Source organism: Anabrus simplex, chromosome 8, assembly GCF_040414725.1.
Source record: "Anabrus simplex isolate iqAnaSimp1 chromosome 8, ASM4041472v1, whole genome shotgun sequence".
NCBI lineage: Eukaryota > Metazoa > Arthropoda > Insecta > Orthoptera > Tettigoniidae > Anabrus > Anabrus simplex.
In genome coordinates, this window is record NC_090272.1 from 120,270,714 (window position 1) to 120,559,071 (window position 288,358).

The 288,358-nt window shown below is 38.9% G+C and overlaps 2 protein-coding genes across 9 annotated transcripts; one reads left to right on the top strand and one right to left on the bottom strand.

The window, feature by feature from the left end:
* Positions 1 to 22,836: 22,836 nt before the first annotated feature.
* On the bottom strand, positions 22,837 to 194,525 carry LOC136878870 (poly(ADP-ribose) glycohydrolase). 5 transcript variants are annotated; one of them, XM_068228817.1, is made up of 15 exons: positions 193,836 to 193,945; positions 192,120 to 192,258; positions 191,636 to 192,005; positions 182,984 to 183,175; positions 175,893 to 176,041; positions 175,693 to 175,800; positions 170,405 to 170,566; positions 157,446 to 157,699; positions 151,905 to 152,056; positions 121,217 to 121,376; positions 116,225 to 116,355; positions 93,011 to 93,198; positions 61,764 to 61,998; positions 54,676 to 54,801; positions 22,837 to 29,527 (listed from the first exon to the last, which is right to left on the bottom strand). In XM_068228817.1, exons 4-15 carry the CDS (start codon positions 183,126 to 183,128, stop codon positions 28,929 to 28,931), a joined length of 2,409 nt encoding a protein of 802 aa, XP_068084918.1. In that variant the 5' UTR covers positions 183,129 to 183,175; positions 191,636 to 192,005; positions 192,120 to 192,258; positions 193,836 to 193,945; the 3' UTR covers positions 22,837 to 28,928. The 5 variants fall into 5 exon arrangements, with proteins under 5 accessions (XP_068084918.1, XP_068084917.1, XP_068084919.1 ...); XM_068228816.1 differs by lacking the exons at positions 191,636 to 192,005; positions 192,120 to 192,258 and adding an exon at positions 194,436 to 194,525 and having other exon boundaries at positions 193,836 to 193,952; XM_068228818.1 differs by lacking the exon at positions 192,120 to 192,258 and having other exon boundaries at positions 193,836 to 193,934.
* Positions 194,526 to 238,482: 43,957 nt separating this feature from the next.
* LOC137501824 (uncharacterized) lies at positions 238,483 to 279,499 on the top strand. Of its 4 annotated transcripts, XM_068228821.1 has the most exons (3): positions 238,489 to 238,592; positions 255,027 to 255,178; positions 276,569 to 279,499. In XM_068228821.1, exon 3 carries the CDS (start codon positions 276,583 to 276,585, stop codon positions 277,909 to 277,911), a length of 1,329 nt encoding a protein of 442 aa, XP_068084922.1. In that variant the 5' UTR covers positions 238,489 to 238,592; positions 255,027 to 255,178; positions 276,569 to 276,582; the 3' UTR covers positions 277,912 to 279,499. The 4 variants fall into 4 exon arrangements, with proteins under 4 accessions (XP_068084920.1, XP_068084922.1, XP_068084921.1 ...); XM_068228819.1 differs by lacking the exon at positions 255,027 to 255,178 and having other exon boundaries at positions 238,483 to 238,592; XM_068228820.1 differs by lacking the exons at positions 238,489 to 238,592; positions 255,027 to 255,178 and adding an exon at positions 255,687 to 255,814.
* Positions 279,500 to 288,358: the final 8,859 nt, after the last annotated feature.

The window sequence follows — 288,358 nt, forward strand, 5'->3', positions numbered from 1 at the left end:
GCACACCTCAGGGGCTGGAAGTGGAATGATTCTATAATAATGTATTTCTATATAGGTATTTTATGTGTCGGTGCATTTAATTCTGTTATTTTTATTTTCATATGATACTTGGATATTGATGTGATACCCCATTCTCCTGCATATGCTGTGCTCTGCTGCAGATCATTATTTACAACATAGTAAGTACCGGTACTTGAAAATAAAAAAAATATGAATTATAATGTATTGGGCATGGAAATAGTAGAACTGCATTATAATCGACGGAGGGGCGGCGACAGGGGGAAGGAGGGTGGGGGAAGGAGGGTGGGGTGGCAGGGGAAAGGAGGGAAAGGGGAGCTTAAGCACAACCAACAAGCTAGAATAACATAGAGAGGTGGAAGCGCTGCCTGGGTGAAGCTAATAGAACGAACGTCCGCCATGTTTCCTGTGGTCACACAAGCAAGGGGGCATGGCCTTTAAATGACGAAAAGTGTAGAAAATACGCATTTTAGAATCACTGGGGGAGAATTAAAGACCGTTGCCGAAAGTTTGAAGCATTAAAGCGAATACCGCCACTTCGTCACATTGCGGCAGGAGGCCAACATCACGATCAGTTGATTTTAGGGTAGTTCGAAGTCATCGCACAGTGACATACGAATAGGCCTCGAAATCGGAGCAAGAGCGTTACCCTGCTTGGCTGTTGTGGTTAAACGTAAATTAGAATAAAAACGATGGACATAAATATTTATGACAGGAAGCCTTAAAATCATAGGGACCTACAATAGATTACAAACTCATTCTGTTCATATTTTTATAATTATTGCATCCTCATGAGTAGTGTGTTCCTTTCTTAGTCTGTTTACCCTCCCGGGTTGGTTTTTCCCACGGACTCAGAGACGGATCCCACCTCTACCACCTCAAGGACAGTGTTCTGGAGCGTGAGACATTGGGTCGGGGGATACAACTGTGAGGGAGGGCTGCACCTGCTATGCTGAACAGGGGCCTTGTGGGGGGGAGAAGGAAGCGGCCATGGCCTTAAGTTAGGTAACATCCCGGCATTTGCCTGGAGAAGTGGGAAACCACGGAAAATCACTTCGAGGATGGCTGAGGTGGGAGTCGAACACCCTTCTACTCAGTTGACCTCCCCAGGCTGATAGAATCCCGTTCCAGCCCCCGTACCCCTTTTCAAATTTCGTGGCGGAGCCGGGAATCGAACCCGGGCTTGCAGGGGTGGCAGCTGCTCACGCTAACCAGTACACCACAGAGGCGGCCCATGAATACTTTACCACAATAATCGTTTAGTGTAATTATTTATTATAATATAGGGAGAATATCATGTTTCTCCCATTACCATATCATACTGGGATTACTAGCTGAAAGGTAAGCTTGAAAGTTGTCCAGTATGAAGTGTGGCATAGTTTTAAATAGCAAGGCAACAGACATCTACAATAAAGGCTGTATACATTTCAAAAATAGCAGTAAAATACTGTATTTACCATACTTGGTGTATGTTTGAACGAAATAAGTGATTTTTTTGTGGTTACGTTTTTTTGGTGGTGGGCGCTCCATTTCCTTTATTTGTAAATATGAATGAAAATTAAATAGGGCTGGAAATATACAGAGCATAAGCAACTGAATTGAGTGGGATACCATTTATCTCTTTTCGCCCTCACAACGCATTGTTTCGTTAATTCCTTGTTCTTTAAACGAAATCTGAAACAAAATTCGACAAATAATTACCGTGGCTATCCGTACTTTCGCTAAGTAAACAATAAAATGGATTTCATTACAAACAGAAATTACAAAAAGGAATCTCGGCTATCATTCAGTAATACTTACTTAAAGTACGATATATCCTTGGTTTTATTACTCCGATTAGTACAACCATACGCTGAGCTTACGGCTGGCATTCTTGAAAGCGAGAATCTATGTTTTCACTTCTTAAAACTTAGGGAATTAAATTGGCATGCACGATCTCCCTTGTCACCTCAGCATATGCTCTCGCGCCAATTCGCTTTGCTTTTGACAACCGTTAACATGGCTGCCCCTTATCAACTTGCAGGGAGCGCTGATGTCAGGCCTAAAGCCCCTCTATGTTATTCTAGCTCGTTGAGCACAACCGAATGTGCCTCTCTGCGCCGGATGTTACTTCTCTGCGCTACCTGTTGGTAGAAATACTAAGGTATTGCACACTGTGGCGCTATCTCTGATCGGGGACTAAAACTACTAGCGCCTAGTGGCTTGGTACCGAAATTCATCATTGAGTTACATCTCTATTCTATCCTCTTTGATCAGGGCTGTATGGAGGGTGATCAAGCACAGTCAACCCTGATCTGGCAAAAAAAATCCATTGTTACATTAGTACGATGTGCTGGAGCATTGTCGTGATGCAAGAGCCAAGTGTTGAGTCGTGACTTTTGGACGGAGCGGCTTGAGAGCCTGGATGACCTGAGTCAGACAAGTCTCACTGTACCATTTCGCAGTAACTGTCCTTCGTGTTTCTAGCACCACCTGAGTCAGGATGCCCCGTTTAGTGAAGAATACTGCAATCATCCTTTTCTTCAATGACCTTGACTTTCGCACAGTCGCAGGAGTACCAAACAGCCACACCTTGTTCTGGAATTTTGTTGGGACATCGTAATAATAAAGCCAAGTTTTGTCACCTGTAAGGATGCTATTGACGTTACGCGAAGTCCCATTTTCAAACTGTTTTAGCATTTTTTTGGCGCCAATTCACTCGATATGCCCTTTGTTCCTCTGAAAGTGAATGGGGCAACCAAAGGGAACAATCCTTTGTAATATGGAGATGATCGTGTAGAACTGCATGAATAGCTGGTGCAGGGATGTGGAGGGTCTCTTCTACCTGCCGATATGTCAACCGCCTCTCTTGCTGCAACATTTTCCTCACAGCTTCAATGTTTTCCTCAGTCACTGATTCAGCCGGTCGCCCAGAACGAGGATCGTCTTCAACCCCAAAATGTCCCCTCGGGAACTCTTTGTACAAGCGGAAAACTGTTGTCTGATGTGGACAGTCTTTCCCCAGCGTGGGAGTCATTTCCTCCAGGTACTGGTAAACAGTTAATCCACGAGCAAAATTGTAGCGGGTAATTCCGCGATATTCACCTTTAGACCACACTGACATCTTAATTTGCTTTCAATCCCACCGCTTGGTAACAACTGGTGTGAAGGTCGCGCCTTGCTGTCTTCTAGACCGGTTTTCACCCCTCTTTTCATCCCTCACCAACAGGGGTGTCCAGCCAACCATTTATGTGTATTGCAAAACTTTCCTAGTGCCCTTTGTACTTCTTGAGGTAGATTGGTGGGTCCCTGGCCATGGCAATGGACACATCTCTGCTCTAAAAGGCACCAGGTATCCAGTATTCGGGAGATAGTGGGTTCGAACCCCATTGTTGGCAGCCCTGACGACGGTTTTCCGCGGTTTCCCATTTTCACATCAGGCAAGTGCTGGGGCTATAACTTAATTAAGGCCACGGCTGCTTCCTTTCCACTCCTAGCCCTTTCCTCTCCCATCGTCTCCATAAGATATATCTGTGTCAGTTGCGACGTAAAGCAACTTGCAAAATAAAATCTCCAAAAGGAATTTCACGTAAGTTTTGTATGCTCTCTTCTACATCATCTCCGTATAAAAGTTATAAAACTTGCGTGAACACGACTGGACTTTAACCGAAGAAATCACTGAAGACGCGGTTACGAGAATATCTCGTAGAAAAAAGGCGAAGATCCCAAAAAGTTTTCTATCGAGGGGTCGAAGATCCGGAGTCGTCATCAGAAGAGGAGGTAAATATTACCAACATGCAGACATGATAGCGTATAGGCTTTTGGGCTTATGCCGTGTCAAGAAAATAAGGTGAAATTCTTAATGTTTCGCAGAGAACTGTGCTCTGCGTCTTCAGAAGAAATCTCGACTGTCCAGGAGAAAGGCTTCTTGTTCAAGAAGCCTTTCTAGGCTTCTTGTTTAAGAAGCCTTTCTCGTGGACAGTCGAGATCTACTAGGAAGGACTAATCTACCGGAGGACATCTTCTTTCAACTCATCACACCACGGTTAAAGGTGCAAGCCGCTACTTGGTAGAATAACTTGAAGGGCTTTAATTTATACTGGATGAAATTCAAAAGGGAATTCCTTGTTAGGTGGCTACTAACTGGGGCACAACCCAGTGGCATGAAAGCTAGCACATTCGTCCTCCAGAAGTACCAGCTCTTCAAGCGTTTGCACCCGGAAGGAATCAAGATCGAGCGAGATCTTACCAGACATCACAGAGCTACTCCACGATAAGATTCGATCCCTAGTGAAAGTATCAAACCGAGATCATTTGATGATCTACGCAGAATCATCGTCCAGTTGGAGGAGGAACACAAGAGTAAAGCTACGGAAGAGACCAGCTCGGTTAGGAAGTGCTACCAGTGTGGAAGAACGGGACACCGGAAGAACAAGTGCCCAACCTTGACGTCGGAAAACTAAGTGCGGACCATTCTGGATTGAGGGGGGGGGATGGGACTGGGAACAGGAATGCGCCTCAAGACACGACAGACAAGCAACCCTGGTCAAGTAGGTGAGAGATTGGTCAGATTGTGAGCAGAACAGGCCAACCCCGCCCAGCTATCATTTTGAGGATAGGCAACCAAAATTTTTTCAGCCATACTCGACAGCCAAGCACACCATTCATTTGTCAATGGGATTGTTGCCAGATTACTACTGCCTATGAAGTCTCACCAGCTCGGAAGTATAGTAGTAGCAACGGACGGGGTAACCTATTCCATCCAAGGACAGACTAACCTAACCACTAAAAGCATGGAACTGCCTATTGTAATTGATATTGCAGTGATTCAGAACCTAATACCTGAGATCATATTAGGTCATGACTTTCTGGTGGAACACAAGGTGATCCTAGAATATGCAGGTCACGAAGTCTTTCTGGGAAAAGACAGACGTCTGAGGGTCACCTGGCACAATGGAAATCTTCGGACTCGCAAGGATGCAGAAGTCAACGTAGACCTGGGAGATATCCAGTTAACACAACTTCAACCAAGTGAAGAAGAGGAGCTGAGACGCGCCATCGCCAATAACATAGGACGGACTACCACGGTAACACACACCACTGAATGCAGCACCCATCACACAACTTCCATATCCAATCAACCCAGATAAGTGCAATTTCCTCATTCAAAAGATTCAAGAAATGGAAGGGCGAGGTCTCATCGAACCCTCGTCATCCTGTTGGGCTTTGCCTATCGTAGTACCGAAAGAGAAGTATGGGGAGTATCGACTGTGTGTGGACTGGAGCAAGTTGAATGAGAAGACTGTTAGTGACGCCTACCCCATGCCTGACCTGAAAGACTCGCTGAAACAGGTAAGTGGGTCTAGGATTTTCAGTACACTGGTTATCAACTCTGGATACTAGCAAATGGAGGTCGAGGAAAGTTCTAGACCACTGACCGCCTTATAACACCGAGAGGATTGTACCAGTTTACAGCAGTAATGCCTTTTGGATTGAAGAACGCTTCTGCAGCCTTCATATGACTGATGGATAAGGTATTGTCAGGATATGTTGGAGATTTCTGACCTTGTACATCTGAGGAACTTGCTGGTACGACTGAAGATGCATGGACTGGCGTGCTAACTGGACAAGTGCCACTTCGCCCAGTCCCGCGTAGAATGTTTTGGCCATGTCCTAACATCTGAAGGCTTAGAAAGGCAACCGGAGAAGAATCGAGCTATCGAAAAAGCTGAACACCCGCAGACGAAGCGACAAGTATGTCAGATCCTTGGCTTGTGTTGATGGTATAGCAGCTTCGTTCCACACTTTGAAGAGAAGGCAATACCATTCACCGATCTACTCCATAACAACTGCCCGTTCCGCTGTGCCAGCAAGAAAGAGGCAGTATTCCAAGGCATTAAGGCGGCAATATGCAATGCTCCTAGTCTAGCCCGTCCCGACCCTCAGCGGAAGATGTGCCTGCAGACGGACGCCAGCGATTCCGGCCTAGGAGCAGTGTTATTCCAGGAGAGGAGTGACAGCGGAAGGTACATCATCGAGTATAGAAAGCTATATCCCACCGAACAACGCTACTGCACTGCCGAGAAGGAAGCCTTAGCCATGGCGTAGGTCATGGGCAAATTCAGAAGCTACTTGGAGGGAAGTTCTAGCTCTACACCGATAACACAACTCTCAAATGTTTGAACTCGGTCTCTGGCTCTAAATCTAAATTGATGCTGTGGAGGATTAACGATGCCTTTATTTTCTCTCTGTGTGCATTCTTTGCATCTTCTTTGACGTCACTATGTTTTCTCTTGGTACGAAGCACAGAACACCAATATACGAAGTGAAGTGCAATAAAGAAAACTTGTTTATATATTCGACATAATTTGGTGCCGAAACCCACCCCTGGAAGTTTAGGGAAATACGGAATTCATTACGAAGGTATACGAATACGAGACGACAAGTTTGAATACTTCCACTAGTTGATTTCAGAATTGGCGAAGAAAGTGAACGAAAGTGTCAACATTTTTATTAAACGAGCTTCACATCACCATCACATGGTACCGGTAATCCGCCACGAGATATCGAGAACGCTGATAAGTATCCAAATTTCCTATTTGAATTACTTTGAGATATTATACGGGAGTTATTCATTGAACTTGTGCCAGTTAAGGGTTGATTTGAGGTTGTATAGCTAAATGCTAGATTCCTTTATTTGCGAGAGTGGCCAGTAATATTAAAGGAAAAGAGGAGCTATCTTTTTCTCTTAGATGCAATAAGTGCTAAAGGAGTCTAAGAACCTATATGTAACTAGTGCTGCTATCTATCGGATACTTATAGCAACATAACCAACAAGTACTTCCCTTCCAGTCTGTTTAAAATAATATTTCACGAGTATGGCAGACGAGAACGGAGATAAGGCGTTAATGTTGAAGAGAAAACGAAAGACAGTGCGAGCAAACATAACCAAATTCAGTAATGACATTACAAAGGCAGCGTCGGATGCAGAAATAGATCACGAATATAACCGGACGAGATTGCAAGAGACCTTGGATCAACTCCTTTCCCTCGATAATGGCATTCACGAACTTCTATCAGACGCCAAATATGACGCAGAAGTCATAGAGTGTGAGAAATACATCGAGGTCGCGAAGCGCGCGATATTTAATTCGACACGCGTTATTCGTGACAAATTATCTCAGTCGTTTGGAAACATGCATCTTGAACCTTCCAGTCCTTTTTCCGCAGTACCAGAGCCATCACACTTTTCCATTACGCACTCCGTAAAATTACCCACTATCAAACTAGAACCATTTGCACGAGATGTAGAAAAATGGTCCCGGTTTTTGGAGCAATTCCAGTCAGCGGTAGACAACAACCCGACCATCAACACTATCGACAAACGCGTCTTCTTTCGTGGATACCTGGAGGGAGAACCTAAGGAGCTAATCGATGGCATAGCGGTGACTGCAGACGCATACGAGGAAATAAAGAGGATTCTTATTGGACGATATGGCGATAGGAACCGCATCATCCAGGCGCATCTGGATTTCCTGGAGACCATGAGACAAGTTCGAGATGCTACGCCCGACGCCCTCAATCGTACATATAGTCTATAGAATGTAATAGACGTATTCGGGCTTTAAGGGCATTAGGGGAAAACGTCGACCACTACGGGAGAATGCTAGCCCCCAAACTGTTACGTGCATTTCCGGATGATATCTGTAGAAGGTGGATAATCTACGCGAAGAGAGAGAAGATTTCCGAAGCGCACATATCGAGGCTTATGGAATTCCTCAATGAAGAAGTGGAGGGCGCAATGACGGCGCAGAATATCAAAAGAGACAACGCCATCTCAAACTCATATTACCCAACTGCTGCTGCCTTGCAAGTCACTACTAGGACGGGCCCGACGTCCTAGAAGACGAAGACGTCACCTTTTTGCGTTTTTTTCGAAGGGAAAGACCATTGGTCTCAAAACTGTACCAAGATGACAGATGTCAAGCAACGCATATACAAACTGAAGTCTACTCAACGATGCTTTTTATGCCTAAACAGAAGTCACTTCAGCAAAAAGAACAAAGTATCCTGCACTAAATGTAAGGGACCACATCTCCATCTGTGAAGGACAAGTGGGAGTAACTGTAGGAAAAATAGATGTTAGCATGCCGAACTTGACATACCTCCAAACAGCTCGAATTTGGGTAATCGGACCAACCGGTCTTCAGAAAAGAACACGTTGCATTCTGGACGCCGGAAGTCAGTCAAGCTTCATCAGTTCGGAACTGGTAGGTGATTTGAAGCTGAAAGTCACTGGCAGGAGAGATCTGTCAGTCAAAACATTTGAAGCACCATTAAGTACATCGGTGACTCGCAGATTGGCCAACTTCAACATAAGTGGAATGTGGACGAAAGATTCCGTGCGAATCTCGGCATTCGAGAGCAGGAACACGTACTCACCACACCCAACCGTCCCACGTGACATCCAGTCTATCACGCCTTCGCAAATTGCAACTAGCAGATCCTCAAGATGATGCAGACGATCTGATGATTGAGGTCCTGATAGGAGGAGACCAGTACTGGCAGGTGATGAAGGACGAACAGCCAATACGGATCTCGAGTTCCATGGTACTTCTTCCCTCTAGGTTTGGTTGGATTCTTAGTGGGAATAAGTCTGTTACTACAGTGCATCACGTGTCCGTAAACTACGTCAGTATCAATGCAGAATTACTATCTTCCGAGGACAATCTACGCAAGTTTTGGGATCTAGAGACACTAGGGATAAAGGAAAATCAGCAACGAGCACTCACTGCGAGAGAGTCTGCAATCTTAAAAGGCTTTCATGAGTCATTCAAAATGGAAGACGGGAGTAGGGTTGTCCCCCCACCAAGGAAGGAAGGAGTAATATTGCACTCGAATCGCAAGAACGCTGAGAAACGTTTTGATTCCCTGAAGAGCAAACTTAATGGAAACAAACAGTTCCGAGAGGTATACCACGCTTTAATGACCGACTACTTTGCGAAGGGACATGCAGAGATAGTCCCCGAGGCTGAATCGGTTACCAACACCTTCTATTTGCCTCACCATGCTATAAAGAAGCAAAGAGACGGCACGACGAAGTGGAGAATAGTTCTTGATGCTTCATCTCACGACAAGGGTTCCCTATCACTCAATGATGCCCTATAGGCAGGGCCTAATCTCCTTCCAGAAATTCTGGCAACACTACTCCGCTTCCGACTCTACCGACTAGCTTTAATTGGGGACGGAACCCAAGCCTTTCTGCAGTTGTGTCTGGATAAAAATGACAGAGACTTAACGAGATTTCCATGGTTTGGAATGGAGAGAGGGGAAAACGGAAATTGGAAGACAACTGACAACACTGCTGTATACAGATTCGCTCGCTTGCCGTTTGGACTTAAATGTAGCCCATTCCTTTTATCAGCTACATTACGTGAATTGGCTTCCAGTTTTTGTGACAAGTATCCCTTGGCTACAAAACTGCTAGATCAATGGACCTTCATGGACGATTTCACAGCCAGTAAAGAAGACGAAAATGAAATGATTGCTGTGTACTACGAGATAACAGGGCTTCTCCGAGAGATACAAATGCCGATGTCAAAGTGGGCGACCAATTCAGCACAGTTAAAGGATATATAGAGAGCCGAAGGGCGCGAGGAGAAGAGGGAGACACGAGTTTTGGGTGTTAACTGGAACACGCACACGGACTGTCTTCTTTTCGACCCTAAAGACATCATTGGAACGCTACCAGAAGAGCCGGCAACGAAGAGACAGGTACTACAAGCTACAGCAAGATTTTATGATCCGCTTGGTCTCCTGTCACCAATATCGATTACAGGAAAAATCTTGTTCCAGGATACTTGGTGTAGAGGGATAGCATGGGACGATCTTCTACCTACAGACCTAGCAAGAAGGTGGCAAATCTGGATTTCCAGCCTCATTCACTTGTCAGCCATTGAAATCCCTCGATGCATAGGATCTTCTACAACGCCAGAGAACTATCAAGTGCACGTATTCTGTGACACTTCGGAGAGGGCTTATGGTGCCGTACTTTATCTCAGAGTAGTGGAGAGTGATACAGTCTCGGTATACTTGGTTTGCAGCAAGAACAGACTGTCACCTATCAAGCAAGTGACCCTCTCTAGACTTGAACTCCTTTCAGCTGTAGTGGGTATATGACTTCTCAAGTATTTCTGTCAGTCTACAGGATATATCACGAGGGCAATGCTATGGAGTGATTCTATGGTGACACTAGGCTGGATTCACAACAATCCAAATAGATGGAAACCATTCGTCTCCAATCGTGTCATGGAAATCCAGCAGAACTCCAATCCTGCACATTGGCGACATTGTCCAGGTGAAGACAATCCGGCAGATATACTATCATGGGGGATGTTAGCGAATGAGTTGCAGAGCTCAAGATGGTGGCACGCATCACGATGGCTTGCCGACGCTCCTAACTCTTGGCCTCAATACTCGGTGTCTAACACCATCCCACTCCCAGAGGCACGAAAGAACGGCCAAGTATTAACAGTTAGCAAATGGGGAAGTCCCATAGATGCCAGTCGATTCAGCTCTTATGGGAAGATGATTCGGGTCATGGGTTGGATTCTACGGTTTATGAAGAATGTTCGAAGCACGGAGAAACACGAAGGTCAATTAACTGCCACGGAGCTGGAGACTGGGAAACTGCATTGGATTTACATTGTACAACTGGGAAGCTTTGGTACAGAACACGCATGTCTACGAGATAAAAGGAATCTCCCATCTAAGTCCAAAATTGCACACTACAATCCCTTCCTGGAGGGAGATCTCATCATACTGGGGTGACGCCTGTATCATGCAGACCCGACATCTCAAGAGAAACATCCATTCCTCCTTGATGGATCCCATCAATTCACAAAACTGTTGATCAAGCAGACGCATATTAATCTACAGCATCTGGGAGTAAGAATTGTGCTGTGCGAACTACGCTTGCAGTACTGGACCTTAAAGGCACGCCAGTCCATTAAGAAAGTCATTCACGCTTGCCTCCCTTGCAAAATCGCCAAGAACCACCGAGAAGACGAAATAGAAGTGCCCCTACCTCTGGATCGCATACAAGCCACTAAACCTTTCACGGTCACAGGAGTGGACTTCGCCGGTCCACTGTATGTCAGGGTGGGGAGCATGTTACACAAATCGTATATTGTCCTGTTCACTTGTGCCACTACAAGGGCTTTGCACCTGGAATTAACATCGGACATGAGTACTGAAAAATTCATCATGTCGTTCAGACACTTCTCCAGCAGACACGGATTACCTCACACCATCTACTCAGACAATGCAAAGACCTTTCAAGCGGCGAGCAGAGAACTATTATTATTTATAAGCTTCATGTCCGTATTGATTGGTATCACTATATAGAAATAATATGAATCACCACCTTATCAATACACTATTTTATTTACTACCAAACTGGTAAATAGGGTCAATACCGGTTTCGACCCCTAAGGGGTCATCCTCAGTTGACACATATAAATATCTATAAAAACATCACATATAATAGTTAAAGTTTAAAATTGATGTGGCGTTAGTATACTGGTAAGTACATATGCATGTATTATGGAATTTATAAGTTTGTTCTATTAGAGCTATTATGTAGATTTCCTGTTTCTTTGTAAACAGTATCAAAAGTATTGTATTGGATGTGGTTCATCCATTTGACAAAATGCTAGTGGATTGAATATGTACATTTGCTGAGAGGTACATGCTATTCTATTTTACAATTTTTGTTTTACATAATATGGGGTAAAATTATTACATTTGCACATATATGGTGATATTAGGTACAATGTAGGGTGTTAAAGATGTACTATTTGAATTTTCAGTATCCTGATTACATTTCATGTAGTGGTTGTAAGGTTTACTGATTCACTTGTTTAGTTCAGTTAAATACAGAATGACCTTGTTGGTTTGAATTCTTATGATTAAAATATTGGTATGTAATACCTAGTTAACATGAATCCTTAATATTAATATATAAGTTTGTAGCACCTCTTATTCCCGTTTTCAGTCTTAAAATAGAATTGTGTCTTGACACTTTATTTTGTTAGACATATAAAAGTCTTGTTAAAATAAAACTTTGGGGCTAAAACCGGTATGAAATACCTATTTAAAATACATTAGATAATGGTATTGATATGTGGTGCTATGTGCATATTCAAAAAATCTAAATGAAATATAAATATAAATTGGTGACAGTACTGTAGGTTGTTGTGTTGTAGTTAACGGCTGGTCCATTAAAAATATATATGTTTACTTGAATAGGATCGATCACATGCTGTACGCGTTACGAGTGAAATTGCATAATATATTATAGTAATAACTAGTAATATTGTAGGATACTGCTGTTGTAGTTGGAAATCTTGAATATCATTGAGAAAATGTTCTCATCTTGTCGCGTGTCGAATACAGGTTGAGTAGGTCACCATTAAGAGATGAAGTGCATATTGGATGTCGTATATCTAAATTAGGTTGTACGTTGGTTGTATCGTGGAGACGTGTTGTAAATTAATATATGTTGGCTGTTGGGATCGTGTGCTCTGTATGGCTGTCTGTTGAGCCATACAGAGCACACGATCCCAACAGCCAACATATATTAATTTACAACACGTCTCCACGATACAACCAACGTACAACCTAATTTAGATATACGACATCCAATATGCACTTCATCTCTTAATGGTGACCTACTCAACCTGTATTCGACACGTGACAAGATGAGAACATTTTCTCAATGATATTCAAGATTTCCAACTACAACAGCAGTATCCTACAATATTACTAGTTATTACTATAATATATTATGCAATTTCACTCGTAACGCGTACAGCATGTGATCGATCCTATTCAAGTAAACATATATATTTTTAATGGACCAGCTGTTAACTACAACACAACAACCTACAGTACTGTCACCAATTTATATTTATATTTCATTTAGATTTTTTGAATATGCACATAGCACCACATATCAATACCATTATCTAATGTATTTTAAATAGGTATTTCATACCGGTTTTAGCCCCAAAGTTTTATTTTAACAAGACTTTTATATGTCTAACAAAATAAAGTGTCGACACAATTCTATTTTAAGACTGAAAACGGGAATAAGAGGTGCTACAAACTTATATATTAATATTAAGGATTCATGTTAACTAGGTATTACATACCAATATTTTAATCATAAGAATTCAAACCAACAAGGTCATTCTGTATTTAACTGAACTAAACAAGTGAATCAGTAAACCTTACAACCACTACATGAAATGTAATCAGGATACTGAAAATTCAAATAGTACATCTTTAACACCCTACATTGTACCTAATATCACCATATATGTGCAAATGTAATAATTTTACCCCATATTATGTAAAACAAAAATTGTAAAATAGAATAGCATGTACCTCTCAGCAAATGTACATATTCAATCCACTAGCATTTTGTCAAATGGATGAACCACATCCAATACAATACTTTTGATACTGTTTACAAAGAAACAGGAAATCTACATAATAGCTCTAATAGAACAAACTTATAAATTCCATAATACATGCATATGTACTTACCAGTATACTAACGACACATCAATTTTAAACTTTAACTATTATATGTGATGTTTTTATAGATATTTATATGTGTCAACTGAGGATGACCCCTTAGGGGTCGAAACCGGTATTGACCCTATTTACCAGTTTGGTAGTAAATAAAATAGTGTATTGATAAGGTGGTGATTCATATTATTTCTATATAGAGCAGAGAACTGGCGGAACTTTGTCGGATCTTCACGGACCCACGTACGAGCCAGCATTTCGCCCACAACGGTGTATCCTGGAAGTTTATTGTTCCACGGCGGCTTGATGGGCAGGCTGGTGGGAACGAATGGTAGGCACAACAAAACAATGCTTGAGAAAAGTGTTGGGCACGTCTCAAGTGGACGAGGAAACTCTGAGAACAATACTGGCAGAAATAGAAGCCGCCATCAACAGCAGACCAATTATACAAGACGGTCCCAACGTACTGACACCAAACCACTTCATAAACAGGGGACAATTAACAACATTACCCAACGGTCCAGAACCTAGCGTCAACACAGATCTAAGACAAGAAGTGAGACTAAGGTCAAAAATGCAAGACGTCTTCTGGAAGAGGTGGAAGAAGGAGTACCTTCTCACCCTAAGAAGTTTCCACGAGGTGTGGCAACCAGACAGAGGATCGACAAAGTGCCGGAAGAGGGATGTCGTCCTGCTTCAAGACGATCTGTGTCCACGTCACATATGGCAATGAGCTCGCATCACTGGAGTGAGACCTGGCCGTGACGGGAAGGTGAGGACTCTCGTCCTCCGACTCAACGATGGAATGGAGATTGCCCGACCAGTACAGCTGGTCGTACCATTGGAGATCGACCAGGGTGGAGAGGATGTGGAGGATTAACGATGCCTTTATTTTCTCTGTGTGTGCATTCTTTGTATCTTCTTTGATGTCACTATGTTTTCTCTTGGTACGAAGTGAAGTGTAATAAAGAAAACTTGTTTATATATACGACAGATGCAATGGGCTGTGTTAATCAGAGAATTTTATTTTGATTTGTGTCACGTCCCAGGATCGACGAACATAGGAGCAGACAGCTTATCTAGGCACCTGGCGATGGAACCTTAAGTTAGGGGCACCACTGTCGAGAGAGAGTTTCCACAAAATTACGAGAGCGAACCTAATGAACCTGTCCTTACGATCATCAAGAAGGAATTTGATCTGGAAGTAATTAAGCAATGGCAGGAACAAGACAAGCCCTGTAGGACCATGACACAGTGGATTAGGAGACAAACCACCGATAGTCGACTTATCCCGAGGGAATTCACGATGTGCTACAAGAACTTCCGGGTTGACGGAGGACTCTTAATGTACAGACCGCACCGCTCCGACATGCCTGCAGTAGTGGTGATCCCTAGAAAGCACACAATGGACATTCTCGAGAAGTTCCACGACAGCACTGAAGCTGGACATCCAGGAGGTGAAGAGACGTATCAGTCTATCCGACGAAGATTCTTCTGGGTCAACATGCGGAAAGACATCATGGACTATGTCAAGGGGTGCTACATCTGCGCTTGCACCATGGGAAGCAATAGGAAGGCAGATATCAGTCAGAGAGGAGGACGGCTGCAACGCCCTTGGGAGGTCAGCCCTGGACTTGATGGGTCCTTACCCTAGAACACTACAGGGTAAAACAGGTCTCCTAGTAATCTCTGACCTCTTCACAAGATGGATTGAAGCCTTTCTAATACCAGAAGCCACGACGGGGCAAATCCCCAGTCTTCTACAGGATGAGGTATTCATTTCCCCCTGTGGGTGGGGGCGGTAGAATAACACCCACGGTATCCCCTGCCTGTCGTAAGAGGCGACTAAAAGGGGCCCCAGGGGCTCTGAACTATGGAGCGTGGGTTGGCGACCACGGGGCCTTCAGCTGAGTCCTGGCATTGCTTCCACTTACTTGTGCCAGGCTCCTCACGTTCATCTATCCTATCCGACCACCCTTGGTCAACTCTTGTTCTTTTCCGACCCCGACGCTATTAGGTTTGCGAGGGCTAGGGAGTCTTTCATTTTCACGCCCTTCGTGGCCCTTGTCTACCTGTGGCCGATATCTTCATTTTTTGAAGTGTCGGACCCCTTCCATATTTTCCCTCTGATTAGTGTTATATAGAGGGTGGTTGCCCAGTTGTACTTCCTCTTAAAACAATAATCACCACCACCACCACCTGAGGTATTCAGCCGCTACTGTTATCCACAGTGTATTTTGTCAGACAACAGGAATTAGTTCATGTCAAGGAAGTAGCAGCAAATGATGACTGAATGGGATGTGAAGCACTGGACCACCCCTATCTACAACCCAAGAGCCAATCCAATGGAACCAGGACCTAAAAAGGATGCTAAGGGTCCACCTAATACAGTAGACAAGCAGCATCGATGGCCGAACTGTCAAATACTGCAGTCACTCTTTGCCCTGCGATGACATATCAACCATGTCAGGGGCTATTCCCCAGCAGAGCTGTTCCTTGGTTGACAGTTTTACGGCACCGGGGATTGGGAGATTCGGCCACCACCCACTTCTGGTCAAGATGATGTAGCTATCTCCCTAGCAGAGTGGCAGCAAAAGCAGCAGCAACAGGACATCAAGGAAAAGCAAGCTTTGGCCGAGAAGAGATCCCTTACCCAGGCCAAGGATCAAGATGTTGAAGAGATCCAGATATTCCTACCAGGCCACCAAGTACTGCGACGTAACCACCCAGTCAGTAATAAGATTGGAGGGTTTCACGTGGGTCCCGCACCTAAGTGGGTTGGTCCCGTCCAGGTGGATAAGCAGCTGGGCCATGGGGTCTACTTACTGAAGACCAACACTCCTGTAATGGTCCACGCATCGGAGTTGCAGCGAGTCACCCAACCGTGCGTATACAGAGTACGCCCAGTACTGTTCGGGTCCACCTGGAGGAGAAGCTACTAATGGCACAGCACAATCTGGTCATCATGAGGAGAACGCGTCGACTATCATCGAGGAAGAGGATGGCAGCAAGGCAACACCGACCCGCGACATGGTACGATCCAGTTAGGAGGAGGACAGCATATCCAGCGATGTTGAGGAAGAGTACAATCTACGACCAAGGCAAAGTCGACGATTGTGATAGACTGTTGAAATTGTTTCATGTTATGTTGACGCACGTGAAATAGACTAATATAGCTTGGAAACAATATTCTTTAACCAATAGGTAAATAATGCAAATATTATTATTATTATTATTATTATTATGTCTTGTGAGGAATGGCTATGAAGTGTTTACAACCATTTAGTATTATTATTATTTATGTAGTTATGTCCAAACTTTATTTATTTATTTACATAGTTTACGCCCACATTGGAGCACTTAAATCAAATCCAAATACATTTACGTTAACAAAGAATTAACTGAAGATTTACCTTGCATCATCTTCTTTATTTAGTATAATCACAATCGTATTATTTGTGATGTTATGTCATGCTGTATATATTACTATGAGTTTAATGTAAGAACACGTAATTAATAGTATATAATTTATTATTACCTGTATACATGATGTGTAACCCAATGTAACATTGTGCAACACACTGTAATAAGTCCAGAACAATACTATGTGCAAATAGAAGTATGTGGAAAGTTTTTTACATTATAAATAGGCCACTGGAGACTCTCAAATTTACGAGAAAAACATGTTATATCATATTCTTCTAGAAGCCTGGCCAGGCAACATATATAAGAGGCAGTTTTGAGAGCAGAGTGGAGTTGTTTTAATGAGACTTGTGTGGAAGTCGTGGTAGCTGAGTGTTTGAAGTCAAGTATGTGAATTGGTTTTGTTAGGTTGGTAGTTGACATGCAACTGTTACAGTCTCTCCTTATCCTTCGCAGTAGTGTTTTGTTCCACGATGGCATTTTATTAGTGCATGTGTGTAGAGGATGTAAATAGAATTTGTGTAAATAACTTGTAAATAAAATAGTGTACACATCAATAATTAACAGGAGATGACTATAATTTAATTAAATGATTGGCCCCAGATAATGAAATGATGAATGAATAATAATTGTGAATAGAAGTCAGAGATGATTCGATCTGACAAAACAAATCTACTAAAGCAGATTTATGTGTAACAGACAAGGATTAAGTCCATTTTATTGGATAATAAGACTAACAGTGATTTTTACCCTCCCCTGTGAACCATGTGACCTTGCCGCTGTGGGGAGACTTGCATGTCCCCAATGAAGTAGGTAGCCAAGCTGTAGGTGCAACCATATCGGATGGGTACCCTGTTAGGAGAACAGACTAACGCATGGTTCATCGAAAGAGGGGTAGCAGCCTTTGGAAGTTGCAAGGGCGGCAGTCTAGATGATTGACTGATATGGTCTTGTAATATTACTTAACATGGCTTAGCTATGTTGTTATTGCTACACGGCTGAAAGCAACAGCAAACTACAACCGTAACTAACTTGCGAGGACATGCAGCTTTCCCTATATGAATGATGTTCTGATGATGGCTTCCTTCCGGGTGAAATATTTCGGAGGTAAAATAGTCCCCCTTTCGGATCTTCGGGTGGAGACCACACGAGAGGGAGGCAATCATCAGGAAGATGGATACTGATATTCTGAGAGTTGGAGCGTGGAATGTTATAAGTTTGAATCGTTGTAGTAGCACAATTAAATTAGAATCTAGCGGGTTCCACGTTTTCAATACAAAATACAATGTTGTTGGATGGCATTTGTGGTAGGTTGCAGAATTTGAAAAGGGAGATGGATAGACTAAAGTTAGATGTAGTTGGTATAAGTGAAGTACGTTGGCAGGAAGAGCAGGATTTTTGGTCAGGTGACTACAGAATTATCAACACAAAATCAAACAGGGGAAATTTTATTATTATTATTATTAATTATATACAGTTATATAATAATAATAATAATAATAATAATAATAATAATAATAATAAATAACTACATTAGCACTGTCGATAAGAAATGGCTTTGATATTTTATAATGATTATAAACAGGGGAAATGCAGAAGTTGTTTTAATAATGAATAAGAAAATAGGGCATCAGGTAAGCTACTATGGCCAGCATAGTGAAAGGATTGTTGTTGTCAAGATAGGCACCAAGCCATTGCCCACCACAATAGTGCAGGTCTATATGCCTACTAGTTCAGCAGATGATGAAGAAATCGAAAGAATATATGAACTGATAAAAGATTTAATACAATATGTAAAAGGTGACGAGAATCTAATTGCGATGGGAGACTGGAATGCTGTAATAAGCCAAAGAAGAAAAGATAACATAGTAGGAGTATACGGATTAGGACTAAGGAATGAAAGAGGAAGCCAGCTGGTTGAATTCTGCACCAATCATTATTTAGTCCTTGCTAACACTTGGTTCAAACACCACAAACGACAGCTGTATACATAGACGGGGACGCACTGGAAGGTATGAAACAGACTTCATTATGATTAGGCAGAGATCAGAAACCAAGTGTTGGATTGCAAGACTTCCCCAGGGGCAGATGGGATCTAGACAAGTTGAAAGTAAAGAGTGTGAGGGATTGTTTCAAGGAACATGTAACTCAAGGACTAAATGAAACGGCTGAAGGAAACACAGTAGAGGAAGAATGGACAGTCATGAAGAATGAGATCAGTAAGGCTGCTGAAGAAAAGTTAGGAAAGATCAACTAAGAAACAATGGATAATTCAAGAGATACTAGACCTGATTGACGAATGACAAAAGTATAAGAATGCAAAAAATGAGGAGGAGGGCAGAAAAGAATATAGGTGAATAAAGAAAGAAAGTAGATAGAGAGTGCAGGACAGCTAAGGAAGAATGGCTGAAAGAGAAGTGCAAGTGAAGGTTGTATGGTCCTAGGAAAGGTAGGTACTACATACAGGAAAAACAAGGAAACCTTTGGAGAAAGGAAAACTAGGTGTACCGTATGAATATCAAAAGTTCAGATGGAAAACCACTTCTAGGGAAAGAAGACAAGCCAGAAAGATAGCAGGCAGGAACATATCCAACAGTTGTACCAAGGTAAGGAATTAGGGTTCTGGAACAAGAAGAGGCTGTTGATGCTGATGACATAGGGGACCCAATTTTGAGGTCAGAATTAAACAGAGTTTTAAGAGACATAATTAGGAACAAGGGACTGGGAATTGATGACACACCGGTACCCTCAGAATTACTGATTGCCTTAAGAGAAACCAGCATGGAGAGGTTATTCCGTTTCGTGTGTAAGATGTATGATACAGGAGAAGTGCCATCCGATTTTCGGCAGAATGTTGTCATACCTATTCCCAAGAAAGCTGGTGCTGACAAGTGTGAAAACTACTGCACCATTAGTTAAGTATCTCATGCCTGAAAACCCTCATCAGTTTAGAGTAAGGAATACACGATATCTTCAAAGGAGTACCAGGAAGAATTGAAGAGAAAGAAAAGAAACAAGGAAGACTTGTTCCATTCTCTGTGGAAAGATAGGGATAAGAAACTGATTTTTGTGTTTCTCAGGATATTTTAATGTGTGTTAATTGCTTCCTGTACTTTTGTGGTTTATATTTAAGAATTATTCTATTTTGTTCATGTTATTACAACCATATAATGTCTAAAGGTAACGTGATATATAATAAATAGTTCTGTTCAGTATTTAAAATCTTGCAAGAAATCAGCTTCATTTCCCGTATCAAATCTTATTTACATTGAATCAATAACAGTAAATTTCCAGCTTCTTGATATTTCAGATAGATTTCAAGCAAAACAAGATACTCATCAAGATGTTTTTAATAAAATAATATACTTTGTAATTTCACCTAAGCATTGTAATATAGCTGAGGAAGGTGGGAATTTACTGTTATCAATTCGATTTAAAACCTTGCCGTTCGATATATGGAGGAATACAACTGTTGCATTTAAGGGTGTCTCGAACCTATAACTTATACATTTTAAAAGTCAGAACAAGCTAGTTGCAACCAGTGGACCATTTAAGTTTTATCACTTCTTCAGAGGTCTGTTCTTCACTGGCACAAAATACTGATCAATTATTCAAACATATGACCTTGTTTTCAATATATAGTGGCACAGCTCTAAGCAGCACTAAAGTCAATATAGGCTACTCCTGTTACCTAATGCTTTTTCATATCCATCCTTAATATACTGAGTAAGGCTAAGAATATGTGCATCGCAGCTCTTGCCTGGTCTGAAGCCTGTTTGCTGTGGAATGAGAAGATGGTCTATAACTTTAATTTGCCTGTTAAGTAACATCCTTTTGACAATCTTCAACATACGGCAGAGAAGGGATATTATCTGTAGTTCTTGGGAACACAGCAGTCTTTTCCAATCTTTAAAACAGCTATGCCATGTGCTTTTATCCTCAGCTTTGGAATTAGAGACCTCTGCAAGCAGTTGTTGATAAGTTGTAACAGCCATTCCTTGCCTCACCCAAGTTCTTTATTTGTTCCACTCTAGTCACTGAGACCAGTGGCTTTTCCAGGTTTACATTTGTTTATAGCATTTTCCAGTTTACTGATGTAATTCTGTGCAAGTTCAGATGTCTCTTCACTCATTCCTCTAGGTAGTTTCCACAGAGGTCTCCTGGGTTTGTCCTGATGTCTTGTTTTGCCATTCATCAGAGGCTGGTAGGCAATCTGATTAGTTGTAACATCCAAGTGTGTAGTGCTTGAAGTTGGGTCTCTTCCAGGTTTCTTTAAGTGTCTCGGTGCTTTCCGACTGCTCCAAGATTTTTTTTCTCCCAATAGCTTGATTCAACTCTCTCTCTTTTCACAGAGGTTAAGTTGTACACTGCTTTGAAGGTTTAATTGTTCAATGGAATCAGACCTCTGAAATTATATACATTTACAAACATAACATTTATTTTTTATACAGTAACTGGTGCAACATCCATGGGTAATAGACATACAGGAACTCAGGAACTCTGTTTAACAGCATTATCGATATGGTAATATGCTTCAGGGGATGGGTTGATGTCTTGAAAAACAGTGCCAAGTTTGCAGACTGCTTTTTAAAGTTATACCTATGTTGGAAGGGTATATACTGTAGCCAATTAGTGGAAAGAACCTGACACATGATTGGTCTGTGTTCCGAGTACAAAACAGGGCTGCCCACTTCTTTGACACACTGCTGAGTTATACTGTCACTGACAAAAAAAAAAAAAAACCGCAGTAGATTTGGCGATGTTCTCGATGGAGGATGAAACATTAATACAACTGTGATAACCATTTAAATCTGGTGGAAATCAACTAGTATTGAAAACGTGGACCAATACATCTCTTAAAAGGTGTATTCTCAAGTTATAACTCTATGCAAATCTAATTATGAAGTTCATTGAGTGTAATGTCTTTGCTCTGTTTAAATCCCTTTGGTGATGTTTCACTTTCATAGGTGAGAGGTGTTGTAGGAAGGCACCAACACAAAAATCCTGTCTCAAAATTTGATCTGCATTAAGACCGTCACCCTCAATTAATTTGTGAAATGATTCTACAAATTCACTAGTAGAGAACTTTTCAGCACTTTTCTCTTTACTTGAAACATCTAGTTCAAGAATAGCATGCTTTTTTTTTAAACAGTTAAGCCAACCTATGGAATAAACACAGTCACTTGGAATGTCCATTTTTTTATTATTATTTTTTTTAATGCACCTTCAGATCTCAGAGAAAACCACTCATAAAGCACACGATCCAAATTTTCACTGCGAGATGCATAATGCTGAACTTTCCACATGATATTTCTCCATTACTTGTCCCTTTCTAACTCCTTTTTCTGTTTTATCCAGCAATTCTAGCTTTTGCCTAAGTGTCAGAACATTTCTTGTATGCCTCGTGGACTTATCCATCTTGATGCAATTTCACACTTGGGTATACAAACCACATGCATGCACTGAATTTCATTCTAGGCCTACTGTTGACTACTGAATGGTATGTGAAGATCTATTAATAATGACAGGAACAATAGAACATTGTAGTGCAGACATGCACACGCAGGAGTGACTAAAATTTTCTGATTCCTACAAGCTTCTGTGTGTTTTTTTTCTTTCCACCCATGAGCAAAAGTGCTGTTCTGAGATAGCCGGATAAAGGGGATTTTACTATATCAGAAAGGCATGTCTTTCTAATTAACCCTGTCCGCCCTGTTTTGAAACCACACATGATGATAGCATACCCAGTCTATAAAGATCCATTGCAGAACACACCATGGAAAGATTCCAAGTAAAATGGAACTAAAGTAATAATAAAAAATCAGTGCAAATCTTTATTCAAAATTTTAGAGTTGTGAGAAAAGTGACAAGTAATTATGGTGATCTATTCTTTTAACATATATTAACAGTACAGTCATGGTAATAATAATACATACAGCAGTCTGACAGTTTTACAAACATTTTCTTCTTTAGAGATCACAGTGGTGGTTTCATTACCAGAGCAATATTAAACAAGGCATCCATGTACAATATTACACACCAAACTGCAGTGTACTAATATCATAATAGAAAGTGAAATAAAGCTGTGTACTATTTTTTTAAATATAAATATTTGCACTTACTACTTTTGAAGTATAGCATGCAAGTGCAAGATAAGCATTAGAAATACACTTTTCTTTTGGCTGAAAATTCCAAGATTTACAGTTCTTTCTTAGTATCATGAACTGTTAATGAATTACACACTTTAAGATAACTTTAAGTAATTATGGTGATGTATTCTTTTAACATATATTAATAGTACAGTCATGGTAATAATAATACATACAGCAGTCTTGACAGTTTTACAAACATTTTCTTCTTTGGAGATCACAGTGGTGGTTTCATTACCAGAGCAATATTAAACAAGGCATCCATGTACAATATTACACACCAAACTGCAGTGTACTAATATCATAATAGAAAGTGAAATAAAGCTGTGTACTATTTTTTTAAATATAAATATTTGCACTTACTACTTTTGAAGTATAACATGCAAGTGCAAGATAAGCATTAGAAATACACTTTTCTTTTGGCTGAAAATTCCAAGATTTACAGTTCTTTCTTAGTATCATGAACTGTTAATGAATTACACACTTTAAGATAACATAAATTTACATTTTGTTGCAATGAAGGAATTTCAGCCAGTACACAATTAAATAAAATTGTCTTTTAAAAAGACCTCCATCTGCATGTAAAAACAACATTGATAAAAACTAAGGATTGATTTCAGTCCCATTCTGCCTGTTCAGTCACCCAACAACAGGATAAACAAATATTGAATAGCAGAAGTAATGCCACGGACATACATGCAAGTGGGAAGAAAGCCGGTAGGAAGTCTGACTTTCCCCTGTCAACCCACATTGCAGATAGCAGAATATGTCATTTCATTTGAGCCTGGCCTTCTAACCCCAACTTGGCAGGTTCAATCCTGGCTCAGTCCGGTGGTATTTGAAGGTGCTCAAATACGACAGCCCCGTGTCGGTAGATTTACTGGCACGTTAAAGAACTCCTGCGGGACTAAATTCCGGCACCTCGGCGTCTCCGAAGACCTTAAAATGTAGTTAGTGGGACGTAAAGCAAATAACATTATTATTATTATTATCATTTGAGCCTGAGCATTACATTTATGGTGTATGGGAAAAACCTGCACCCTTCCACCTATAATTTATTGAAAGTAATATTTTTAGCTCACTTTGATGACTACCAAAAGACAATCACAAACCTGGAAGTAATTCATAGAGGTCCCACAAAATTGCGTACCATGCAGTTCCAGGTGCATTTGTTTTGAAAACAAAAATACATCGGGCAAGATATCCCAAGGCGGTGAAGTACCAGCCAGTAGCTCTTCTACTTTGCAGGCTGTGTTTGTATCTTGAAGCATGTTCTGCTATCCTTCATTCCAAAGCAATGCAACACACAGTTTTTATTTAGCAAATAAACTTTCATCCATTTCTGAAGAGTTCCTAAACTGGATTTTGTTTCATTTCATTCCTTTTTGCAAATTTTCAGTTTCTGAATACAAACAAGATCCAATATAGAGTACTCACAAGGGAAGAAAATTCTAAAAATATGCTGCACATGTATTACAACATATTAACCAAGATGTAATTCTTCAGAAGAGCTTAAGTCCTGGGCTTCATGAGAGAAATATTTACAACATGTGATTTGCACAAGCACGTAGAAATTTTATGAGATTTCGTGATTTTGGCTGCTGGTCTCGAGACTCCAGAGCAAGGAGGATTGCCAAACCTATTTACACACCTGACATGCTTCCATAGTCCAGAATAGTGGTGGTGGCAATTGTTTCTAAAAGGGGAAAATCAATGGTCCTTCACAAAGTAGAATGTTGACAAACTACTGCAGATGATGTGTCTCCAATCATCATCTACAGTAGACATGCCAAATGCATGCAGTAAATTGTAGGGTCCTTGAAAAATTTTATACTGCAGAACAAACTCCTATTTCTACAAAGTGTATTCAGTACAGGTAAATGGATAAAATTTGACTTGTCATGAGTGTTCAAAGCAGGCAGAGACTTATTTCTACTATGCTCATTAATTAAGTAAACAACCCTGGGGAGTATATTCCCATGAAATTCCTTCAAGATACAGCAATTCACGAATTAAGTCAAGAACACTGGGGGGAATATGCTGAAATATTACCTCTATCAATGTTGCATGATTATATGTATTCTTTTCATAAATCAACAAAAAATAACAATCTTCAGATTATCACAGTTTATTCCTGGGGTTGCTGAAATAACCCTGGCTCATTCTGGTTTTGGTCGAAGATTTAAGGTTAAAGGCTCTTCCGACACTACACAATTTTTTGATGGAGAATACGTCCATAGTTTTAGAACCATACTTAGACTGGTGACTGTCATAAAAACACGGAAGTTTTCAAATCAATATAATTTATAGACAACAGAATTCAAGCTTTCACTGTAAAGAGAAAGGACACATGTGCAGAATCTCATTTTGGTATGTTGTCATCAAGTGATACAATACCACCACCATCTAGAGGTACTAAATTCACAGTGGCGCATGACTAACAACTAGTGTAGTTCTGAATTCTGCCGTGCTTGCATGTTGTATGAGATACTGTTTGATTGGTCTAAATGTGCTGTACTGTATACAGGTGGGGGCAGAGGGAGTGAAGGGTTGAGAAAATTGTGGTGTGAAAAAGTGCCAAAAATGACTTTCTTCCACAAAATACTGTGACATACAAGCAATAAATGACTTCACAATGATCAAAAACACATTTGATAGGATAGTGACTTTTCAGAATTCCCAAAAGCCCAAAATTACCAATGTCAAGCATCAAAAGGAGTCAGGAGCGTCTCAAATTTAAAGTGGGCCAACCGTTTTGAGGCAAGTTCCATGCTACTGGAACCCCATACATACGTTACTACTCATATCACAAAACCATTGTACACTGAAGATTTGTAATTTAGTATAGAAATAAGAAATACAACAACAAAATTTCAAAACCATACTGACTAGATACAGTAAAATCTCATCAAGACGTTTCTGCAGGGGACAAAGAAAAATAATGTGTTAAGCGAGAAAATGTACTACTGAATATACAAATAAAAATTATCTAAGAGGGATATGGAAACACTATAGATAACAATAGCGCACTGAAAGGTTACATTCGACCATGTGCAACTGCAAGGAATGACTTTGGCCACCATTTTGAATCTAACAAAACTTTGACCAACTTGAGTGATCGAGTTGAAACTCGTAGTGTGAGTTTCAACATTCATGCCACCTCTGAAGATGCATATGCCAGCCCACTTCCTGACAAATTTTAATTTTATTTTCAGTAGCAAGGAATTTCACGACTTTTTCTGTATCCATAACTAGGCTATCACAAGACAAATATGCACCATGCTAGTCAACACGATTATGTTCCTAATCCAGATATAGGCTATCGCGCAACAAATATTCGCTACACTTCACTGCACCACTCAACAAAAAATACATTTCTAACTATTGAATGGAATGCGAAATACAAGCACAAACAGGCTCACTGTGTTATTCAGCAATCGTGCTGTTAACTGGCAAGCAAAACTGAACATTCCTGAGGCATATGGCTTGCTCCCCGAAGGTGCAACTTATCCTGTGAAGTTCAGGAATCCAAGGCCTTTTACCGTAATCACACAACTGTGGCGATGGTTCTTTCCCGAGTTAGAGATCACATTTCTTTCACAAGAGATGATAAAAAAAAAAAAAAATTTTCAGGGCTAGGAAAAATGTGATCGTACTAAGCATTAATAATATCAATATAAATGGTCCGTTATTGGACATTATAAATTTTCCAGCTAACTCATTCCTGGTTGCCAGCGTTTCGCCCCCCCGTGTGCTAGGCTGGGCTCATCAGTTGGTACCTAGCACACCTACCAAGATGCATGGCTAGTGCATACCGTGGAGGCCACTGCGTAGGCTACTTGAAGCCACCGGCAGTGCCAATGCACTATGAGAGACTTTGTCTCACTACCAAAAATGGATGCCTGCTTGGCCATCAGATGATATAGAATACGGGGGGCGAAACGCTGGCAACCAGGAATGAGTTAGCTGGAAAATTTATAATGTCCAATAACGGATCATTTATATTGGTATTATAAATTTATTCATTCGGAACAAATGTTTCAGATTCCCTATGGGAATTAACATCTATATCATAAGCATTAATGGCAAAAATTCGTTACACAGTACAGTAAGAGATCTATTTTTATATATATTTAATAGACGAGAATTGGGACGTGGAATTTATGAAGCGCTAAGAGGGAAAACGTGTTAATGAGGAACACACTAACAAGGTTTAACTCTGTTTTACTTCAACAATATCTATCTCATGGTACGTATTTTACATCAAAACTTGTGATTGTGATCCCGACAAAGCCCTGTTAAAAAATTTTAAATGTGGAAATGCCAACCTAACTGAGATTAGAACCTCAGCAATTTTGGCAGAAAGCCACTCAGCTAATAATCATCTTCCTTCAAATCAGCTATTAACGCTGGGACGTTATGTACTAATTTCTCTGTTATACCTACTAATACTATTCATTTTAACAATGACATTTCTTAAAACAATAGCTTGATCACAAAAATGAAGCATTAGGCTGAAACATGCAGCCTATAGCAAGGACAAACTTCAGGAAATACCTACACAGAGTTTGAATTTACCAACTGCCAGTCCTACACAGCACCAATGAAAGTTTTCAGCCCCAGTTCTGTTCCTTTAGTTTTCCTGTTATTTTTTTAAGACTAATGTTTTGAAAATTGTTCATTAAAATAGTATATCATAAAATAATTTACACAAAGACTGATTATGCCATGCTGAGTGGCTCAGATGGTTGAGGCGCTGGCCTTCTGACCCCAACTTGGCGGGTTCAATCCTGGCTCAGTCCGGTGGTATTTGAAGGTACTCAGAACGTCAGCCCCGTGTCGGCAGATTTACCGGCACACAGAACAACTCCTGCGGGAGAACATTCCAACACCTTGGCATCTCCAAAAACCGTCAATAGTTGTTAGTGGGACATAAAACCAATAACACTATTATTATCATTATTATTTTTACTACTGATTTCTTCATTTTGCAAAGGTTTAAGAGACCGAAAGGTCTAAGGGGCCAATTTTGAGAAATGGAGAATACCAACTTTAGAGGAATAACAGTATAAGATAAAATAATTTCTCTGACTACTCAAAATATTCTCTGATAAATACCTGACTTTTCCTGTCCAAATTGAATTTCCTAACCCTCTATGAAGGAGGAGAAAAAAAATTAAAATATTAACTCACTGGTACGTACTATACAAATATACAAAGAACATTGCAATACAAATCTGATGCAAGTTCTTAAATACAGTAGCTGAAGATGATACTGGAGAAGATATTTTCTAAAAACTACATATATCACATGGGAAATTATCACTGGAATAACAAATGAGGTGGAGGTGATAGTAGTTGTAAGGAGAAAACAACAAAACAATCAACTCCACTAACAAAGGGACACATCTAAAACAAAAAATTAACCTAAACAAGTTTTACCATACTTATCATTGCAATATTAAAAATTACCTTAGAAGTTTCATATCATCCTCTGAAATTATATACATTTACAAACATAACATATTTATTTTTTATACAGTAACTCTGTTATAATATACATTTCTTCTCTATAAAATACAAAATTTTACAAAATTCACAAGTCAACGTTACCACAAAATATATCCATTCTGATCAGTTCTTTTACAAACTGATACCCTGCGACCAGTAAAAACAATCTTGGAGGTACAGTGTATGAAAAATACAAAATGTTTATACAGCTTTGTTGCTTTTTAAGTTACGATGGAGTCATTAAATGGTTCCTTATTTTGGTACATTAATTACACTAAAATAGTCGGAAATTCTTCTTTTTGGAGGACAAGAATTAATGTTGTCATAATGCTCAAGGGATTCTAATAAACTACCTCCACTTCTGCTGGGAGCACGAGTATCAGATTTAGTTGCACTATTTTGTTGCCTTGGTAAATCATTTGATGTTTCTTTTATGGATGTCACATGACTTTTGCTTTCGCTGGATGGTTCATTGCTAGAGGCTTCCTGATTATCATCTGGCAGATTGTTTTCATATTTTTTGGTTACATTTTGTTCTGTGTTGGTCAGTTTCTTGGAGGCATTTAATAAGAAAGATTCTTCTTTCTTGCCAATATTCAATGGTTCCTTTTGAGAAGTTTGCTGGATGTCATTTGACAACTCCAAATCCTTCTTTCTACCAACACTCAAAGGCTCTTTTCTAGAAGGCTTTTGGGATGCACATGATAATTGGGAATCCTTCTTTGAAAAGGGCGGTGCAGTTGATGGTCTGTCTAAGCTTGTAGGAGATGAATTCCGTTTTTTAGGACTCTTTGTATCCTTAGCCTTAGAGATATCTTCTTTTGGAGAAAATAATTTCTGCTTGTCTAACCCTGTTGAGATAAACACAAATTATATTAAAAAACTGTTTTATTTTTAACCACTGATATAGAATAAGTTAAGATTTATATTTAAGGTCAGTAGAAAATTTACATACAAAAAGTACAACAGGCAATAAATTCAGTAAGGCAGAATGGAATAGCAAAATAATAGCCAAGGAATACCCCCAATATTGCTCAATTCATAAAAGTTAAGACTGGTTTGACGAAGCTTTTCATTTTTCTAACATTTGAATGATTGTAACCACTATCTACCACTGCCATCACCCAGGTCACCACCTACTTCCCCAAACAAATTGAGAAAATCTTGGGTGTCTTTAAGATCCATTCTTCATCAGAACTTCCCACATAGCTTGCTTCAAATATTTCTTTCATTTTCCATTTCCATCCTTGAGACAAATACTTCAATACATTTCTTCCTCCTACCTAAATTTACTCACAATGATGACCAACTTCCTTTCGGAATGAAATTGTTATTTTCTCTAAGCTACCCTATAGTTTATCTACTTTTTGCTTCCCAAGTTTGATATTTGAGTGAAATGTATGAAGCTTGAATTACCATAAAACAATTTCAGGAATCCTCTGTTATTACAATACAATCTAAAGCTCCAGTGTTGTTCTAGTATAGCTCTGAAAGCTACCACTCAACAAAAGTAATAACTTAAAGCTCCTTTAAGTTTCTTTGGTGAGATTTTGCCCTTGGCAATTAACTTTTTAAGTGAAATGGTACCTGAAAAGGTCTTGCATTTGTTGATCACTGTTCTGGAAAAACTTGCAAATATGTCAATAGCAGGCAGAAAATTGAAGGCTCTTTAAAAGTAGCAACTTAAACAATATGAGAAGTGAATCAATGAACCCTTATAGAGCAGCACAGTTTATGTTCACAGAAAAACAAAACAAAGTTGCATTTTAAGAACTAGGTTAGAAGAATGAAACAGGCAGATTTTACGAGGAAGTATAGATTTTTTGCATTTATGCTAACAGTATTTATTAAGAATACCAAGGCTGTCCTAATATTTGCTATAAGATGCCTGGGTTGGCAGAAAATGGTCGATCATGGATATCCATACAGTAATTTGATTTCTGTATCTAAAGGGCACGTCAACACCTGGAATGACCAAAGCTGCTGAAGACAAGGTGTTGTAGAGCGTACAGCAACAGGAGGACACACTTACTGAACTACACGTGTCTGCTGATACAGTGCAACTACAATATTTGGACGTCCTGGACTATACTGTTGTGATAATGACTTGTGTATATCTAATTATATCACTGAAAAAGCATCTATTTGGATGAGGATTAGGAACTAACAGTTAAGTTTAGCTAGTCATCATGTCGTAACATTAAGTGCTTGATCCTAATTACTTCTATACCTTGTTATATCATTAAAATAACGGCTTAGAAAAATATAAAGATCATATGGCGGGGGGTGGGGGGGAAGGAAAAACCAAAGTACTGGTAAGTGCTATGTAATATGTACCATGTCAAGAATTACTCCCACCCCTATGTCTGTCTTTTATTCCTGGTCTCCTACCATCTCTATTCATCTTTATTTATTCTCTTCCATGCTTGTCGTCCTGATAAAGCTGGGAGGCAGGATTGAGCTTCACAGGGGCAGAGGTAAAACTGGTATGGATGAGGAGCGAGCCCATCAGTGTGAAGATCACAGTGTATGAAGATGTGGAGATTTTTTTCGTCTCCTCTTTCTGTTGCATCCTCTTTCCACTCTGACCTGTCATTGTGTTCATGTGTTCCTTTCTTTCTATATATATTTATAAAAATAAATAAAAATATAAAAACATGTCCAGCATTCCAGATGACCACAATGGTCCAGAAGAAAATGCACCAAGATTTAAGTACCTAAAAATTACAGTCTACTGACACAAGACTTCAATTTTTTTCTTTACATCGCACAGACACAGATAGGTCTTATGGCAATGAAAGGGTAGGGAAGGGCTAGGAGTGGGAATGAAGCGGCCATGGCCATAGATAAGGTGCCCGGTGTGAAAATAGAAAACCACGGAAAACCATCTTCGGGGCTGCCCATGATCTCCCGAATGTAGGCTTACAGCTGCACGCCCCTAATAGCATGGCCAACTCGCTTGGTACAACACTTTTAAAGGTACCATACAAATGGTAATGCAAAATATTAACTACGTCTTCCAAAATATTTTTACAAATGTCATCTATTTCATTTACGTGATGCCGAGTTCTTTCAGGATGGCTACCACACGCTTGAGAACTGTCCCCCGAGCTCCAAGGAGAAGACCTTTTTCCATTCATTTCATTTGCCACTTGTGTGTGTGTTCCTTTGCATTACTAATGCTACCTATTATCATAAAGGTATGTTTGGAAAAAAATTATAACTTCTTAATTGCCATTTAGGAGCTGTCAAAACAGAGAAATCAAACTAATAGCAAGCTGCCAGTGATTTCCACCCAGTTGCTAACTCTCTTGTTTACATCCACCACATGGTTAAACACTCTCTCACAGCATCTATGGCTTGATGAAATGTGGCTCAATATGAACCAATACCCTGAAAAAAAAAAAAAAAAAGAAAGGCTGAAGAGCCCTCATTTAAAAGGGGGTAAGAATTGTTGTGCTTCATGCCAGTACAGCAAATGGATTTTCGTATGTGTTCAGATCCAGAAAAGCTGTGAAATACCATGAGAAGATGATGATGCCACATTTCAGATCAATCAATCAATCAATCAATCAATCAATCAATCAATCAATCAATCAATCAATCAATCAATCAATCAATCAATCAATCAATCAATCAATTACTACTGATCTGTATTTAGGGCAGTTACCCAGGTGGCAGATTTCCTATAGGTTGCTTTCCTAGGAATTTCTTAAATGATTGCAAAGAAATTGGAAATGTATTGAACATCTCCCTTGGAAAGTTATTCCAATCCCTAAATCCCCTTCCTATAAACAAATATTAGCCCCAATTTGTCCTCTTGAATTCCAACTTTATCTTTATACTGTGTTCTTTCCTACTTTTAGACACCACTCAAACTTATTTGTATAATGATGTCATTCCATGCCATCTCTCCACTGACAGCTCAGAATATACCACTTACTTAAAATTACAAATTATTTATTTGATCAATTTTATGTACTGAATAGGTGGCTGATCAAATAAATAATTTGTAATTTTAAGAAATACATTGAATTTCAGTATGGACTCATAATGATGATTACTTGTAACATACCACTTAGTTGAGCAGCTCATCTCCTTTTCCCCAAGTCTTCCCAGCCCAAACTTTGCAACATTTTTCTAACGCTACTCTTTAGTCGGAAATCACCCAGAACAAATCCAGCTGCTTTTCTTTGGATTTTTTTCCAGTTCTTGAATCAAGTAATCCTAGTGAGGGTCCTATACACTGGAACCATACTCTAGTGGGGTCTTACCAGAGACTTATATGTCCTCTCCTTTACATCCTTATTACAATCCCTAAATACCCTCAAAACCATGTGCAGAGATCTCTACCCTTTATTTACAATCATATTTATGTGATTACCCCAATGAAGATCTTTCCTTATATGAACACCTAGGTACTTACAATGATCTCACAAAGGAACTTTCACCCCATCAATGCAGTAATTAAAACTGAGAGGACTCTTCCTATTTGTGAAACTTACAACCTGATTTTTAACCCCATTTATCTTCATACCATTGCCTACTGCCCATCTCACAACATTATCAAGGTCATTTTGCAGTTGCTCACAATCTTGTAACTTATTTATTACTCTGTACAGAATAACTTCATTGGCAAAAAGCCTTATCTCTGATTCCACTTCTTTACACATATCATTGATATATATAAGAAAACATAAAGGCCCAATAATACTGCCTTGAGGAATTCCCCTCTTAATTATTAAAGGGAAGATAAAGCTTTGCCTACTCTAATTCTCCGAGTTCTACTTTCTAGAAACATAGCCACCCATTCAGTAACTTTTTTGTCAAGTACAATTGCACTCATTTTTGCCAGTAGTTTCGCATGATGTACCTTATCAAATGCCTTAGACAGGTCAATCGCGATATAGTCCATTTGACCTCCTGAATATCCAAGATGTCTATCACCCTTTCCTTTATACACAGGGGCTACTATAGCAACTCTCCATTCATTTGGTATACCTCCTTCATACAAAAAATAAACCCATTGTTTTTAGTATATCCCCCGAAACCTTATCAATTCCAGCTGCTTTTCTAGATTTCAACTTTTGTTATCTTACTGTAAATGTCATTGTTTTAGGTAAATTTTAACTCCTTTAGTATTAGTCACCTCCTCTATCTGGACATTATCCTTGTAATCAACAATCTTTACATACTGCTGACTGAATACTTCTGCCTTTTGAAGATCCTCGCATACACACCCCCCCCTTGTTCATTAATGATTCCTGAAATGTCCTTCTTGGAACCTGTTTCTGCCTTAAATTATCTATATATACTCTTCCATTTAACACTAAAATTTGTATGACTGCCAATTATGCTTGCCATCATGTTATCCTTAGCCGACTTCTTTCCTAGATTCATTTCCTAGTAAGTTCCTTCAATTTCTCCTTACTTCCACAGCCATTTCTAACTCTAATGCTTTCCAACTACAGTAGTTTGAATTCCCATAAATTAATAAAATGCCTGAGAATTATTGTGAAATAATTAGGGACAGTATTCTTTATCAATCCACCAGTCATGGGGAAAAGTACAAAACTGTAAGTAAGTAGGCTGAATTACAGTTTCCTGAGAAATATTTTACATAATTATAATTACTTTTAACATGGATATGTTTTTGGACTATCTGGAATTAGCATGGACAGTTTTGCTTCAACAATTTTTTGACACCATGGTAACCATGGTACATCATCTATGGATACTAGAACAGGAAAATAACATATCCATGCTCCTATTCAGCTCTGTGTAGTGGAGGAATTTAGTTTCATTTCAACGAGTAATCAGTAATTTTACATTTACTTCACTTTAGAGAAAGCAATGACAATTATTTTCACATGATGCTGGTGTGTTAACAAAGTTTGCAAGGAAAAACATGTTCTTTTTTTTTTTTACCATAGGGACATTATCATCAGAATGTTACCAAAGTCTGCAAGGAAAAACATTTTAATTTTATGTTTTTTAGCATAGGGACATTATCATCACTAAGTGAGACTATGATACCTTAGTAACAATTGCTCCCAGAGTCTGGATTTCAGTCATGTTCTCATTATTTTGGAGGTCAACTAACGCAAAATACTTATTCAAATAGCAGGATGAAAATTGCTAAACCTCTTTGTCATCATACGTTACTTCCAGTTCCAAATCAACTACATGCAATCTCACAGTGTCGTAGTACATTATTATCTAAATCTTAACCAGAAACTAACAAGCCGTGAGTAAATGAATGAGTGCACACCATATTCTTGACTTTATACCCCGATGTATTGGAGCTCTTAAGTTGATTAGTAGAATGTAACAGTTAAAATTTTAATTCAAGAAGTAAATTATGAATAAAAATTACATTTTATGAAAAGTAATTATTACTAAAAAGTATTTGTTACAAATAATTTGATTACTTTTACTCAATTACTTCCCAACTTTGGTCATTACAAGGCTCCAATCATGCCAGTATAGAATCTGGCTGATGTTTAGCGTTTGAGCAACATGCGAGGCATGGGCAAATGAAGATGCAGTAGAGATTGCTGTAGAAAATTTAGTCACATCTTTGGGATCTGGCAACGATGGTGACCGTCATACATCAACAGAGGATTTTTGTACCCTGAATTCCCATTGTAGGCCATAATCTTCTTCGAACGCTAGTCATTAGCGGTGAATAATTTATTACTTCCTTTTTCACGCTTCATAATTTACATTTTTCATTTTAGTGTCGGATGGTATTAGCAAGTGTGCATAGTGTATTTCAGTTTTTGAGGATTTATTTGCAACATGCACTGATAATTTATGTGATTTTTGGGGTTGCATCAGGTGTTCTCACAGTGATAGAGCGCTGGCAACACAAATCGAGAGTTGGTCACATAGTTTATGAATTGTCAATCTAGTAGCCAAGTCATTTGGAGCACTTGTTTAATAAATTCATACACAAACAGAGGTCTTACCATCTTAGTTATTGTACCGCCCTCGTACTAGAGGTACAATGAAGATGAATCAGCCGATCAACAAAATAAAGGTTTGAAAATTAAGGAGAGACTGCTTGGTATGAAAGTAATGTTGCCGTTTGTAACAGTTTTATATATTTGACGTCTCCTGTATTGTTTATCGAGGTATACATTTGAGCTCGTTCACCTCATTACTCTTTCCCCTCAAATAACTTTCATCTGTTACCTACCATCTAGATGTATTTCTTTTCAGCTCATTCCAGGGTTGAACACCATTAAAACATAGGGGAGATATTCTATAAGAGTAGATAGCTTCCTATTTCCCACTCTCAACTTTCCTGTCACTTCACGTAACACAATCTTCTCTTTGCATTGGCATGAATGAAATGGGAATTCCGATTTAGACATTCTTTGGTAATTGAAGTTGACGGCTCTCTCTCTTTCTCTCTCTTGCTGATGTCAAACAACTGTGTGACCAGTAGATTCAAGAGAGTTACTCAGTAGTTCTTTTGGTTAAAAAAAAAAAAAAAAAATAAATAAAGAACACCATATCTACCACCTTTCCTCATCACTTTTTAGATGTTGTTACTACAGACACCGGGCGAGTTGGTCGTGCGCGTAGAGGCGCGCGGCTGTGAGCTTGCATCCGGGAGATAGTAGGTTCGAATCCCACTATCGGCAGCCCTGAAAATGGTTTTCCGTGGTTTCCCATTTTCACACCAGGCAAATGCTGGGGCTGTACCTTAATTAAGGCCACGGCCGCTTCCTTCCAACTCCTAGGCCTTTCCCATCCCATCGTCGCCGTAAGACCTATCTGTGTCGGTGCGACGTAAAGCCCCTAGCAAAAAAAAAAAAAGTTACTACAGACACAAATGACAATTGGTTTATCGACAGTGCTCTCCTCGTTCTTTTTTCTTGATTATTTTCACCACATCTGTGTTACCATGCCATATGGTCAGCATAAAAACATTCTGTTTAGATCTTCACCTTTTAATGAGTACCAAGTCAATCTTGAAATATGTTATTCATTCCTTTTAGCAAAGCGATTGCACAGAAGTCCATTACTGTGATACATAAAAGGCGATGTGGGCTATGCCCCAGCAGAACATGAAAAGTGTCAGTGGAGTCCACAAATCAAAGCTATTGGTCCCTCTAAGGAGTCAAATACACTGCAGGAAAATAAATAGTCAGAACACCATTTGGAAGGTTTCAAATTCACTAAAGATTTATTGTAGAAACAATACATATGAGTACATGAAATTATTATATTTACAAGATCAGTAGCTCAAGTAGTTCTGAGGTACCAGGTATGAACCCATGCTGAAATACCCATCGACTGCTGTTCTCTGAAGAAAATTCAAAATGAAAGAGTGCATTTTATTTTGATTTGTCATCACAGGTTCCAATCTTGGAGTTAATTATGTGTATACTGGGTTCGATGACCAGAGCAATTTGTGTTATTCCTTTGTGTTTAGTGCATATTATTTTAAACAGGCTTACTATTATGTTTGTCAAGTTGGATCTAGGTTAGACTTCACTCAGACTTGTGTGTAAGTTATGTAAATATACTCCAGTGTTAATGAGGATAGTTAGAGTGATTGTCTTTGTTTATTATTCCATATATGTGAGATCATGATACAGACTGGCTTTATGATGGTACATAGTCTCATTCTCAAAACATATTGAAACAATCTTCAACATGTTGGCTGCAAAATTTGTATTTATTCATGTATATTCAATATGTTATTTTGCATCAGATTCCACCATTATCAGAAGGATAATAAACCCTTTGATTTTAATATTTAAAATAATGTTCTCATTCATTTTTAGTTATGACACCCGTTTTCTCCTACCCTTTATGCTGCTAAGTTATTCTTATACATTTTGATGCCCACTTGATTTCTACCCAGTTAACGACCCTGTAGATTTATCGCCGGAGACTCTATGGGTAGGGAGCGGGTGCAGTATGTAGCGGTATTTATTTATTTTGTTAGGTACAGTAGGAGTCCGCTATAGCGAGTACGGCATAAACAAGAACCCCGCTATAATGACAGTTTTTTCTGTCCCTTCAAAATTTCTACATTAAACTGTGCATTATCCTTCAGTTACAGCGAAAGCCCTATCACTGACACATCTGTTATTACGAGTGATTGAGTGTGTGTGACTTTATCTGTTACCAATATTTATGTGCACCAGCATTTATACTACACGCAACTGATCATCATTGGTATCGTTTCCTCACTATGTCAACTAGCGAGCTCTCTCGTTGACATTCAAAGGCGATGTTGGATTCGATTAGATATGACAGAGTGCATTACTGATTTCAGAGGATAGTTTATATTTTCTCGGATCTGGTTAAATTTCGGAAAGGCTATTCCAATGTAAATTTATAGTGAGGAGGTTATCATTTCTCTACGGACGCTTGAAATATGTTTTCATGATACATATACGGTTAAGTTAGGTGCCGCTATTTGAATAAGAAATCTGAAACGTTTGCCAAAGAAGCCTCTGGAGTGATACTATAATTTTTTCAGAGTTAAAATAATGCATCAGAGGTATGCATTTCCTGTTGTTACAAAAACAGCTTTTACAATGCCATTCACTGTTCCTGCTTTTCGACACAGTATGGGCCCATTCAATACCACAAATTTTTGTGCTGCCATTTGAAAGACTCATTCAATAGTTTTCCTTCCCCAGCCCAACCAGTAATTGAAAATCCTTTTCATGTTGTCTAGAGTTCTTTTTACATAGGGCCTTATGAAACTGCATGACAATGGGAATGTTTCATCTTCCAAAAAGTAGTGAGGAAATGGACACTTCCATGCAGTATCTTCTTTCTTTTTCTTTTCTAGCCTATTTCAATCCACTGCTGGATACAGGCCTCTTCCACATGCTTTCATCGTATTCGGTCTTAAGCCACTTGGAAACCAGCATGTTCCAGCCAACAGCTTTACGTCATCGAGCCATCTCTTCTGGGGTCTTCCAATGCCTCTCTTGTGTTCCCATGGTCTCCAGTGAACAATCGTAGAGGTACACCTGTTGTAGTCTTGTCGAGCTATATGTCCTACCCATTGCCATTTTAGTCTTGCTACTCTCTCTAGGATGTCTGTTACATACGTTCTTCTCCTGATGTCCTCTGAACGGATCTTATCCCTAAGGCTGATCCCTAGCATCTGTCGCTCCATGGCTAGTTGTGTTCGCTGAAGCTTGCGAGCACTTTCCTTCGTCAGAGTCATCGTTTCCAGCCATGCAGTATCAGATTTTGAAAAATAACAAACGAGTATGCCGTAGTGTGGATATCATCTGCGAAAACGCAAGTTTTGATCAAATTTATTGCCTCTTAGAAGTGAAGCTTCCATGGTGTGAAGAATTATTTAATTTAATTTCCGGGTTGAACCGTGTTGTAATTGTACGCACATCACGTACAGTTTGCCGACATTTCGAATACATTGCAGTATTCTTTGTCAAGGCGACTGAAATACCCCTACTCGATCCGAGGTAATCAGTCTCTCAGGCAGAAATTACACTACTAGAGTGGTCTTGATCTTGGCCTTTTATATCCTAGTCTTTCTGGCTGACGTAAGCCCTGGCTGTCTCGCGAGAATTATGGAAAGTATGCCTCACAGCCAGGTAGTGGGGTCTTGCCCGCGCTGTTATGTAATGGGGTTGCGGCCCGTGTGTTTATGTTGTGGTCTGTATGTCTTAAACTATGAATGATAGGCATCCAAGAATTACTGATTTTATATCCTTCTTCTAAATTTATGTTGTTCGGATTTTCCTTTCCAGATTCCAAGGTATAGCTGCTAGGATCTTGGTCTCGTCAAATGATATTCCGTGCCTAGTTTCGTAGGAATGCTTGGCTACTGCTGAAATATCTGCGTTTTGGTTCTTGGTGTGACGGATATGTTCTTTTAGGCGGGTGGAGATCAGACGTTTTGTCTCACCTACATAACAAGCTCCGCAGCTGCATTCAATGTGATACACTCCAGGGGCCTGTAATTCTATTGTGTCTTTTACTGGTGGTAGATAACGGGCTAGCTTACGGTGAGGTTTATAGATAGTTTTTATGTTGTATTTGTCCAGTATCTTGCCGATCCTGTCTGTAGTGTTTTTAATGTATGGCAGAATCGCTGTTTTCTGGCGGGTCAGTTCTTCTTTCCCGTTATTTTCTCTTGTGGCGGCCTTTTCTTTGTTTTCTGATTTTTTAAGGACTCGTCGGATGTTATTGAGCGAGTAGCCATTTTTCCTAAGGGTTTCCGTGAGGTGTTCTTTCTCTTCCTCGAGGTGCTCTGCGTCAGATGTCGCTATGGCCCTGTTCACTAGTGATGTTAGGACAGCTTGCTTTTGTGATGGGTGATGATGAGACGAGGCGTGTAGGTACCTGTATGTGTGAGTGGGTTTCCTGTATACTGCGCGACTCAGCGTCCCATTGGGGTTGCGTATTACTAGCACATCCAGGAACGGTAATTTTCCGTCTACTTCTATTTCCATTGTGAACTGAATATTTACGTGTATGGAGTTGAGATGGTCGAGAAATAGCTGTAGGTTATTGCTCCCGTGAGGCCAGATTACAAAAGTGTCGTCCACAAAGCGGAGAAAACATTTCTGTTTCAGGGCAGATGTAGCTAAGGCTTTCTGTTCGAAGTGTTCCATATACATGCTTGCTATTATTGGAGAGAGTGGCGACCCCATCGCGGCCCCTTCTGTCTGTTCGTAGAACTCCCCTTTGAAATAGAAATAAGTGGCGCTAAGGCATTCTTTAGCTAGTGTTGACAGGTCTTCTGGAAGTTTCTGGTCTAATAGCGGAAATACTTCTGTTAGCGACAGCTTGGTGAAAAGTGACGGGACGTCAAAAAGTACGGACCTATTTGTAAGCTTTACAAAGAATACTGCAATGTATTCGAAACGTCGGCAAACTGTACGTGATGTGCGTACAAGTACAACACGGTTCAACCCGGAAATTAAATTAAATTTATTGCCGTTTCATACCGATTTACGACATGCCAACTTTCAAAAGTGAAAAATCAGGAGAAATTTTGCAGCGAATCACAACGTATTACGACACATCACTGATGGCAGAACATGTACAAATTCATTATAATTCAATACATTAACAATTCTATTTGCCCATATATATATTTTTTCCATCATTTACATGTGAATACTAAATACTGGACATACCTGAACTGTAGGAACATGTGACTTCTCATCCTTCAACATGGTGATCACATTACGACTAATCGTTGTTCAACAAACCAGTAGCTAACTTAGCCTTCTTCAGACACTCGGAACTAAATTTTTGCTCAAAGCACTTGCCTTGCTGAACTGATTTCAAGGTTAAAAGTTTCTCCAAAGTTTGTTCAGACAGCAAGGATCTGAACTGTGTTTTTGTCTTTGTGACTCTGCTAAAAATCCTTTCACATTCTGCATTGCTATGTGGAATTGATAAAATAGCAAGCATCACCTTAGAGAGTGTGTCATATTTAAGTACACCATCAACTGATTTCATCTGACCTACCAATGCCCATTGAACATCAATTCTTCCTTTTGCCAGGTCTGTTTCTTTCAGCTGAAAGTTACAGAACTGGGAGTGCAGAATATCAGTTTCTTCATCCAAATGTTCCGTTTCACTAGTCAAAATGTTCGGACACTTGTTTATGAAAAATCTAAGGGCAGATAATGATGCCTTACGTATAGCAGAAATATTTGCAACTTCTGCATTAATTAAAACTTCATCTTTGAATGGAAATTTGTGTACCATGTAGTCACACGATGAAGAGAAACACTTTCTAACAGACTTAAAGAATATACACTTTTCCTCAGACTTCAAGGTGTTCACTAAAACAAACGCAGAGTTCCCTATCATCAGATCACAATCATCCTTTTAATTTGCTGGAGAATGATAATCTACATCACGGAGAGAGGAGAATCTTTTAATAACGTCTGGTTTCACAAAACTTGCCATCACATTCTTCAATAGTTCCTCCAAAACTGACCTCAATAAGTAGATGTGCGGCATACTTGACTGAAGAACTACGTTTGGATTCTCAAAGATATCCATAAAACTTGAGAGAAAAAGGCCAAAAAAGATTTATGTAAATTTGATGAAAGGAACAAGAAAAGTAGTTCTTCACGTGACAATGAATGGCTCTTAGTGTCATAAGTAGTTTCATTTTTTTAGTGAAACTGATGACTGGGTTTTCCTTTTAACTGAGGAGTGAGGTGAAATGTTATGACAATCCTTAACATTTTCAGACAAACAAGACACATCTGCACTTAAAGTGTGCTTAGGAATTTTGTAAGTATTCAAAGTTCCCATCTGAGAATCCTTACTCACAATTTTGCTCCTGAATAATGTAACCAAAGGGTCCCACTGAAGCAAAATCCTATCTAAACACCTTCATAGTGATAACCATCGAGTAGGCACATGCTTCAGAATTTTCCTGATCTCTGTGTTAAAGTCTGAAATTCTCCGAACTTTTCTTTCCTCTTTGCACTCCTTTCCAGATAATAATATATATCAATTATACTTTCATCTACATTAACGGGCAAGCATGCCTTACCCTTCTCGGTAGCAAGATTAATTAGGTGACAAGAGCAGCCTACGATGATTATGTTACTATTTTCCCGTTTCAAACATCCTGCCACACCATTCTTTAATCCTACCATTACTGGAGCATTATCAGCACCAAGAGCTAGGCAGTTTTTTAATGGAATGCGGAATTCCTGAAAAGTTGAGAGCAAAAGATTGGCAATGTTTGCTCCAGTAGCATCCCATTCTAAATTAGGCACAGAGAGTAGACAATTCTCAATTTAATTGAGTTCAGGCCTAAAAAATGTTACAACAATGGGATATATCTTCCAAGTCGCTTTTATTGCTACCATCAGTAGCAACAGAAAATGCATTCACTTGCAAATGTGATACAATTTTCGCCCTTTCTTCCGTGCACATTTCTGTAATGATAGCTGTTGTTTTCGTTCCAGCACACCCATATCGTTTAGCGATTTCTGAATCAGGAAACATTTTGCGAAACAAAGGTCGCGCGTGATCGGCACAATTTACAGGCAGGTTATGTTCTACTATAAATGACGTAAATAACGCCTCAGCATTCGTCACAGGATTTATATCTTGGTTTTTACATGAAAAGTTCAGTTTCTGGTTTCTTTCTACACACTGAACACTCTCCGTATGTTTTTTCGTTTGCATGTGCTTGAGTATATCGCATTTCCCGCCATGTGCAACTGAAAAATCACACCTACTACATATAGTACAAAATGTGAACGTTGGCCCCTTTCTGGATTCACTCAAACACAGAAACTCCTCCCTATAAGCACTTTTAAACACTGCATCATATGTCTTTTGTTGACATTTTGGCCAAAACAAATATTAAGGCACAACACGAGCACTTCTGCAGGTCTTGTCCCGGGTAGAACGCCTATGTTTCTGAGGTTAGGTTACTCCAAAGAGAATGTTACTCGCTTGACTCGCTTGCAAAGAGAATGACTGTATTATAGACCAAAGAGCAGCACATGACTGGCCACCGTGCCCAGTACTGCCACTTGGTATCATTATTAGAACTACTATCGACCAGCCATACTCAGCCATATATCGACAGAACGAGGAAATCTGCAGGAGTTTAAAATAATACGAAAATTATGGATATTGCTCTGAAAATTGGGAGAGTGGACCCAGCGATCGGGAGGAACGATGAAAAATCGGGAGTCTCCCGCTCAAATCGGGAGACTTGGCACATCTGTAAAATGTATGGAGTTTTTCCTGAATTTTATGAAAAATCGGATATAACGACAATCTGCTATAGGGAGTAAATTTTTGCCGTTATAAATTCTCACTATAACGGACTTTTACTGTATTTATTTTACAGCACACACAGTTAATAGTGATAAAATAAAAAATTAAATAAATCAATTTTGTGTGGCCATTTCTAGCCGGGTGCAGCCCTTGTAAGGCAGACCCTCCGATGAGGGTGGGCGGAATCTGCCATGTGTAGGTAATTGCATGTTATTGTGTGGAGGATAGTGTTATGTATGAGTTGCAGGGATGTTGGTGACAACATAAACACCCAGTCCCTGAGCTAAGGGAATTAACCATTTAAGGTTAAAATCTCTGACCCGGCCGGGAATCGAACCCGGGACCCCTGTGACCAAAGGCCAGCATGCTAACCTTTTAGCCATGGAGCCGGACATTGATAATATCATTCCCTATTTGTGGTATAGTGTATTTCCATTGTCAGGGTAGAGATATATGAGAAGAAGGAAAATGATTTGCCAAATAATTCCTCAAAGTAGCTGTCAAAGAACAATCATATACTTCAAGTTATCTTATGTTGATAGCTACTCCCACTATCTCATCATCTTCTCCCTATCTGACGGCCTGTAGGCAATTCCCTCTTGCTTACGTACGTAGTCGTGGAGGACGCAAGCAGCTTTTACAATGGCATTCACTGTTCCTGCTTTTCAACACAGTCTGTGCCCATTCAATACCACAAATTTTTGTGCTGCCATTTGAAAGGTGCATTCAATAGTTTTCCTTCCCTGGCCCAACCTGTAATTGAAAATCCTTTTCACATTGTCTAGGGTTCTTTTTACATAAGGCCTCATGAAACTGCATGGCAATGGGAACGCTTCATCCGCCAAAAAGTAGTGAGGAAATGGTCAGTCAGTTTCATTGTGTCTCAACGGCGAAGGCGGAGGTATGTTAAACCCTCTTGGGTCATCAAGAATTTCAATGCACTGGCATTAAAAGATATCTTCATCACTGTTTTGTCCGGCGTAACCTGGTTTGATGATAGTGAAAAGTCCATCTGTATCACAGCATGACATTAGAATGGTAGAACATGTAGTTGTAATTTCGAGAATCGTTATTTGGAAATTTCTGTATTCAGATATGCTTCCCGTCCACAGCCCCAGTGCAAGCTGGGAAGGTTCCATATCATCTGAAAACGATCAGCAATCTTTGATCTCCTGTACGTACAGGCATACACATTTCTTTCAATACATCCCAGATTATTTTCGTAGTATCTTTAAAAATGGCTCCGGCTGTGGTCTCCTCTCTTGCAAAATATAAAGAAAAGTGATAAAAGATACATCCAGTAGCCAAGTTCCTGTACAGAAGGAAATAAATCAAATATAAAAATGAAAAAAAAACCCATAAATATTCTTTTATTTCAGTGTCATTTTATTTGAAAATTTTGTAACTGTATTCATTTAATTGATTTCAGTGGCTGAGTGCAAAGAGAAGTGGCATAATCTTCGTACAATTTTTATATGCAAACTGAAACCTCCGCGAAGTGGATCCAGAAGAAAGAAAGTGGCATACTAATTGGCAGATACCATGCAGTTTTGTGTGCTATCCATAAAAGCGTTGCCTCTTCCCTTGTCCAGAAATTTGTCACAAATACCATAGCACAAAACAACAGACAATATATTAGAAAATTCAGAAAGATTTGAGGATTGCAATGGCCCACCGGAGGATTCATCAAACATATTGCAGTCTTCATAATTTTGTCTCGCAGGAGTTCTTTTACGTGCCAGTAAATCTACCGACATGAGGCTGACGTATTTGAGCAACTTCAAATACCACCGGACTGAGCCAGGATCAAACCTGCCAAGTTGGGGTCAGGTCAGTGCCTCAGCCACGTGAGCCACTCAGCCTGGCACCACGACTTCTGAAACAAGCACTATGCCCCCCAAGCATTGCCTGAGAGAACAGTAGTGCTGCAAAAGACTCAAGTTAAGAAAAGACTGAAGGTCAGGAATAAATCGTCCGCGGAGGCAGATAATTGTGTGGCTGAATATTTCAAAGCAAAAGAAAAAAATAGGGCAAGACTGGAAACACCTACTAACATGGCTGCCACTAGCTCCCACAGAACTGAAAGGATAGGGGCTATCAAAATGTTTCTATTGAGCTTGATACCTGAAATAGAAGAATTTACTGATTCTCAAATTAAACTATTAAAATGTAAAATTATTAGTGTTACTGATGAGATAGCACCCCGACCATAGGTCCATTTTTCACTATTTATCACAACTGCCTCACAACAATCAGATTCTATGCATTTCACATACCTCTGCAATTCCTCCAGTTTCAATCATTGCAGCTATAAGCATACCAGGGGCCTATTCCACGAACGAACTTTGCAACTTTTCACTTTGCACTTTGCACTTCTCAGTTCAGATTTTGTTCCACCATCGCTTTTCAGATTTAGCTTGCAAAGTGAAAAGTTAGAAATCTTTTCACTTTTCAAGCCTGTTATGTTCCTCCATTGGTACAGAAATGCAAAGTGCAAAGAAATGAAGTGAAAAGTTTTCATAAATCTTGCAAAGAGATGATTCCCTTTTCATATGTTAATTAACAAGTATGTACATTAGTTTCTTGGCGTAGAATTTGGTTTAGTGATATAAACACGTTACGACGTGAGCTTTTGTTAGCATCAAGTGAGGACAGTGATGAAGAATCCAATAATAGAACATACAAAGACAGGATTAATTTTCATAACCTCACTTCGACGTAATATTGTGAGTTATTTCGTATTATCCCAACAGAGGCTGACTATATTCTTGAAATGATCGGTCATTTATTGAAACATAAAGAAGTAAATTCCTTTCCAAAAAAGAACAAATTCTTATGTTTACATTTTTTAGTAAATGGTGCCCAGCTGTACTGTGTAACAGCAATGCATGGGACATCAAAATCAATTATTTGCAGAACTGTTACCAAAGTCGTAGATGTTATAGTAAATGTAATATTTCCTAACAGTATGTTGGCCTGATAATCCACTCAATATAGCGACGGGATTTCTAATGAAGGGTGAATGTCTTTCTGTGTGTATATGTGTTGATGGTACTCTCGTTAACATTGATGTGTGTCATCATTTGAGAGGTTATCTTTAACGTTAACATTGATGTGTGTCATCATTTGAGAGGTTATCTTTAAAGTTGTCAAAAAAGGATGTCACGTTTCTCCTTGACAACTTCCACCACAGCCAGCTTCTTGTAATAACCTTTCTTTCCCATGATAAAAACTTTAACGGTACGATAATTATACCGCCAAGTTTGCAGCGAAAAGTAAAGCATTAAAATCATAGAGTATTAGGCCTATACAGTTTGCTCATGGAATAAACTCGATCGGATCACTCATTCGCAAAGACTTTTCACTTTGCGAAGAAATTGAAAAGTACAGCCTAGTTCATGGTGGAACAGAAAGACTTTGCACTTTGCAAGAATTGAAAAGTGAAAAGTGCAAAGTTGAAAAGTTGCAAAGTTCGTTCGTGGAACAGGCCCCAGTACATAAGTTTTTTAACAAACTTTGCAGGGAGTCTCACCTCCAACTATTACAAAATGTGGAAAAAACTTACAAATACTTCCCTTAAATTATGAACAGAAGAGATCTTTCTTCCTTTTGTTTAAAATGTATGTCTATTTCTTTAGTGTCATCTTTCTTTAAATTTGTGTGAAGCAAAACAATAAGTAATAACAAAGGTTACTCAAATCCTTTCTTTTCTTTTGATTCTTTCTTCTGCAATCACACACTCCCTCATATTTGTGTCCATCTTCTGCATGGTAGGAGCAACCATCTTTATCAATTCCAGATAAGAATCTTTGGACATTCTGTAAAATGCCATAAATTTGGTGTTTTGATTCAACTGTTCTGCTGCAATGATATTTGATATTTCTCTTTGTGGTCTGCAGCATTGATAATAGACAACTATGTCTGAACTATTACTTTACACGTTGCCAAAACCACCTTCAAGAATAGGTACTAAACATGCTTCGATCACCGCACTCTGTAGTAATATGTATTACGAAACTGTCAACTGATCCAGATTCAGCCATGTTCGTGTGCAGAAGGAGAACATCAATCGATTGCAAACTGGCTGCAGAATAGTTTGATGTGCAAATGGTTTCAAACTTATGTTGCTAAACAGTCAACCTGTGTGTGGAGGGCCTTACAGGATGAGATCATTGCTGGTGCCTATTGACATGGCACTGGTCAAGAGGATGGAACCGTTGCAAACAAGAACAGTTCTAGTGATGGAGAAGACGACTTGAATCTTCAAATACCTAAACTCAGTGACATGTTAAATGCAATGGATGCATCAGTGCAAAGGGTATATACCAAATGTTAGAAAAGTAAAATAAACCAAAATGCCAGATTTCTTTTTACCAGGGTCAAGCTCAAAATTAATCTCGGCATACTGTAAAATACTCTTGTATAACCACTGTAACTTACTTTGAGCGCTAAAATAATTCATGACATTTTTTAAAGTGACAATAACATTATGCGAGTTTCCTTAAGTGAAAATTAGTCTAAGGTGAAAAGTTCAGATTAATATTAAAACTAAAAGTTTAGCACTGAGAATGATGTTTCACTGTCAATTTCAATGTATTCATTAATAACGTCACAAACCTGATATATTAAAAGAATCCTCAGTGCAAATTACGTTGGTAACTCATATCTCTGCCTTTAATCACCATCATTATCATCATAGAACCTGTCCAGCATGCCGGGTAGGGTGGTTTTGAACAAGTTTTAGCTATCGTTGTCTGTCCAGAAGTGCCTTCTCTCACCACTGGCTTCCAATTCCTTCTTCTTCTCTCCACATCTTCTCTCAGGTGGTGTAGCCATCTCTTCCTAGGTCTTCCCACTGGCCTTCCTCCTTCAGTCATTCTTTCTAGGCATGCACATGGTGTTTTTGTGCCATGCATTTGCTTTACATGTCCATATCATGTTAGTCTAAAAGACCTTAGCTTCTCTTCTATCGAATCCACTTCAAGTTACATTCTGATGTCATCATTCCTTACATGATCCTTGTGTTTCTTTTTTTCTTCTTTCTTTTGGAGGGTAGTTCATAGAAACTTCATTTCAAATGTTTGCAGTTTACTAACTTCTCTCTCTTTCGGTGTACATGTTTACAGACTGTATATGAGAACGGGCACAAAGTATGACTTATACAGAGTCAGCTTGGTTCTCATAGGCACTTTGTTATCCCAAGCAGATGTCTTACGAGGCTGTAGAAGTTGGAACTGCTAGCCCCTCTGTTTACTATTTCTTTATCTACAGTACCTCTGCTGGAAATAATACTCCCAAGTTACTTGAACACACTGAATGTTTTCACTTTCAGCTTTTTGAACTTGGGTACGCATTCATCCAGCCTAGTCTGTACCTCTACCTCTGTCTTTCCCCAGATGGCTACATTGTTAGCAAACACCAATGTGTGTAGTTCTCCATCTCATTCTCTTTTCAGGTTTTAAGAATACTGTCCATGACAATAAGGAATAACAATGGTGAGAGTGCACTCCATTGTTGAACACCCTATGTGGTATTCAACCATTCTGAATGGCCATCCCCAACATACACACAGCTGCTACAGTAGTGGTACAACATCTGACCTTGTCTATGAGATATTTAGGCACTCCCAGTTCTCTGAGCCACTTCCATATGACTGGTCCAGGCACCCAATCAATCATATGCCTTTTCTAGGTTTATGAATACTACAATTAGGTCTGTCCCTCTCTCTCAGTGCTGTTCCATTAACATCCTTAGGATGATAAGGTCTGATGTTCTTCTATTGGTTCTGAATCAATGCTACTCTTCTTCCAGGAAAGGTTCAATAACTGCTCGCAGTCTGATTTCAACCACTTTTCCCATTATTTTCAGACCATGGGAAAGAAGAGTGATACCCCCTATAGTTGGCACACTTTCTTCTGCATCCTTTTTTAAATAAAGGGATAATAATACCAATTGTCCAGTCCTCTGAAACCCAATTTTCACACCGTATTGCCGTACTGCACTCAAGGTATACCTAGCGCTCTGATCATGTCAGCAGTAACTTCATCAATACCAGCTGACTTACTATTTTACAATTTTTTAGAGCAATTTCCACCTCAGACCAAGTAATTGGAATGTCATTTGTCCTAAGCTTTTTTTTCTCTCATTCAGGAGTGTACGAAGGAGAAACCTGTCTTTAATATTCCTGAAAATAGAAAAAAATGTTATAATGATATCATTATAATGACATAATATATAAACCTAATTTGTAAGAAATTCTTAATTGTGCGTAAAACTTGCTCTTTGCCTTGATATATGCATAACTCAGGTTCAACTGTATATTAAAAATAATTAACCCTCGATAGGGCGCGTGACGTTTTGTCGTTTCAGGAGGTGTGCATGGTTCTTTTGGCCAGAAAAGAGTAAAGTTAAAACTATAGATGTGATTTTATCAACATGTTAGTTTCCAGTTTCACATCAAAGGAAGCATTGTTTGAGATTAAAGAAATGTGCTTTATAGCCGAATGAATATATACCAATCCCACAGAAGTATATTTTAACACAACGTCATGCCTTACAGTGATTATCACAAAGAAACATGGTAGTAACTTAACAGTAGAAAATGAACACGTTCTCAGTGTATTTCACAATTCAAGCTGCAAACACGATGGAACATTATTTAATGTAAATGTAAAAACTGAACAGGAATTAAGTTACTAGAATGAAAGAAGAAGAATAAAAAGAATACAAACTTATTCAAACTTTGTTTGGTGTGAGAACTTCAAATGTACTGTAATAATGAAAAGTATGGTAATAACACAGCTCAAACTAACTGCCAATACAAAACCATATTTATAAAATATAAGACTACTTTAAAACATCTCGAAATGGCTTCTGAAAATGTTCGCATTGCACTATTTCAGTTACTCAGCATCAGAATATATTTCCCCTTCAGAGTTAGCAGAACTAACACAAACAAACATGGTATGTTCTTTACAAATGTAATGTGAACATACTCTGCACTATGTTTTTAACTAGCAGTTTTTCTTCCATACAGAAATGAACATCTTTTGGGGACCGGGAAAAGGTAGCGCTGATGCTGATTCAGAATTATTTGATAAGTTAATCAGCTATGTGGGAAACGATATGGAAAGGAGCGTGATAGTAGCAGGTAATCTCAATTTACCAAATGTCAATTGGGAAGGAAATGAGAACGACAGGAAGTATGAATAACAAATGGCAAATAAGTTAATATGGGAAGAGCAGCTGATTCGGAAAGTGATGGAACAAACTAGAGGGAAGAATATTTTGGATGTAGTGCTGGTAAAACCAGATGAGCTCTATACAGAAACCAAAGTTATAGATGGTATTAATGATCACGAAGCTGTTTTTGTTGTAGTTAAAATAAATGTGAAAGAAAGGAAGGTTTTAAAATTAGGACTATTAGGCAGTACCATATGGCTGATAAAACAGGCATGAGGGAGTTTTTAGAAAGTAACTATGATCGGTGGAAAATGGTAAATAAAAACGTAAACATACTCTGGGATAGGTTTAAAGCAATTATTGAGGAATATGAAAATAGCTTTGTACCTTCAAAGGTGGTAAGGAATGGCAAAGACCCACTATGTTATAACAGAGAAGTAAAGAGACTAAGAAGGAGGTGCAGGCTGGAAAGAAATAGAGTTACAAATGGCTGTGGAAGTAAGGAGAAATTGAAGGAATTTACTAGGAAATTGAATCTAGCAAAGAAGTCAGCTAAGGATGACATGATGGCAAGAATAATGGGCAGTCATACAAATTTTAGTGAACAATGGAAGAGTATATATAGGTACTTTAAGGCAGAAACAGGTTCCAAGGGGGACATTCTAGGAAACATTAATGAACAAGGGGAGTGTGTATGCGAAAATCTTCAAAAGGCAGAAGTATTCAGTCAGCAGTATGTAAAGATCGTTGGTTACAAGGATAATGTCCAGATAGAGGAGGTGACTAATACTAAAGAAGTATTCAAATAACAATGACATTTACAGTTAGATACAAAAGTTGAAAACTAGGAAAGCAGCTCGAATTGATAAGATTCCTGGGGATATACTAAAGGCAATGGGTTGGGATATAGTACCATATCTGAAGTACATATCTGATTATTGTTTGCATGAAGGAGCTATACCAAATGAATGGAGAGTTGCTATAGTAGCCCCTGTGTATAAAGGAAAGGGTGATAGACATAAAGCTGAAAATTACAGCCAGTCAGTTTGACATGCATCGCCTGTTAGCTTTGGGAAAGCATTCTTTCTGACTATATCAAACACGTTTGCAAAATTAATAACTCGTTTGATAAAAGGCAATGTAGGTTTAGGAAAGGTTATTCCAATGAAGCTCAACTTGTAGGATTCCAGCAAGATATAGCAGATATCCTGGATTCAGGAGGTCAAATGGACTGTATCGCGATTGACCTATCTAAGGCATTTGATAGGGTACATCATGGGAGACTACTGGCAAAAATGAGTGCAACTGGACTAGAAAAAAAGAGTGACTGAATGGGTTGCTATATTTCTAGAAAATGAACTTAGAGAATTAGAGTAGGCAAAGCTTTATCTGTCCCTGTAATAATTAAGAGGAGAATTTCTCAAGGCAGTGTTACTGGACCTTTATGTTGTCTTATATATATATATATATATTTATCAATGATATGTGTAAAGAAGTGGAATCAGAGATAAGGCTATCTGCAGATGATGTTATTCTGTACAGAGTAATAAATAAGTTACAAGATTGTGAGCAACTGCAAAATGACCTTGATAATGTTGTGAAATGGACAGTAAGCAATGGTATGATGATAAATGGGGTTAAGTCAGGTTGTGAGTTTCGCAAATAAGAAAGTCCTCTCAGTTTTAATTACTGCGTTGATGGGGTGAAAGTTCCTTTTGGGGATCACTCTTAAGTACCTAGGTGTTCATATAAGGAAAGATCTTCATTGGGGTATAATCACATAAATATGATTGAATAATAAAGGGTAGAGATCTCTGCACATGGTTGTGAGGGTATTTAGGGGTTGTAGTAAGGATGTAAAGGAGAGGGCATATAAGTCTCTGGTAAGACCCCAACTAGAGTATGGTTCCAGAATAGGGACCCTCACCAGAATTACTTGATTCAAGAACTGGAAAAATTCCAAAGAAAAGCAGCTCGATTTGTTCTGGGTGATTCCGATAAAAGAGTAAGAGAGAAAGGAGACGAGCTGCTCCACTAAGTGGTATGTAGTACAATTTACGAACTTCATCATATAGATCCGTATTGATACAGCCAAAATTATGGAACAATGTTAGGTTTATGGTCTACCCAATCAATATACATCACTTCAAAACTGAAAACTTTTTCATATAAAAACATATTAAATATATTTTGGGACAGGTTTTGTTTCTATTTGGGACTTCTTCTGCCATACAATCAAGTGGTAGATTATAAAACTCACTGTTCAGAAATTGAAAAAAATTGACTATTTAAGATACGCTAAAGATATAATATATACCTTATTTACACGAATTGTCCTCGCTTCTTGCAGAAGATAATGAGAGTGTCTTTAGTGTATCTCAAATAGTTCTTAAAAAGGCATTGGAACTTCTTTGATTAGTAAAGCCTACAGTTTCGTCTAGCATATCCTCCATAAAAAATAACTTCCAAGTTTTTGGAGGATTAACTGCTCTAGCAGCCACTTGCTTTACAATTATTTGGCTTATCAAGTCGTAACAACTGGTTTGTCGTGTTCAAGGAGGACCTTGTATTTTTCAAAGAGTTTGACCATCCTTTCCGGAGTAAACAGGAGGTGGTAAATAATCGGATCCCATAGCTGCATCTTCATTTTCACCTGATTGTTCAGAATCAAACTTCTCGTCATGCATTTCCACAGTATCATTGTGCTCTTCATCCAAAGCTAAAGGAGAATTGAATTCTACATCAGTCTCATCATTATCCTCAAAAACCAAGGCACTTTATAGCCCCTACTTCCCTCTGACCAGTGTCCATAACAGATTGAGCCTCACTAATTTCACTCCTGGGTTTGTGTCCATATGCCTCCAAAAGTAATGAAAGCAGATCTTTTTCTACACTGCTGAGAAGTTTTTAAATTCTTTCCTCAATCCTCTGGCAGTCCATGGCCAGAAAGAAACAATAAATAATCACTTAAAACTAGTTCAAAGTAAAATAAACTGTCACTAAAAATCACTTATTGTGCTGTCTAAAGGACCGGTCAGACATTCATGAAGGTTTGAAGGTCAACTGTCTAAAAACAACTCTTGCATTTCCTACAACATGTGGTTCAGGAAGAGTTTATTCAAAGGTACCGAAGGGGAGGGAACATATCCTTGCACAAATTTGAAGACAGTAAGACGCCGTTGCCACGCACAGTCGTTAAGACGGTGCGCGCCCTCTAGAGGATTAAACAAATGTCTGTATTCTGAAGATTCTTCACCTTTTTGACGCATTAATTTCTAAAGGCAATGCTTTATCTGTACAACCTATGTTCCCTGTCCTCAGCTACTCGTTTCATTTCTAAGTAGGAACCATAATGAATCTGCCAAGTCTTGATGAAATTTTCTTCCTCCCTTGAATTTCTTGCAGGATGCTTTAGTTTGTTCTCTTTTCAATCCCTTTAATCCTTAGAATTCATCTCCAGATCCATATCTTAAACACTTGTTTCCAATCGTTATCTCTGACTACAATTGCTATGTCATTTGAAGAGTGAAGGCTGAGAAAAATTTGTATATAAAAAGAGAGAGAGAGAGAGAGAGAGAGAGAGAGAGAGAGAGAGAGTGTGTGTGCGCGCGCGCACGCGCACGCGTGCATGTTCGTGTGTGTGCACATTATACTTTTGCCAAAGTAATTCCTATATTCTGCAAAATCTTCCTGCCAAAAATATAAAAACACAAAACAAAATAAACCCTACAAAACTACGGCTTTGATGGGCTTCGGGCCTAATAAGCAGCCACTGTTCAGCCCACAGGCTTGAGATTATGAGGTGACACGAGGTCAATGCGACAAATCCTCTCTGCTAGTATTCTTAGATTGCTCTCTCACTGTCAGGTAGCTCCTCAATTTGTTCTCACATACATTCAGTAAACCATGATCCAGTCCCCAGATCTAAGTAAAAATCCCCTGACCTATCTGGGAATTAAACTCAGGGTGGGGCCGGCTGCCAAATATAAAAATAAAAGAACATAGTAAGGAAGCGACAGATAATGATGTCACTCACCTTTACTCTTCAAAGTAGGAGAACTGGGACTAATCTCTTGTTTAATAAATGGATACAATTCTTGACTCCATTTGCCATTACGGAAACACTGGTCATAGTACAGGCATAGAATGTTCCACAACTGACCTGCAAGTACAACGCACATACATATTTTTAGAGCCACACAGCTGCAATTAATAACTGACAAAATGTACAGCACAATAATTTACTCTAGGAAGAATATTTGACAAAGCACCTCTGCATGAAGAGCTTGAATCCCAAGACAGATTCAATTCTCAGTTCTATGGGTAGCATAAACAAAAATTCTCAATCATACTGTGTACTGTTTGGCAGCTAAAAGGTTAATGTTTATGTTAGAATACTTTACAACTTTGGGAAATGATCACTACAACTATATGAAAAGGATAACTGGAGCATAAAGGGCCTCTCATAAATACCATCACAATCTAAGGAAGTCCTGGCTTGAGTGATGAACAGATTTCTATGTTTCTCAAGAGTCCAGCATGGAAATATTTCTCCAGGACTGTTTACACCAGCAACCTCACATTCCAACTGCTTTTCGAAGAATCTTCAGAAACTTTTGTCTCCAGTTGGCACCATCTATCAAAAGCTAGCTGCCATATGACATGATATACAGTAAATCTCAATGAATTGTTTTTCAAGGGCAAGGGGGAAAATTACGATGAATGCGGGAAAACTATAAATGTGCGTGACATAAAAAATAGGGGGAAAGCAAAATAATAAAATACGGGTACTCTAATTGGGCATTTTTCATCATGCAAATAATAATAATAATAATAATAATAATAATAATAATAATAATAATAATAATAATAATAATAATAATAATAATAATAACAACAACAACAACAACAACAACAACAACAACAACAATAATAATAATAATAATAATAATAATAATAATAATAATAATAAGAAGAAGAAGAAGAAGAAGAAAAACAACAATAATAATGGCGCGTGGCCACCGAAGCCGGGTGCGGTCTTTCGAGCTGCTGCGTGATAGGTGATCTACACCCATATTAAAATGCGGCCCTATCAAAGATAAATCCTAATGCGCATACAGCTCCCAAACCGTTGAAATTAACCAAACCAAACCCCATGGCACTACAGCCCTTGAAGGGCCTTGGCCTACCAAGCAACCACTGCTCAGCCCGAAGGCCTGCAGATTACAAGGTGTCGTGTGGTCAGCACGATGAATCCTCTCACCGTTATTCTTGGCTTTCTAGACCGGGGCCGCTATCTCACTGTCAGATAGCTCCTCAATTCTAATCACGTAGGCTGAGTGGACCTCGAACCAGCTCTCAGGTCCAGGTCCCTGACCTGGCTGGGAATCGACCCGGGGCCTCCGGATAAGAGGCCCCCTACACCACGAGGCCGGCTGAAATTAACCTAGGAAAGTTAAAATCCCCGACCTAATAGAAACTCCGAGACCCCTTGAACCGAAGGCTAACACACGCTAACCATTTAACCATGGAGCCGAACATGCTCATACTATATATACATAACAGTATCAAAATATTGCAAACGTGAGATACATTATGAAAATAAAAAGCGTGACTTTTACGCCGTTTTGTTTCACTTTTCTCTACATCTCGTAATAACTGAACACCTTTAAAGTCAGTTCTCTTATTGCAAATTAATGATATATGTGGATATTACAGTGATAACCTTTAATTTGGCAAAGATTCCGTAGACCCTTCGCGAACAATAGGTTAGAGATCCCACACGGCGTGGCTCGGACGATGTCACAAAGGTAAGAAATTCAACATGGCATGTCTGGACGATGTCACAGCGGGCTATGCGAGGCTGCCAACTTTGTTTTAATACTAGGCTCTTTTCTTCTTGTTTTTCATCGTTTTTAGTGAAAAGATTAAGTCTGGCATGTAAAAAGACAATTGGGCAAAGGACAACGTTGTCAACAGGCCACTAGCATCCCACACATTCCACAAGGTATGATGCGATTAATAACCCTATGACTAATTAAAACGTACCCGGTGCACGCCGTGACTATTTTAAACGGTGTGATTTTCTCATTTTCAACGAAGGTGGCAGCCCTAGCCAGCCTATAGCAACACAGAAAATGGTGGCAAATTAGAGTTCTACAGTGCCTCCGTTTTAACTCCTGTAAATAAAAATACTTCAAGGGGTCGGTTACTAAGTCGAGAAGTGTTGGCACCAGGAGGGTCGTAGTGCGGTTGCGCGTGAATAACTTGCTAAGAGCACTCTAGCCTAAAAGATCTTTGCTCAAGACTAGCAACTCTGAATCGCCTGTACATTCTCGCGTAACAGGTTGCCGCTATTATATGCAATGCAGGAGTATTGAGCCGTTTCTTTAAATAAAAATTTAAAAAAAACTTTTGTGCATATTTTTCTTACGTATGATCGATCCACGCAGGAAAATTGTGGCCTAGGGCAACTATTGTTTAGACAATCGTTGTGATAAAATGATAGTTCGAGGAATAATAGATGCAGGAAAATTTAACATTGGTTTATATGGAACCTTTTTGGGACCGAATGAATTGAATGATGAATACAGGAAAACGACAGTTCCCGCAACTACTGTACATGTAAGGGTCACAGCGTTCAGAAACACAAAACAAAGAATAGCAAAGTATACACCATTACGAGAAAGTTCTCTAGGAGGAACTTGAGAGAGAAGTATACACACAAACTGAATAGCCTAGACATCTGAGACACAGAAATTCGAAAGATGGAAACAGCACTTCACAGAAGTACTTAATAATCACAGTGAGGAAACAAGAACCAAAGAAGGTGAACTACCAACATGACAGAATATTGTACAAGCAGTGAGACAAATGAAGAGTGACAAAGCGCTCAGAAGCCCTTAACCCTTTCACTCTGGTTGGCTGCGGTAGCAGTCAGGAGGGAGCTGTGCCACGCACCCGGTGGACTGCTGCAGCAGTTGTGCTGGAGCTGTGCCTCATAGCCGGTCGACCGCTGTAGAAGCCGCATGTCTTTCGGCTGTTTTCCGTTTCACTACGATAGACTGCTGTGGAAGTTCAGCCTTGGAAGTCTCTTGTGGCTGTCTTGGGAGTCTATAGTTACGGCTATGATCACTAGATGACAGGAGTAACCAGTATGAAGACAAAAGCAATGTTTCTGGTATGCTACTCACTTCACACTCAGTTGCTCTTAGCTTTCAATTGCTTTGAAATTGTGAAAGGCCTGATGACAAAGGGAAGATATACTGCAGAGGAAGCTCTTGCCCTCATAATGGGTAGTGACGTTGAAGAAGATGATGATGACAGTGATTTTTCATCCGATTCTGGTGACGGAAGGACTTCAATTAGACCTTCTACTTTAGGCATGTTTACTACTCCAGTTACCGTTTCATCGTCTAATAGGTCGGCCTACTTCGATGATTCGACTGAAGATGAAGATAGTGAGGATGAAGATCAGGTGCCCGAACCACCACAGAGCAGAAAACTAAATTGAAAAAAGTAGAACCTGAATCCAAAGAAACATAAGTTTGGTGCAGCTAATTCCGGATTGAAAAGTTTAGTGGACAATGCTAGCATGTTAAGTTTGTTTCAGTTGTCTTTAACACGAGTATCATAACTCTTTTGTGCGAGGAGGATGAAAAGTGCAAAAAATATAGTCATAAGCATTTAACCAACTATGCATTACAAATAAAATACTTTTAAACTCTGCCTGTCCTCTCCTTGCTTCACGAACCGACTACGAACTGGAGAGCAGAGCGAGACAAATATCCCATACAGTGAGGTCAGTGAACCACCCGCTGCTTGCGTCCAGAGGGTCACACCACCATACTTGCTATGCTGGACTGAAAGGGTGAAGGAAGATCCAGATCTAATAGCAGAAATAATGGAGCCACTTCTAGCACTGAACTGGAACAAAGAACACCTTCCTGAGAAATGGAAGAAGGGAGTCATCATCAAGATACTGAGGAAGGGCGACCTCTCGGATTGTAATACCTGGAGCGGAATAACGTTTCTCACATATGGGGGTGGGGTGGGTGGTGGTGTCAAGAGTCATACTGAACAGAATACGTCAACTACTGTGTCTTATCACGCCTGGCTACATAGGGAAGCTAATGAAATCCTGAAGTACACCAACAGCTTCAACTGTGAGGAGGAATCTGAACGGGTCAACCAAGCCTGGTTTCCAGTCCAGAAAACTTTAAATCCTGCAGGGCATGGTGGCTGAAAGCAACAAGTAGTCAGGTACTTGTTTCCACCCAGGCAGGTAGACCAATGCCGGGCTCCATAGTGCTTCAATCATTGGCCAAAGAACACCATTGTGAACCAATAAGTAAGCAGTGCACTATTGGCTTGCATTATCACTGGCCAAAGATCAGCCAATCAGTGACCGTCCCCCACTATGGCGGATCAAGCCTGCTCTATATACTGAGGTGGAATTGTAACTCCACTCCATCCCACTGCGAGCTTCGCAGCCATCGAGGTCATTCGGAACTCTTGAAAATATAGGATAGAGATGTTGATTCCCATAGGGAATCTGAAACATTTGTTCTGAATGAGTAAATTTATAATACCAATATAAATGGTCCATTATTGGACATTATAAATTTTCCAGCTAACTCATTCCTGGTTGCCAGCGTTTCGCCCCCGTGTGCTAGGCTGGGCTCATCAGTTGGTCCCTAGCACACCTACCAAGACGCATGGCTAGTGCATACCGTGGAGGCCACTGCGTAGGCTAATTGTAGCCACCAGCAGTGCTAATGCACTATGACAGACTTTGTCTCATTACCAAAGATTGATGCCTGCTTGGCCATCAGATGATATAGATGTTGATTCCCATAGGGAACCTGAAACATTTGTCCTGAATGAGTAAATTTATAATACCAATATAAATGGTCCGTTATTGGACATTATAAATTATCCAGCTAACTCATTCCTGGTTGCCAGCGTTTCGCCCCTGTGTGCTAGGCTGGGCTCATCAGTTGGTACCTAGCACACCTACCAAGACGCATGGCTAGTGCATACCGTGGAAGCCACTGTGTAGGCTAATTGTAGCCACCGGCAGTGCCAATGCACTATGACAGACTTTGTCTCATTACCAAAGATTGATGCCTGCTTGGCCATCAGATGATATAGATGTTGATTCCCATAGGGAACCTGAAACATTTGTTCTGAATGAGTAAATTTATAATACCAATATAAATGGTCCGTTACTGGATATACAAATTTTCCAGCTAACTCATTCCTTGTGCCAAGAAAGAGTTCCTTGACTGTGTTCCATTTAGTATTTAACTCTTCATCTGGTTGTTCAGCGAGGGCCTCAAATACATTCAGCTGTATCTTAAATTCATTTTGGACTTCTGGTTGTTCAAATTTCCCAGAGTTGAAATGTTTCATTTGTACAGTTGCCTGTTTTATTAACACTGCCACCTTCCATCTAATATCAGCAATCATTAGGTGATGGTCGCTACCTACATCTGTTCCACGTTTATTCCTCATGGCCACAAGTGAATGTCTCCATCTTTCACAAGTGTTTAATTTGGTTTTCTGTCTGGAGATCAGGTGACACCCACGAGATCTTGTAGCAGTTTAAGGAAACAATGATCCACCTATAATCAATCCAAAATTACTGCACAGGTCTATAAATCTCCAGCCATTATTATTTTCTTCTCTGATTCCATGTCTACCCACAATGATTTCTCTCCTTTAATTTTCATTACCAGTTTTTACATTTAAATCTCCCATTAATACCACATTGTCCTTCTTTATCCCTGCCAATGTTGATGACAGCCTATCATAAAACTCCTCCTTTTCTTCCTCTTCTGCTAATTCTGTTGGCATATAGCACTGTACTATGGTCGCAGGTTTAACGTTGGTTCTTACTGTATAGTAATTATACTGTATGATACAGGAGTCCATTCCGTTATGCTATTTTTTGCTTTCTTTGTGAGTAAGACACCCACTCCACTTGAATGCTGTTCATTTGGTTCTCTTCCGGAGTAAATTAAGACACTACCCTCTTCTGTGCTCATCTCTCTGTAGCCTGTCCATCTTGTTTCACTCAACCCAACTATCTCCAGTTTATGCTTTTTCATTTCTGCCATTACTTCTCTCAGTCTGCCAGTTTCGTACATAGTTTTCACGTTCCAGAATCCCATTCGTGTCCTGTATTTCATTGCAAAAGTCATCTACATAAAATCTGGTCAGCACAAATTTCATCTGATTTCTGTAATGAGTTTGATTCAGGTGTGAGAGTTATTAGCCCTCAGCGCCATAAGTCCAGTGGACGGGCTGCCTCCTGTCTGCGCTAGAATGCAGAATTTTTCGGTAGGGGTTATCTGCCTTAGCCTTTAAAGTTCCCTCTTTACCACAAGGCAGTGGTTTCTTCCTTGTTTAACCCCAAGAAGAAGGACTGCCTTCTCCGCCAGCTTTGCCGTACCAAAGGACTCCTCTTCCATTGCTGCTGTTGAGGTCTTCACCAGAGCCCTGTTAGCCATCACTGTTCAAGGTTCCTGTAGGATCTTCAGAGATACTGTAGCAGTCATGGGGCATATGTAGTCCCCGCTGTACATCACCCCAACAGGCAATCCCCTACTTCATACTGTTCCCCGCCTCCCATGATGTGGATGAGAGGTTGGCCTTATGGGAGACCAGGCAACAGTGCTTGAAAGAAAAAGATATCTCTTGTCAAAAAAAAGTATTCAACACAGGTCCATCCTGTTAACGCAATGAATGTGGGTGGGTATTACAATTACATTTTGTCTAATAATTTCTCTGCATACCATCCAATATACAATCTATATAGCTATGAACTATTTCCTGCACAGGTAAATGTTCATCAAACTATTCACAGCAAAACGAAATGGTTACCCCTTTATTAGATTTTGGATCAAGACGCCATCTAGTAAGCAACTAGCTGTAGGTTAATTCGGAAGAATTTTGATATTTAAATTAAGTAGAGTGTTTCATGGCATTATGATAATAATCAAGCAGTTTCTTGAACTGACAGTATATAATCCCAATACACATTATGAAAATTGTACAATGGTCAAGGAATGGTAAAAATGAGAAGAAATGGACATCTTTTAATAGTGTGTTCATTCTTACCAACAGTGACTTGGTGTTCTTGAAGGAATGAATACATGCTGAATATATCATCTCGCAAGATTTTATCTCCAAAAGTGAAATATGCTAAATGCCTCCCAGCATGAGCTGCAGCCATCAGTTGCAGAAGAGCCTTCAATCTTGGATTGCCTCTGTATGCTCCACAGCCCCAATTGCCAGTTGCAACAGGAGCTAGTTGTTCAGTGGGGATATCACAATTCTGAAATCCTACATATGCCTGAAAGCGCACAAAATAAAAATCATGGTTAGATAACAGTGAAAGAAAGAAAACAAAGTTTTGATATCTGAATGGTTCAATACCTTCCTGCAAACACAATACTAACCATTTTTAAATCTCATTTTTGTCTCATATTGGCAACAACTCAACTAAGGTTTTGGTTGAAGGAAGAATTCCACCTTCCAACACTTATTTGCTTTTTATGGCTACTAGTTAATATAATCACAAACGTATTCCAGCTTAAAATCTAGTTAAATGATTAAAAATATATGTTTCATTCCTGATATGGAACATCTTCAGCTAAAAATGTGTGTAAAGATACAAAAATATGCAGATATGAAATAAAAAACACTTATGATGATGATGATACTAATGTAGCTTATTATTTTATTTATTTATTTATTTATTTATTTATTTATTTATTTATTTATTTTGACTTTCCCAAACTGGAGATTGCTCCTGAGGACAAAGTATACAAGAAAAAAATAGATTTTAAAAGTAACTGTGAGTTAGCATATGGTTGGTTAACGTATTTGACATATTTTGTCAATAATTTTAGTACAGCATGCATTATAAGGAGGCTCACTGGTCAGGACACTCAGCTTTCAAACCAAGTCTTATGGATTCAAATCTTACCGACTTAGGCTGGGATTTTCAGTACAATTAGTATATGATGACAGGAACACGAGTAACAAGTTCATAATGGTTAATACATATCATAATTTTTAATTAGTTAACAATCTTGAATAGATTACATACACAGTTTCATACTCATACACTTTAGAAGCCTCAAGAGAATACAAGTGGGAAAAGTTCTTTCATGAATGTCAGGCCGTGACTTCTAATTACACTCATACACAACATATCAGAACCAGCATTATGCCACAAATGCTAAGGATGCTGCTCATGTCAACTTTCTACTTGAACAATAAACTGTCAATGTATCATACTACTATGAACTAATGCCTTTGTGTTTGTTTACATGGAATTCGTTTTTTTTAAAAACTCAACTAACTTTAAATACATTTACTCAGAGCGGCACAGTATCATCTGGCTAATTGCTATGGTATTCATTGTTGAGTAGTTTAGATGAAGCAGAGTCACCAGCAATCATGGTTTCCTTATATCAAAATAATCAACTTACATCCTTGGAACAACTGAGTCACCAGCAACCATGGTTCCTTATACTCAGGGTACCCACTAGCAACCTTCAACTGCTTTCTCTGTGTTTCCCTTTGATATACCTGATTTCCCTGTATTAAATTTAGAGCCGGTTCTACCACCTACTGGTACAGTAGCGCGTAACTTGCCCTCCACGTAAAAGGATGTTTCCGTTCGACCACTCCCAGGTAGCGCTATCGGCAGCATAAATCGTAACAATAGAGTAAAATAATATATTATTATTGGTCCACCTTTTCAATACAAAATGAAAATTACATAGGGACTAGTTTCGACCTAGTAATAGGTCATCATCAGCCTGAAGTAAGTTAAAGATCGAAGAAAACATAAACAATGTAAACACAAGTACAGTCTCTTTAAAGGTACATACCAAGTGGGAAGTTGAGTAGAGATATATTAAAAATAATAACTCATCCAAATTGACGAAGCACTGAGCGGAATTTATGTAAAGTTCGGTGCGCCGTATATTATAAAAGACCACTGTGCACTAAATGATGCAATAAAGAAGAATAGTAGGTTGAATGCTGGCTTCTTCTTAGCTGTTGTATAATCGAAGAAGATTACGTCGTGTTTTATAAGGTATTGATAGACGTCAAAATACATGGATGTTGGAAGGCTCTTCAGTTTTTTTGAACATGGCAATAGTTGCGTGTGGAGGCTTAGGAAACCAGAGAAGCGTTATATTATGTTAAAAAATAGAGATCCTTAAAAAAGTCCCGTGCGTTGTATAAATTGTGGAAATGGAAATCGAAAAAACTTGGTTCTTGAGCGATAATGTTGTTCATTCAGAGATCGATTGAAAATAAAGAATCGTAACATAGTCTTCTCAAGATGTTCATAAACCAGAATTAATAGACGATGCGAAGTATGATGCTAGGAGAAAGCTCTTCTGCTTCTGGAATCTTGAAGGACGATGGATGTTTCACGAGGTGGAGCAACATATATGGAGTTAAATAAAGGTGGAAATAAATTCGCAGTTCAATGCGGACCATAAATTTGATTCTGAATAAAAGACAGTAAGATTTTTTTTTTTTTTTTTAATATGTCAAAAGGAAAACTCAAGCGTGATGTGATGAGCTGAAGAGAGAAACGGAGGTAGGAAAGGATCAAAGGAAATTTTGAGGAGGTGAGGGAAGAAAAATGAAGGCAGGAGAAGAATATATAATTTTTTTATTTTTTATTTTTTTTATATTTTATTTTTAGCTGAAGAGAGAAACGGAGGTAGGTAAGGATCAAAGGAAATTTTTTTATTTTATTTTATTTTTTAGGAGGTGAAGGAAGGAAAATAAAGGTCTGAGTTTTTTTTTTTTTTTTTGGAGGTGAAGGAAGGAAAATAAAGGTCTGAGAATTTTTTTTTTTTTTTTTTTTTTTTTAAGGTGGGGCTGAGGGATGTGGGAATATGGAAGAATGATTAAGAAAAGTGCTAAAAACAGAATGAACAATCGGACCTTTAATATTAGATTTTGATTGTCTGAAAAGTTGAATTAGCAGGTCAAAAAGAATGTTTGATTTTTCGGAAATGTCATTGAGATTGAAATTGGGATTGAAATATTGGTCTAAATTAATAAAGCAATTCTCTGTTATGTTAAGGAGGGGTCCTTTATTCATAATTTTGAGAATTGTCATATCTTGTTTAATGTCAGTAAATTTATGATTACAATCATTCATGTGCTGACCAACTGCAGAAAATTTATTGTGTTTTTGGGCATTGACATGTTCAAGGTATCGTATTTTAAAGTTTCTTCCTGTTTGTCCGATATAAGAAGAATTGCAGCTGTTGCATTTGAACCTATATACACCAGATTTTGAAAAAGGGTCAGTTCTATTAATAGATGATGAGTTGTGTAAGACATTAGCGTTATTATTGTTGGTTTTGAAGGAGATTTTAACATCATGTTTTTTAAAAACGTTAGTGACCTTGTAAATATCTTTATTGAACGTGAAGGTAGAAAATGAAGAAATTTTTGGTTTTTCTTTTTTCAGAGTGGTTAAAGGACGATGTTTGTATTTATTGATAATACTTTCAATGAAAGAACTATTGTAACCATTGAGTTTTGCGATCATACGGATATTGTTCAATTCTTTTTTAAGATCACATTCTGACATTGGGACCGTATAGGCTCGATGAACCATACTATTATAAGCAGCTCTTTTATGGATTTGTGGATGATAGGAAACTTGATGAATAGTGGAAGATGTTTGGGTAGGCTTTCTGAAGATGTTGAATTTTAAGGAATATAGATGCCTAATGATGGTTAAGTCTAAAAAATTTATTCTTTGTTCAGATTCAGATTCGAGCGTAAATTTTATGTGTGGGTCGATATTATTAAGGCTGATAAGAGTAGAAGCTGCGTCTGTTGTGCTTTCATCTAGAATTACCAAAGTATCATCAACATATCTAGCCCAAAAAAGAATATTAATGAAGTTATTATTATTATCAATTTTAGTATGTTCTAAAAAATCTAAGTAGATTTCAGCTAGGATGCCCGAAGCCGGCGATCCCATGGCCAAACCTTCCTGCTGGTAGATAATACCGTCGAAAGTGAAATAGTTATTGTTTAAAACCAATTTCAGGATAGACATAAAGTCTTGTATTTCTAAAGCACTTAGGTGACTGTATTTGCCTAAATTGTTTTCAATTATAGGGTATAATTTAGAGGTTTGAATACTAGGATACATATTAACAACGTCAAAAGAGTGAAGGGAATGGTTAGGTTGGATACGAAAGTTATTAAGATTTTCGATCAATTCTGTAGTATTTTTAATAGATTTTTTAGACAAAAAATGATAATATCTTCTTAGAAACTTTTGAATGAATTGAGAAGCATTATAAAGAGGACTTGGTCTGTAATTGATGATCGGGCGGATAGGGATGCCGGGTTTGTGTATCTTAGGAAGGGCTTTAGCGGTTGGAAGACTTGGATTCATGCTAATAAATTTAGTTTTTTCTTGTTCAGTTAAAAGGAATGAAGTATTTTTAAGAGTTTGTTTAAGAAGGCGTTGGATTTTTTGAGTAGGGTCTTTTTTAACAACAGTGAACGAACTATCAGAAAAGAATTCTTTAGTCTTATTAATATAATTGTTTCTTTCCATTATAACAGTGGTATTGCCTTTATCGGCCTTAGTGACAATAAGATTATTATCAGAAATCTTCTTTTTGAGAGCGCGTAATCGCTTTTGATCAATGAATGATTCTTTAATGTCGCTAGGGATGTTGGAGTTCGTACTTGAGTTAAGAATGTCGTTAATTTTACGTTTAACTTCGAACCTAACTTCATCCTGTTTTTCGAGAGGTAATTTACTGATGGCTAGTTCAGATTCTAAGATCATAGTAGTAGAGCTGTCAAGTTTATTAAGATTAGGCCAATTATGATTAGGACCTTTGGCTAAAATTGAATTATCGTCATCATTCAGAGGAACATTGGATAAATTAATAATTGGTGGATGAAATTGAATCGTTGTGCTAGAGGAATTTCTATTATTAGTAGCAAGGGTGTTATTAGATTTAGAACCTTTTAGTATACTAAGTTTCTTATCTAAGGTTTTCTGTTTCTTAGCTAATATGTTGAAAAGTCTATTATCAATTAGAGATTGAAATAAATTCCATTGAACACTTGAAAGTGAATTTGCAGCTACGAGGTGAGTTTCATATAATCTATGATTTAAGAAAGATTTTTTCTTGTATAGGAATTTAATTTCTTCTTTTAGCCAAATTTTGTTCGTTTTAATTTGGGTCTTAGCAATGTGAGGCGAAGGTCGAAATCTTTTTAAGTTACCTTTGAGAAAATTAGGTGTCAAATTATACGTAATACATTGTTTAAGAAACTCGATATCCTTGCCTAATTTGGCTATTTTAACTTTTAAACCTAAGTATAAATAGGCTTTACGTTTTGCCTGGTTGGCTAAGTAATTAAAAGAAATAAGTTTCATAATGATAGATCCGTATTGAACTGTGATTACAATAGAGTAAAATAATATATTATTATTGGTCCACCTTTTCAATACAAAATGAAAATTACATAGGGACTAGTTTCGACCTAGTAATAGGTCATCATCAGCCTGAAGTAAGTTAAAGATCGAAGAAAACATAAACAATGTAAACACAAGTACAGTCTCTTTAAAGGTACATACCAAGTGGGAAGTTGAGTAGAGATATATTAAAAATAATAACTCATCCAAATTGACGAAGCACTGAGCGGAATTTATGTAAAGTTCGGTGCGCCGTATATTATAAAAGACCACTGTGCACTAAATGATGCAATAAAGAAGAATAGTAGGTTGAATGCTGGCTTCTTCTTAGCTGTTGTATAATCGAAGAAGATTACGTCGTGTTTTATAAGGTATTGATAGACGTCAAAATACATGGATGTTGGAAGGCTCTTCAGTTTTTTTGAACATGGCAATAGTTGCGTGTGGAGGCTTAGGAAACCAGAGAAGCGTTATATTATGTTAAAAAATAGAGATCCTTAAAAAAGTCCCGTGCGTTGTATAAATTGTGGAAATGGAAATCGAAAAAACTTGGTTCTTGAGCGATAATGTTGTTCATTCAGAGATCGATTGAAAATAAAGAATCGTAACATAGTCTTCTCAAGATGTTCATAAACCAGAATTAATAGACGATGCGAAGTATGATGCTAGGAGAAAGCTCTTCTGCTTCTGGAATCTTGAAGGACGATGGATGTTTCACGAGGTGGAGCAACATATATGGAGTTAAATAAAGGTGGAAATAAATTCGCAGTTCAATGCGGACCATAAATTTGATTCTGAATAAAAGACAGTAAGATTTTTTTTTTTTTTTTTTAATATGTCAAAAGGAAAACTCAAGCGTGATGTGATGAGCTGAAGAGAGAAACGGAGGTAGGAAAGGATCAAAGGAAATTTTGAGGAGGTGAGGGAAGAAAAATGAAGGCAGGAGAAGAATATATAATTTTTTTATTTTTTATTTTTTTTATATTTTATTTTTAGCTGAAGAGAGAAACGGAGGTAGGTAAGGATCAAAGGAAATTTTTTTATTTTATTTTATTTTTTAGGAGGTGAAGGAAGGAAAATAAAGGTCTGAGTTTTTTTTTTTTTTTTTTGGAGGTGAAGGAAGGAAAATAAAGGTCTGAGAATTTTTTTTTTTTTTTTTTTTTTAAGGTGGGGCTGAGGGATGTGGGAATATGGAAGAATGATTAAGAAAAGTGCTAAAAACAGAATGAACAATCGGACCTTTAATATTAGATTTTGATTGTCTGAAAAGTTGAATTAGCAGGTCAAAAAGAATGTTTGATTTTTCGGAAATGTCATTGAGATTGAAATTGGGATTGAAATATTGGTCTAAATTAATAAAGCAATTCTCTGTTATGTTAAGGAGGGGTCCTTTATTCATAATTTTGAGAATTGTCATATCTTGTTTAATGTCAGTAAATTTATGATTACAATCATTCATGTGCTGACCAACTGCAGAAAATTTATTGTGTTTTTGGGCATTGACATGTTCAAGGTATCGTATTTTAAAGTTTCTTCCTGTTTGTCCGATATAAGAAGAATTGCAGCTGTTGCATTTGAACCTATATACACCAGATTTTGAAAAAGGGTCAGTTCTATTAATAGATGATGAGTTGTGTAAGACATTAGCGTTATTATTGTTGGTTTTGAAGGAGATTTTAACATCATGTTTTTTAAAAACGTTAGTGACCTTGTAAATATCTTTATTGAACGTGAAGGTAGAAAATGAAGAAATTTTTGGTTTTTCTTTTTTCAGAGTGGTTAAAGGACGATGTTTGTATTTATTGATAATACTTTCAATGAAAGAACTATTGTAACCATTGAGTTTTGCGATCATACGGATATTGTTCAATTCTTTTTTAAGATCACATTCTGACATTGGGACCGTATAGGCTCGATGAACCATACTATTATAAGCAGCTCTTTTATGGATTTGTGGATGATAGGAAACTTGATGAATAGTGGAAGATGTTTGGGTAGGCTTTCTGAAGATGTTGAATTTTAAGGAATATAGATGCCTAATGATGGTTAAGTCTAAAAAATTTATTCTTTGTTCAGATTCAGATTCGAGCGTAAATTTTATGTGTGGGTCGATATTATTAAGGCTGATAAGAGTAGAAGCTGCGTCTGTTGTGCTTTCATCTAGAATTACCAAAGTATCATCAACATATCTAGCCCAAAAAAGAATATTAATGAAGTTATTATTATTATCAATTTTAGTATGTTCTAAAAAATCTAAGTAGATTTCAGCTAGGATGCCCGAAGCCGGCGATCCCATGGCCAAACCTTCCTGCTGGTAGATAATACCGTCGAAAGTGAAATAGTTATTGTTTAAAACCAATTTCAGGATAGACATAAAGTCTTGTATTTCTAAAGCACTTAGGTGACTGTATTTGCCTAAATTGTTTTCAATTATAGGGTATAATTTAGAGGTTTGAATACTAGGATACATATTAACAACGTCAAAAGAGTGAAGGGAATGGTTAGGTTGGATACGAAAGTTATTAAGATTTTCGATCAATTCTGTAGTATTTTTAATAGATTTTTTAGACAAAAAATGATAATATCTTCTTAGAAACTTTTGAATGAATTGAGAAGCATTATAAAGAGGACTTGGTCTGTAATTGATGATCGGGCGGATAGGGATGCCGGGTTTGTGTATCTTAGGAAGGGCTTTAGCGGTTGGAAGACTTGGATTCATGCTAATAAATTTAGTTTTTTCTTGTTCAGTTAAAAGGAATGAAGTATTTTTAAGAGTTTGTTTAAGAAGGCGTTGGATTTTTTGAGTAGGGTCTTTTTTAACAACAGTGAACGAACTATCAGAAAAGAATTCTTTAGTCTTATTAATATAATTGTTTCTTTCCATTATAACAGTGGTATTGCCTTTATCGGCCTTAGTGACAATAAGATTATTATCAGAAATCTTCTTTTTGAGAGCGCGTAATCGCTTTTGATCAATGAATGATTCTTTAATGTCGCTAGGGATGTTGGAGTTCGTACTTGAGTTAAGAATGTCGTTAATTTTACGTTTAACTTCGAACCTAACTTCATCCTGTTTTTCGAGAGGTAATTTACTGATGGCTAGTTCAGATTCTAAGATCATAGTAGTAGAGCTGTCAAGTTTATTAAGATTAGGCCAATTATGATTAGGACCTTTGGCTAAAATTGAATTATCGTCATCATTCAGAGGAACATTGGATAAATTAATAATTGGTGGATGAAATTGAATCGTTGTGCTAGAGGAATTTCTATTATTAGTAGCAAGGGTGTTATTAGATTTAGAACCTTTTAGTATACTAAGTTTCTTATCTAAGGTTTTCTGTTTCTTAGCTAATATGTTGAAAAGTCTATTATCAATTAGAGATTGAAATAAATTCCATTGAACACTTGAAAGTGAATTTGCAGCTACGAGGTGAGTTTCATATAATCTATGATTTAAGAAAGATTTTTTCTTGTATAGGAATTTAATTTCTTCTTTTAGCCAAATTTTGTTCGTTTTAATTTGGGTCTTAGCAATGTGAGGCGAAGGTCGAAATCTTTTTAAGTTACCTTTGAGAAAATTAGGTGTCAAATTATACGTAATACATTGTTTAAGAAACTCGATATCCTTGCCTAATTTGGCTATTTTAACTTTTAAACCTAAGTATAAATAGGCTTTACGTTTTGCCTGGTTGGCTAAGTAATTAAAAGAAATAAGTTTCATAATGATAGATCCGTATTGAACTGTGATTACAATAGAGTAAAATAATATATTATTATTGGTCCACCTTTTCAATACAAAATGAAAATTACATAGGGACTAGTTTCGACCTAGTAATAGGTCATCATCAGCCTGAAGTAAGTTAAAGATCGAAGAAAACATAAACAATGTAAACACAAGTACAGTCTCTTTAAAGGTACATACCAAGTGGGAAGTTGAGTAGAGATATATTAAAAATAATAACTCATCCAAATTGACGAAGCACTGAGCGGAATTTATGTAAAGTTCGGTGCGCCGTATATTATAAAAGACCACTGTGCACTAAATGATGCAATAAAGAAGAATAGTAGGTTGAATGCTGGCTTCTTCTTAGCTGTTGTATAATCGAAGAAGATTACGTCGTGTTTTATAAGGTATTGATAGACGTCAAAATACATGGATGTTGGAAGGCTCTTCAGTTTTTTTGAACATGGCAATAGTTGCGTGTGGAGGCTTAGGAAACCAGAGAAGCGTTATATTATGTTAAAAAATAGAGATCCTTAAAAAAGTCCCGTGCGTTGTATAAATTGTGGAAATGGAAATCGAAAAAACTTGGTTCTTGAGCGATAATGTTGTTCATTCAGAGATCGATTGAAAATAAAGAATCGTAACATAGTCTTCTCAAGATGTTCATAAACCAGAATTAATAGACGATGCGAAGTATGATGCTAGGAGAAAGCTCTTCTGCTTCTGGAATCTTGAAGGACGATGGATGTTTCACGAGGTGGAGCAACATATATGGAGTTAAATAAAGGTGGAAATAAATTCGCAGTTCAATGCGGACCATAAATTTGATTCTGAATAAAAGACAGTAAGATTTTTTTTTTTTTTTTTTAATATGTCAAAAGGAAAACTCAAGCGTGATGTGATGAGCTGAAGAGAGAAACGGAGGTAGGAAAGGATCAAAGGAAATTTTGAGGAGGTGAGGGAAGAAAAATGAAGGCAGGAGAAGAATATATAATTTTTTATATTTTTTTTATATTTTATTTTTAGCTGAAGAGAGAAACGGAGGTAGGTAAGGATCAAAGGAAATTTTTTTATTTTATTTTATTTTTTAGGAGGTGAAGGAAGGAAAATAAAGGTCTGAGTTTTTTTTTTTTTTTTTGGAGGTGAAGGAAGGAAAATAAAGGTCTGAGAATTTTTTTTTTTTTTTTTTAAGGTGGGGCTGAGGGATGTGGGAATATGGAAGAATGATTAAGAAAAGTGCTAAAAACAGAATGAACAATCGGACCTTTAATATTAGATTTTGATTGTCTGAAAAGTTGAATTAGCAGGTCAAAAAGAATGTTTGATTTTTCGGAAATGTCATTGAGATTGAAATTGGGATTGAAATATTGGTCTAAATTAATAAAGCAATTCTCTGTTATGTTAAGGAGGGGTCCTTTATTCATAATTCATAATTCTACTCTTATCAGCCTTAATAATATCGACCCACACATAAAATTTACGCTCGAATCTGAATCTGAACAAAGAATAAATTTTTTAGACTTAACCATCATTAGGCATCTATATTCCTTAAAATTCAACATCTTCAGAAAGCCTACCCAAACATCTTCCACTATTCATCAAGTTTCCTATCATCCACAAATCCATAAAAGAGCTGCTTATAATAGTATGGTTCATCGAGCCTATACGGTCCCAATGTCAGAATGTGATCTTAAAAAAGAATTGAACAATATCCGTATGATCGCAAAACTCAATGGTTACAATAGTTCTTTCATTGAAAGTATTATCAATAAATACAAACATCGTCCTTTAACCACTCTGAAAAAAGAAAAACCAAAAATTTCTTCATTTTCTACCTTCACGTTCAATAAAGATATTTACAAGGTCACTAACGTTTTTAAAAAACATGATGTTAAAATCTCCTTCAAAACCAACAATAATAACGCTAATGTCTTACACAACTCATCATCTATTAATAGAACTGACCCTTTTTCAAAATCTGGTGTATATAGGTTCAAATGCAACAGCTGCAATTCTTCTTATATCGGACAAACAGGAAGAAACTTTAAAATACGATACCTTGAACATGTCAATGCCCAAAAACACAATAAATTTTCTGCAGTTGGTCAGCACATGAATGATTGTAATCATAAATTTACTGACATTAAACAAGATATGACAATTCTCAAAATTATGAATAAAGGACCCCTCCTTAACATAACAGAGAATTGCTTTATTAATTTAGACCAATATTTCAATCCCAATTTCAATCTCAATGACATTTCCGAAAAATCAAACATTCTTTTTGACCTGCTAATTCAACTTTTCAGACAATCAAAATCTAATATTAAAGGTCCGATTGTTCATTCTGTTTTTAGCACTTTTCTTAATCATTCTTCCATATTCCCACATCCCTCAGCCCCACCTTAAAAAAAAAAAAAAAAAAAAATTCTCAGACCTTTACTTTCCTTCCTTCACCTCCAAAAAAAAAAAAAAAACTCAGACCTTTATTTTCCTTCCTTCACCTCCTAAAAAATAAAATAAAATAAAAAAATTTCCTTTGATCCTTACCTACCTCCGTTTCTCTCTTCAGCTAAAAATAAAATATAAAAAAAATAAAAAATAAAAAAATTATATATTCTTCTCCTGCCTTCATTTTTCTTCCCTCACCTCCTCAAAATTTCCTTTGATCCTTTCCTACCTCCGTTTCTCTCTTCAGCTCATCACATCACGCTTGAGTTTTCCTTTTGACATATTAAAAAAAAAAAAAAAAAATCTTACTGTCTTTTATTCAGAATCAAATTTATGGTCCGCATTGAACTGCGAATTTATTTCCACCTTTATTTAACTCCATATATGTTGCTCCACCTCGTGAAACATCCATCGTCCTTCAAGATTCCAGAAGCAGAAGAGCTTTCTCCTAGCATCATACTTCGCATCGTCTATTAATTCTGGTTTATGAACATCTTGAGAAGACTATGTTACGATTCTTTATTTTCAATCGATCTCTGAATGAACAACATTATCGCTCAAGAACCAAGTTTTTTCGATTTCCATTTCCACAATTTATACAACGCACGGGACTTTTTTAAGGATCTCTATTTTTTAACATAATATAACGCTTCTCTGGTTTCCTAAGCCTCCACACGCAACTATTGCCATGTTCAAAAAAACTGAAGAGCCTTCCAACATCCATGTATTTTGACGTCTATCAATACCTTATAAAACACGACGTAATCTTCTTCGATTATACAACAGCTAAGAAGAAGCCAGCATTCAACCTACTATTCTTCTTTATTGCATCATTTAGTGCACAGTGGTCTTTTATAATATACGGCGCACCGAACTTTACATAAATTCCGCTCAGTGCTTCGTCAATTTGGATGAGTTATTATTTTTAATATATCTCTACTCAACTTCCCACTTGGTATGTACCTTTAAAGAGACTGTACTTGTGTTTACATTGTTTATGTTTTCTTCGATCTTTAACTTACTTCAGGCTGATGATGACCTATTACTAGGTCGAAACTAGTCCCTATGTAATTTTCATTTTGTATTGAAAAGGTGGACCAATAATAATATATTATTTTACTCTATTGTAATCACAGTTCAATACGGATCTATCATTATGAAACTTATTTCTTTTAATTACTTAGCCAACCAGGCAAAACGTAAAGCCTATTTATACTTAGGTTTAAAAGTTAAAATAGCCAAATTAGGCAAGGATATCGAGTTTCTTAAACAATGTATTACGTATAATTTGACACCTAATTTTCTCAAAGGTAACTTAAAAAGATTTCGACCTTCGCCTCACATTGCTAAGACCCAAATTAAAACGAACAAAATTTGGCTAAAAGAAGAAATTAAATTCCTATACAAGAAAAAATCTTTCTTAAATCATAGATTATATGAAACTCACCTCGTAGCTGCAAATTCACTTTCAAGTGTTCAATGGAATTTATTTCAATCTCTAATTGATAATAGACTTTTCAACATATTAGCTAAGAAACAGAAAACCTTAGATAAGAAACTTAGTATACTAAAAGGTTCTAAATCTAATAACACCCTTGCTACTAATAATAGAAATTCCTCTAGCACAACGATTCAATTTCATCCACCAATTATTAATTTATCCAATGTTCCTCTGAATGATGACGATAATTCAATTTTAGCCAAAGGTCCTAATCATAATTGGCCTAATCTTAATAAACTTGACAGCTCTACTACTATGATCTTAGAATCTGAACTAGCCATCAGTAAATTACCTCTCGAAAAACAGGATGAAGTTAGGTTCGAAGTTAAACGTAAAATTAACGACATTCTTAACTCAAGTACGAACTCCAACATCCCTAGCGACATTAAAGAATCATTCATTGATCAAAAGCGATTACGCGCTCTCAAAAAGAAGATTTCTGATAATAATCTTATTGTCACTAAGGCCGATAAAGGCAATACCACTGTTATAATGGAAAGAAACAATTATATTAATAAGACTAAAGAATTCTTTTCTGATAGTTCGTTCACTGTTGTTAAAAAAGACCCTACTCAAAAAATCCAACGCCTTCTTAAACAAACTCTTAAAAATACTTCATTCCTTTTAACTGAACAAGAAAAAACTAAATTTATTAGCATGAATCCAAGTCTTCCAACCGCTAAAGCCCTTCCTAAGATACACAAACCCGGCATCCCTATCCGCCCGATCATCAATTACAGACCAAGTCCTCTTTATAATGCTTCTCAATTCATTCAAAAGTTTCTAAGAAGATATTATCATTTTTTGTCTAAAAAATCTATTAAAAATACTACAGAATTGATCGAAAATCTTAATAACTTTCGTATCCAACCTAACCATTCCCTTCACTCTTTTGACGTTGTTAATATGTATCCTAGTATTCAAACCTCTAAATTATACCCTATAATTGAAAACAATTTAGGCAAATACAGTCACCTAAGTGCTTTAGAAATACAAGACTTTATGTCTATCCTGAAATTGGTTTTAAACAATAACTATTTCACTTTCGACGGTATTATCTACCAGCAGGAAGGTTTGGCCATGGGATCGCCGGCTTCGGGCATCCTAGCTGAAATCTACTTAGATTTTTTAGAACATACTAAAATTGATAATAATAATAACTTCATTAATATTCTTTTTTGGGCTAGATATGTTGATGATACTTTGGTAATTCTAGATGAAAGCACAACAGACGCAGCTTCTACTCTTATCAGCCTTAATAATATCGACCCACACATAAAATTTACGCTCGAATCTGAATCTGAACAAAGAATAAATTTTTTAGACTTAACCATCATTAGGCATCTATATTCCTTAAAATTCAACATCTTCAGAAAGCCTACCCAAACATCTTCCACTATTCATCAAGTTTCCTATCATCCACAAATCCATAAAAGAGCTGCTTATAATAGTATGGTTCATCGAGCCTATACGGTCCCAATGTCAGAATGTGATCTTAAAAAAGAATTGAACAATATCCGTATGATCGCAAAACTCAATGGTTACAATAGTTCTTTCATTGAAAGTATTATCAATAAATACAAACATCGTCCTTTAACCACTCTGAAAAAAGAAAAACCAAAAATTTCTTCATTTTTTACCTTCACGTTCAATGAAGATATTTACAAGGTCACTAACGTTTTTAAAAAACATGATGTTAAAATCTCCTTCAAAACCAACAATAATAACGCTAATGTCTTACACAACTCATCATCTATTAATAGAACTGACCCTTTTTCAAAATCTGGTGTATATAGGTTCAAATGCAACAGCTGCAATTCTTCTTATATCGGACAAACAGGAAGAAACTTTAAAATACGATACCTTGAACATGTCAATGCCCAAAAACACAATAAATTTTCTGCAGTTGGTCAGCACATGAATGATTGTAATCATAAATTTACTGACATTAAACAAGATATGACAATTCTCAAAATTATGAATAAAGGACCCCTCCTTAACATAACAGAGAATTGCTTTATTAATTTAGACCAATATTTCAATCCCAATTTCAATCTCAATGACATTTCCGAAAAATCAAACATTCTTTTTGACCTGCTAATTCAACTTTTCAGACAATCAAAATCTAATATTAAAGGTCCGATTGTTCATTCTGTTTTTAGCACTTTTCTTAATCATTCTTCCATATTCCCACATCCCTCAGCCCCACCTTAAAAAAAAAAAAAAAAAAAAAATTCTCAGACCTTTATTTTCCTTCCTTCACCTCCAAAAAAAAAAAAAAAAAAAAAACTCAGACCTTTATTTTCCTTCCTTCACCTCCTAAAAAATAAAATAAAATAAAAAAATTTCCTTTGATCCTTACCTACCTCCGTTTCTCTCTTCAGCTAAAAATAAAATATAAAAAAAATAAAAAATAAAAAAATTATATATTCTTCTCCTGCCTTCATTTTTCTTCCCTCACCTCCTCAAAATTTCCTTTGATCCTTTCCTACCTCCGTTTCTCTCTTCAGCTCATCACATCACGCTTGAGTTTTCCTTTTGACATATTAAAAAAAAAAAAAAAAAAATCTTACTGTCTTTTATTCAGAATCAAATTTATGGTCCGCATTGAACTGCGAATTTATTTCCACCTTTATTTAACTCCATATATGTTGCTCCACCTCGTGAAACATCCATCGTCCTTCAAGATTCCAGAAGCAGAAGAGCTTTCTCCTAGCATCATACTTCGCATCGTCTATTAATTCTGGTTTATGAACATCTTGAGAAGACTATGTTACGATTCTTTATTTTCAATCGATCTCTGAATGAACAACATTATCGCTCAAGAACCAAGTTTTTTCGATTTCCATTTCCACAATTTATACAACGCACGGGACTTTTTTAAGGATCTCTATTTTTTAACATAATATAACGCTTCTCTGGTTTCCTAAGCCTCCACACGCAACTATTGCCATGTTCAAAAAAACTGAAGAGCCTTCCAACATCCATGTATTTTGACGTCTATCAATATCTTATAAAACACGACGTAATCTTCTTCGATTATACAACAGCTAAGAAGAAGCCAGCATTCAACCTACTATTCTTCTTTATTGCATCATTTAGTGCACAGTGGTCTTTTATAATATACGGCGCACCGAACTTTACATAAATTCCGCTCAGTGCTTCGTCAATTTGGATGAGTTATTATTTTTAATATATCTCTACTCAACTTCCCACTTGGTATGTACCTTTAAAGAGACTGTACTTGTGTTTACATTGTTTATGTTTTCTTCGATCTTTAACTTACTTCAGGCTGATGATGACCTATTACTAGGTCGAAACTAGTCCCTATGTAATTTTCATTTTGTATTGAAAAGGTGGACCAATAATAATATATTATTTTACTCTATTGTAATCACAGTTCAATACGGATCTATCATTATGAAACTTATTTCTTTTAAGCATAAATCGTAGTTACCCGGCGTGTAATTTATCGGCCACTTCGAGGGCCCGATAAGACTTTACCTATATAGAAATAATATGACTCATCACCTTATCAATACACTATTTTATTTACTACCAAACTGGTAAATAGGGTCAATACCGGTTTCGACCCCTAAGGGGTCATCCTCAGCCATGGCACAGCACATTAATGATCAGCAACATAAATTTACAGACATCAGTAATGATATGCAAATCCTCAATATAAACCCAAAAAGCCCCTTGCTCAGTATACTAGAAGAATTCTATATAAATTTAGACAAATACGTTAACCCAAATTCCAACTTGAATGATAACATAGACAGAAATAATATTCTTTTTCATACGGTTATTCCCCTCCTGAAAGATTATTACTTAAAAAGAACTGATAAACAAAAATCCATAAATACAAATTAACCGCTCCAAGACCTCTCCTCCTTTAACCCCACTCCCGTTACAAGCGCTCCACCCATCCCTCCAAGCCTCCCCTCTACCGCCGCAAACTATAACCTCAGAACAACACGCTATAGATCTCAACAGACAGCCACACAGAGTGCACGATCTCAACAGCTAACGTAAGTAATACGATATATAACTTGCCACTACATTCCTATGATACATCATCTCACACACTTATTATTTCTACTTACAGATATATTAATTTACAACATGCTTTTACGATACAACCAACATGCAACCCAATTAAGACATACGACATCCAAAATGTACTTCATCCCGTAGTAGTCACCAACCCAACCTGAATACGACGCGCGACAAGAAGAGAACGCTTTCTTAATAACATTCAAGATTTCCAGCTACAACAACAGCAGCATCCCACAAAATTGCCAGTTATTACTATCAAAATGTTACGCAATTTCACTCATAATGCATACAGCATGAACATGTATTCGGTCCTATTCAAGTAAACATTTATATATTTCTAATGGACCAGCCATTAAAGTACAACAACTAATCATAATAACCTACAGTACTGTTATCAAACTATGTTAAACTCATTTATGTTTCAAGAATATGCACATAGCACCACATGTCAGTACTTTTAATCTAAAGTATTTTAACAGGTATCTCATACCGGTATTTTAACCCTAAGGGTTCATTTTAACAAGACTTTTATATGCCTGCACCTAACAAAATAAACAGTGTCAAGGCACAACTCTATTTTAAGACAATAAAACAAGAATAGAAGGTGCTACAAACTTATACATTAGTATTAAGGATCCACGTCAACAAGGTATCATATACCAATATTTTAATCGTAAGAATTCAAATCAACAAGGTCCTTCTATGTATTTAACTGAACTAAATAAGTGAATAAGTAAACCTTATAAACCACTACATGAAATGTAATCAGGATACTGAAAATCCAAACAGTATATCTTCAAGACCCTACATTGGACTTAATATAATCATATGTGTGCAAATGCAATAATTTTACTTCATATTGTGTAATATAAATTGTAAAGTAGAATAGCATGTACCTCTCAGTAAATGTACATACTTAATAGTCAATTCACTAGCATTTTGTCAAATGGATGAATTACATTCAATATAATACTTTTGACACTGTATACAAGGGAACAGAAGAACTATATAATAGCTCAAATAGTGCAAACTTATAAATCCCATAATATATGCATATCCAAACTAAGATGTACTTACAAGCATTTCAATGACATATGAATTTTAAACATTAACCATTATATGTGATGTTTTTGTAGATATTTTGTATGTGTCAACTGAGGATGACCCCTTAGGGGTCGAAACTGGTAATGACCCTATTTACCAGTTTGGTAGTAAATAAAATAGTGTTGATAAGGTGGTGACTCATATTATTTCTATATAGTGATACCAATCAATACGGATATGAAGCTTATAAATAATAAGACTTTACCTGCCGGGCAAGTTTTGAGACCTGAACATTATTAGCTGTATTTCTGGTGACATACAACTAAAATTAGCTTAGTATACTGAAAAAGCATTATACTGTAACAGTGATCGATATTGTATTGCAGGATTTTGAACATTAATGCTTCCTTTGAGTTGCAACGGTCACAACAGCCTCTTGCATTGATAGCGTAGGGAACACATTTTATACGTCAAGCTTTTGCCAAGAAACTCTAAAAGGATATAAAATCAAGACCTATTTGGTAATAATTTCAAATGGGATTTAATTTTCTACTTTTTTAGTTTTTAGACACCAGGTATAACTTAGCGTATGTATCCCAATTACCCCAAGCTTCTTCGTAGCGTAATAGCTAATCAAGTATCGATTAGGTGGTTTTTAAATTAATTTGTTGATTGTACTCATCGATACGGTCATGAAGTGGACGGCTTGCAAAAGCGTAATAGCTAACGCGCTCAGTTCATAATACGAGGTTTGCAGGTTCGAGTCTTCATTATGACGAATCTTTTTTATTTTCATTATTATCGTTGTATTAATCCGTATGCCTCTTTTCATACGTTCTTTTGTTAATAATATATTTCACTGAAATGTTTAATCACAATATTATGTCTACTAGGAAAATGCTTTATATGTGTGCCACTTATAGAAAGTGATGTTACAATTAATATAGCATACAGGACTGTCGTCCAGGTAGCAGATTGTTTACGTAGTCTTCTTGTAAACGATTTCGAAGAAATTGGAAACTATTCCATTCCCGAATTCCTGTTCCTCTGAATGGATATTTAATCCGATTAGTTCTTTACTTTTAGAGTACCTTCCAACTTTATCTTCATAAAGTTAAACATTAGAATGAAATGCATTATCGATACATGGAAGCATGTGGAACTAAACGAGGTCACAGAGCTAGTTGTGAATAGAGCATCGTGGAGATACTTAATCAATTCAGAGAAGCCTGCAGATAGAATGCTCAAAGGCAATAAGTCCGTAAGGAAGATGTGTGTGTACATATACTTATATGGAAGCGCGTAAAAAAGAGTTAAGAACAACAGCAGGGAACGAAAAAAAAAAAATTTTTAATGTAAATTAGAACGACGATGAAAACCTGCATATCTTCTATTACGGAGCAAGCGACTTGACCAATCTACTACGAGAATACTTTCCAAACACGCTGCCTTACATGACAGGTTACAACTGGTGTAAGAAAATGTAATCTCAAGATTTTAATTCCAATTAGGTATTGATTTTGAAGCTCATACATTAAAATCATGAAAGCCTGACATAAATCGTTGTCCATAACTCTTAAAGACTCCCCTTATTAGGCTTTTTGGTGATAATCAACAGATGCAAGCACAGGAGAATAAGACAATCGAAATGAGCTTCATACATCTGACGATAGATAGCACCACACTCGAAAGCGAGAAGTTGCTGAATATCAGTCTAGCCAATTCCGTATATCAGTGTCTAGCTCCAGGTAGCTACCCAGCGCTTGCGTGGAGGTAGTTGCACGCACGGCAAAGTACCAGCTGATTTACACCCCCAGGTAGTTTACCTCCCGGGCAGCTGCCAGCCACTTTACCAGCAGATGGTAGAACCGGCTCTTAATGAGACGTGGTACATAAGAGTGACGCTCAAGTATGTTTATCATACACTGGAATCTTGAAACATATTTTGCATGATCGACATGGCATGCTGTTCAAAAGGTGGTTGAGGTTGTCCTGGTCAACCCTGTCCCTCTCTTTGACAGGAGCCCTCTGGCCAGGTGAGAGGTGGATTACCGTATTTCCCAGCATAATCGTCGCCACCGCGTAATCGTTGCATCCTTTATTTTCAATACAAAAATCAGACTTTAAACATTTAATCGCATAATCGTCGCACGTCCAAATTTTGTTCACCAATCTGGTTAAAAGGTAAATGGAACTGCAATGTAAGTTGCACATGAATGTGCAATTTAAATACGTTATGGTTTATGGGCAATTTGGCAACACAGTCACATTTGTGAGATGTTGCACAACGTATAAATAAATGACACCGGTATATGTACGATGCATGGCTTACCAGTAGGCTATCGGCAGTTTGATAACGTGGTCGTGAGACAGTGTACAATTTATTTACCACCTACATATTATGAGTTCTGATTTGAAATACGTAAGGCTGTAAGTTATTGCTTATCGGCAACGTCACCAGGAAATACCGGTACCAACACACACTTGTCTTCTAGTAGACAAGAGGTCTGATAGAATTCTGCGTTATTACAACACCCGCCCCGCTGTGCAACAGTCGCGAAGGACCTTGGCCTAGCAAGCGACCGCTGTTCATCCCGAAGGCCTGCAGATTACGAGGTGTTGTGTGGTCAGCACGACGAATCCTCACGGCCGTTATTCTTGGCTCTCTGGACCGGGGCCGCCATCTCACTGTCAGATAGCTCCTCAACTGTAATCATGTAGGTTGAGTGGACCTCGAACCAGCCCTCAGATACAGGTAAAATTCCCTGACCCGGCCGTGAATTGAACCCGGGGCCTCCGTGTAAGAAGCAAGCATGCTAACCCTACACCATGGGCCAGCTCCTGCGTTATTGCGCACGAAGTGAAATCCAAGATGATAACGCAGATTTCCACGAATTATTCAGCTCACGGTCAGCCGAATTATTTACGATGTCTCAGTTGTCATCGCTAGACTCTTATCTTACTACTACGTCATAAGTGTCCGGGCATGGGATGAAAACTTTTACCCAAGCAGTCAAGATAATTATTATCCAATGGTATTGAAGTTTTATTTTATAAACTCGTCAGTAATGTAATGTAAAATCATCAATAACTGGGAAGAAATATTAACCTAATTACCGTATGTTTAAAAGAAATTGAAAAAATGAATGTTTGTTACTGATGTCTTGGAACACGGTCAACTACAGTAGATCTACACCGCGCTAGCTAGAGCGATGTATGAAGATGTCCGTGCATCGGTTTGCGAGCTTTGCGTAAGCGCACTAGTGTGTCGCAACCAACGAGCTCAACTGATAACAAATTCCTGCATGCTTCCTTGCTGCCTAACAGTATTGGCTGCTTTGGAAAGGACAGATCACAGATGCATTTATTTGTTTGTGACTGATGTGATTACTGTAGACATGTGTGCGTGAGAATTCAAGTTTTTAATTTGTGTTTGGGAGGTTTGTAGAAATAATTCGTTTTAACAGTGAACAATTACGGAAAGTCATATAAACTGCAAAACATTAACGTGTGAAGCATTTATAAGCGATTATGGGTAAATATAGAAACTATTCTGCGGGCTTCAAGCTAGGCGTAATTGCCTTTGCTGAACAGCACGGGAACAGAGCTTCAGAAAGAAAATTTTCAGTGAGTAAAAAGTTGGTGCGTGACTGGCGGAAATTAAAAAACAAGCTAAAAAGCACAAACCCTTCTAGACGCGGGTTTAGAGGTCCTAAAACGGGGATATTTCCTATAATTGAGGAAGAAGTGTTTATGTACATCAATGAAATACATAGCAATGGCTGCAGTGTATCATATGAAATGTTACAAATTAAGGGATGGGAGGCAGAGCACAAACACAACATAACTCAGTTTAAGGCGAGTCGTGGGTGGATTAAGGGGTTCATGCGAAGACACAATCTGTCAGTGCAAAGGAGAACAACACTAAGCCAAAAGTTGCCTGCTGCTTACACGGACATGATTGTAAATTTTCACCGATTTGTCATACGTTCGCGCAAGGAAACTTCGTACTTGCTTTCTCAAATCGGTAATGCCGATCAGACTCCAATCTTTTTTGATATGCCTCGCAACAGCACTATTGCGCTAAAAGGATCACGGAGTGTATTAATGAAAACCAACGGTAGCGAGAAGTCGCGATGCACGGCAATGCTAGCCATTACAGCTGACGGAAGAAAGTTGCCGCCTTACATCATTTTCAAGAGGAAAACGATGCCTAAGAATATACAGTTACCCCGTGGAATTCTTGTACGAGTGCAACCAAAGGGTTGGATGGATGTAGAACTCATGCTGGACTGGGTTAAAACTGTGTGGGATAGAAGACCCGGTGCAAAACTAAAACAACCAGCTCTGCTTGTTTTAGATAGTTTCCGAGGTCACCTCGTGAAAGAAGTGAAGCAACTTCTCAGTAAAAATAAGACACGACAGATAGTCATTCCTGGTGGCCTAAGATCTGCTTTGCAGCCACTACACATATGTATTAATAAACCCTTTAAAGACCACTTATGTCGATTTTACGAGTGGATGATGAGCGGCAATCAGCAATTGACGCCCGCCGGAAATATCACGCGCCCACCCTTGGACTTGTTATGCTCGTGGGTGATGAAGAGTTGGGATCTTATACCACCTCCAAGAGCTTCAAAAGGACTGGGATTTCGAATGCACTAGACGGATCCAAAGATGACGCAGTGTGGCAGAGAGAGAAAAAATCCGATACTGGTATTAACAGGACGGCGCATCAGATACCGAGACCTGCGATAGCGACATAGAAGATTTGGAATAAATTGTGTACCGGTAAGTCCGTATTTCACAACAAAGCGATAATTTTTTGCAAGTGTAATATTATAACTTTAATACTCAAATTAATCACAATTAACTTAATACGTTCATTTTTATTTTCAGGTTGGAAAAATGTTCGCTGAATTGTTGCGAATAATTATGAATTTTGTTTTAGACTATTTTCATTATTTTGATTTATAAACGTGAGTATTATGTGCATCTTAATTTTGTATCAAATACAATTTAGTTATAAATAAATTTTTTGAGTAATACAAATACTGGTATTAAAAATTCTTCGTATAATGGTCGCACCCTACTATTTTTTCGAAAATTTTGGTATAAAAAGTGCGACAATTATGCCGGGAAATACGGTAATTAGTTGTGCATGAACACTTACACTGGCATAAAGAACTTGAAATAAATGTATTATAAGTCAAACAAGCTAGACCTTATCATAAATGCCAATCAGTGAAGTGGGTTATGAGTAATCCCATCATACACAGTCACTACAAGAAATACTACAACCAACGAGGCAGGTCTGTATACTGCACGGGACACAAATGTACTCTTTTCATGTTGTGTCCACACGTGACAGTAACAGCACACTCTTCTGGACCGTTCTGAGACTGTGTTTATTACCTCCATGTCTGCTAATGGGTAGCATTACACATCATTCTGATATCTGATTGTCATTACTGCTTTACTGCACGGGGTGGAGTAACACCATACTGAGAGGTAGATTCACATCCCCATGTTTGATAGGTGGATGCACGTTGCCGTTGCCAAAGAATAGTGTTCGTGCCGCGCTTGTATTAGCTTTTTCTTTACATCAGTCATGTTATGCTTGACATAAAGTGTGTGCATATATTTTTTCATAAGAACATCAGCACACGTACTACATGCGACCACAAGGATCCTGAATTTTACAAAAATACTAGTAGACATAATGTTGCAACCCATACATTCCTGGGGTCATTAGCAACCTAGAAACCTACAACTCCAAGTGATGTAAAAATTGTTTTGAGGTGTGTATTATTATAATTGAAGTTTTGGTTTAATGAGAACAAGGGAATTACAAATGAATGGGAGGAAGTTATTATTTATGAACATTTAATTTTACTATCAAAGTCAATACCTGGAATTATGTTATCATTAACAGTGAATTGTAAGCTACACCATACTCGAACGAATGCAATACTACGTACATCGCACGCCTTGTGTACTGCCACCTTTTAGTGGTTAGCGAAAATATGTCTATCCTCTTCATTCACTCTCCCTAACTAGCACGGAAGCTCACTCAATCTGTCTCTCTCTCTCATCAAAGACTACTAGCTGCATATGACTACATATCAGTCTCACTTGATTATTCTGTTCGGGTCCAGTCTTCGACTGAAAGCTAATTTTGATGTGACTAATCATTTCCCTGGTTTTTTCTGTATATTTCCTACATTTGTATTTCCCAGTGTTTTCCCTGTTTTTCCAGACTATGGAACAATCTCTTAGTTCAATGTCAAGTTCACTTCTATCAACATAGTCCATTACTTAGAACCAGAATTACCATATTTCACTGCATAGTAGTCATTTTTAAACCAAAATTTTCGAAAAAATACTGGGGTGCGACCATTACACAAAGAATATTTAAATACCAATAAAAATGGTCGAAGATGGGTTGAATTATGCAGAAACCACAATTTTATCTCAAAATCAACATACTTTAAAAGGAAACCTCACAAATTAAAAACTTGGAAACATCCTGATTTCTGAAAAGGTGAATGGCATCTGGACCACATTTGCATGGATAAATTTCACCATCATGAAATCTACAATGTCAAAGCCCTAAGGGGGGAAGACTCGGGGGGCAGATCACTATGTTGTTAAGATTAAAATAAAATTAACTCCAAGGGTTAAGAAAAGACCTCAGAATAAAAACAGAAACAATTTGAGCCTACCACCTTAATAAATAATAGGGAGTACTATAGGAAAACAGAAGAAGGATCTGTCAACACTAATACGTTAGAAGAGCTGACCACCAAACTAAAATTGATAGCAGAAGAGTTAGTTCCAACAAATCCCTGGAAAAAACATGAATGGTGGAATGAAGAATGTAACCAGGCAATTGAGAGAAAACACCAAGCTTGGATAAATCATCAAGCCCAAAAGTCAGACAAAGCAAATTTAGAACTAATAAAACAAAGAAAATCAACACATAAAAATCATATGACAAACCAAACGCAAACATCTTACAAGTATCTTACAAAAAAACAAAAAAACAATCACCTTTGGCAAATACCTTAAAAATTATGAGCCCCCAATATTGAAGCTGAGAGATAAATCAGGAAGGTTAGCCCATAGTAATCAAGAAAATGCAGAGATCCTCGCAGAGACATTCAACAAAGTTTTAAATTGTGATGATCCACTGGAAACATTGGAAGTAAATACTGACACACGCATTTTAACCCCCCCCCAGATCTAATAGATCCTCCAACTATTGATGAGGTAGAATTCGCAATTAGGGAACTAAAAAATTATAAGTTATGTGGTGAAGACCTAGTCTTTGCAGAAATCTGGAAAAACACAGGGAAACCAGCAATCATAAATCTACATCAGCATCTAATCAAAATGTGGATCACGGAGAAAATCCCAGAACACTGGACCTCAGGCATAATCCACCCATTATTAAAAAAAGGAGATAAAACTAATCCAGACAATTACAGAGAAATAACCCTTTTGGACTGCACTTACAAAATTTTCTCCCACATAATTTACAATAGGATAAAAAAACATTCTGGAACCACAACTTGGAGAATACCAAGAAGAATTCTGCCCATACAGAAGTTGCCCAGACCAAATTCTCAGCTTGAAACTAATAACAGAATATTACAAATACAGAAATAAACAGCTGTTTATTTCATTCATAGATTTCAAAAAGGTTTATGATAGTATACAAAGACCCACTCTTTTAAAAATCCTCAGATCATATGGCCTTCATCCTAAATTTTAAAAAATTATTGAACTAACTTTAACCAACACAATTTCAAAGGTAAAGTTTAGGGGAGAAATATTGAATGCTTTTACAATAAGCACAGGCCTCAGACAAGGTGACAGATTATCCCCACTGCTTTTCAATGTGGCTCTAAATTACATCATGAAAATTTGGCAAAAAGAAAACCCACCTAAAATAAAAAATGGAGCAAAACCTTCAATAAGGACAAACTGCCTAGGGTTTGCATATGATTTAGCTCTGGAAGAAGTCCATGCTCAGATCACCAGTCTCCAGAAAATTGCATTAAAAATAGGATTACAAATATCCTTTGAGAAAACTGAGATCATGCCAATGAAACAACCCCTTGACAGAAACAAAGTCATCATAAATGATCAAAAAATTAACATATTCCTATAATTTAAATATCTTGGAGAAACAATGTATACCAGCGAGAAAGCAACATGGATAAATAGAACCACCAAAATGAAAAAAGCACGATTTCTAACCTGGTCAACTTATTAAAAAAAACGCTTGTTAATAGACACCGAGATCCAACACTACAAAACTGTAATTTTGCCTGAAGCCACTTATGCTTGCGAAACCTTGATCCAAATTAAAAATGAAAGAAGAACTGATCAGCTCCTCTAAACTAAAAGAACAATTATCAGAACTTGCAGAAAGTACCAGGTTGAAGGAGTCTGGATAATCCTCCCCAATGAAACTCTCTATCGAGAGACTGACCCAGTTACCAGCATGATGAAAAAATAAAAGAATCTCTTATTTCTTTCATATCTTAGGATTACCAGAAAACAGGATTTTACTACAACTAGTGATGAGAAATCTGAGAAAGAAGACAGGAGGGCAATGGATCAAAGAAATTTTTTTTTTTTTTTTTTACAAGTTGTTTTACGTCGCACCGACACAGATAGGTCTTATGGCGACAACAGGACAGGAATGAGCTAGGAGTGGGAAGGAAGCGGCCGTGGCCTTAATTAAGGTACAGCCCCAGCATTTGCCTGGTGTAAAAATGGGAAACCACAGAAAACTATTTTCAGTGCTGCCAACAGTGGGGTTCGAACCCACTATCTCCCGAATACTGGATACTGGCTGCACTTAAGCTATCAAGCTCGTTTCAAAGAAATTAAAAAGGTTCTCAAAACAGTTGGACTTGAAATTACAGATGCAAGAGAATACGAATAAAATTACCACCCTTCTTAAGAATCACAAATTTTCACTGAAATGATGAACAGGCCTGTAGAGATTTCAGACGAATTAAGAACACTGCGATCAGAACGAATGAAGAAGTACTGGCCATATAAGAAGAATTAAACAGTACAACTTTCAAAGAAAAAGTGTATATGGAAGACTCAAGTGATTCAATGTTTTTTTGCTATGGGCTTTACGTCGCACCGACACAGATAGGTCTTATGGCGACGATGGGATTGGAAAGGCCTAGGAGTTGGAAGGAAGCGGCCGTGGCCTTAATTAAGGTACAGCCCCAGCATTTGCCTGGTGTGAAAATGGGAAACCACGGAAAACCATCTTCAGGGCTGCCGATAGTGGGATTCGAACCTACTATCTCCCGGATGCAAGCTCACAGCCGCGCGCCTCTACGCGATCCAAAGTAGCCAATAAAGTTAATAATTAGTGCGATAAAATTTACAACTAAACTGTATTTTACACAAGTTTAAGGTGCACGTAATAATTGCGTATATACATCAATATAATTCAAATAGTCCAAATAAAAATTCATCATTTATTCACAACAGTTTAGTAAATGTTTCTCCAATCTGAAAATAAAAATGAACTTATTAATTGCCATTGATCAGAGCAATAAAGTTAAAATATTACACTAGCAAAATTTATTGCATTATTTTGGAATACGAACTTCCCGATAAACAATTTACTAAAAATCTTCTGTGTCACTATCGCTGATTTTGGTATCTGATGCGCTGTGCTCACCTCTGCTCATACCAGTATTAGTATCAGATTCTTAGTTACACTGCGTCATCTTCGGATCCGTCTAGTGCGCTTGAAATCCCAGTCTTTTTGAAGCCCTTGGAGACGACTGTAGTTCAGGTGGTATACGGTCGCAACTCTTCACTGCCCACGAGCATAAGTCGAAGGATTGACGCCTAATATTTCCAGCAGACATCAATTGCTTATCACCCATATCATCCATCGTAAATCAACATTAAGTGGTCTTTAAATGGTTTTTTAGATGTTAGGTCACCGGGAATGACTAACTGTTGTGTCTTATTTTCACTGAGAATTTGCTTCACTTCGTCCATGCGGTGACCTAGGAATCTATCTAAAATAAGCACAGCCAGCTGTGTCAGTAGTGCACCAGGTCTTCTATCCTACACAGTTTTAACCCATTCTAGCATGAGTTCTATGACCACCCAACCCTTTGGTTGCACTGATACAAGAGTTCCACGGGGAAACTATTTGCTTTGACATCGTTTTCCCTCTTGAAAACGATGTAAGACGGCAACTTTCCTCTGTCAGCTATGCATCGTAATTTCTCATTACCACTGATTTCCATAAAATAGGCTATACACTCCATGATCCTTTTACCGCAGTAGTGCTGTTGCGAGGCACATCGAAAAAGCCTAGAACCTAATCAGCATTACTGATTTGAGAAAGTATGTATGTAATTTCCTGGCGCAAACGTAAGAAAAATTGGTGAAAATTTACAATCTTGACCTTGCAATCAGCAATCTTTGACATAGTGTTCTCCTTCCCACCCACGTCTCGCCTTAAATTGAGTTATGGGAATGTTGTGTTTGCACGGTACCTCCTGTGCCTTCATTTTTAACATTTCATATGGTACACTGCAACCAATGTTACGTATTTCACTGACGTACACAACCACTTCGTCGTCAATTTTCGGACACTTCCCTGTTTCCAGATATCTAAATGCACTAAAGAGGGAAGTTTCCTTTAAGTTTCAAATCTAACGTTGTTACGTTTGCTGGTAGGGAGTTTATTAATGTTAGATTCGATTTCGGCATCTGTGGTGATAATGTCGTCCACTTTGTTGGGATTTGGCCAATTTAATTTCATGCCCTTGTTAAGAAGATCCAATTCTTTGTCTGAGAAACAAGTTTTTGATAAGTTTATAGTTGTAGGGGTGTTGCCTAGTAGCAAAGTATGTGTGTTCGTTTTTTGGGAGATTTGGTTGATTTCTGTTTAGTGTCTTTTAAAGTAGCTAGTTTTTTTGTCTAGTGTTTCTCGTTTTTTGTTTAAAACATCTAACACTTTGTTGTTCACGAATCTTAGATATGAATCCCATTCTAATGGGGGCATGCTTTGGGCGACTTCTAGATGAGTTTTGTATAGTTGTAAGTTCAAGAGAGTATTGTTGATTTTTGAAAAGGGAATGTTTTTTCTTTGTAAGTGTTTTAGAAATTTAGGTACTAATCCACTTTTCAAGCATTCTTTCAAGAAGTTAATGTCTCTTGAGATTTTGCTAACTCTGACTTTGAGATTTAGGTATCTATTGGACTTAGCCTGGTTGGCTACTCAATTACAAGTGATTATTTTCATATTGACCGTATTGAAATTCAATTATTAAATGTTAAAACAATTAATTTATTGAAACCACCTATTCAATACTAGTAAAGTCTTTAGGACTATATTAATGTCATTATATTAAGTTTAAGTATGGTACATGTTTCACCTGTCATTGCAGGCATCATCAGCCTTGAGTTCTAACTCCAAGTCAGAGCTCTGAGTGGATGCTATACTAGGATTATTCATAAATCATAATTTTTATATAACAATTTGCACTGAAGTACAAGAAAATTAAGGTCATAATTTGGAGTGAATAAGCCGTTCATGTCTTGAAGTTCTAATGTGATGTCCAACTAATGTTCACATCCAATGGAAATAATACTAAGTGTCAACTCTCATAATGCCGATAATGAGAATGGCATGAAACAAGTGGAATTTTAAACATCCATACTTTTTTTTCTTAGCCTATTAGGTGATTAACTTGTACTAGAACTAGTCTTAAAAAATATTTTTTACAACTATTTACACTAATGTATATAACATATGGTGCAATTTGAAATGAACTGTCCGATCTTGTCTTAAAGTTCCAATGGGACGTCCTACTCACGTCCAGGTCGAATGGAGATAATACAAAATATCAACACTCATAATGCTGATACTGGGATGGCAATTGTAGTCATTGGAATCATAACATTTAAACATTTCTTTTTACATTTGTAGGAGATCAAACATGTTCAGCTTATATGATTTTTTGGGATGGCCCAAATTTCTATAGTCTTAAAGAATGAGAATCACTATTAAAGTGGAGTGCCGGTTGGATGGCAAGAATGATGGTAGAGAGTGTTGATTGAGCATCAGTAAATAACGGATTATTTCATCTCTGTATAAACATGCTGTATGTGTTGTGAAGCTTTTTTGAAGTTATTCCGTGAAAGCCTAAAGAGGAGTTCAACTGGATTCTGGATGTAAGTGTGCGGCTAGAGAGTGTGTTGAAATCCCTCTTCCTTTCACAGTTGTTCTTCTTTTTACTAATACTTCTCTTCACCTCTCAATTGTCCGCCTCGATAGCGCAACGGTTAGTGTTATTAGCTGCCATCCTCGGAGGCCCAGGTTCGACTCCCAGTACTGCCAGAAATTTAAGAATGGGAGGAGGGCTGATATGTGGCTGAAATGGTACATGCAGCTCACCTCCATTGGGGGTGTGCCTAAAAAGAGCTGCACAACCGCGGGATGAAGACACGAGTTTATTTACTTACTTACTTACTTAACTTACTTATTTACTTACTTACTTACCTCTCAATGGAAGGTAATATCTTGGTATATTGTAGAAACATATATATTTTTGAAACTTTCTCTTAAGCAGTAGTTACAGTACTCATTATTAATATATTTTTATTGTACTCTGTGTACAATGTGTTTTATATACATGATATGATTTGTTTTTTACGTGTGATTACTTTTATTAATACTATTACTGTTATTATTGTTAATTTTGTCATATTATTGTCATCAGTAGTTAATATTAACAGTGTTCTAGGTCAAGACTGCTTAATTGTAAGAAAGGGAGTACATCCTTAACTTCGCCAGAATAAATAAAACATATTATTATTATTATTATTGAAAGCCAGACCTTTATTTTAAGTGTATTTTATGCTTGTTCTCTACATTTATCACATCAGGACTTACCTAATCAGCTGTAATTGAGATAGAGAGACTGAACCGTTTGGGTTAGGTGCGCTTTTTCTTTTAAGTATCTAGATTGTTCCAGAAGTTCCACGATTAAAGATAGAAAAAGTATTACAAATACCTTGTCCAGTTCTCGTCGCAAATTCTGAGGCTGGAATTGAATACTAGGGTAGCGTAGAGCCGTGGCGTCGATAGCAACAACAGAACAAAGGCGACGACCACTGCTGTCACGAGGTGTGTTGTCTGAATGGTCACCTGCCCACTCAAAATTGTCTGCATAGCCAGTATAGTTACTAAACCGCTCACAACCTGCAGGAAAAATTTTAACAATTTAAATTTTTTTTTTTTAAATGTGCAAATATCACAAACATCATCTATGACTAGCAGGATGTGTCCACCCATGACTAAGCTAGTAACACTGCTTCACTCCCACGCAATGTAGCCAGCTGGTAAGGTGCCACATGCCCACACAGTGAAAGGCTGCTTGGATATTAACTCCATAGTGCCCACAATTTTTTTGTAACAATTTGTAACTCGGAATGGAAGAAATGTACAGAACAAAAATGTTTCAAAACACATAATTTTTCAGCATTTAAAAACACTTTTGTTCTCCGTCCTGCATAGTAGGAAAAATAATAGTAATCCACCAGCTGTAAAAATCATTTAACCACATTTCAATTGATAATTGTAGTGTAGAAACAGTACCTATATTTATATTCGTATGTATCTTTGTGTATATTTAGTGTGTATCAATTAGAACATAGTAAGATAAAATATTACTATAATAATCTATCTCAGCATTTAGCTTTGTTGGTAATCTTTGAGTAGTTCTTGCAAATTTCAAACTTTTAATTTTCATTTCTGTTTGTGCTTAGTAGTAACATACGGTATTGCAATTAGGATACGTCTGAATATAGTTACGGTATTGCAATTAGGATACGTCTGAATATAGTTTAAAATTATTGGCATCCGTGGCTCAGACGGCAGCGCGTCGGCCTCTCACCACTGGATACCGTGGTTCAAATCCCGGTCCCTCCATGTGAGATTTGTGCTGGACAAAGTGGAGGCGGGACAGGTTTTTCTCCGGGTACTCCGGTTTTCCTTGCCATCATTCATTCCAGCAACACTCTCCATTATCATGTCATCGCATTAATCAGTCATTAATATAATCACCTTGGGAGTGGCGAAACCATTGTAACAACAGCCTACATATGGTTCATTCATTACATCCCTGGCCCAGTCGAAGACTGGACAACCAGGTTGTAGGTTTTCATTTTCACTGTAGTATACGAGTAATATCTAACAGAAATTAGTGTGCTTACTCTATTATTGTAAAATATTTGTGTAGTAGGCCTATAGTAGAGATATCTGTAGAAACTTTCTTACTAGAATTCTGTTGTAATTAGAATAGGCTTAACTGCAGTTTAGAATTGTGCAATTCTTGTGTATTCCTTTCGGTATTCAGTAATTAACAGCAGTTTTTATCCTGTTAGGGTGTTGTAGGATAAAAATAGAGTACAACTAACTAGTATTGTAGTGTAGTGGTATATTAATTACTTTATTCTCATGTAATCTTTGTGTACTTTCCTTTAATTTTTTTTGCACACAATAATAATTTTATTTTTCCTTTTCATTTCATTTTTCTGTAAAGAATGGCTAAGGAGAGCAAGTGTAGGAACTGTGGGTGTGGCGAAGCATTAAGGAGTATGAGGGAGGAGTTGGAGAGTTTGAGGGAGAAAATTAGGATTCTCTCAGAAGACAGGAAAGAAGGTAGGCCTCTCTCAAACAATGTACAGGATACAGGTGTAAAAGAGGGATGGGAAGGAAAGTTTTTTTTGCTAGGAGTTCTACGTCGCACCGACACAGATAGGTCTTATGGCGATGATGGGATAGGAAAGGCCTAAGAGTTGGAAGGAAGCGGCTGTGGCCTTAATTAAGGTACAGCCCCAGCATTTGCGTGGTGTGAAAATGGGAAACCACGGAAAACAATCTTCAGGGCTGCCGATAGTGGGATTCGAACCTACTATCTCCCGGATGCAAGCTCACAGCTGCGCGCCTCTACGCGCACGGCCAACTCGTCCGGTGGGAAGGAAAGAAGGGGATTGTAGACGATAGGTGGTCTAATGATCTAAGGGAAAGGAGATTGCAGGCAAAGGGGTCTATTCAGGATCAGAAATCAGGACAGGTGTCTGTGAGAAATCAGTACAAGTCACTGCAGGTAGAACAACAGAGGGAAGATGAGGAACAGGGAACTGTTGTTGGGAAGTGTGGACATTGGAGGAAGGGAAATGGTAGGAAAAGGAAATGTAGAGTAGAGGAGAGGAAAAGTCAGGTGGAACAGGGTCATGGGAGGGACAAAAGGGAGGATGAAGTAGCTTCTACAGCTGTCACTAGAGATAGGGCTGACCAGGAGGGGAGGGGATCAGTTGAGGTGGGTAGGGTTGAGGCTCTTGTCATGGGGGATTCCATTGTAAAACATGTGGGAAGGGAGGAGGGGAAAGGAGAAGGTGGTAGTGTTTCATGTTGGTACCAACAACGTAAAGCAAGCTGGTGTAAGTACCAACATAGCTGGAGACGTGTGGGATCTGGTAAATGCAGCACGGGTGAAGTTTAAGGAAGCGGAGATTGTTATTAGAGGAATACTGTGTAGGAGAGATGCTGACTGGAGGGTGAATGGGAATTTAAATGAGACTAGAGAGTGGGTATGTGGGAAACTGGGAGTGAGCTTTTTAGATCATAATGGGTGGCTAGGAGATAAGGATGTCTGGTCAGATGGCCTTCACTTAAACCGCAGTGGTACGTATAAGTTAGGAAATTTGTTTGGGAGGGTTACAGGGAGGTACATTCAGGGAAACGGGATGGTCTAGGGAGCGGTGATAAGGGTACAGGGATCTGGAAGTCAAGTAGGGATGACATAAAAATGTTAGTGTTGGACTGTAGAAGTATTGTAAAGAAAAGAATAGAACTAAGTAATTTAATAGATATATACTTACCAGATATTGTAATATGAGTTGAATCATGGCTGAGAAATGATATAATGGATGCAGAAATATTCAAATGGAACTGGAGTGTGTATCGTAGAAAATGAAATAAAATGACTTATGGTTTTTAGTGCCGGGTGTGTCTGAGGACAAGTTCGGCTCGCCAGATGCAGGTCTACATGTATTCATTCTGATGAAAGAAGAATTTGTAAGCTAAGAAAAAGTTAAAGATGACAAACATGAAATTCTATTATCTCTAAAGATAATAAGCAATTCGATATCTTTGGAGTGTATAGACTGGGAAAGGGTAGCACTGACGCTGATTCAGAATTATTTGATAAGATAATGGGAAATGACATGGAAAAGAATGTGATTGTAGCGGGAGATCTCAATTTACCAGATGTCAACTGGGAAGGTAATGCGAATAACAGGAAACATGATCAACAAATGGCAAATAAGTTAATATGGAAAGGAAAGCTGATTCAGAAGGTGATGGAACCAACTAGAGAGAAGAATATTCTGGATGTGGTGCTAGTAAAACCAGATGAGCTCTATAGAGAAATCAAAGTAATAGATGGTATTAGTGATCATGAAGCTGTTTTTGTCGTAGTTAAAAATAAATGTGATAGAAAAGAAGGTCTTAAAAGAAAGACTATTAGGCAGTGCCATATGGGTGATAAAGCAGGCATGAGGGAGTTTTTAGACAGTAACTTTGATGGGTGGAAAACGGTAAATAAAAATGTAAACAGACTCTGGAATGGGTTTAAAGCAATTGTTGAGGAATGTACCTCTAAGGGCCGGTTGTATAAACATAGCTGATCCGAGATCAGAAAATGATCCTTTCCAAGGTGCTCGTTGTGTTGTATAACGTTGATCTCGGATCTCATAGAATTTTGCTTGGCAACGTCGTATACAGCGTGGTAAATTCATACTAATCATCAGTATGTTGGCAGTAAAGTCACGTTATTTCCCTAGCAGAAGTTTTCTACAATGATAACTGGCTGGCAAACATGTACACAGTCATTTCAATCAATCTGATTCAGCATGTAATAATCTCTCATAATATGAATATATCTGATCTAATAATGCAAAAATTAGTTATTTTTTCCCCCTCTTTCTTTTTCACAGTATGCAGATATTGTCTTAAATTTCACCTTGATCATTATCATCAGTAAAATTATACAAATACACCACAATTACTAAACAGATAACTTCTCACTGATTCAGAACACAAGCACAAACAAAAATAATACTAATATAAATGAAAAACGTGCATGGCACAACTTGAACAACACAAAAGCGTTACAAACTGCAATCTCCAATAGCCAAAAGAAAATAGCCATACCACTACATTTTTCATTCGTAGTTCCCTAATGTACTCCTCGAACTGAGGATTACTTAAAGAATCAGCCGGTAATTTTACAGTATTTTTACCGTTCCCCAGGGGATGTCTGATTGCATGAAATTAGGGAAATCTGTGTAATGTGATGCTTTTGACATGAATAAATAATAATAATAATAATATGGTGTTAAATCCATTATTTAATTTCCCACAGACTCACTCAGAAACATTGAACTAATACGAATTGATGGATCTGCAGTCCTTTGAAACATCTGCACAAAGCAATTTCCAGTTTTGTGGAGTGTTCCACTGAAATGTCTTACTATGTTCAGAATGACATACCTATGTGAAAAGGCATTTTTAGTGATGTCACTTAACAAGATTAAAGCATGGTCACAATTAAGTGAATCTCATTTGGAAGCCTGTTTGTGGATACCTACTTCTCCGTGGACAACAGCAAGATTTTGAATAGTATCCAGGCTCAAGGATCTCATTAAGTACTGAGTGACTGTTCTATTCATGTAACATATTCACAATAGATTATTAATATCCGGCTCCATGGCTAAATGGTTAGCATGCTTGGCCTTTGGTCCAGAGGGCCCCAGGTTCAATGCCTGGCAAGGTCAGGGATTTTAACCTTCATTGGTTAATTCCAATTGCTAGGGGCTGGGTGTTTGTGTTGTCCCCAACTTCCCTGCAACTCACACACCACACGTAACACTATCCTCTACCACAATAACGTGCAGTTACGTACACAAGGCAGATGCCGCCCACCCTGATCAGAGGGTCTGCCTTACAAATAGAAATAGCCACACAAAATTATTATTATTATTAATACAAAATGTAAAATTTAGTGTAAAGTTTTGTAGCTGGAGTCATTTAGCAGAAACGTTGAGATGAGAGAACAACTGACATTTGTCAGAGACAATGTCAAGCATGGCTGCTGTGAAATACCGGCATAGTTTCAAAAGCTGACAAATGGGGTCGAGCAAATACTTAAATGGCCACCGTTATCAAGCATATCAAATTAATGCACAGTAAGATGGTGAAAGACGGTGGAGAATACGCTGCTGTTGAAATAAGAGAACATGAGTGGTGTGGTAGTAGGAGCTACAATTGCGGAAATTGTCACGAAACACACACAAACACTTTTACACTTTATTTTAATGATCTGACACTTTTTGAAAGGTTTTACAGTACATAAGGCTGTCATCTGATATATTGTCATGTGTGCCCTATTAACAGGAAAAGCATAACATAAAGCAAAATTTTCTATGAGCGGGAAAGATGTATTAAGTAGCATGAAGTTCTTTATCAGGATACAAATAAGTACCCGAATTACCACTTAGTACAAGAATCAGACACAGTGAGCCATTACATGGAATTATTTATTTATTTACAGAGTTTACGCCCACATTGGAGCACTTAAATCAGACTACAACAAAGTCTTCCTTTTCTTCTCCCAAAAAGTCTTGAGTCTGGTTGACCTGACTGCCCTCTCCGCATCCGTTATAACATATTGTTTCCTCTGTACAGTGGTCAGAGGAAGCCTGATGCATTTATTCTTCAAAATACTTTTCTCGCCTCTGTTTTCTATGGTTTGCATGGTAATATTCAACTCCTCCAAATCACTTTGAACTTCTTTAAACCAATTGTTTTTTGATTTACTATTCCAAAAGTAATTAAATAATTGTTTTAAAACTCTGTTATCACTTAGTCGAAATATATGACAAAAAAAGGCAATTCTTCTTTTTCTCATCGTGTCTGTGATGGACTCACTTTCCCGATAGATAACCTCATTCGGCAACAATCTCCACTGCCCATCCACCTGATGTTTCTTGTTTATGATCGTCCTGAGTATCCTTTGATCAACTCGTTGTCAGAGACAATGCCAAGCATGGAATATAAGTGATTACTACATAAAATGATTAAATGAATAAGTGTTTTTTAACTTTATCCTGAAAAATATGTTGAAAAATAAAGTCACTTGCAAATATTTTCATAAAATTTATTTTTGACATGCATAACCTCCAACATGGTCAGGTCAGGAGCAATCCTGCTACCGTACCTGACAGTAGACAGTACTACCTGCGACTGTCTGGCCAAGGGTCAGGCGGCCAGTAAGTACCAAACCTGACAAACTATGGGAGAACCAATGGCTAAGGGTGGAAGAGTTCTTCCTCAGGAGGCCTGATGAAGCTTTTGTGTAGGAAATGATACAAATTCATCAATGCTGCTGCCTTGTAGATGATTTGCAATCAAAGGGATATTACCCTGACAGAAAACCATCTGCAGCGTTAGGCTTAGCAAGCCAAATGCACCAAGGTAAATGAATGTTGCTTTCAAAACTAGAACAAGCCTCGGATGTAAAAGTGTTAAAATTACTGGACATGACAATTCTTCAAGTAGCTCACAAAATTATAATGGCCAACAACACGAAGGTCATCGGGGGTTCAGGAAGACAGACATTACCCACGAAACATCCTCACCCTCACTAACAAATGTGAAGAACTCTTAAGCCGCGTATACACTTGAGCATTCGCCCTGAATGAGCATGCGTTGTCGATGCGGGAGCACACAAGCACGACCCGCATGCCAATCTGTTGAGCAAGTTTCCACTGTGTTCGGACCTCGTGCAGACCGAGAACACTGTCTGAGTTTAAGTGTAGTGTAGTGTTTTGCCTGACCTGAGGCTACAATGGTGAATCGAAAATCGATCGTCGCCAGTTATTGTTATATGTATTTATTGCATTCTTTGAAAACAAAAAGGAGAAAGTGGTGGTGGTGACAAAGAAAACTCTATGAAGAGAGATGCAATGCTCAATTGTTAAAAACAATCGGGCATGAAACATATGACAATTTTAAAAAATTTACGAGAATGCCAAGCGAGGATTTTGAATGGATATTGCATAGTATCAGGGCTATAACTGAGAGAGAGGAAATAACATTTAGGAAAGCCATATCTGCCGAGGAACGCCTAGCTGTGAAACTGTGATTTCTGGCTACAGGAGACTCTTACACGAGTTTGCAGTACCTCCTCAAAATTTCGAAACAAGCCATTGGCAGAATCATACCTGAAGTGTGCCAAGCCATCGCAGCCTGCTTAAAGGATTATGTGAAGGTATGAAATGGCTTTTAGTCCCGGGAGTGTCCGAGGACATGTTCGGCTCGCCAATTGCAGGTCTTTTGATGTGACTCATGTAGGTGACCTACTCGTCGTGATGAGGATGAAATGATGATGAAGACGACACATACACCCAGCCCCCATGCCAGCGAAATTAACCAATGATGGTTAAAATTCCCGACCCTGCTGGGAATCGAACCCGGGACTCCTGTGACCAAAGGCCATCACGCTAACCATTTAGCCAAGGAGCCGGACTATGTGAAGGTATTGTAATAGAACTTGTCCTTGGGGTTCCACAGAACGGGATACTTGTGGTAGTATCCCAGGAGGATAAGAGAATTATCCTGGGACAATTCCATTTTAACTTGAAATTATCTTTCACACTTTTCCTTCACTTCACTAGCACGAGCGAGATCGCATATGCATAGTGATAGCAGAAGCAGTGGGCTCATACTGTTCGGGCTACCCCACTTCTCATCAACTGTCCACACTGAGTACGAACAGAGCACGTGCTCACTTTGAGGTACCGTCAACATTCGGATCGGGCTGAGGCATGCGGATCCATTCGGTTCCACTGTACTCATCTGAGCAAAACTGGGCAAACGCATGCTCATTCGGGGCGAATGCTCAAGTGTATACGCGGCTTTAGACCTTATGGACAGGTGCAAGCTTCAGATATTGGGGTTGAGTGAGACAAAGTGGACAGACTGTGGAAAGAAATCTCGGAGGAAATTGGAGTGGGAACATGAGTGAATCCAGAAATGGAGTTGGTCTCCTTCACAAAGATTTACATGTCACCTGTGTGAATGATAGGCTCATCCAGATGAAATTACGAGATAGAAATGTGTATCACACATTATTTCAAGTATATGCACCTCCCCCACAGATTAGAAAGAAGAATTCCTTACCAAACTTGAATAACAATTAAGAGAGGAAGACACCATAATTATGGGTGATCTGAATGTGAAGTTAGTAAAGAGAGAGAAGGTTGCAAAAACATCATCGGACTTCATGGCTTTGGGAATTGAAACTCCAAAGGAGACAACATGATTGATTCCTGCGTGCGAAACAACTTAAGCATACAAAACACATGGTACCAGAAGAGGGAGAGTCACAAAATAACAAGATATAGTTCGGACGAAAAAGCTCAAAACCGTGATAGACATAATCACTGATGGCAAAGCTGGTTAGTATATTAGTAATGACAAAGTCGTACCCACTGAGTGTCTTGATAGTGACCATCAGCTATTAATAGCTGATCTTAAACTTGCCCATGCCCCCAAAGCTAAGTGCATGAAAATGCCAAAGAAGGCCTCGGAGAAGAAAGAAAAATACCAAGCAAGGATAACAACAAAATCACCCAAAACTGAGATTAGAGGGGGTAGAAGAAGAATGGACCTAGTTTAAAGAAACTCTTGTAAAAATAAAATAGCTCAGAAAATCTGTGGAAAAACAAGTACAAAGCTGATAGAGAAGGAAATGCCTTGGTGGAATGACCGGGTGAAGTCAACCGTAAAAGAAATATATATGCTGAAAAGAAAATTAGATCAAGTAATACAAAAACTAGGCAACATAGAAGAAATGAGGTAGAAACTGAAGAGCGAGCCCAGGAATATCAGACCAACAAGTTGGCTATAGAATGAAGAAAAGAAAAAGTGCTGGGATGACTTTACAACCAGGATAGAAGAAGACCGCCAAGGAAGTAGGAAGTTACTGAAATGAAGATCGGAACAGCCTTATGCTGGAAACAAATGATGGTAGTTTGATAAGAACAGAGGAAGGGATCAGAGATGATATGAAGATGTATTTCTGCATGTTGTAAATGGAGATGGAGACACCACCACCACCACCACCACCACCACCACCACCACCACCACCACCATCACCACCACCACCACCACCACCTGTAGAATATATGAAATCAAAGAAAAACCAACCGCCATTAACATGGCTTGAAGTTGAAACAGCACTAAAGAACATGCAAAATGGCAAGTCCTCGGGCTTCGACGATCTCACCGCAGATATGATGAAAGCAGCTGGAATACTAGGCTTAAATTGGCTATAATGTGTAGAGTGCTCTTGGTGATCTGGGAAGAAAACAAAATTCCAGAAGATTGGAGAAAAGGAATCATCATCCCAGTGTTTAAAAAGGGCAACAAATGGAAATGTTGAAATTATTGGGGTAGAACGTTGTTGTCACACACCCTGAAGCTGTTAGAAAAGATCATCAAAATGAGGCAGAAAGATAGTGGAATCTTTTCTTGAGGAAAAACAACACAGATTCAAGAAAGATCGTAGTACTATGTATCTCATTTTTGCCGTAAGAATACTTACAGAAAAGTACTGGGAACATGGTAAGAACCTTGTGATTACATTTTCGGACATTGAAAAGGCCTATGACAGTATCCCTAGGAACAAGATCTGGGAATGCCTGGAAGACCTCAAGGTGCCCAAGTACCTGACTGATGAAGTAAAGATGCTATACTAGAATTGCCACAGCTGTCTTCAAACAGGCAAAGGTGTTCAACAAGGATTACTCTTGTTCACAACAGTAATGGACAAGAAAGTCAATAAAAATGGACAGCAAACCAAATGCCCTGGTATTTGTTGATGATGTGCTGCTATGGAGAGAAACAGTAGCTGAAGTACAGGGAAAAAACTGACTGAGTGGAAAAACATGTTCAATAAATGTGAGATGGAGATAAGTAAAACAAAGACTGTAGAAATGACCACCAACAGGAAAGGAACAGACTCAAACTTTTCTTGTAAGGAGCAAAATTAAAATCAGTTTCTCAATTCAAGTACTTTGAAAACACAATCTAACCAAATGCTCTGGTATTTGTTGATGATGCGCTGTTATGGAAAGAAACAAAAGCTGAAGTACAGAAAAAAACTGACTGAGTGGAAAAACATGTTCAATAAATTTGAGATGGAGATAAGTAAAACAAAGACTGTAGAAATGACCATCAACAGGAAAGGAACAAACTTAAACCTCTTTTTGGAAGAAGTAAAATTAAAATCAGTTTCTCAATTCAAGTACTGTACTTTGGAAACACAATCTCCAAAAAGACATCAATGTCAAGTAGGAAATAACTACTCAGCAGGACACACAAAGCATAAACTTTTACAAATCAAGTCAGGAATCTACTCTGAAAAAAAAAAAAAAACCCACCCTCTACCATACCTACTTTGTACACATTCTCACATATGGTTTCGAGGCATGTACTCTGCTAAACAATTATTGATGGGATATTTGATTAATTTCACTGAATCAATTCATTTGACTCCCTTCATGTTACTGAACTGATAAGTGATCCAATCCACGGCACATTAGTCACCATTCCTATTACGTCTGTGTGTACTGGTAGGTAGTAGCATCAACATTCAATGCTCACGTCTCCCATCTGGTCTTCATTCTATAAACTGCTTTACTATGCGTATCATCCAGCCTTCCGAATCAGGTTTCTCCTGCAGCCACCTCTTCGCATAAAGTTTTGATGTCAAAGCCTTTCCGCACAGCAACAACTCCATTAAATAAATATACAGAATTAGATGTAAACATACATCTAGGTACAACCGGTGATCTCGTGATTTTGATGATTGAATTATTGAGCAACGACGTCATATACGAACTCGGAGAATGCAGAGCAGTTCTTCCCAATATAAAACAGATATTTCTGAGTGGTCGTGAACGTGACTCATAGTCATAGTGTAGGCTAGAAAGTTCAATTGAATCAATTGGTGAATGCTAACTAAGTTATAATGCCAAGATTCATTAAACAAATAAATCTAAGAACCAATAATTAGCCAATCTACTTACTATATTCTTTGGCATTATAATTTGTTACTTTTATAACACTGTAAAACTATTATTTACACCTCCCTGTTAGTGGAAATGCAAGTGAGAGTATTATTCTCAAATGAGCTGAGAGCAAGAGTCTGCAATAGTCACAAAAGTACGATTCTTTCAGTGAGCCATAGATCTTGATGTCTCGCTCACAGCGGAATTTTGGCTACGCGCCAATTTCCAGTATTCTGTAGGTGTGTTGTGTTTTACTGATCCATGAGTGCGCCACTCCACACTGTCTGCTGCGAGTCGGCTGATGTGTGTGCCATGAGATCGCCATTGCTGTGATTTGATTCACTCGGACAGTTGAATAATCAATATACTACTTTGAAGCATACACTCGGTAGCCAACACTATAAACAATGATTAGAGCAGAATTCAGGCAACAGAAATGAGATTCATTAGAACTATGAATCAAATACCGTATTTATTCGCATATAAGACCCCCTTTTCCCCCACTTTTACAGCCAAAAAAATGTAAAAGGGGGGTCCAATATGTGATAACCTCAAATTTTGTGCAGTGAACACATGACTTCTAGGCTATAAAGAGCTGTAAATTGTATATGTAAATATTCTACACTGTTCTTTAACAAACATACAAATTGAGTTATACTGGCTATTTTCATTGGAAGGCAGTATTTCCAAATGTAAAAAGTCAAGAAATGGTGAACACAACTTTAGGCCTACATATAAAGTAAATATAATCCATTTTAGTTAATCATACCACGTCGTTCGTTTCATCTCATTAACTTCTCTGATGAGGTCGACGTCAGGAAGGGCATACGGTCGCAGAAACTCGCTACGAATATCCAAATTAGGCATACATCTTTTGTTTTTGGCTTCACACTTCTCTTCGTAAGTCCAAGATGAGAACGGTTTATGTTTTAAAGAGTCTAAAAGACTCGTTAAGTTCTCGAAGGGGCCTACTTCACTCCAAAGAGTTTCAACCGGATGATGTCAGTCTTGTTTTACTAACAGTCCATGTCCGAATTGTCACAAATAAAGCCAATAATGCATTGATTGCCTACTAATTCAAAAGAATAACACACAATTAACAATACAGTATTTCATTGTCACCTTCGTGCGGGGAGTTTCTGCACTCTCAAATAACAGACGAGACATGCCACTCTGGGTTCTAGATCTTGCGGAGAGAGGAGCGTAGGCGGTAACCTATCTTTCCTCCACAAAAGTCCTGGGTGAGACAAGTTACAGATTGCCTCCCTGTCAGAAAAAGAAGTCTGCTGTCGCCATCTAGCAGGGCGATCAGCGAAGCACACCACTGTTATCATGCACCACATATCAAATATAGATTATTGTTGATTTAACACAATAACAACAGCAGATAAATTTGTTACGATATTTATGTTTAATCGTATTTCTCAGATGTAGGCATTACCTCAAATGACTCCAAGTAGTTTCGGCACTGGTTGTCTCCCACTTTTTATTAACGTATACCCTAGTATGTTTTGTTTGGCGCCTCCAAAAATTGTTGAAAGTAAGTGGGGACAAAAAAATCAATATTAATATTATTTGTTAAGCAACGTTGGCGAATAAAACAATAATTGTGACTGGATTGTTTTTATCATGTTTTAAACATACTTCTCCCGCAAGAAACCCTATATTGGCCCAAATTACGAGATATTAAACTCACTTTGTTAATAATCTCGCTTGCCTATATTAATACAGCAACAACCATGAATATTTCTTAACTAAAGTAAACTTGTTTCCTCATACCGAGGTGTTGCAGCTCTTTTTTAGACAGGCCCCCAGTGGAAGGGAGTTGCATGTACCATTTTTACCGCAAATCAACCTTCCTGACATTCATAAATCTCTGGCAACATGATACCGGGAATCGAACTCAGGCTCCCGAGAACAGCAGCTAATTGTGCTAACCATTACGCTGGTGGACATTCTTAACTACAGAACACAGACATATATACATGACTGATGTGTGCTTGCAATGCGCAGGTTGGACATGAAACTATTCACCTATTTGTGCAACGTCATCAGAGCTGCAGTAGGCCTACGCTACGGAGGTGGACATTTCATAACTATGAAACACAGATGTACCGCATGACTTCGACACGTGTTTTCATTCCATGGGTTGTACGGACGAAACTATTCACAAATTTGTGTGATGTCATCAGAACTGTATAAGGCCTGTAAGGCCTGTAGCTGCTTCGAAGCGGAATCGTTGTTCTTCTCTGACAAATGACTTGGGGGGGGGGGGGTCTTGTATGCAAGATTTTTTTTTCATTTTCTTCGTCTCGTAAAGCCAAGGAGGGTCTAATACGCGAGGGTGTCTGATACACGAGTAAGTACGATAATCAGGAATGAAGAAAACAGGAAAGTCCCTATTATCGATGTAATAAAGAAGTGTAGACTTCAGTGGTACGGGCACATTATGAGAATGAAGACCGAGAGACTTGCCAGAAAATACTTCGACCTGGATAGACACAGTGAAAACAGATGTGAAGGAAAAAGGTCTCAAATAGGACGATATCCTGGAACAGAAGATGTATGCAGACAAGAAGAGATGGCAAGCGCTTGTACACCACACCGGGAAACTGGAGTTGGAAAATGATGATGATGATGATGATGACGATGAAAGACCAACGTGGATAGAAGATCCTCCTTCTTCTCTGAAGTAATTTTTTTTTTAAATCAGAGGTCTGAACTAGGACAAAATTTGGGAGGTTCTGGAGCTTTTGTTCCTGTTCTGATCACAAGGAAAGTAGTCCAATATTCAAAGTTACTTAGAGATTTCTTCATAGGATATTGGGGCTGGCTGAAGTGACCCATTTCCAAGACATTTTGGAGATCTGGAACTTGGCAGTATTGATAAACTTATCAGCTTCAGCAGCAATATCAAAGAAGTATCCACAGTCCATGGTAACTACTTTAAATAGTTTTCTTTCATTCTAGCTGACTATACTATTTCACGTATCTCCTCAGACAACATAAATTTACAGTTCTTCTTTTCTTCTCATTATTCTGAAGTCTGTCAAAAGGTATACAGCTGTCACCACTGATAAATTTTGTCAACTATATAAAAAATTTATTTCAAAACCAACTAGATTTGCCATAACCGTCATGCAGTTCTTATTTTGTCCAGCACAGTCATCGTACCAAACAATCAATTTCCTCTTCCTTATGAATCCTGATAACTTCCTCCACAAGCAGCCAAACCCAAATGCACAAATCTTAACATGCTGTTTAATTTTTAACACAGTGTTAACAAAGAGCTTGTTAGTATCCTTTTAATTGAGGTTGAATATACTGGACCAATAATAATAATAATAATAATAATAATAATGGCATGTGGCCTCCAAAGAGGCCTGGTGCAGGTCTTTCAAGTTGACGCCGTTTAGGCGACCTGCACGTCTATGAGAATGGGACGCTACCTGAATTCTAAGATGAAGACGGCACACACACCCCAGCCCCCGAGCCATCGGAGTTAACCAATGAAGGTTAAAATCGCCGACCCGGCTGGAAATTGAATCCGAGACCGCCTGACCTGCTGGAACAATGATTGACAGTCTTGTTTCATTTAGGCAAAATTTTGTCTCCAAAATTCAAGAATTTCCAGCTTATGAAGTTTATCATAGACATCAACATACATACCAAGATGTGTATGAATGGTAATAGTGTTAGGAGATGGGTGAAACATTTTAAAGATGAAAACATGAGCATCTAAACAGCCTCGTTGCAGTCGACGTCAAAGTCCCTCCACTGGAAAAAATAAGAAACAAAAACAAACCAAACACTCAAAGAGAGTTGACAACAGAACTTGCAGTAGGCGAGAAAAGATTGCTAACTTAAGGACTGTCAGAAGGTCCCATGTTTACCAATGGATGACCACAATGCTCTGATAAAAGCCATCTCTCAAGATCTTCCTTCTTTGGAGATATTAAAATGAAGATGATTTTTTTATAGAATACTGCAACAGGCGATAGCCGAATCCATCATTATGAATCGGAAATAAAATAGTAGCGCATAGAATAGCACCATGGGATTCACTGACAAAAGAGAAAGCAAAGACAGTCTAGTCAGGGAATGTTATGGGCTTTATCTGGGATGAAGAAGTGTGCATTCTGGTTGAATTTCTTGAATCTGTGAAAACCATACGTTTGCCCGTATGTCCAAATATTTCATGAATTCCTTCATGCATTGCATGATTAATGCCCTAGAAAGAAGATACCCTTCAATACGATAATGCGGAGTTCACTAAAGAGGAAATTGGTAAAATGGGGTGGAAAATTTTGCCGCATCCAACATGCAGTCCCGATATGGTTCCTTCTAGCCATCATCCTTTCAGTTTTGTGAAGGAAAAGATGCAACACCAATGTTATGAGATGTTGGAAGACGAACAGAAAGAAGTTTGCTTGTGTCTGCGGCAACCAATTCTACTACAACAGTATTTTCAAGCTTTAATGATGGTGGGAAAATGCATGTACAGAAATGGGGTTTACATTGAAAAGTTAAGGATATAAAATTTGCTTTGTATCGCACCGACACAGATAGGTCTTATGGCGACGATGGGACAGGAAAAGCCTAGGAGTGGGAAGGAAGCGGCCGTGGCCTTAACTAAAGTACAGCCACAGCATTTGCCCGTTGTAAAAACAGGAAACCATAGAAAACCATCTTCAAGGCTGCCAACAGTGGGGTTCGAACCCACTATCTCCTGGATGCAAGCTCACAGCTGCATGCCCCTAACCACACGGCCAACTCACGCAGTGAAAAGTTGAGAACAATCTGTACATTTTTTTTGCTAGTGGCTTTATGACGCACCGACACAGATAGGTCTTATATGGTGATGATGGGATAGGAAAGGCTAGGAGCTGGAAGGAAGCAGTCGTGGTCTTAATTAAGGTACAGCTCCAGCATTTGCCTGATGTGAAAATGGGAAACCACGGACAACCATCTTCAGGGCTGCCGACAGTGGGATTCGAACCCACTATCTCCCGGATGCAAGCTCACAGCCGTGAGCGCCTAACCGCGTGGCCAACTCACTTGGTCAATCTGTAGATTAAGATGATGCACAGTACATGGTATTTCAATAATAACAGATCCTGGCTGGAAAAAAAAAACCCACATTAGTTTTAGTCTGTCTCTTGTACAAGCTCAGAAGCAGCAGCAGGTGAAGTACCTGCCTCCTGTCATCCAGCCTACTGTTAACATTATCAAAAATATCCACTTGTGTTTTCCTTCCCAGTTTGTCACCCTTTTTAATAAGTGCTTGGTGTTCAGCCTCTTCCCTACATCTTGGAAAATTGCAATTGTTAAAATAATCACTAAAGGCATTATTTCAAGAATGTTTACTGCCAAGTCTTTTAGGCCTATTTGCCTTCTTAAAGTTCTGGGAAAGATTTTTTTAGAAGTTAATAATCGATCGGGTCATGTACCACTTATATAGCAACAATCATTTAAGTCAAAGCCAGTACGGATTTACTCCACAAAAATCGACAGAAGATGCTGTTCTTAGTGTAGTAGAATGGGCTGAGACTGTTTTCTCCATGCATAAAGTAGCTATCCTGTTAAACTTCAAGTCGGATCAGCAGTCTCTTCAAAGATCCTGAATATGGGTTGCCCACAAGGATCTAGTTGTAGTCCTGGTTTCTGGAACATTTTATACGATGACGTTCTAACTTTACGTCTTCCTGTTGGTTGTAAAGTTGTGGCCTACGCTGATGACGCCCTTCTTTTAATTAAAGCAGATAATGTGTGGGACCTGAGAGTAAGAGCAAATTTGTCTCTTGACATTTTATTTACTTGGGGTTGTGATAATAAATTACAATTTAATCCCTGGAAAACGAAGTCCATGCTTGTTACAAGGAGAAGGAAACAGAAATCCTAAAATTAAAATGAATTGTCAAAATATCACTATAGAAAATCATATTCTTTATCTGGGAGTTGTGCTTGATAAGACCTTAACCTTCAGGGCCCATTTCAACAAACTACAACAGAAAGGCAGTATGTTTATGCAAGGTTTACAGTAAAATACCAGTATAACAAAATTTTGGGGACCTCTGAAATTAATTTGTTATACTGAAATTTTGTTATACTGAAATAAGTCAATTCGTAAGAACTCACCTAGTATTATATCCGTTAGTTATTGTTGTTTTTAGGGGCGGAACTACGAGGTCATCTGCCCAGTTATATCAGCTGCAGGATCTGTATAACTTCAAAATACCATTATAATTATAAGAGTTACAAAATCTATTTTTACATTGTACCAGCAAGTCTACACACACTGTTCCAGAACATCATTTTTTGAAAAAGTCTCTGATTTTCTTCTGAACAGATCCAGACACAAAAGCTTGTTCCAAATAGTCACCAACCACTGCACATGAAGTTAAAACAGATTCTGGCGCATCACTTCGTGACACAAGAAAATCTTGAAGGCTACGTGCCATGTTCGTTGCCTGCTGAAGAGTCAAGCTCTGTCGATTACAATCATTTTGGGGGTTGTCTTCCTCTTCCTCCTCATCGCATGGATCTCTATCATTCATAATGTCCTCCACAATTTCCTCATTTGTGATTTCTTTGTGGACTATTACATCACTATCTACATTGATGTAGTCGGTAAGACTTACCGTAGATGGCACATCCAACGTTGTACACAAACGCTTCCAATTCTCCTCGGTTTCCACAGCATCCAACACTTCACTTTCTGCGACGTCTTCTGTAAAAACCACTCCAGCTTTTCTAAAGCAGTTTGTGATGATGTCTGCATTCAGGGATTTCCATGCAGCATTAAACATCTGCATTGCTCCCAATATATTGATGTTAATGGCTCTATTCGTGGCAACGTTGCACAGCATTCGACGGACCACACGAGCTCGGTAATGCCGCTTTACTGCATGAATTATACCCTGATCCAGCGGCTGCAGAATTGAAGTTGTATTTGGAGGCAAAAATAAAACTTTTACATGCTCCAAATGGCGAGGCACACAATTATGAGAAGAGCAATTGTCCAATAATAGAAGAATTCTCCTCTTTTCGGCCTTCATCCGACGTTCCAAGTCCAACAACCACTCTTTGAATAGCACAGATGTCATCCATGCCTTAGAATTGTGCCTGTATTCACAGGGCAGATGTTGCACTCCTTTGAAACACCTTGGCTTCCCAAATTTCCCAATTATGAGAGGTTTCAGTTTGTCCGTCCCTGTGGAATTGGTGCACAAAAGAGCCGTGATACGTTCTTTTGAACGTTTGCCCCCAAAACACTTATTTCCCTTAAAATCAAGGGTTTTGTTTGGCATTAGTTTATAAAATAAAGCAGTTTCGTCTGCATTATAAATGTCTGCCGGCGAATATTCTTTCAAGGCATCCTTTAGAGTCTGCAGCCGCCATGAAGACGCAACTTCCTTCGGGGCATCGTTAGCTTCACCATTTATAATTTTGTGGGATATGCCATATCTCTCCCGGAACCTATGAAGCCAACCAGCACTACCGGTACCCATAAACTCAGGTGACCCAAGCGAACGTGCGAAAGATCGCGCACGCTCACATAACAGTGGGCCATTTATTGGAATGTTTTTACTCCGCATTTCCACAAACCACGTATAGACGGCTTGGTCCACCTCCTTGTAGTCGGCTGTCCTGATCTTCTTACGCTGTGGACCTAGGGCATCAGCATCAATGTTTTCCTCTATCTTGCTTTTCTGTTTTAAAAACGCAGAAAGTGTTGACGGCTAATGCCATACTACTTCGCTACATCTCCTTTCTTTCCGCCTTTCTCTACTTCCGCAAGTATTTTACGTTTTTCAGTCAACGAAAACTGCTGTCGCTTCTGCCTATCCATTTGCGATGATATGTAGGCCTACGGTACTTATTTATTTAACGAAATGCACACGAAATTTGCAAGTTTAATGATATAACCTTAACAGCAAGAAGTAGTGGTTCTCCAAGAGAGAAAGAGAAAACAAGCAGAAATCAGCCTGGATTTTTATTCATCTGATTGACCGCAGCTGGACCGGTCCAAATAATGACATGAGAAGTGCTTTGGATAGGCTTTGCGAATTAAATACGAAGAAGAAACATGCAATGCATCCGTCGCGTTCATTGGTGGATTACAAACATCGCGATCCTACTCAGCCAATAGTGTGACGTCTTACATTCGTTGATGGGCCAAGCCTATTGGTTGCGCAAAGCGTAACGTTCATTGGTGGATTGCAAACTTGGCGCTCGTACTCAGCTAATAGAGTGACGTCTTACATTGGATGACGGGCGAACCATATTTATTTATTTAATAGCGTACAAATGTGCATTAAAAGAAAAAAATACATTAATCTTTCGCATATTCTAGTGAAGATTTCGTTCTCTTGTTGCACTTGCTGAAATGATTGCGATCGCAATGTTTATCACACAATGTAGGGACGGTTCATGAAAGTCTGATCGCCGGCATAGACTATGGTGAAACTCGTGTACCGCCCGCCTATTCAAAGCACTTCTCACGCCATTATTTGGACCGGTCCAGCTGCGGTCAATCATAGCATCAGCTGAATAAAAATCCAGGCTGATTTCTGCTTGTTATCTCTTTATCTCTTGGAGAACTACTCGCTGCGTATGTGAAAGCTGCATTCTTATTTTCAAATCTTCCCGTAAAAAAAAGTTTCTTTGGATGATTCATACGCAAGTCGTGATGGTGACATCGTGGAGATGCCCAGTATTCGTTTCAGAAATCTGGCCTTTACATTTTCAATAGTTCGAAGGTCGGACACCGTTAGTCTTTCCCAAATAAGTTCCATACCATATGTGAGAACTGGGCGAAGCGTATTGGTTACACAAAAGCGATTGCCTTCTCGATCGCGTACGGTGCATGTATGGAAAATGGCGATCATATCGTCTGAATAACGAAATAATGTAACAAGAAAAATGTTGGTCATAAAACAGGATGAATTTTGGTTTTAATTTGAGAAAATATGGTCAAACTGGTAAATAAAAGAACTCAATTTTAATTCGTTAAACTGAAACTACGAAATTCGTTAAAATGAAATATTTTAACATACAACAAATAGGGAAAAAGGAAGGGACCAAAAAAATTATTCGTTATTCTGAAAATTTCATTATACTGGTGTTCGTTACAGCGGAATTCTACTGTAGTTATTGCCTGCAGACCTTCTTGGGGACTAAATTCAGAGGCACTAAGAATTATTTATGATACAGCGTTTGTACCTCTTATATTGTATTGTGTTTCCTCTTTTCGAATGACACTTGAGAAGAAATGGGCTCAGCATAAATTGATGCAAATTCAGAGAAGATTTGCTCTTCGTATTTCCTGTGCTTACCGCACCACCTCTACTGATGCAGCTCTTCTTATTGCAGGCATTGAGCCACTATTTCTGACGGCGATAGCAAAAGCTGAACTCACTTTTTGAAAAAAAAAAAAAAACAGTGTCACCAATGCCCATTCTGAATACCACTCTAGAGCAACCTTGTCATTTTATACATTCTGATTAAAAATTTCATTTATGAAAATTGTTCAATTGCCCATGATTGCTTTATTTACACAGATAGATCTCACATACCAAGCACAGATGAACAGGACAAAGTTGGATGCGCCTTCGTTGTCCATGAAAACGATTCTGAGGTGTTCTCATCCCATTACAAACTCTCTTCCACATGCTCTATTTTCCAGGCTGAACTGTGGGCAATCAAATCTGCGATCGAATGGTGCAAATCTAACAATAAGAAATCTTGATTATTGAGTGATTCGCAAGCTGCGTTGAATGCGATAAATAATAAATATAATCTGACTCCAATAGCTACAGCTATTGGAACCACAGCTCAACAAAGTCCGCACATCTGTTTTCACTGGATTCATGGTCATTGTGGAATACCTGGAAACAAGTAAGGTGATCTTCTGGCAAAAGCAGCGGCTACATCTAATTTGGAAATTTCTTATGACAAAAGTCACCTAGCTACGCTAAAAAAATCGTAAAAGAAGCACGTAACCCAACAATGGAACAACATCTGGACTTCTTCCACTAGAGGCCAAGTCACCAGAGAAATATTCTTCCCTGAGGTTTTCAACCGCCTGCAAAGTAACGTGCTGGTGCCAAGCTTTGAAATTATTCAATTTCTGACAGGTCATGACAAATCTGGTTATTATTTTCATCAACTTGGAATCAATTGTGCTGATGGCTATGTGTGTGTTTGCAGATCCTCACAAACAGTGGGCCACCTACTGTTTGAATGTGCTGCATTTGAAAGAAGGAGGCATGACTTGAACTCTCATTTGAATGATTGCAACATTGCATCATCAAAACCCCTGTATAATTTGCTTAAAAAGCCATGATGTTACAAATATTTTATTAACTTCCTCCACTTCATTTTCTGTTGATTAGATACACAAATTCATTTTCATTGTAAAACTGAATATGTATTTTAACTATAACCCTAGTATACACTGGCTGAGCAAATGCCATGGGATGGCAGAGCACTGATGCGCAGGTGAGCTGTCTGCGCACCACACGCCCCCTGTGCCAGCGGCAGTTGTATAGGAGACATTGTGAGCAGTGGCTGTGCATGTAACAGGTGTAACATGGAACGGCGTCATGAGCTGACACCGTTCGAACGGGGTATGGTGGTCGGTGCCCGATGGATGGGAAGTGCGATTTAGGAAGTGGTGCGGGAATTCGGCTCACACGATCAACCGTGTCCAGGGTGTATCGTGAATGGTTGAATGTGGGTGTCACCGCCCACAACAGATGAACGACCGGCCGTCCAGCCACCTTCGATGACCGTGACCAGCGATATCTGAGACGGATTGTTAATAGTGACAGACGGGCAACCGTACAACAAATCACGGCTCAATTCAACACAGGCCATGCTAGACACGTCTCCCAGTGGACAATCCGAAGGAACATGGGTTCTATGGGGTATGGGAGCAGGCGCCGCACACGGGTGTCACTGTTAACCCAACGTCATAGGCCAAAATGACACGCATTTGTCACCAGTCACTATGGATGGACACTGGAACAATGGCGTAACGTGGTATGGTCAGACGAATCATGATTTCAACTGTACCATGCTGATGGGAGGCACCGTGTACGGTGCAGACCACATGAAGCGATGGATTCCGCCTGCCTCGAAGGTTGGTCCAGGGCGCTGGTGTCTCTGTTATGGTTCGGGGTGCATTTTCCTGGTATGGAATGGGCCCCTAGTTGTTCTGGAAGAGACTTTGAATGATATGCAGTATGTTGGGCTGCTCAGAGACCATCTACACCCATTTTTGGCCTTCCAGCGCTCAGACGGTTCTGCGGTGTTTCAAGATGATAAAGCGTCGCCACATCGCTCCCACGTCGCCCGGAAATGGTTCCAGGAACATGCAGCGGAGGTCCAACGACTGCCATGGCCACCCAGGAGCCCCGATATGAACCCTATCGAGCATATCTGGGATGTCCTGGAACGCAGGCTCCGTGCCATGGATCCTGCACCCACGAACAGACCAGCATTGGTGGCCGCTCTGAAAACGATTTGGTGTCAGCTGCGTCCAGAGGACTACCAGGGACTTGTCGACTCACTTCCACGGCGTCTCACGGCAGTTCGCAGGGACAGAGGAGGCCCCACACGCTATTAGATGACTATCCCATGACATTTGCTAAGTCAGTGTACTATGAAAAGTAGGGTTCCAAACTGCTTTGGATATTCAATAATAATTAATTTTTTGTTGTTGTTGCAGAAATGCATCCAAATCAGGTCTGATATTCATACTAATGGAAAGTTAATGTCATAATGTTATTTGTTTTTACATCCACTAACTACTTTGAAAGTTTTTGGAGACGCCGAGGTGCTGGAATTTAGTCCCACAGTTTTTTTTACATACCAGTAAATCTACCGACACGAGGCTGTTGTATTTGAGCACCTTCAAATACCACTGGACTGAACCAGGATCGAACCTGCCAAGTTGGAGTCCAAAGGCTAGCGCCTCAACCGTCTGAGCCACCCAGCCTGGCAAGGTTAATATCACTAAAGCCTGTTGCTTGCAGCTACTGAAATTTCATATATCTAATATTCCAATAATATAAGCATACCTGTAATAAGCAATGATTCAGTAGCATCAAGGCTCTCTGTGAAGAGACGAGAAATGATGAGCTCTGGACAGATAACGAAACGAATTTCTTCTTGGACACAACCCCAACCAAGGACACCTCCACCTACTCTCCTGTAGAAAGAGATGCTGTTAGCTCTATGCAAAAGGTTCAAGTCTAAAGCAACAAATACTGAACAGTGACATTTGTTAAATACAGAATATAATATTTTTGACTTGATCAGTTAACAAAATAGACAATGGATGATAGAAATAATTTAGTGGAAGTGAATACAGTAGGAGAAAATAAGTTTTCTGCAAGGCTGTTCGCAAGCAACATCATCTGATGAGATCAGCTATGCAGAAAGGGGTAGAAAGTGGTTAATTTATTGTAGCAATCAAGCATGCAGATGAATCAACACGAATCTAGACAATTTTATCTCTTATAACATCTTCTCTATGCTTTGATGCTGCAATTACACACAACACAACAACCTCTGTCGTTAACAACCACAGTTGTAATTATAGCTTGCTCCAATTAAGATTCATTACCTTTGATGATGATGATGATGATGATAATAATAATAATAATAATAATAATAATAATAATAATAAACAGGAGTTATATATACATCAAAGTGAAGAGCAGATTTTATGTACAACTAAGAATTACTTACAAATCAGGTTTAGATATTATGTCATATAATTATTAAAATAATTTTCTCTCTATATATAAAATAAAAGAGTTTTGTCTCTACATGGCTCAGAATTTTAAAAGAGTTGTATTTCTGCATCGGCCATGTCCACAGTAACAAGGAAATGCTCTTTTTCATTTTCCGTGATTTCTGTCTGTCTGTATGTACGTGCATCATGAGAAAACGGCTGAAGAGAATTTCATGAAAATCGGTATGTAAAGTCGCGGAATAAGTCACTACAATCTAGGCCATAAATAATTTTATTCACGTTGAGAGAAATGGTAGTTTAAGGGAAGGCCTTAAATGTATTTCTCAAATATTTATGTTATTAGCAGTCCTATCGATAAATACTACATAACTAAAGTTATACAGAATTAAATTACCAATCATTTATGTCTTATACATTTTTTACCTTACCAGCTATGATAACAGAGATATTCATGAATTTGGATTTTTGTTGCTAAGTCCATATCAGCACCAAGTCACGAGAAAATGGGTAGACAGATTTTAATGAAAATCGGTATGTAAAGTCTGGGAATAAGGAACTACAGTCTACACTATAAATAATTTTATACGATGCCCTAATATCACATAGTCGGAAGAAAACTAAATGTGAAGGCCTACAATATAGAAAGCTCATAAATCTGATCAACAATAACATCACATTGACCAGTGTTTGTTGTGATCTACTTTGTGTCTTCTGCTGCCACTCATCTCAGATAGATGGGATTACTGCTATGTACCGAGTATAACAGCCTGCCTGAATACTGGCGGGAAGTAGCTGGTGAGTTAGATCTCTCTCTTCTTTAGCATGCCATTCCACTGGTTCATAAACTTTCTAATACTACTGGTACACTGGTTCATCATAACATTCCAGCTATTCAGTCCCTACTCTAAAGGCACTGATTAGAATAAGCAGTGTGCACATTTAACGGAATAATAGCAGAGGATTGTTCGTGGCTGTCTGCAGCCTGGTCATTCCAACAATGGAACTTTGGACTGTTCGTTAAAAGTGGGGAAAAAATGTGCGGTTTTTCATTTGATCAAGTATGTTGTATGAAAACGTTGCTTTTAATCGCTACATTCCAACTGATGTCATTGTAATGTTGACTTCACTTGGGAAAACTAGGAAAAAAAGTCTTTCTGAGAATTCCGTAGTGAAGCACAAGTATATTAGTTAGTCAGGAATAGGATTAAAGACAGGTTTATTTGAGCAGAGATATAAGTTAACAATGTCATTTATACTTATGATTCTTTTAATATACAGTAAAACCTCGTTAAGAAGTTTCTGCAGGAGACAAGGAAGAAAAACGTGTTAAGTGAGAAAACGTACTACTGAATAAAAACTATACAACAGGAATATGGAAACACTAGACACGATTCTCTCCGACATAAGGGGATTTTATGTCGTATATCTGCGGGTACAGTGAAAATTCTATGAGAAGAGAGTAATTAAAAGATGTGATATATCATGAGAGAACAAATATTAGAACTTACTCTAGTGGGGCTTATAACATAACAATAGTGCACTGAAAAGTGTTAAAAACACCAAACAACAAATATGAAAACATTTGAATGGGGCCCATAAAAATATCAAAGCAGTATTGCAGATCACACTCTTTCCAAAACACATTAGCAGAAGCCTATTATTTCCGACAAAACTTTGACCGACCAAATCCGATTCGACTGATAGAGTCCAAACTGGAAAGTGCAAATTTCAGATTCACGCCACCTCTGCGGGCTTAAAGATGTAGATGTCAGTCGACTTGCCAACAGACTTTAATTTTGTTTTCATTAGTAAGGAATTTAGATTGATATAGCAAAGCTAAAATGGTTTGGACACATGATGAGAATGCCAGGAGAGATAATACCAAAGAAAACATTCATGGATACAGAAACTGGAAAGAGGCCTAGGGGACGTCCTAGAATGAGATGGAGGGGCTCTGTTGTGGACTGTATTGCAAATAGAGGAGTCGATAGCAATAAAGTACTAGAAGAGGAATGGTGGAAAGATTAAGTAAGGCGGAGAGCTTTGGTACACTACCCTACCCAGAGAGAATCTGGAAAAGGGAATGGATGAAGAAGGGAATGCAGGAAGAGGAAGAAGTAAGGAATTTCACGACTATTTCCGTATCCATAATTAGACTATAACAAGACAAATATGCATCACGCTGGTCAACTTCACACAATAATTATGTTCCAGATGTAGGCTATTGCGTGACAAATATTCGCTACCTGCCACTGTACAACTAAACACGAAATACGCTTCTAACTTCTGAATGGAATACCAAATACAAGCACAAACAGGTTCATTGTGTTATTCTGCAGTTTCACTGCTAACCAGCAAGAAAAACTGAGCATTTCTGAGGCTAATGGCTTGCTCCCTGAAGGTGCAATTTATCCTGTGAAGTTCTAGAATTCACGGCCTTTTCCAGTTATCACACAACTGCAGCGAAGACTCTTACCTGAGTTGGAAATCATGTTCCTTCCACAAGGGATGACAAATAATATTTTGAGGGCTAGGAAAACATTTTATTTTATTAGCATCACAGGACCGTACTCAGTCCGTCTGCTGGGCTGTAACACAGTCTTCTCTTTGCACTTCCTCTTCAATTTCCACATCTATTTGCTCTTCAGGAGCGTTGCTCACACTAGTACTAATATTACTACTAATTTCACTGAAAAAATTACATTCCTGATCATCATTACTTCCTAAAAGGGGTTATATATCGGTAAATATCAGTTCTATACTGGCAGCCATCTTGTATACAAGCGAATCTCAAAGCCCACTTCAAACTAATATTACCAAGCACACTATCGATATATATTAGCAAAGAGGATATAACATTGCAAAGAAACAGTCCCTACACAAATCACAAATGCAACTCACTCTGCCATCTCTTGAGGAAAAGTTGAATTACGTAGTAAAATGAGACAACGGAACAGTTCCGTGGTCCGGCGTTTGGTCCACCGAAACGAAGCACGGAGCAGTTCCATGGCTCGGGCCCAATGAGTTAACAAGTACAATTGTCTTCCAAAAGCAAAGTTCAAATCGCATGAGTTCTATGATGGCTGTATAAAGTCAAATTCTGGAAACAAAGACTCTTCCAAAATCTTAGCACACCATGTCTTCAGTAGCCGCTGGTCCTCGAGGGTTGATACTTCTGCTATTCATACACTCTTTCCTACTGTTGTGTTTGTCGGACTGAATTTCTCTTTGCTGTAATTCAAAGGATCCCTTGGTGGATGAGGTGACACCATTTTGGATAAGTGGATGCCAAACATTCAGATTTTCAGGGTCAATTAGATATTTCTTTAGATTTGCCTTCAGAATATCTTTGTAGCATTTATCTTTCTACTCACCCTGTTTTCTCCATCCGACCTTCGACTAACAGTACATGATTCGTTTTTACAGAGACATGACTCAGGCATGTGAATTACATGATCTATCCATCAAAGCTGGTGTTTTATTATCAGCCCTCAAAGCTGGTTGTATTAGCTTAATCCAAAACACTTACATTAGTGTGTCTATCTTGCCACCTTATTCCTAGGATTCTTATCATGCAGCGTTGATTGTGGTTTCAACATTCGCACCACCTATAAGAACTTAAATGTGCAGATGCAGTCCACTTCCTGTAGGATTTTAATTTTGTCTTCATTTGTATGGCATTTCACGACTTTTTCCTTATCCATAACTAGGCTATCACAAGATAAATAGGCACCACGCTAGTCAACTACACATGATTATCTTCCTAATCCACAGGTAGGCTATCATGTGACATTTATTCGCTACCCTTCAAGGTACCACTCAACACAGAATACAGTACTAATTTTTGAATGGAATTTGAAATACAAGCACAAACAGGCTCAATGGGTTTTTCAGCAATCTCACTGCTAACCGGCTAGCAAAACTGAACTTCCCTGAGGCTAACAGCTTGTTCCCCGAAAGTGCAACTTACCCTGTGAAGTTCAGGAATAGACGGCTTTTTCCTGTTATCGCACAACTTTCCCCGATTTGCCTCCTATGGCAATGAGGGTTCTTATCTCTGTTGGAAATCATGTTCCTTTCACAAGGGATGACAAAAAAACATTTTTCAGGGCTACGAGAAATGTGATCATACTAAGCGGTAACAGCAAAAATTCTTGACATAATAAGTGACATATTTTTATATAAATTTAATACAATGGGAATGAGGACTTTGAATTTACGATGTGCTAAGCGGGGAAACATGTTCATGAGGAATGCACTACTGTGGTTAAGCACTAAAATTTTTAAAAACTTAATAAATGTGCATACATACTTGTTTGCAAAGTCCACCTGCAACATTCCAAAGCCCTGGTCTTCTATGGTACCCACACTTGATACATGAAGTTTGGTTAAGGTTCGGGTTGAGCGTCCCCATTGTGGAAGGAAGTTGGGTGATATATAATGCCGAGTAAAAGTTACCACTCCCTCAGGGGCTGAAAAAACATGCAGAAAAATCTAAGACAAACTTACAGAATCAAACAATTTCATGATTAATATACAACCTGAAATAAAAATCAATACAAAATACATCACGGATATAATTTTTATTAAACAGTATGGAACTGATGTCAACCAGATCTTAAAGTAGTTATATCTTCCATTTCTCTCTCTTCAACTACTACAGACAAGAATTTGTCATATACTCAGATAATAACGAGAAGTGTGTGAAGGATACCGAGTTGATTCATCTTACTTGTCTAGAGTATCTTTAGCCATCAGCACCATGCATTTGTGTACTCCAGCAGGCTGGGTGTGTGAATAAACAAGCCTTCTCCCAAAGCCTGTTCTATTATTGTTGAAAGCAATCTTTCCTTTTTTTTTTTTCTGCTGACTTCCTACGCATAGCCAGCCCCGTGGTGTAGAGGTAGCGTGCCTGCCTCTTACCCGGAAGCCCCAGGTTCGATTCCCGGCCAGGTCAGGGATATTTACCTGGACCTGAGGGCTGGTTCGAGGTCCACTCAGCCTACATGATTAGAATTGAGGAGCTATCCAACGGTGAGATAGCGGCCCCGGTCTAGAAAGCCAAGAATAACGGCCGAGACACGACACCTCGTAATCTGCATGTCTTCGGGCTGAGCAGCGGTCGCTTGGTAGGCCAAGGCCCTTCAAAGGCTGTAGTGCCATGGGTTTGGGTTCGTTTGGTTTGGACTTCCTATGCATAATACAAGTGAGGGTTTATCCATCAGGATGAACTCCCTTAGCCTTTAGTAGTCCCCTACTTTGTCTACAAGGTAACCGATTACCACATGGGTTGATAAGAGTAGAAAATGTCTGTTAACCTGTATTGTAGGGCCTGTGGTATTTTATTATTTCAGACACAACTGGGATAGATCACCTACCTAGGACTATCATAGCATTCAAGAGCAGTGAGTGTGGGGGAAGGGTAGCATAATAAAGTAATAAAATACATTTTCACTGCTGAATGCAAAAGGGTTCAAACAATTGATTTCAAAATGATGTGGCTCTCCAGCCCAACAGCAGAGTTTACAAAAATATGCTCAGATATCAAGGTGGACGACTGAAAGAAAGCCAGAGCATTAAGAAGAATCATTATACAGGGTTGGGTGGAATGAACAGCAAGATGTAAACAGGGCAGCGTACTGTCAATTATGGATGAATTTATTTCTTTTAAGCTATTTTGCCATTGCAGCCTACAGTTAATTTGTTTAAAATATAACACTGGATAGCTGATAATCATTAAGTTCAGCACAGTGCTTCAAGGGCTGAATGAGGAACTCCCATAATTCTCACTAGTTCTTCACTTTTACAGAGTACAGAAATCAACTGACTGAATGAACATTCTTTATATGGTACTGTATCTCTACTTTCTAAATTTCATTAACGATCTATTCTGAGAAACCCATTAGTATCTAGGTCATCTTACATACTGTATTTGTTCGCATGTAACTCGCCACTGCATGTATCTTGCACCCCATTTTTAACATCTGAAAGTGCAGGGAAAAAATTCCCCGCACATAACTTGCATTAATTTCTGCCTTTGTCATATGGCCGGTTGCATAAACCGTTTGATCTTAGATCAAAAGACGAAATTGATCTCAGTTCATGCTAAACTTGGATTGTTGCTGTATAAACGTTAATCTGAGATCAATTCGCACTGAACTAGGATTAACTTTGACTGGAGAAATTTTTCTGATCAAACTCTATGAGTTATGAATTTCATGTTGTTGGTCCGTACTGAACTGAGAATAACATATGAATAGTAACACAGTAAGGTTTCCACCTATTCAGTACTAATATGTATTTACAATGTTATAAATTACATGGAACTAGTTTCGACCCGCCTAGGGGTCATCATCAGCCATATTAAAGCATACATAAGTATTTTTTGTCGAATCCTAAAACATGTTATTTTTAACTGTAATAATCGTATGGATTTTATAATTTATAAAGTGAAGTTTGGTAATGAGATGAGAAATGTTAGTATGGTACAGGTGAGTAGTAAATAATAATATATATACAAACAAGTTTGGAACAAAGTACTAGTGGGGTGCTTAGAGTTGTAAAATATAACCTCGTGGATGTCCGTAGTCCTCGTACTAAAGAAACAATGTAAAATAACACATATAAACATATATACAAGTACGTACAAAGTCTGGAGAGTAAAGAGTGATACTCTTTTAATGTCGAGTTGGCTTGACACTGATCACTTAAGCGGAGAAATGAGGTATTTGGTGTATTAAAGCTGTGTTGGTCAGTTGCGTTGTTGATTGTTGGACGTGAAGTTGTTTTTGAATTTCTGGTTGAGAAGAAGGTGGAAACTGCGCGTGGATATATTGATTCTCAGTTCTTAGCGGAAACCAAATTGGACCTGTTTAAATGGAGAAAGTCAGTAAAAACAAAAAATGGAGATAGGAAAAGGTTAACATAAAGTGAAAGGACGCTTACCTCGCGCTGCGGTGTGTGTAGTATAGCTGATGGTGTGCGATTGGTGGCGGGGAGAGAAGTGTGGGCAGGGAGGAGGGCAGGCGCGTGCGGGTTAGGAGGGGGTTAGGAAGAGTGGGGGTGGCTTGGGGTGAGGTGGGGGTGGGGAGCTTTTAAGGCGGGGCTGAAGGGTGCGGGAAAAAGGGGTAATTGTCTCGGAAAAGTACCTTTGATTAGACTTAGGATTGAGTTTTGGTTGGTTGCATTATTGTTTCTGAGGAAAGTGATGAATAGACACATCAACAAGACCAGCAGTTTTGTAAAATCAGGAGTTTACAGGATCAAATGCAACACCTGTGAAAAATCCTACATCGGACAAACCGGTAGAAACTTCAATACCAGATACCACGAACACACTAATGCAATAAAATACAACAGGTTTTCAGCCATCGGCCAATACATGCATGATTATAACCATAATTTCACCAATATCGAACAGGACATGGACATCCTCGAATTAGCAAACAAGGGCCCTTTACTCAACATAATGGAAAATTACTACATACACCTAGAACAATACTTCAACGCCAGTCACAATCTCAATGAAATCTCAGAGAAACCCAACATACTCTTCGATCTATTCATCACTTTCCTCAGAAACAATAATGCAGCCAACCAAAACTCAATCCTAAGTCTAATCAAAGGTACTTTTCCGAGACAATTACCCTTTTCCCGCACCCTTCAGCCCCGCCTTAAAAGCTCCCCACCCCCACCTCACCCCAAGCCACCCCCACTCTTCCTCACCCCCTCCTAACCCGCACGCGCCTGCCCTCCTCTCTGCCCACACTTCTCTCCCCGCCACCAATCGCACACCATCAGCTATACTACACACACCGCAGCGCGAGGTAAGCATCCTTTCACTTTATGTTAACCTTTTCCTATCTCCATTTTTTGTTTTTACTGACTTTCTCCATTTAAACAGGTCCAATTTGGTTTCCGCTAAGAAATGAGAATCAATATATCCACGCGCAGTTTCCACCTTCTTCTCAACCAGAAATTCAAAAACAACTTCACGTCCAACAATCAACAACGCAACTGACCAACACAGCTTTAATACACCAAATACCTCATTTCTCCGCTTAAGTGATCAGTGTCAAGCCAACTCGACATTAAAAGAGTATCACTCTTTACTCTCCAGACTTTGTACATACTTGTATATATGTTTATATGTGTTATTTTACATTGTTTCTTTAGTACGAGGATTATTGACATCCACGAGGTTATATTTTACAACTCTAAGCACCCCACTAGTACTTTGTTCCAAACTTGTTTGTATATATATTATTATTTACTACTCACCTGTACCATACTAACATTTCTCATCTCATTACCAAACTTCACTTTATAAATTATAAAACCCATACGATTATTACAGTTAAAAATAACATGTTTTAGGATTCGACAAAAAATACTTATGTATGCTTTAATATGGCTGATGATGACCCCTAGGCGGGTCGAAACTAGTTCCATGTAATTTATAACATTGTAAATACATATTAGTACTGAATAGGTGGAAACCTTACTGTGTTACTATTCATATGTTAAACTCTATGATCTCAGTTCAAGGAGTTGTTTTCTATTCGAGATAGAAGAACAACTGATTGTGAACATAATATTACCTGTGTTGTTACGATAAATCATAAGAAAATACACAAAAGACTAACCTAATACATTGTTAGCTGTAGTTGTTTTCCGTATATAAGCTATATTACGCTTCTTATAATGCAGTGAAACATAATTCTACAACAAAACCTCTATGAGTTGCTTACGATATTACATTATCTCGTTCATGTTTTATGGATGTCTGATTAGTGGGATAAAGAGGGTTACTCAGCTAAGTAGTCCATCTCAAATAACATATGGACCGTTCAAGATAGAATGGCGTCAATATCCCCTGAGGTAATACTATTAATTTTGTTTATAAAACTAAACTGTTTTCTACACCTAGGCTTAAACCTACAAGCCTTACAAGTTCAGCACTGTGATTATTCCAAAAATCAATCCAAGTACTTCTCGAGAAAATGTAATGTATTCAAGCGTGCTTCATTTGCCAGCTGGGGACTGCCCTGCTCCATTCGCGCTATGTGTGAAACATGAGCTATCTATTAACATGCACAGTTGCTTCACCTTTTCCTGACAGCTATGTATTCACTCGACTGTGCTCATAAAAGCACTATGACCAAATGTATGATTTAACACCTTTAATATCACCGTAGGTAACAGGAACCATAAAGGGAAAACGGAGATGCGACGGGCTGTATGAGACAACATTTTTATCCTGATGTGATATTAAACCACACAAGACCAAACGAGCTAGTGCAACTGGGCAATCACCCCTTCATAACACTAATCGATTCTTCAAAGAATGAATAAAAGAAATAGAACGGCCACGAAGGCCGTGAAAATGGAAGACTCATTAGGCTTCTAAAACCTAATACAGTTAGGATCAGAAAAAACAACCAGGGTCGACGGAGAGAAGTCGGATATCAGTTTTTCCTTCACCTGTGTTCACTGCAAGAAAAACATATATGAAGAAATTCTAGTACATGCTGCAAACGACGTTCATTTGTCGTCAGTCACAGCCAGCTCAATCCCATCATTTAAGTATTATCCAACAGCTAAAGCTACTTTGCATTTCATTTGTTTTGCGGCATTGCAATATACACTTTTCTGAACTCTGATTACATTTGAACTACACAAGTGTAAACAGTTCATTTTCAGAACTATGTTCTAAATTGATTTCCGGTTAGATGTCTTTATGCAACTGGCCCATAAAGACATACAGTACATACACGAAATAAAGTTTGGGTATTCCGTGCACATGCCTACATCGGGACTGTACCAATTGCTGTTACGGTACTTTGTACATTACAATACAAGAACAAGCTGCATTTCTTTCTACTTGCAGAAAGGTTGAGGCTAGCTGTTGTAACAAAAAACTCGCAAACCACCGCCCCAAGGATGCAATCCTAGCCAGTCAGTCATACTCAGCCATTCCTCTCACTCATCCGTCTTTGTCAATATGCTTATCGTCACCTGTCTGGCGGAGTTCATCACGTGAACTGGGAGTGTTTCCCTTTCCAGGCAGTCAAGTGATCACGGTATTAAGTTATCGTCCATCTGTTTTATTGTCGACAAGTACCAGTATTCTGTCTTTCATTCTTGTTTCTCATTAAAGTTTTCTTGTGTAGGTCGATCTTTAAGTTATGCTGAAGTACATAGTAACAGAGCTGCCAGTTGAGAATTCAGTGACTGAGTTTAATGTTCGCTACTGGCATTAACAGATAGCTGTGCTAGAAACCACCAACCAAACACGTAAGGCATTCAGAGGGCTGAAAACTGGTAAGTTTCCTGAACTGGAAGATGAGTTGCTTCATTACATTACAGAGTTACTAAATGATAGGTTTAGTATCTCGCACAAAATGCTTCATTTCAAAGTGCGCGAATTAGCGATTAAGCCAGGGTTGGAACAATAGATTCATGACACGAAAGGGATTGTGCCTGCAAAGGCGAACATCTCTCTGTCAGAGAATGCCAAGCGATTTCAGCAACAAAATCATAGATATTCGTCACCATGTCACAGCAATGTGGAAGAAAAACAATTACCTCTTATCTCAAATTGGCAATGCAGATCAAACCTCGATAAACTTCAACATGCCACGCAACACCACCAACAAGATTGGAGAATCTAGCATGCTTGTATGTGTAAGTGGGAGTGAAAAAAGAGCGTTGCACTGTCATGCTAGCAATAACAGCAGACGGAAGAAAATTGCCATCATACGTTATTTTCAAAAGAAAAACAGTGCCTCAAACAAAGTTTCCCAAAGGCATTCATACATGGGTTCAAGAGGAAGGATGGATGGATACAGCTCTTGCCCAGGAGTTAGTCCGTACGGTGTGGAGAAAATGGCCACGGGCACTGCTTCGATGCCCAGCAATGCTAGTGTGGGACAGTTTCCGTGGACACTTGGTGGAAGACACGAAGAAACGTCTTCAGGAAATGAAAACTGATCTCGTTGTAATTCCTGGTCGACTCACACATTGTCTACAGCCCTTAGATGTTTCTGTCAACAAGCCCTTCAAGGACAACATACATAAATTGTACGCCGAATGGATGGCAGGAGGGAAGCATGAGCTGATGCCTGCAGGCAAGATAAAGAGGCCGTCAGTTGAACTCGTGTGTGATTGGGTTATGCGGGCAACAATGGGATAGAAAAGGCTAGGAGTGGGAAGGAAGTGGTTCTGGCCTTAATTAAGGTGTGAAAATGGAAAACTACAGAAAACTATCTTCAGGGCTGCCAACGGTGAAGTTCGAACCCAATATCTCCCAAATGCAAGCTGACAGCTATGTGACCCAAACCGCGCAGCTACTTGTTCGGTGCTTCAGGCGTTACTTTCTGTACATTTTTATTTAAAAGAAAACATCACTGATTGGTTGAACTGCAGTTTGTATAAGCATGATTTGGGTGGTAATGTGTCAATTTATTATTATTAACTTTACTGGCCACACTAGACCACTTTAGTCTTCCATGTGCACTTTTTCTTTGAAGGTTGTACAGTTTGATTCTTCTTACCTGCCCAGTACTTCTTCATTTGTTCTGATCGCAGTGTTCTTAATTCATCTGATATCTCTACATGCCTTTTGTGCATCATTTCAGTTGAAAATTTATGATTCTTAAGAAGGGTGGTAATTTTATTCTTGTTCTCTACATCTGTAATTTGGAGTCCAACTGCTTTGGGATCCTCTTGAATTTCTTTGATCCAATGCCCTCCTATCAACTTTTCCAGATTTCTCAACACTAGTTGTTGTAAAATCCTGTTTTCTGGTAATCCTAAGATGTGAAAGAAATAAGGGATTCTCTTCTTCTTCTTCACCGTGCTGGTAACTGGGTCAATCTCTCGATAGACAGTTTCATTGGGGAGGATTCTCCAGACTCCTTCAACCTGGTACTTTTTATTAATGGAAGTTCTAACAATCCTTCTTTCAGTTTTGAGGAGCTGATCAGTTCTTCTTTCATTTTTAATTTGGAACAAGGTTTTGCAAGCATAAGTAGCTTTGGGAAAAATTACAGTTTTGTAGTGTTGGGTCTTACTGTCTATTAACAAGCATTTTTTTGTTATAAGTTGACCAGGTTAGAAATCACGCTTTTTTCATTTTGTTGATTCTGTTTATCCATGTAGCTTTCTCGCTGAAGTTGTGCATAATGATTTCTCCAAGGTATTTCAGTTGTAGGACTATGTTAATTTTTTGATCATTTATGATGACTTTGTTTATGTCAAGGGGTTTCATTGGCATTATCTCAGTTTTCTCAAAGGATATATGAGGTGTATAGTTTCAAACATGACCAAGTCCGTTGAGCTGTTTTTCTTCAGAAGCAAAAAACTTGTTTAGGGTATTAATTCATATACATTCAGACACCTTAATCTTTATGTTGCTTAGCAGAGGCTTCTAATTCATTACCATACAATTTTCACAGTCTAAATATATTACACGAATTGAAAAATGTATTTAAAATTTGGACTTGACCACGTTTGAAACTAACGGTGGGACTTGGCCGATTTTGAAACTTTTGAAACTTACTTGGCCATCTTTGAAACTTAGATTAGAAAATTTGGCCTAATATTATGATAAGACATGTTTTCAATGTAGCAATCAGCAAAAGAAATTCAACTTTATTTTTCATGTTTCCAGTAGCTAATAATCTGTAAGTTTTTTGTTCAAAATTAGCAGAAATAACATAAATATAGGTCTTACGGCAACACAATAGTCCTGAAATCTAATGAAATATGAAACAAAACATACAGCAAAGAAACTTGGTACCATACACATTTGGAATAATATTTTTACAGCACTGCAAAGAATGTAATTTTGTACAAAATAACAATTATTCTTAATGTGAATCCCCTGTAAATGCTCATATGAATGGATTTTCTTCTAAACCACCACCACATGACACGTATCCTTCCAAATCCTCATGTCCGGCATTGTTCCCAATCACACGTTTGTACCACTGTAACTTATTCAAATATTTTCACTCATTGCCAAAATGTTTTGACAATAATTTGTTCACATCATCGACTTTTTCATGTTTTACTTCAACTCCAATAGACATTTGTTTTGGACTGACATCCTTAAATGTCTTGTGCTTCTTTGCGATAGCCTTTGGTATTTCACTATTAAAACGATAGAACATCTCTCCTCCCACAAGAATGTTTCTAGTTTTGTCACTATGACGTAGGTAGAATCTTTTACATTGGGATATCTTGAAATGCAATGATGAAACTGCCTTCACAACACTACTGGCTTTTTCCTTCCAGTCAAAGACCTCCCAGTCGTTACCCAGTACTTTCACTGAACCATGCTTTTGAAATATACTATGGTATTTGTCTGGGTCAATGATTTCTTTTTTCCTCAGTTCCTTTTTCAATACGCCCAAACACTCTGTCAGGTGGCAGATATGAATGGCCTACAACTGGAAATATAATTTCTATAAATTTCACATTTGCAGGTGCATGGAACAGCCATTTAGAACACATAGTGAGCAAAGTGACATTCTTATTTTGCCCTGCACAACTGTCTGCCATAAGCCTTATTGTGTCAATGCCTTCCATGTTAGTATTTTGAAGCTCCCTGAACAATGCAGAAGAAATTTCATTGGAAGATTTAGGTCTGTCGTTTTCACACCAGGTGTACATTCAAACTCTGTCATTTGAGATTTTAGAACCTGAAAACCCCTTCACTATCGTAAAGTTATAGCAATAAAGCTGTCTACTATAATAAGCTGCCTGGTCAGGCACTTTTGGTAGAATGAGATTTTTTTGACAATCAAAAGATAATATCATCATTCCTTCCCGTTCTTCTTTCTTTCTTTTCTCTATCATAAATTCATTTTTCTTTTTTTTCATTCTTCTCTGTTTTTAGTTTCTCTGATAATTCCAAAGACTTCAAACATACATCTGTAGAGGGAGCCTTAAACTGATGTTGAAGTTCCTGTTGAAAACATTTCTGAAATAAGACTGTTTCACTTTAAGATCACTCTCTACTTCTTGGTTATACATTCTCCACATTTCTTTAATATTCAATTCACTGTTCAGATACATCCGCTCGCTTTTACCACGGCTGTAATGTGACTCAACGACTTTGAATTTCCTAATAAAGGTCTTTACTGCAGCAAACTTTTCTTCAAAAGCCTTAGATCATCTATCTCCACCTCTGGTTTCAACAGGAACTCGAAGACCATCCATTTTTGAACCTATTAAAACCCCCTTCAACCCTGTGCTTAGTAATCCCCAAAGTTGAGAGAAAAGTCTGTCGACACACGGGCAGGGAATTTCCTAACTGATTTAAAATACTATATTCAATGGTAATATTTTTCTGAGACCTTGCATTATTTCTGCTTCGCCATCTTTTGGGTATGCTTATGCGACAGTACCTTAGAATAAAAGCATCTTGTTTAGCTTTAACGGGGTGTGCATAATATGCACTAAGAAAGTCTTTTATATCTTTCATTTTCAGTAGCCTACACTTTTTTGTTCCTGTGATTACAGGTTGGGTACTGTGGTAAAGACGTCGCGGAATACCTAAAGAGAAAAGAAATCTAGATTAGGCCTATTTTCCAACTTTGTTCATCTTGACTTTATTTAGAAAATATGATTAAAAAGGATATAAGATTTAGTGAAAAATCTTTAAAGATTATTATTTTAAACATTATGTTTGTGTAAATTTACTCAACATTGTAACCAATGTAGAGGCTAATTAACATTTAAATAGTGTATATTTTGCAAATATACGGATTCATGTAGCTACTTCAATGTATATTCTTCATACTATACCTATTCAATACCATCGCGCCTTCGAAACACATCACCGAGCCTTGATTAAATCACCACTAACAACACGTTGTTGATTGTAGTCACCTCAGCTATTTTTCCCTCATGCACTTCCAGGTGGAAGGATCACGTTGCTGCTTTCTGGTATGCGTTTATTAATTTCCTCCATTTTATTGCACAGCAAATATGAATACTATTAAAAATGACCAATTAATTATGCATATATTTTTATTTATAAACTATTTATAAAAATACACGCAAACAAAACCACCACATGTGACTCGAACAAACTTCAGGCAGCCATATTACCGGAAGACACCACGTGACTGGTTAGCGCAGGATTATTGGCCCGTGCGGGTTAACAGGGACTTGGTCGACTCTGATATGAAACCTCATTCTTTAGTGCAATTTTAAATGTGATCTGGCCGGATTTGAAACCCACTTTTGTTCCCGTTGTATTCATCTTGTAAAGAGGAATCCATGGAAGTCAAAACATCAGAACGTGAAAAAGATGGACATGGTCGTGTTTGAAACTATACGCCTTATTTGTAATCTTATTTTTAATGCAATTATCTGGAGAATGGTGATCTGAACATGATCTTCCATGTCAAGGGCTAAGAGAACTAAATCATCTGCAAACCGTAGGCAGTTTTACCTTATTGAGGGTTTTTCTCCAATTTTGATTTTAGGTGGGTTTTCGTTTTGCCAAATTTTCATGATGTAATCTAGAGCCACATTGAAAAGCAGTGAGGATAATCTGTCACCTTGTCTGAGGCCTGTATTTATGGTAAAAGCATTTGACATTTATAATAAAATATTTAATTTAAAATAAGTAACTTTGCCATAGTGTGGATTATTATTCCCATCTCAGAAGCATCTAAAATATATTGTTAAAATCACACCTTGTCACATCGCACACATTTCAACTAAAACTTTGCTGTATCAAGTGTATTCCGTGTGCCTTGAATGAGTTCATCTTCTGTACAGGAGGATGGGCATTTCAGACACTAAAGCATGTGCTTTAGAGTATGGTCTTCATCACATTCACACTTGATTTTGTTAGCATCAATGCAATCCCATCTCGCTAAGGTCACTTTGGATCAGCCCACACCTGATATCAACCTATCCAAGGATTTCCACATTGTCCAGTTCTCATTGTAGCCAGGTGGTAAGCGTTCAGGATGTTGGGACACCTTGTTTTCCATAACTGTAATCTTTCTTTTTTTGGCTGATCCGTTTAGTTCTCGAGATGTTCACAGAAAACTACTCCTGGACTTCAGCCTCTGAGCTGGAAGTACATCACCATGTACTGGATGAGCATTTTTTTGTTCAATTTGTGTCATCTCCATGTCTGCAGCCACTTCTCTTCAAATGTGCGGTGGTGCAATCCCTGCAAGCTGACAGTTTGTCGACCGGAGTAAACAGCCTGTCACCAACCACCACGTCTCAGTGATGGCCACACCCACCAAACAGGACACACTTATTCTGCGATGGAATAAAAAAGGCCCATTGCTGATGTGCGGATAGTTTCTGGCTGAGTACCCCACTCCGATCCATTCAGTTTGCACAACAGGTTATTTTGGGTGGAGACTTTCTGTTTACAATTCACACAGTGTTTCTTGAAAGTGAGAGCTCTCTCAAGCATTACTCCCAGGTATTTTATTAGTGTGTCACAAACTTGTAGCCTGATACCTGACCACATGGTTTTCAGCTTCTGATGTACTTGTTTATTTTTCAAATGAAAAATACAATCTTGTGTCTTTGCAGGATTCGGTCTGAGCTTGTTTGCATCATAATAAATGGATACGTTTTTGAGGGCAGTAGTGAGATTTATTTCCACTGTTTCAAAATTGGTGCTACATGAGGCCAGGGCAAGATCATCAACATACAAGAATCTTCTGATATTTGGACAATGACTTATCATTTGTTTATATGCTGAAAAGTATTGCAGCCAATGTGCTTCCTTGGGGTAGACTGTTTTTCTGTATTCACCATCGGCTGCACTGTATTTGGGGAAGTCATCAAAAAATCTGCGATTATGGAAAAGAATGGCGATGAGCCTCATAAGCCCACTCTCCTTGGTTAAATAGAAGACCTTGGCCAGAAGTTGTAGATAGCTGACAATATCATACGCTATAATATAAATAAAATACTACCGTATGTTAAAAGATCCACCTTTTCACCACAACAAATAATTCTTTGATGATTTTATTTCTATATTCTTGTGAATACAGCAGAAGTCCGTTATAGCGAGAATTCACAACAGCGGAGAATTTACTCGGTATAGCGGATTGTCGTTACATCCGATTTTTGTATAAAAGTCGGAAAATCCCCATACACATTAAAATCGGTATGAAACGGCAATCAGTCTGTTCAAAACTTGCGTTTCCGTGGATGACATCAACACTACGGCTTAGGCCTAATTATTTGTTATTTTTCAAAATCCAATATTACGTGAAAGTGTATGCTTAATTTCATTCTGAAAAAATTACAGTACCGTATTTCTCCCAATCCAACACAAACCCCACACATTCCTTCAAAAAATTTTAATCAGGCTCAAAAAGTGCGTTGTAAAATCATATGAATGCCTCAGTACACATTTTTATACTATTTTTTGGCTTTCATTATGCCGCATTTTTTTTTGCGGCTGCACAATTATTCTTTATTTCCGTGGGTTTAATACCCATTAACTTAAAATTGGCATCATAATACCGAAGAGAACCCGTTGAAAATTTGCCGGCAATACCTATTCCATGCGTCTCTACAATACAGCAATCCATCAAGAAAATATTCTTGCTGTCTATAAAACTGTTACGGTACTTTTACTCAGTGTCAGATATAACCGGCTATGGCTATGTGCACGCCTCGTTCGCCGTGTTCGGCCAACTTCAGCGGCTAGTGATGTATAGGCCTAATCGTGGACATCGAAGGTCAACGAACGAGTTTATTGCACCACGGTATGGCCATTCCGCCCTTGCGTTTTCCGTGCACATACCTCACAATTCCATCTTCGATTTCTTTAAAGCATCCTTGTTGCGGACCACTGAATGCATTTTTGGTACAGTAACTTGCACATTTTTTTTTTAGCTATCTTCACGCCGACGCCAAATATTGGCTTTAGTTAGGCCTATGCCATATTTTCTTGCGGCTGCACAATTATTCTACATTTCCGAGTGTTTAATAACCATTAACTTAAAAATGGCATCATAATATCGATGAGAACCCGTTGAAAATTTGCCGGCAATACCGGTTGCACGTATCTTTATGACTATCCATCACGATAATATTCTTGCTGTCTATTAAAATTTCAATAAGAGTCAGGTACAGCAGACACGTTATAACTCTGCCACCGAGTAGCCGTGGCCTTTCTAAGAATTCTAAGGCTCGCATGTTTTGATGCCATTCTGCAGATTTGAGAAACGTTTTTGTAGAGGCTAACAGAATATCGCCGGGCTGAGTGGCTCAGACGGTTGAGGCACTGGCCTTCTGACTCCAACTTGGCAGGTTCGATCCTGGCTCAGTCCAGTGGTATTTGAAGGTGCTCAAATACGTCAGCCTCGTGTCAATAGATTTACTGGCACGTAAAAGAACTCCTGCGGGACTAAATTCCAGCACGTCGGCGTCTCCGAAAACCGTAAAAGAGTATTAGTGGGACGTAAAGCAAATAACATTATTTTTAAAAAAACCAGAATATCATTCTATCTTCACTATTTCCCGAGATCCAGTGACGTTACACACAGGCACTGTACAACCAGTTGTCACGGCTAGCGATGTATAATAAAGAGGTGGTCGTTTATTGTCGACGAATTTTGTGTGCGCGCCTGCGTATGAAAAGAAGCAGCGTGGTTACTGCGAGACTTGCTAGTGGTATTAATTAGTTAGGACGCGAATGCAAGACGACCCTCGATTTTTCGCATGAGATTCTGAGGGGAAAAGAAACGTTGTCTGGGATTCGGAGAAATACAGTATCTCTCCAGAGTTTTCTTCTTCAAATGGCGTTACCTAACCTTTCTTTTTTTTTTTTTTTTTTTTTTTTAAATGTTATTTGTTCGGCGCGTCGACCCATGTGGATCTTTTGCCCCTACTGGCACCATATTGTATGAACCTGCGTGTTATTGGAAAGGCAGTAGTGTGGAATGTTGTGTGTGAGGAAAGGAACATTAAGGACATGACAAACACCCAGTCCCCAGGCCAGGGATATATCATTACAATTAAAAACCCGTGACCCATACGGGAATCAAACCCGGGGCCGCCCGGTGACAGGCGGACGCGTTGCCCCCTACATCGTGGGGCTGGACGGTCACCTAACCTTACCGTATATGTGTCATGAAAACATATTTGAAACGCATGTAGAGAAATTAGTTATTCTCGCTAAAAATTTACATGCGAATAGCCTTTCTGAAATTTCTCTAAACACGAGAAAATATGAACTATCCTCTGAAATCAGTGATGTACTCTGCCATATCTTGAGGTGTATCACATTCTTACTTAATTTCAGCATATAACATTCAAATTAAGAGATCGTTTACTTCAGCCGTTTTTTTTAACGAGTTAACAACTGCTATCGGCCACGTTATTTAGGCATTTATTATGAAAACGTGTTATCCTACTTCATTTCGAATTTTTTTAGAGAACAGCAGTCTTTTGGTATTACTAATCAACTCCAACATCATCTTCGAACGTCAATGAGAGAGCTCGCAAATACACACAGTGAGAAAACTATACTGTACCAATCATGATCAATCACATTTTGTGGCGAACGTTTCAGTTTCCTTATTTAAACTGCATCACCTATCCTAACTTAACCGTACTTTACATATGATGAAAACATACTTCAAGCACCAGTAGAGAAATGATTACCTTCTCGCTATAAATTTACGTGATAACCTTTCCGTAAATTAACCACATGCGAAAAAATGCAAACTAACCTGTGAAATCAATTATGCACTCTGCCATATCTCGAGGTGTATCCCAGTTTTACTTAACTGCAGTATTTAGCATTAAAATTAAGCAATTGTTTAGTCAGTCTTTACTTTTAATGAGTTAAGAACAGTTATCGGACACGTTATTTACGCATTTATTACGAAAATATGTTCTCTTTCATTTCAAGTTTTCTTCATGGAACAGCAGTTGAAGGGTAAAAAGAGAAATGAAATGGCGTATGGCTTTTAGTGCCGGGAGTGTCTTTTTGATTTTTGCTCGTAGGCGACCTGCGCGTTGTGATGAGCATGAAATGATGATGAAGACGAGACATACACCCAGCCCCCGTGTCAGCAAAATTAACCAATGATAGTTAAAATTCCCGACCCTGCCAGGAATCGAACTTGGGACCCCTGTGACCAATGGCCAGCACGCTAACCATTTAGCCATGGAGCCGGACAGTTGAAGGGTATTACTAATAAACTCGGACATCGCCTTCGAATGTTGACGAGAACTCACTAGTGGACATAGCGAGGAAATGATACCGAAGATAATCAAATACAACATAATCGCTGGGGTGCATAAAGATTGGTAACTGAAAAAATCGCGCACGCTTAATTTCTCATAATAATGGATGCGACAGTGATAGGGCTCTAGCTGTAACCGACGGATAATACACAGTATAACGGGGTTCTCGCTACATGGGACTTCTACTGTATTGTGGGACATTTTTTTGTCCTATGTGGACATCATCAGCCGCATTCCCTTTGTACGGATTAAAATTAACACGAAGAATAGATCTTAAAAAACACTACACAATTAACAAACACATAATTAAAACATGCTCTCGTTGTCAAGGTAAATGGATACAAATATGAGTCTCATAATTTGATATTTTTCTTCAGGTGTACAGCATCTCTTGTTTTTTGAATAACACATTGCTAATAAAATTGCACTTATACATGTTGCTTTGTATGCTTCATACCAGTCTTGAACCTTAAAATATCTCCTTTCTAAACAACTTGAATTTAGAACTTACATAAAAACTGTTAAAAATGTGGGAATATATCAACGGTCTACTTGCTGTGAAGTGAAGGGAATTTTTTATGCTGTCGTTAGACAAAATGGATCAACAACTTCTGGCCAAGGTCTTCTATTTGACCAAGGAGAGTGGGCTAATGAGAGTCATCACCACTCTTTTCCAGAATCATAGATTTTTTTTTGTGGACTTACAAGGACAGCGCAGCCGATGGAGAATGCAGAAAAATAGTCTACCACAAGGATGCATATTGGCTGCAATACTTTTCTTGAAGGAGGTTAAAAATTGCTATCTGACAGTTGTTCTCCGAGAACATGGTCCATTTTGTCTAACGACAACATAAGCATACCTGCCAACTTTTGAAAAGGGCTATCAGTAAAACTCACGCGCGACAAAAAATCTAACGATTTTCAACGTACCCCGGCTTGACGAAAATAATAATACTTCTGAGCTACAAAATACAAGAATTCATGCTTTAAACAGGATACTTCAAAGAAATCATATCTACTTACATCATAAGCCAATGATTTGTAGATGAATATAACAATCAAGAAGAAATCCATGTTAAACAGCAGCAGGCGTGGTGAATATTAGTTTGGAGCATACATACCAGGACTTCCTTGATAAATTAAGCATATATGCGATAATTGAAGAAGGCTTTACACAATAAAACTCGTTTAACGTAACACAGGCCAGAAATAATATAATACACACTGCAAATCAAATGCTAATTCAACTTGAAAGTCATAGTTGTAGCGTTTTTAGCTTTCTGCAAAAAGTCTTGAGAAAATGTTTTGTCATAACAAGGACCAGAACTCCTGGTCTTCAAAATAGAAATAGACTCCAGAGATTCATTGGACATGGATGATCTGTTCTATTTTTCTTCACAAGGCTGAAATCAGGTTCACATTCTGCATTGCTATGGGGTATGGTGAGAATAGACAGCATTACTCTAGAAATTCAGTTATACTTAAGAAGTCCATCGGCTCCACAAATTCTTGATATTTGTGCCCAGCTGGAATCGCTTGCAGCATTGTGATTTACAACCAAAGTGTCATCAACCTGAACTCATTCACCACCTCATCTGCAGTTTCATTCTCTTCCTTGCATAACATGATAGGAAACCTATCCAAGAATAAAATGAATATAAGAAAACTGCGCATCTAAAAATTTTGTCTAACCTAGCAACTTGAGCATGCTTTATCACATCATCCTTGAGTGGAAACTTGTTGATGATGTAGTCACAGGCTGTACAAAAGTAATTTCTCACTGATGAAGAGAAAAGGGATTTATCTGTATCCTGGAGATCATTCACTACGTTGGAAGTCTGAATGCCAATAACTAACTCACTATCACTTAAATCGTTGCATCCACCAAGTGCAATATTAATATCACACCCACGTACCGTGCAAAAGGCAAATTTTTCTCCCTTTCTTCATTTTAGTATGCACGCAAAATAAACAGAATATGATTCTTTAAATGTCTGGAAATACTGTTTCTTGCTGGATTTATTCATGATAATCTACAATAGGAATATAGCATATGAAAATGTCCGAGAACAAATTGAAACATCGAAAGGAACCTGGACCACTGAACGTCTCATAAAATTATAACAAACACCCGAGGCCGTAAAACACTTCATTAAAACATGTCACACAAAGTCTTCAACAATTAAATTAACATGACTCCAACCTCGTGAACATGGAATATCCACGTGGTAAAAAATGCAAAAACACACGTGGAACAAATGCAATTCTTCTTCTTCTTCTTTATAACTTAATGGGCTTCGCTAACAGTGGTATATTGCGTCACTGAAACTAATGTAATCAGTACAATGAATACAGGAAACTGCAAAGCACAAAGTTAAAACATAAAAACTCGAATACCTAAAAAAAAAAAAAACCTTAGAAGGCCAAAACATTCTTGATTTTAGTATGCACGGAAAATCAACAGAATATGATTCTTTAAATGTCTGGAAGTACTGTTCGTAAACAAAGAACACGATTCGCGTGGTCAAAGAATACAGGTTAACTCACAACAAGTGAACGGAGCGGAACAAAGAATTTGTGGAGCAGAGCCTGTCGACACCTAAGATTCACACGGAAGAACTGTTACCCCAGATTTAAATTCAATTCCAATAACGACACAAACATCACACGGTTAAAAATACCAATCACATCAAAGAATGAGTTATTGACTATCGTGGACTTGCCTTCGACCAAGACAGAGCGTGCTTCGACCCATGCAAACAATCGATTGTACGGAAGTGGAGCAATTATCGAATGTTGTTTCAAATTTTTGTCTGCAAAGTCGTAAAATGACACCGTCTATCCATAAAAATGCTGCAATTTCCGTAAATTTTATGGATATACCATAGAAGTCGGCAGGTATGCATAAGAAATACCCTTTGCTTCACAGCAAGTAGATGGTCGATATATTTCCACATTTTAACTCTTTTTATCATCACCGTCGACCAACTCCAGTCTCCCAGGTGTGGTATACAAGCCCGTTCCATTTTGTTCGGTCCATGAACCATTCATTCTTCGTTCACAATCTGCTCCCAATTCTGTCCTTTCTCCTCTACATCCTTCTTCACTAAGTCCATCCATTTTTCTTTAGGTCTGCCCACAGGTCTCTTTCCCCTTATTTCTCTTTCATACTCCTTTTTTGCAGACCTACTGGCACTCATTCTTTTCACATGATCAAACCACTTCGGTTTTGCCTTTTGGATCTTCTGGAGGTAAGGAGTCTTCTAGTCCTACGTTTTCTCTGACTTATTCATTCCTGATTTTATCCTTCCTGGTCTTCTGGATCATTGTGCACAGGAACTTCATTTCTGCTGCTTGGAGTTTCGAGTTGTCTTTTCTTGTTAATGTAGCGGTTTCCAGGCTGTATGTGAGGATAGGGGTGTAGTATGATTTATACAGTGTCATCTTGGTTTTGAGTGGTACTTGTTTATCCCATAGTAGCTGTCTTACTTGGAGGTAAAAATCTATTGCTTTGCTGATTCGACTATTTACTTCATATTTAGCTAAGTTATCCTTGGACATTATACTACCGGTGTACTTAAATTCTGTGACACTGTCCAGCTTAGTGCCATTTAGTATGATTTCTGGCTGATTGTCACCCTTCTGTACCTTCAACACCACCGTTTTAGCCTAGTTGATGTTTAATCCATATCTCAAACTCCTGACTCCAACCCTGCAGTCACTCTTCCACATCTTTCTCTGAGTTACCCCAAATTACTACATCATCTACAAATGCAAATGCTTTCAAGTCTTGTTGCCCCTTTTCTTTTAGCGCCTTTAACGCGTTCAGTACCGGCTTCTGAGCGGGACACTTAAATGCCTGGACCAGCCGTTTTCATGCCCAGCCCTCTTAACGTGCATTACTTAATAAAATTTACCATTACTCCTGAACTATAAATGTTAGAAACATGATACTTTGTGCTAAACTCTAGCAAATATTTAGGGTGTGATATCTGGTGTCACAGGTTCCAAAATGCGTCTAATTTTATACAGCCTATCTGTACTTTTGGCATAATGATTACTGTCACTGTCGTGAAGAAAGGAAAGAATATGAAGGAAGCGTATTCGGAACATTGTTTTAGAAAATATCGGGGTATGAAAAACAGGGTCTTCGGTCCAGTACATTTTTATATCAGGATTTTGGAATAATCGGTTTCCACGATTGCATGAACGAATTCTTCGTGAAAGGCCGGGGCGCCGCGCCTATCACTTGACTCGCCTATAGATTGGTCTGCTCACACACATACTGATAAAATTCGTCATTCATGAAAATACTCACGTAACTCAAAATATCCTGCTCATTTTCTGTTTGGACGTTTATACCTGAATTTTCTCTAAACGATGGAACATGTGGACAATAACTAGGATGATATGTATCAGGCACTTCACTTTCCTTTATAGGCCTATTGGATTCGGGAATCGGAAATTCCTCGTCACTCTCACTTTCACTATCTGAGTCTATTTCAGGAATACGTTCATCACCAGAATAATCATTGAGAACAATATCTAATAATTAATCTTCCGTAATAAACTTTCTTTTGTAAGCCATTACACTACACTCGGTAAGAACGACACGCACTCCATTGGAATCTCAAGTACCGTCTCGAGGAAGTGCTGAGATATTCCCGCTAAAACAGCTAAGATAAACATGAGCCCACTCAACGCGGGGGTTATCTAAAAAATGTCAACCAACTTCCTGCTACAACCAGTAACGCTGACTAAGGTGTAAGAATGCATAGATGACGAATATAAAAAGCATTGCTTCGCGCTGAACATTAAACGTCTCACGCCGTCCACGGCCCACAGCATAGGAGCAAGCTTAAACGTCTTACGCCGTCCACGGTCCGCAATGAGTTAATATGGTATCCATTACAATGATAAATAAAAGGGGCGACAAAGAACTACCTTGTTATACTCCCCCTTTTGTCTCAAACCAGTCTGATATCCAGAACCAATTTGTACACAGGTTCTGGTTTTCTTGTAAAGCACCTTAACTTTTGAAAGTAGACTGTCTCGAACTTTGAGCTTTCTCAGACACTCCCAAATAAGCTCCCTTGGTATGCTGCCATAGGCCTTTTCGATGTCAAGGAACAGCAGATATAAAGGCCTCTCTTTTTCCCAATGTTTTTCCATTAGCATCCTGGCAGCAAATATAAGATCTGTTGTTGATCTTCCAGGCCTAAAGCCATATTGTTCCTCTTCTAAAAGTGGTTCTACAATTTCTCGTAATCTATTCTCTATAATTTTTTCCAGAATTTTTAGTCCATGAGAGAACAGTGACGCCATGGTAGTTGGTACATTTCCGTCTGCTGCCTTTCTTGAATATGGGTACAATTATACCTTTCTTCCAGTCTTGTGGGATGGTATTTTGCTCCCATACTACATTTGGAAGTCTATATAGCCACTGGATTGCTGCGGTTCCTCCTGCTCTCAACATGTCCACACTTAACCCATCTATTCCTGCAGCTTTCCCTTTCTTCATACATTAAGGCTCTTCTCTATCTCCAGCCATGTGATTGGCAGCTCCATATTTTTGCTGGGCTCTTCACTTTTTCCAGATTCTTCTCTGTTTTGAATTACATTTGATGCCTCTCCATTCAGGAGCTTGTCAAAGGTCTTGAATCCTCTCCTGATTCCATCTTCCTCTTGCACTACTGATACACTGTCCTGCTCTATTACCTTGATGTCTTCTAGGTTATTTTGCTTGTTTTTAATTAATCTGTAAAGAAGTTCCTTGTTTCATCTACTGCCCTCTTCCAACTTTTCCACAAACTCATTCCATTTTTTCTCCCGCTCTTCTCTTACCATCCTCTTCGCTGTAGTTTTTTCGCCCTGTAGAGTTCCTGTAGTTGAATAATTTGTTGGCCCCTGTATCTCATGCATCTCTTTGCTTTTCTTTGCCTAGCATCTTTTTTCCCAATTTCTCTCTTTTATAGCCAATCTGACTCTGTCATTCCACCAAGGTGTGTCTTTTACTCTCGTGGCCAATCCTGTTACTCCACACAGGTCTTTAGCTTCACCCACCAAAGTATCTTTAAAAATTTTCCATTCTTCTTCTACTATATTCATTCCCCCCTTTTGGTAAGTGTCTCTGTATCCTTATTTTATATTCTTCTTTCAGCTTGGCTTCTTCTAATTTCCAAGGCTTCACTTTAGTTTTGTTTTTCTTTTCTTCGGGGCTGTGTCAGCCATATGATTTAGGTCTACAATCAATAATCTATGATCACTGTCCATACTCTCACCGGGGATAACTTTGACATCAGTTACATATTTCCCTCCTCCTTTGTTAGTGATGATATAGTCGATGAGCGACTTATGTTTTCCATCCCAGCTGTATCTTGTTATCTTGTGGCTGTCTTGTTTTTGGAAGAAGGTATTTTTGATGATCAATTCATTTCTTCTGCACAAATCAAGCAGTTGTTTGCCTTCTGCATTTCTGTTCCCAAACCCATGTGGTCCAATGATTTCCTCATAATCAAGTCTGTCTGTCCCAACTTGTACATTTAAGTCCCCAATGATAATGACATTTTCTTCATCAATTATATATTATATAGATCTTGACAGAATTGATCCTTCTCTTGAGCACTACGTCCAACCTGTGGTGCATATACCTGCACTACCGTGTAATTTGTGGACTACAGCTGCATAGATAATTTAATGATCCTATCATTCTTACAGGATACTTCAGTAATGACATCCGTGTCTTTTGTTATCAGGAAAGCTACACCATTTCTGGCCTCTTCCTCACGTCCACTCCATACAAATTTGTCCTCTGAGAATCTTGCTACCTGCCTTTCTCCATTTTGTTTCACTCATTCCCAATATATATAGATTTTTCCTCTTCATCATATCGGTAAGTTCTTCAGTTTTTCCAGTCAGGGTCAAAATATTCATAGTCCCAATTCTTACATTGTTCTTCAGACATATCTGTCTTTCATTGGAACCATGTTGGCTGTCATACCTGCCAGATCTGCTCGAAGACTTTGTCAATTTTGGTATTATTTCGTATCTCCATCCGAGGCTCGTTTGATTGTTGAAAGCAATTCGAAGACGCTACCACAGGCATGCTAGGCCTACCATGGATCTTTGCGTCGATACTTTGTTATGCACTAGATGGTCAGTGCCTGACACGCATTTCCTCATGTCAGTTAAGTCTATGGTTTACACGCCAATATTCGGGAGGCTGATTGCAGTGGTTGCCCACTGGGCGATGGGGTCGCCACATCCCTACACCTAACGGTTTTTATGTAAGTTCTAAATTCAAATCCTTAAAAAAGAAGGTTCAATACAAGTATGAAGAATACAAAGCAATGCGTATAAGTGCAATATTATTAGCAATGTGTTGCTCAAAAAACAAGAGGTACTACACAGCTGAAGAAAAATATTAAATTACACTACTCATATTTTTATCCTTTTGCCTCGACAAGGATAACTGTTCTAATTATGTGTTTGTTAATTGCATAGTGTTTTTAAGACCTATTCTTTGTGTTAATTTTAATCTGTACAAAGGGAATGCGGTTGAAGATGTCTACATAGGATGAAACATGTCCTGCAATATTCACAATAATACAGAAATAAAATAATCAAAGGATTATTTGTTGTTGTGAAAATGTGGAGCTTTGAAGATAATTTTTTATTTATATTATATTAGACATTCACCGCAGACCAAAAAATGAGATTCATAATGTGTAATAGTATCATACACTGCCGATAAATCCCCAAACGCTACACCTGTGACCTTGCAAGATTCAGATCCCTCCTCTATAAACTGCACGTCATTAATTTAATTATTACGCATCCATCTTGACGTAATACTTGCATCAATTTGAGAATGGTTCATCTTTTCAATACTACAGGGAGTATAATTCAAGGCTTCACACTTCTGCTCACAGGCTGCGGGAATCGCCAAGCGAGCACCGTATGACTTGTGTCAAGGTTGGTGTATTAAGATGACTTGACAGCTGATGTAGCAGTTCGCTAGAAACAACTGGACTTTCCAGGTGTGCTGTGAGGTTATTATCGCAATGGTCAAGTACTCTACAGCGCAGAGAATATTTTTGGCCTAGCGTTATTTGCACAAGGGAATAAATGTTAAAAGATGCCTTTGAAAATTCCACAGACAGTTTCCCAGTTCGACAGTACCATCATAACATTACATGCAACAATTCGTTCGCAAGGACGAGTACTGGGTCAGTAACAAATAAGAAAAAACAGCGAAGGAGAACAGCTCTAACACAGGAAAAGTTGGAAGATATAGGCAAGACCATAAGTTGGGCCACGTAAGTTGCTTCGGAAAGTAGCTCAGGAAACTGGTATTTCACATTGATCAGCACGTAATGCAACAAAATGATTACATTTACCATCTTAGCAGACTCATTCAGTCCATAACACAAAGCCTACAGCTTAAATTGCAAGAATAAGATTTTGCAATTACCTGTTGAATACCGTATTTCACGGCATAATCGTCGCCACCGCCTAATCGTCGCATCCTTTATTTTCAATACAAAAATCGGACTTTAAACCTTTAATTACATAATCGTCGCACGTCCAAATTTTGTTCACTAATCTGGTTAAAAGGTAAATGGAACTGCAACGTAAGTTGCACATGAATGCGCAATTTAAATACGTGTATGGTTTATGGGCAATTTGGCAACACAGTCATGTTTGCGACATGTTGCACAACGTATAAATAAATAATACCGGTATATGTACGACGCATGGCTTACCGGTAGACTATCGGCAGTTTGACAACGTGGTCGCGAGACAGTGTACTATTTATTCACCACCTACATATTATGCGTTCCCATTTGAAATACGTAAGGCTGTAAGTTATCGCTTATCGGCAACGTCGCCAGGAAATACCGGCTAGGTAGGTTGAATGGACCTCGAACCAGCCCTCAGATACAGGTAAAATTCCCTGACCCGGCCGTGAATTGAACCCGAGGCCTCCGTGTAAGAGGCAAGCACGCTACCCCTACACCATGGGGCCGGCTCCCTGTGTTATTGCGCACGAAGTGAAATCCAAGACGATAACGCAGATTTCCACGGAATTATTCAGCCGAAATATTTACTATGTCTCAGTTGTCATCACTAGACTCTTACCTTACTAATACGTCATAAGTGTTCGGGCATGGGATGAAAACTTTTATCCAAGCAGTCAAGATAATTATTATCCAATGCTATTAAAGTTTTATTTTATAAACTCGTCAGTAATGTAATGTAAAATCATCAATAACTGGGAAGAAATATTAACCTAATTACCGTATGTTTAAAAGAAATTGAAAAAAAATGAATGTTTGTTACTGACATCTCGGAATACAGTCAACTGGTCAACTATACAGTAGATCTACACCGCGCTAGCTAAAGCTCCGATTTGCGAGCTTTGCGCAAGCGCAGTAGTGTGTCGCAACCAATGAGCTAAACTGATAAATTGTTGCATGCTTCCTTGCTGCCTAACAGTATTGGCTGCTCTGGAATGGACAGATCACAGATGCATTTATTTATTTCAGATTTACGTGATTACTGTAGACATGTGTGCGTGAGAATTTAAGTTTTTAATTTGTGTTTTGGGTGTTTGCAGAAATAATTTGTTTTAATAGTGAACAATTACGGAAAGTCATTTATATCGCAAAACATTAACGTGTGAAGCATTTATAAGCGATTATGGGTAAATATAGAAACTATTCTGCATGCTTCAAGCTAAGCGTAATTGCCTTTGCTGAACAGCACGGGAACAGAGCTGCAGAAAGAAAATTTTCTGTGAGTGAAAAGTTGGTGCGTGACTGGCGGAAAGTAAAAAACAAGCTAAAAAGCACAAACCCTTCTAGACGCGCGTTTAGAGGTCCTAAAACAGGGAAGTTTCCTATAATTGACGAAGAAGTGTTTAGGTACGTCAGTGAAATACGTAACAATGGCTGCAGTGTATCATATGAAATGTTACAAATTAAGGGACAGGAGGTAGCGCGCAAACACAACATACCGGTAACTCAGTTTAAGGCGACTCGTGGGTGGATAAAGGGGTTCATGCGACGACACAATCTGTCAGTGCGAAGGAGAACACTAAGCCAAAAGTTGCCTGCTGATTACACGGACAAGATTGTAAATTTTCACTGATTTGTCATACGTTTGCGCAAGGAAACTTCGTACTTGCTTTCTCAAATCGGTAATGCCGATCAGACTCCAATCTTTTTTGATATGCCTCGCAACAGCACTATTGCGCTAAAAGGATCACGGAGTGTATTAATGAAAACCAGCGGTAGTGAGAAGTTGCGATGCACGGCAATGCTAGCCATTACAGCTGACGGGAGAAAGTTGCCGTCTTACATCATTTTCAAGAGGAAAACGATGCCTAAGAATGTACAGTTTCCCCGTGGAATTCATGTACGAGTGCAACCAAAGGGTTGGATGGACGTAGAACTCATGCTGGACTGGGTTAAAACTGTGTGGAATAGAAGACCTGGTGCACTACTAAAACAACCAGCTCTGCTTGTTTTAGATAGTTTCCGAGGTCACCTCGTGAACGAAGTGAAGCAAATTCTCACTACAAATAAGACACGACAGATAGTCATTCCTGGTGGCCTAACATCTGCTTTGCAGCCACTAGACGTAGCCTATGTGTTAATAAACCCTTTAAAGACCACTTACGTCGATTTTACAACGAGTGGATGATGAGCGGCGATCAGCAATTGACGCCCGCCGGAAATATCGGGCGTCCACCCTTGGACTTGTTATGCTCGTGGGTGAAGAAGAGTTGGGATCTTATACCACCTGAACTAGTCTCCAAGAGCTTCAAAAGGACTGGGATTTCGAATGCACTAGACGGTTCCGAAGATGACGCAGTGTGGCAGGGAGACGAAGAATCTGATACTGGTATTAACAGAGGCGAGGACGGCGCATCAGATAGCGAAACCTGCGATAGCGACACCGAAGATTTGGAATAAATTGCGTACCGGTAAGTCCGCATTTCACAACAAAGCGATAATTTTTTGCAAGTGTAATATTTCAACTTTAATACTTAAATTAATGACAAATTAACTTAATACGTTCATTTTTATTTTCAGGTTGGAAAAACGTTCGCCGAATTGTTGTGAAAAATTATGAATTTTGTTTTAGACTACTTTAATTATTTTGATGTATAAACGCGAGTATTACGTGCATCTTAAATTTGTATCAAATACAATTTAGTTATAAATACATTTTTTTGAGTAATACAAATACTGGTATTAAATGTTCATCGTATAATGGTCGCACCCTACAATTTTTTTCGAAAATTTTGGTATAAAAACTGTGATGATTATGCCGTGAAATACGGTAGTTTCCATGATGGTATCAAGGATACAAACTTTCTTTTTATGAACGACAAAGCATGGTTTAATTTGAGTGCATAAGTCAATTCACAGAACAATAGGATATGGGATACAGAGATCCAGCACATTTTGCAGCCGAGACCCCTGCACGATGTGAAGGTGGGCGGGTGTATTATGTGAAGGTGACGAATTATCCATCCGATATTGTTTCAGGACATGATTACTTCCGACCATTATATTCACAACATTCTCGAACCATTTTTTGCCGAAATGACTGAAGAAGGAAAAAAGGCATCGCTATTTTCAGGAGGACGGTGTGATGTCACATACGTATAGCTCTATGCGACGGTTGCAGGACATTTTCAATAATAATCAGACCATAAGTAAAGGATTATGGCCCCATTCTTCACATGATTTAAGCACCTGCAACATTTATTTATGGCGAAACTTCAAAGAAAAAGTTAACATGAATATTCCTGGAACTGGAGAAGAATTAAAAATCAAAACTAGGAACACTCGGACTTCCACCAGTGTCCATGAATTGCAAAGTGTATTTTGAAATCTCAGTACAAGATAAAGCTTGCATCGTAGCAACATCCCTGGTAATATTGTTCAGGTCAGTTTCATTTACTAGGTTATTTGTTTGCTTTATTTATTTAATGTAATTACTAGCAAGATACCCGTACTTCGCTACAGTATTATACTGAAATTTATAATTGAATGCTTAAAATTTTATACATATAATCCGCCAGTATACGCAATCTGACGGCAACGTTCCTCCCATTTTTCAATCTTTCTTTCCAGCAATCGATTTCGTACTTCTCGTGTTAGCTCCAGGTATTCCGCCTGGTAAGTTGGGTCCCTAAATCTTTGCCATCTTTTCCTATAAGCATTTCTAATATGGATCAAATCCTTGGAGATCCGGCGTGGTGTCGTCTTGGGTGCCTTGGCGGAAGTGAACCCGCCGCCGGACTCCATTCATAGTCATTACCCGACCACAACCGGTTTCCAGCGGGGTCCGCACATTTTGACGACGGTCGAGAACATTATTATTATTATTATTAGGGTGGACGATATTAGTTGAATTTAGGTTATTATTATTATTACTGATGTTCTGGACCCCGCAGCAAGATGCAAGACATTTACTTTGCAGTAAATTACATCTGCTGCCATTGTCATTGCTGACAATGTGACCAGCACCATTGTCGCGCGTAGGCAAGTGCGCAGGATTTCAGTTTTGAGATATAAGTATCCCCGTAAAAATATTTTTTTTTTTCACTTCCTTTACACTCCCCCCTTAAGTAAATTTTCTGGAAAAGAATACTTGTTTCTTTATTAGTAAAGGATCTTCTAAATACCAATTATCATGACCGTAACATCTTCAGTTTTTGAGATATGTTTCCTCAAAAAAGGAATTAAACTCCTTTTCACCCCCGCACCCCAAGATGATTTTCCGCCAAAAATGCATTTTTCTTTGTTTTTAAAGAAGATCCAAAAACAAATTTTCACATCTGTAACAACTTTAGTTTTTATTAGATGTAAGTATCCTCATACAATTAATTTTTCAATTCTTTCACCCCCCCCCCCCCCCCTCATTGGATTTTCCAAAATCAGAGGAACGCGAGTTTCTTTACTTCTAAAGTACATTCCAAATACCAATCTTTACGTCTGCAACATCTTTCGTTTTTGAGATAATAGTATATTCATACAAATAATTCTACTAATTTTTCAATTCTCCCCCCACCGCCAAGTGGATTTCCGAAAATAAAACATATGTATTTCTTTATTTTTAAAGGAGATTTTTTAATAGAGATAAAAAAATACCATTTTTCACTCCTGTAACATTTTAAATTTTTGAGATATCCTGAAGATACGCTACTTTTAGAAGTTCACCCCCTTTTTCAGATCCCCTTAAGTAGATATTCTGAAAAAATTATTTATGTTTCTTCACTTTTACAGGAAATTCCGAATACCAGTTTTCAAATCTGTAATATGTTACGTGTCTGAGATAATCTGCAGATATAGTCTTTTTAAAAATTCACCCCTTTGTCACTCCTGTTCACCCCCTATTCATCGGATTATCCAAAAATACAAAAAGCGTTTCTTTTATTTTCAAAGGAGATTCCAAATACCAATTTTCATGCCTGTAGCATCTTCAGTTTTTGAGATATGTCTCCTCATAAAAGGTGTTCAACCCCTTTTCCCCCTTGTTTCACCCCCCCATTAATGGGATTTTACGAAAACAAAAAAATACATGTCTCTCTATATTTAATGGAAATTCCAAATACCAATATTTGTCTGTAAACTTTTAAGTTTTTGAGATACAGATATCCCCATTTTAAAAAATTCACCCTGCTTTTCACCCCCTTAGCGATGGAATATCCAAAAATCCTCCCTTAGCGAGCACCTACACCCTAATATAAATGTATCCCCAAAATTTCATTTCTGTATGTCCAGTAGTTTTGACTCGGCGATGATGAATCAGTCAGTCAGTCAGTCAGTCAGTCAGTCAGTCAGTCAGTCAGTCAGTCAGTCAGTCAGTCAGTCAGTCAAGAGATGTTATTTTATATATATATATATATATATATACACATACATACATATTTGTCCTGAGCATGTATATAGCTGATGAACTGACATTCAAGAAAGAAGATGGAAGTGTTACCCTTATGCAATGTTCCAAAAATTTTTAAAAAATTATTTACTTTTGGAGTGTCTGTCAACTTGTCATGTATTTTGGTATATTCTTGTATCTTCTTTAAGATGTCCTGTAAGGAGGGGTGAAACATGTTCATATTTAGAATGGAAAAATGTGTATTTCTTCTATGAGAATTAATAATAATAATGTTATTTGCTTTTCGTCCCACTAACTACTTTTAAGGTTTTTGAAGAAGCCGAGGTGCCGGAAATTTAGTCCCGCAGTAGTTCTTTCACGTGCCAGTAAATCTATTGACGCGAGGCTGACGTACTTAAGCACCTTCAAATACCACCGGACTGAGCCAGGATCAAACCTGCCAAGTTGGGGTCAGAAGGCCAGCGCCTCAACCGTTTGAGCCACTCAGCCCTGTTCATCTAAGAGATAATACAACATTACAGTAATTGAAAAGGGACTATTCTGTAAAATCTGAAGCCATTTCTTTCAGTTTTGACTTATTTTATAACTGTTAGGTTCTTCAGTCTCCCAAAACTTAATGTTAAGTAATTAATTTACCTGCAAAAAAACTTGGGTAATGGTATTATTAATTTGACAAAATAAAATGGTTTCTTTCTTTTCCATAAGTTTATAAATGAACAATGGGTTAGGCATGTATAAAAATCTTGAAGTGCTATCTGGTCTGTAGCCTTGACACACACATTTTCAATACACTCAAAAATAAAATGTAAAATGATAATTACTTTGTAAAAATCTTGAAATGCTATCTGGTCTGTAGCATTGAGAATGAATGGGTTTACCTTTGTTACAAACTCTTCGGAAATAATGAAAAATACATTTCAGCTTGCCACTGTTTCGCTGTTCAGCATTCTTCCTTTTATGCTGTGCAAATAACCTGAAAAAAAAAAGAAGAAGAAGAGATATACAGTAGAATTCTGCTGTAACGAACACCAGTATAACAAAATTTTCAGAATAACAGATTTTTTTTTGGTCCCTTCCTTTTTCCTTATTTATTGTGTGTTATAATATTTCATTTTAACAAATTAAAATTGAGCTCTTTTCTTTACCAATTTGACCACATTTTCTCAAATTAAAACTAAAATTCATCCTGTTTTATGACCAACATTTATCTTGTTACATTATTTTGTTATTCAGGCGATATGATCGCCATTTTCCATATATGCACCGTACGCGATCAAGAAGGCAATCGATTTTGTGTAACCATATGCTTCGCCCGTCATCCAATGTAAGATGTCACTCTATTAGCTGAGTAGGAGCGCCAAGTTTGCAATCCACCAATGAACGCTACGCTTTGTGTAACCAATAGGTTTCGCCCATCAACCAATATAAGATGTCACACTATTGGCTGAGTAGGACCGCGATGTTTGTAATCCACCAATGAACGCAATGGTTTCGTCGCATCATGCATTGCATGTTTCTTCTTCGTATATAATTCGCAAAGCAATGTGTTTCTGTGAAGGTCACATCATTAAACTTGCAAAGTTCGTGTGCATTTCGTTAAATAAATAAGTACATATAATTGCAAATGGATAAGCAGATGCGACAGCAGTTTTCGTTAATGGTTATGAATTTCATGTTTTTGGTCCGTATTGAACTAAGAATAATATATAAGTAATAATAATAACAACGTAAACGTTTCCACCTTTTCAATACTAAAATATATTCACAAAATTATAAATTACACGGTACTAGTTTCGACCCCTAGATGCTTCGCCCGTCATCCAATGTAAGACGTCACTCTATTACCTGAGTAGGAGCGCCAAGTTTGCAATCCACCAATGAACGCTACGCTTTGTGTAACCAATAGGTTTCGCCCATCAACCAATATAAGACGTCACACTATTGGCTGAGTAGGACTGCGATGTTTGTAATCCACCAATGAACGCAACGGTTTCGTCGCATCATGCATTGCATGTTTCTTCTTCATAGATGGGTCAAAACTAGTACCGTGTAATTTATAATTTTGTGAATATATTTTAGTATTGAAAAGGTGGAAACGTTTACGTTGTTATTATTATTACTTATATATTAGCAGTTTTCATTGCAGAAGTAGAGAAAGATGGAAAGAAAGGAGAAGTAGCGAAGAAGTATGACATTAGCCCATCAACACTTTCTACTTTTTTAAAAACAGAAAAGTAAGATAGATGAAAACATTGATGCTGATGCCCTAGGTCCACAGTGTAAGATCAGGGCAGCCGACTACAAGGAGGTGGACCAAGCCGTCTATACGTGGTTTGTGGAAATGCGGAGTAAAAACATTCCAATAAATGGCCCACTGTTATGTGAGCGTGCGCGATCTTTCCCATGTTCGCTTGGGTCACCTGAGTTTATGGGTAGTGCTGGTTGGCTTCATAGGTTCCGGGAGAGATATGGCATATCCCACAAAATTATAAATGGTGAAGCTAATGATACCCCGAAGGAAGCTGCGTCTTCATGGCGGCTGTAGGCTTTTAACGGATGCCTTGAAGGAATATTCGCCAGCAGACATTTATAATGCAGACAAAACTGCATTATTTTATAAACTAATGCCGAACAAAGCCTGTGTTATTTTATAAACTAATGCCGAACAAAGCCCTTCATTTCAAGGGAAATAAGTGTTTTGGGGGCAAACGTTCAAAAGAACGTATCACGGCTCTTTTGTGCATCAATTCCACAGGGACAGACAAACTGAAGCCTCTCATAATTGGGAAGTTTGGGAAGCCAAGGTGCTTCAAGGGGGTGCAACATCTGCCCTGTGAATACAGGCACAACTCTAAGGCATGGATGACATCTGTGCTATTCAAAGAGTGGTTGTTGGACTTGGAACGTCGGATGAAGGCCGAAAAGAGGAGAATTCTTCTTTTATTGGACAACTGCTCTTCTCATAATAATATGCCTCCTCGTATGCAGCATGTAAAAGTTTTATTTCTGCCTCCAAGTACAACTTCAATTCTGCAGATGCTGGATCAGGGTATAATTCATGTAGTAAAGCAACATTACTGAGCTCGTGTGGTCTGTCGAATGCTGTGCAACGTTGAAACGAATAGAGACATTAACATCAATATATTGGTAGCAATGCAGATGTTTAATGCTGTATGAGAATTCCTGAATGCAGACATCATCACAAACTGCTTTACAAAAGCTGGAGTGGTTTTTACAGAAGACGTTGCAGAAAGTGAAGTGCTGGATGATGTGGAAACCGAGGAGAATTGGAAGCATTTGTGTACAACGTTGGATGTGCCATCTACGGCAAGTCTTACCGGCTACATCAATGTAGATAGCGATGTAATAGTCCACAAAGAAATCACCTATGATGAAATTGTGAGGAGAGATCCATGTGATGAGGAGGAAGAGGAAGACAACCCCAAAAATGATTGTGATCGACAGAGCTTGATGAAGGGAATGGTTGAATTCCAGAAAAATGTTTGGTTGAATAAATAATTTTCTTTCATTAATAAGTGTATTGACAAGGCTGATTCAAATATAACTATTTTAAATATTTCTGTACTACAGAGCTTGACTCTTCAGTAAGCAACGAACATGGCACGTAGCCTTCAAGATTTTCTTGTGTCACAAAGTGATGTGCCAGAATCTGTTTTAACACGTTGAGTGCCAAGCGACCCCATTTGGGTACGTGAGAGTAGTCAAGTTTTTGAACTTCACGTCCCCATATGGGGTCGTACGTTCGTTCTAAATCGAGAACTGTGCGAACCCATTTGGGAGCGCAGTAAGTATGTGTTTTGAAGCTGTATAAAGTCCCTTCCTACCATCTGTTGGTCGTCTATTTAAGTACGTGCATCGTCCATCTTCCATTCCTGAATTCCTGATTTGGCGCGACCCCATATGGGTACGTCAAGAATGTTTTGTAGGATGACAAGGTCATTGTCTATCTCGCGCACGGATTGTTTATGTAAGTGTGCAGTGCGGTGAGTTTCATTTTCCTTTTTAAATTGTTACGAGTAAATCGAGCAGTAAAAGACTTAGTGCAGATAGTCTGGACGATATATCGAGCAAGTCGGACAATGATGATGTAGACGAAGTATACAGTTAGTGATTTTGAACCCAGTACAGAATAACCATCGATCTCGCACGTTCATCCACACTGATGATCTACTGTCTTCAGCATACACATCACCACTGTACTCCGGGTTTCCAAGCCAGCTGTTGCAACAATTATGACTGTCTTCAACAATATACAGTAGTCACTGGTTTCCCATTTTGCACAATCATCGCTGCTAGGTTCTCTTACTCAAATTAAAAGTTATACAAACAAAATTATATACTTGTTCAGTATTCTGTAACTACTAATTGTCCTTATAATAATATTATTCTGTTACATCCTAATTTACCAAATTCACATGATTTTCACTACTTTATATAACTACATTCTATACGAAAATTTCCTAACCTAAAATCAGAAGATCACCATTTACAAACATTTCATGGCCTAAAATGGGGGATCGTACATTTTTAGGGCTCTAATATGAACAACCTAACACATCCCTCATAATCAACAGCATATAACGCGTCCCTGCAAAGGAAAAGGTAAGTATGACCGAGCGTCGGGGCAGTAACTACTGTAGAAATACGACCCCATATGGGTGTACGTGTACAGTTCGTAATGACCAAGACGACCCCATACGGGGTCGCAATATTTTACCTAATATATATAATAAGTTAACCTAATATATCATAAATACATCCTCATTTCAGCGATCATTTGCTTTGTTAAGCCTGTGAACGTTTTGGCACCAGAGAGTAACTTGATGTTATTAGCTCACTGCACTAGACGGCAATCCTTTGAAAATCGGTCTGGCACTCAACGTGTTAAATTCATGTGTGGTGGTTGGTGATCTGTTCAGAAGAAAATCACATACTTTTTCAAAAAATGAGGTTCTGGAACAATGTGTAGACTTGCTGGTACAATGTAAAAATAGATTTCCTGAAAACATCTGTCAATACTGTAACTGATAATGGTATTTTGAAGTTATATAGATCCTGAAATGGATATAACAGGGCAGATGACCTCATAGTTCCACCTTTAAAAACAACAATAACTAACGGGTATAATACTAGGTGAGTTCTTAAGAACTGACTTATTTCAGTATAACAAATTAATTTCAGAGGTCCCCAAAATTTTGTTATACTGGTATTTTTATTTTACTGTATAGTGTAATAATAAATCTTCGTGTTATTGATATGAAATATCTACCTAGGTATACTATTGTTATTCTTGCAATACCTCAACTCTAATTACAGTATCCATTTCACTTGGCAGATCTACTTGTAGTTCTGTCACTTTCCTTGCCACTGACCACCACCTCTGTGATGGCAGAAGAGATACTTCTGTAAACATCAAACCCAACAACCATCTACATCTAATGAATCTAATGAACAACCTGGAAAACATCCACATCGTTCTTGATAAATTAGAAAACGGTGAAGAGAATCTTAACAAATACAAGCAAAAAAACATCTTATACGAGAATATTAGTAAATACTTGGAATGGATAGACATAAAACAGGCTAGACGAACAAGAGATATAACCAAACACGACATCGCAGAAGCACAGCCCAATCTCCCTCCTCCCTCATATGTTATTTTAGATGACGACAAAACTCTACTTCCCTTCTCTCCAGAGCTTTGCATGAACAGTCAGACTGTGTCACATCGTTACTTCACCAGGTCGCACTCAAAGACAGACCCTCTAGACAACGCAGATTAAACATCTTTTCCAAACAAGAACGAGATGCAAGATGTCCTGTTCTGATGACCTCCATTTTTTAATAAAGGAGTCTCCAAAGAACTTTTATTCGTGCTTATTGTCCTAATGTTTTTTCTTCTCAATTTCTTTCTTTATACAGCTAAAGAGGACCACTAAGTGGTCGAAACATGTCCTGTAAGTGTTAATTTATATTCAATTTTGCCTGAGGCAATAATAAAGTATCACCGAGCTCGATAGCTGCAGTCGCTTAAGTGCGGCCAGTATCCAGTATTCGGGAGACAGTAGGTTCGAACCCCACTGTCGGCAGCCCTGAAGATTGTTTTCCGTGGTTTCCTATTTTCACACCAGGCAAATGCTGGGGCTGTACCTTAATTAAGACCACGGCCACTTCCTTCCCACTCCCAGCCCTTCCCTGTCCTATCGTCGCCATAAGACCTATCTGTGTCGGTGCGACGTAAAGCAACTAGCACAAAAAAAAAAAAAAAAGTATCGATTAGATGGTTATTTATACTTACTTACTTGACATTTTCATTAGTCAATGAGAACAGAATAACTTACCTGTTGAAGTTGATATCTGGGAATGAAGCATATTCCGAGCCTTGTTTTGCAGTGTTGCGTCGAGGGAATGTACATAACAGAGCATTGGCAAGCAAGCTAGCAATCTGTAACTGGCTCAAACTAATTGAATGGTTCATATGCTGTCGTAGCAGTGGAATGGGATGATTTACAAGAATAGGTAACTGCAGTGCAAGTTGAATTATACTTGGGAGCAGTTCGTTGAAGAAACATCTCACTTCTGGAGGTTCCAGAACCTGCAAATTAGGAAATAAAATCTATAAGGAAAAACGGTCAAAAAAAGAGTAGAAAAGGATAAAATGCCTACATGTTTTACTTCAATCCTCCCCCTTCATTTTTCTCAACATCTTTATTATCTGATGGCCAGACAGGCATAATTTTTGAAAATGAGACAAAGTCTCTCATAGTGCATTGGCACTGCGCACTGCCGGTGGCTCCAAGTAACCTATGCAGTGGCCTCCATTGTATGCACTAGCCATGAGTCCTGGAAGGTGTGCTATTTACCAACTGATGAGCCCAACTTAGCACAATGGGGCGAAACGCTGGCAACCAGGAATGAGTTAGCTGGAAAATTTATAATGTCCAATCATGGACCAACCATATTCATCATCATCATCATCATCATCATTTCTTCGCTCCAGCAAGGCGGGTGCAGTGGTGTACGAGCCTCCTCCAGTTTGGTACTGTAAATTTACTCATTTGGAACAAATATTTCAGGTTCCCTATGAGAATCAATATCTTTATCAGTCCTATAGATGGTTCTGTGAAATCATGTTATCACCAGAACTTAAGTTGTTGCTCCATGTTGTTTCTAGGGTAATAGGCGAGAAACATAAATCCATCTCATGATATTCAGTATTTCAAAAAGTCCTTTATTTGACTCAAATAGTAATTTATTCGCAAAATACAATGCCGCATGTGTTTTATTTAACTGCATTTGCCAGTAGATGGCTGTGTGCGTCTATGAATAGTGTCCGCATGATCCACTGATCTTTCAATGCCATGTTTCATCGACTGGCACAGGAGTGTGCTGTCCATGCACAATGCTGGCCATTTCATTACACCCACACACAGTGCCACTGTACAAGTAAATGAGTATTCCCTCAGACGGTGGTTTTGTTTGTGGTTCCTTCAGTGTAAACAACTAACTTCGCTTGCTTATCTCATAGTCTGCACCTAACAGAAACATAATTATTGATTATGTTTGTCATTTTTAGTGGTCACAAGCACACTTAAATGGTTGCATATTTTCGTCTTCGAACTGAATGAACTGCCGTTATTCGGTAAATTAGACTGCAGAGCACGTCGATTGATAGCCATTTTATTCCACAGCACTACTGTGGTACATTTTAGTCACAGTGGCATTATGGCACATTTCATTGTTTCTATGTATCATAAGCACCATTGCATTAAATTTGGAGTGCAGTGACGGAAGGACGTATTATCGATAACTGGATATTCTGTGTTCCTATCCTATACGATCTCCACTTTCTTTTCATGGTTACCTATTCCTGACCGAATATCTTGCTACCTAGCAGAAAGCCAATTATTATTCTATTCAAACGCTGAAAAAAAAAAAAAACCACACACACACAGTTTTTTCTTTTCTTTTGTGAAATGTGTTCTGTTCCTAGGAGAGGACCCTCAAGAAGGTAAGAAGTCCTTTGGCTCGGAACACTATTCACAACAAAATTTCCGTTGAATTATGCAGGGAAGGGTTATTAAATTAAATCTGTATGTACTGCCAAGCACATTTCGCTGCAGAAATGGTAAATGTACATTTTAATTTATGTTGCCACAATGGTTTGGTTTATTTTCCACACCCTCAAGTAAATGACATACTTAAAGATAAGATGCTATATTATAATGAGTTCATAAACCATTTAAGGCAGTATAATAATACAATGTCCGTTGCATCCTTCTCTGCAAACTGTAGCTACATTCCAAGATTAGGTCCTTAATGTTTTAAGATTCAAGGTATGATTCATAGATACATTGCGACTTACTGCTTACTGAAAATTGCAGAGCATTATACAGCCAGATTTATGTGATAGATTCAAGTCTTGCGAACAGAATTCATTGTGAAAATTCTATTAAATCCTCCTTTAATCCAGAGACAACCGAAAGATTCTCCAACGGTTTGCTAAATAACCCATACGCTACATCATATCATAATGCTGGCAAAGCAATTAGACAAGAAATAAGTTTGCAGCTATTGCTGTGGCAAGCCACTAGTACTTACATATTTGGTAAAAATATATCATGATAAATCAAGCACACTGTGCATGAAGTAACAAAAGTTAAAAAGACTTTTCATGATTTACATAAAAGATTAGTAACAGTACTTTTCTAGGCAATTAAGCAGTACAGTATACTGAAAAACTGAACACACGAGTGGCAAAGTGTTATTCTTTCCACTGGCATGAGATACAGCTTTTAGGCATTATTTCAATTTATTTTAAATAAAATGTTTACTAACAAGAATATGTACATATTATAGTACAATCTTGTTGCTTGGGATCAAAAACTGGACTTTGAATAATGTGATTTTGAATTAACCATCATCATCAACTGGATCAGTTTCCAACCACAGCTGAATCTCCTTGGAACATAAGCCTTTCCATCCTTTTCTGTCCATTCACCACTTCCCTTCTGTCAATGACATCCATTTCACTCCTCTTGCCTCGATGCTCACACCTTTCAGCCAGCTGTCCCTTGGTCTTCCTTTAGGTGAATCCCGAATCTCAAATAATCTCTCACCTATAATGTAACAGAATTATTTTAATCCTATAACACACAAAGGGACACAGTTAACACTTTCACTGTTGCCTTCATTAAGCCCAAGGAGCTGATATGTTTTTCTTTTCTATTAGTTAGAAGGTAGTTGATGGTAGATTCAATATTACAAATGATTTTTTTTACATGTGCACATGAACAATATAGTATCCAAGGTGTGTTGATGCGTGTCTTATTAATACAGCATATTTACATTGCACTGTAACAAATGATTAACATATTGTTATGTAATAATCGTTTACGCCAAACATTTTCCTTAGTAACTGTTTTTCTGATGCAGTAGTGAATATTATTGAAGTCATTTGTATCATGTATAGCACTAATGGTAAATTGTAAAGCAGATTCTAAGCAAACTGCAGGATTTTTAGGAAACTGAGTACAATAACAAAGAGTCAGTTCTTTTTTCCATTTTGCGGTGCAATTTACATTGCTTTTTCACTAATTTATTTTTTGCATTTACATTTTGTGTTGGAATTTGAAGGACCAGTGGCATTGTCATTGCATATTCATCCATTATTACACCACATTTGAAAGCAACAGGTTATGAACCAATAACGCGAACACGTAATTCGAACCTCAATCTGAGTGCCGTTAGAGAAGAACAAAAGCCCAATCATAGTGTCGAACAGTAAAGACAAGCAAATCTGGATCATATACAATGACACACATGCACATCAATGGCATGTAATGCAGAAATGACAAGACGCATATGCGTCAGCCAACGTGTAGAAAACAAGACATAAAACAGCTGCATAATGCAGCAGAAAGAACCCTGTTTTCACAATGCGATCAGTAACTAAATAAATGCAATAAAAATATTAGGTTAAGTTTATTTTAGTGTACGTCACTATGTGTACGAGTGTCATTATAAGTCAGTATGTTGAAAGGGTCAAAAGTGGCAACAACCGAGGCGAAATTTGTAACTTTGTATGTACGATCAAAATTGGAATACCATGAAAACTTAAGTTTCTATTTTGTTTTAAGTGTTATGTTAGTTTTCTTAGAAATGTTACTCCTTATTTGAGATCTCGACCATAAAAGTTCACATTCCACTTCTTTTAGGTCCTTCCACTTCCATCAACATAATTTCTTTTAGTGTCATGATTTGTACTTTGATTTTAAAATTAATTAGTTTTCCCTTTCTTTTATTTGTTATTTTATTCTTGATAACCGGGTTCAAAAGTTACAATGGTAGCAGAGCACGGTAAAACGGGAGTGTACCAGACAAAATGTCCAATCTACGACAGACCATAGTCAAAAGCAATGTCATAACATACCTGCCAACATTCAAAAAGAGAAATCCAGAAGATCCTAAAGAGGAAAAATGTTAACAACACACGCATGTGTCGCAAAGTCTTGAGACATAGTGAAAAAGGACGGCAAGAGCGGGAGATTAGAAACAACACTAATACAAGTCAAATATATGTTATGATCACCCCTGAAATTAAATACTTACACAAAGTTACATCTTGATGAGTGCTCATCTGTTTTCACTTAACACTGGGAACAGTTCACAGAGTATACACAAACAGTGTTTTACTGCGCTTTAAACTTGTGGGTTACAATATGATTGTCACCATCAAAATTAAACTAAACATTTACACTTATTTACAAAATTCTGTCAAGTTCACAGTATGCAGGCTATTATCCATCACAGGCTGGAGGGGACAGATGGAGATGAGCTGCTTTCTTTGCTTTCTTCAGAAATTCTGGAGGAAAACTACTCAAGTAACATGGACCAGTAATTCTGGTTTTCAAAACAGAAATAGAATCCAGAATTTCACTTGACCTAAACTGATTTTGGTTTTTTTTCACCAAGCTGCACACACTTTCACACTCAGCATTGCTGTGCGGTAGAGTCAGAATAGAAAGCATTAGCCTGGACATCCTATCATACTTAGGAACACCATCAGCTCCACGAATGTTCATCAAGCAAGCTAATTTGTTGTCATTTGTCAGATTCTCACTCTTAACAGTAGCACAGTCATCAATCTGAAGAGCTACAAATTGATTCTGAAGTACACTTATCGCATCCTCAACCAACTTGCTGCCCTTCCTCGGCAGCAATGATGGAAATCTTTCTATAAAGAATTGTACAGAATAAAACTGGGGGTACCGGGCAAGTTGGCCATGCGGTTAGGAACACGCAGCTGTGAGCTCACATCCGGGAGATAGTCGGCTCGAATCCCACTGTCTGCAGCCCTGAAGATGGTTTTCCGTGGTTTCCCATTTTCACACCAGGCAAATGCTGGGGCTATACCATAATTAAGGCCACGACCGCTTCCTTCCCATTCCTAGGCATTTCCTGTTTCATCGTCACCGTAATACCTATCTGTGTCGGTGCGAAGTAAAGCAAAATAGCAATAATAATAATAATAATAATAATAATAATAATAATAATAATAATAATAATAAAACTGGACATCTTCAATTTTTGAAACATCTGCAACCTTTGCATGTTTCAGTACTTCATCATTGAGAGGGAACTTGTTAATAATATGATCACATGCTGTCCAGAAGTAACCCCTGGCAGACGAAAAGAATGTTGATTTATCTTTATCATTAAGTTTCTTCACCAAGGTCATTGTCTCAACGCCAATGACTAGCTCATCATTGTCTCTCTGATTATCAATAAAATGGTATGGAACTTTTAATAAAAGGGAACTTTCGATCACTTTTGGCTTAACAAATCTGGAAAGCAGCTGCTTTAACAGGTTCGTCATTAATTCTACTAGTTTATGAATATGAAGGGAAGCACTCTGAACCGTAGAACTGAGATTCTCAAATGAAGGAAAGCACAGTATGCCTTATTTAAGCCTGATGACAGCACCATAAAAAATAAAAAAAAGTCTTCACGATTTTGAATAATGTTCTTATTCTTTAGCACAGGAGTGTCAGATTTTGAGACACATGCAAATCTTTTTGGATAGACTAATTCTGACGACTCAATAGCTTTCCTCTTTTCAGGGTCTTTGGAACTACCAGGCTTGGCTTTTGGGATCGTAAATGATGTTAAGCTAGTAGCTGATGCACACTGAGCATTAAGAAGCGCCTCATCTTTAAAGAAACCAAGTAGTGGAGCTCATTGCTCTAATATCCTCTGGAGACACCTTCCTAATGATAGCCATCTTGTGCAAACATGTTTCAGTATCTTCTTCGTTTCTTTGTTGTGAAGTTCTTGAAATTTCCTAAGGCGATCCTTCCTCTTACAACTGTTTTCTAAATAATGGAAGATGTTGCTTGATGCTTGTTGTTTTAAGGGGCCTAACATCGAAGGTCATCGGCCCAATGGAAGATGTTGACTAATAGTTCATCAACTTTAACAGGCAAATTGCTTGCACCTTTCTCAGCAGTCAAGTTAATCAAATGGCATGAGCAACCCAGTACGAAGACACATGACAGTGATTCCCTTAAAACAACAGCAACTCCATTATTCTTTCCAATCATGACTGGAGCATTGTCGGAAGAGAACGCTACACAATTTTGAATTGGTATTTTGTATCACTCTAACTGTGAAATTACCAATATTACCAATATTTCGTCCCGTTGAATCACCCACCAAGGCTGGGACAGACAACACTGAGTTAACTACTGTATCTTTTCCTGCTTGCCACAAAACAGGTGATGACAACAGGGTAAAGCTTAGCTTTACTATTATTGCTCCCATCTGCAGCTAAAGAAAATGGTTCACGCTGCATGTAAACGAGTTCACTTCTTGAATCCATAACCATTTCTTGGAAAATGTGTGTGGTTTTCATACGATCACAGCCATATTTTTTTGCAGTGTCTGAACCTGGAAATATTTTCCTAAGCAGAGCACCAGCATGATCGGAAGCAGCTAACGGGATATTATGGTCAATTAAAAATGAAGTGAACAAGCATTCCGCTCTTACTATATCAAGGTTGGCTTCAGAAGAGGTAAAATCTAATTAATTTTCTGACTGCCATCCTTAAATTTTGTATTGGAGACATGTTGAACAGATTTAATGTCATTTACTAACTCTGTTCTTCATCCATGAGAAACGTTTATATCACACGACCACATGGAACAGAATGAGAAAGTTTTGCCCTTCCGTGATCGTATAAAACAAGGAAATTCAGCAGAATATGCCTCCTTAAAAGATTGATAATATCGTTTCTTACATGAACACATTACGAACACTGCTAAAAATACTAAATCACTAACAAATTCGTCACACAATTCCACAGTTTCCTATCTTACGCAGTTACTAAAGTTGTTATATATAAATTCACTTTTCACTGATTTCTTTTCTTCAAAATCACAGCCTGCTACTTGTTTGGGAACATCTAAGTGAATGAAGTATTAGTTGAGATCGAACAGGTGACAAAAGCAGGAAGATAATCGGTAATGTGATTATCGATAGATTTTCCAGTCGAATTTCAAACACTGCATCTCGTATTACCAGCTACTATCGAAAGTCAAACAAATCCGATTTGACTAGGGAAAGCAAAAACAAGCGCGGATATTCAACGTTGTTCATCCGTACAATCGTAAAACACACTAAAAATCCATTTTACGGAAAAACCACAATACTTGGCACTTCCAGCGGAAAGCAAACATGTAAGGAAATGGGAAATAGCTTGGCAGATTTACACATACAATTTACCATGCAAGATTCACCTAGTTAATTTCTATTAATCAATCCTATTAAAAATCTTCATATTTCTACTGGAATCTTTGTCCTTGATGAACTTCTTGAACCAATGTATCATGGCGCAACCAGATGTATGAAGCAGGAAAGCTTGCACACGTGTGGGCTACAGCGTTTCTCACAAGTACAATGAACGATCTTGAAATGCACAAGGATGTACAACAAAAAAGGAAGTGAATTAACTTAATGTTTAATACCTGGTATAATAGGAGAACTTGGTATTCAGAAAGGGAAGAGGCAAGTGCTGATTAAAAAAAAAATTATTTCAGGGATGGTTGTACTGAAATTTAACGAATTTGTATTAATCTTGTTTCATTAAGAATTGAAGGCATTTTTCACCTAAGGTCTACAATCTATGCAATGTGGTGCTGGTAAAACCAGATGAGCTCTATAGAGAAACCGAAGTAATAGGTGGTATTAGTGATTACACAGCTGTTTTTGTTGTAGTTAAAAATAAAAGTGAAAGAAAGGAAGGTATAAAAATGATGACTATTGGGCAGTACCATATGGCTGATAAAACGGGCATGAGGGAGTTTTTAAAAAGTAACTATGATCGGTGGAAAATGGTAAATAAGAATGTAAACAGACTCTGGGATGGGTTTAAAGAAATTGTTGAGGAATGTGAAAATAGGATTGTACCTTTAAAGGTGGTAAGGATGGTAAAGATCCACTATATTATAACAGAGAAGTAAAGAGGAGGTGCAGGTTGAAAAGAAATACAGTAGAAGTCCGCTATAGCGAGTACGGCATATAACGAGAACTCTGTTATAGCGACGACTTTTTTCTGTCCCTTCGAAAATCCTATATTTTACTGTGTATCGTCCTTCGGTTACAACGAGAACCCTGTCACTGACGCATCCGTTATTACGAGCGATAAAGCGCGCACGATTTTTTCCGTTACCGATATTTATACACCCCAGCGATGATATTGCATGCGATCGATTACCTTCGGCATCGTTTCCTCACTATGTGCACTAGCGATTTCTCTCGTCGACATTCGAAGGCGATGTCAGAGTCGATTAATAATACCCATTGACAGCTGTTTCGTAAAGAAAATTCGAAATGAAAGAAAACATATTTTCGTAATAAATGCGTACACAACGTGTCCGATAATGGTTGTTAACTCGTTAAAAATTAGGGCTGATTAAACGACCGCTTACTTTTGAGGCCAAATACTGCAATTAAGTAAGAATGGGATACACCTCGAGATATGGCAGAGTGCTTAATTGATTTCAGAGGTTAGTTTATATTTTGTCTCGTCTGGTTAAATTACGGAAAGGCTATTATGAAAATTTATAGCGAGAAAGTTATAATTTCTCTACTGGCGCTTGAAGTGTGTTTTCATCATACGTATAGTACGGTTAAGTTAGGATACGTGACGCTGTTTGAATAAGAAAACTGAAACGTTTGCAACAAAATGCGATCGATCATCTTCGGTACGGTATAGTTTTCTCACTTTGTGCATTTGCGAGCTCTCTCGTTGACATTCAAAGGTGATGTTGGAGTTGATTAATAATACCCATCGACTGCTGTTCTCTAGAGAAAATTCGAAATGAAAGAGGATAACACGTTTTCGTAATAAATGCGTAAATAACGTGGCCGATAGCAGCTGTCAACTCGTTAAAAGTAAAGACTGAAGTAAACGATATCTCAATTTTAATGTTATTACGGAAATTAATTACGAATGTGATACATCTCAAGATATGGCAGAGTACATCACTGATTTCAGAGGATATTTCATATCTTCTCGCGTCTAGTTACGGCAATTTACATGTAAATTTTTCGCGAGGAGGTTATTTCTCTACATGCGTTTCAAATATGTTTTCATGATACATATACGGTTAGGTAAGATGACGCTGTCTGAAGAAGAAAGCTGAGGTGTTTGCCACAAAAATCTCTGGAGTGATACCGTATTTCTCCGAATCCAAGACCTTTTTCCTCAGAATCTCATGCAAAAACACAAGGGTTGTTGCATTCGCGGCCTAACAGTAACTTAATGGATACCACTGACAACTACCGCAGTATCCATGCTGCTTCTTTTCACACGCGCACAGAACTCGTTGACAATAAACGACCGCCTCTTTACTGTACATCGCTAGCCGCGACAACCGGTTGTACAGTGCCTGAGTTTTTCTCAAATCTGCAGAACGGCATCAAAACATGTGACCCTTCGAATTCTTAGAAAAGCCATGGCTACTCAGTGGCAGAGTTATAACGCGTCTATTGTACTCGACGCATAGTAAAATTAATGTTTATAGACAGCAGGAATATTTTCGTGAGTCGTATTGTAAAGATACGTGAAAAAGGTACTGCCGGCAAATTTTCAACGGGTTCTAGTCGATATGATGATGCCAATTTTAAGTTAATGGTCATTAAACACTCAGAAATGTAGAATAATTGTGTAGCCGCAAGAAAATACGGCATAGGCCTAACCAAAGCCAATATTTGATGTCAGTGTGAATACAAAGAGCTAAAAAAATGCGTACTGTACAAAAAATGCATTAGTGCTCCGCAACAAGGACGCTTTAAAGAAGTCGAAGATGAAATTGTGAGGTGTATGCACGAAAAACGCAAGGGCGAAATGGCCATACCATGGCGATATAAACTCGTTCGCTGACTTTCAACGTCCGTGATTAGGCCTATATATCGCTAGCCGCTGAATTTGCCCGAACCCGGCAAGCGAGACGTCCGTGTAGCGGTAGCCGGTTATATTTGACGCTGCGTAAAAGTAACAGTTTTATAGACAGCAAGAATAATTTCCTGATGGATCATTGTATGGTAGAGATGCATGGAATAGGTATTGCCGGAAAATTTTCAACGGGTTCTATTCGGTATTATGATGCCAATGTTAAGTTAATGGTCCTTAAACCCGCGGAAATGAAGAATAATTATGCACCCGCAAAAAAAAAAAAAAGACGAAAGTCAATGCTCGGCGTCTAAAAATGCGTAGGCCTACAGTACAACAAGGCATTCATATGATTTTACAAAGTTCTTTTTGAGCCTGATTTAAATTTTGTGAAGGAAAGAGTGGGGTTCATCTTGGATTGGGAGAAATACGGTACTATATTTTATTCAGAATGAAATTAAACATTCTTTCACGTAGTATCGGATTACGAAAAATAACAAACAAGTAAGCCGTTGTGTGGATATCATCTGCGGAAACGCAAGTTTTGAACAAACTGATTACCGTTTCATACCGATTTTAATGTGCATGGGGGGTTTTCCGACTTTTATTCAAAAATCGGATATAACGACAATCCGTTATTGCGAGCAAATTTTTCGCTGTTATGAATTCTCGCTATAACGGACTTCTACTGTAGTTAGAAATGGCTGTGAAAGTAAGGAGAAATTGAATTTAGCAAAGAAGTCAGCTATGGATAACATGATGGCAAGCATAATTGGTTGTCATACAAATGTTAATGAAAAATGGAAAGATATGTATAGGTATTTTAAGGCAGAAACAGATTCCAAGCAGGACATTCCAGGAATCGTTAATGAACAAGGGGAGTGTGTATGCGAGGATCTTCAAAAGGCAGAAGTATTCAATCAGCAATATGTAAAGATTGTTGGTTACAAGGATAATGTCCAGATAGAGGAGGTGACTAATACTAAAGAAGTATTAACATTTACATTTACCTATGATAACAATGACATTTACAGTAAGATACAAAAGTCGAAAACTAGAAAAGCGGCTGGAATTGATAAGATTTCTGGGGATATACTACAGGCAATGGGTTGGGATATAGTACCATATCTAAAGTACTTATTTGATGTTGTTTGCAAGAAGGAGCTATACCAAATGAATGGAGAGTTGCTATAGTAGCCTCTGTGTATAAAGGAAAGGGTGATAGACATAAAGTTGAAAATTACAGGCCAGTCAGTTTGACATGCATTGCAAGTAAGTTTTGGGAAAGCATTCTTTCTGATTATATTAGACATGTTTGTGAAATTAATAACTGGTTTGACAGAAGGCAGTTTGGGTTTAGGACAGGTTATTCCACTGAAGCTCAACTTGTAGGATTCCAGCAAGATATAGCAGATATCCTGGATTCAGGAGGTCAAATGGACTGTATTGCGATTGACCTATCTAAAGCATTTGATAGGGTACATCATGGGAGACTAGCCTACTGGCAAAAATGAGTGCACTTGGACTAGAAAAAAGAGTGACTGAATGGGTGGCTATGTTTCTAGAATATAGAACTCAGAGAATTAGGCAAAGCCTTTGGACTAGAAAAAAGAGTGACTGAATGGGTGGCTATGTTTCTAGAATATAGAACTCAGAGAATTAGGCAAAGCCTATAATAATTAACAGGGGAATTCCTCAAGGCAGTATTATTGGACCTTTATGTTTTCTTATATACAATCAATGATACGTGTAAAGAAGTGGAATCATAGATAAAGCTGTTTGCAGATGGTGTTATTCTGTACAGAGTAATAAATAAGTTACAAGATTGTGAGCAACTGCAAAATGACCTTGATAATGTTGTGAGATGGACAACAGCCAATGGTATGATGATAAACGGGGTTAAAAGTCAAGTTGTGAGTTTCACAAATAGGAAAAGTCCTCTCAGTTTTAATTACTTCATTGATGGGTTGAAAGTTCATTTTGGGGATCATTGTAAGTACCTGGGTGTTAAAATAAGGAAAGATTTTCATTGGGGTGATCACATGAATATGATTGTTAATAAAGGGTACAAATCTCTGCACATGGTTATGAGGGTATTTAGGAGTTCTAGTAAGGATGTAAAGGAGAGGGCATATAAGTCTCTGGTAAGACCCCAACGAGAGTATGGTCACAGTCTTAATACATACAGCTGCGAAGCTCTGATGATTCGCTAGACTCGCTTCTAGGGAAACGTACTTTAAAGGTAAATATAAAGTCGCCTGGGTAGTAGCCCAGTTGCTATGGTAACAATTACGTCACTGTCTCTGCTGGCAAAAACCCCTTCACCCCATGCCTCACCGGGCATGTGGATTCTTCTGATCTCTGAACAATACCATTTGTATGCAATGCAGAATACAATGAACATGTTTCTATTTCCTAGAAGTACCTGGTAGGTTATGTTTTATCTGATCCTCGAAGTACCTGATAATTTACTCTTCAGGTAACTGAGATTTATGCTACATAGCAATATCCAGAAGTCATCGAATGGAAATAGTATTTTACATGGCAAGTAAGTTATCTGCTCCTATACAAGTATATGGCAGAACTAGACATCAGAGGGATAAAGTGATTAACTCCATGCTAGGCTGCCTTTGTCCCCCGGAATTAAACTAGTAGTAATTTCTGTTCAAGGCTAGGTGAACCTCAGGGTACTGTGTTTCATCAGAAGTAGAAACCAAACTTCTAATTTTCTGAACTTCCTGACCAGAATTCAAAACCACATTCTTCCGAATAAAACGCGCATCGATTCTCAATCTATCAGGCCAGATGAAGAATAACTGACTCATTATATTTACATATTCACTTACCTCTGAAAAGAAACTATGTAATCCTTTAAAGTCCCAGCGATTAGTATACTTAGTGTTGTAAGACAATATTGCAGTCTCCAATTGAAGACTCGTCGTGATGTTCTTGTTCAGTGCTCGTTTGACCAAATCCCAGCGACACTGTAGGTTAGTTTTACCACCATTCTGAGGAAAAAGCATAGTTTAGTAAGCTTATCAGATAACATTAAAATTTTAAAAATAATATCCATACACAGAATGATTGAAACAACAGAAATCTTCAAGAATAATGAATTAACATTGCAAATGAAACTTTTGAACCAAAACATAGTTATCTTAATGGTAATTTTTGGCTGTGAAACACTGACACTGCACTGTTGCAATAAAACCAAAATTTCAACACTTTCACCAGCAGAAATTGAGATCCATAATGAAAATTGAGTGAAAGTGAAAGAACTACATGACCAATCTCGCAGTTCTTGAGAAAGTGTGTAGCAATAGTAGAGAACCCTCAATACGATTCATGGCTTAGATAAACATTAGGGGTGTATACACTGATTGAACACTGCAACCACTCGAGAGGGGCGACATCATGAGCATTGTTTGCAACTGGTTCAGACGGTGTGAACACAGATCGCCAAGAAAGAAGTCTTAGCCGTGGTGTGGGCCATGGGCAAATTCAGAGGCTACTTGGAGGGAAGGAAGTTCCAGCTCTACACCAATAACGCTGCTCTCAAATGGTTGAACTCGGTCCCTGGCTCAAAATCTAAATTGATGCGATGGGCTCTGTCAATCGCAGAATTTTATTCTGATGTGTGTCACGTCCCAGGACTGACGAACATAGGAGCAGAAAGCCTATCTAGGCACCCGGCGATGGAACCTGAAGCTAGGAGCACCACTGTCGAGAGGGAGTTCCCACAAAAACACCAGAGTGAGCCTAAGGAACCTGTCCTTATGATCATCAAGAAGTAACTTGAGCTGGGAGTGATCAAAAAGTGGCAGGAACAAGACAAGTCCTGTAGGACCATGACGCAGTGGATTAGGAGACAGAACACCGATAGTCGACTTGTCCTGAGGGAATTCAAGATGTGCTACAAGAACTTCCGGGTTGACGGAGGACTCTTTGATGTACCGGTTGCACCTCTCTGACACGCCTGCAGTAGTGGTGATCCCCAGACAGCACACAACGGACATCCTCGAGAAGTTCCATGACAGCACGGAAACCGGACATCCAGGAGGCGAGGAAACATATCAGTCTATCCGACGAAGATTCTTCGGGGTCAACATGCCGAAAGACATCCTGGACTGCGTGAAGGGGTGCTACATCTGTGCCTGCACCAAGGAGAGCAACAGGAAGGCAGATTCCAGCCAACAAGGAAGACAAACACAATACCCGTGGGAGGCCATAGCCCTGGACTTGAAGGGTCCTTACCCTAGAATACCACGGGGTAAAACAGGACTCCTAGTAATCATTGACCTCTTCCCAAGATGGACTGAGGCCTTTATTACAGAATTTAAAATAGACATTTTCAAATCATAAATGAATAAAATCTATTAAATTAGTCACTATATGAAAAAATTTTAGCTAAAATTTTTGAAAATGTCTATTTTAAATTCTGTAATAAAGGACATAGTAAGCAAGTAAAAAGTTGAGACACAAAGAAATATTTTAACAATTTCAAGATTTATATATAATTGTACTGTTGATAAGTATATTTGTACCAATGTACCAAGTCCAAAGATTACTGATGTTTTGGCACCGCTGAAGAAGAGAGTAGTTAGCTCTCGAAATATGTACGGTAATTAGGTATAATAAAATATGTAAAGTACTGACAAGGCGGGAAAGTGTTCTATAGAAATTTGAACGCCTCTTAAGACGTTTAACGTCGGACACACTTCTATGAGCAAGGCTCCAGATAAGGTCATTGTCAGAGGCCTTAATCAAGTCCCTATGAAAGGTAACTCCTTGGGAGGAGTTGAGGGACTTGTGGCTCTCAATCTTAACTGGTACTGGCCCAAACATTGTGGCTTCCAATAACTTTTTACTCTACACGAGCGTACTAGTCTTAATGAGTACGCTAGCATCCCGCCATTTCCTCATTTCATCAACTCCACCAACAAGACCTTCCACAGCATTGCTTATCAGCAATCAGGAACGGCTTCTCTTGAAGAAAGTTCTGTCCATCGATACTGGTCGCAACCAGAAATCGTGGCAGACACTCTTCAGAAACTTTCTTGCTAAGACAGGTCAACATGATTGAAATGTTTACGTTTCCTAACTGAACAATTAAAGGTAAGAGTTTTAAGACCTGCAGCCTTCAGAGAATCAAAACCAAACTCAAAACCCATGCATAGTCCCACAAGTACCCGGGATATAAAAGGTCGACCTTCGACAAAGCCTTGACGTACCAAAAGCAAGGCTATATACTCCAGAGGTCGCCCGGTATCTGGAGGGGGGTCGCTAAGAACTACTCTCTCAATAGCCATGCATCACCTCGCCATGACACGAAACCTGTGACTGGGGAGGGTCGCTAAGAACTACTCTCCCAGTAGCCATGCATCACCTCGCCACGACCCGAAACTTGTGATTGGGTGAGGGGTAAACCTCCGTAGAACTTTATTACCCGAGGCAGAGAGGTTGGCTACACAGGAAGAGGAATGAAATTTTAAAAGGTGAGAATAGGAGGGTAGAAATAGTAATGAAGAATAAAGAGCACAGACACCTCTCAGGCAACTCGGGAGACACCTTCTTTGTCTGGCCCTATACCGAGGCATTGGGTAACCCTGAGCTGGCACAGCCCACGGGATCAACAAGCACACAAGCCTCACACTGACGTCCAGGTCATGGTATCCCTAGAGGGGGTCCAGCACGTGATACAACTGGTGTACAACTTAAACGTCAAAGTGCAGTTATCACATTTGGCAAGGAAATAATAGCCTCTGCACAGATTAACAAGGTAGGAAGACAAGGCTGCCTTCTCTCATCCGGATTATTTAACACATTGATTGCCAAGTGACCCCATTTGGGTATATGAGACTAGTCAAGTTTTTGAACTTCACATCTCCATATGGAGTCTTACGTTTGTTCAAAATTGAGAACTGTGTGAACCCATTTGGGTGCGCAGTAAGCGTGTGTTTCAAAGCTGTATAAAGTCTCTTCCTGCCATCTGTTGGCCGTTTATTTATGCACATGCATAGTCCACCTTTCATTCGTCAATTCCTGTTTTGGCACGACCTCATATGGGTACGTCAAGAGTGCTCTGTAGGGTGACAAAGTCAATGTTCATCTCGTGCACTGATTGTTTATGGAAGTGTGCAGTGCTGCAAGTTTCCCTTTTCTTTAAGTCACTACGAGATGAGCAAATTGAGCAGTAGAAGACTTAGTGCAGATAGTCTGGACGATACATTGAACAAGTCGGACAATGATGATGTAGATGAAGTATATAGTTACGATGATTTTGAACCCAATATGGAGCAAATATCAATCTTGCACATCCGTCCACATTGACGAATTACAATCTTCAGCATACACTTCCCCAATGTACTCCAGGTTTAAAGCCACCTGTTGCTACACTTTTGACCGACTTCAACTGTCTTCAGCGAAAGTCACTGGTTTCCCATCTTGCACAATCATCATTGCTAGGTTCTCTTACCCAAATTAAAAGTTATACAAACATAATTATATACATACTCAATAAGCCCTAATTACAAATTCTTATAATATTATGCTCTTACATATTAATTTACCAAATTCACATGATTTTCACCATTTCATATAGCAAAATTTTATACGAAAATTTCTTAGCCTTACATTGGGAGACAGTCATTTACAAACACTTCCTAACCTAAAATCGGGGATTGTACTTGGGTACGGCTCCATTATGAACAAACTAAACGTCTCTCATAATCAATGAAATATAATGCGTCGCTGCAAAGGAAAAGTTAAGTATGGCCAAGCGCTGGGACATTAACTACTGTATAAATGCGACCCCATATGGCGTGCGTATATGTACACAATTCGTAAGGACCAATACGACCCCGTACGGGGTCGCAATATTTGACCTAATATACATAACAAGTTAACTTAATATATCATAAATATATCCTCATTTCAGGGATCAACTGCTTGGTTAAGCCTGTGAAAGTTTTGGCACCAGGGAGTAACTCGATATTATTAGCCCACGGCACTAGACGGAAATCCCATAAATTTCGGCCTGGCATTCAACGTGTTCATGTCATTGCTAAACATAAATAAATGTCCCTGAATGAGCCCAGTGTCAAGAGTGCTGATAAATGAGAAAGCCTATGGAATTAAAATCAATATCAGTAAACAGAATTAATAGTGTTCAGCAAGAATACGAACCACTTACACGTGCATGGAGATAGCAAGCCAGAAGACAGTTAACTCAATTCAAATACCTTGGCTAGACTACTACAGAAAATTTGCGATGCCATTATTTTATTAACAAGATAATATATTAGAAAATACCTGGAACATTTCAGTTTTCTTTTCCAAGCATTTTCTAATATATTCCATTATTAGTAAAAATGTTCTCTCTTCTAAATATTTTCTAGTGTTTTCCTTATCTGTATTAGTTTTGACAAACTGGAAAACTCAGTTTAATATACAGGACTCTATTATCTATGGCAAAGCAAGCATTCTGTGAAACTCCAGCCTATATAAATAGATTATGAAGACTTGTTTGGTAGGTTACGTTGTACTTACCCAAAACCTGGGCACTCCATGACAAAGACATCAAGAGGCTGAAAGCTTTCAAGAAGTAGTGATAGTGTTGAATATTAAAAAAGAAGCAAAACGAGGAGAATAACTATCGCTGAGGTGTTGGACAATGTGCAAGAGAGGAGGCAACTGCTGAATCAGATTAGGACAGCTCACATGGATAGGCCACACACTTCAGCCTTTAGCACAGCAATCATGACTGGAAAGAATGATACCAAGAATAGCCTTCGTGAAGACGTTCCTTAAGAACACAAGACTACCAAGATGAAGAGGCAAAACATGCTGCTGAAGACCAAGCCAAATGGAGGAGATTTATCATAAGGGCAAATCAGCCACATGACTGAATACCTCATGAAACGATGATGCCAAAATTGAAAGAGAAAAGAAAAAAGTTTTAAACAGTATTTAAGCCATGAGTAGACAGTTGCATTATTTTGCTTCATAAGTCTTACAAAATCTGCAGGTAGGAGCTAAATAGGCACTGAAAATGTATACTAAAATTATTTCAAACCCTCTGCCTCTCTACTCTCAAATTCATTAGTTTTAAAAAGAAAACAACCAAGAGACTTACCGCAGTAACAGGATATAAACTCTGAGATGAAAATGGCATTCGAACATGGTCATTGTCCCAGGCATCAGACCGAGATGGTAAAGAGCTCTGGGGCGAATCAGATGCCACCTTAATGAACACATTTCACACGTATTAGAAAATAGAGATCATTTCCTCACAAATACCTCAAATAAATAATTGGGAAGTCTTTGTACACAAACCTGACACAACACAGCATGAGATCTGGATGACTTGACTGGGGGCAGCTGAGGGAAGATCGAATTCCCTCGTAACTCTGCCAAGCTCACTCCTCTCCATGGACAACCTTCACTACTTCCACTTTGTTTCTGCTCATCCACAATGACACTTTCTTCCAACCAGCCAGACAAAAAAAAAAAAAAAAAAGCTATTACACTTCCATTACCATTACTCCTGATCTAGACAATATAATCCATTGAAAATATTATCAATTATATACACAATAATTGATACACATTGAGCATGCTGAGCACTCAGTATTTCAGAACCTCATACATTGACAATTATAGTAACATTCACACTCTCAACAGTCATGCTAGCAAAGTATTCTATGTAACAAAGATCCTATACATGTCCTCATCTTTCCATATCTGACGCGATTATCACTTGTTTCTTGCTCATCATAACTTTTACTGACCCACTGGGCTCCTTTTCTTCTTGTGTATCTGAACTGTGTTCCAAATCCTTTACCACTGGTATTCATCTTTATCCACTTTTCTCTTCCTGCGTGTATCTGTCTCTCACAAATCTGACATCAAATGAAAATGTGTCAACAGGAATAAGTTCTTTGGGGGCTGAAAATAAATGGATGTAGATGATCATGAGGACAGAGCCCATCTAGATGCAGACCACAATGTACACAGATGCAGATTTTCCTAGCCCTTTTGTATTCTCATGCTCGTTCTTGTTTCCACTTTCTGTGGCCTGTCATTGTGTTTATCTTATTCATGTTCTCATCTTCTAACATCTAATAAACCAGAATAACAGACATGATATTTTTTGGGGTTTATGCCATGTGCAACAGTACTGATCAGTTGTGGTTCACTTCTGAGGAAGTAGAGTGAAGTTTTTGTGAAACTAAGTTTTTCTGTAGTTTGTCTCATTTCCCATCACATAAAAAAAGTTAGTAACCATAATAAAGTTGTTGAGGTATGAAATGTTTAAGGGGAAAAATAATAACACTTAAACTTCCAAAGATTTAGGAAGGAAATCTGGAAAAATAACAAACTCACACAAAATCACTGTGTACATATTATATGTACACCTTTGGACACAAAGCTTGATCAGCCTCTAAATGTAGTCTGTCATTTTCATGGTAGAGCCATCTTCAAAACAGGAAATCATTAACATGCTTCATTTTAACATATCTGTCATGCAACCAGATGGCCATTATTAATTATATTTTAACAATAAATATTACATACATTTTGTTGTTCTATAAATATTCTTGTGTTTGTAAATTCTCACGTACACATTTTCCAGTCATTCATGCAAGTTCTAAAATAAAACAAATGTTATGTCAAATACTGTACATCCCAGGTACACTTCTAATTATTAACAATTAGAGAGCCTATCTATTTGAAAACAGTTGTGTAATAATTTAATAATCGTATGGCCTCAGCTACTGTGTGCAGACATTTCGATTTGACACCATCTGGCTGTCTGCTCGTCAATTTCGACGTTCCGTTTTACTCTAGGCCCACTAGATGGCAGACAGAGTAAACCGGATCTCTCTTGGGCGTCTATGGCTGAGATTTAATTAATTTTGTCAGGTAAATACCAAATGTATCACCAGAGATCTTTTACATGCCGACATCGTATGACATGGAGTATCAAATGGACTTTTTTCCGCCCTTCAAAAATCCGACTACCTCTGCCGGGTTTGAACTCGCTATCTTGGGATCCAGAGGCCGACACTCTACCACGGATCCACAGAGGCAGCTAACAGTGGTGTAAGATGTGGAGATTTTCCTTGTCCTATTGTGTTTTTATGTTCGGCCTTATGTCCTCTTTCTGTTGCTCCCTCTTCAACACTGGTTTTTTTTGTTTTTTTTGTTTGTTCGTACCTCTCTATATGTCTAGATTTGACACTTGTTTGTTCTTCTCCAGTAATTACATTATGCCATTGGGATCCTTTAGTCCTTTTGTGTTTGTCTTGTGTTCCTAATCTTTCACCAACCACATTTATATATTTTTTCCCTTTTCCTGTACTTACCCTGCTTTCTTCTTATCCAATACCTCCCACTGAGGGCCGACTGCAGAACCAGTATTTAGACAATGTTTATGGTTAAACAATATCTAAGTATGGCTGCCGCAATGCAAAGATGTTATTTATCACTTACTATCAGATTTTTTAATTATGGACACTCGAGTGTAGGCTTTAATTATAAACAAACCAATAGGCTTATTGCAATGCAAGCTATACCAATATTTTCCTTGTTTAATTCTGTATTAGCGTATATAAGACACATTGTTTTCAACGTTCATTAAATATTTTTTGTTTGCGGTTGTAATAAATATTGCCCGCGTTTTTGGCTTCTTCTCTAGGAAGCGTTCACTTAGGAATATATACTAGGAAAACTACTTGTCTGATGGTAATGAAATAAAATATGTTATAACCACATATATTTGTAGTGTAATACTCAAGTTACAATTTTTTTCAACCATTGCGAAAAAAGTTCTTATCATTTTTCTAAATCAACTCTTTCTCAGCCCAGGATAATCATACAGCAGCAAACTTTGGCTTGTTTTAAAGAACTCAGTCATGGTTATCAGAAACTACAACAACTGTAACCGTACAGCATGGTACCGAATTTATGAAGAGTAATATTGAAAGTAGTTTTTGTGTATGCCGGACAGTGCGATTAACACCAGGCCGGGTGGTGAAATCAGGCGCAGTGTTGCAGCGTTCAGTAGTAATCACGCGCGCAACGAACACAGCTTTTCATTTACTTTTGACCTTTAATTTTATTTCCTCTTATAAATTCCACTTAACATCACCTTTTCTCATAAGGACTATGGACCTTCAATGGCAGGTTTGAAAAGGGTTGACTTCCTAATTTAGAAATATCACACTGTACAATTTTTACAAGAGTTATTTGCATTATTATTTACATATATTTACAATGTTTAATTCTATCAATTTTCTTTGACTGGAAAATCACTGTGTTCCGATGAATCCGTGCTGCTGTCATTTATGTCGATTACGACTGGCTCGAAATAAGGGACATTTTCAGACAGCCCATCTTTTTCCCAGTTTTGGTCTTGAATTTTCTTGGCGTGTTTAATACATTGTTTCCAGAGTTCAGGGGTCATGGTACGTAAGGCTTCTCGGCATAAAGCGTTAATTGCTTCCATACCTCTACCATTTTCTAATGTGTTAGCCATATTTGTTTTTGCTATTTTCCCTTCTACGTAAGACCAAATGAGCTTGATTGGTTTAAGCTCGCAATGGGTCACTGGTAACCAAATAAGCTGTACATCTGGTTGAAGTCGTTTAGTCAGTTGTTCCAGCTTCTTTACCGGTGTTTGAAAATAAGGCCTTGCAAGGACAATCAGCTCTGATTTAGTTAATTTGTTATAATCGTCATCTTCAGGTGGTAGTGAAATATTCTTTGATGTTATCCAAGCAGGTTTCAGCCATGATATGTTCGGGTTTTTAGATGAAGGATCGACCATCGTATGACGTAGAGCTTGATCTATAATGAAAGCCGACCTTTGAGGCAATAAACTCAGGACTTTTGTGAACCATTCTTCATAATGAGTCGAGTTCATCTCATTGTGGTAATCACCGCTTCCTTTCTTGCCAATAAAACAAGGTTCTGCACCGTCAAGAAATTCTTCACTTCCAATGTGTAAAATTATGATGCGTTTCCAAGCTCCAGACGGTTTTTTGAACCCTTCACACCATCCATAAATTTGCTGAATGTACCCCCTGTACAGATTATAGCTGTCAAAGTTGTTTTCTAAAGCTTCAACCACGTTTTCTTGCCACCCATATTTCATAGTATGGTTCTGTAAATATAATTATGGAAATAATCATGCAAATAACTCTTGTAAAAATTGTACAGTGTGATATTTCTAAATTAGGAAGTCAACCGTTTTTAAACCTGCCATTGAAGGTCCAAAGCCCTTATGAGAAAAGGTGATGGAAAGTGGAATTTATAAGAAGAAATAAAATTAAAGGTTGAAATTAAATGAAAAGCTGTGTTCGTTGCGCGCATGATTACTACTGAATACGGCAACACTGCACCCAATTTCACCACCCGGCCTGCTGTTAATCACACCGTCAGGCGTACACAAAACTTCCTTTCAATATTACTCTTCATAAATTCGGTACCACACTATACGGTTACAGCTGTTGTAGTTTCAGATAACCATGACTGAGTGCTTCAAAACAAGCCAAAGTTTGCTGCTGTACGATTATCCTAGGCTGAGAAAGAGTTGCTTTAGAAAAATGATAAGAACTTTTTTCGCGGTGGTTGAAAAAAATTGTAACTTGAGTATTACACTACAAATACATGTGGTTATAACATATAAGAATTTAATTACCATCAGACAAGTAGTTTTCCTTGATATATTCCTAAGTGAGCGCTTCATAGAGTAGAAGCCAAAAACACGGACAATATTTATTATAACCACAAATAAAAAATATTTAATGAACGTCGAAAACAACGTGTCTTATATACGCTAATGTAGAATTAAACAAGGAAAATATCGATATAGCTCGCATTGCAATAGGCCTATTGATTTGTTTGTAATTAAAGCCTAAACTCGAGTGTCCATAATAAAAAATCTGATAGTAGACACTGTCTAAAACCAATGTTCAAACGGCCATGTTTAAACACTGCCAAGAATACTGTTTAACCTCAAATTTTAGGAGTGAATCACAATCAGAGGTTATGTACGATGAAACATATAATTTGTATTGTCATCCTGAGAAGATTCCGGGAAGAAAAGTTAGTCCGATGGCCTTCTGTGGGTCGTCTGCTGCAAAATCGCAGCAATTCATTTCAAATGTACGGGGAGGTACCGGTTAAAATATGATTTTGCTTTTCAAAAGATAATATAAGGGACGTGTTTCTTGAGCCTGACACAAAGGACAGTCCAGTAACTGTCAACTTGACTACAATTCTTAGCAACCGAAATATTTTATTGTATTTGGGATACATTTTCTGGAATTATAGGTCACATCGACTACATCCATACAGAATAACTTGTCTCGATTGTCAGACAGTTGTCACATACATCAACCAGGAGGGATTCAGTTACATTATATTTAATGCCAAGTAAGCGCACACAATAATGACACTACAAAGTAGGATGTGCGAGAGAGCTGTTTTATGTATTTTTACAGATAATCATCAGTAATAATAATAACTTAAATGTTTCCACCTTTTCAATACAATATATTCACAAAATTACAAAATTATACGGTACTAGTTTCGACCCATCTAGGGGTCATCATCAGCCGTATTGGAGCAAAGATCATTTGTGGCGAAATCCTAAGACAATATTATTTTAAAGAATAACAAGTGAAATGAGATGTTATGGTAATAGTTAATAATACAAGGAATATACATAATAAGAGGTTTTTAACAAAGAATAAAGTATAAATGGGGTGTTGTAAAAATTATAATCATGGAAATCAGTAAGTTCTTGTATTGAAATGAAATATGGCTTAGGAAGAGGGCTTAAGGTGGGGCTGAAGGGTGCGAGAGAAAGTGTAATTGTCTTGGAAAAGTACCTTTGATTAAATTTAGGATTGAGTTTAGGTTGGCTGCATTATTGTTTCTGAGGAAAGTGATAAATAGATCGAAGAGTATGTTGGGTTTCTCTGAGATTTCATTGAGATTGTGACTGGCATTAAAGTATTGGTCTAGGTGTATGTAGTAATTTTCCATTATGTTCAGTAAAGGGCCCTTCAGCCCCACCTTAAGCCCTCTTCCTAAGCCATATTTCATTTCAATACAAGAACTTACTGATTTCCATGATTATAATTTTTACAACACCCCATTTATACTTTATTCTTTGTTAAAAACCTCTTATTATGTATATTCCTTGTATTATTAACTATTACCATAACATCTCATTTCACTTGTTATTCTTTAAAATAATATTGTCTTAGGATTTCGCCACAAATGATCTTTGCTCCAATACGGCTGATGATGACCCCTAGATGGGTCGAAACTAGTACCGTATAATTTTGTAATTTTGTGAATATATTGTATTGAAAAGGTGGAAACATTTAAGTTATTATTATTATTACTTATATATTGTTCAATACGGACCAAAAACATGAAATTCATAACCATCAAAGATAATCATCATGCTAATTCAGATAAGTTTCGAAAAACTATGAGATAGGAAAAGGCAAGGACTGGAAAGGAAGAGCCGTAGCCAATTTAGCAGCCCTAGTATTTGCGTGGTGCAAAAATGGGGTAACTATGGAAAACAATCTTAGGGCTGCTGAAGATGCGTTTTGAACCTACGATCTCCAGAACTCATTTGGTTACACAGTACTGTAGTTTCATCTTCCCTTCGCCGATGCTATTTAGATTATACTCACTGTAACAATGCTATAATCAAAGCTAAATTTCCTTTTACGGTGGCGTGTCGTTTTAGTCTCGATAACATTATGAGATTTCTTTTCCACCGAGTGATATTCTTATCTGTGGGCAAGTCATGCTGATGCTTAGCCATATTTGTGCAATGTGAAGGAAGACAACAGCTGACTAATCTTTGGCGCATGCACCGAAGAATTTCATTGGTTGCGACAAGCAGAGTTGCATGGAAGATACTTCTATTTCCATTTTCGAACCAATATCGAAACTTTAAATGACGTTTAGGTAGGCGTTGTTTAAGGCTTAAAACTAGGTATTGTTTCTGCAATCGGCCATGACGATTTGTCAAGATGGTCCCTCGGTAAGAGCTGATGTCCGCCCTTGTCATGACGACAGGCAGCAAAATTGAGCTTGTTGGGGCTGAGAAGAGATCGATGTAGACGAACTGGGATTTATGAGGAGAGAGCCTATCTATTTGAAGACGGCAGTGTATGAAGATGTCGAGAGTGTCCTTATTCTTTTGTGTTTGCATGTTTGTCCTTGTGTCCTATTTCCGTTGCTCTCTTTTCCCACACTGACTTACCATTGTGTTCATCCTATTATGTGTTCCTTTTCTTTTTTCTTTCAATATCTGACATTATGTTTGTTCGTTCCAATACAGTACTTACATTATAATAACTGAGATGACGTTCATAATTTTTCTGACTTACCAAGTTCTGCCGAGAAGTCTGAAAACATGTCTGAAGAATCATTGAAACTCTCTTCAAAAGATAGATCAGAATTCTGCTTCACTGGTTGACAGTTTGGTGCAACAGAAATATTGGAGTGTAGCTGAGAAGAAGAATCAGAGAACATGTCCGGCGAAGCCTCTTCTTGTACTTGGCTGAGTTTATGCTCACTATCTAGAAGGGAAGAAGAAAAATAATTAAACATTGTATTATATGGTTATTCCTTTCAGTGTTCAGTCTACAAGAATCTACAATGTAAATACACAAAGCACCTCCATAAGCTTCCAAGAATCTGATCTCTTATCCTTTTTCTCTTCACAATAATTATCTCAAGGCTATCTCTGACCAGTTCATATTAGCAATAATTCTTGAGATTACATTATATTAGATTTCTTTTTTTTTTTTTTTTTTTTATAGTTGCTTTACGTCGCACCGACACAGATAGGTCTTACGGCGACGATGGGATAGGAAAGGACTAGGAGTGGGAAGGAAGCGGCCGTGGCCTTAATTAAGGTACAGCCCCAGCATTTGCCTGGTGTGAAAATGGGAAACCACGGAAAACCATTTTCAGGGCTGCCGACAGTGGGGTTCAAACCTACTATCTCCCGAATACTGGATACTGGCCGCACTTAAGCGACTGCAGCTATCGAGCTCGGTAAATTAGATTTCATAAAGCCTTTGCTGGATGTGGCAAAATTACAGCTCATGGTCCTTCCATACACCTAACTATCCTTACTACTACAATTTCCAGAAATTCTGAGGTGCTGGAATTTTGTCCTGCAGGAGTTCTTTTATATGCTGATAGACTACTGACATAGGGCTGTCATATTTGAGCACCTTCAAATACCACCAGACTGAACCTGCCAACTTCGGCTCAGGTTAACCATCTGAGCCACTCAACCCAGCCATTCATATTGTGAAATCCACCTTTATCAGCTTGCCAAAGAAATTAATTCTAAATAATGTAGTGATTGCAGGCCGATATGTTTATTAAGTCATACTTTGAAAGCGTTTTTAAGAATTCTACACTCCTGGTTATAAAGAAAAATAAATTAAAACATCAGTCAATCTCCACTTGGGTTCAGAAACAGTCTTGGTACTAGGGATGCCCTGGGGTCTATCCAAGTCTTAGTTCAAAAATGTCTTGATCAACAACATACTGAGTGGTACTAATAAAGCTGAACACGTACTCAAGAGCAGCTACTAAGAAGGATGTGGAGCAGGCACTCAAGAAATGAGTATGTGCTCCATTTTCATATGAATAAAATTCCAGCTGGTATAAGAGTGCCTGCTCCATCCACAGACGAGGTGCTCGTAAATCATTAAGAAGTAGCCAATTGTTGTGCACTAGGCTAGAGCTGTGCTGTAGCATTCCCTACATTTCTATCTGTAAACAATGCACAGTTTCTGCCTTCTCTTTATCAGAAGAGGCATTTCAGTATGGTAACTATGTTGAGTGAGAATTCTGATAACGATTTAGATTTTAATGGGAGACAAGTAAATTTTGTGCATTTGGTGAAAGACTACCCAGTTCTTCTGGAGAAATCTAACATACCTGAAGTAAAGCAATAACGGATGTGAAAGGAAGACTACTATCGGAATTTTGGAGTTGAAATAGATGACGCAGAGATTTGGAAAAATTTTAAAAATTTTAAAAATTTTAAAAATATTAAAATAAGAATAAGAAAACTGACAAGATACACGCGGGAAACAAAAAATATATATAGTATTGAAAGGGTGGGAAGAAGAGTTCTTCAAGTATATGCAAGGAGAGACAAATCCTTCAATAACCAAAATACAAGGTAGATTTCTTTTCAAACATATCCATAATGTTATATTTATTTAAATTTCTAAATGTAACAGCATTTGAGAATTATCTGAAATCGATATTTATGTAGAGTTTTCCATATAAATTGTTTTTCAGAATCCAATTAACAAACATTTTCTTTGCATTCTTTTAAGGAGTGGTATCTGCTGGTGTACACAAGATTCAGAAGGGTAGTTCAGACACGATGACCGAAAATGAATTGTTGGAAAGCATTCAAATCACTTTGGATGCCGAAAAAATCTCAATGCTAAACACTCTGGGATCTTCAGCTGTCAGAATTTCAAAGTTAGCAACTTCTTCTGAATCAACAGAACTTTTGAAAGATGGCAAGTGTAAAAAGGAAAAGAGAAAATTACCAGAATCAGGAGAAACAAAGTGTATTCCTCTAATGGAACTCCAGTGGCTGGTGTTGTTGGAACAAATGCAAGTTTTCAGGCTCATTAAGGACTTATTGTGAAGAATACAGCATGCCACCAATGTGCAACAATCAACTGAACAGTGGATTTCAGGATGGACACGAGAGTGATGAAGACAACTTAAGCCATGTTTTTATGAACTTGTTTCCAAGGAAGTGAGATAAAGGTTTACTATGTGATAGTAGTTTAAGTTGTTTCGTGTTAATTTATTGAATCCACATTACTTGTATATTACTATTTTACCAAAGCTTACTATTACAAGGAAAAAAACCCAAATATTGTTAACTGACTGCACTGTACGGAAAGTGAATTTAACAACCAAATATGACAACTTAACAGTAAATTACTTGAATTTACTGTAAACTGTGAACTACTTTTGCTATTTCACCTCTTCTCCCTCTTTTCCTCCTATTGGTGGGTGTGTCTCCGTACTCAGCATTGTTATGTAAAACATCCTTATTATTTCCTTCTTTGGGGATATCTCTGTATTCAGCATTGTTATGTAATACATCCTTATTCCTTCTTTGGGGATATCAAAGTCTTCATCTTTAAGGTGCTTTGCAACATTGTGCAACAATAAAACAACTTAATGTAAGAGCTGGAACTTTTTGTGTGTGCACACATATTTTGTTTTGGGGGTAGTATAAGACAAAGCTGTTTCACCTGCCTGAAGCATCTTTCAATTACAACACTCTCTCGAGTTTAAACACTTATTGTATGATTTTTGTCCTGAAGTAACAGCATCTTGGAAGGGGGTCATAAGCCATGGAGTTAATCCATAACCAGAGTCTCCAAGCAGAAGCGCTATAGCTGGGTTCCACTGCATGAATTTCAAAATATCTGAATTTTTGCATACACGCGAGTCGTGTACAGAACCTGGCCAAGAAGCATCAACACTTGTGAACTCCTCTCTGGAAATGCAGGTAGCCTGGACACTAATGCTGCAGAAATCCTTTCTATTGATGTATTTATCCTTATGCAGAGTGGGTTTTATGATTGGAATGTGGGTAGAGTCAATAGCACCTATACTATACCCAAAGGGAAGTCACGTACTTTCCTTACCACTGGTCTTTCTCCTTCTGCAACTCTTCAACGGATGAAGGTTATCTAATCCGAATATGTCTAATGTAAGAAATGCTTTTCAGATAACAGCCATCATAACATTTGAAACTGTTAAGGATACTGTTGACTGGTGAATTCCAATATCTTCCCATATGCCACTTTGAAAACCTGAATCTCCGATATAACAAAGGAAAACTCTCATCTTCTCATTATTTGTTAAGACACCACCCCAACAATCAAAAAAATCACCACCCAGAAAATGTTCAGTTAGCCACTCGACATTGACTTTATCAAACCGATATAACTGACGCTAACCAATCAACATCACGTGAGCCTCTGTGAACTTTATAAAACTTTCCTGCCTGAAATAACAGCACCAGTTCAGCCAGAGCTCCAAGCAATTACTTCTTTCGGCAGATATGAGCAAGCTACTGATAAACCTCACAAATTTGTGGTGGTGGTGGTGGTGGTGGTGGTGGCGGCGGCGGCGGTGATTTTTAAGAGGAAGTACAAGCAGGTAACCATCCTCTCTGAATAAATTAAGTGGAAAATAAAATTAAAATAAGACAAATTTATTCCACGAAGTAATTTTCAAATGAATGACAAAATAAATTTAAAAATACTGTAGTAAGCTGAAACGGTCACAAACTAATCAAAAGGGAACTTAAGTTCCCTGAGTAACAGAACACTTGAAATTTACATACCCCTGATTAATCCACTCTCACACACAAAGCAGATGACGAGATCATCAGTAGTCGGATCATCGGCTAGTATGAGTTTGAGTGTTTCTTGTAGGCCGAGGTTCTGTCTTAGGTCAGAGAGCTCGGTGCACTCTGTGAGGATGTGGGCCATGGTGAAGTCGGCACCAAAAGAACACACTGGGGTGTTACCTCTTTAGGAGGTAAGTGTGTGTTGATCTTCCATGACCTATCTTTAGCCTACACAAAACTGCAGCGTCTCTCCATGAAGGCCAGAAAGAGGACCGCCACATGGTAAGTCTTCTTAATTGCCCTCAGCTTGTTAGAAGTTCGGACAGCTAGCCACTCCGATTCCCACGATGCCAAGATGGCTCGATGTAGCTGAGAACAATATATCTAGCAGGTATATTCGCAGGTCTGTAGGTAAAAGTACTGCTTCCTTTGCAGCTTTATCTGCAACTTTATTTCCCACAATCCCAACATGGGTTGGAAGCCACATGAAAGTGATTCTGTTGCCAACATCACATAACCTGGCTAGGTCATGAATTTGCAGCCGGTGTTGTGGGGAAACCTGTGTCAATAAACAGCAGAGAACATAAGTCGATACATACGAGAAAGTGGTTTCTCTCGTCATGCTGTGCAAACTGCAGAGTTTCTAAGATGGCAAAAAGCTCCATAGTATACATGCTACAGACAGTAAGAAGCGAGATCTTCATGCTTACATTATCTACGACAAAAGAGCAACCCAAATTTTCTCCGATCTTAGAACCATCCATGAAGACACATCTCACAGCCGGATACTGGTGAATAAAGTCCCGGAAATACCTCCGATGAACAGAGACAGCCGGATACTGGTGAATAAAGTCCTGGAAATACCTCTGATGAACAGAGGCATCTGTGTTCACCTTGGGTCCCATGGAGTAGATCTAATCATATGTCCGCTCATGGAACTAACCCCGGAGGTACCTCGCTAGAAGGCCGCTCAAGACAACCATCGATAGCCACATCTAACTTCTCCAAAAACCATAAAAGTAGTTAGTGGGACATAAAGCAAATAACATTAACACATCTAACTCACTACACAAGCTTATCAATTCGAAACCTACCCGGCCGTGTGGCATTCAGCCAGTCTTTGTAACTTTGGTGGTATCGTGTTCTAAAGATGCATTAATAACTTCAACGTAGTGGCATTTCAAGAATTTTGACGGCATACGTGAGGAGTAACTGCTGCCTCCTTTCTCGTAAAGGTGGTACTCCTGCTTCATCGAGTAGGCTTGGAATGGGGCTAGTATGGACAGCTCCTGTTGCCAGCCTAACTCCACTAGGGTGAACAGTCTTAAAGGTTCAGCATGGATCTTGACGCTGAACCATAAGCCGCACTACAATAGTCTATTCATGAGAGAACAGTTGCCATGTAGAAACACAGTAGCACCGAACGGTCACCCCCACGAAGTGCTGCTGAGAAACTTAAGCACGTTATGTCTCTTCATGCAGGCAACTTTCAGCTGATGAATGTGGAGCTGCCACGTTAGTCTCTTATCAAAACAGAGACCCAGAAACCAATGTTTTGCAAGCGGATCTCTGGTTCAGGATGCAAGAAATTAGGCCTTGAAATAAATATTCATAAAACAAAATACACGATAATCAGCAAGCAGAAAAACACTAATGTTGTCATACTGGACGGAAAAGCTATCGAAAGGGTGTCACAATTCAAGCACCTGGAATGCAGTGGTGGTTAAAGGGTCTTACTGAAGGGGAAGCCGAGGGAAGGCTGGAGGTAAAGAAGGGAAAGCAAGAGCCAGTGGACTGTCAAGTAGTAGATTGGGTAGATATGTGTATCAACAATCCGAATATATACAGCATTTAGTAAACTGGACCATTATTGCTTGAATTGCTGAACAAACATATCGTAGCAGATATTTTAGACAAAATTGAAATTTCGATACTGTACATGAATTTTTCATAAAAGTACATTATTGGGTAAAAGATTAATTTAAAATGTAAAAATATAATACTTTCTGAATTCCGACTGACACGTTTTCTGAATTCTTACCTGTGAGGAAGATAACAGACAACTTTTAGTGTTAAGTTCAAAATCTGCCGGCACAGCAGTGTTCTCCCTAGGACCTTTTTAATGGGTGCACTGCCCTGCCGTTTCTACAGACTGCCCAGCTAACATAACCTAGTTACACAATATTAATACATATTTGAGTTACTGGGTGTGGAATCGCACGTGAACACTTGAATTCGCATGACATCAACACAGTAACCGAGTGGTAAGCCTTTGTGTTACACGATTATGAACGAGCAGATCCACAGTCTGTTTCCAGCCATATGACAGGTTAGGAATCGAAGGAATGAAGCTCCCATCTAGTGGCGAGGATAGGAATTGTGCCAGGTGCCAAAGCCTGTTGCACTCCTCTGGGGCAATGATAATTACTGGCAAATGAAATGATACTGGAGTGTGTTGCTGGAATGAAAGATGACAAGGAAAACTGAAGCACCCGGAGAAAAGCCTGTCCTGCCTCCACTTTGTCCAGCACAAATCTCACATGGAGAGACCGGGACTAGAACCATGGAACCCGGCAGAGAGAGACCGCCTGAGCCATGGAGGCTCTGTTTGTGACAAGAACACTAAAATAGTTCAAATCTGCAGTTTATGTTTACTTTTCTGATATTGTTAATGTCCTGAGAGGAATAAACTGAAATCTTATCGCTTTCATATTTTTACGTAGTTTTCCCCACCCAGCTACTCATTCTGCCACCCGGCTGATGAAAATTTATGGGGAGAACAATGCACAGGCTTTGTGGTTGTGTTTCGTGCATCTATATGTCACATGATGTGTTTAGAAGGTTAAGGTTTAAATTAATGGTGGATCATTCAAAGGGACGTGTAGCGGCAGCTAAATAAATAAACTCATGGTCTGGCATCTTTGGCTGTTTGCGACAACGCAATACGATCTAGGGGCACTAGATAGGATTAAAAATTCATGAGCTGGTTAGTGAAAGAGACTTTAACAATCCGACATATCGCAGCTGATGCGACGTGACCAAAACTTGATGGAGCATGAGGTACGTCCGGTGAGTACGAAAAGTTTGGTTAGGTTATTGTTATTTGCTTTACGTCGCACCGACACAGAAATGTCTTATGGCGACGATGGAACAGGAAAGGACTAGGAAGGGGAAGGAATCAACCGTGGCCTTAATTAAGGTATAGCCCCTGTGTTGGCTAGGTTATTGGATAGTGATGACACCACTGGTCTGGATCAGTTAAACAATTTGCTAGTGGCAAGACCACTGGTCTGGACAGAATAGACCATTGGTCTGGAGGGGCATAAGCCCCCAAGCAGGCCTCTAATATCAGTTAAACAACATTAATTTACCCATTATGGCAAGGGATGTACCAGTAATGTGCTTGCTGCTAGTAGAAATTGCACTAGAGCCTGTTTCCCAGTAATCAACAGGCTACGAGGAAAGCTTCCTACAAAAAATGTACCCTCCTTGGCCGAACGCTTAAACTTGCAGCCATGTTTCTGACACATGAAAATTAATTTACCTCTCTACATTTTAACTTCCAGATCTCTACCACCAACTCCACAACAATTCAATGGCTTAATCAACGCGTGACTAATTAAAAAAAAAAATCACTTTCAATCTTTGCAGTTTCATCATTTTCACAGAATGTGACAGCCATGGGCCACACAATAAGAACTCTACTGAAAACAGCAAATTGATCTCCAGCCAATACGGCCACATTTCACAAACTGACATCATCATCATATTCTATAGGCTAAGCCTTGTCGCTGCAGCCACAGATATCTATCTTGAGGCAGTCTTTTCAACTCAGCGTAGGTCGTGCACTTCATCCTCAGAAGCAGGTTCTTGAAATAAGACACTCTGGGTCGTCCTCTTCCTCTTTTTCCAGCAATTCTTCCTTCAATGATGTTACAGAGGAACTCCTCACGCCGCAGAATGTGACGAATAAAATGTATTTTCCGTTTTTCAATTTCAGTTATCAGATTCCGTTCTTCTTCTATCTCTCTAAGGACTTTGGTATTGCTCTTCATTTCGGTCCAACTTATCCTCTGCATTCTTCGCCAGATCCACATTTCAATCCATGACTGCTAATCTTGGGATTTTGCTTGTGCAGTGCTTTCCTGTTGCCTTACAGACTGACTGACATAGTCTCCATTTTATGTATTTTTAAACGTAAGCATACTTTCTTCCTTCCCCAGGTTGCTTTACGTTGCACCGAAACAGATAGGTCTTATGGCGATGATGGGACAGGAAAGGGCTAGAAGTAGGAAAGACGTGGCCGTGGCCTTAAGGTACAGTAACAGCATTTGCATTTGCTTGGTGTGAAAATAGGAAACCACAGCAAACCATTTTCACGGCTGACGACAGTGGGGTTCAAACCCACTATCTCACAGCTGCGTGACCCAAACCGCTTGGTCATAAGAATACTTTTAGGAATGGGTTGGTTAGACTCAGGCAAGCACAAAGGATCTCTCCTCTCTGCTACTTAAGGTACTAGTTTCACATCAATTTTACATTATTTTCTCCTTCCTCAACATGCACCCCCACCAGTAAAGTGCTATCATTAGAACATCTTGGATGCAACTGTACTCACCGATTCAAAACTCGTTGGCAAGTCAAGCAGAGCTGTGTTACCACACCAGTGCAGCTTTATGGTGTTGAAGGATGGACACTTACGGCTTCGTCAATAAACCAACAGCAGGCATTTGAAATGTGGATGTATCACAGAAAGTTGAGCATACTATGTGTAGACCAATATGATAAAATTAAAATATAATTGTATTGACTAGGTGGACAACTAAACTTCTATTTTATTACACTGTAAATTGTCAATATGGAACCATGATGAAATTTATTACATGTGTAGACCATGTCGTCAAGGAGGTACTCCATCGTGTTGAGAATCTACGTGAAGTTTAAACCCTCACAAAATGCAGGAAAGCAGCCTATTTCATTTACATCTTCTGAAATGAAAATACAATCTGATCAGAAAAAGGTAAGACTGAAGGCCTAGACATGGAACCTCTGATAGTGGTTCAACATCCACAATATGGCAACTCTGATGTAAGAAAACTTACTCCATGGTGGTCGAAAAACGTCTGCAAGGAGACGACACCAGAAGAAGAATAAGAAGAAGCAGAGGAAAGCTATGGACATTATCAACGTACTTCACACCCCATATAGAATTCAGCTAAAAATGTAGGACATACTGGAGACCTGAAACCAAGCACTCCCAACAGTCACACAACTGGTGTGGTGATTATTATTATAAGGGGAATATTAAACATTCGTTCTTGTGCTTTATAGAGTTCCCAATTTACATTTACTGACGAAGAAATATTTATTTAGCTAATAAAGTACCGGTAGTACTACAAATGAAAGGGTTAGCACACAATAGAGTGACATGGAGAACTGCATCAAACCACTTTATGGACTGATTATCCCAAACAACAATAATAAAGTGCTCATGAGCAAATCTTCATTAGATTGCTAACATTCACTTACCAGCAATAGCTTTTGATCAAACACATTATAACCTCAAATTTCATACAGGGGTACCCTTTAACAACCAAGTTTCAAACATACAAAATTGGCCCTTGTCCCGAGTTGTTTTACACATTTCATAAAAATTATTTTTCATCAAAGTTTGATATTCAGCAGAAATCTGTTCTGGATTGATGTATAATCCATGTGTGATTCAGTTAAATGTCACTAGAACTATTGCTCTCATCAACCTTCACATTAACTTTCTTGAATGTTGTACACTTCAGTATTATTTGCTGACAAAGAGTCAATTCTCTAATATAATACTGCTGTCCGTTTTCATCTATATCAAGTCATTGGATTTTGGTAAATATTTTTTCACGAAAGAAAATTATGTTCTTTCAAAATGTACTATTGGTAAATATGTATTAAATAGTTTCTGTAGCCTGTAGTATTGACAAGGTGGATCATATTATCTCCTGTTTTCAATGTAGTGAAATTATCACCTGAATAACATCAACTTGGAACATAAATCAAAAGTAGAAAGACCTGTTGTTACCAGATATTGTAATGTAGAAGTGATTATACATGTACATGCAGAGTAAATGAAGTAAAAAAATCTCTGAAACATACCAGTACATTCACAAATCACTCTGATGTATGTGGTAGTAAATGTATCTGTAAGTGCATAGGCCTACTAATTAAAAGATTAAAGAAGTAGGCTCACCAAGTAGCTGTTCAGAAATATTTACTTCAAAGTACTTTATTTAACAATTTGCAGAGATGTTCATGTTGAAAATATCTTGTCAAATAACATATCTACTGAAAACTTCTCAGTTTGAGCATATTTCATTTTAGCAATTAAAATAATCAAATCCCCCAGTTAGTGTGAAATATCATGATTCAATTCATGGGAGTTGGTGCTACACAGAATTCAAATCACACATTTCCAAAATACCATGACCAATAACAAAAAAACATGACATCACAACATAGATACCCAAGTAACAATTTGACTAAGATATAACTGGATTGAAATAATAATTCAGAATAGTGTTCAGAGAGTAACAAAATGCCTGACACAGCAAGGCTTGACATGTCTAATTCAACATGTAATGTTCTACAAGGATAATTACATCCAAACATAGGCCTACAGATTCAGTTCCTAGCAGCATCTCTGTTGACACAAGTATCAACTTTCATTGAAACAGGTCTTTAAGTACTAACACATTTGTTTGATATATGAAAACAAGGTAGCAGCAGATTCAGCAAAATCATAAAATTGTACATGAACCTGGCAACATTATTACCAATATTGTTTTCCCCCATGATTTCTTCTTCTTTTCTTCTTTTGGCAGCAGGCTCAGTGCAAGACATGCTGCTGTGGCCGAACCAGGGCGAGTATTAATGAATTGTGGAGATCATACCTATAAGAAATAACAGCAACTTAAAAAGACTACAGTCTAATATACCTACCGAATGTCACGACAGAAAAATGCACACTGATTGAGATTATTTTACTATCCTTTCATCTCGAGCAATTTTAGGCCATATCTTGAAAGTATTGCCTTGGTATTGGCACTATTGCACAACATTAATACACACCTGCGGGAATGTCAATAACATGGGTAGGGGAATTCCATGCAAGAGATTTCCCATACCAGAAACGATCGGTTTAGCAATAAACGTTCAGGGAAAGCTGAGTTACAGGGATAAACAAGTTTTAAGACAGTAGGTGTTTGTAATGAACTGATGATACACCGACATCCATAACCTTAAATTTTCGGATAAACAATAGTCTCACTTTACACGTCTCGACCTGTTCCAAGACATTGATTTTAATTTATATTTAAGGGTATCACGGCTTATTCGAATACATTATCTACCTGTAATCTTCCACAGATACATACCCAGTTCATCCTGTGAACCATGAATCAGGAAAGACGCGGACCGGAAGTTGAAGATCAAAACATTCAAAGATCAGTAAACAGTAAACATACCGTACTGTACAGGCTCGACCAAAGAAGCCGCTACCGTACGTCAAGCCGGTACACAGGACACCTGTCATAAACGACAGCTAATCAATCCACTGTTCTTCCGGGGGATTGCAATTTAAATAGCTTCGCCCCAGGGAAAATCCTACCTGAGTCTGGCATTACTCACTCTCTTGTGGCAGTCTCTATAAGTCATCATTCTAAATCGATTTTCCTTGATGAACTCTTCCAACCAGATTAGGTTAGCGAGGTCCAGAAAGTTTTATTTTCACACTTTTTAAGACTACCTTCTTACCCGATACCTTCATTATTCCATTTTCTCTCTTAATTAAGTAGACGTCCGCCTTTGCGGTGTAGTGGTTAGTGCACCCCACGAGGCCCGAAGAACCCGAAATTTGATAAAGTGGTAGCCTACGAGGGCTGGAACGGGATCCACTCAGCCTCGGGAGGTCAACTGAGTAAAGGAGGGATCGATTTCCACCTCAGCCATCCTCAATGTTGTTTGCCGTGGTTTTCCATTTCTCCTCCAGGCAAATGTCGGGATGGCATCGAACTTAAGGCCACGACCGCTTCCATATCTATCCCTTCCGATCTTCCCATCCTCCCCCAAGGCCCTTGTTCAGCATAGCAGATGAGGCAGCCTGGGCGAGGTACTGGTCCTCCTGTCCAGTTGTATCCCCGACCCAAGAGATGGGATACCTCGCCAACCAACCCTGGACGTTAAACGGATTAATACATGCACAATTAAACGAATGCAACAATGGCGTATACTGAGGGCTACCAAGGCTATCGGTGAAGCCCTAATCTCAAATGAGAACGGTGGTCTAGAGCACATTGTAATGTAAGCATCTGTCACATTGTTCCATTTACAAATCTTGAACGCAATGAGATAAAAAGTCGCTGAGTGCAAGGCATCGGAGAAAGATATCGCAGCCCAGGTACTCCGTCCCTCTCCCCTCGCCTCACTTCACACGGTTTTGCAGCTAAACGCCCGACAGGAGCGGTACCGACGGGGAATAGGAGTGCTAGGCTTTGGTCTGTCAGATCGCCACCGCTAACAGAGAGTAGAAGTGACGGTACTGGCGTACCGGTACGCGTCACCTATTCTCCGAATGGAGCAGTGACAACCTGCTCCAGGAGCCTCTTCTCTACCGGTCCACTGCTACTGTGACAGTGTTGCGCTGCGATTCGCAGTTTGCTGCTACCGGTCCACTGCTGTCTGCTACTGTGACGGTCTTGCGCTGCGACTCGCAGCGTCCTGTACCGGTCCACTGCAGCGACAGTTTTGCGCTGCGATTCGCAGTTTGCTGTACCGGGAAGTGTTTTTACTGCTATTCGCAAACAGTCCAGTGACACAGCCGTTGCACCCTAGTAGAGGATCTAGAAGAAAGCTGGACCAGAGTTTCGATAGAAGAATTCTGGACCAGCGGCAGCCACTGCGCATGCCCCCGTGCGCTTCACTCCCTGAAGGGGCCTCTCACTTGGCAAGGCGTGTGTGGAATGTTAACTACACATACTGCAAGGTCTTAATGTGAGAGGTAATTAATTCTTGAAAGGTGTGGGGAGGCAAGGTGCTGTGACTGGATTTTGCTGGAGTAGCTTTCACTGCCTAAGGGGGTCAACCACATGTAGAATGAGGACAACACACTCAGAGGTCTTTATGTAAGAGGTAATTAATTTTCTTGAAAGGTTACTCTTGTGTCCAAGGTACAGTAACTATGTGGCAACTGGATTTGCTTTAATAGGTCACTTGCTGGTGAAAGCTGAACAGGATGTTAGTTTATGTTAAAAAAAAAATGATCCCTCACTCCTCTCTTACTGGAGGGGTGAGGGGGAAACACTAAGGAGTGCTACAGTGCAGCTGATACTAGGCAAGATCCGCTTTCTAACTTGATGAAGGTTATCTCTGTCATGAACAGGATGTTTTTTGTAGGTTGTAATTTTGAGTGAAGGTGAACTAGTGACAAGTCCAGCCTACTGGTGAGGAGTGAAGGTGGTGGCAGGGAGTATTTAAGGAGCAGAGCGCAACATGAAAACTATCATCTAGTTGGAAGAGTTCTCTACTACTACTACTTTTCTTTCCTCTTCAGTAAGTGTAAGTTTATTTAGTTTGTTAATTTTAAAAAGATATAACAGTTTCAACAGAATGGATATGTTAATGAAATTAAACAAAATTGCCAAGGCACCACAATATCATAATAGAAAGTTAAGTGAGTTGCAACTTAACCATCCATTTAAGGTTAAAGCGCTGAGAGCGGTAGAAACAAGATTTGGGAGGAAAATAATCGTTGATATAGAAGGGGAAGATGAGGAGACTGTGAGTGTTTTCCTGCCGGCGCAATTCTCAAAACTTACAGCAGAAGAAATAGAAGAAATAAATTCTTTAAAAAACAACTTGAAAATGATGTACAGAGGCATGGAGAGGGGCTACCATCAAGTGTGCTTCCTACAGTAGAATGTCATCAGTTACGACGTCTATTTTAACTAAGTAAGTATGCAGAGAGTATTTTCGTTCTTAATGTAACTTTTTTTTTTCGCCGTATTCGCATAATTGTATTGTTAATTGAAAATAGTATGTGGTGTTGTCTTTTCAGGTCCGAGGTGGTAATATGATGAAGTGGAAGAAAGTTGAGATTAAACCAGGAACTGAACATCAAGCATATCCAAGCATACAGAGTCGTCGTCTTCAAGTACATCGAGAGGAGGATGTGGTCGCTACTTCACAGCCCGTTGAAGATGAAGCGGGACAACTGAGCGCACAACAAGAACAAGAAGTGAGTGCTAATTGTATTGAACTATGGAACAGAGGGGGTCCTCTTTTTAATTATACAGTATATGTGACGAACCTGAGTAAAGCTTACGAAAGCCAGCAGGAAGTGACAGCTGCTGTAGTGCGATTTCTTTTGAGTGAACTTTCAAGTAATGAACATTTTCTTTTATTTCTTGGCTATAATACATTCGAAGAAATTTATAAAATTGAATTTTCCTTTTCGTCACAAAATTCAAATAACATTTCCTATTACCGTAATACATTGCTAGGGAAGCTTCAGGAGGAGTTTCCTAGCGAAGCTGTACACTGTTCACGCGATGCAGAAGGTAGTGACCTAGCTCGATGGTTATACTGTGTAATGACGGATTGTACATTCTTGATAAGTCGTTGCTACAGCAACTGCTGGACTTGTCTTGAGATTGCTGAAAAATTTAGCACCAAATCGTAATTTTTTTTTGTAGTCATGGAGTATCCTTCGAGCAGCAAACGTAGGAAACTAGACATTAATTTACAGACAGATGAAGATGCGGGTAGAATGCAAACTCATTTCGATAGAGCGTTTGAACGCATTCGCGCGTTTATGAGGGAGGTAAATGGATCAATACTAATTTCATATCGGTTCGAACCTAGCGACGAGCGAGAAGAAGCTCAGTTCAAGCTGATTGAAAATCTTAACGAGCTAGAGGAAATGCGTAATCAGATGTTAGAAATTTATTTTCACGCTCGCGCTGTTAATGGACTAACTTTTCAGATAGAAGATTTGTCTGCTTTCCAGTGTAAACAAATCGAGGAAGCTTTTCGGCGCAGAGTGTACACACTAGCGGTGGTAAACGTTAACAATGATTTCTTACTCCCCGAAGAGTTCCTAGATAAATCTTACGTGTGGTTTAATAAATACGTGAAGGAAGCACTCAAGACACAAGCATTAAAAGTAAATACCGTTCTCTGCACACAACATGTCCGTCACGAGAAAATCGATAACAATTATTTTCATACAAGGAACGCTGAAATTACTGACGGTACTAATTTAAGAGAATGGTACAACGAACATGTAACGAGACCGATTCTGAAAAAATTATCAGAGTTCGAGGCTCGTGATTCGGGATGGTCTCTGCTACGAATTCGCGAATTGCGGATAAACATTAATAAAAATGTAGGTTTTCACGTGGGCAAGTCGCCAACTAGTCTAACGTTGCCTACAGCAATTCGAAACAAGAAAGCAGTTATTAATCTGCGGAACACACGAGATGCTTGCTTTGCGTGGAGTGTAGTTGCTGGCTTAATTCCAGCTAAACATCATGTAGATCGCATTTCTTCTTATCCACATTATAATGCAATTTTAAATTTAAAAGACATACCAATCCCGATGGAAATGAGATACATGAGAAAATTTGAAGATCAAAACGAAATCTCCGTGAATGTATTCGGAGCGCAGTATGACGAGAACAACTGGGTGTGCATAGGACGGAATGATGACAAAAAAGAGTTTACTCTTGTACCTTTGTACATTTCACATAAAACGTGTGAAAAGATCGTAGATCTTCTAATGCTTCAGATTGGCGACAGTGAGAAGTATCACTTTTGTTTGATTAAGAATCTTCCACGTCTTGTGCGCTCATCTCTTACGAAGAACCATAATAGAATTTATATTTGCAGACGGTGTTTGTCTTACTTTTCTAATAAGGAAAAATTAGCTTTGCATACTAATAACTGTATACAATTTCCGGTGGGCAAAAGTATAATGCCTTCGGATAGCGAACGGCTAGTGTACTTTACCGAGTATAAGGTTAAAGAGCCAGTGCCTTTTATTGTGTATGCTGACACAGAATGCATACTGAAACCTGTGTCTACTTGTTTTCCAAGTGATGTCACCTCACATTCAACTCCAATTCACGAACATGTGCCATACAGCGTAGCATATTATTTACACTGTAGTTTTGACAGAGATTTGTGCTCTTTCAAACTCTATCGAGGTAGCGATTGTGTAAAATGGTTCGTAGATGAGATGTATAACTTGGTGGACACGCTTGCGCCCTATTATTTTGATACGAAACCAATGTTAGCATTAACTGTTGAGCAAGAAAATGAATTTCTTTCGTCTACATTATGTCACATATGTGAGAAGGAAATTGCAGATAATGAAATTAAAGTTCGCGATCATTGTCATTTAACGGGTGTTTACAGGGGATCAGCACATCAATTGTGTAACTTACAGTATCGTAAAATTTCTATCTTGCCGGTAGCATTCCATAATTTGACAGCCTATGATGGTCATTTCATAATTAGAGAACTGCATAGGAAGGGAGGGGATGTTGTGACAAATCTCAGAACGAACATTAAACTATTAGCAGTGAACATGGAACGATACAAAGGATTTTCAAACTTTATACGTTATAACCAAAGACAGTGTGTTGAACTAAGATTTATAGACACTTACAACTTTATTCCTTTTTCGCTGGACAAAATGTCGCTATTACTTAGTGACGAGTCAAAGCTTGTAACGAGACGGTATTTCACCGATGATTTACAGTTTAAACTCGCTTCTCGGAAAGGGATATTTCCATACGAATATGTTACTAGTATGGAGGTGTTAGACGACACTAGTTTACCGTCAAGGAGTTCATTCTTTAGCTCTTTAAAGGGTGAAACTGTTTCGGAAGAAAACTACGCGTTTGCTCAGCTTATTTGGAATAAGTTTAACTGTAAATCGTTGGGTGAATATTCTGATCTTTACTTGAAAATCGATACTTTACTCTTGGCCGATGTATTTGAAAACTTTAGATTGAGTGGAAAAGAGTCATATGGTATTGATGCCGCTCATTTCTACACGGTACCGTCTATGACATGGAGTGCTATGAAGAAAATAACAGCTGTCCAGCTAGAATTACTTCAGGATATCGACATGCTGCAGTTTTTCGAACGCTCCATACGCGGTGGTAATGTGCAATGCGTTACGCGGCATGCAGTAGCAAATAACAAGTACATGTTAACATACGATGAGTCCAAACCGGAATCATACATAATGTACTTTGACGTGAACAATTTGTATGGATTCGCTATGCAACAGTTTCTTCCAACGGGCGGCTTTCAATGGGTCGAAAACGTTGAGAATTTAGACATTATGAATGTAGGAGATGAAGCAGATGTTGGGTTTATGGTAGAAGTTGATTTAATCTACCCGCTAGAACTTCATGATAAACATGCCGATTATCCATTGTGTCCTGAAAAATCTACGAAACTAATGAGCACTCTTTACAACAAGGAACGGTATGTTCTTCATTATAGGCTATTAAAACAGTGTGTAGAGTTAGGTATGAAAGTAGCTCACATTTACAGAGCGATTCAGTTTAATCAGAGCGCATGGTTAAAATGCTACATTGATTTGAACACAGAGAAACGAAAGTTAGCAAAAAATGAGTTCGAGAAAAGTTTCTATAAATTAATGAATAACGCAATTTTTGGTCGTTCATTAATGAACGTAAGGAAGCTGCGCGACGTCAGATGGGTCACACAGTGGAAGGGACGTTATGGTGCTGGTACGTTGATCTCAAGAGCAAACTTCAAACGTCGTATTATAGTAGACGAACAGTGTATGGTTATCGAAATGAAGAAACTTCAAATTCATCACAATCAACCGGTTTACCTCGGTGCTACAATTTTAGATTTGTCAAAAATGAAAATGAACGATTTTCACTACAACGTTATTTTGAGAAACACAGAATCAAACTCACAACTACTCTACACTGACACCGACAGTTTAATATACAATTTTTCATTTGATATCTATGAGTTTATGAAGGAAAATTCAGTTTTGTTTGATACAGGAAATTATGATGAAAATAATCCTTTCCAAATTGAAAGAAAAAATTCAGGTGAAATAGGTTTGATGAAGGATGAAAACGGTGGAAGTATTGTTGAAGAATTTGTAGGTTTGAGACCAAAGATGTATGCTATTAAGTTGTGTGAAAAAGAGAAACCTACATGTAAAGCTAAGGGTGTCAAAAAAATGTTGTCGATCACCTTACAATTGATCAGTATAGACGTTGTCTGTATGAAGGTGAACAAGTGACCAAACTACAAGTGTGCATTACTTCCAATTCTCATTCTGTGTTCACGGTTCGTCAATACAAACTAGCACTCACAGCTAATGATGACAAAAGGTACATCACAGATAACAAAATTAATACATTACCATTTGGACATTACAGTCTTGCAGAGAAAAGAAGTATAACTAATGTATAGCTATCTTGCAAAGTAGGTTTGCTTTTTTTGTGAACACCTCCTCCACTTTGTCATCAGTTTACCCCTCTGTATGTAAAATAATGTAATTTTCTCTGAAGGTGAATATTAAGTAATAAGAGGAGAAGCTCCTATGATTACTTTAATCATTTTTATTTTAGAGAAACTTTTGTTTCATTCTGTAATTAATGAAAAAAAAATGTAAGCTTATAGAATTTCAAACTAGATAAACATTTCACTCGCTGTTTCTTTTATTCAATGTATTGTACTGTATTTATACTTTTAAAGTACATTGCATACTATTATTATAATTATTTAATTATGAAAAAAAAGGAATCTTATACAATTACACTCGCTGTTTAAGTACATTGTATACTATTGTACTAACTAGTATTGAACTGTAAGTTAATTTTCTATCATTTATATATTAAAGTGCATTGTAAACCTTTATTTAATCTTTTTTCTTTCTCGAAAAAAATAAAAAACTCTACACTAGATGATCAAAAAGTTGATTTTCTTTCAAACTATCCTGCGCAGCCTCTCCTTTTATTCCTTGTACTCTTAACTAAAGTAGGAGTAGGAGAATGAAAAAAAAAAGAGAACATATTTCTTTTTTACAATCAAGTTTATTGAATAGGAAACTACAGAGGTTTTTCAAAATATAAACTTCTGATTGAATTTGTAACTGCAACCACGAGGAGAGATCTGCAGAGACTGAATCTTCGACCGCTACCAGAGGAGAGTCCTGCAGAGGGGAAAAAAAGAAAGAACAATTAGTTGATAGCAGCATAAAACAGAAAAAGCAAGCAAGAAAGAAAAAAAAGGAAACTATTTTTTTTTCTTTACCTTAATAATTGATGAAATAGTATCTAATATCAAGCTCAGACGTTGTTGTTGTTGTTGTTGTTGTTGATCCCACTATGAGGAGACACCTGCAGAGGAGAAAAAATAAATAAATTAGTTAGAAGCAGAATAAAACCGAAAAAACAAGCAAGGAAAAAGGATGGTATTATATCTTTTTTTTACCTTAATAATTGATGTATTAGTAGCCGATATCAAGCTCGCACGATGTCGTTGTTGTTAGCTCCTGAATCCTGACAAGCCTGGTGTAAGTTCGCCTTCAGATGATCTGGTAGATACTGCCAGAGCGCACTTAACTGATGTTGTTCGTAAATAGATAATATGTTTTCAGGGAAGAAAGTCCACTCAAATTTATTGAATCTGCTCACACCTTCTTTCTTAAATTTGTTTATCACTGAACACACTATTCTCATCACACCATCTGACGATTTTAGCCAACTATGAACTGCGTGAACGTTGAACATAGCACAGCTGCCTGAATGTCTTGCAACATGTGGTAAATGGCGCGGGCACTCAACAGGGAAACACTCGTTACGCATTGTTCTTAAATCAGGTACACCTTCTATAGTGTTCAAGTCAATTATGCATGTACGAGGATACTCTTGCAGTGCTAATAGACGTAACTCATTAACACAGTTGCACACAACCAGATATTGGTATTGTTGTTCACTGAGAAGATTGAAAAACGACGTAAGCGTGAAATCTAAATTAGGTACACTCATACCTAATAGAGCAGTAGATAACACATTTGTAGACGAATCTATATTACAACAGGCTATCTCGTAACCTCCAGTAGGTAACCTCTGAATGTCAACTATCACTCCTCTGGGTTTTGCACTCATGGTGTGCTTGATATCGAAGAACTGAAGCAGAGAATCTTCACTCTCTCGTTTATATACACTATTAGAAAGAAAAAAAAGGAAGAAAAACTCGCGCAAGATTATTGGAAGAAAAATACTTCATTCGTTAGTGGTTTATAATTTATTATGCGATCGTGAATAATAATGCAATGCAGAGTAGTGTTGGCTGGAATAGGTTCGTTTGTTTCAATTTCAACGCGAACATCTACAGAGGAAGATTTTATCGATTCAACCTGTTCCATGCAATTAACAACAACAATAGGACAATGCGAGTGAAATTCACTTCGTGATATGTTCGGTTCGGAACGATTATCATCAAGCTGATAGTACGCATTACGAAACTTGATGAACATATCATACAATTCACTGTAGTCGCCATTGTTAAAATTAGCTACAGCCTTTTCATAGGGATAAAAGTTTGAATTTAAGAATACACCAACGGATCGAATATTACAGTGATCGAACAGAGAAGAAGAAACATTAATTTTCTTACGATCGGTTTGGAAAGCAAGCATAAAAACTCTCGGTTTTTCTATTTGTGACGTAGTCATAACAGTCCAATTAATTTTCGTTGAATTTGGAATAGTAGGTAACTCGTGATAACTCCACGATCGAAATGCTACAGGAATAGAAGGATTTTTTTGGATTAACTTTATGCGTTTAACTTCTTCCTCGTCGGACAGTATTAGAGTTGGTAGCTTTATATACATTTTTCGTACTTTGACTTTAGCTGTATCTTCCGCGTTGGCTGAAAACAGTGCACATTTGTCATCTCTAGAACGAATAAAGATAAATTCAAGTTTACAGTTTATGAATGGTTTCCTGTAGTCTTCAAATAATCCGCAAAGAAGACTCAGTGGGATAATTGCATGGAACAGCTTTGTAGTCGCGTGGATAATATTAGCTTCGTTTGGTGGTGTAGAAATTGATGGAAAATAGCCAGCATTTTGCAGCGCTAACATTTCATTTTTAGAATAAGAGGCGAAAGTTTTTATAGCACTAGTCGTGCCTACACGTCGTGTTCTTTCAATCTCTTTCCCATTCAATTCAATACGCATTTCATCGAAGAGATTTGCTGCAAAGTTTTGATCGGGAACGGCTGTAGCTGAAGGTGTATTATCTGCGCTTGATCTAACTATTTCACCTTCGATGTGAACATCAGCTTCAGAGGGTAAAAATATATGTTCTTGGTTGTGTACAGGAACTCGAATTTCATCGTTGTTTTCATATTTCGTGCCAGCATATGGATGATAGCTCCTTACTTCCCGCCTAGCAACTCTGTTGTCAAATATAACTTTGTCCGTTACGTTGAACATATTTCTCCTTGATGTTAGCGTGATTGTACACAAAAAGAGACTAAAGTGGTTTTTCGTAGAGAATTAGAATTTATATGCTTTATCCTAGGGGGGCAGTCGGTAGCATTGTAAAGTGATTTCACACAAAAAGAGAGTAATGTTACCTTGATTACGCACACGAAAAGAGAGTAAAGTAGTTTCTGTAGGAGAAATAGAACTTATAGTAGTCGGTAGCCTAGCGATTGTAAAAAGACTTTATTGTTTGAGGTTAATTTTTTCTTGTCGCGTACACGATGAGATTGTTTTTTTAGCTTTACTCTATATTTTACTACTCTAGCTGCTGCCTCTTTTAATCCTCGGTTTTTTGACTGGTTGTTGTAAATTACTACCATGATGTTGATGATCAACTGTTCCTTACTCGAATGATAGTACATAAGTGTACGCTTTATGTTATATATGATTACTGTATTTTTACTGGACGAATAATTAACTCTACTGTTACATCCTCATTTTGTAAGTCGATTGGGTTTTCGAACTGATCTTCGAGTACGACAGATATATGTTGAATAACACTAGTGTTTACCGGTAAGAAGCTTATAGTTGACGGTTGAACTACGATAGGATAGCCTGCTGGAACAAGCGGTTTAAAATTGTATAACGAATGTGTTTGTTTACCGTTGAGGTAGGAACCGGAACCTAACACGAGATTACAACATACACGAATCGAGTTCACGTTATTAATTTTAATAATCTCTCCTGAAATATGTAATTTATTAGCATCATATTTTCGGCGTGAAAATCCTAACAAATCAGCAATTGAATCGGAAACATCAAAGTCTACGTCTAGGTTGGAGGACATTTTACAGCGAAGATAGGTCTTTTCGTAAGTAATAGTAATAAGTTTACTATCTCCATCTAGAGGGTCATTCTCCTCTTCGAGAATAGGAAAGTTGTTAATTATTGCTTCTTGAACTAGAGCTCCTATTTCCGAAAAAGTGTAACTACCTTCCGGTAATGTGAGTACAGTTGTTTTGTCTCCCTTCATTTTAATACCAATCTGGTTATTTGTGCTATTAACGATTACGTTACCTATTTCATTCAGCTGTGATTCATGGTTAGCATATTTCTCATATACATTTAACAGATAACCTAAGCTAGTGCCAACACTGTTCGGTACATTGAAATCAATGTCAAACGGAGAATGCATAGTAGGTTTGTTGTTAATAGTCGAGATAAAAAAACTAAGTTTTGGAGTGTACTCCCGCAGAAATAGTTTCACATTTTTAATAGTTAGCAAACTTTCTATTTTTGCAACAAGATCTTCGAATTCATAAATGCCTTCTGCTACACTCAAAAGAATTTTTTTACCATTCAAATATATAGCAAACTTATTATTTTTACTAGTGACATTACGAATACTATTAGATGTAAATAGTGCGGCAAGACCTATTTCATAGAAAGAGGCTCTATTCAAATAAATCGGAGTTTCTAATACTACATCAATCTTCGAGCCTCTACCCTCGAGTGTAATCCGTCTTTCATACGGCATCGTGCACACTGAACACAAATACTAAGGTCTTGCTTTATTTATACAGTATAAAAATAGTAAACACAGATGACCACAAATTGATGAATTAAAAGTTTGATAAGAATGAAAATTATATCGAATGTAACAGTTTCTTAAATATTCTAATACCTCTTTTGGGGGACGTAAATTACCAAAACTATCGAAGTAGTAGACATACGCACCTCGTTTACTGAACGCAACCCAGTGCGAACCAGATTTACTTATCGGATCTAAATTCAAAATACAACTCTCATTTTTACGAGAAATTTTCGGTAACGTATCTCGCATAAACACACCTCTGAAGTAGGGAATTTTTAAACGATATGCGTAACGATACAGATCTATGTTAGTTAATGCTCTATTCGGCAGACCTTCCATTATCTTTTGTATGCTGGAGGATTTAAGTAAATGCCCTTTCCTTTGTTTCGAGTAGAAAGCCCTTTCCCACGCATCGCTTCTAGCATTCGATTGTGGCGCTTCATTTCTTTTAATTCTTCCTGTGCGGCTTTCGCCTTGTTTACAGCCGATGCTATGCCCGCAGCTCCACTTGCTAGACCGCCCAAGCCCGACAAGGCTGCAAATATCGGAAGGAGTGGAAGAAAACCACCTTTCTTTTTTTTTTTACAGCATGTTGTCTTTTTTTTGGTTTTACTCGTTCTCTTCGATGTTTTGATTTTCTTCTTCGTCTACCACCACCTACTTTAGTTTTCGCTTTCATAATTCCCGTAACTGCTAGTGCAGCTGCTCTTTCTCCTAATGATGCGTCCTGAGAGTTTACACGAGACCAAGCCTTAGAGGCTAAGATTTCATCTGCTTCTTTCCTTCTGTTCTGGTCTTTGTATGTAGCGTAAGCGATATCGTGTTCTTTACATGCCTTATCTAACGGATTTATTCCTTGATCACCACGCTTAAGTCGTTTTTCTAACTTTGTCCCAGGTCCACAGAATTCATAACCTGGTATGTGCAATTCTACTGGTAAATTATCTATAGCTTTATTAAGAACTTTGCCTATTATTCCTCCTTTCCCTACTCGTTTACATGGAGCTGCTACAACGTTGCGTCTTCGACGCAGCATACTCAAATAAGAGCTCCTGCTATCAAGTGTGATGTTATATACGAATTACATTTTTACACGATGTGCAACTGTTGAGTACTAAAAATGTATGTAAGTTTATTTTTTTTCTTTTTTTTTCTGAAAGGTAGAAAGATATATATAAGAGAGATATTTTTCTGCTCTCCTCATTTTACAGCGACATGGCGTACATTCCTCGTCCGTTAAATTTAAAATCTGAGGTAGATCGGATAAGGACTTTCGCTAGATGGCGTGTACCGTGGATAGACCCCTTAAGTTTAGCTAAAGCTGGATTTTACTTCACGGGATACCTAGACGCAGTTAAATGTATTTTTTGCGGAATCGAATTATTTTCGTGGGATAAAGATGATGACCCGTTAACAGAACATAGAAAATGGTCGCCTTCTTGTCGGTATATGAGAGGTTGTGAAGTTGGCAACATAGTATTAGATCACTATAACAGGACAGCTCTTCCAGCACTTCTTAATACTACGTGTAGTGTGATGCACGAACCATTTTGGAACTAGATAAGTAAAAAGAAGGTAAAAAAAAGTTCGTGTTTATTTAGTAATCAACAATAACTTTGAGAAAAAAGAAATCCACTGTGCACTCGATCGTTGAAAATTATCAACATCAAAAGAAAGTGATGGTGAAGACAATAAAACAATCGATATCTTTACCTGTTGCAAATCTGAACGACACAAAACGTTCAGTAGGAAAGAAAAATAAACATAGTAAACTGTTGCCGGACACAATACGCTGTCTCATATGCGGACCATCGAATGCAGGGAAGACTAATGTAATGATTAATTTGTTATTGCAACCGAACGGGTTACGTTTTGAGAATGTGTATGTTTACTCAAAATCATTGTCGCAGAAGAAATATATTGAGCTAGAGAAGCTTTTAAAATCTATTAAAGAAATAAAATGCGAGTTTTACTCTGATCGTGAGCAAGTAATACCGCCAGAAAAAGCTCAAAGAAATTCCGTGTTTATTTTTGACGATGTAGCAAGCGACAAACAGCAGCACATGAAAGACTACTTTAGTAGAGGTCGACACCATATCGTGGATGTTTTTTACTTATGTCAGACCTATTCCTGCATTCCCAAACAACTTATTAGAGACAACGCTAATTTCATTATTCTGTTTAAACAAGATGCAAGAAATCTTCGGCATGTCTACGACGATCACGTGAACACCGATATGAGTTACAACCAGTTCACTGATTTATGTTATCGTTGTTGGTCACAGTCGAAATTCAGCTTTCTCGTTATCGATAAGGATAGCGAAATAAGCAAAGGTCGATATCGAAATGGATTCGATATATTTTATGTGATATAAATACGAGAGTGTATACATTAACGAACTCATTTTCGAATTGTTGAGTAGAGAAAGAACATCACGATGGCATCAAACAACAGAACCAGTAACGTGTATGTAACGCGACCATCATCACGTCATGATATTGCTACTAAATCATATGTAGATGAAAAAATGATGGTTAATACAAATTACGTAACATCAACATCTGACGGAAACTTAAGTATTCATGGTAAACGTTTAAAGAACGTCGGCAATCCTATAAACATGGAGGATGCTTGTAATAAAAATTATGTGTTAAAAACCGTTAAGGACAGTATTAATAAAGAAGAAATACAACGTGACATTTTAGATCTTAAAAATGAAATACATGACATATGTGAACTAGAAGAGGATGCAGTTGATTTTAAGAACAAAAGGCTGAAAGGAATAGCTCCTGCGATGAATGGAAACGAAGCAGTTTCGCTTGACACAATGCGTACGCACACTAACCATGTGCAGAGAAATTTAGAGAAACGAGTTAACGACGTTTCTGCACGCATAGAATATGTTGATTCTCTTTTACGTGATATTGTGGATGATCACCTTCCTGTAACTGACAATAACCTCAACATGAACAACAAGAGAATATCGGGTGTGGCAGATCCTGAAGAGGAACAAGATGCAATTTCGCTTTTATTTTTAGAAAAGCATACAAAAGGTAGACTACTACAAGTGAATGACGATGGATCGATAGATATGCAAAATAAACGAGTAACAAACATCGGTAAACCTATTCATTCGACGGATGCGATTAATAAAGCATACCTAGAAAAACATTCAGCAGCGCGTGAAGAACTCGAAAAACTGAAGAATGAAATAAGCAATCAACAGAAACTAAACGTTGATGTAGGTGGTACTTTGAGTATGGAAAATAAGCGAATTACTAACGTACATAATCCGTTAAATGAGAAAGATGTTGCAAATAAAGTCTTTGTAGAACAGTATGCAGCTGCGCGGAGAGAAGTTGACGAGTTAAAACTTGTCATATCTAAACTTCAGAAAAATTCTCTACCAGTAGAATCTAACGGAGAATTAAATATGAAGAACAAACGAATTACAAATGTTGATTCACCTATCCACGAGCAAGATGTTGTTAACAAACAGTATTTAGAAACGTTTGCTACTGCAAAAGAAGAGTTTGAAGTGATGAAAAAGGAACTGCACAAAAAACCAAGAAAAGCTCTTTTTCAAATTAACAGTCTACCGTCAAATCAGTCACCAATATATATGCTACAAAACTCTCGTCTTATGTATAAGCTTCCCTACACAGGTACACTTACACCGTTAACAAGTACACGTGGTTCTCTGGTATATGCGATGATTAATCACGTGAACAATCCAATCGAATTAGAAGTAGGTACACCAATTGCTGTAAAGGAAGGTGATGAAATACAATTCCGCCTAAAAGACCCAGAACAATGGAATACTAACGATCTTCCGCTCCATATACTCTTTGAATATACTATATATGAGTAAAACAATAGACGTTACGCTTCAGTTTAAAAAATGCAGGCGAACATAGTGGAAAAAAGTCGTGTAAAGGACAAACTAGCAAAATTAAGAAAAGATGTAAAAAAAAAATATAACTCTCTTAAAGCAGATATGGCTTTAAACCAACTAAAGTTAGAAGAAACATTTAAACCAATAACTGCACCATTAAATAAACTACAGCAGCTTACAGTTAACTCGAATGGATTAATTGCAAAGAAAAGTCGAAAATTAAATAGTTATATAAGTGATGAGGAAGAAGAAGAATCAGAAGAAGAAACTCTGGACAGAAAGGTTACAACTCTCCTGCAAAATTATCTTAACCCACAATTGAGACACAAAGTTGATAGAATATTCGGGGTTCGAGTAGTTCATGGAGAACACTATTTAGGAAGTAAAAAAGTACTGTTTCGCGATAACAATCTTATAATTGACAATTTTAACTATCCTTTAACTGAAGGTCTCCTTGAATTAATATTTCAGAAAGATCCGGACGCACAGTTGTATGATGATAAGGATCTGTCAGCTTACAGTCATATATTAAATTACACTAACGTGCACAGGAAACAGTATGACGCAGGCAAGCCAATGAGAGGCACGAAATCGCTCAAATTTCAAAAAATTATCAAGCCATTAGTAGAAGATGCAAAAGTGAAAAAAGGAAGGAGCACACCAAAATTTGTAAGTGTACACAAATACAAACGTACAGGAAGAGGATCAAAAGTAGCCAAGTGGAAAAATGAACAAAGAAAGAAGATCGAATTAGTTCACTGGAATGATCCAAACAGTCTAGTGGAGAGACTGAAAAAGTTAATAGCATCTAGAAGTGCTGGTCATTCGTCACACGAAAACGAAATCTTGTCAATCGAAGAAGAACTTCGAAAGTCGAGGTACATCGAATAAATGAACACTGCGCGGTGGGACGAACTTCCGTTCGCAAATATATTTAAAGCGGTTAGATTCTCAAAGGATATTTCAGTAATCTATGAAATTGGATGTGAAGACAGAAGAAGCAACTGGCAACAACTGGCTATAGATCGACTGCGATTCAAGAAACGAATAGACGATACAGAACGAATTCTTTTACCTATACTTTATGAACAATATCAGAGAAGAAATAGCGAAAGAACTCCACGCTCCAGTGCGAAAGAATTTTGAAAGACGGAGCGTTATTAGCCTGGGGAGAGATGATTTACATCAAGCGGATCTTGTTGATATGTCTCTGTTTTCGAAAGTTAATAGTGGATATAAATACATGTTAACTGTTATTGATGTTTATTCAAAGTATGCCTGGGCAGTTCCACTTAAAACAAAAACAGGAAACGAAGTAGTGGAGAATATGGAACGCATCTATTCAAAATGTAAACGCTATCCAAAACATCTGCAAACTGACAGGGGAAAAGAATTTTATAATAAGATTTTTCAACAGTGGATTACAATAAGAAAAATTAAGCACTATTCGACAGGGAGCAGCTTGAAGGCAAGCGTAGTTGAACGCTTCAATCGAACACTGAAGCAGTGGATGTGGAGGAAATTCTCGGCGTGCGGATCATACCACTGGCTTCGCATGCTACCAAAACTATTAGATGAATATAATAATCGAAAACATCGTACGATTGGTATGAAACCTATAGACGTCACAAACAATCTACAACAACTTGCTACTGTGTACAAATTACGGGAAATGAAGAAAAAGAAGTCACCTTATCCACCAAAATTTAAAGTAGGTGACACAGTACGAATAAGTAAAATTAAGCGATATTTTACAAAGGGCTATACTCCTAATTGGAGTAATGAATTATTTACTGTAAGAAAAGTAAAAGAAACATCACCGAGAACTTACTTGCTTCACGACTATCAAAATAAACCAATATTTGGTGCGTTCTATGAACAAGAACTGCAGAAGACAAAACATCCTAAAATATACCTCATTGATAACATTTTAAAAAGAAAGAACGACAAAGTTTTCGTATCGTGGCTAGGATTCGACGCCACGCATAATTCATGGATTCCGAAGGAATATGTATTCTAAAAAAAAATTCAATAGTAAGTACGCTAGTATAATATATTTTTAATTTTTTACTCTAATGTCTGATAGATTTACCATCTTATAGTGTCCTCTCTCTATTGTTGCAGACTTCCCTTGCTCAAGAAACTGTGCTGTTTGTTTTGTTGATGACAACGTTGGACATTACCTCAAGCAAGAAGATATTTCTACCTCAACTCTGCATAATTAATTCGAAACATTTTGTGTAAATCATGTATCTTAATAAATTATAATAAACAAAATTTAACTAAAGATTAACCTCTTGTAATTTTTTAAATATTAAATTCCATCCTTTTTCCTACTCCTTTACGTATCTGTGTTAGTGCGACGTAAAAAAAATTATATTTAATTAGTTTATCTTCCTAAGAGCAGAAAAGAAAGCAAGATAAATAAAATATATTTTTGCACTCACCTATAACAGTTCAAATAAATTAAATTCTCCTCCTCCTCTAGGCTCACTTCTTAATCTTCTCCTATATAGAAAGAAAAAGTTAATGTAAGATTAAAATCTTTCGCAATCCGACAATAGACGAAGTCTTGAAATTTAGAAAAAAGTTAAAACTCACCAAAAATATCGCCATCACTTCCGTGATCATCCATTAGCTCTCTTAGTTCTGCTAACATCGCGTTGCACGAAAAAAAACTAAATTTGTGGATAAATAATATATTGAAGTTCGGGCTTTCGCGCCGTAACAAAATACGTGTATGCAGCCTAACGAGAAGCCGAAACTCTTCGTTAGTCATATGCCGAATTCTGTTAACAATCGCTCTTTCAAATGAGCCCTGAACTTCTACTATATTATTTATCTCACTCATTTCCATTAATCTAACTATTTCCCTCAACGCTAGAAGCTTTTCAAAGAGAGTTTCTTGGACGGACGGCATGTCGAAGGCAGTTTGAAACTGTAACGTACCTACAGCAAGCGATCGCTGTATATATACCTGTTCTAACGGTGATATGTAATTTGAAAAAAACAACTAGTTTCAAAAAACCTGCCAGGGTACAACATCTGCTAGTAAGCTGCGTAGCGAACCGCACTTGAGATCACGCATCCTCTTTTTTTGTAGCCTTGATGAAACCGTGGTCAAAGCACGACCATGACCAGCAATGACCGCGAAAGAAGTAAGGCGTTAACCGGTTTATGCGAAAGCTGCTTGCAGAAAACATCCGGGATAGATATACACTACAAAGGAATGTTCAAACATATGTCTACAAAATAATAATTTTACACACAATAAAGTTGCGTCTGGTAATATAATGTGAGATTATCTTACACCTAGCATTAAAATTTTTATATAAAGCAAGTGAATTCGCTCACATCTAGATGAGTACAAGTTCGATCCTCCTCGTTAGCAATCATAAAATTATTCTCTCTAGTTCGCTATTTTAACACTAGGTAACTGCTAAGAGAAGTGTATTTTAAAGCTAACTGGAGTATACACCATGTCAGTGTGACGTAACGTAAACTGTAGCACACTATTTAAAAAAGTGTGTGAATAAATATTAAGGTATTGTCTTTGTTGACAACAGTGTGTGCGTGTCATCAGTCATGGAGCGACAAGTAAAGAATGAGTTTGGTGAGAAGAGAAACCGTAACATCCAGTGTAAATGTGAACTTTGTACACCAAGTATTAAACCTGATCCTTTACGTACAATATATTTCTCATTAGTAAGTGAGGCTATTACATCATACTATACACATGGCAGTTTACTTCAAATGCCACAACATCTAATTCGCTATTTACCATCTGGGTTTCTCTCAACATATGCCGCTAAAGATTTAGATGAAGCATGGGAGAAACTACCCTACTATGTAAAAGCAAAACTGGAAATAGCAGTCTGCAGCCCATGTGTCAGACATTTTTGCTACAGAGGACAGGATGAAGTTGATGGTTTTGACGGGGCGAATCCAATGATTAAAGACTGTGAAGCATGTAAGAAAGAATTTAATCATGTATTTTGAACTAACAGGTAAATAAAACAGTGTGATGTTCCACTTATTATTCGAGTTGCTTGAATAATTCATCCTAACCTATATATGCATACACATATTTTTTTTTGTTTTTTTGTTTTTACACCATCCAAATGCTATAACCTTGAATCCTTTACCAGATTTTATTTGTTCTATCCTCAAATCACCAACCTGTGTAGGTGTGACAAATTATAGCTTTCACTCACACACTGTCTCAATTCAGAGGTTGATTAAGAAATAATTCGAAATATTTTATTTAAAAAGAAACCATGCTTTACAGTTTGTCAACCAATATTTCAGCTACGTGGCAGCACGTTCTTTTGTTTTGTTAAAACACTGTCGTGTTTGATGTCTTTGTTCACTGAAGTTCTTTTGCTGTTGTTCTTTGCGGTGAATTCACGCGCCCCTAACCGATTCATTAGACGATTTATTATTTCATCTTCCGTGCTAAACATATATATTCGATATAATTTTTGATGAGATAGCACATCATGTGTTTGCCTAACTAATTTATTAGTTCAGAGATCATAATGCATTTTTTTTTGTGTTAGCCATCTTGGACAAAGATAATAAGAAATCACAGACATGACACTCTCATGTATGAGCTGTTTGACCTCGATGAGTATACACAGTTGCCGACGTATCCAACAAAAATGGCGAGATGTTTTTGTTTTATTCCGTATGTAAAAATTCATACTATCGCGTTCGTAACAACGGAATGTCTTAATCATCCTCTGATTTCAGACTTTATCCGAGTTTTTTTTTTAATTTGTTTTTTACCTAGTACAATGATATTTCATAGATGACATTTATTGATGTAAGGTTAGTAAACAATGCGTGTATCTATCGTCAAGAATTACAGCTAGATGTGCATCCTGTTGAAAAATAATTAAAGGTAAGTAGTCATGAAAAATATTTTTATTATTTAATTAAACTAAGCACTTTTGTGTTGCCCTTCACTCATCACCAACCAGTTGGTTAGAGTTGTTACTCGCTAACCTTCAACAGACCCAAAAAAAATCTCATATCCTGTTCACCTTTTGGGCAGCAAGTAACCTTGTCAAGCAAATCCAGTTGCTGCAATTATTTAACATGTAGCTGTCTCACCTTGAGCAGTGAGAGGAACTCCAGCAAATAACTTTTAGAAGCAAATCTACTCACAGAACCTTGCCTTTCAAGAAATATTTACCTCTTACATAAAGACCTCTGGGTAAGTGTAGTTAACATTTCCTACATGCACCCTAACAAGTAAAAAGAACTCTGCAAAAAAAAAAATATATAAATTTAGTACCATATCTAACATGATGATTTTTGTCAATATGTCTTACCTGTCACCAACATAAACAATTCAAGAGGTAATCACATAGGCAAGTAGGGTAGAATATTTTTTTTTTGATAATTGAGCTAAGCAGTTTTATTACACTCAATAGAGGATCTTTTTTTTTTAATCTCTACTAGAAGAGTGAGGTTAATAGTGAACTTGTTTTGCTCTTACAATACCTTTCAGTAAAAAGATACTCAATTACGCACCAAAACAAGTGATGTCACCTATCACGCCCACCCACCCTAAGCATAGCATTAGTAAGCCACCGCAAGGAGCGACATTCCACACTTGTGTGTAGCCTTGACAGCGAGACGCGCCCCCCCCGCACGTGCCTTGCCAAGTGAGAGGCCCCTTCAGGGAGTGAAGCGCACGGGGGCATGCGCAGTGGCTGCCGCTGGTCCAGAATTCTTCTATCGAAACTCTGGTCCAGCTTTCTTCTAGATCCTCTACTCACCCTAGTGTATGGCCTTACGTGCTCAGGACTATAACTGGGTAAAAGTAATCGGATTACTTGTAACGATTACATTTTAAAAAGTTACTTGTAATCATTACTTTTTCCAAAAAGTCTACTTGTAATTTACTTCTTGAAATAAAATTGTGCCGGGCGGAATAGCTTGGTCGGTACAGCGCTGGCTTTCTGACCCCAACTTGGCAGGTTCGATCCTGGCTCAATCCGGTGGTATTTGGAGGTGCTCAAATACGTCGGCCTCGCATCGGTAAATTTATGAATGAAATTTTATTGCAGCCGAATGGCCAGATGGTACATTTACATTTAATACATTAATACATGGAAATTCTTTATGTAGCACTTGGTGATATTAAGATATTATAATTAGGTCTCTTTACTGTACTCTGTCACTGTTTTGGTTCTTTTCCTGCATACCTCCATGTGATACCGCTCACATCTTTTACCACATAGCGTGCACTCGCAGTCCTCTTTAACTTCGTGGTAGTGCGCCGTCGCACAGAGTTTGTGGTGGAACCAAATACTTTAATGGAACCCATGTATAGCCAACCTTGTTACTACATGTCGTAGCTCCTGGTTTGTGCCGGTCCATTTCCTCTTCATCATGGCGTCAGTTGTGTAGAATTCTGGCCATATTTCTTCGCATTTCTTTCTTCTTTCTTTCTTCAAGGATCTGCGTGTATTGGCGTGTGGATGGTAGTGGGTGTTTGCATCTCAGGTCCTCGATGTAATATGTTTCCTTTGCTAGTACGTATACCAGTCTTGACTGTGTGTTCATTGGGAGACATAAAGCTCTTTTGAGGTATCTTGCTTTTACTTTCTCCATGGTTCTTAGATCTGCTAATGATAGATTTTCCCAGATTATTTCAATCCCATATGTTATGATGGGACTTATTGCTGCATGGAATATTGTCATTGCTGATTCTAGAGAGAGTTTGTGCAGTTCCTTTATTCTGTAGGTGGCTCTAATAGCTGCTGTCGCTTTTACTTTGATATGGATTCTAAATGATCTCCCTGTCGTCTGAAGTGTAATTCCTAGGTACTTATATGTGTGTGCAACTTCCAGGTGTCTGCCTTTGAATTTTATTCTTTCACTTTCTGCCACTCTTCCGCCTTTTCTGAAGGTCACTTGCATTGTCTTGCTCTTATTTATTTGCAGGGAGTTTTCTTCCGCCCATATCTCAAGTTTGTTGACAGTTTGTTGTAGACTCCCTAGGCTGGTTGAGCCAAGAACCATGTCGTCTGCATACATGTGCAGTGAGATTCCTTTGTTGTTTTCTATTATTCTTATTATGTCCGATGTCAGTATGTTGAAGAGAATGGGGCTGATTGGGTCCCCTTGCATGACCCCGTTGGTCTGTATTATGTCTTTTGAGATTGTTATACCGTCGCTTATGTTTACTACGTTGTAGGCCAGTATGTTCCTCAACAGGACAGTGATGCTGTGCTCTTCTCCGAACATTTCCGCCAGTTTCTTTAGCAGCTTTTCTCTGTTCAGGAGGTCAAAAGCCTTTCTATAGTCGATGAAGACTGCGAAGTACTTCCCTTTTGGGGCCTGTTCTATTTCTTCTAGCAGATTTCTGATCGCCTGGATGGTGTTACGTTGTCGTCGGAAACCATATTGTTTTGAAGTCTGTATTTACCAGGGCGATGCCTCTGTAGGAGTTGGGGTCTGCTGTGTCCCCTTTTCCCTTATATAAGACTTTTATGGTGGAGCTTCTCCATGCTTCTGGTATTTGTCCTCTTTCGACGTATTTGTTAAACAGGTCCGTCCATGTTTCTGCGAGCCAGTTCTCCGTAGCCTTGATTTGCTCATTGTAGATCCCATCTGGGCCCGCTGCTTTTCTATCCTTCGTCTTGATGATTGCGTTTTTCACTTCCTCTTTGTTTAATTTGATGTTGTTAGCTCTGGTTTTTGCTCTTGTGTGTGGGATATCTTTTGGTATTGTCCGCTTTACGTTGAGGATATCGGAGAAAGTGGCTTTCCCAAGTGTCCATGTGTATTGTGGTATTCTGGCTACTTCTCTTGGCTGACAGGGCAATGAATGACCTTTTAGTTGCTTCTTCTGCTATGCGCTCGGCTTCTCTTTCTTTGTGTTGATTTTTCTTTTCTATCAGCATTTTCTTGTATATTTTCCTTTCTGTTGAATATTCTTCTAGAGCTTCTCTTTCATTACTGTCTCTGGCTCTGTGTAGTGCCTGTAGTGTTGTTCTACGTTGAACCACGGTTTAGCCTTTCTTTCCTTATGAGGTATGGCTGCAGATTTATTTCCTTGATTACAGTAGCAGCCTCATCCAGGTTGTTTTCGCTTTTTACACCTCTGGTTTTGGTTATTTCAGCGCTCCGGTTAGGCAGTGCGTCCGGGTTGATTTTCCTCGTGAATTTTTGTTTCGGATTGCTTGCTTGAGTTTTTGTTCCTGTTTGTCTTAGGGTTAGGTGTGTTCTTATTGGTATGTGTTTTCTGAGCGGAGTGTTCGCCGACGTCCATAGTGCTTCTTGTGTTTCTGGGGTTAGATCTCTTCCTTTTGTGAAGATTAGGTCTATTGCACTTTTGCCATTGTGTGCAAAATACGTCATGAGATCCCGTTTATTTACCAGCTTATAACCCTCCTCTTCCATTAGTTCGAGTATTGCTTTACTTTTCTGGCCTGGTTTATCCAGTCCGCAGTTTAAGTCTCCTGCAATTACTATGTTTTGCTCTTTCTCGACGTAAGTAATGATTTTTGCGAGTATTTCCGTCACGTCTTCCACTGTTGCTTGAGGTTGTATGTATAGTCCTACGATTGTTATGTATGCTGCTGTAATGATGACAATCTTTTCTTCTTTGTAAATGATCTCTACTTAGCCGATGCGGTTGTTGTAGGGACATGTCACTCTTCCAAAGGGTATTCCTTTTTCCTTCTGTTGTGCTAGGACGTGTATGTTATAATATCCGTGTATGTCCCGTGGTTTTGTGAGAAATGTTTCTGTTAGGATGATTATATCTTCGTTAAACATTGTTTGTTGCGTTGAAAGCCGTGTGACGTTTGCCAGTCCTTCTACATTCCACAGTAGAATGGTTAGTTTGGTCTCGTCACTTTTGTCGAGTCTTTCCTTGGTGCAGCACACGTATTGTTCGTCTTTGAAATATTACCTCCGAAATCGAAAAGTTCGGTAGATTACCCTGTCTGACCAGAGATTCGCCTGCATGACTGACTCCCTTTCCCCTATGGGCACACCGATCTTGAAGGCTTTGCTTGTACCGCGCGAGGGGAGTTGTTCACAGCTGAGGATCTTGTTTATTCCGTTCTGGGAGAGATGTTCTTTGATATCCTCTTCGGTTGTGTCGCGATCCAATCTCCCTATGAAAATCCAGGCTGTCTGGGGTCCCGCTCTCAGTTTTCCTACTTCTGGTCCTTCTATGCCAAGTTGTGGGGACCTTATTTGGGTGTCGTCAGGTCTTCTTGCCTCTCCTTGTGTTGTAGTATCACGGTTGATATTTTTGTTGGGTAATATCGGTAAATTTATGACACACGTAAAGGAACTCATGCGGGACTAAATTTCGGCACCTCGGTGTCTCCGAAAATCGTAATAATAGTTAGTGGGACGTACAACAAACAACATTATTGTGAGTAGATTTACTGTCAAGTTAAAGAACTCCTGCAGAACAACATTCCGGCACCTCGGCGTCTCTGAAAACCGTAAATGTACTTATTGGGACGTAAAACAAATAACTTTAGTATGTATGTATGTATTTATTAATTGAAGATAAAACATATTTTCGATACTTTCAACCTACCACCAGTGTGCCATTATCGAATCATATAAGACAGGCGTGATCATGACATAATCGAAGAAAAGAGCAAATCGTGCATCCGCTGACTACGTAAGCCTACTATGCTATGTTCCTCAGCTCCATTTGTGCTTGTACCGGTTGTCACTGGACTGGTAGCGTGTCACCGCGCTCTGTGTGCTATGCCATACTCATCAGCTCCATCTGTGGCTGGATCGGTTTGTCACTGGACCGGCAACGTGTCACTGCTCCAGTCATATCACTGGAGCAGTTGGAGCACACATTATAAATCTGGACCGTCACACCTCTAACGGAGAGATAGCTCAAAGACTCGAAGTTCCTCATCGTATATACTTCCTCACCTCATACTCAGATAACAGTGCTGGTATTCACTCTCTTTTGCTCCTACATCCTTGTAGAAAGACACTGCAGGCCTACTGTTATAGGAGTAATACAGTTTTATTTTTATAGGTAGATCTGCCAAAATGAAATGCTATCTTTCAGGTTTAGTGTACTCTTTGGTTGGTTGGAATCGAACCTGTGATCATGGGTCGGAAACCACCACTGATCTCCCGAGAAGAAAGCTAATAAACCAGTGAACGATGGGTACCACTGCTGGCAATTCTGTAAAATTCAAAATTTTAATGTAATAATAATAATAATAATAATAATAATAATAATAATAATAATAATAATGGTGGATGGCATTTGCATAAAATGAATGGCGAAGACGTGATGAAGACCCAGTTCCCAAGCCAGGGGAATTAAAGAGTATGAGGGGGTTGGTTCTGAGAACTGAGCCGGGCCCATTGGATCAAAGGCAAGCATTCTATCAATTTCGCCACAAAGCCGGACTTTAATTTGCTAAACCTTAGGCTACTATCTCCACTGATCAGGTGTTGATTATTGACAGTAGCAGAGGCCAGGGCAGTACCGTAGCTTGTGAAACAGGACTGACAATACAGCAGGCTACTCTGTTGGCTATTGGCTGCAGCACAGAACACTTAGGGCTTGACGTTCACCAAACCGACTATCGAAAAGGGGTAACCTTAGTGGTAGCCCATGTCTTGATCCCAGTATACGCTACTGGAATGCAATGCTATTTTATTGGACTTTAATCGAGGATGGCCCAGTTAGTTCACACACACTTATACTTGACACTTCGCTAATTACTGGCAATTTGCAAAAGTCTGTTGTCTTCACAATGGGTCTGCGTCGGGGTCAAGCTGGTGTTTGCCAGGAACGGACGATTCATCCATAATCTTAATTGACAGTTACGTGAACTCGTAACAATATATTGCAGGTAGGCCTACACAGGCATCCGATATTACATGGTTGTGCGAAATGCAATGAGAATATGGGAGAAATTCCATGGTGAAACTAGAAAATATTTACCACATGAATTTGGGGTAATTCAAAACAGAGTTGTTGGATTTTTTTCGAATTTTCCACATAGGACCCATACTTCTTCTTCTCCTTCTTATTCCGTTTACCGTCCAGGGTTGTTTTTTCCCTCGGACTCAGCGAGGCTATATAATTTTAGGAATCAAGCCTATTTGTGTATGTATTAACACGGCTATAACCATTACCTCCACTCTGTTAAAAACAGACTTACAAAGTCGAATACAATATTAATGGCCCCTAAGGATGTACAGAAGAACAGTAAAAAATTTACGCATCTTTGGAGACGCCCCCCCCCCCAACGAACCTCTTCGTGACATGTGACTTGCATGCAGCACCGCGCACCATGAAATTACAAGCCCATGGCACGTTCAACGCAGCGGAATGAGCTTTGGGCTGTGAAATTAGTGCCTGCCATAGCAGCTAAGGTTCGCATCCCAGCATTAATGATTTTTTCTTGTTTCTGAATGGATACAGCGTCCTCAAAAAAGCAAATGTGTGAGCAGGGATTCTGGGAACCAGAATTTTGAGTCATATCTTTGACGACATTCTTAGAGGAGACTGCTATTTGTAATTCTTGCGTGAAGTGTTCATTCTGGTGAAAGACGAATTTGTAAGCTACGAAAAAGTTAAAGATGAGACACATGAAATTCTAGGTGTAAGGCTCATTTCTAAAGATAATAGGCAACTTGATATATTTGGAGTGTACAGTTTTAGGGAGGAAGGAGGTCTGAGATTGCTCTTGGTAAACTGTCAGAGTGTAGTAAATAAACAATTAAAATTCGGTACATTGATGGAATCTTATGAGACGGATGTGGTGATAGGAGTGGAATCGTGGTTGAGAGAAGGGGTGGGTAATACAGAAGTATTTCCAGAAGGGTATACAGTCTATAGTAGAGACCGAGGAGATAAAAAAGGAGGAGGGGTATTTATTCTGGTGAAGGAAACTTATTGTTCGCATGAATGGTTTACTGATGAAAGGGATGAAATATTAGGGATAAAATTAGTTTGTGATAATATGTAGGAGGTGGGAATTATAGGAACATATAGGCCTGGAAGAGAGGAAAGAGATATGGAAATATTTGAGAAAATAATAGATTATACTCATAAAAACAATAATGATACGGTAATAATTGGGGGAGATCTAAACTTGTCTGAAGTTGAATGGAATGGAGCTGCAAGTGAAGCCCATGAACAGAAACTGGCAAATAAGTTAATTTGGGAGGGAGGATTTACACAAGTAATACAAGAACCAATTCGTCTCAATAACTTGCTAGATGTATTCTTGGTTAAACCATGGGAAATTGTTGATAAAACTGAGGTAATTGAAGGAATAGGTGACCATAAGGCTGTAATAATGGATGTAGGACTCGTACCAAAAATGCTTAATAAGAGGGTCACAAAAGACAAGAAATTATACAGGAACACTAAAGTTGATGAATTTAGGACTTACCTTAAATCACAATTCAGTTGTTGGATAAGTGAAGGGAATAATGTGGATACACTTTGGGCTAAATTTAAAGGAATAATTTGGGAAGGAGAGAAGAGATTTGTACCTGTTAAGAAGGGTAAAATGACCTCAGACCCTGTTTATTACACAAGGGAAATAAGAAAATTAAAAAGAAAATGTAGAATAGTAAACAGGAAAATCAAAGAAGGTAGGGAGAATAGAGAAACTAGAAAATAACTAATGAGGGAACTGAATAGAGTGAAAAAGGAAGCAAAAGAAAATTATATGAATGGCATTCTTCAAGAGGGTAATGACCACAAAGGGAAATGGAAAAAGCTGTATTCATATATTAGGAATCAAAAAGGAAAAGGAATCCAAATTCCTACAATGGTGGGAGAAGGGGGTGAACACTATTTAACAGATACTGAGAAAGCAAACCTCTTTAGTAGGGAATTCCGAGATTCAGTAGAAGATTGTCAGGACTTGGAAACCGTAACAGAAGATAGAGAGGGAGAGACACAGAGGGAAACAAGAAGCTTCTCATTCACAAATGAAGATATTTTCAGAGAAATCCAACTGCTTCAGCAAGGAAAAGCAGCAGGAAGTGATCAAATTACTGGGGAGGTATTAAAGACAATGGGGTGGTATATAGTGCCTTATTTAAAATTTCTCTTTGACTATGTCATAAATAATAGTGTGATACCAAAGGAATGGAAGGAATCTATAATAATACCAATTTATAAAGGAAAGGGTGATAAAAGGAAACCAGAGAACTACAGACCAATCAGCCTGACCAGTATAGTTTGTAAAATACTGGAGAGTTTAATAGCAAAGTACATCAGAGGGATATGTGATAATAAAAATTGGTTCATGAGGAGCCAGTATGGATTTAGAAAGAAATTTTCTTGCGAAGCACAACTGGTGGGATTTCAGCAGGACATATCAGATCAGTTAGATTCAGGAGGTCAGTTAGATTGTATAGCCATAGATCTTTCCAAAGCCTTTGATAGAGTGGGACATGGAATATTATTAAAGAAATTGGAGGGAATAGGATTGGACGTAAGGGTTATACGTTGGATAAGAACATTTCTAAATTCAAGGGTTCAGAAAGTCAAAGTAGGAAATAATATATCACAGGAAGAGAAAGTCTGGAAGGGAATTGCACAGGGTAGTATAATCGGTCCGTTACTTTTCTTAATATACGCAAATGATTTAGGGAACAATATAACATCGAAAATAAGATTGTAAATGGTAATACTAAATTCCCATGAAGGGAATTAGATATTTTTCCACCAATAGAGCATATCATATATCAGATCAAAAATTGGATGTATGGCTGTTCAGGCGTTTGCTCTATTACCAGCATTTCGTCTTAGGTCTGACACTAGACTCGTCAGAGTGGGATGTGTCAGACCCTACCCACTGATGCTGGGGTGTATGCAGGTGAACGTCGTCCGTCGTCCATGAGGTCATTTCATTCCTCCCAAAGGGGAGGCGGGCCATCAGCTGAACAAAGCAGCTCTTCGGCCATGAGAATGAAGGAAATAGTACTGAAAGACATAGTTAAGAGAGTATGTATCGTACATACGTAAAAGAGCAGGTTATAGCTGTGGCGCAGGGGGCCGTGATCCGCAAAGGGGCCCACAGGGCAGACCCACACCACACACACCGGGGCGGACCCCAACTGGGTACATGTTTATTGAGGGAGGAGTTGGTATATCTCGGGCGCGCAATAGCAGAAAAGAACAAAATACATGAGAAAGCAGAGTACAGTATACAAGAAAAGTGTTACATATATTTACATCAAATTAGTGGGTGGGAGAGGGGGTTGCGGAAGGAAGTGTGAGTACGGAAGGGGATAGTATTGTAAGAGGAGGTAGTAGAGGATAGTGGTCATATTCGTGACGGAAGTGGCATAGAGACGGAGAAGGTCCAAAATCTGGTGAGGGGGTAGGACAAAAGGTGGTTGTGTAACAGGGAGGTTGACTGTGGGCGACGGTGGGGAGGGTGGCGTGATGGGAGGAGAACGAAGAGGAGGGGTGGGAGAGAACAGGGGGCCGGCACGAGATGGGGAGCGGGAAGGTTCCACTCTATACGCCCGACGGCGAAAACGGATTCCAGTCGCAATGAGATGATCGACGTCAGCAGCAGATGACAGTTGTAGACGCATCATGAAGGTCGGGCCTTCATCGTTAAAAATCCGAATCGCCCGGCGAGCTGGGATGCCTGTCCGTTGCAGTTCGTGAAGTAGGTCCCGTTCGGTGATAGCAGGATCAATCCCCCGGATGACACAGCTTGGAGGGGGAGACAGTTGGCGCGCTGGTCGGGAAACATCTGCGTTGCCAGTGAGGTGTGTTGGAGCCGTGTTGACGGTATCCGGAGAACAGCTGAAAGACGGATCCAAGGCGGGAAGGAGTGGGTCAGTGTCGCAGACAGTACTAGTCGAAAGAGGGAAGGGTTGCGAAGTGGGAGCACCAGTTGAATGGTCGGCGACTGTAACCGCAATGGAAGGATCTGGAGGCAAATTAGAACGAGGGAGGGATGTGAATGGGGCAGACATGATGGGAGAATGATGACTGGAGGTAGTAAGAACGATGGAAGGGGAAGCAGTGGTGGTGGACGGGGTAGTAGTGGTAGTAGTAATAGTAGTAGTTGTGGTAGTGGGAGCAGAGGTTTGCGCTGGTTTATGCGGGTAACGGGATAGAATAGTGACAGGAGGGTCTGGAAGATGACTCAGATCTCGCAAGAGATGCTCGGGAGCGGTGACCACTTCGTGGTGACGATTCTTGAGAAAGAGACGATTGGTTGTCAGGCAGTATCCTTCATACGAGTCTCGGTATAGAAGCAGAACATCCGGTGAAGGTTGACCCGAAAGACGGTCTTGAAGCCGGATAACTTCGGAGAGCGACGAGGCGGGAGGGTCATTGGGGCCACCAGCAATTCTCTCGTAAATGTAGGAGTCTGGAATAGATGTGTCCACGCCCTTAACAAGATAGGCATACATGTTGAGGAGGGAGGCGACTGCCAACGAGGCGTCTGCCTAATTATTATTGATTGGCCCGGCTGAGGCTACGATGAGGAAAGAGCCACCCAGCCGCAAAAAGTTGGGCGCGACGAAGTGTGTTGAGAGTATGCAGGTGAACTTATCAGAAGCCTCTTATGTGGCACAGTCTGATAACTGCATACGGGAGATAAAACTCCACAATGGAATTAATGCCCGCCTAGCAATTCCAAATGGTAATACTAAATTCCCATGAAGGGAATTAGATATTTTTCCACCAATAGAGCATATCATATATCAGATCAAAAATTGGATGTATGGCTGTTCAGGCGTTTGCTCTATTACCAGCATTTCGTCTTAGGTCTGACACTAGACTCGTCAGAGTGGGATGTGTCAGACCCTACCCACTGATGCTGGGGTGTATGCAGGTGAACTTATCAGAAGCCTCTTATGTGGCACAGTCTGATAACTGCATACGGGAGATAAAACTCCACAAACTCCATTTGGAATTGCTAGGCGGGCATTAATTCCATTGTGGAGTTTTATCTCCCGTATGCAGTTATCAGACTGTGCCACATAAGAGGCTTCTGATAAGGTCACCTGCATACACCCCAGCATCAGTGGGTAGGGTCTGACACATCCCACTCTGACGAGTCTAGTGTCAGACCTAAGACGAAATGCTGGTAATAGAGCAAACGCCTGAACAGCCCTACATCCAATTTTTGATCTGATATATGATATGCTCTATTGGTGGAAAAATATCTAATTCCCTTCATGGGAATTTAGTATTACCATTTGGAATTGCTAGGCGGGCATTAATTCCATTGTGGAGTTTTATCTCCCGTATGCAGTTATCAGACTGTGCCACATAAGAGGCTTCTGATAAGTTCACCTGCATACACCCCAGCATCAGTGGGTAGGGTCTGACACATCCCACTCTGACGAGTCTAGTGTCAGACCTAAGACGAAATGCTGGTAATAGAGCAAACGCCTGAACAGCCATACATCCAATTTTTGATCTGAAATAAGATTGTATGCAGATGACATAATTGTTTATAGGGAAATAAATAACATTGAGGATTATTCAGAATTACAAAGGGACCTTGACAGTATCCAGGAATGGGTTGAAGAAAATAATATGAAGATTAATGGAGCCAAATCAACTGTTACAACTTTTACAAACAGGAGCTTTAAAACTGAATTTGAATATACTTTGGATGAGGTAGTTATCCCAAAAGATGGCAAGTTCAAACACTTAGGTGTGAGATTTGAAAGTAATTTGCACTGGAAGGGTCATGTTGATGACGTTGTTGGGAAAGCATACAGATTGTTACATGTCATAATGAGGCTACTTAAAGGATGCAACAAAGAATTAAAAGAAAAAAGTTACTTAAGTATGGTTCGTCCATTATTGGAATATGCAAACAGTGTTTGGGATCCTCACCAAGAATACCTAATAAAAGAACTAGATGGTGTGCAGAAGAAAGCAGCAAGGTTTGTAACAGGGGATTTCAGGAGAAAGAGTAGTGTATCAGAAATGTTAAAGGAACTTGGGTGGGAAACTTTAAGTAAGAGAAGGGAGAAAGTAGACTTATATTATTATATAGAGCCTACACAGGAGAAGAAGCATGGGGAGATATCCGTGAGAGGCTTCGGTTGGAAAATAATTATATTGGTAGAACTGACCACAAGTACAAAATTAGAAGAAATTTTAGCAGAAGCGATTGGGGTAAATTTTCTTTCATTGGGAAGGGCGTGAAGGAGTGGAACAGTTTACCAGGGGTAGTGTTTGATCCTTTCCCAAAATCTGTACAGATATTCAAGAAGAGAATAAACAACAACAGAGATAATAAATTAAATGTTAGAGGGCATTCGACCAGTGCAGGATATTGTAAATAATAAATGTGTGTGATTAAATTAATTCCATCCCCTGGTCTAAGGAGTTTGGACAGCCCAAGTAGGGGACTGCCTGTAGGGGTGAAGTACAGTGGGGACTTCGAGGGCCCTGGAACCGCTACGGTAGCTGTGAAGGCCCTTCAGGAACTCTGAAAAGTGGTGGCAAAAGGGGCTCTGGTTAAGACGCAGCAGGTCGTTATGCTACTTAGGTTCCAAAATGGGTAAAATATAAATATGTAAATAAATTCAATGTTAATTTTAATCTTATACTAGTTGTATAGTATTATTAGAAGTAATTTCACATACCGTACTGTATATGAGTTGACTATGTTTGTAAGATATTATAAGTAGAATTTTGTAAACAATATAAATTTATTAAGGATGATGTGTGTGTTTAATGGAAAAAATTATTAGCGTAAATTGTATAATATTGTTTTCTAGGAAAATTTTCTTCGTCTCCTGTTAATTTAAAATTTAGTGCTTGACAATAATGTATTTTAGTGTACCATTTGCCACCGAGGTAGACACCTCATTTGCAAATAAAGAGATTTTGATTTGATTTGATTTGATTTGATTTGGGTAGCACTGACGCGGATTCGGAATTATTTGATAGGATAGTCGGCTATGTGGAGAAACGACATGGAAAGAAATGTGATTGTAGCGGGAGATCTGAATTTGCCAGATGTCAATTGGGAAGGAAATGCGAACGACAGGAAGCATGACCAACAAATGGCAAATAAGTTAATATGGGAAGGACAGCTGATTCAGAAAGTGATGGAACCAACCAGAGGGAAAAATAACCTGGATGTCGTGCTGATAAAACCAGATGAGCTCTATAGGGAAACTGAAGTAATAGATGGTATTAGTGATCATGAAGCTGTTTTTGTCGTAGTTAAAAATAAATGTGATAGAAAGGAAGGTCTTAAAAGTAGGACTGTTAGGCAGTACCATATGCCTGATAAAGCAGGCATGAGGCAGTTTCTAAAAAGTAACTATGATCGGTGGAAAACGGTAAATAAAAATGTAAACAGACTCTGGGATGGGTTTAAAGAAATTGTTGAGGAATACGAAAACAGGTTTGTACCTTTAAGGGTGGTAAGGAATGGTAAAGACCTACCTTATTATAATAGAGAAATAAAGAGACTAAGAAGGAGGTGCAGACTGGAAAGAAACTGAGTTAGAAATGGCTGTGGAAGTAAGGAGAAATTGAAGGAACTTGCTAGAAAATTGAATCTAGCAAAGAAGGCAGCTAAGGATAACATGATGGCAAGCATAATTGGCAGTCATACAAATTTTATTGAAAAATGGAAGGGTATGTATAGGTATTTTAAGGCAGAAACAGGTTCCAAGAAGGACATTCCAGGAATAATTAATGAACAAGGGGAGTGTGTATGTGAGGATCTTCAAAAGGCAGAAGTATTCAGTCAGCAGTATGTAAAGATTGTTGGTTACAAGAATAATGTCTAGATAGAGGAGGAGACTAAGGCCAAAGAAGTAATAAAATTTACATATGATAACAATGACATTTACAATAAGTTACAAAAGTTGAAAACTAGAAAAGCGGCTGGAATTGATGAGATTTCTGGGGATATACTAAAGACTATGTGTTGGGATATAGTACCATGTCTGAAGTACTTATTTGATTATTGTTTGGTCGGAGGAGCTATACCAGATGAATGGAGAGTTGCTATAGTAGCCCCTGTGTATAAAGGAAAGGGTGATAGACATAAAGCTGAAAATTACAGGCCGGTAAGTTTGACATGCATTGTATGTAAGTTTGGGAAGGCATTCTTTCTGATTATATTAGACATGTTCGTGAAATTAATAACTGGTTCGATAGAAGGCAGTTCAGTTTTAGGAAAGGTTATTCCACTGAAGCTCAACTTGTAGGATTCCAGCAAGATATAGCAGATATCTTGGATTCAGGAGGTCAAATGGACTGTATCGCGATTGACCTGTCTAAAGCATTTGATAGGGTGGATCATGGGAGACTACTGGCAAAAATGAGTACAATTGAACTAGACAAAAGAGTGGCTGAATGGGTTGCTATATTTCTAGAAAATAGATCTCAGAGAATTAGAGTAGGTGAAGCTTTATCTGACCCTGTAATAATTAAGGGGGAGGAATTCCTCAAGGCAGTATTATCGGACCTTTATGTTTTCTTATATATATAAATGATATGAATAAAGGAGTGAAATTGGAAGTAAGGCTTTTTGCGGATGATGTTATTCTCTATAGAGTGATAAATAAGTTACAAGATTGTGAGCAACTGCAACGTGACCTCGAAAATGTTATGAGATGGACAGCAGGCAATGGTATGTTGATAAACGGGGTTAAAAGTCAGGTTGTGAATTTCACAAATAGGAAAAGTCCTCTCAGTTTTAATTACTGCGTTGATGGGGTGAAAGTTCCTTTTGGGGGATCATTTTAAGTATCTAGGTGTTAATATAAGGAAAGATCTTCATTGGGGTAATCACATAAATGGGATTGTAAATAAAGGGTACAGATCTCTGCACATGGTTATGAGGGTGTTTAGGGGTTGTAGTAAAGATGTAAAGGAGAGGGCATATAAGTCTCTGGTAAGACCCCAACTAGAGTATGGTTCCAGTGTATGGGACCCTCACCAGGATTACCTGATTCAAGAACTGGAAAAAATCCAAAGAAAAGCAGCTCGATTTGTTCTGGGTGATTTCCGACAAAAGAGTAGCATTACAAAAATGTTGCAAAGTTTGGGTTAGGGAGAATTGAGAGAAAGAAGAAGAGCTGCTCGACTAAGTGGTATGTTCGGAGCTGTCAGCGGAGAGATGGCATGGAATGATATTACTAGACGAATAAGTTTGAATGGCGTTCATAAAAGTGGGAAAGATCACAATATGAAGATAAAGTTGGAATTTGAGAGGTCAAACTGGTGCGAATATTCATTTATAGGAAGGAGAGTTAGGGATTGGAATAACTTACCAAGGGAGACGTTCAATAAATTTCCAGTTTCTTTGAAATCATTTAGGAAAAGGCTAGGAAAACAACAGATAGGGAATCTGCCACCTGGGCGACTGCCCTAAATGCAGATCAGTATTGATTGATATTACTATCCCTTTTGCCTTACATCCAAATTCTGAAGATCCAAACGTTCCACATAATTCGGTCTGGGACCAACAAGGTGCTGCTCCCCCTCATTATGCAGTCCGTGTTCGAAAATACCTACAGGTTGTTTCCAAATAGATCAGTCGGAAGAGAAGATTTACAGAGTGACCTGCAAGATTACCAGATCTCTCTCCACTTCACTGCTTTTTATTGAGATCAGTTTGGCTTCAGAAGAAATGTAGGAACAAGTGGAGCAATCCTGATGTTACGTCTGATCTTAGAGGATCAAATTAAGGACAACTCACGTACATGGCGTTCGTAGATCTAGAAATGGCATTCGACAAAACTGATTGGACCAAGCTATTTGAGATTTTGAGGGTGATCGGGATCAGGTACGGTACGGAGAAAGAAGAATCTGTACAAAAAATCAGCCTGCAGTGATAAGAATCGAGGGTTTTGGAAAAGAAGCTCCAATCCAGAAAGCAGTGAGGCAAGGTTGCAGTTTGTCCCCTCTCCTTTTCAATGTTTGTATAGAACAGGTGGTAAAGGTAATCAAAAAGAAATTTGGAAAGCAAATCACAATCCAAGGAGAAGAAATAAAAACCCTGAAATTTGCTGAAGATATCATTATTTTATCTGAGTCTGCAGAAGATCTACAGAAATTGCCGAATGATATGGGCAGAATCTTGGAGGATAAGTACAAGATGAAAATAAATAAGTCCAAAACAAATTAATGGAGTGCATTCGAAAGAAGTCAGTTGATGCAGGAAATATTAGATAAGGAAATGAATTCTCAAACGAAGTAGTTGAATACTGTTACTTAACTTGGGTAGTAAAATAACTAACGATGGCTGAAGTAAGGAGGACATCAAATGCAGACTAGTACAAATAAGGAAGGTCTTTCTTAAGAAAAGAAATGTGCTAACTTTGAACATTGGTACCTATAGGAATTAGAAAGATGTTTTGAAGACTTTCGTCTGGAGTGTGGCATTGTATGGAAGTGGAGCGTGGCATTGTATGCAAGTGAAACGTGGACGATTACTAGCTCAGAAAGGAAGAGAATAGTAGCTTTTGAAACGTGGCATTGAAGGAGAATGCTGAAGCTGAGATAGGTAGATCCAGTCATGAATGAAGAGAGAGGGAATCGAATAGGTGATTGGAAAACGATTTGGCTAAATTTGACCAGAATTATAGATAACATTATACGACACATCTTAAGACACCCATGACTTGTTTAGTTGGTTTTCGAGGGAGTGTAGGCGGTAAGAGCGATGGGGGTAGACCAAGGTATGACTATGATAAGCAGATTGGAATTGATACAGAATGTAATAGTTAGGTAGAAATGAAAAGGTTAGGTCAGGATAGGGTAGCATGGAGAACTGTATCAAACAAGTCTATGGACTGATGACCTAAACAACAACGTTTGAAAGGTCAGCCCATGGCGCAACAGTGGCCTACCAAGCAACCGTTGCTCAGCCCGAAGGCCTGCAGATTACGAGATGACGCATGGTTAGAGCGACGAATCCTCTCGTTCGTTATTGTTGGTTTTCTAGACCGGGGTCGCCATCTCACCATCAAGTAGCCCCTCAGTTGATATTGCTGGGCATATTAATGTGGAATGAGGGCATACGAGGCTGTTTGTGGTGATTCGCCCATCGGATGGGGATGTTAAGCCCTGAACAGACCGCTTGGTGTTATTCGACAATACGCTGTGTGCGGACACGGTTTTCTACCGCTGCCTACCTCACCGTCATCATCATCATCATCATCATCATCGTTCCACATCCAGATACGCAGGTCGCCCATGGATGTCAAACAGCAAGACGTGAACTAGATGAGCCGAACATTTTCCTCGGAACTCGCGGCACTAAAAGCCATACTATATGTAGGCTATATAAGTAAGTTAGTAAGTTGGCGCAAATGCGGAAACTGAACGTGTGTTTTCTCTAATAAATTAGGTATAGGCACATGAGAAAACTCGAATTAAAGTAGACAGAGTATTCTGAAAGCAGTGTCGATGGTTAAGATGAATTTTTAGTCCGCCTCTGTGGTGTAGTGGTTAGTGTGATTAGGTGCCACTCCTGGAGGCCCGGGTTCAATTCTTCAATTCTCGGTTCTGCCATGAAAATTTGAAAAGTGGGACGAGGGCTGGAACGAGGTCCACTCAGCCTCGGGAGGTCAAGTGAATAAAGGGGGATTCGATTCCCACCTCAGCCATCCTCGAAGTGATTTTCCGTGGTTTCCCAGTTCTCCTCCAGGCAAATGCCGGGATGGTACCTAACTTAAAGCCACGGCCGCTTCCTTCCCTCTGCTTGTTTATCCCTTCCAGTCTTCCCATCCCCCCGCAAGGCCCCTGTTCAGCATAGCAGGTGAGGCCGACTGGGTGAGGTACTGGTCCTCCTGCCCAGTTGTATCCGCCGTCCCAAAGTCTCATGCTCCAGGACACCTGGAGGGTAAACGGATTAAGAAAGAAAGAAAGAAAGAAAGAAAGAAAGAAAGAAAGAAAGAAAGAAAGAAAGAAAGATGGATTTGAAAAGCAATTGTTTGGAGTTTCATGATTTTCAGGACACAAATCACTTCTGGAAAAACTATGCCTATGTCCATGTTCTAATACTGTGCTTAACTCTTTATTAGGTTAACATTGCACGAGATGCGTTAATAGATAAGATAAGATAAGATAAGATAAGATAAGATAAGATAAGATAAGATAAGATAAGATAAGATAAGATAAGATAAGATAAGATCAGATAAGATAAGATAAGATAAGATAAGATAAGATAAGATAAGATATCCTATAATCTTGGAAGCCATTCACAGATTAGGAAAACTGTATTGCTTCCCGGGATTGTAATATTTCTTATGACTTGATACATGCAGTAATACACAAGTTTAATATCAAATAGGATAATTTGAAAACATGTATTAAAAGCAGTGCGCTGGTTCGGGGGGTGCTACGCTGCTCGAGCACCCCCCAAGATTTTTATTGGGGTTTCCAGCACCCACCACAAACAGGGGGAAGAAAGATAAAACGAGATAACATAAGAAAGTAAAACGGGGAAAATCTTAATTTTCGTCGTAGTTCTTAACCCTAACAATACCAATGTATTTTGTCTCTGCATTACCAGCGGAAGGGGAGGAGGCTGCTGAGGAGCCACTGAGAAATTTGTGTTTAGTTTATTCTCTATCACAAGTGACATATATGGATATTTTATTAATTAGATTTGATTCAACGAAAACTTCATAAATGGTCATTTATTCCGGAGGTAGTTAAGTTACTAAAGATGGCTTTAACGGTACCCATGTACCTCGAAACTGTGGCGAATATTTTCATCAAACGATCGACTGTTCTTAGGAACACTCCCTTTATGAGTGAGAATTAGAAATTTCGCTATAACGGACTCTCGCGCTCAGCTCAGTACCTAGCTTGTAAGTAGGTAGGCTATTAGGTTATTCTATTTACCGTATTAGTTTAATCAATCAGTATTTTTATAACTAGTTGACATTCGACAGTTAATTAAACTCCGCTCTCTAGCCTACCCGCCTGGCTGAGTCGCATCATTGCACAATACTTCAATAATGGAATCACGAGATCGCCGGAGTACGTGGACAGTGAGTAAGTGAGCCGACTGATTCAATAAAAATATGTTTAATCAGAATACCAGTAGGCTACTGGTGATAGAAAAATACATTTTCAAAGATGACCGAGCTAGTTAGCCGTGCGTTTAGGGTCGCGTGGCTATGAGCTTGCAATGGGGGATGTGGGTTCGAATCCTACCATCGTCAGCCGTTAAGATGGTTTTCCGTGTTTTTCCATTTTCTTACCAGGCAACTGCTGGTGCTGTACCTTAATTAAGGCCACGGCCACTTCATTTCCACTTCTAGCCCATTCCTATCTCATCGTCGCCATAAGACTTAACCGTGTCGGTGCGACGTAAAACCACTTATCTGACTTACACTGACTGACAGAGCAAATGCAACACCAAGAAGGAGTGGTTCGAAAGGGATGAAAGTTGGGGAAAAACAGAGACGGCACAGACGAATAATTGATGTTTATTTCAAACCGATATGCAGGTTACACAATGCGCACGGCATCGACTCAATAGGATGTAGGACCACCGCGAGCGGCGATGCACGCAGAAACACGTCGAGGTACAGAGTCAATAAGAGTGCGGATGGTGTCCTGAGGGATGGTTCTCCATTCTCTGTCAACCATTTGCCACAGTTGGTCGTCCGTACGAGGCTGGGGCAGAGTTTGCAAACGGCGTCCAATGAGATCCCACACGTGTTCGATTGGTGAGAGATCCGGAGAGTACGCTGGCCACGGAAGCATCTGTACACCTCGTAGAGCCTGTTGGGAGATGCGAGCAGTGTGTGGGCGGGCATTATCCTGCTGAAACAGAGCATTGGGCAGCCCCTGAAGGTACGGGAGTGCCACCGGCCGCAGCACATGCTGTACGTAGCGGTGGGCATTTAACGTGCCTTGAATACGCACTAGAGGTGACGTGGAATCATACGCAATAGCGCCCCAAACCATGATGCCGCGTTGTCTAGCGGTAGGGCGCTCCACAGTTACTGCCGGATTTGACCTTTCTCCACGCCGACGCCACACTCGTCTGCGGTGACTATCACTGACAGAACAGAAGCGTGACTCATCGGAGAACACGACGTTCCGCCATTCCCTCATCCAAGTCGTTCTAGCCCGGCACCATGCCAGGCGTGCACGTCTATGCTGTGGAGTCAATGGTAGTCTTCTGAGCGGACGCCGGGAGTGCAGGCCTCCTTCAACCAATCGACGGGAAATTGTTCTGGTCGATATTGGAACAGCCAGGGTGTCTTGCACATGCTGAAGAATGGCGGTTGACGTGGCGTGCGGGGCTGCCACCGCTTGGCGGCGGATGCGCCGATCCTCGCGTGCTGACGTCACTCGGGCTGCGCCTGGACCCCTCGCACGTGCGACATGTCCCTCCGCCAACCATCTTCGCCACAGGCGCTGCACCGTGGACACATCCCTATGGGTATCGGCTGCGATTTGACGAAGCGACCAACCTGCCCTTCTCAGGCCGATCACCATACCCCTCGTAAAGTCGTCTGTCTGCTGGAAATGCCTCCGTTGACGGCGGCCTGGCATTCTTAGCTATACACGTGTCCTGTGGCACACGACAACACGTTCTACAATGACTGTCGGCTGAGAAATCACGGTACGAAGTGGGCCATTCGCCAACGCCGTGCCCCATTTATCGTTCGCTACGTGCGCAGCACAGCGGCGCATTTCACATCATGAGCATACCTCAGTGACGTCAGTCTACCCTGCAATTGGCATAAAGTTCTGACCACTCCTTCTTGGTGTTGCATTTGCTCTGTCAGTCAGTGTATATTTAATATGCAGGCTACTTATTGCGGACACAGGTATTTTTGCACCTAATTTTGTATATATAATAGAGTTGTGACTTGCAAAGAACTGTGGAAAACCATAAGGCAGGGTATAAAATTTCAGTTATATACATTCAAATTATAATTATGATTATTATTAACTACGTAAGTTTTGTGTTGTAATAAGCATGTATAGTATTACACAAGTACCTATTTTTTCTTGCATTTCAATTTTTAACTTATTTATTTTGTATTATGTACTTACCAAGATTATAATGAAATTTTCAAGTTTTTGAAATCATTTAAGAAAAGACCAGGCAAACAATTGATAGAAAATATCTCACCTGCGCGACAGCTCTAAATGCAGATCATTGATGATTGTGTGTACAAATATTTTTCATTTAACTCTATATACTTATTTAATGGAGTTGTCACTGCCGGGGGAAGGCTTTGTGACATCAAAACTTGATGCGAAGAAGTGGCCGTAGGAGGATCGAGAATCTGAAAGCTAGATGACGCATAGGAAAGCAATGAAGACCAGATGGCAGCAGCAAGCAGTGAATGTTGTTGCTGGTGTCCTATCAGTACACACTACACAGATCTGATGTAATAGGATCGATGACTCTAATGAGCCATGAATCGGCTCGCTGTATCGATTCAGTAACGTGAACGGAAGCAAATGAATCGATTCAGTAAAATGAATCGAATAACCCATCACTACAGTTCAGTGTGTGGAGCGGTGACGTGAATTGATTGTGTGAGTTACCGGCCTTGTCTGGAGTCGAGCCAAGTGTACCGTCGTCGTGCTGCATGATATCCAACTACCGTGTATTGGAACCTCTCTGCATTGGAACTGCTGTTTTAAGTGTCTGGTGCGTGCAAAGTGAAAGTGAAAGCCAGATTTGTCAATCAAGATTACGGAGGGACCACCTCTTCCATGTAAAGACCCGCTGTGAAGACTAGAGCTTTTGTAAATAGCCACTAATTTGTGAACTTTTGGTCGTCCATTTTTTAAGTATAATTGTGCGTGTGTACTAATTACGTCATTCTAGGTTAAATTAGACCTATGAAACAAACAGTGTTGTATTTGTAACATTATTATTATTATTATTATTATTATTATTATTATTATTATTATTATTATTATTATTTCTTCTCCATGCCATCCAATTGGTAAAATATGAGTGACAATCATTGACCTCAAAGTTTAACACATTCTTCAGATCTTTCTTTCCATTTTCTCTCCTTCATTCATTCAGTCTTCCATACTTATCTGTCTGACCTCGTTTTGTTAACTTCTACTTACTTCCGACCACGAGAAGTAACGTACAGTAACAGAAACGTGTCCTCAGTAACTTCCATGTCGGAGTCTCGAGTTTGAGGCGTGCCAGTGCCTCCTTTTTTCTTTTCTTCGCTATTTTATCTTCTTTTGATCTCTTTATTCTATGACAAATGAAGTGATTTATGAAACAGGTAAAAAATATGGCAAACTTATACAATTAATACTGTAAATACAACTCTCGTCCGCCTCTGTGGTGTAGTGGTCAGTTTGATTAACTGCCATCCCCGAAGGTCCGGGTTCAATACCCGGCTCTGCCACGAAGTTTGAAAAGTGGTACGAGGGCTGGAACTGGATCCACTCAGCCCCGGGAGATCAACCGAGTAGAAGGGCTTAGATTCCCACCTCAATCATCCTCGAAGTGGTTTACGTGGTTTCCCACTTCTCCAGGTAAATGCCAGGATGGTACCTAATTTAAGGCGAGAGAAAAAGCAACCCAGGAGGATAAACGGATTAAGAAAGAAAGAAAGAAAGAAAGAAAATTCTCTCATGTCGGGCTGAGTGGATCAGACGGCTGAAACGCTGGCCTTCTCACCTTATCTTGGCAGGTTTGATCCTGGCTCAGTCCGATGGGATTTGAAAATGCTCAGATACGTCAGCCTCGTGTCGGTAAAAATTTACTGGCAGGTAAAATAACTCCTGCGGGACTAAATTTCGGCACCTCGGCGTCTCCGAAGACCGTAAAAGTAGTTAGTGGGACGTAAAGCAAATAACATTATTATTATTATTATTATTATTATTATTATTATTATTATTATTATTATTATTATTATTATTATTATTATTATTATTATTAAACCGTAAAAGTTGTCAGTGGGACGTAGAAGATCAGATAAAATAGGAAGTAAGAATATGGCTCTGGCGTGCGGACAGAACACACGGACGCTGACGACTAATCTTGCTCTAATCTCTCACTCCTCCTTCTTCTTCTTGATCCTTTATTGGGCTCTGTTTGCGCACTATAACCAGTTGCTGTGATTGGTTGGTTTAAAGTGTTTGATTATTTCTCTCGTCATTCGTTCGCTTTGCTCCCGACTATGTTTACATTGAGAGCTATCTCCTAAGAGTGTTGCTTTTGTTTGAATCTTTATTATTATTATTATTATTATTATTATTATTATTATTATTATTATTATTATTATTATTATTATTATTATTATTATTATTATTATTATTATTGTATATCGGATTGAAGTTCGTTAGATGTTATTAATACCTGGGATACGAAAATTAGATGTTTTTTAGTATTCATTCTACTGAGATCGTCACTCGGACGCCTGCCATGTTTACAAACTCTGTCTTATCGCACGAGGCTTTCCCAGTGGGTGCGGTAGAGCACAAGCAATCAGTCGTGAAGAGATGTTCGTTATGGAAGGTCTTTGTTTTCGTTTGAACAGAATAACTGAATATAGCGTATCTTGAAATAAACGGTCACAGGTGAGTTCGACTTCTCTTTTCTAGACAGACAAATGGTAAAGTCTTCAATAATACACAAGGCACTTATTTATTTTTTTATCTTGCATTAAACTTGTATACAGAGTCGATTAATGATTCGCAACCCCTTTCAAACTATTTTGTGTGTGAAATATAATAGTGTTCTATTTATTATTATTATTATTATTATTATTATTATTATTATTATTATTATTATTATTATTATTATTATTATTATTGTTTCGAGTTTGAACTACGGTTAACAGTTAACTTGCTGGTTAGTCTATTTTTCTTCTCCCAGAACTTCATCATTTCGCTGTGGTTCCCCTTCCTCTCCGCTGACCATATGTTCTTGGACTTTCCATTTTGCTTTTCCTGGAACCCCTTGAATTTATCAATATTAGCTCGAAACATATCTGTTAAAGAATTCTTTTGTGTTGATGGCAAGTTCCTCCAAGTCCTTTCTTGTTTCTTCTATCCAATTAGTAGTTGCTTTTAATTTGATGGTGTAGTTAAAGATTTTCTTTGTTAGTCGACTCTCATCCAATCTTATGAGGTGCCCATAAGGCCTCAGTCTCCTCTTGTGTATGGTGTCTGTCTGTTGGCGTATATTTTCATTTTTCTTCCTCCATGAACAATCGTTTCGTTTTTCGGGTCCTAAGATCTCTCTCAAGATTTTTCTTTCTTTCTTCTGTACCTCATCCATTTTCAATTTCTCATTCAGTATCAGACATTGTGAACTGTAAAGAGGCCTGATAACCGTGGTATAGTGTTTGATATTTTCTTCTTCTCTTTATTATTATTCCATGACTAAATGGTTAGCCTTCTGGCCTTCGGTCACAGGGGTCCCGGGCTCGATTCCCGGCAGGGCGGAGAATTTTAACTATCATTGGTTAATTTCGCTGGCACGGGGGCTGGGTGTATGTGTCGTCTTCATCATCATTTCTTCCTCATCACGACGCGCAGGTCGCCTACGGGAGTCAAATCAAAAGACCTGACCCTGGCGAGCCGAACATGTCCTCGGACTCTCCCGCCACTAAAAAGCCATATGCCATTACATTACATTATTATTATTATTATTATTATTATTATTATTATTATTATTATTATTATTATTATTATTATTACTGCATCCATAGAAGTCCTAATTTATTGTGCAAACAGATACAATGATGTTATTTAATGTTAACACATTTGCAAGTTTCCATTCTTTCGTGACTGTCAGTGTTATGTTATGATCACAAGCAGATCTGCGATGTTTTTGTTATAAACGCGAAATATGATTTACGGGTTTAGCTAGAAGTATGTGTATTTCAATGGCGGCTAGTGGATTGTGAATGCATCTGGGTGGTGGGGAGGGGGCCTTAAATGATCATAAATAGAGTCCGAATGGCAGTAATAAGTTAGAATACTAACTCACCGAGCTCGATAGCTGCAGTCGCTTAAGTGCGGACAGTATGCAGTATTCCGGAGATAGTGTGTTCGAACCCCACTGTCGGCAGCCCTGAATATAGTTTTCCGTGGTTTCCCATTTTCACACCAGGCAAATGCTGGGACTGTACCTTAATTAAGGCCACGGCTGCTTCCTTTCTACTCCTAGCCCCTTCTTGTCCCATCGTCGCCATAAGACCTATCTGTGTCGGTGCGACGTAAAGCCAATTTGCAAAAAAAAAAAAAAAAAAAAAAGCTTCATTTTTAGCCTCCGTGGCTCAGGCGGCAGCGCGTCGGCCTCTTACCGTTGGGTTCCGTGGCTCAAATCCCGGTCACTCCATGTGAGATTTGTGCTGCACAAAGCGGAGGCGGGACAGGTTATTCTCCGGGTACTCCGATTTTCTCTGTCATCTTTCATTCAAACAACACACTCCAAATATCATTTCGTTTCATCTGTCAGTCATTAATCATTGCCCCAGAGGAGTGCGACAGGCGTCGGCAGCCGGCACAATTCCTATCCTCGCCGCAAGATGGGAGCTTCATTCATTCCGTCCCTGACCCGGCTAATGACTGGAAAACAGGATGTATGTTTTCCTACTAACTCATTTGGTTGGCAGGAAGTTGCGTCTACCCCGCTCTTTAGTAATGTAGCGAGGGTAGCATAATTTCTAGGGGTTCTAATAGGTCTTATCCTTAATGTTTATGCAAATCTCGTAGGAATAACGTTGTGCGGGCTAGTTTGGTATGTTTGCATTCTAAGTTATTACTGCCTAAACATCCAAGTTCTAGTCATAAATATATCATTTGTAAATGTATTAAACAAACGCTGGAAAGAAAAAAAAACACTTTGAAGCCATTTAATGTTTATATGTCGCGACGTTCTTACGAAGAAAGATATATGCACATTTCTCCCCTAAGCGGAACAACATAGAATTACGGATATGTTTTGTGGCTTAGAAGACGAGAGAGCGAGTACAGATTCTTTGCTTGTTTCTCTCTTAGTAGCCTCTTACGACATGCAGGGGGTACAGAGCTTTTCACTCCTCGCAAAGGGGAGATGAAAATGAAGTAGCGTATGGCTTTTAGTGCTGGGATTGTCCAAGGACACGTTCGGCTCGCCAGATGCAGGTCTTTTGATTTGACACCCATAGGCGACCTGCGCGTCGTGATGAGGATGAAATGATGATGAAGACGACACATACACCCAACCCCCGTGCCATGAAATCAATCAATGATTGTTAAAATTCCCGACCCTGCCTGGAATCGAACCCGGGAACCCTGCGATCAAAGGTCAACACGCTAACCAATTAGCCATGGAGCCGAACAAAGGGAAGATAAATAGTTCCGATAAATCGATATAAATATATAATTTTCTCTTCCTTCTGCAGTGTTCGGAATCTTAAAATTTTTCACTCCCAAGTTCTTTTCAGTTTTATGCATGTTCTATGCTAGATTTTCTGGATTAATCAACAATTGTTGTTGAAATAGGCTAAATAAAAATACCTTTTATTCACACAGCTACTACATAGACATGGAACGACAACATTAGCAATAGTTTCCTATTGGTTCGTTTACCAGAACTTGACATTGGCGTGATAAATGTGTACAGCTTGTTTCACTACAACTTATCTTCACTATATTCATAAAAGTCAGGCTCATCATCATTCCATAGCATTTCTAAAATATAATCTTCCTTCATGTCTTCTTTACACTTCTGTGCACTCATCTCAGAAAACAGCTGTGAAAGAATAACACAAGGCACTCGCCACTACAAATAAGGGCAAATATAATAATAATAATAATAATAATAATAATAATAATAATAATAATAATAATAATAATAATAATAATAATAATAATAATAATAACCTACAACCTGTTTTTCCAGTCAGTGACCGGGTCAGGGATGGAATGAATGAAGACCCATCTTGCGGCGAGGATAGTAAATGTGCCGGCTGCCGAAGCCTGTCGCACTCCTCTGGGGCAATGATTAATGACTGACAGATGAAATGATAGTGGAGAGTGTTGCTGGAATGAAAGATGACAGAAAAAAACCGGAGTATCCGGAGAAAAACCTGTCCCGCCTCCGCTATGTCCAGCACAAATCTCACATGGAGTGACCGGAATTTGAACCACAGAACCCAGCGGTGAGAGGCCGACGTGCTGCCACCTGTGCCACGGAGGCTTCAATAATAATAATAATAATAATAATAATAATAATAATAATAATAATAATAAATCTTAAAAATACGTTAAGGCGATTTATGAATCGCCTCTCTTCTGAATGGAGCATGTGATGAATAACTAAACTACAGAGTCAGACTGAACTCGGAAGTGGAGAAGAGCGCATTGCTTGAAATCCGAGTAAACTCGTGTTTTGGACAGCGGGAGACATGTTAACTCGGACATAGGATGGAAAAGGCTAGGTCTAATTAATGTTTTATCGTTAAACTTATTTGTCACTGCTTTGTTTACAGCCTCTCTTTACAGGTCTAATAGACCAACATCAACATCTTCCAAAAACATATCTTTCCGCACACCAACATTGCGTCCACTCGTTGCCTGGTTACGGTGTCGGTTTTTGTCCACGCTTTCTGTGGGAGGGGGGGGGGCGATATAATAACACCCACGGTATCCCCTGCCTGTCGTAAGAGGCGACTTACAGGGGCTCCAGGGGCTCTCAACTTTGGAGCGTGGGTTAGCGACCACGGGGCCCTGAGCTGAGTCCTGGCATTATTTCCACTTACTTTTGCCAGGCTCCTCACTTTCATCTATCCCATCCGACTTCTCTTGGTCGGCTCTTTATTCTTTTCTGACCCCAATGGTATTAGAGCAGTGGATGCATTGGGAGTCTTTCATTTTCACGTCCTTCCTTGCCCTTGTCTCCTTTGGCCGATATCTGTATAGATACAGACATGCAATTTTTTTTCTAGAAAATGTGTTTTCTCTATATCGAATTTGTTCACACATATATTTTTCACTTCCTAGCAGCAGAAAGACGCTCTCCTGTCTGGCAGGGTTCCGTCGTCGTTCTGCTTCTCTTGAAGAAATTTAAGAAAATTATCCTGTCGAAATTTTTGAGCAGAACAGAAGTTGTAAATTAAATTTTAAATAAAAACCCCTCGTATCAAGGGAGATATTTTAAAATTCGTGTGTTACGCTTTTTATACCGTAGTATTTAAATTTGAATTTCGAAACAAAATTCACAATAAACTTCAATTTGGGATTGCCTTTGTCTAAATAGTCATTTTCCTGCATGATGGTAAAATGGACGGACAGATACGAATCGATTTGCAGCCATAATTCAACTTAAAGGCATCGCAAACGTGTAAACAGTTGAAATCTCTGCAAAAATATCAGACAGATACAATATATTGCTTAATTTGTCAAATTCACACAGCACGCAGCAGAAAAACAGAAATGGAACAAATGTAAAGATACGAACAGTATTACGAATTACCGAGACGTATTCTAATACGACTTTATCCTTTGGTGGAACAATGGCATGACGAAACCCAACATCTGGAGTGCAAACCCCAAAATAAGCACGATAATCCGATAATGTCAAATTGCCCCAATAACCTACTGTTTCTCTTTCCCAAATATATTACAGTACTAAAATAAATATAAACAGTACTATATTTCTAATTAACAGGGTTAGGATGTTGGTGACATGTCATCTTTTAATTGGCTCACAACAGACATTGCTAACTTGTACAGAAATCCAGATCATAGTTTCCACATTGTAGAAATGCTCATTTATTAGGTAATTTTTGGTAATTTTTTGCTATTTTGTATTTTTAGGTCATTTTCTAAAATTATACGTCATTATTCGGTCATTTTAATGAATTTATACTTTTCTACTCATTTTCTTACATGTTTGAGGATTTTGAAGCATTTACGCGTGTGGTATTGGATATTATCGCAACTTTAAGTGAGGATGAATACGGGGATTTGAGAATCTTCACAACGCTTTGTCAATCTGGATACGAAAGAATGTTCACCGTTTACTTCTTGGAAATGTTCACATTCCAGGTGAGACACCTTCAATTGGAGAAGTCTTCCTCGTGAACAGTCGAGATTTTCTTCTGAACGCGAAGAATTTCACCTTGTTTTCTTGATATGGCAAAAGCCCAAAAGCTAGTTATAATTTCTATAACATACTATGGTCATTTGACGAGAAATCGCGTGCATGCGGGGTAAGGGGTGCGGAGGGTAAACATTGCTGCTGCGCATGCGCGGATCTCAAGTCTCAAGGCCTGACAAGAAACAGCGGTTCCGTCCGCGGTAATTCTTGTCAACTAAGGTGCTGCTGCGAAGTTTCAAATTGGTAGTGCAATTGTGCTTTAGTTACACATTTGCTGCAAGTACTGCACAATGAGTTTAATAATGAACACGCTTCTCTTTCAGAGAGCTCGCACTGTTTATCACGACTAATGTTGGTAGATGCCTTTGCTGGCGAGATGTAGTGTTTACAGTGCACTATGTCTTCTGGTATGGGCTATATCAAATTTGTTACTTTCATTGACCTGTCTCAGTCTCAACCTTGGCTTTGACGATATGAAAGTGACTGAGGTATGAGTGATGCTAGTAATACGATTCTTTATGCAGCCAGTCCCTGTTATGAATGGTGTGAAAATATTGCTCATAGGTTCCGTTGGTGCATGCATTTCAGTGGGCTTGGCAGACTGGTATGTAATAGCAACGGCTGGCTCGTGAGGGAAGCAACGGGAAACTACCTCACTCCTCATTTCCCTAGTATGCCTCTTTAGTGATGCCTGGGTTATTTATGACAGCTCTTGGCTGAGCTGCAGAGGATCAAACCAGCCTTCGGGCTGAATACCCAACATACATGCAATGTTGGTAGCTTAGTACAGTATCATTCTGTTACTTGTGCCGTACCTAGTAGCTACCGCGACTTCTTGTGAGACGCAGATAGTAAATATAGCCTATACCAACTCAATTAGTAAGTTGATTCTAAAATTTGATGCTTGTAGTTTAAAGGGGCCTAACATCGAGGTCATCGGCCCAATTCTAAAATTTGGCTTTTTTTGAAGTTTTTGGATCATTTTACTGGATTTTTGCGTATTTTATAGATCATTTTTTTTAAAGATTTTAGATCATCAACATTCTGGCCCTGCCAATTGATTACTCTTTCCTAATTCGTCATATCACTATACCTTCTAAATTCATAATTTTTTTAACATTTCTCTGAGAAAAATGTACTATTTATCTGATCAAGTTAAGTATTTTAGTGCGAAAAATACAACTGTATTCAGTATAAACTCAAGCATTTAAGGGGATGGGGAAAATCAATACGAAGAAAATCAAAATTCAACGAATTAACGAGAACATAGACACATTTAAAGAATTTGAAACTGTGTCCGTCATGTTATATCTTGTGTTAGTCAGTCATAACCAGGACAAACATCTGTGAGGATGAAGGAATTGCCCTGGCCAAACGTGTCATGACTAGACCTTGGATTTTAGGCTCTAAAAAAATTAGTTTTGGCGCCTAAAATAGGCTTTTAAAACAAGTAAATAGGCTTTTAAAAGAGAAAATAGGCACTTAAAATATGTTTTAAAAATGTGTGGATAGGAAGGAAATAGACTTTAAAATATTACAATATACACTTAAACTGTACCGTGATAATTTTTTACTTTAACAAACGTGGTATCCATATTCTTAACCAAAATAACTGCAAAATTAAGACAGAATAAAAAATAAATTTATCAAAAACAATATAAAAAAGTCATGTGTCAAAAAAGTTATGGATTATATGATATATCATCAGTAATGATCTGAAACAATACTAAAATCACTGTACACAATTACAGCACTGTAGGCATCCAATAACGGTGTAAACGCGAATGGAGTATGTGTTTATTATTTGTGAGGAACATTCCTACAGTACTTTCACTCGTAGTTTGCTTTACAGTACATAATAATAATCTTCTGCAAATTTTCCACAGTCAGGCTGTGTCTTTTGTCTGTTAAAATCATTCTGAAAGCAGAAAAAGAGCGCTCCACATTCACAGATGTTAGAGGGGCATAGGAAAATTTACCTACATTTTTCAATTCAATTTCACTTGGTAAGTCTACCTTTTCCCCATCCATTACCTGATGTACCCTTTTCAGCACTGAATAACCTGGGTTCTTCTGCAGTACACTAGACCACTTGTCTCTTATTTTATCCCCTACCTTGCCCCTAGCACTTTGTATGTTATTCTCAGCTTCCTCAATTACAGAAAATTGCTGTTTGAGACTGTTTCCTTTTTCCTCCATTTTTGAAATGGTGACTGGAAGAAATTGAAAAATTTGCCTGAATATACGCAATGTCTCTCTGAACACTAGAACAATCATTTAACAGCTCTTTGACAGACGACACACATGCAGAGTTGTCCGTTAAAGGCAAATTATCTATCACAGCCATGATTTCCTCAAGATGTCCTGCATAATACAGGGCAGCTTCCATCCAGGAACTCCAACGGGTGATGGTAGGCTGTGGTGGAAGGGTAGTAGAGGGGAGTTTCTCTCAAAAGATGGCTATTCTTGATGAAGTCTTACAGAACACTTTCTTCATTGTTGAAATGAGAGTATTTACTGCAGGAAACTCGGCCCTAACTGTTTCTGCGAGTCTATGCAAGGCATGGGCCATGCAAGTAACATGAATTAAAGAAGGGTAGAAAGTTTTGAGGAGAGGTGCAGTGGCAATCATGTAGGAAGCAGCATCGGAGACAAGGAGAAGGACTTGAGAATCATCATCACTCCCAGGATACAACAATTGCAACCCCTTGTTGATGAAGTATGCAGTGCTTTGACTATTGACTTTCTCAAGCTGTATAGAGCAAAGAAGGTGAGTGGTAGATGCCTGATTGGGTTCCAGTTTTCCTACTATAAGGTTAGCAATGTACCTGCCCACAGAGTCGGTGGTTTCATCCACACACAACCATATGCAAGACTCCCCAATATCCTCCCTGACTGACAAAATGACCTCATTGTAACAAATATGTAAGCAGTTTTTCTTTAATTTAGATGCTAATGCGATGTGCTGCTTGGTGTATTTCTGAAAAAAAAATCTCTGAAAACCGGATTATGCACAGCATTCCAAGGAATATTTGCTGCAACTAGGGCTCTACACATATCAGCATAGAAGCCATTATGGGTTGTAGGAGATATAGTTTGTGTGAGCAGAGTCTGTCTAATGTTGCTTTTCATGGCTGCTTTCGCTTTGTGACTGGCAGTATCTGCATGCTGCTGAAGGTGGCATTTTTTCTCATGTGAAAGCTAAAATACAATACAGTGATGTCGATTAGGGACTAAGATGAGGAATAGAAAAGGTGAGCTATTGAGTAAAATTTGTAATTTTGAACTATTTTAATTAAGCCATTATTACTCTTCAGTTAATTGAGAACAAGAACACTACAGTCACCAAAGGGCCTTGGCTTTCAATAACGGTTGCTGCCCAGCTCATGGCCTGCAGATATTGGGTAGCGTGTGGTCAGCACAATGCATCCCTCAGCCATATTGCCTTGCCTCCGTGACCCCTGCCCACTGTAGCTTCTCAATTGTCCTCACTATGCTGGGTCAACACCGTTCCAGACCTCATAGATTTCTAAATTACTGCCGGTATTGGAAATCGAACCCAGGTCGCCTGGACTAGGTCTCTACAATGAATTAGAGGAGCCAATATTAAAACCTTAGTTTTAGATTAATACGAAATTTAAGATATATGCACATACCTGTTTACTGCAGTACTGGCAGAAAATAATCTTGGCATCAAAAGTCATCCCTGGAAATTGTACAAGCCACTGTTGTATATGCGCATTCTTAGATGATGTTGTTTTAGGCATGATGAACTATATTCACTTAAACAAATGTTCTTTCACTGGCGACTTGACACAGTATGTCCCTTCTTACTACCTGCTCCTTGTTCTTCCTAGATAATCCTTCTCCTCACCCTGTCACTCGACACAGTACGTCCTTTCCTATCTGCTCGTTGTTCTCCTGAGCTAATCCTCCACCTCCACCCTTCACTCAGCATTCCTTTGGTGACAGTTGTCTAGGGAAGAGCACATTTCTGTGAAAAAACCGCCCTCTGCTGTTTTGCTCGTTCCAGGAATGTCCATTGTGTGATTGTAAAAATTACAGTTGAAATATATTTTAAATGTAGAAAATAGGCATTTTTAGGCACTAAAATATTAAAATAGGCTCTAAAGGTCCAAATAGGCATTTTAGGGCACTATAAAACTGTATTAATGCAAGAGATTTATCATGAAACGTCAACATATTTTTTAAAAATCATGTTATTACATAACGAACGAAATAGGCATTTGCCTTAAAATCCCAGGTCTAGTCATGACTCAGCAGACACATTCATGGAAATTTCTTTATAACTCGTATTAAAGTCGAGACTGGTTCGAACAAGTGGTTTTCATCTTCCTATGCAGACAGAGACGTGGTCTCTTCGCTGTTCGGAGATGCAGGAATATAGATGTCTTTGAAATGTGGTGCTAAAGGAGGATGCTTCGCATTACTTCCACAGCTCTCCATACCAATGAGTTTATTCCGAAGGGACTACAATCAAGGTCAGGTTGTCAACTATATGTAAACAAAGAATTCTGCGATTCTTTGGCCACATTTGGCGACTTGGGGAATGGAGCCTAAAATGATCACTTGTTGCAGTAAATGTCCCTGGAAAGAGAGGTCGTGGACGACCTCCCACACGCTGAATGGACACCATTAAGCAAGTAATTCGGACGTAACTATTTTAAGCACCTGGCAAATGCGGAGGTTGTACTTTACTTTAATTCTTTATTGTTCGTGAAAAAAAAAGTATAAGTTCAAACTACGCAACATTTCATTACAGGACCGAGCAAGTGGCCGCGTGGTTTGGGTCACGTAGCTAGCAGCTTGCATTCGGGAGATAGTGGGTTCAAATCCCACTGTCGACAGCCCTGAAGATGGTTTTCCGTGGTTTCCCATTTTCCCATCGTCGTAATAAGACCTATCTGTGTCGGTGCGACGTAAAACAGATTGTAAAACCAAACTCAGACACACACAATGCAGGTGAATTATTATTTCACATGTTTATGGCGTGGTAACTTTAACGTGTAGAAAACATGTTGAATACGTGGCTGAATACTTTAAATTAAGTGTGATAATATTTTGTGTAATTACTTGGAAAGGAAGGAAATCTGAAAAAATATTAAAACTGACTTATTCTAAAATAACAAGGTTCTTACTCTGAAGTGATTACACTTTTACGTGTATCCTTAATATTAAACTGCCGGGCTGAGTGGCTCAGACGGTTGAGGCGCGGCCCTACTGACCGCAACTTGGCGGGTTCGCTCCTGGCGCAGTCCGATGGTATTTAAAGGTGCTCGAATACATCAACCTCGTGTCGGCACCGGCACGTAAAAGAACTCCTGCGGAACAAAATTCCGCCACTTCTGCGTCTCCGAAAACCGTAAAAATAGTTAGTGGGACGTAAAAACAATAACATTTTTTATTAATACCGAACTGTAGAACACGCCTTGGGCTAACATAATATGGACTTATTTTGCGCATTGGATGACGTGTAGGCCTACTCTTTTTCCTGAGCACTCAATAGTTCATTAAGGTCATGGCCACTTCCTTCTCCGCCGAGTAAGTTGGCAGCGTAGGTCGGACCGCATAGCTATGCGTTGTTTTTTTTTTTTTTTTTTTTTTGCTAGTTGCTTTACGCCGCACCGACACAGATAGGTCTTATGGCGATGATGGGACGGGAAAGGGCTAGGAGTTGGAAGGAAGCGGCCGTGGCCTTAATTAAGGTACAGCACCAGCATTTGCCTGGTGTGAAAATGGGAAACCACGGAAAACCATTTTCAGGGCTGCCGACAGTGGGGTTCGAACCTACTATCTCCCGAATACTGGATACTGGCCGCACTTAAGCGACTGCAGCTATCGAGCTCGGTAGCTATGAGTTTGCATGCGGGAGATGATAGCTTCAAATCCTATCTTCGGCAAGCGTGAAGATGGTTTTCCATTTTCATAACAGGTAAATCTATGTATATAAAATAAGAGTTTTGTCTGTACATTGCTTAGAATTTGAAAATAATGGTATTTCTGCATCAGTCATGTCCACAGTAACCAGGAAATGCACTTTTTACTTTTCCGTAATTTCTGTCTGTCTGTCTGTCTGTCTGTCTGTCTGTCTGTCTGTCTGTCTGTCTGTCTGTCTGTCTGTCTGTCTGTCTGTCTGTCTGTCTGTCTGTACACGCATCACTAGAAAACGGCCAAAGATAATTTAATGAAAATCGGTATGCAAAGTCGGGGAATAAGTCGCTACAATCTAGGCCATGTGTGTGTATGTTTAGTCATCAGCCCGAAGGCTGGTTGGATCCTCAACAGTTCCGCCATGAGCTGTCATAGATGGCCTAGACATCACTGAAGAGGCGTACTAGGGAAATGAGGAGTGAGGTAGTTTCCCGTTGCTTTCCTCACCGAGCCAGAAGTTGTTATTACAAATCAGTCTGCCAAGCCCACTGAAATGCATACACCAACCGACCCTATGAGCAATATTTTCACACCATTCGTAGCAGGGACTGGCTGCGTAAGGAATGGCATTACTAGCATCGCTCATACCTCAGTCACTTTCATTTTGTCAAAGCCAAGGATAAGACAGAGACAGATCAATGAAAGTAACAAAATTGCTCTAGCCCATACCAGAAGACTTAGTGCACTGTAAACACTAGGTCCCGCCAGCAAAGGCATATCTAGGCCATAAATAATTTTATTCACGGTGATAGAAATGGTAGTTTAGGGGAAGGCCTAAAATTTAATTTTTAAATATTTATGTTTTTAGCAGTCCTATCTTCATAAAAATTGGTATGCAAAGTCTAGGAATACGTCGCTAGAATATAGCCTATGAATAATTTTATTCACGCTGAGTGAAATGGTAGTTTAGGGGAAGGCCAAAAATTTAATTTTTAAATACTTACATTATTAGTGGTCCTATTTCATTGAAAATTGGTATGCGTAGTCGGAGAATGAGCCACTACAATTTAAGATATAAGTAATTTTATTTACGCTGAGTGAAATTGTAGTTTAGGGGAGGGCCTAAATGTAATTCTCGAATATTCATATTATTTGTTACCGTATTTTTGTGGTAGTTAGAGGTGAAAGAAGGTGCGGGTGTGAACGGGTCTCAAACTACGAAATTAAAGTTAATGTAAAATTTAACAAGGTTATATTCTCTTTTCAAAATCAAGAAATAACAAGCATGGAAGGTACAGAGTAGCAAGGCAACAAAGAGCAACAACAGTATTTACAGGCTTTGGGCTTCGAGCCCCGGACTCACAATTCTTGAGCAGTTAGCCCAAGCTTGCATGTACATAAGGTTTAACAAAGGGGCAGAAAACCCCAATCACGCCCAGGAGCACTTGCTCCAAATTACACAGTAAGACCTCCTAGAGGCACGCAGAAACAAATTCCAAAAGAGCGATGCGCTCTCAAAATTTTAAGCCTATCAAAAGGCCACACCGAACTCCACCTTCAAGTTGTCCTCTAAGGACATAGACACAGGGGTAAAATACCCAACCTACTGAGGCCTATTAAGTGAGAAAAAGGTTAATTACATGACCTCTAAAATAACAATTTGAGAGGAGGCGATCTGCACTCCTAATACATTTGTTTTAAAACCTAATCTGGCTCTAGGCCACTAATGCAAGGGCTAATCCCATCCTACAGAGGTGACTTTAGAAAAAGAACAATTTACATTACATTAAGGAAGAATCGGTTGTGAGAAATAAGTTCACCTCAAAACAATATGAGTGGGAGCTCGAGAGGGTTAAGCACTCTCTATCCCAATATGTAGCTTAAAAGATAGAATAAATACAAAGCGTCTTTACATTTTAGGGAAAGTTACATGGTGGAAACGCTTCGGACCCGCCCCGAGAGTTAAACTGCTGAGCTAGCAAGAAAAGAAGTTATTAAATGGCCATTACCTGGTTGTTGAACTGCTGCCCGAAGAAAGAGGCGCTTCCCGCCCCCTGCTATGTACTTTACACACTGAAAGATGGTACTGAAGTGGCACCGAGACCCGAAAATCAGCAGTTTATATACTCTCGCGGAAAGTTCGAGGCGTTTTTGGAATGAGAACACCCTCCCACAAGGATTTTATTGGATCACCAAGAAACCCCCTACACAATACGAAGAAGAAACATATTATTGGTGGAAAATTAATTCGAGAAATTCAGGATTGGCTAAATTCAAAACAAGGGGAAAGAAAGGGGTATACAGCCAACTTAAACAATAACAGAAAGAAATTTAACAAGAAACAAACTTTTGAAATAAAAATTTCTCCAAAAAACAGTTCTTTCACTTCGCACTAGGGTGCACCATTGTAGTTTTTCAGTAGTGTCCTCTAGAAGAGAAAGTTCACACTTCTTACTACAGGTAAAACAAAAATACATCAAAAATGACCCAGTTCAAAAACTCCAAAATTTCCAAGTAGTGACATCTTCTGAGAAACTTGAAAATTAATACCGTAGATAAAGTTCAGACTTCCTCCAGCAGAGGAGTTTCAATTGGCGCAAATTTTAAATAAGCGGCGTGGAGGTGTACCGCCCGGTACATTATTAATTGTCGTATCGATAAATACTACATAACCAAAGTTATAGAGAATTAAATTTCCGACCATTTATGTCTTATACATTTTTACCGTACCGGCTATGATAACACAGATATACATGAATTTGTAATTTTGTTGCTAAGTCCATATCAATGCCGAGCCACGAGAAAATGGGTTAACATAATTTAATGAAAATCAGTATATAGAGTAGGGGAATAAGAAACTACAGTCTAAGCTATAAACAATTTTATTCATCTTGGATGAAATTGTAGTTTGGGGGAAGGCACCTAAAATGTAATTTTTAAATACCAATGTTATTGGTCCTATCGAAAAGTACTATATAAAAAGTTATAGAGAATACAATTTCCGATCATTTATCTTTTATTCAGTTTTACCGTACCGAATATGATAAGAGTGGTATTTCAGAGTGGGAATAAAACGAAAGTGAAGGCCTATAATATCGAAAGTGCATAACATTGATCAACAATAACATTACATTGACCATTGTTTATTGTGATGTTCTTTGTCTCTTATGCTGCCTCTCAACTCCAATAGATGGGATTACTGCTTCATACCGAGTATAACAACATGACTGAATATTGGCGGGAAATAGCCGGGGAGTTAGAAAACTTTCTTTTTAGCATGCCATTCCTCTGGTTCAGACATTTTCTGATACAGCTGGTACGTAACACACTGGATCATCATAGTATTTCAGCTATTCGATTCCTACTATGACGCGCTGTTTTGAATGAACAGTGTGCATACTTAAGGCAGAGCCTCACTTAGTGGAAGTAGTAGTAGTATGGCCTGGTCTAGAATAACAATTTAGGTCTTTTCCAATTTATAGCACCACAATATTCACTAAATAACTCAAAATTCAACTCTGAAAAAAGCCGTTTCTTTCTCTTCACTTTTATTAAATTCTACATTCAATTTATTCCAAACTAGCACGGAAGAGAGGGTTTCTCTTCTGGCTTGGAGGAAAAATTTGCCTTCAAGTCAGATAGATATTTCCGCCGCCAGTGTAGTAAATTGATATTTTTCGACTCATCGGGTACTCCTAGCAAAGAGAATAGTAATTGGGCATAGTTTTTGCCCTGGGAGTCTCCACTATTCGACCCTCTCCCTGCCGAAGAGTGTTCACGGATCACGGCTGTCTGCGGTTTGGTCATTCCAGGTCTGGAACTTTGGACTGTTAGATAGTCAGCGTAGTCCTGTTCGTTAAAAGTGAGAAAATGTGTGGTGTTTCATTTGAACGAGTATTTCGTAATATGAAAGCATTCCTATTGACGTCATTGTATGTTCATTTCATTTGGGAAAGCCACTAAGACAGTCTTTCTGAGGATGTAAAAAGGCATTATAATGAAAACATCCCAACCTCATTGTGACTGATGGTATGAAATTGGGTCTACCATCACAGTGAAAATTCCCTCAGTCTTCATATGAGAAAAGATGTTTGGTGACCTCCCGTCGCGTTTATAGGGTAACGTTAAGAGCTATACAATTTAAGACAATCTTGCTCACGACGTGTACACACCTAACCTAGAATTCTGTATACAATGTAGAATTCCGTAGCGAAGCACGGGTCCATCAGCTAGTGTTGAATATAATTTAATTAAGACAACGGCTGCTTGCTTCGCAGTCATAATTTTCCTTTACCCCAGCATCGCCGAAAACCTGTATGCATTAGTACTTTTAAAACAATGTTAAACAAAGCAAAGAGCAAAGGCATATCCGTTCAGGTCATGGCGGCCCTTGGAGGGGTGGAAGGTAAAGGCTTCCGTAACATCGACATTTTGGTGGGGTAGAGTGGGTAGTTCCGTGTCCGGTCGCCTTTGCCCTCAAGAAATAACCCGGTGCTCATTTTTTGTGTAGGCTGGGTGAATCCCAAGGCCATGTGCACCTTCGGAAGTGGAAATCTCGTTTCTTACAGTTTTCCACTTTCAGACGGGGAATGGAATCCACGTCCTTTCGGATGAACCGAGCACGCCTTTACCACATGGGCCAAGTAGCCCCTAACGTTAAAGACGTAGCAAAAATTAAAACAATAATTGAAGTCACATTCGTAGTACGTTTTGCAATTTACTTGTGTTCAAGATTTTGTGATAAGATCCGTTTGTTCCACTGTATTCTTCCAGGGTAGGCTCCAATGCCGTACCCAGTGAGGGTGGTGGTGGTGGTGGTGGTGGTGGTGGTGGGGTTGAATGATTGAATTTAACCAATAAATATTTCTCGATAAAGTAGTTAACATTTTTACTGAAAAGAGGTTTAAAAAATTATTGGTGAGAAATATGAACTGTTGATTTTTCATCGCGTTTGAGGTTCTCTTTGCGAGCCTTATTCTTGCAGTTACTCAAAGGATACTTTAAAATGATAAAATAATTTGTTTTAGGGACCGCCATGAATTATTAAGAAATAAACATGAGCGCGACAACTATTCGGAACGAAGTTAAAAGGACACTGAAAAATTGGAGGCTACAAACTGTATAGGCCTACGTTGTTTAAAAATCAGACCGTTTGTTTGAATTCGTTACTGAAAGTACGGTAAGTAAGTAAGTAAATACGTAAGTAAGTAAGTAAGTAAGTAAGTAAGTAAGTAAGTAAGTAAGTAAGTAAGTAAGTGAGTAAGGAATATTTCATTAGAGAATGTCTCGACGGCTCGATATAGTTCCTTTATATGTCCTTTCATAATGAATGAATAATAAAGTAATATTACTTGAGAAAGAACAAGGAGACTTGTAAGTTGATTTACTTTGATACTCTGTGACGCAAGTCGAACGGATATTGAGGCGAGTTCTACGAAGTTTTGATGTGCTCTTCCACGATACCGGCATGTTTAACATATTTCAGTGGACAAAAATGGCGGAGCGACGTGTGTGTTATGAAAAAAGAAATGTTTATCATTTCCTCCCTAGCTTCTCGGTATTGCCATATCAGCTAAAATAAACAAACATATCTTCCCTGTTATGATGGTTTGGCTCTCGCTGGGGGGGAGGGGAAGGAGCACGCGAAGTGGGAGCGACTTCAAATAAACGAAGGAAAGGAGTGTTGATAAAGATAAAAATATACATTAGAGTGCATGAATAACGTTCATATGTGCAAGTTCTTACAGAGAGAGATCTTCGAAGAGGAACATTCTACGGAACAGATAATGGAGTTATAAATTCAAAACAACCCGTCGTAAGTTAACGTATGTAACTAACCTATTGCAGAGTTGCTTACAATTAGAGGTATTATTCTTTCGCATTCATTTATGTACGGTTTCGCGAAAAGGAAACGATTTTTCGCGTTATGTTGCGAAATAGTATGCCATCCAGTGGCCAGTATTTAGAAAGAACTCCACCCTAAACCTTTCACCTTATAGGCCTATAATATTAAATCGAAAAGGTATTTCTGTCGAATAGAGAAATCCTTATTCTTTCTTTTGTTTTTCTTCACACGCGTAATATTGGAATACAATTTTAAGCTCGTTATTTTCCATGAATTTCGCTTCAGTTTAGTATGTACCGTATCGCAAAATAGATATATTTAGCTTAAAACTGGCCTTATCGCTTTTATTAGCTGTTATTACGAAAATACAATATTCTATCTTCTTAACCGGAATCATATGATTCGTTAAGATCTCAAAATCGCTTCAAATATTTTTGTCGCGTTTATCACTAATGCGAGAAACCATTCCTATACTTACAATAAATTATTTATATTAATCTAATATAATTATGCTAATATTATAAAGAGACAACATGAGTTTGTTTGTAGGTATATGGAGACTAATCTCAGGAACCACTCAGCTCAGTAATTCTGCTTGATGATGATGATGCTTTTTGTTTAAAGGGACCTAATACCTAGGCCATCGGCCCTTCAGTAAATCTCTCACCATTAAAAGGCATATTTTTCTTCCAAATTCATATATATAGAATAAGTTTTGCCTGTACATTGCTCAGAATTTAAAAAATAATTGTATTTTTGTATCGGTCATGTCCACGGCAACAAGGAAATGCACTTTTTACTTTTCCGTAATTTCTGTCTGTCTGTCTGTCTGTCTGTCTGTCTGTCTGTCTGTCTGTCTGTCTGTCTGTCTGTCTGTCTGTCTGTCTGTCTGTCTGTACGCGCATTACGAGAAAACGGCAGAAGAGAATTTAATGAAAATCGGTATATAAAGTCGGGGAATGAGCCACTATCATCTAGGCTACAAATAATTTTATTGACGCTGAGTGAAATGGTAGTTTAGGGGAAGGTCTTAGATTTAGTTCTCAAATGTTTATGTTATTCGTGGTCCTATCGATAATTACAACATAACTAAAGATATATAGATTTGAGTTTCCGATCATTTAAGTCCTATACATTTTTACCGTACCGGCTATGATAACAGAGATATTCATGAATTTGTACCGAGCTCGATAGCTGCAGTCGCTTAAGTGCGGCCAGTATCCAGTAATCGGGAGATAGTGGGTTCGAGTCCCACTGTCGGCAGCCTTGAAGATGGTTTTCCGTGGTTTCCCATTTTCACACCAGGCAAATGCCGGGGCTGTACCATAATTAAGGCCACGGCCGCTTCCTTCCAACTCCTAGGCCTTTCCTATCCCATCGTCGCCATAAGTGCGACGTAAAGCAAAAAAAAAAAATGTATTTTTGTTGCTAAGTCCATATCATCGCCGAACCACGAGAAAATGGGTAAACAGAATTTAATGAAAATAGAGTCGGGGAATAATAAACTACAGTCTAAGCTATAAACAATTTTATTCACCCTGAATCAAATGGTAGTTTAGAGGAAGGCGCGTAAAATTTAATTTTTAAATTCCTATGTTATTGATCCTATCGAAAAATACTACATAACAAAAGTTATAGGGAATACAATTTCCGATCAGTTATGTTATATTCACTTTTAACGCACTGACTATGGTGAGAGTGGTATTTCAGAGTCGGAAAAAACTAAATGTGAAGGCCATCGAAAGCTCATAAAATTGATCAATAACATTACGTCAACGACATGAAAGATCTACATTGACCACTGTTTGTTGTGATATTCTTTGTCTCTTATGCTGCCACTCATCTCGATAGAAGGGATCACTACTACCTACCGAGTATAACAGCCTGCCTGAATATTGGCGGGAAATAACTGGGGAGTTAGATAATTTTCTTCTTTAGCATGCCGTTCCTCTGGTTCATACATTTTCTGATACTGCTGGTACGTAACACACGGGTTCATCATAGTATTCCAATTATTCGATCCATACTTCGAGGCGTTGCTGATTGCAATGGGCAGTATCCACACTTAACGGAATAATAGCAGAGGAGTGTTCACGACTCACGGCTGTCTGCGACCTGGTAATTCCAGCTCTGGAACTTTGGGCTGTTAGATCGGCAGCGTAGTACCGGTACCGTTCGTTAAAAGTGAGAAAATGTGTAATTTTTAATTTGATCGAGTATTTGATATGATAGCATTGCTTTTAATCGCGACATTCCTACTGGCGTCATTGTTTCAGTTGATTTCAGTTGGGAAAACCACTAAGACAGTCTTTCTGAGGATGTAAAAAGGCAGGTGGAGAGTGAGTGTCTGCCATTATAATGAAAAATCCCCACCTTGATCGTGACTGATTGTAGGCAAGGCGGGCTACCATTACAGTGAAAATTCCCTAACCCAGTCTTCACATAAGAAAAGACGTTTGGTGACTTCCCCGTCGCGTTTATAGGGTAACGTTAAGAGTTATGCAATTTAATACAATCTTACTCACAACATGTACACTACCCAACCTAGAATTCTGTATACAATGTAGAATTCCGTAGCGAAGCACGGGTACATCAGCTAGTTACGTTATATTTAGTTTCTGCCGGGCCGAGTGGCTCAGACGGTTGAGGCGCTGGCCTTCTATTTCCAACATGGCAGATTCGATCCTGGCTCAGTCCGGTAGTATTTGAATGTGCTCGAATATATCGGCTTCGTGTCGGTAGGTTCACTGGTACGCAAAATAACTCCTGCGGATTAAATTCCGGTACCTCGGCATCTCTGAAAACCGAAAAAGTAGCTAGTGAGACGTAGAAACTAATAACATTATTGTTATTATTATTATTATTATTATTATTATTATTATTATTATTATTATTATTAGATGCGAAAAAGACCAGAAAACTGATGACGCAAAGCTCACTTAGAAGTTGTGCATTTCCTTCTTTGCCAGGCAGCCTTCAGTTTTTCTCTCATCGTGGTTCTTCGTTCTTCTGTCCACTTAGCTTCTGTCTTCTTCTTGTGGTTTTTCTCTGACTCTACTTCCCACTTGTTGATTTTCGTTCTGTAGCAGGTTCGGTTAGCGATGTCGGCCACTTTGATTCCTGATTTTTCCAGGTCTTAGCGGATTTCCGTTGTCCACCTATTTGTTTTGATGTTTTCTGTTGCCTCAAGTAAGATTCTTGTCAGTCTGTTTTCTGGAAGGCGTTTGATGTGTCCGTAAAATTTCAGGCGTCTTTTTCTGATGTCGGCCGCAAGGTTTGAGAGCTCCTTGGTTTTTGTACGAGATTGCAGTCTATATCCTTCGTCAGTCAGTTTTGGGCCGAGAATTTTTCTGATGATTTTACGTTCCTCTTTCAGGATGTCTTCGAGTACTGTTTTCCTGTGGAGATCCAGTGTTTCACTCGCGTATAGTATTTCAGGTTTGATCACAGTGTTGTAATGTCGAATTTTGGTGAAGATTGAAAGGCATTTTTTGTTGTAAATGTTTTGCGTTCGGCCGAGGGCTCTCTTCATTTTCTGGATGCGGACCTCGAGGGCCTTCTGTTCTTTTCCTGTTGGTACTATAATTTCTCCGAGATATCGGAACTCAGTTACTTTTTCGATTGTGCCAAATTTCGTGTTCAAATTCTGGAGGCTGCAGTGGTTGCACATGACCTTGGTTTTTGAGAAGGAGATTTGTAGGCCGAATTTTTCTGAGCATTTCTTGAGAGTTTCGATTTGGCTGATTGCCTGTTGTTCGTTTGTTGCAAGGACCGCGAGATCATCTGCGAAAGCGAGACAGGAGATTTTTACATGTCTTCTTGTCATACTTAATGGTTGCCAATTTCCTTGAGCTTTTAGAGCTTGTTCCCATTCTCTCATGATTTTGTCCAGGGCTATGTTAAAGAGTAGTGGGGAAAGTCCATCTCCTTGTCGGACACCGGTTTTTATCTGAAATTTTTCAGATATATTTCCCATGAATTTTACTTGGGAGGTTGTGTTGGTGAGAGTTAGTCTGATGATTTTTTAAGTCTTGTCGTCCAGTCCGTACGCACTCAGTGTTTGGAAGAGAGATTGCCGGTCAATGGAGTCGTATGCTTTCTGGAAGTCCATGAAGGTGCAGATTGTGGGTTGTTTTCTTGTGTGTCGTAGTTTCAAGATTGTTTTCAGGTTGAGTATCTGTTCTGCACAGGATGTGGGGCCTGAAGCCCGCTTGGTATTCGCCTATGAGTGGTTCTAGTTGTTCCTGTGTTCTTTGGAGGAGGACTGCAGAGAGGATTTTGTATGTGACTTGCACCAGGGAAATGCCCCTGTAATTGTTCACATCTGTTCGGTCACCTTTTTTGTGAAGTGGAACGAGGAGGGCGTTTGTCCAATTTTCTAGTAGTTTTTCCGTTGTCCAAATTTCTTGTATGATTTGTGTGAGTTCTTGGAGAGAATTCTTTCCTAGATGTTTAAGAAGCTCTGCTATGATGCCGTCGTCTCCGGATGCCTTGTTGTTTTTCAGTCGTTGTATGTGTCGGTGTATTTCCTCTTGTGTAGGTGGGGATGAGTCTGGGTTTGGGTTCGGGTGGGGTTTAAGTAGTAGTAGTAGTAGTAGTATTTATTCATTCATCATGTCGTTTACATATTTACAGGACTCTGTTTTATATATACATAACTCTTCTAATAACATTATTACTTGAGAAATATTAATCTTATAACTAAACCACATATATTACAGAAGTAGTAGGACATATTATCAACATATTAATACTTAAAATAAATTGAACTACTAACTATCTCTTGCACACATTAAATAAATTATTATTATTATTATTATTATTATTATTATTATTATTATTATTATTATTATTATTATTATTATTATTATACAAAATCACACCAACCTTATCAGAGTCGAGTAGATATCAGTAAAATACCACGTAAGGTGAAACCTTGTGTGTGGTAATTTAGAATATTAATTACATAGTGAGAAATATATTTTAAATGATGCCTGAAATACGAGTATGGGTATGAGTGAATGACGGATATGATCAACAGCACATGGTGGAGCATTGAATAGAAATTGGATATGGTGACGTGATATTCTCATTTAGTTATTTCTTCCATAACAGTTTTATTATCCCTGACAAAGGATTTAAGACACTTCAGACTCATTTTCTGACATAATAAAGTAGTTTGTAAAGAACCGGGAAGGACATTAAAGAATTTTGGAATGAAGTACAAGAAACTGCGCTTTGTTGGTTCTGGGCAGTTGAGTAGTGACTCGAAGTATCTCGCGAGTTCCTTGGTGTTTTCGTCATCTGTGAGTGCCAATTTTCCGTTTTGTTTTCTGAAGCAGAGGTTCTTAGGCGTGTACCCATTTAATCTGTTGCGGAAGACGCTATAAAAATCTCTGGTGTTGTAGTTGCGGAAGTCCTGTTCGGCCGACTTCAGTTGGTCCTCCAGGTATTTCCTCTTGGTTTGTCTGATGAGTTTAGAGGTCTGTCTGCGGACTTCGCGGAATTTTTCTTCGTTTTCAGGTGTACGGTTGTTGATGAACTTCTGGTATGCGTTTTTTTCTATTCAATATGGCTTGGTCACATTCGGTGTTCCAAAACGGGTGTCTGTTCTTTTTCTGTAATGGGATTTGCTCTGATGCACTCTTCATGATTTTTTCGTGGAATTCGTTCCAAGTTTTGGCTGGCATTTTTTCCCATGTTTCCCTGAGATTTGATGTTTTTATTTGTGCTGTGTCCAATTTTTTGTTTGCCTTGGATTTCTGGTAGAAGCGTTTTGGGGTAAATTTCACTTTGATTCTTGTTAAATGATGGTCCGAGTCAATGTTGGCTCCTCTGCGGACTTGAACGTTGTATACTTCTTTTTGTGCTGGGAAGGAGATGGCGACATGATCGATCTGGTGTTTGCCGCAGCAGGTGTTGGGTGATTCCTATGTGAAGAGGTTATTGGGGTTTTTCCGTAGGGATGTTGACATGATTTTCAGGTCGTGTTGTTGACAGAGCTCGATGAGGCATTTGCCATTTTTGTTGGTCTTTTCGTGTGCTGAGAATCTTCCTGCGGTTTTTCTGTAGCACTTTTCTTTACCAATTTTACCGTTGAAATCGCCGAGGAGAATGATGGTGTCTTTTTCAGGTATTTTGATGAGAGTGGTTTCAAGTTTGTTCCAGAAGTTTTCTGTTTGTTTCTGATCTTTGCAGTCGTTGGTGGGTGCGTGGGCATTTACAAAGGTGTAGTGGCGATTTGCACAGCGAAGTCGTAAGGTCATTAGTCTGTTGTTTATGGGTATGAGCTCTTCTACGGAGTTCACGATCATTTTGTGTACGAAAAAGGCCATGCCTAACATTGGTGTGGCTTTTCCTACTGTTCGTGTAGTTTTGCTCTTGAAAATGCGGTAGTTGCCATATTCTGACGTCTCCGACTCAGTGAGTCTGGTCTCTTGTACGGCGAGTAGCTGGATTTTTTGCTGATCTAATTCTGATGTTAATCTGAGAAATTTTCCTACTTGTAGGAGTGTGTTTACGTTTAGCGTGCCGATCTAGAAGGGCGTTTTAATGGGAAGTTTGCCAGAGAGCTCCGACTCTCTCTTTCGTGTCAGCCCGGCTCCTCCAGAATCCGAGTGGCCGGTTGCCGCCTTCGTTTTCAGTTGGCGGGTGGATTGGTTACCACCTGGAGTAATGTTGTTCTTACTTGCACGAATCATGGTGTGCTTGTTCTCAAGCGATTGGGTTGATCCCGAGGGATCGGAGTACAATCAGGTGGGTGAGTTCCTGAAGGTTTTCTGAGGCAGCCGCTCCAACTCGGAGTACAGACGCTGACCAGTTGCCGCACCAAATAGGTGAACAGACGCTACTGGATTTATTATCCTATGCCGTTGGCCATCTAGTGGCTCTTCCGCCTTTAGGGGCAGTTTCCCACCCCAAGGGCAAGAGAGTGCCCTGAACCTCTACCCGCTCATCCGCCCTCCGAAGAGGCCGTTTGCACTTGGTAGAGGAGGACCACTTATACCGGTGGTCACTCGGTTTGTGGACGCAGTTTAACGTCATGCCCGGGATATTATTATTATTATTATTATTATTATTATTATTATTATTATTATTATTATTATTAGTAGCCTATTCTTCTTCTTTCTTCGAATGGGCCAAATAAGGACCACGATGTTCAACTTTTCTGCTTGATATTGGACCAATACTCGCGCATTATCTGGCTATGCTTCTGTCTTCTTTTATTTGAACAAAGGGCGCTTCTTTTTTTTACATGATAGTCTGTCCTGAAATCTCTTTTGCTTGATTATTCTCCTGAGAGGTGCTCGGTTTCAGTTACTCCTAGTTCGTGCATGTCTGCAATACAACCTCTTCATTGTAAGCAGACGTCACGGAATGATCTCGAACGGGTCATGTCCTTCCCAGGAATGCAGTAGCCCCCAAGCGTCTTTCCACGCTCTGAAATGTCATGCCTGTCGTTTGTAGTCTATCTTGATAGCGTTTTTGATGCAAGCGTTCAGCCTGGTATGCATTCTGTCTAGCATCTCGATAGATGAGTAGCGTATCCACATACTCGTCGCTGGAATACATCACGGGGAAGTGAATAAGCTTTGTGTGGTGTCGGGACTTGCTTCGAAGGAGGGGAGTTCGCGAAGCTACATATTACCTACCTGCCATCGCATGCTTTTATCGTTCCAATTGGGCACACTTGGTCCTGCCTGTGGTCTACGAAGCTTGGAACATGTACGACTTAGCTAACTGGCTGCCTGTGTTCTAGCCAGACACCACCACCTCCTCATTCTCGTCCAAACCAGTTCCATACTACACGCCACGATACACAAGACCAAATAAACAAATCAGTCTGTGAAAGCTATCAGTATGCAACCTTATCATATCACAGGCAATTGGTGGTAAAAACAATACTTGCGTGGCATTCGAATCTTCGAGCACTGTCCACTATCACATCTCCCACCGCGCCCTTGCCCTGTCTGCTACTGCGAGGCTCTCAGTTTACGACGGTTATAAAGTTAGAAAAAATAACAATACGAGTCAGGGACAGAAGTGAAGATGCGTTAATAAGAAGTGCTGTGCAAAGCTGTACGTGGGACATTTAGTCAGTGGACAGCCACAACAATGACATAAATGGGATATGCCCTAAATTACAAAGGCAATTACAATATTTAAGAAAATTTTCCACTGAACACTCTAAAAAGCCTTTTAAATTGATTAGAAGTGAAATTGTAAGTGCTCCAGCTTATTTGCAATAGAGTTTAACGGAAATGGTACAACATACTCTTCTTCTTTTCCTACCGCTTTTCCCATACCTGTGGGTTTGCGGGTGCGAACGGTGTAGCACATGTGGATTTGGCCCTGTTTTACGACCGGATGCCCTTCCTGACGCCAACCCTATATGGAGGGATGTAATCACTATTGCGTGTTCTGTGGTGGTTGGTAGTGTGGTATGTTGTCTGAATATGATAAGGAGAGTGTTGGGATGGACACATACACCCAGTCCCCGAGCCAGAAGAATTAATCAGAAGCGATTAAAGTCCCCGACCGGGCTGGGAATCGAACCCGGGACCCTCTGAACCGAAGGCCTCAACGCTGACCATTCAGCCAATGAGTCGGACGGGATAAGAATTAGCAGTAACCAAGGCGAATTTTACCTCTGGCGCAGTTTACACATTTTTCGTGGGGTTAGGTGGCTGATCCTTATACTTTCCTTTTACCACTGTGCTGGTGCAATTTATCATAAGTCTCGTTGGCTGAAGGGTCAGCGTACTGGCCGGTTCAGAGAGTCCCGGGTTCGATTCCCGGCTGGGTAGGCGATTTTAACCTTAATTGGTTAATTCCAATGGCCTGGGGGCTGGGTGTATGTGTTGTCTTCATCATCATTTCATCCTTATTAGGTCGCCTATAGGTGTCAAATAGAAAGACCTGCACCTGGCGAGCCGAACCTGTCCTGGGATATCCCGGCACTAAAAGCCATACAACATTTCATTTTCTTTTCCATAAGTCAGTTTCACATATATTTCAGCCTTCTTCACTGTGTTGCAAATTTCATAAATATGATTGTAATTCTCACAGCATTTCACTTCTTTTGTTTATATGGTAAACATTTCTGGCCCTGAGTGATATTGCTTGATATCTCCACTTTCTCACCCACAATCTGCACCCCACCGGCAGGGAGATAAGCTCATTTGCTTTTGCCAGATATGTGAATGTCAGCAAGGGAGCGTGAGGTGATGGATGCAGGGGATTTTAATTCTACAATCAGACTAGCTCTGCAACATCGTGGGAAGAAACTGGAAAAGGTTAAAAGGTGACATCAAAGCCGCTGTTGCCAGGGGCGTAACAAATGCGATACGGACCCGCCTGCCATAAATAAAAAATCGGGCCCCCTCAAATAAAATGTAAAAACCTGTGAATAAGTGATCTAAATTAATTTCAGCAGGTAGACGTAATGCAATATATTGTCTTCTTCTTATTTATCTGTTTACCCTCCAGGGTCGGTTTTTCCTTCGGACTCAGTGGGGGATCCCACCTCTTCCGCATCAAGGGCAGTGTCATGGAGCTTCAGACTCTGGGTAGGGGATACAATTGGCGGCCTCACCTGCTATGCTAAACAGAGGATTTGCACAGGGATGGGAAGATTGGAAGGGATAGACAAGGAAGAGAGAAGGAAGCGGCCGTGGCCCTAAGTTAGATACCATTCCGGCATTTGCCTGGAGGAGAAGTGGGAAACCACGGAAAAGCACTTCCAGGATGGCTGAGGTGGGAGTTGAACCTGAGGCTGAGTGGACCCCGTTCCAGCCCTTGAACCGGTTTTCAAATTTCGTGGCAGAGCCGGGAATCGAACCCGGGCCTCCGGGGGTAGCTGCTAATCACACTAACCACTACACCACAGAGGTGGACGCAATATATTGTCAAGTTATATAAACAGAGGGATTATTCATTATTGCAGGATTATTAAAAAATAACGTTTAATATGTTTTATTTGACTGCCTTCGTGGTTTAACGGCTGAGCTACTGAACTGTCAACCATGCACCACTACTAATTATTTTCATTTTTCAGTAACTACAGAACTATACTCTGTAACCGATACCGAAGTCTCGGTTACAATAATTTATTCGATTACAACACAAAAATTAAATCATAAACTATTCAGATAAAGTTCAAAAAATATCAAATCCCACAACTGATAAGTTTAGTGTATTACTAACTTCGCGCAAAGAGAGCTCGTTCGAAACTGAGTTGACTGACTGACACCAACTTCTTGTTGTCGTAATGTGTGACATAAATTAATTGTTCAACAAAATTTGTGCATAACACGATCTCCGGTGCGCTACACATCAACAAAGTATAAGTTCCTAACTAAAATATGATATTTTGGTATCAATTTTCTTCTTTCATTCTTTCTTTCTTAATCTGTTTACCTTGCAGGGTCGGTTTTTCCCTTGGATTCAGCGAGAGATCCCACCTCTACCGCCTCAAGGGCAGTGTCCTGGAGCGTGAGAATTTGTGTCGGGGATACAACTGGGGAGAAGGACCAGTACCTCGCCCAGGCGGCCTCACCTGCTATGCTGAACAGGGGCCTTGTGGGGGATGGGAAGATCGGATGGGATAGACTAGGAAGAGGGAAGGAGACGGTCGTGGCCTTAAGTTAGGTACCATCCCGGCATTTGCTTGGAGAAGAAGTGAGAAACCACGGAAAACCACTTCGAGAATGGCTGAGGTGGGAATCGAACCCACCTCTACTCGGTTGACCTCACGAGGCTGAGTGGAGCCATCGTACCACTTTTCAAATTTTGTACCCGGGGCCTCCGCGTAAGAGGCAGGTACGCTACCCCTACACCACGGGGGCGGTTGTAGACCTACTGTAGCGTATATAGGCCTATATATATATATATATTTGCAGAGAGTTTTCGGGGCCCCTTCAAGGCCTGCATTCCAGACTCCGCAGGCCCTAAACTTACGCCCCTGGCTCTTGCCATGGTTTGAGCGCTACAATTAAAATTAATAATAGTCACGCAAGGTCAAGCTCTCTGGCTGCATGGTCAGCGTACGGTCGTTCGGTTCCGAGTGACCCGGGTTCGATTCCCGGCCGGCCTGGAGATTAAAATTGAGTATGGTCAATTTCTATTATTTTCTGGTTGAATAAAATTTTAGGATAGATAGAAGGTTTCGAAAAGAAAAAGCCAAAATAATTCTGCCATACGTGTTTTCTAAACGGTGTGTACTTAAGTTTCCCATGATGTGACACCAGAAAATGATAAAATATTTTGAACGGCTCGTAACTAAATATTAGATTGTTTATTTAATCATTTTACTGTCCAGGTTTAGTTTCTCCCCCGGACTCAGCGAGATATCCCTCTACCGCCTCAAGTACAGTGTCCTGGAGCGTGAGACATTTGGTCGCCCAAGTGGCCTCACCTGCTATGCTGAACAGAAGTCTTGTGGGAGTATGGGAAGATTGGAAGGGACGGACAGGGAAGAGGGGAGGAATTGGCCATGGTCTTAAGTTAGGTACCATTCCGGCATTTGCCTGGAGAAGTGCGAACCATGAAAAACCACTTCAAGGATGGCTGAGGTGGAAATCGAACCCCCTCTACTGATTTGACCTCCCGGGGCTGAGTTGACCCCATTTCAGTCCTCGTGCCACTTTTCAAATTTTGTGGCAGAGCTAGGAATCGAACCAGGGCCTCCGGGTGTGGCAGCTAATCACACTAATCACTACACACTACACCGCAGTGGCAGTGGCAGTGGCCGTGGTGGACAAATAATATTTTAAATTTTACTTCTACCAATTTTTAATATAATTGAAGCAATTCATATGACAAAAGACGCAGCCAAATGTTCCATTTCATCTGTTTCTGGTAATGTAGACTATTCCTCAACATTACACAGGTGTGTAGAACAGTATTTTTAAACAGTCTGACTTATTGGCTGAACAATCAGCGTAGTGGCCTTCTATTCAGGGAACACCGAGTTCAATTCCGACTTGAGGTGGGGATTTTAACTGTGCTTCATTTATCTAGTTTGGGGGCTGTAGCTCGCAATAGTGAATCAATTATTCCACATAGGGTTAGCATCAGGACAGGCATCCGGCGGTAAAACTGGGCTAACCGAAGAAGTGACTGCGCGGTTTGGGTCACGTAGCTATCAGCTTGCATTCGGTTGATAATTGGGTTTGAACGCGACTGTCGGCAGCCCTGAAGATGGTTTTCCGTGGTTTCCCATTTTCACACCAGCGCCATCTTATAACAGAGTATGCGTGTGACGATACATATTTAGCACAAATTTTGCTTTACTTTGAGGCGCTATTTCATGAAGCTCACAGCTGCACACCCCTAACCGCCCGACCAAATCTCTCGGTCATACTCTGTTATAAGATGGCGCTGTGTCGACTCGCACGCTAAGTTGGAAGTTAGCTGTCGTTGTGAATACATCGTGGTCAGTTGTATAGAATAAAATATAATCACTTTAATAAGTCTACGAAACCCTCGAAACCCTGCGGCTGTTACAGTAATGATAGCCTACCGCCAACTTTATTATTATTATTATTATTATTATTACCGTGTTTTTGTGGTAGGTAGAGGTGAAAGAAGGTGCGGGGGGTGAACAGGTCTCAGGCTACGAAATTAAAGTGAATTTAAAATTTAACAAGGTTATATTTTCTTTTCAAAATTAAGAAATAACAAGCATGGCAGGTACAGAGTAGCAAGGCAACAAAGGTGCGATTACAGAATTTACAGGATTTGGGCTTCGAGCCCCGAATTCACACTTCTAGGGCAATTAGCCCAACTTTACTCCAAAATAAGTTTTTCACAGAGGGGCAGAAAACCCCATTCATGCCCAGGAGCACTTGCTCCAAAATTACACCATAAAGCCTCCACGAGGCATACAACCATCAATTTTCAAGGAAAGAGCCACCCGCTCTCAACTTTAAGCCTATCAAAGGCCACACCAAACTCCACCTTCAAGTTGTCCTCTAAGGACATAGACACAGGGGCAAAATACCCAACCTACTGAGGCCTATTAAGTGAGAAAAAGGTTAATTACATGACCTCAAAAATAACCAATTGAGAGGAGGCGACCTGCACTCCTAATACATTTGTTTAAAACCTACTTGGCACTAGGCCATTAATGCAAGGGCTAATCCCATACTAAAGAGGTGACTTTAGAAAGGAACAATTGACATTACGTTAAAGAAGAATAAGTTGAGAAAAAAATAAGTTCACCTCAAAATACTATGAGTGGGAGCTCGAGAGGGTTAAGCACTCTCTATCCCGATATGCAGTTTAAAAGATAGAATAGATACTAAGTGTCTTTACATTTTAAGGAAGGTTACATTATGGAAAAACTTCGGACCCGCCCCGAGAGTTAAACTGCTGAGCTAGCAAGGAAAGAAGTTATTAATCGGCCATTACCTTGTTGTTGACTGCTGCCGAAGAAAGAGGCGCTTCCCGCCCCCTGCTATGTACTTTACACACTAAAAGATGGAACAGAAGTGGCGCAGAGACCCAAAAATCAGCAGTTTAGATACTCTCGCGGAAGGTTCGAGGCGTTTTTGGAATGAGAACACCCTCCCACCAAAACTTTATTGGTTAGGGATTATTTATTATTTATTTATCGTATGATGTGCACAGATAGATTATATAAATAAGTATACAATATATACACAATATATACAAGCAGAAGCCTATAGTTCCAAATCAAGTCCATTGATCCATTTCAAGGCCTCCTCAGTTGCGTTATGAATGTCCTCCAAAGGACCTTGAAATGCTCTCCGTGGACACTCGGCAATTACGTGGTGGATGGTCTGTGAGGTAGCTCCACAATCACACCCAGAAGACTTCTGCCAGCCCCATTTATAAAGCGTATAGCCGCATCTTCCTTGATTGACTCTTATCCTGTTTAGAGTCCTCCATTGACGTCTAGGTAGATGGAATCCAGGAGGTTGAACATGAGGTAGAGTCACAAGATGTTGATTGGGAACAGAAGACTGCTGCCATTGGTGTAACCAGGCGTTCGTGATGGAGAACCCAGATTCTTCCAGTGTAAGTGCAGTGCGCCAGGGTGGAGATCTAGACTTAAGTCGAGGAGGGGCAGGTTGAGTAATATCCTGGTGAACGGGGAGGTTGGAGTCCTGGCTGGTCTTCTTCCACAGTTTTAGAAGAGCTTCAGACCTTCTTAAGCAAGGCGGAGGAATATTACTGAGTGTAGGCAGCCAGGCCACGTTTGTAGAGCGAATACAACCGGTTATGATGCGCATTGTTTGATTTAGTTGAGCATCAATCTTCGCAGTATGAGCACTGTTCAGCCAAATTGAAGCGCAGTATTCAGCAACTGAATAGCAAAGAGCTAGAGCAGTAGATCTCAACACTTGGTTGTTTGCGCCCCAAGATGTGCCGGCTAATTTTTGAAGAATATTATTCCGACTTTTAATCTTGGCGGCTGTGTTGTTAATATGATGTTTATATGTTAGGGATCTGTCTAATGTGACACCTAAATATTTTGGGAAGGGACAGTGTTGTAAGGATTGATTTCTGAATGTTATTGAAGGCTTGTAGTTGGCAAATTTATTTCTGAGATGAAACACAGATACAACAGTCTTTTGGAGATTTGGACGGAGACACCACTTTTGGAAGTATGTATCTAGCTTTTCTAGATCTGCTGTAAGAATTTGTTCAGCTTCTGGAAAACTTGGTGTTTGGCTAACCAGTAGTATATCATCTGCGTAAATAAATTTCCTGGACTTAGTTGCTGGTAAGTCAGCAGTATAGAGGTTGAAAAGTAAGGGTGCCAGAACAGATCCTTGTGGAAGTCCATCATTCAGTTTGTAGGTTTTGCTTACTGCATCATCCGAAAAGATCTGAAAGTTTCTGTTGCTAATCATATTGCCAATGAGATTAGTAAGCTTGACACAGGGGATGGCAGAGATAAGTTTTAGCAGAAGCCCTTCTCGCCAGACAGTATCATAGGCTGCTGATAAGTCTAAGAAGACAGCCATACTAATCTTCCGATTCTCAAATCCATTTTCAATATGAGAGGTCAATGCAAAAATTTGGTCAGCGCAAATTCTTCCAGGTCTGAAGCCAGCTTGTTCTGTGGGAAGGAGATTATTGATGGTTTCTGAGATCCTATTGTATATTAGTCTTTCCAGGAGCTTTAGAGTAACACTTAGCAGTGCAATGGGTCTGTAGCTTTCCACTCTCAGAGGGTCTTTGTTGGGTTTCAAGATCATTATTACTTTGGTCTTCTTGAATAGTGAAGGAAGGTTACCTGTCTCCAAAATATTGGAGAAGAATTTGGTGAGCCAAGTGATTGTTGCAGGTCCAAGATGTTGCAGGAATTCAGGATAGATGCCGTCTATACCTGCTGCTTTCCCGGATTTTATGTTCTTGATGCCTTCTAGGGTTTCCTCTCTTGTGAAAGGACAAGAGAATTGGGATGACTGTTGTTTTGCTAATTGCTTTTTATGTTTCAGTGCTGACCGGATTTCCCTAACAACTTGTTTATCTCTATTGATCTTTGAGATAGAGATCATGTGTTTGGCTAGATCATTAATGTTAACACTCAGCTTCTGCCTGCCAGCTGGCTTTGATGAGTCAAGCTTTCTAATGAGATGGAACTTTAAAAAAGCTAATTGGAAAAAATTTAAAGAACAAACTGATGCAAATATAAGATGGATTAAGCCAACCTTTAATAACTATGACAGATTTGTTGGAGTTATAAAAGGTGCTGCCTGCCAGCTGGCTTTGATGAGTCAAGCTTTCTAATGAGATGGAACTTTAAAAAAGCTAATTGGAAAAAATTTAAAGAACAAACTGATGCAAATATAAGATGGATTAAGCCAACCTTTAATAACTATGACAGATTTGTTGGAGTTATAAAAGGTGCTGCTCGGCGCTGCATTCCAAGAGGATAAGCAGCATATTCAAGTTGGGGGAAGATACATCAGATTGGTCAGAAATTAATTAAAGAAATTCGGGATTGGCTAAATACAAAACAAGGGGAAAGAGAGGGGTATACAGCCAACTTAAACAATAACAGAAAGAAATTTAACAAGAAACAAACTTTTGAAATAAAAATTTCTCCAAAAAACAGTTCTTTCACATCGCACTAGGGTGCACCATTGTAGTTTTTCAGTAGTGTCCTCTAGAAGAGAAAGTTCACACTTCTTACTACAGGTAAAACAAAAATACATCAAAAGTGACACAGTTCAAAAACTCCAAAATTTCCAAGTAGTGACATCTTCTGAGAAACTTGAAAATTAATACCGGAGATAAAGTTCAGACTTCCTCCAGCAGAGGAGTTTCAACTGGCGCAAATTTTAAATTAGCGGCGTGGAGGTGTACCGCCCGGTACCATTATTATTATTATTATTATTATTATTATTATTATTATTATTATTATTATTATTATTATTATTATTATTATTATTATTATTTACAATTTGCTTTACGTCGCACCGACACAGATAGGTCTTATGGCGACGATGGGATAGGAAAAACCTAGGAGTGGAAAGCAAGCGGTCGTGGCCTTAATTGAGGTACAGCCCCAGCATTTGCTTGGTGTGAAAATGGGAAGCCACGGAAAACCATTTTCAAGGCTGCCGACAATTGGGTTCGAACCCACTGTCTCCCGGATGCTGCACTTGTTTTAGTAACTAGCTGGAATGTGGGGATTATACGTATTTGGGCATGCCGTTACGGACGTTGCAGTACTCCGTCAGGGTGTGGAATAAGGTTGCCATCGATGCCTGGAGTATTTGAACGTACTAAGCCTCCTCCTCCTCCTACTACTACTACTACTACTAAAATGTTTTTCCTCCCCTGAAGGGGGGGGGGGCGGCTCTTAGACGGTGACGCCGTCTCTCAGGCCGTGAGATTTTGTTACGGCGAAGGAGATGCTCGGAGAAGGTGAGGGGGTTGGCGGCCGTGGCCTATACTAGGAACTGTCCCAGCATTCGCCTTAGTGCAGGAGAATGGAAAACAATGGAAACGCATTCTCAGGACAGCCGACGGTTGGGACTAGCCGTGAAGTCTAGCCCTGTCCCTTCTCCCGATTGCAGATGCGTAGAGCTACGGTGGAGCCGTGGCCACCCCTCCTCTGCTTGGTTGGCCGGTCAGACCACGGACCAGCCGTGGTCACTTATGGACCGAGACCCACTCTGCATCTACCGACCATTTGAACGTGTTCAGCAATCAGTCAGGTGTCGTGTTCAGGTTTACATTCAGGCGCATAGTGGGGTTTTGAAGACTTCGTGTCTTAGAATGCAAAGTATCCCTGCTGGTAAACCAACATGACGACAGCTACTCGACATAGGACCTACTAATACTTCCCGTACAACTCTTAAACGATTGACCGTAGGACATACGTTCATAGGGATATTTTGTGTTGTTTTTGGGTTTACTTTCCACCTATCGATACTTTTCAAATGTTTGGGAACATTCTGTATACATGAGCATTCTCATTCTCCTAGATCATTTACAGTCAGTTAGGAAACAAAGGGCCATAAATCAGAGGAGTTTCTGATATCTGCAGATTTGCAGTGGCAGTAGGTTAGATTAGATTAGACTAATTAGATTACATTGTGCGCCGAGCAAGTGGCCGCGTGATTTGGGTCACGTAGCTGTCACCTTGTATTCCGGAGATAGTTGTTTTGAATCCCACTGTCAGATTGTTTTCCGTGGTTTCTCATTTTCACACCAGGCAAATGCTGGGGCTGTGCCTTAATCAAGGCCACGGTTGCTTCCTCTTCACTTCTATCTCTTTCCTATCCTATCGTCGCCATAAGACCTATTTGTGTCGGTGCCACGTAAATCAAATTGTAATTATGAATTAGATTGTGGATTTATTTCTGTGACATAGACGAGTCGCTCACAAAGGAATGAGGGTCTGGCATTGTAGACATAAAGTTTGCATTATATTTTGATACTAATAAATACAGTTGTCTGATAACATATTAAATACGAGGAAATGCAATACCATGCACCAATTCCTTTCTTGAGCGACTATACATACGGCACTAGGAAAGTTTTGCAATACGCAAAAAACTGTTAGCTGGTCACCCCTGTCATGATGAGGGATGAAAATAGGGGTGTCTAGAAGACAGCAAGGCGCGACCTTCACACCAGTTTGTTACCCAGCAGAGGGATTGAAAGCAAGTTAATATGTTAGTGTGGTCTAAAGGTGAATATCGCGCAATTATCCGCTACAATTTTGCTCGTGGATTAACGATTGACCAGTGCCTGGAGGAAATGACTCCTGTGTTGGGGAAAGACTGTCCACATCGGACAACAATTTTCCGGTGGTACAAAGAGTTCCAGAGGGGAAATTTTGGGGTTGAAGACGATCCTCGTTCTGGGCGACCGTCTGAATCAGTGACTGAGGAAAACATTGAAGCTGTGCGGAAAATGTTGCAGCAAGAGAGGCGGTTGACATTTCGGCAGGTAGAAGAGACCCTCCACATCCCTGCACCAGCTATTCATTCAGTTCTCCACGACCATCTCCATGTTATAAAGGTTTGTTTCCTTTGGGTGCCCCTTTCACTTCCAGAGGAATAAAGGGCACATCGAGTGAAATGGTGCCGAAAAAAGCTAAAACAGTTTGAAAATGGGACTTCGCGTAACGTCAATAGCATCGTTACAGGTGACAAAACTTGGCTTTGTTATTACGATGTCCCAACAAAAAGCCCAGAACAAGGTGTGGCTGTTTGAAGATGAGGGTACTCCTCCTGTGACTGTGCGAAAGTCAAGGTCAGTGAAGAAAAGTATGATTGCAATACTCTTCACTAAACGGGGCATCCTGACTCGAGTTGTGCTAGAAACACAAAGGACAGTTACTGCGAAGTGGTACAGTGAGACTTGTCTGCCTCAGGTCATCCAGGCTCTCAAGCAGTTCTGTCCAAGGTCACGGCTCAACACTTGGCTCTTGTATCACGACAATACCAATGTAACAATGGATTTTATTGCCAGATCAGGGTTGACTGTGTTTGATCACCCTCCATACAGTCCTGATCTTGCCCCACGTGACTTCCCACTCTTCCCAGAAGTGAAGATGAAGCTGAAAGGGCGACGTTTTGCATCCGACGAGGAGCTTCTGGCAGCATGGGATCAAGAGTGTGAAAATGTAACCGAAGAAAGGTGTCAAAGTTGGTTCAGTGACTGGTTTCTTTTTCATCCAAATTCCATTTTCGCATTTTGGTCCTAAGATTTTCCTGATGAATATTCTTTCTTGTTTCTCGATCATTTTTATTCGAGATTTGCCACCTATTATAATAGTTTCAGATGCACAAAGTTCTTCTGTGTTAACTACTGCGTTATAAGGTTGTAATTTTGCCTTCTTTTGATATAGTTCTTTTATTTTATCTCTTCCAAGTAATTTTGTATGCTCTTTGAAATTTGGCAATTCTTACTTTGTTAGGCTGCTGATTTAACTCTGTTGGTTCAATAATTTCACCTAGATACTTAAATGTGTCTACTTAAGCGATATTTCCATATTTGGTGATTAATAGTTGACTGTTGAAAACTGATCTAGTCCTTTCCATATACTTTGTCTTTTCATAAGAAATGTGGAGTCCTGATTTGGCTGCTATTTCATGGAGTTTTCTTTTTAGAATTTTATTTTACGTCACAGCGACACAGATAGGTCTTATAGGGACGATGGGATAGGAAAGGCATAGGAGTGGGAAGGAAGCCGCCGTGGCCTTACTTAAGGTACAGCCCCAGCATTTGACTGGTGTGAAAATGGGCAACCAGAGAAAACCATCTTCAAGGCTGCCGACTGTGGGGTTCGAACCCATTATCTCCCGGATGCAAGCTCACAGCTGCGCGCCCCTAACCGCATGGCCAACTCGCCCTATTGTGGAGGTTTTTTTTACAGACTGGATTGCTTCCTGTCTGCTGTTTGATAGGATAGCAATGTTGTCATCAAATGCTAGACAATTAAGGCGAATTTTATTTTGGATACGTCTACCAATACTGATACCTTTAGTTTCATTTTGTCATATCCTAATCACATTTTCTAAAACTAAATTAAACTAAGGGAGATAATCCATCCCCTTGTCTGATTCCTGGCTTGATTTCAAATGGTTCAGAAATTTCTCCTAAAAACTTCACTTTCGATGAAATGAAATGAAATGAAATGTCGTATGGCTTTTAGTACCGGGATATTCCAGGACGGGTTCGGCTCGCCAGGTGCAGGTCTTTCAATTTGACTCCCGTACGCGACCTGCGTGTCATGATGAGGATGAAATGACGATGAAGACAACACATACATCCAGCCCCCGTGCCATTGGAATTAACCAATTAAGGTTAAAATCCCCGACCCGGCCGGGAATCGAACCCGGGACCCTCTAAACCGAAGGTCAGTACGCTGACCGTACGGCCAACAAGTCGGACTTTTCTTTCGATGTTGTGTCAGTCAATGTTTGCTTGATCAATCCTTTTGTTTTCTTTTCAACTTGGAATTCTTCTTGCACGTTAAACGCTGTCTGCCGGTCTACAGAGTCGTATGCCTTTTTTGACGTAAATAAATGTGACTACTGTTTGGTTATTATTATTATTATTATTATTATTATTATTATTATTATTATTATTATTATTATTATTATTATTATTATTATTATTATTATTGTTGTTGTTGTTGTTGTTAAGGTACGTGTAATGCATTACAGTCGAATCCTATTGATGGAAATGTGTTTACTTTTTATTTTTTTAAATTTTTTTTTGCAGATGAGTGGCCAGCCATGGGATTGCTGTTAATGCTTGTAGTGACCGCAGTTTTGGTGCTCAGCAGTTATCCAGCACTGTGCAAGATGTGTTACTTTGTGGAAGGTGGGCGCTCTCATAAACCTTCCGACAAAGTGTGTGTTTTTCAGGGAGGTTCTATGATAACAGCACCAAACAGTGAGAGATGTGTAAATTGTACGCAGTTGGATGCGTCAGGAAACAACATTACTAGCCTGTACAGAGAAACTCTACTGAAACATCCTAAGCTCATCACCTTGTGGGCAAACAACAACAGCATTTCCACCATCAGTGAAGATGCTTTCAGCTCATTATCGCACATCACTATCATTTTTCTCAGTAATAACAGCCTGACACGTCTACCAGTGAATGTTTTTAAAAACAATTTATTACTCCGGAGACTTCATTTGGATAATAATCCGCTTACTTTGCCAGCTAATGGGCCATTTCTTAGATCATCTTCTGTTAAACATTTAGATTTAACGTCATGTAATCTTACTTATATTCCCAAGGACTCTTTCATTGAAATGTCTAATCTTAGTCGATTGTGGCTTGCTGAGAACAAACTAAGTTATCTGAGTGGAAATATATTTTATCCACTAAAACATCTGACATATTTGAATATCACGCTAAATATGATCACAGACCTAAAATTCATTAAAAACTCGTCGGTATTAGAAGTAATAGCGGAACATTTGCCACTAAACATTACACCTGCAGACACATATATTTCGTCTTTACAAAACTTAACGTTGTCTCGACGAGTGTGCTGTTGTGATGCGTGTGTAGGTTCGCTGAAGTTGAGAGGAGAAGATTGGCTCATCAAGTGTTCACAATGTCTGCAGCCATTTCCTCGAACAGTGTCAACGACATCATCATCATCAACAACAACACTGTCACAAATGACACCGACTTTGACCAACGAGAGGAGGAACATTTCTAATGAAGTGACGACGTCAACAAGTGTTTTTCTGACTCGTGTTTGTTCAAGGGAGCAGGACTATGTGCTGGGTACAACTTCAGGAAATATGATGGCGGTCATAATACTATTGGCTGTACTTCTTGCGCTTGTAAGTCTCATCCTGATCGTTTATGTAGTGGTATCTCGGTTGAGGAAGAAGAAGAAGAGGCCAAAACAATCTCATCCTGAGTTTCTCATTTACAAGCACAATTTGCAACCCGTACACTGTCGACAGTCCTACATTTCCTGTAACAGTAGTGGGCGATGCACTTGTTGTCATAATACCATTGTCACAGACTTGGATATATCAGACGACAACTACAGACAAAATGTGAATCATTTATACGAGAGTGTGAATCAGGATTAACGTCAACAAAAGGCTGAACATTTTACTTTATTCATGATAGAATAAACTATTATATGCTTATTCACTAACACATTGATCATTTATTATATCTTCTTGTTTTGTGGTTCATTTATGTATTTGTTTATGCGAGTAGCCTGGTTACAAACATAATCATTTCCATTTTTTCGCAGAAATATGAGTTAAATATTGTTTTAGTAGCATTTTTATGTACATGCTTTACTACGTAAAGCGATCAAAAATGTGTTAACATTGCGTTGCAGTATGTACTTTCCATTGCAAAAAACGGCCAACTCCATGATCGCTTTGTGCCAACAGTTCCAGGGGCCTATTCCACGAACGAACTTTGCAACTTTTCAGTTCAGATTTTGTTCCACCATCGCTTTTCAGATTTAGCTTGCAAAGTGAAAAGTGAAAAGTTAGAAATCTTTTCACTTTTCAAGCCTGTTATGTTCCTCCATTGCTACAGAAATGCAAAGTGCAAAGAAATGAAGTGAAAAGTTTTCATAAATCTTGCAAAGAGATGATTCCCTTTTCATATGTTAATTAACAAGTATGTACATTAGTTTCTCGGCGTAGAATTTGGTTTAGTCATATAAACACGTTACGACGTGAGCTTTTGTTAGCATCAAGTGAGGACAGTGATGCAGAATCCAATAATAGAACGTCCAAAGACAGGATTAATTTTCATAACCTCACTTCGACGTAATATCGCGACTGATTTCGTATTATCCCAATAGAGGCTGACTATATTCTAGAAATGATCGGTCATTTATTGAAACATAAAGAAGTAAATTCCTTTCCGAAAAAGAACAAATTCTTATATGTTTACAATTTTTAGTAAATTGTGCCCAGCTGTACTGTGTAACAGCAATGCATGGGACATCAAAATCAATTATTTGCAGAACTGTTACCAAAGTCGTAGATGTTATAGTAAATGTAATATTTCCTAACAGTACGTTGGCCTGATAATCCGCTTAATATAGCGACGGGATTTCTAATGAAGGGTGAATGTCCTTCTGTGTTTATATGTGTTGACGGTACTCTCGTTAACATTGATGTGTGTCATCATTTGAGAGGTTATCTTTAAAGTTGTCAAAAAAGGATGTCATGTTTCTCCTTGACAACTTCCACCACAGCCAGCTTCTTATAATAACCTTTCTTTCCCATGATAAAAACTTTAACGGTACGACAATTATACCGCCAAGTTCGCCGCGAAAAGTAAAGCATTAAAATCATAGAGTATTAGGCCTATACAGTTTGCTCATGGAATAAACTCGATCGGATCACTCATTCGCAAAGACTTTTCACTTTGCGAAGAAATTGAAAAGTACAGCCTAGTTCATGGTGGAACAGAAAGACTTTGCACTTTACAAGAATTGAAAAGTGAAAAGTGCAAAGTTGAAAAGTTGCAAAGTTCGTTCATGGAACAGGCCCCAGATCAGCAAATCAGAGAGTTGAATTCAGTAATCTGATTATTGAGCATTTGAAGTTTTACTTCTTGTTAGTGGGTCAGTTTCAGTCGGTTCCTGTAGTATTTGTGAAAATACTTACTTTTATTTCTAATAAAATGTGTAAGTAAACTCTTGAACGACTTGACTCAGACTACGCTCAATTGGGAAAATGCATAATTTTCATTTTTTTTAGAAGTACGCGCATAAAATAGCAGGAAACCATATTGCATTGTGATGATTTGCTTTGTTTCCTATCGTTAAATAAACATTTAAAAGTCTCTTTCCACAAGGCGAGTAAAACATCCTCTGACGAAAGCGGCGAGGTGTGACGACCCCGCCCAGTACTGCTTGAAGCTCTACCAGCAATTGTACTATGCATCAGCTGTTGTTAAAAAAAATCTGGACGTTTATTATTCATGAGAGCGAAGATTCGGAAAACTGATCTCAAAATGAGAGGGGAAGGGTTAAAAAAATCAGTCAGACAACCTACCCTCCGTAGAAACACATTGTTTTGATTATTATCTTTGATATTCAATCAATCAATCAATCAATCAATCAATCAATCAATCAATCAATCAATCAATCAATCAATCAATCAATCAATACTGATCTGCATTTAGGGCAGTCGCCCGAGTGGCAGATTCCCTATCTGTTGCTTTCCTAGCCTTTTCCTAAAGGATTTCAAAGAAATTGGAAATTTATTGAACATCTCCCTTGGTAGGATATTTTTGCCTCAGTTATCATTATATGGGTATATTCGCAGATTCAGCTGTAAAATTTTCCTGTGGCAAAACGAAGGCAGAAATGTAATTGAAAAAAATACAAGCCCAGACTGAACGCACGGGTTGCCAGAGTTTAGCATAGGATTCCTCAGTTTAGAACAATAATAATAATAATAATAATAATAATAATAATAATAATAATAATAATAATAATAATTATAATAAATGGTAGAACATAAAAGATACTCAGATCGTGTTCACAGAATTGCAAAACTTGTACTCTGCTGACTGGACCTTACCTACTATCCCCTGCGAACGTTAGGAAATGGTAGAAGCATGGTTACAAGGCTACCATAAATAAATGTAATTAACTGTTTGACTCTAATACATCTATATACAGTATTAAGAAACAAGATCATGTAAAATTTTACGAATTAGTATTTACAATTTTCTGTAAGAATCAGAACAATCCTAATGCAACACATTATTCTTCATTTTCTTCCCGCCTTTTTCATTTCTTTTTTACACTTTGGTTTACGTCGCACCGCTAGGGATATGGCGACGATGGGATATGAAAGAGCTAGGAGTGGGAAAGAAACGGCCGTGGCGTTACTTAAGGCACAACCTTGTGTGAGTTCCCACCTTTAGAATAGATGGTTACTCACTCCCATAGTTTCCTGCTTCCGTGCCTGGATTTGAGGCCTCATGTTCTGGAGCTCCAGAGCCATTCTCAGTTAGACCACCCTTCGACGATATGTCTCCAAATTCGCGCCCTGCTATAGCGAGTGTATCTCTGTCCTCCTAGTCACCGCTGTCATAAAGTGCCACCTAATTTGATGTATTTGTTAATAGTTATCGAGCTACTCCAACATAGCCCGATAGACTGACGATAGTTCTTGTGCGATCGAATTCAGACAGTCCACAGTCTATCCCTTACTTTACAGCACTGGTACAATAAATATACTCACTCAAACTTCATCAACATCGGACTGGCAACACAATACACTGACAACAGTCATGGTCAGAGTCATATTTAGACATGGGCCTTACGAGCCCGGGACCAGGGCGACAACTACTACTAAAAGGTTTTCATTCCATCCCTGAAGGGGGCGGCGGGCCTCCTAGACAGAAACGCCGTCTCTCAGGCCAGGAGATTTGTTACCGTGAAGAAGATGTACGGAGATTGTGAGGGGTTTAGCGGCCGTGGCCTATACTAGGAACTGTCCCGGCATTCGCATTGGTGCAGGAGAATGGAAAACCGCGGAAAACAATTCGCAGGACAGCTGACGGTGTGGAACAGCCCCCCTCCGTCTCCAGAATGCAGATCCGCGGCCACCCCTCCTCGGCTCGGTTGGTCGGTCGGAGTGCAGAGCTGTTGGACCAGCCGAAGCCCACTCTGTAACCGCCGATCCAGGGCGGCAAATTTATGCGGCGGAAAAAATGAAAAGGTATAGTAGTTTGAAAACGAGGTTTTATAATGCACGCACTGAATTTCGGAACTGTCGTTCTGCTTATGTGAAAGCTGTCGCGAATAATATTATAAATATCACCACAATGTTGAAATACAGCCCCCTCGCTTCTGCGTACGGGTATAAAGAAGACCTCGGGCTGCAACTCAGTCAAGTGGGCGGTGAATCAGCGCCATGAAAAGTCCATGAAAGTGAAAGCAATTTTTATTCATTTTTTGAAAGTTTTATTGAGCGTTTTTCGTGTTACGTACACAACATGGATTGTCGAAAAATATTACGGTAAGTGGCTCAAATGATCGCAGATTAGCAGAAAAGAAGGAGAGGAGGGAAAGTGAATTCTCCCAAACACCAAAATTAGACTTTTTCCACAGGAATCAAACCGCAGTATAACTAAAACAACTCCCTCTCATACAATGACGAAAATAAAAATGATGGGAGCGGCACAGAAAACTTTGATGAGTTGCGGTTTAGTTGTGTTTCCATTAGTCTGCTGTTGGAACTGTAAGTGGAAATCGTGAAGAGTATCTAGTATTTTTAAATCAAACGATTGCCCTTATTTTTGGCTTTTGAATAGTAATTGCAATTTTGTCTTATCACGTTTAAGGAAGAGGGAGGGGAGCGCAAAATTATTTGGGCCCACAGGCGTTGCAGTATTTAAATTCGGCCCTGGTCATGGTACACAACTAATGGGTACGGACCGAGAGACCTATCAACACAGAGTAAGTATAGTATCCACCGAACAAAATGAGTAGCGGCATGCGTCTTCTGATTCATAATCAACAATCCCTCTCAGACTAACACTTCCTACGTATTTGTGTCCTTGCTATTCGCCTGTTTTGCTTCTCTCAAAACGAAATCTGTTCCGTTCCATAATCCCACCTTTTCATAATCAGGTGCTTGGATAAGCCCAGCCTGCCAAATTTTCCGTTTTGTTTTCATCACATGCACGTGACTCTTTTTACCCGGTTATTCATGTTCATGGTATTGCCCAAGATTACACAAGTAGGCTAAGTTGAGATGTGCCAGAAAAGGCTGTCTGCTTCATACCACTAATATATATAATTTTAAAAATACATACTCGAAATGGATAACTTAATTATTATAACCCGGATATATATTTGAAATTGGCATACTAATAACATGCTTGCCTCCGTATTTACTTAGATAATAAGCCGTTACACATTAATAATATTAAAATAACATAGACAACCGTGCGTGTAACATGGTATGTTAAAAATCGGCTAGGATTATTGCACTATTTAAAAAATAAATGCTTTTAAAATCCATAAATGTGAATTATTAAGCTGGCTGTTATAGCCTGAAGTTGTTTAAAAATGTAATATTTTCAGTAAATAAATAAATAAATAAATAAATAAATAAATAAATAACTAAATAAATAAATAAATAAATAAATAAATAATAAAATGTGGCATGCTAAGATAAATTAATATAATTAGAGCTCTCAGTTTGATTCATAAACCCTTAGGTTTATTAATTTGACATGGATGACCAAATCTTAGGTTAGATTTGGAAAATATTTCAATAATCAGCATTAATAAAATCATCTTTCTTATTCCAAGATTTAATTTAAGCATTCAGTTTGTTTCATAAATCCACTAACTCTTTTAGAAATCATAGATTCATATTCGATGTTCCATCAGTAGAAGGACGGACATGGAAAAGTGATTAAAAGTTCAAACATATTCAACTTATATTGACCTTCACGGCAATAAACTGTAGACTTCTCCGATATATCACTGACACTTCTTCGGCACGCCAAAATCCATTTCTTCCTAGTTTTAGGGTCCTTTGGTACAGTGGTAAATACAGTGAGTTTCTCTCATCGGTTGGCCGGCAGGCGTGCTTATATGCCTCCCGTTCACTCATCACTTGTTTCATGACATAACCTCACAAATAATGCGATTGTCAATAACACTGATACTAATACTAATAAGTGGATGTACATCACAAGTAATAATAATAATAATAATAGTAATAATAATAATAATAATAATAATAATAATAATAATAATAATTCGAGCTCGATACTTGAATTATTTACTCATGGGTTACAGGATATAGTTTTCAAGTTATACCAGTCTATTACACCTGCATCAAGGCAAAAACCTACTTTGTTCCTGAAGAGAGAACTTGAAATTAAGTTGTATTTATAAGGTTAGACACAGTGGTCCTATAGAGTCCAAAAATGCCTAAATTGAAGTTAGAACTTACATTTGCCTATATTCCTGTAATTCCTTTCCGATAACCCTAATAGATGAGAAAAATGCTTTTAATTTATTCAGTGAAACTCATTTTCAGTATCTTGGAATACTTTTCAAACAAAGTTTTAAAATCGGAAATCTGTAAACCACACTACCCGGAAGTCCTTTCCTTAAGAACCTCGTCCCGCTGTACACGCCCGTAGTCTGTGTCATAAGTGAAAACAAGAAGTGTCAGTTTCGAAGTCGTCTTTAAATTACAAGGTTACAGGAGTTTCCTCACTTCAAATAGGACGGTAAAATTACACTGCAGCAAGTAGGTGAGTGATTTATAATTAATATTGCCTCCTAAAGAGTTATTATAAATTTAGCAAAATAAAAATATTATCTAATTTATAAATGCCTATTAAAATACTTAAAACTGGAGCTGCCTAAGAACCTATTTTTCACATTTGAGAGCCTATTCTAGGCACTTAAAATAAACAAAATTAGCACCTAAAATTCCGAGGTCTAGTTACGATAGTAACATAACACCTTATTATAGGAAACTGTCACGTCTTCGAGTGCAAGACCGTCGTAAACAGCACTCACTAACCCTTTTCCACAGAATACGCAATTCAGGTTAACCAAATTACCTTTCTTTAGACTTTAAATTCCTCTCATCAAATCACCACCATAGTACACGATCCGGTTCCTCTCTTACTAAACCTTTACAGCGTATTAATGTCAAAATCCTCTCTTTCGCAATCTCTCCTGTTAGGTCATCTAATTCCCTCCCTCTCATCATGAGGGACCTGATTTCCGTGAATAAATGGTAAGTACAGAATCCTGCAACTTGTTGCACAAAGAAGGATAAAAGTACGTAGAAGATTTGTCAGACGACGAACTCTGTGACTGAAGAATCCCGTGGATTGGTACGGATTGAGCACCATATCACCACCAACACCCTACTGTTTCACGTCGCTGCATCCAAATTCAAGATCGCCATGTGGGTCGCGATTCTTCAGTAGAAGATGGCACATTTTGAAAAAGAAGTTAGCATGAACCGTCGAGATCCTTCAAAACCAGAGGGCAACAGTTTATAGGAATGCAATACTTACTTCAATCCTATCGTTGTCTGAAAGTAAAATATAAAATTGAGATCAAACAGATCGACCGTGGAGATCCCATCCGATATGTATATATTACGTATCACCCCCACAAATTGACTCTGGACGAACATTGCGAGTTAGGAGGTTGGTTTCCATCCTCATTTTAATTGTTCTAACTAAAAGCTACTTCAGTGGATCAGTGGTAGTGCACGACTAATGATCCCTAGTTCCCGAGTTTGATACCGTCTGAAGTAGTCGATTTGTGAAGGACGTTCAAAAATCTTGGCACTCCATGTCATTGTTGATGTCATGTTAAAACTCTCTGGTGGCGCATTCCGTGTCTCCCGACAAAATTAAATAAACTCAGGCGTAGTATTCGTTCCAGAAGAATTACGTTTCCGTTGCTAGATAGCAGCACAATCGGAATATCGATATTGGTAGGCAGGCCGTCTAGATGTCACCCCTTCAGAAGGTCTGCATCACAATAGCTGATGCCATACGATTAATACTAGTCTTCTTCTTCTCGTTCTTGATAATGATGTTGATGATGATGCTTGTTGTTTAATGGGCCTAATCTTCTTCTTTTCGGTAATAATATTGTTCTGATCCCCTTTATTACGGCCTGTGGTTATTGGACGGGATTTTTCCTATGCCCTATAGCATGTCATCAAGGTCCTTCTTCACCTGACCTCAAAAAGTTATCTGATTGGTCAGTCTTCTCGGGTTCATTCTGTAGATATGTCTGAAGGACACTATCCCACTATCTTTCTCAAAATCTTTCTCTCCAGCTTCTTGACGAATCCTGCCTTTATCAGGTTCAAACATTCAGCAGCATATAAATCCTCCGGGCGGATCACTTTCTGGTAGTGTCTGAATTTTGCATTGATCGAGACATTCTTCTTGCTGTAAGTGTTCATGGTTGGTTTATATGCCAAGTTTATACTGTTGATTCTCGATAGCAGTGCCTCTTTTTCTGACAGGTTATTGTCTATCACTGTCCCAGATATTTGAATTTCTCCACTTTCTGAATCCTTTCTCTCTCAACTGTCATCCATCTGGGTGTTGTTTTGATGTTGGTCACGTATTGTGTCTTCTCGAAGGAGATCCGTATGCCTGCCTTACTTGCTTCTTACGGGAGTTGGGCAATTTGGTTTTGTGTCTACTGACTCTGACAGAACTACAATACCATCCGCGGAGGCTAAACAGTCAACTCCAATTCTTTTGTACTTTCCTCCCATTCGTACACCGTCTATGTCTTGCATTTGCGGCGCCACTCTCTAATCACTTTGTCAAGAACACGATTGAATAGAAGAGGTGATAGTCCTTCTCGCTGTCTGACTCCTGTTTGAATCCCAAAAGATTCCGATAGGATTCCTCTGAACTTGACCTTGAATGTTGTGCCAGTCACTGTCTGTTTAATGAATTATCTTGTCTTCCTATCTAGACCCATTTCTTCTAGGATATGGATCATTGTTTCCGTTTCTACGAAATCATAGACTTTTTTGAAGTCCACAAATATGAACACGAATTGTTTTTCTGTTTCTGGTAAGGTTCTGGTAACTTTAGGTTAATATAAGGAAAGATCTTCATTGGGGTAATCACATAAATGGGATTGTAAATAAAGGGTACAGATCTCTGCACATGGTTATGAGGGTGTTTAGGGGGGTTGTAGTACGGATGTAAAGGAGAGTGCATATAAGTCTCTGGTAAGACCCCAACTAGAGTATGGTTCCAGTGTATGGGACCCTCACCAGGATTACCTGATTCAAGAACTGGAAAAAATCCAAAGAAAAGCAGCTCGATTTGTTCTGGGTGATTTCCGACAAAAGAGTAGCGTTACAAAAATGTTGCAATGTTTGGGTTGGGAAGAATTGAGAGAAAGAAGAAGAGCTGCTCGACTAAGAGGTATGTTCCGAGCTATCAGCGGAGAGATGGCGTGGAGTGACATTAGTAGACGAATAAGTTTGAATGGCGTTTATAAAAGTAGGAAAGATCACAATATGAAGATAAAGTTGGAATTCAAGAGGACAAACTGGGACAAATATTCACTTATAGGAAGGGGAGTTAGGGATTGGAATAACTTACCAAGGGAAATGTTCAATATATTTCCAATTTCTTTGAAATAATTTAGGAAAAGGTTAGGAAAACAACAGATAGGGAATCTGCCACCTGGGCGACTGCCCTAAATGCAGATCAGTATTGATTGATTGATTGATTGATTGATTGATTGATTGATTGATTGATGGGTTCAGGATCTGTTCTGCACATGATTTGCCCTTTGTAAAACCTCCTTGATACTCTTCAATTCGTGGTTCCAATTGATTTTCTGCTCTATGTATCAGTGCCTTTGAAAAGGACTTGTATGCCTCTGGTAGTAGCGATATTTCCCTGTAATTGTTAACATCAGTCTTGTCTCCTTTCTTGTGAAGTGGGTGTATCAACGCTGATGTCCATTCATCTGTCAGCTTCTCCTCTTCCCAAATGTTGTTTAGGATTCTTGTCAGTTCAACGATTGCTCTATCATCGTCATATTTCCAAAGGTGCAATAATCCCATCTTCTCCAGGTACTTTATTGCTCTTCAAGGTCTTGATGATGTTCCTGACTTCTTCCACATTTGGAGGTTCCGAATCTGGATTTGGTTCTTTGTGACTGTAGTCAAATTTCTGGAATGGTGGTTCACAATTGAGAAGCTTTGCAAAGTTCTCCACATCATCGTGGGCTACTTTTCCTTCTTGGTTTCTGAGATTTAGACTTTTTGGATCATATCTACTCAAGGTTCACCCGTATGTTTTATAAAAGTACCAGCTGTTATTCTTCTTCTTCTTATTATTATTATTAGTAATAGTAGCAGTAGTAGTATCTAGTGGCTGATAATTTTAGTCCCATGAATGATTGGAAGCGATTGTGGACTCTTCACTCTCTCTTCACTGTCAGCGAAGAGCATGGGCATTTCTGAACAAAATAAAAACTGGTCATGGACGTTGTGCTGATAATATGATGAACATATGACAGAAATTACCCTCTCCGGAGTGTGATTGCGGTGCAGCAAGGGAGACTATCCAACACATCACCCAAGAGTGTACCTTAAGAGCGTACCTAGGAAACCCTACAGATATTCTGACGGCAAATGAATCATCCATTAATTACGTACTTAGTCATTGTACATTTTATGTATTTTCACTCCTCTCTTTATGTTTGTCTTTCATTTACATTTAAGGATCTTGTTATGTTATCATACCACACGATAACTAGTAATAATAATAATGATGATGATAATAATAATAATAATAATAATAATAATAATAATAATAATAATAATAATAATAATAATAATAATCATAATAATAAACCTTCGAAGCGTGGAAAAGACACGTGAAATACGAGAACTGCCGATCTCAACCAAATTCACGTGGAGCTGTACCGTGAAGGATATATCACCCCGTAGAAGTGCGGACGGCACGTCATCAGCAATAACAGCAAACTTCAGGTACGTG

Bases quoted from the DNA above. Each gene is read 5' to 3' on its own strand.
- LOC136878870 (XM_068228814.1), bottom strand. From the start codon at position 187,159: ATGGCCCACATCCTCACAGAGTGCACCGAGCTCTCTGACCTAAGACAG. The intron at 183,176-187,011 runs GTATGTAAATTT...CTTCCCTTCTAG, and splicing joins TGAGAGTGGATTAATCAGGG to ATAGTGAGCATAAACTCAGC. The intron at 170,567-175,692 runs GTAAGTCTCTTG...CTTTTTCCTCAG, and splicing joins GTTTATATCCTGTTACTGCG to AATGGTGGTAAAACTAACCT.
- LOC137501824 (XM_068228819.1), top strand. From the start codon at position 276,583: ATGGGATTGCTGTTAATGCTTGTAGTGACCGCAGTTTTGGTGCTCAGC.